We start from the raw sequence: 238,411 nt of genomic DNA, 5'->3' as shown, positions 1-238,411 counted from the left end.
TTCCTTGTTACGTACTTGCTATTGATATACACATGTAATTGGGTCCTCTCTTTTTAAATTTCAGACAATGTTCGAAATTTTCAAAAGATTCAATAGCGTCTTAAATTCCTTATCTCAATTTGAAAAAAGATAGCTGTGACTTCTTACTGTCTTTACTATTAAGGTAAGCACAAATAAATCATTTGTTTTTTTTAGGTTTTTAGGTTTTTCTTAGTGTTTTTGACAAATTGTAACCATATATATATTGACTATTGCTGTTAGTTAACATTTTATACTTGGAAATGTTTTGAAAAGCTAAACTGGGTGTCCAGTGAACAAATTGAGAAGCAAAGTAATGTAATATAAGAACTAGGATATGAGATATATAAAATATCCAGCACTACAACTATGTAAATTTTAAATCGCTTGCTTATTTCAGGATGAAATAAATTATTTCATGAATGTAAGATCCTAATACAAAACTACAATGATAGTACAAACAAAAGCATTGAATAAAACTGTTAAGTTCTCTTTCCATGTTATTAAAAGGACTATAGACATTCAAAATTAGAACTAAAAACACGGCTAGATATCCCCGATACATCACCTTCACAACAACAAAAATGAAAAATCCATACAAAAATATATACGTCATCTTGAAATATTCTAGTATAGGTCCCCTTTAAAGGGCCATTAGCTACGATTAAGACCAAAAATCAAAATATTATTTTTGTTTTTGTTTCAAACATTGTTGAAAGCGTAATATTGAAATGAAGAGTCTATTTAAAGTTCAAGCAGCCTGTTTTGTTCAATTAAGTAAATAAATAAGTGTCAAAACATAGTTGATTATATCATTTTCTTGATAGCCAATATTTCGACCTCATCTGGGTCCATATGCATGTAAAATTTGATATTAATCTTAGTTCCCCATGGGGTGAACATGTTTAGTAATTGATACAAATGTCAGCTAACAATTATAAACGAAAGAAGAAATCAGCACGAAGACCGGTTTCGTTGATTGATTCAACACGAAAAAGAATAGGTCTTATAAGGTTTGGATTAAATACCTTATATTATTGTTTTTTTTTAAATTTTATCTAGTATGAAATGTGAACAGAATATGAAAATCAACATTATGCTGACCTATCTCATTAAAAATGCTTTTCCCTTCTGTTCAGATTTACAATTATAACGGCGTCACATATGCACATCGACAGGTTGCGTGGATCATGACGATGGTATTACTAACTAGGCGGCATCCAGTAAAGAATAGACACGAAATGTGATACTTTACAACCATATATTGTGAAATGATAACTATGAACTGTTATGGTTCTGGGTTGTTTTTGGTTTCTTTTTAATCAAATTGTAATTGGTGAGCATATATTTGGCGGTGAATTCCCCTTTAATTATACCGATTGTGTCATTGACTAAAATCAAATATTGTCAAATTAATGTTCTTTTCATAATTAGAAAAATAGCTAAATATTTAAACATTTTGTTCTAAAATGATCTTCCTTTTCACAATTATTGTAATAGAACAGTGCAAACTGTATGTTGTTTTTCAATATACTGATTTAAATTATTACCGATAATTAAAACGTATTTCAAGAATGTTTTACTTGTAACATATGTTATTTTGGCTCTGAAAAATAATGCTTGCTTAACTTATTGATCTTGGGCACAAAACTTATTCTGTAAATGACCGTTTTCACATTACGATAAAAGTTTTTATTTTTTGCATTATTTTTTTTTCAGAAATAGCTGGCTAAAATGTTTCAAAGTGCACAATGACAAAAATGATAAAATGTCTTATAATTCTTAGCTTGGCTTATCCAATATGTTGTCAATCGTAAGTATAGTAAAATAAAAATTCTTTATAATCTCAGACTGAAAGAATAACAATTTTAAGTCATATGACACGAGTTTCTGGTGATAATATGGTTAACAAATTACAGATCAAATGCATTCATGTATACCTTAGTCCTGTATGCATATTGGTTTACATTTATTCCTATTCCGAACGTATAATCGACAACAATTTGTTTGTATTTGCTGATCGAAATCTAATTTGATTTGGTTGATAATCAACTATCAGTTTTATTTTGCCAACTTTAACCGAATTGTTACTTTGGTGAACAATAAATTTAGAAACATTGAGCACGTGAAACATACGTGTTGTGATATCGATGTTTGGTCGCTTTTTTTTTTCTTCCGTGTGTTTTCGTTTATTTATTAAATTTAGCAGTAACAATTCTTTTATGATTTGGAATATTTTTAAGATTTCTTTCAAAATAGGTTAAGTTGGCTGGGGCGTCAAAATTAAAATCCATAATTTGGCAAACTGAAGTTTGTATCAAACTTTTTTTTCAAACGTTTAAATACTAGTTTATATAGATAATGTAACATAATGGTGCGCGCAAATGTTATGAAAAGAAATGCGCACAATCAACATGTGGCAATTTTTTAAATACGTTTTCTCCATTTACAAGTGCTCATGATAAGTAGATTTTGATTGGATGCAGCCAGTTTCGACTGCAACCAAAGAAAATCACTACTTTGTTGATCCGAAATTCTCTCATAATCTGCCAAATGTGGAGAGTAGTGAAGGAGATCGTAACCCTTGACTAGCGAAGATGACTTAAATAGAGATATCCCGTTTAGGGAATTAGTAGATAATGTAACCAGCAAAAATAGTGAGCAATCATGTGACAAGATCTACAAACACAAAATACAACCGAAACAATTTAATCACTTCTACCCGGATGTACTAGCAAGCAGTCAAGCTTTTTTTTGCTCCTGCAAAAATTCTAATTATCAGGATCTAGGCTAGCATATAAACTTATCAAATGGACTGGAGTCACAGATTTTAAGGATTTTATTTGAACGGTTAAATTTGTATCTCTACAACTTCACAGATTTCTCAACATTAATGAAGAATATTCTGAATATTTTGTTCACTACGAGAGCGTTGCTAACGTCGTCGGGTTGTAAGTGGGGATTGATTGTTCTCCATTTTTATTTCAGCGTTCAATTGAAATAACAATATTTGTATTTTATGTATTTTGAATCATAATGTCGGACAACAAAGAATTAGATACCAAACTATCTCTATATTAATATATGTGCTTGCTGTCGTGGCAGACCTCCAGACACAATGTGGAAAGCTTGAGCGCGAAGTTACAAGGATATCGCAACTTGAGGGGAAATTATTTTGATGGTAACACGAATTAAAAACGTAGAAGAGAAGTGCGAAATTGTGTTTAACCGACAAAAATGATCAAAGATAAGGGAGAAAAAATGGGTACGGTTGTGCATAAAATTATAGATCGCTGCAAAGAAAATATGTCTAAAATATCATTGTTAGAGGAAGCAGAAAATGTTAAAGAAAAGGGATTTTATCCGCAAAAATCTGGGAATAAAGGAATATATCAATTTCGTTTCTGTACATCGTTTTTGAAAACATAGACAAAATATTCAAAGAATAATGACTAGATTTGTATCTTTGAAAGATAAAAAGTTAGTTACGAGGAACTGTCACAAATTAAAGGGAACACATATTTCTGTCAGAGAACAATTTACGGTAAAAATCGAAAAGAGGGGGGGAAATCTATATCCTATGTTAAAGCAGGCAAAATAAGAGCGAAAGAAAGCTGTATTAATAAGAGATAAACTGTTCATAGAGGGGAAGTTATGCGAACCTAGGGATGACAGTGAACCGAAACACACGGATAACAAAGAAACGCAGAACAGAAACACCAAAAATCTTGAAGCAAATAGTTTATCTGATAAAAGTTCATTCATTAATTCAACGCAACCCAGTGATTTCTACCCGTGGAATCGTCCGATACTAAAACAACGGAAAATTCAAAAGCGGAACAGAATTGATTCTGACGAAATTGATTCGTAAAGCCTGGCCAATATAAAATCAATGCGAAGTGCATGAACTCTATCAATAATCTATCTTAAACATTTTATTCTACGCTAGTACTATCCTGAACTTATTTAACAAATACTGAAAACCTCTTTTTCGATAAAAGGGTTGCGTTATTTTTTATTTGTCTTGTTTATTAACGAATTTATTATTTTGTATACTACATTTTATTGCTATCGTTGCACACAATGTGCCTGAGTGTATTAATAAACTTGTCTAAAATCTTATTTGATCTTCCATAACAGATTTTTACTTATATCTATGTTTTTGACTGTTATTTTGGTACATTTTGTAACTGTTTGTACCAAATTCTTTTGTTATGCCAACGAAATGTATGATATATAGGAAGCTATAGAAACTTTGAAGGATGATCTATCATGCAATATCAACAAAATTCTCAATATGAACAAAACAATTGGATGATATATTTAAAAGGAATTATTACCCTCAAATGGCAATTGTTTTGATTTTTTTACTAACTTTAGTGTTTATTACCAAGTATTTCTAATAAATATGATATTCAGGTCGAAATTAGAATCAATAAACATCAAACATGGTCAATTATACAATTTATAAATAAATGCCAATATGGCCAAAATATTGTATGGTTCTTTTAAGAGTTAATATCATTAAATGCTTATAGTTTTCAATTTTGAAAAAAGTCTAGAGCTTATTTTGTCGACCTTTTCAAACATATTACATAAGGTTTTAACCAACCTTTATTTGTATCTTTTTAATGCTTATTTTATGATTTTGGACATTTGTAAACTATAATTGTTAACTCTAATTTAATGATATATTTCGCACATATTATTTTCTTATTTTTAGGATTTGTGGATATTATTATGCAGCATCTGTTAGCATTACTACTCCAAGTTGGTTGTGCCTATTCTTTTTTTGCCAAGAAGTCAGGTATGATTTTATTTTAAAAAGTACAATTAATAAGAACGACAGAATTAATCTGTATTTTTTCCCAAGATAGATCCCACATTGACATTTAAATAAAGGAAATGTCTTGATTTATAACACAGCAAAAAAAAAAAAAAGGGACGTACCAAAAAACTCACTTAACCGCGACCAAGCTTAGCGAAAGGCCATGCGATATAATCGGTCTCACAAACCTTATGATGTCCACTCGTTGAGAAACGATCGTTGTCATTTGTCAATTTACACCTTCGACCTACACACGCATACTATAATCGAAAGTTTGACTAATCACTTACAGGATTGTGTACCTTATTATCTCATGGCAATTCTAACTTATATACATCTGCATATAAAATTCACTTATAACTAGAACACACCCGTGATATCGCGGGTCCGTGACGGAATTAAAGTATATAACTATGCGCAAGCCTTATTTTAGTATTAGTATTGTCATTTGATAAAGTCATGCCGATTATAAGATACACAGTTTTCTCTGCTTTCAAATCTTTCTGTTTGAACCCGTCGAACTGGAACTTATCAATTATTGATAATATTAATTATTTGGAAAACAAAAGGTCCTGGAATGGAATATTTTTTAATCAACAGCATTGTCCTATATTAGTTATAAATAAAGTTGAATTGTTTGATTCGCTGTTTTCCGTCATTCCCGCTAACAAATTGAAAATTGTACCTATATGCCTTATTTTAGTCCAGATTTTTAGTATTAAAATACTACAATAGGTAACAATTTGACAATTAAGTAGTGTCAACCCTGTGATTATGACCCGTGTAATACTATATAGCATATTAATCCCGAATACACCGTTTGGTGGTGCGCCTGTCAGAAGCGGAACGTACAGATAAGGTAATCGGTAACAGGTGAATATACTATTGGTATCGGTATCGGACTCGACCCGGAACTTCTTAATTATTGGCAATATTAATAACGTGGAAAACAAAAGAGCCTGGAGTGGTGTAATTTTTAATCTACACCTTTGTACTATATTAGTTATATATAAAGTCGAATTCTTTGATTCGTCGTTTTTACGTGATGACGGCTATCAAATTGGACCTCGTAATTTTAGTATTATAGATATTAATTTGCACAATTGTTCTAATTAGGTCCTTTTTCACCTTTTTTATGATTGATAACAAAGACTCTTTTATAACGGGGTTCCCGGCAAAATATTAAATCCAACTGTTTCCTCTAATATAGTTCTGGACTAATCCCGTGCACCTTTTCTATCTGTTAAGTTACATCATTATGTGTTTGCAATGATACCAAATTAGGAAATTTGAATGAAATTAGTTAAATGTTGATGGATAAACGCAAATGAGACTGTTACTTTAAACATAAACAAATTATAAAAAAGGTTTAAATAAAAAATGCACGATTTTACAGTAAAAAGGTTGCGAAATAAACTGTTCATTTTTCATATTATATCGTCAGTATTTCATAGCATTCTCTTCGACTCTCAAACTCATTTTTACAAAACTTTTTTATAAATATGAATCTACATAGAAATAGAAATAGAAAAATGGAATCCCAATGACTAGTTATAAATGACAACTTAAATTTACATCATTCATCATAATCATTATTATTATTAGATCCTTATTTCATGTAACTACGGCATTATCAGGACAAAAACCTATTGTATTATTCGTTTCCCATCAGTGTGAAAGAAAGTTAAAAGTGGTCATGCATTCACCAGTATAAAAGTGACACACGTTATTATCCTTATATATATATTTTTTTTTTCATAATCCGGTACATGCTAGTGTTGTCGCATAAAGAAAAAAGTACATTTCTAAATAAAACGAAAGTTAGCATAAGTTTGATATTTCGATCCCACTGTTTGAAAAAAAAACCAACATTTATTTAATTATTTTTTTTCGTTTGTAATACCATAGTGCACTCCACTGTTGGTCACCTGCATCAATTCACGGCCAATGAAATGGTTGTATGTTTGTGATACGTCAGCATGTTATCAATGAATTATCAAACGCGTAACTTGACCATTGTAACTCAAGTAATAACCACTTTTGATCTTGTTTGGCTTTATACCTATTTTGATCTGAGTGTCACTGGTGAGTCTTTTGTAGACGAAACGCGCGTCTGGCATACTTAATTATAAGCCTGGTACATTTGATAACTAATTATAGTCATTTATTCCTCGAGATATTTGGTTTGTTTAGCAATTCCCAAAATATGTTATCTTTTAAGCCTCGAATGGATTATTTATTCTTAAAGAAAGCATACTGAATGCAACGTATGAATTTTCATCCCTTTTCTTATTAATTTAAAATTCAATTTAAAGGTTTCACCTCCCTTCACACAATATTGAGCATCGACATTCTAAATTAATCAGGAACACCTATTGATTATCCAAAGTGCTGGAAATACTGTGGTTTTCACCATTCAAAATTCCAAACATATACAACGATATAAAAGTAAATTTGAATTTCTATAGGTACGAGGCAAGATATGGAGAGAAGTGTTGTCCTAATTACGAATCCTATCCACATTGCTACCGTAAGTTTTATAACTTCAGATAATGTGTCAAACAAAGTCCTATTAAAAATCATAGAAAGGCGAAAAACACATTGACAAATAAGAAGAGAGAAAAAAACCTTGCAAATAACAGTCCTAACTAATCAACAGTGATAGGCAATTTATGCCCTACTTGTGGTATCATACTGCTACTTTTGTGTAAAAATTTGATGACACGTCGCAATTAACGACTGTTTTGAATGACATTTCTAAAACTATTAACTTCTTTCTGTAAATCGAAATCAAACCATTTTTCTACATTTTCGTTCACCATCTGCAAGAGCGCTTAAAAAAAACAAATGATAAAAAATCGACGTCGTTATTAGAATGTGCTTAAGCAAAACATGAATAGCCAAAGTATTATTAAAATTTTTTTTTTATCAGAGGAAATAAACTGTTCGACAAAATCAAAGTCTTTCAGCTGAGAAGTTGTAAAAAAATATTGTCAAATCATTGCCAATACTTACTTGATTGATGCTGCTGTATATTCCTAATCATATATTTTGTTAATTACCTACATGTTTCACTCCGTAGCAATATACTATTCTAGCACCTTCCAGCTTTATTTGTCGTTTTAATAAACGCTTTAATTTTAGCGTCAAGCAGCATACCATCAGTAGAGTCCACACTAATTGATGGACCAATATACCCAATACCAAACTTTGATCCTACCCCTAGCCTTCAACCTGTCTTTAAATGTGTCGTTAATGACACATGGTATGGCAACGAATCAATGGATATCAAATGGACAATTAATGGAGATGACATTTTAACCTACAAGAATGTATCGTTCACGGGCATAAACCCAACAACAATTCTCAGGGACATTGACTGGATTGATACGCACCAGATGAATATGGAGGTAGGATAAATAAAACATGCTAAAAATATTCAACTTTTTTTAAAAAGAAGCGAAAGATACAAAGCGGATATTCAAACTCATAAGTCGAAAAAAAAATTGACAATGTCATAATGGTAAAAAAAATTGAAACACGATCAGATGAAAAATATCAAAATATAAAAGTATAAATATGAAAAACTAAAGATTGAAGACCACGAACCACATCAAAAACTGAGGTGATCCCGACATAATTAGCACGCAAATTTTCAGTGATATATCTTGTTGCGATGAAAACATGAGTGCAAGGCGGAAGGATGATGATTTTCCAATTTCTATTTAGTAGTATCTTATTTCATGTCGTTTTGAGAATTGTTTTTTTGGCAGATATTTGATACTGCTTCTTTATTAGTTATATTAACTTCAATAAATTCGGGAAGATTAAGTGCTTGTTTAAATGTATAAAACCTTGTCTCTAATTGGAAACTTTGTGCAACCCTTTGGAGTTTTGTCGGCTATTTGTGTCATTTACCTGTCTCAAAGAAATCGTTATTTATATATGAAGACTAAAATATGTTGAGAAGCATAGCAGTGCTTATAAAATGCAGACAAAAAATATCATTAAAAGTGAAGAGTCACCATGATTTAAATTAAATTACAGGTTCAGTGTGCTATAAAGGTCAACGATTCAGGACAATTCATCTTTAGTCCAGTGTTCAAAGCAGGAATTTACGTATGTTCTGTAATTAAAATCTTAAACATATATTCAATTCTCGACCATGTATTTACACAAGTACGAAGGGATCCTTTTAGATATATTCAGAATATTGGGTTTTGATCCGACGAACAGCCTGATGCATCTTTATGACGAACGATATTAAATTAGGTATTGGATATTAAAGGAACATATATGCAGGGAGAACTATAAGATCCAATTTTTGAAATTGTTGGCATGACATGTTTTTGGTTCAAGAAATTTGTTAACAGATCACCAATTATAAACTAGAACATAAATTTGAGGTCTAGTATTTTTATCCCTATTTCAAAAACGTTGACAAGTGTTCGGAATTTGGAAAGATGACAATGATTAACATGTTTTAAGATAATAATATAAAACATTTATGCTGAAATAATGAAGAATCATTTATATAGGGTGCATTTCTTTCTAACACAAACGATGCAAACTGCTAAATAAACTCATCATAGATACCAGGACTAAATTTTGTATATACGCCAGACGCGCGTTTCGTCTACAAAAGACTCATCAGTGACGCTCGAATCCAAAAACGTTAAAAGGCCAAATAAAGAACGAGGTTGAAGAGCATTGAGTACCAAAATTCCTAAAATTTTGCCAAATCCGGCTTAGGTAATCTATGCCTGAGGTAGAAGGCCTTATTATTTCAAAATTTCAAAATTTTGTAAACAGTTAATTTATAAATATAACCATATCAATGATAATTCATGTCAGCACAAAAAGTGCTAACTACTGGGCTGGTGATACCCTCGGGGAAATGAATCTCCACCAGCAGTTGCATCGACCAAGTGGTTGTTAATACACTCATCCTAGATACCAGAACTACATTTTGTATATACGCCAGACGCTCGTTTTGTCTACAAAAGACTCATCAGTGACGCTCGAATCCAAAAAAGTTAAAAAGACCAAATAAAGTACGAAGTTGAAGAGCATTGAGTACCAAAATTCCTAAAAGTTTTGCCAAATCCAGCTTAGGTAATCTATGTCTGAGGTAGAAAAATTAAGCGCGTACATGTTTTGATCATTTCTTTCAAACATACGTTTGCAAAGTTTGCATAAGCTTTGACAAACTATGCACACGCTAGAAATGCGTCTGCAGTTTTTCGTTTGTTGTTTGTTAGTACAAACGCTACATTTGATTCTAACTTCAACCTGATTAACGAAGTATTTGTTTCTACGTTTGTAAAAAAAAAGTCTGTTTACCAACAAGATGTGCATGCATTATTGAAAGTTTAAACAGGGTCAGTAAAGACTTATTAAACGATGTATTTGTTTCTACTTTTGTAGCGTTTAGAAAACAACAACAAACGCGACACAACGTTTACAAAATTTTGGTAATAAAGAAATGCAGCCATAATTACAATGTAGATGGGCCGTGTTTGAAATAAGTAAACTTATCAAATGCAACATTAATGAAATAAAAAATTTACTCATTTTCGAAAATACTCAAGTATCGTTTTTTCAAATACATTTAATTTAATGAATTTTATAAATTAAATTTCCATTTTATTTCAGCCTGAGCAATTTGAATACACCGTCGTGGAAGGAGAGGTTATCGACATAAATTTTAAAACTTCAGTACCAGTAGGCTGCATATCCTCAAACAATCAAATACGTGCTCACTGCGATCAAAACTTCTACATATTTCAACCAAATTATGACAAAAGCACAGTTAAATGCTCAAACAATGACGGCAGTAGGAATATAATCTTCAATAGAGAATTTTGTGGAATTAGAGTGAGAAGTCTTGATTGGGAAGAGACTAAGAGTTTACAAGTTTATGGTTTCATTGATGGTCTTTATAATTACCGAGATCGAGTGACATACATTCGATTATCTACGTCGTCAACATCCACCCCAAATGAAATCTGGAATGATGTTAAAGTTCCAGACATTAAAGTGAGTAGGTTTGTTAATACGTATCTTAATCGTTAATTGTCAAATTATTTAGAAACTAAGAAAACTTGCTTTTGATTTTGCCAGTTGATTAGGTTCTTTCCTTTTTGGAATTTCCTAGGAGTTCAGTATGTTTGTGATTTTACTTTTTGCTCAGGCAAATTGACCTTTTGGATGAATTGGTTATTCCTTCAGGTCCCATTTGTCCATGGCTTTTAAATGTTTATACCTGATCGCTTTTGAAGGCATATCAGGAAAAGCGTTTCGGAAGCATATCATGTATAGAAGCATATCATTTATAATATGTAACAGATATTTATCAGATTAAAACAAAGTTTAGTTTTTTAAAAATACATTTATTTTTTTATTTCATCACCGTTTAACGTTTTCAGCACTGTACTAATCCCTGATTTCCATTGTAGGTGAAGGTCTTGGATAAAGATGCAGTTTTGAAAAACAGACTTTGTCAGTCATTTAATGATCCACATATAAGGACATATGATGGCCAATATTACCATTATATGGAAGTAGGAGAATTTGTAATGTATCGTAACAACAAAGGACCATACTGGGTACGCAAACGTATATGCTCGTTAAATAGTTGTGACAATACTTTCAGAGATAATCAAATAATGTTATATTTACCTATGTATTTGAACATCATTGAAAGAAATAGAAATTAACTTACCAATATGATTGTGTGTTGATATCTAAGAACTCATAATAAGTGTTTTCAAAAATCTTAAGTAGTGATTTCTATACAATATATTTATTATCAATCATTATTTTTAGAAAAGGTAAAAAGGTTCATGAGCGAGGGAAAAAAAATAAACAAAATAAAAACAAATCACATACACATTTTGTAAAGGGTCAGCATGTAAGAGTTGATAATTATCAGCAATGGATTTCATCATGAATATAATTCTATGAATACATCTTAAAAATCACAACAACGGAATCGCATTTTCGCTTTTAATGGACAATTTAACTTCCAAAAATGATGGTTCATGAACATATTCATAATGTCTTTGCAAGTTTAATATTTTAAAACAAAATTTTAAAAGCGTTTTAGAATAATTTTGTTAAAAATGAATTGAAATTATTTCATCATCAGTTATTATTTCGTTTGAGTAAATCATTACTCTGTTGTGTCTCTTTAGATTTATGATTTGTAATTTTAAAAACAATCCATACATTAAAATAATTTTGTTTAGGTTCATGCTTTATTCACAAATTGTGGATTCGGATGGACTGGTTCTTCTTGTCATTGTGGGATAGCTATAAGAAGTCGAAACTCTTTGTTCGTTTTGCGAACTTGTCAGAGTATATCCAGAACTCAAAAACATTTACTGAGTCAACCAATCACTCTATTACGACGCTGTGATGATTCAGATATAATTATAGAGCAGACAGGATACAAATATAAAGTAAGTTCGCAACGTGTTTCTTCAATCTTTTCTTTTATAAAGACAATTTATTCTGTAAAATTGATTATACCTTGTAATGCAATAGATAACTGATTGTTCATTTCTTGTTCGAAAAAGACTGATATAAATTAGATTAATTGCAATTAGTTATCAACGGTACCAGGTTTAAGATTTAATACGCCAGACGCGCGTTTCGTCTACATAAGACTCATCAGTGACACTCAGATCAAAATAGTTATAACGCCAAACAAGTACAAGTCAAGTCAGAATACACTAAAATTTGAAACGCATACGAATGTAAAATGGAATTTATGAAAATACAGATAATGTATAAAACTTATTATTATTCCCACAAGGTAACCCTACCTACAGGAACACAGATACTATTTACAATCTCATCATGGTCAAAATTCATTACTGGGATATCAATTAAACCTTCTATCCCGGACTTAGAAGAGGCAAAAGGTTTATGTGGATTTCCGAATACAATTAAAAACCCCAGTGATGACTATATGCACCGGGAAAAGGGTGTAGTAAGCAGCTACAAGGAATTTGCAGATTCTTGGAGGTAAATACAGAATATTCAAATAAACGCATTTTCAAAGTATAGTATATTTTGTTCTATATCAAAAAGATAATTATAGATACCATAAAAGTTTGGAAAACCCCAAATTCAGACAGATATTCTTTTTTTTAATTATATTTACCACTTATCAACATTTTTATGTACAAACGTTACCATTTACAGCTTGCAAAGCTTTATAGACGTTTGTACAATGTTGCAGGCCTTATGTGGAAATCTGCATACATATTTCGGTTAAGCTGTGTCGTATGGTTGAAAGCCAAACGACATTTATTTCACCTTATCTTTTATAAATACAAATATATTATTATTTGCATTTCATTGAAAGATGGCTCTGTTTACGAGGAAGTTATTGAACCATGAATTCCAAGTAGTGGAGTTGAAATCATACCTTCGACTTCCGATGCACCTGAGATTACCCCCTGTATTTGTTGGGATTTGTGTTGCTTCGTCTCAAGTTTTCTATGATGTATTTTGTGTACAGTTGTTTATCTTTTCGTGGTTTTTCATTTTTTCCATGGCTATTTAATAATTATAAGAAGATGTGGTATGAGTGCAAATGAGAAAACTCTCCATCCAAATAACAATTTATAAAAGTAAACCATTATAGGTCAAGGTACGTCCTTCAACGCGGAGCCCTTGGCTCACACCGAACAACAAGATATAAAGGGCCCCAAAATTACTAGTTAGTTTAGTTGAGTTTGTTTTAGGCTGATGAGTTTGAATATCCATTGTGTATAGTTCGCCACTCTTTAGCATTAAAAGTACTTGATGTATTTTGAACGATAAAGATAAATTCGAATCATTAATACTCAGATACTAGATGAGTTGATGATTGATAGATTTATTAGGAACATCATTGCAGTTAAACTCGTACAATCAAAACAAAAGATATTCATACAATTGTATATTAAGTATATAAAAAGAAATAATGTTTGTGTTAAAAGTATTAATAATTGAAATCGAATATATTTCTTTTTAAAGAATCGATGACACGATGAACGATGAACAACTCTTTGTTGAGGAACCAACATTCTTATCAGCGGACATTAGTTTGGAGGTTCACAACAAGACAGCTTTAGCCCACTATTGTGTGTGCGATCAAGAAGCTTCAAGCACCGTGCCACTAGATGACTTCAATACTCTACACTGCAATCTAACTGAAGTGACAGACTACTGCATAGAAAACTCCCAGTCATCAACAGGCAGCCTATCTTCATTCTACACTGGTTGTAAAGACAATGACAAGACACGAAAAAGACGATCCCTCATAACAAACTCTCCTAGTTCACTAGAAGGCGATGATGATTTTGAATTCCTACCTTTGACTTATGAGAATGATGTATACAACGAAGAAGTGTCTGTATGTATTTTTTCAATTGGTGTCATTCATGTTAAAATGAATTGCTGTATTGTATTCAATACGTCATTATAATAGAGAATGAATGGAACTATTAATTAAATATTTGCACACAGTAAATGTGATTTTTGAGTAATATAAGCTATTTAATTATAAAAAGTTATGCTCAGCTACATGATATTGATGACTGTTTAATTATACATATCATCAAACAATTCTAAATGAAAAAGAACAAAACACGTGTTTCTATCTTTTTTCTTTGGATTATTTCCAATAGGTACCAGATACCTTCAGAAACAGTTGGACAGAAGAAAGTGCTAGAGAGTCCTGTTTAGAAAGTATACGCAATGCCGTGCCTTCTAATTTATACAGGGATTTTGGAGATTTATCAGAGGAGTTTTTCGTTCAGACATGTACTATGGATATAAAGGTAGAATGAAAAAATAAATTGTTCTATTAATAAATCATATATAAAAATAGTAAACGTCAGGTTATAGTTTACATGCAAAATTCTAGAATGAATAAGATGGTTTTGAGATTCCAAGTCTATTTATAAAAAATACTTGATATTAACACAAAAGCGAACTAAATAGAGTGGAATTCAAAATAAAAATGGCGACGTTTTTATTTAAATTTTTTGGGGGAGAGGGTTGAAGTTAAACTAGGTTTTGTTCATGGTTTTATTTTGTTTCGTTCTCTAGAGGTCAACAATAATAAAGTTATAACTAGACAATTCAAGAGAAAAAGAGTTATATTTAGATTTTGCCCTCACCCTTGGTAGCTCGATTAAAAGATTTATAAAGAGGACATAGATAAACGTAAAATTGTAAAATTAAAGAAAAAACATTTGTTTGTAGTTTCTATACAAAGACTTTCAAAACAGAAGTACAAGGGACATAAAAATAATCAATGATGTAAATTGTTAAGAGAATTTACTTTATAGTTAGTTGGCGATATGACATTTCTTGCTGACACCATTGATGCTATGGTGACCAGTATTATTATAGAAGCAGTACGTAACGAATCTTTGTACATCGAAGAGACTGCATTAGGAAACGAGACAATATTAACTTATATTACAAGTCTTCTTTGCCCAAGCAACTGCAACAATAATGGTAACTGTACTTCAGGTGCGTATGATTTTCTTATACTTTCCTGATCCCAAAGGGTTGAGTGGGGTTTAGAAATATGATCTCCCACCTTAAGTCTTCCTTGCAAAAGTGACGCCACAATCAACCAATCAAGTATAACTGCTTTCTTGTGCATGTGTACAACTGCGTTCTAGTCAGATTGTGTCTTTTAGATGCACATGTACGCATATTTATATCTATGCATAATTCCGTAATTCGTTTGATTCGTATTATTTCGAATACCAAAATACTGTTCATTGATTTCTGCCGTTATGAAATATTTGAACTTGATTGGAAGTGAGGGTATTCCAGTAAATTGTTACTCAGGCAAATACAAATCGGTTATTACTGTCATTCCGTGATGTCACCCTCGAAAAGAAGAGCACGGTATTGTAGTTACGACAACTTTAACATCGTGGTGATATGTGACCAAGATATTCCATAACAACCACCAGCTAACTCGTGATTGTGTTCATAAACTTTTGAAAGGATGACTGACACTTTAAACCCTAGGTGTTAACAGCAATCTTGGCATGACACAAGACATAGTCTCTGACTATGTATACCGCTTCGGTGTCCTCACGATCGCATGCTCGCATGGAATGCAAGAGGTCAGACCAAAGACTTGACAACTGGTATATGCTGCATTAAAAGAATCAAGCAATGACTGTCAAATCGGAGTAGAAGTTATGTGTCCGAATATGTCGACAATAATCTCCATTCGAACTAACACTTTGCTAACAGCATAAAATACGACTTCAAAGCTGGCTCATATTTCAAATATATCTCACTCATAATGTTTTGTCCTGATATTCTTGATGTATTGGTGTTAAACATCAAGAATATTATTATATTTAACCAATTCATCAATCAAACCTTGTGTTAATGCATCGTGGATTTTTAACTGTTTATTTAATTTACATGTGCTTTATACGTCGCTCGTGCGAGTTCTGGATTTTATTAAGTGTATTATGTGTATTGTCCACGTACAGTAACATGGTTAAACACGTTTGTCTAAAGGTAAAGCATGGACTTTTCTGGATACCGAATTGCTTGTATTTTTTTCTGCTGGCAATACATATTAAGTGATGTTAATGTTTTATGTCATACTAGTAAACAGTATCGTGGCCATCAATGACTTCTTGAAAATGTTTGCTTGAATTTTGGAGGAAACTTTATCCAACTTTACTTTGACCTTTTGATCAAAACTAAATAAATAATTTCGTTTTCTTGGAAATTCATATCATTCGTTAAGCCGTATCACATTTTACATTCACATACGTACTTTATTTGTACTTCAAATGTGTACTTTATTTGGCCTTTTTAACTTTTTTGGATTCGAGCGTCACTGATGAGTCTTTTGTAGACGAAACGTGCGTCTGGCGTATATACAAAATTTAGTCCTGGTATCTATGATGAGTTTATATACGACTACAAATATACTATTATCTTTGATCTGTCTTAACTAAATAACATCACTTTGAATGGGGGTTATTGGGCATAACAACACCAAATTACTATATGTCCCACTTGGTACTTAGTATGGTGTGAATAAGTTAACAAACTAATAACAAGTAAAGGTATCTAAAAAGTAACCATTACGAAATAACACAAAAGTGATGAAAGATGCGTTAAAACATCAATCATTCAACTCAATCAAAATTTTAAAGTTTTTGGTATTGTTACAGGCGTTTGCATTTGCAGCGATGGCTACATGGGTATCGACTGCTCAAGACAGACATATGTGCCACCATCTGGTGTCAGCATACAGTACAATGGTATTTGTTCGAGCAAAACACGATCGTGTGTGAAATCAAATGTTTATGGCGATTTCCAGTCAACTAAAATTTGGTATAAACGAAGGAGTTTTCAGGTTAAGTAATTAATGTCTTTGATAATGGGTTCTTAAACAAATGACGTATTTAACAAAAGTATGTTCGTGTTTTACTTTTACAGAAATGACAATATATAAATATAGCATAATGTACTACCAATGTTTGAATAGTAGTAAGGGCTGATATGTCCTATTGTTCCTCATATGTCGAACTTCCGCTGTACTATACTTTGTCTTAGTTTAACTGTAATACATTGTTTTTCATCTGTTAACCAATTAGCCGATTCGGTCGTATCCTTTTCGGGGGTTCAGTTTTTTTCAAAATATTTATTCACAAACGTCTAATCGACATTAACAATATTAATAATCCTGTTTTGTGCACACATCATTCTCAATATAATGGAGTTTAAAGCAACTGGCATACAAGTGAAAGGTTTAGCTAGCTATAAAACCAGGTTAAATCCACCATTTTCTACATTAGCAAATGTCTGTACAAAGTCAGGAATATGACAGTTGTTATCCATTCGTTTGATATGTTTGATCTTTTGATTAAGTCATTTGATTTAGTACTTTCCGTTTTTTCTCCGGCGCTCGGTATTTTTTTTATTTTACCATTTACTTATGTGAGTAATTCTGACGTTCATATAAATTCGGAAGAAAAGCATTATTATCCAAAAGCAACATGCATATCTCTATAGGACGTAAATCGTATCTTGAGTTAAGAGTAAGAGGTAAGAGTATATTAAAATATCAGATATCAATGTTTAAACAGACACCAATGAATCTTAAATTAATTGAAGCCAGTCGTATCGACAGAAAACGTATCTCTTGCTATACAGGGATCATCACCGTCCTCGATTGAAATTCAGGGAGAATCTAATAATTGCTATTCACCTAAATTATTGAACCGTGATTATTAAATCTTTTTTTAAAGAAGAACAATACATTAGACATTCAACTGAAAAACTAACAAACAGTTACCCCCCCCCCGATTTACTTCTAATTGTTATTTATGAATTATTTATGAATATGTTATTGAGTGAAGAATCGAGCCGTGATGATGCCTACGTTTATTGGTTCTTACTTTAAAGACTTCCATTTTGCTTATTTTATAGAGCAGCCCCGATTGAGCACTGGACTGAGTTGTGCGACATGATCTTTAAAAGTCAAATGTATTGCCATCGTTTCGACAACTACAAATTCTTAAGAATTTAGATAATACTGAAAGTTCTCACCTTCAGAAACTCGTTTAATGGTATAATATAGTGTTCCATTTCAAACCAATCACATAAAAAAAAACAGAAATTCGACCAAGATCGAGATCATAACTAAACTAAAAATCATATATATTGCTCAAGGGTTTCATGGCATTTGGCACAAGGCGTTCCTTCGTGTAAGTTTTTCAAATCATTTGTTTCTGATACAATGTTATATTTGTAGATTCTGCAAACCTCCATTCTGTACACATCTGAATTCGAAATACTTAAAGCTGAGTTTAGAAACGTTTTCATGGTGACTGTTGAACTGCAATCATCAAGACGTAAAAGATCTACTCAGTCGACAACTACCCCAGAAGGATACGAGATTAGCTTATCAAACGACGGAATCCACTTTGGAGAAAATTTCAGCATAATCATATACGATGAAGATTGCTATTCGTGTAATTCCACATCGCTTTCGTGTATTGTTTCGGTAAGATTTTTTGTATAAAGGGTCACATTGCATCTTCCCTACAAAATTTTGCCTTTAGAACCATTCAATAACGGCAAAACGTCATAAGGCTATACGGACTGTAAACAAGGTTTCATAAAAGAAAAACTGCTGATAACGCCCATGGGAACCTTATTTATTTTTAAAAGCATTATGTCCATATGTACATGTATATAAATACTCTTTTTACTGACAAAGGGAATAAAAGACTAATATAGTTTCAAACTATAACCCTAAAGCATTATGAAATTTCCAGTTTGTTTATATTTGCATTATTTAACCTGTAGGTCATCATAATATTCGCTCATATTCACGAAAGGTTTACATTGAACTGTACTGTCGATGTTTATTCATGCCTATTTTATGTATTTTCCGGATATTTTCATTATCACAACCGAATATATATGAAGACACTGGCATGGCTAACGAAATCGTGACAGCAATAATGTAATGAATAAAACAATATTGAAATAAAAAATAGAGTTATCTCTCTTAACACAAAAAGTAAAATAAAAAAAAACCGAACTCCGAGGAAAATTCAAAACGGAAAGTGCGTATCAAATGACAAAATCAAAAGCTCAAACACATCAAACGAATGGATAACAACTGTCATATTCCTGACTTGGTACAGGCATGTTTTATGTAGAAATAAACTTATCATAGATACCAGGACTGAAATTTTGTATTTGCATCAAACGCACATTTCGTCTACAAAAGACTAATCAGTGACGCTCGAATCAAAATAGTTAAAAAGGCCAAACAAAGTACGAAGTTGAAGAGCATTGAGGACCACAAATGGTAGATTAAACCTGGTTTTATAGTCAGCTTAACCTCTCACTTGTACGACAATTGCATTAAATTCCATTATATTGACAAAGATTGGTGAACAAAACAAACAGATACAATAGGTAAAAATGTCAAAAATTGGGGCACAGTAGTCAACATTGTATTATAATCCTTAATCACTATAAAAACAAACAAATCTGTAACAAAGAAACACAAAAAGGCATATAGACAAAGCACATTAGCAAAATGAAAGACAAGAATATAACAATTTACCATCACGCAATAACACAATGACGGCATTTAGAAGTACAGAGACGTAACGTCAGATATTGCTATCATTTAGTGTAACAGAAAAATGAAGCTAAATTGGAAACACGTACTATCTAATTCTTCCTGCTTTCCTTTTTGTGTAAATGCAAAGTATAACACATAAGTATAAATGCCGTGAGAATCCAATCCAATATGATTTTATATGCCGTCCCTAGCTTATTACGCTTGTGGCGACGTCAAATTATGATAACGGACAAACTTGCAAGACATTTTCATTAATCCGGGTTTTTTTTATAGATAACCCTGTAATCTTAATGCTATTTGGTGTACCAACTTCAACTTTTAAAGTATTTCTTATTGGTATAGTTATCAAAGCCGAAAAATAATCTTCACGAAATCAAATCTCTTTAGTTTTGGCCGTAAAAGTTTTGTGAAGGCATGCAAGTTTAACTCGGACTTTTACGCAAGACATTACAAACCTATTGTTTTGAAGTGAATAAGTAGCTCAATTTATTTTTCAATTCGAATTTTGGGAGCTTACACTAAGTACAAAACGATCGTTCTTACAATTTAATGATCTATATTCAATATTTTATTTTTGAACTGAAATGTTAAGTTTCCAAATTAAATTTCCGATGGGTTTTTCCGTACATCATATCCTTTTGAAAATATGTATGCAAATTTTAAATGGAGACAGCCATGTTAATCAATACTGAAATATATCACGTCATAGAATGTTCATGCAAAATTTCGAAGAGTTGCGTGAACATTTGGCGAGTTGGTCGAGTTTTATGTTTCGAGTTTGTTACATGGGAAAACGCTAAGTATACGTTTTTCGGATAACCTGTGTCTTTCTAAGCCTATGAATATTATATTTTTATTCTTTCTCTATCATAATGGGAAAATTTAAGAATCAATCTTTATTTTCATGTATAAATTGAAATATTTCTTTCAGCATTTCTATAAAAAAAAATCCCGTCAAATATTTACTTAACGCTATTTTTCGTGGTAGTGGCAATATCTAACGTTGCGTCATAGCCACTTCATATGTAACAAAGAAACACAAAAGGGCATATAGACCAACGTTATTGCTTATATTTTCAGGAGAGTTGTCAAGCAACAGGAGACAGTCATAATGGTAAGTATAAAAGGTTGCGAACATATTAAACAACAGAATAAACTATACTATCCGGTTGTTTATTTAGGTGCCGTTTATCATAGTTGACTTTAAAGCTCACCATAGATACCAGAATTATAATTTCGTTGTTTCTTTGACATACGACAACGTAAAATATTTTAGCTGGAAATAAAATTTTGACATTAAAAAAACATAAACAAAGTGATACTTTTAAAAATGACATTGACACTAGAAATCTCAACTTATTTTTTTATTTAAATCTAACTCTGTTCATTCCGACATCTAATAAAGTTTTAAAAAAAATTCAAGTTAATATTTACATAATTAAAATACAGGTATTACTTTCAATGCAATTTACTCGATTTTGATATTTGAAGGATATCTTTACTTTACAGATGAGGTAAACATTGGGACAATCGGAATTTCGGTGGGCATTGTACTAGCAGTGGCTGTTATTGTAGCTGTAATTGTTCTTTACAAATGCAAATCTACAGAGTAAGTAAATTGGAAAGTAGTCATATATTAATATGTAAACAAAACCTACAAATATCTGCTCAATATAGATGACATATAGCTATGCTTTCCTATGATAAAGCTGCATTATAATATGAGAGAATTTATTATCATTAATTTAAAAAAGTGTAGATATCGTGTAGTAAAAGGAAAATTCACAGCGACAGGCTGAAAATTCACAGCGACAGGCTGAAAATCCACAGCGACAGGCTGAAAATCAAACTTTTATATCAGTATTTGTCTCCCTAAGTATTCTGTTTTGTTTCCAACGGTTCATAGTTATAACAAAGATACTATGATATTTATTATATGAAAACTTTATAACCAACAAAATAATGTAGACCAGATTGCCTATACATGGAAGGAGATCGCCCTCTGAGCATAAGAATGCAACAATAATGAACATTCTTTTTCTCTAGGGTTTTCTGTGTATTTTCGGAAACGTTGTTATAATCATTTTTAAACTTATAAAATTTTATTGTCGCTTGATATATTTTTACGGGGAAATAAATTAGAAAAATCAATTAGATAAAAGAAATGAAGATAAAAACGTTTCCCAAAATTATATTTGGCAAATGGATAAGATTATTTTACACGCGGAGTGTATTCTAGTGGGAACAGAAATGAGTGTTGCCTAAAATATTTTACTTATTATTATACTTATTATGGTAAATATCTTACATCAATTTTAAGATTATAACTTATGCTGAAATAGTGATTATTTTGTTACCCAGGAAGAAAATTCATATGAACTCAACATCTCAATGTAAAGCGGTTACTTTTACCGATTTGGAGACATTTGATGATGCTGAAAGCAGATCTAGAACACCAGTTGGTTTGTTTCTAGTAAAACAGAAGTGATATGATTATACAGATTACTACACTGCATAAATTATTCGACAAAGATATGTCTATCCGTCCAGTTATTATTTAAGTTCGTGTTGCATGATATATGTTCTTATTTTTTGCTGGTTGGTTGTTTTCTTTGGACTCATATTTATTACTAAGATGTTGTTAATATTTTTCATATTTTTGCTCAAACCTAATTTTACCAAGAACTTACGAAATACATGTTTTTGTATGATTGATGTATTATTATTGTTCGTTTACCACATTATCAAAACTCTCATCATTTGGCTTTCTATTGAGTTTTCATAAATAAATACATTTAATTTCATCTTTTATAACAACAATCTACAATACAGTACATCAGGCAACAAAACACAACTGTTATTAAAACAATTCATGTACATACCAGATACATAAAAGGTAAAATCACAAAAATACTGAACTTAGAGGAAAATCAATTCGGAAAGTCCATAATCACATGGCAAAATCAAATAACAAAACGCATCAAAAAACGAATGGACAAGAACTGTTTTATTCCTGACTTGGTACAGGCATTTTCAAATGTAGAAAATGGTGGATTAAACCTGCGCATAAAAATATATTTTTTGGTGCTTATATCATGTTTATGATTGAGGTGACATTATTTTTGCTAGTCGGGCAGTATTAGACAAACACCCGGTTACGTAATGTATGTTACACAATCCATCAACACCATCACAAGTAAATAAATCGGGGTCCTATATCAAAAGGTCATTAGAACTGAGGACAGGGTACACTGGGCTATTTACTATAAATGAATGATTGTGTATATATATATATGTGTGTGTGAATTAAACTTATATTGTTTACTTATTTTGTATGTCACAAACTTAGTGTTTAAAGTTTATATGGCAATAAATATTTGAATTTGAGTTAATATATATGTAGTTTTGTTCTTTCAAAATTTTCAATGTTTAAATTATTTTGATTTTCTTTACTCACTTTCTGGTTAAGAATGCAGCAGTATCAGACAAACAACTGATTATGTAATGTATGTTAATATATATATATATATATATATATATGTAGTTTTGTTCTTTAAAACTTTTCAACGTTTAAATTTTTTTTGATTTTATTTTGATTTTCTTTATTGATTTTCTGGTCATGATATTGTTTGTATCTTTACTATATTTGAAAAATCACGAGGACATGGTACCCATTATGAGTTTTCATCATAATATATTGATACCTTGAGTTATGATCATCAGCTTTTCACTGTAGTTAAATACCCAGGATTCTTTTCTTAGTCCATCACATGTCTATGGCCTACAGACATACACATCTAGTTATGCTATATGATTATATCTGCATATCTGCTACGACCATGACAATTAATATCAGATTATGGCTGTATTAGCAGTAAATCCATTGATTACACGTATTTTTTCATATTGATATTGACCCGACATTTACCAAAAACATCTGAATTATTGTAATTTTGTTAAAGTTATCATATCAAATCTAACCAAAAAAATCGATTGAGATGGGTCTTTTTTAACAAAATGAAAGAAGAATAGCAATCAGACAAACGTTATTGCCAAATACAATATATCATTGTCCATTACACAGTGATTTGCAAACTACAATGTATTTATGTGCAAATAAAATAAAATCAAAATTCCATCCTACAATCAATTCAAGTAACAATCACTACTCAACTCAAGACTACAATCTTATTTACTACAAATAGATAGTATACACGTACACCATAAGCAATAATTCAACAGAAAAATATATATCTTAACAGTACGTTTCTCTCTAAAACTTGATTAAGCTCTGCGATTTTGAAGAGGGGTAGCATTATTTAGATAATTGCTATCCATGCACAAGTACATTTGATAATATCTTCAAATCTACATTATCAGAAGTTCGCTGCATTCCATCAAGGGAGGCATCGTTAGAGAAAAATCCTCAAATCATTAGATAGAAACTCTAATAAAGAGCACGTGTCGCTCACCTAGGTCTATATGTATCTTTAATCATCCACATTCAAACATTGTAGACAAGAATAGAATAGATTGTATATTTATTTTCTACTGCTAATCATTTTTTCAGTTGACAATTTATCTTGTTTAGTTTTTTTGTTTTTTTCAATTCATCACAATTTTACTTGTTTGTAAAACAATTTAGACGTGTAACGAATTCTACATATTTTTTGTCATTATATCTATGGTAAAATATTTACACAGGCTTAACAAATTGGACAAAGGGTTACTTTATGATGCTTATGTTTGTAACAAAATTTTAGATGCAGAAAACATTAATTGTTGGTATTCATCTTTGAGATATGTACTTCAATCACTTGATATACAAAATTTAGATACAAAGCTCAATAAATTAATTAAATTTGTAAAATGTAAACTTTGTAATAGTTTTAAAACATTTTGGTTGTTTAAAAGATCTGAAACGTTATCACAAGGTAATAGTAAATTAGAAAATTATTTCAACCTCAAGTCTGACTTTGTAAAGGAGGCTTATCTATCAATTAAAGATTTTAGTATAAGAAGAGCTATATGTAAAATAAGAATAAGTGCTCATGATCTTAGAATTGGGAAAGATAGATATAGTAAAAAATGCATAGAGAGAACTCAACGTCTATGTCATCACTGCTTATCACAGGGATCAAGTTCTATTGAAGATGAGACCCATTTTACAGTAAATTGTCCATTATATAATGAACAGAGGAAATTATTATTTGATAAAATTATCACTTTTTGTACTAATTTTAAAGAACTACCTAATGATAAAAAATATTTCTGGCTGTTCATGCACAAATTAGCATTTACCAACTCTCATGTGCCTAGGAAACTACATTATTAAAGGTTTAGAAATAAGATCCAGATGTTAACAAAATATATGAAATAATATAAGATTTTATTGTTATAAGATTTAATATAATAGTTATTTAAAACACATCTTGTGTCAGGCTCTGATCCTGTCCATAACGTAATAGTATGGTATTAGTTTTCTGTTTTGCTTTTTCCAATCATATTGTGTTTTAAAATGATGTCCTTTATGAGTTCTTGATTAGACTAATAAAATTCTTATCTTATCTTATTTTATTTGAAAACTATTTTTTCTTAATGAAGTACAATTAAGAATTGGTAACACATGGTATGGAAAACCAATCTAAAATGCAAAGTCGTGGAACCTTTACAAAAGATAACCGAATTAACATACCAGCAAACATACTAAATTTAGTGGTAGTGATCATATTAAATAAAGGCAATAGTAGTATACCGCTGTTCGAAATTCATAAATCGATTGAGAAAAAAAAAACAAATCCGGGTTACAAACTAAAACTGAGGGAAACATATAATCAAATGTAAGAGGAGAACTACGAAACAACAGAAACACAAAATTAAAATGTAACATACAATATAACAATGGCCGTTTTCCTGACTTGGTACAGGACATTTTAAGAAAAAATTTGGGTTGAACCTGGCTTTATGGCATGCCAATTTGCCAAACCTCCCGCTTTTACGGCAATGTTAAATGTTACATTAAAATGACAAAATTACTTGACAGGACTACAATACAAATAAATGGGAGAACATGTAGGACAGAGAAACACAAAAAAAAAAATAGCTAACAAAAGGTACCAGGTTTAAGATTTAATCCGCCAGACGCGCGTTTCATCCACAAAAACATACGTCGATCAAATAAAAAGTATAAAAATCCAATCTAACAGGTTCACTACATAGGTCTAGACGTCACAAGCTAGAACAGATCCTGAAGGAGAAAACGCATACATTTGGATTAAAATACCTCTAGGTATAAAAATAAACATGAGTTATGAATACTTTAGTAAACAAAAAATCAAGTATATGGTAGAAAATATTTGCTGGCCACCTGTGGTTGACAACAGACCACGAATACAGCACGACAGGTGCCACATGTGGAAAAGGATATGCATTCCCTCACTCCTAATCACCACTTTTTGGTGGGTTCGTGTTTCTCAGTCTTTAGTCTTTCTATGTTGTGTTTTGTATACTGTTGTTTATCTATAAAATTTTGTTCTTTTCTTTTCTTTTTTTTACTATGGCATTATCAGTTTATTTTCTACGTATGAGTTTGATTGTCCCTTTTGGTATCTTTAGTCTCTCTTTGTCATCGTTAAAACTCACTTGCTTTATGACACAGGTTGATGTTTGACGTATGAGTAGTGGAAAATTCAACTGCCAATGAAAAGCAAACTAAATGTACAGACAAATATCACGATGAATCTAACCGCCTGTATATTTGACTATAGAATGAAATTCAAAACAGTGTAGCTGTGGCCATTGATTGACATATTAAAATCATCCATTGACTGGGACAATTTAGGTGAAAGTTTGTATGTAACGACCAATGCTCACTATGTACTTTTTAAAGACACTTAAACTATGGGGTCACCAAGGATCTCAACACCTAAATAAAGTAATTCGAAAAATTAATCAGAAATAACACGATATTTTGATTTATATCAATTATATAAATCAAAACACAAAGGTTATTCCTGATTAATTTTTCGAATTATTTTATAATTAAAGGCGTTAAGAAACCTTTGGTGACCCCACAGTTTAAATGTCTATCGTAGGTACGTCGTGAACAGTGGTCGTTACAGACAAACGTTCACGTAAATTGTCCCAGTCAATGGATGATTTTAATGTGTCAATCAATGGCCACAGCTACACTGTTTTAAATTTCATTCTATGTATAAGTTGTTTTCTGTACCTAGAAATTAAATTTTCAACGAATGAGAAAAGTTCTATAGGCTTGTATGCCGACTTGGACAAAATTAAATATCCACGAACATGTAAGTTTTTCGTAATCCACGAAAATAAACGAGTCCACAGTATGCAGGTGTCATTTGTGTACCCGTGTTATCATAATAGTTATCATAGATTGCTTAAAAATTAATAATTTTATCATTCTATTTGGAATAGTGAAATTGTTAAATATTTACAATGGAAAGAAAAATTAGCGTAATATTTCACTACACCGATTAGCGTCATAAGGCGTACGTCCTTCCAATGAAAATATGATGCTTGTTCAAACTTTACCTCCGCTATGTATATTTATTGGTCCAAGTTTCTCTGTCCGAGGGGAGGCTTCAGTGAGCGTCCTCTTGACTGTGCGGGATGTATAATTACACAGCATTTACCATCGGAATGGAGACATCAAATCCGAATTCCCGTCAAGAGAGAGCGTCACTCCTGCATTTGCAAGAATGCTTGTCATAACTCTTTTAAAAGTGATCCGTATGTGGCATATTGAAAGGCAAATGTCTGCCCTTCTCCTAAATACCTTCATTTAACAGTTACAGTCCAAATGTCTATCTAATGTTTGCCGTTGAGCAAGCAATAATCAACTTATCTGCGTTCCATGTTCTCGGTGAAACGTAATCTCGTACTACACTTTGATCAATGATCCTGGAATGTAAACTAATTTTAATGCAATCAATGTAAGCCTCTTGTACTCTTTGTAATTAACAAAAGAAAACCAGCATAGTCAACATCACAGGGGACTTAATCTAATGGAGGAATGCTTCACTTGATTTTTTATTGAGAAATGTTCTATTTATATGTAAATGAATACAATCTGTTAAATATCTTCTTCTGTATCTGTTCTTAGAAATTGATATCAATGAATCTAAACAGAACCAGAAGGAAATATTTACTTTGTTAATTCTAAGTTCAAATAACATAGGAACGCGAAACAAAAGTTGTATTTTGGAATTCTTGTTGTAAAATTGTTTTCTATATGGATCTATATTGTGAAGAAATTAAATTATTGTATGTTATGATGAATGTTTAACTGTATTAACTGTTTTACACTCGTCTGAAGGGTTTCTATACCAAATCATTTTGATTCATTTATCATATCCATTTTTATTTCAAAATCTTGAGAACTTGAAAGGTGAGCACAAAGCAATTAATCGATCAATGATAACTCGATATCAATAATTATAACTTAATTTTAAGTGAATGTTGCCAGTAAAAAGAATATACTATTAATTCAATATGGTTGAACAATCAGAACGTTAGATACTACTTTAAAAAAAAAAAACTTATTCAAATATTTTGAATTCTAAGTAAAAAATGTGTAATACCAAATGCATATTACGCATTTAGAGATGAAAAATAGTATTATGATCATGAACAGCAGTAAACCCCGTTTAAAGTTGAATGTGTTTGCAAGAAGCTTTTAGGTTCAGTATTAACTGATTTTCAATCAGCATATTTAAATAAAGCATATAATTGAAATGTTCAACACATCAACATTTGACGGAATGCGTCTAGCGTATACAATTATAATCTTTGTATCTTTGCTCAGTTTTTTTAGGGATGTGTCCTTGCGTTTTATTCCTCATGAACATATGGGTTTTGTTAAAATATTTCCTAGATTATCTCTTGCATGTTTTATTTTCAAAAATTACCCCCCGCCCCCCCCCCCCCTAAAAAAAAGTGAGCTGGGGTATATTTGTATTACAAAAAATACAAAACTGAAATTTAACATGGTTTGAATACATTTCACTTTTAGCTAATTGCTAATGCCTATGACAGAAGTACAGTCATCCAATTTATTCATTTTCACTCGTCTGTATCTAGTACATTTCAGAATAAATTGTATGGATATTAATTGTGTTAAAAATGTCAGTAACTACAATAATTCATGACTTACTTACTGTCCTCCCGTCCTGACTACTGTATTATGTTTATTTATCAGTGTGTACTTATTTGTGTAACAACTACTATCTTTGACGAGAAGCACTTCGATCCAAATGAATTGGACTAAGAAAGGACGATTACGATCCTTCATATACAGATGTATTACAAAGATGTTTTATATATGAAAGATATAAATAAACTCATCATAGATACCAGGACTAACTTTTGTATATACGCCAGACGCTCGTTTTGTCTTCAAAAGACTCATCAGTGACGCTCGAATCCAAAAAAGTTGTAAGGCCAAATAAAGTACGAAGTTGAAGAGCATTGAGGACCAAAATTCCTAAAAGTTTTGCCAAATCCAGCTAAGGTAATCTATGCCTGAGGTAGAAAAGCCTTACTATTTCAAAAATTCTAAATTTTGTAAACAGTTAATTTATAAATATAACCATATCAATAATTCATATCAGCACAAAAAGTGCTGACTACTGGGCTGATGATACCCTCGGGGAAATAAATCTCCACCAGCAGTGGCATCGACCCAGTGGTTGTAAAATAGAACTTAACCATGGCGTTGTCAGTTTTTTTTTTCGACTTATGAGTTTGAACGTCCTTTGGTATCATTCGCCTCTCTATTTCTGTTGATGTTCAGTTGTCAATAATAAAATACCTTGTGAACTTTAGCAATTGTCATGTATCAATAAGATATTAGATTGCTGTTAACGTCAAGTGTCAAATATCTCGTGCATATTCAGGACGAGAACAGGTAACATCAAGGAGTTAGTTTCTTTCTAGTGGGGTTGAAATTCAGAATGCCACTAGAACATAAAGGTATGTGAAATAGGGGCAGACATTGTGTCTTACAACACGCCACCATCCCTCAATGCGTTGTTGAAAGGTGTTTTTTCACGTGCAAAGAGAACAGAACTTTCCCTACTTAAGTCATCGGATTTAACATCCCCTATGATAATCCTAACAAGACGTGACTGCGTATTTATACATCCAAAAAGACATCAAATGACATATAACAACAACAATTCAAGCATCAGTTTCAACAAGGTTCAAAGGTACCACTTAAATAATCAAAATTTGATCATTGAAGTTCTTAAAGAAATAAAACCCCAAAGACTTAATTTACAAATTTCTGCGGGAGACATATGTTTCTGAAATAGTCTGCAATAAGAAGCTCCAGACAGAATTTGTTTGAACAGGCAAAAATAGAACACGCCTTACTGGATAAAAACCCTAGCTACACTAGCTGTTTTACTACATCACTATCCGCACCAGAATATAACAATGATATTTGATTGCACATCGGAACAGAAAAAGTCATCAAATAGGACGAAAACAGGGATAGTACAAATTGTTATGTGTTATATACTTTCAATAAATCATCCATGTTGCTCAGTTAAAACACCTACGGATTATTAAAATAAAGTGCAAACGATTAATATAACTAAATAAACCTGAACATTCAAGAAATATTGATATTTGAAATATTTTAAAGATTTAGATCTAGAATTCAAATTATAAACAAAAACAAAAGCCACAACATATATTTTCCAGTGTCATAAGTTTACAAATAACTCTATGTAATATAATTTATTGTAGTGCACTACATTTGACGTGAAGTGTGACACTGATAAAACAACATTACCTACTGTTTTGTCACGGTTCGGTAAAGCGAATCGATAGAAGACAGGTAATGTTGATAAAAATTACGTTTTCAACCGGAAGGAATATGTTTTAAGGTATATACGGAACTCCTTCCTGTTTTTCCAAAATTGACCGGTGTATCGGATGTTTGTAAATCTGTGATCTCTGTATGTTAAACCAATGCGGGTTATTATCAGTATATCGATCAACCTAAATTGCCTTCAGTCATTATAAAGACAGTAACGCTACCCAACACACATGGAATGAAATCGGCCATATTTTTCTATTATTGAAGAACAGTTATATTTATTAATGTTAGATAGGATGTAATTTTACGGATTTAAATGAATTCATATTTGTATCTTGGAATCTGACATTCATTAATATAATTATGTGGGTATTTAAAATGTTCTGATAATAAAACAATTGTTTACCTAAAATGTCAACGTAGTTCATCAGGGTATTGGATATTGTGTTTATAAGGAAAATCAATATATAACAATTATGTAGTTGCATTCAAAAACAAAACAACTTTAATTCATGGATATGAGTGTGGTCCGTGTAGTGGTTACTTTACTTTTTACAGGTATGTATATGGTTATCGATGTTTATATGTGTATATATATGTATCCACAAAGTACCCCCCTTTTTACGTAGTCATCGAACTTCATATAGTATCAGATTGATGTATGAAATGTTCGAGCGTAGCACGTTAATGAACATGTAATGCTTATTTTCTTATTAGAACAAACGTTATATAATTTTAGTTCACCTCAATTTATCCTCTTTTATATATAAACTTCATTCGGATTTTTATTTAATGAAACTGGTAACGCTAGCTCTCAGCGTTATCGCTGCCTTGGAACATGGAGACATTCTGTCGGATATGAAGTATGGATCCACAGTACTTAATACGTACAATTATTCTTATCGTTTCTATCTTTGATTAGTGTAGTTGCATTTCTAAGCTACAATCGGTCACGAGAAAGGCACGAAAGGTTAACCTATTTATACATCTTATACACATATCAACATGTGGGAAATCAGTGGTAAACTTCTATTTACATTTGTTTTAGTGGGGTGCTAAGGGAGGAAGTCCAAAAGTGTCCAACTCACCAAAAGTAATCATCTCATCTTCACATTAGCAGTAGCAGCACCCCAGAATTACGTTCCGGTTAAACTGTAAAACATTTGGTAGCGTCGATCCCCCACCCCCTAAAATATCTAATGTTCGCCCTAATACTCTTTTCACCAAAAACAATTAACTTGAAAGCATTTTGTGTTTGCCTATTTTTATGTTAATGATTGAATAAACACATCATAAAATATAATTCTTAACCATACAAACTTATTCCCCATGAAAAAGTTTTGAAATACGTACCTTCTTAATAATATCGACTTTTCACGACTTATCAAATTTTAAGCAATTATTTTAATTTGTGGAAAAAGCTTTAAAAAGAAGTTCATACTAGAGTGGTATATGATAACTGAATTCACAGAATTACTGCACCTTTTTGTATAATTTTTCCCTTCCATAAATGTTTATGATTCTAGTATGACAAAACCAACACTTATCAATCATTTATATTGACATAAATTGACCACAAAATTTACAGTTTTTACAAATTTTCTGGGAACAAAACACCCGAGAGTTTTATTATACGAGTACAAATGTAAACTTTTCATTAAGATGTCATCTTGTATCTACCTTTACAAGTTCAACACTTTATGTACAACTACCCTAGGCTAAATTATGACCAGTTTGCAAAGAAATGTTTTGTTATTTAAATACACGAAATAAAACAAGCAATAAAACAAAATTATAATTCAACTATGAAGTATGTATATCATGTATATTAAAAGTGATTAACAAAACCAAAGCTTAGATTTTATGATCCGTTTGATTTTAATTGTGATTTATTTTCATTTACCTTCTACCATGCATATGTGAATGGGTTATGGTTGCACTGGATTATAATATAATATATAGACCATGTTCTTTAGCTGTACATTAGAGGCTGTACAGAGTTTATTAAAAGAAACAAATTTTATACCACTCCATGCTTTTATTTGGAGGACTCTAGGAATGTACTCAAACTCTAATTACGGTAATATGTATGTCTCATAATGAAATGAAATACAAAAATCGTTTTTGGAAACCAGTTGTTGACATAACGTTGAATCTTGTGAATGTCAAGTATCTCCTCCAAAAAGATATAATTAACCATGTTTTGTGTATAAGCTGTATTTACTTTGTATCATAAATAATAAAACGCCCTCTTTGCGTTGTCTGAGAAAGTCTGTCAAGCTTGAACCCATTGAAACCGGTTCAGTTTAAGAGACAAACCTTTTTTATACTTCGCTCTACGTTAACATAGGCGGAGCCAGGGGCCCCCTTTCTTTTATAAAAAAATGTTGATAATATAGAGAACCACTGAAGCATGACCAGTGATGACTGGACCCCCTTTTATATCAGTCAGCGCCCACGCCCCCCTCCCCGTTCAAAAAGTTCTGGATCCGCCACTGGTTATAGACTACATTGGGTTGTTGGTTTCATGTACTATTTGTCGATGGACGCAAATGGAAACCAACGTCAACGCTTGAAAAGAAATCGGCCAACTCCTGCATAGTATTTCTGTTGCTAACATCTTGCACTGTTGACAAAAATGGTTGATATGCACAATTCAATGCAAAGGGAAACTAATCTTAGTTCGTCATCTGACACGGTTACGGCATTGTGTATGCTCCTTGCCCTTCTGTATAATATCTAATTACTCTTTAAAACGCTTCAAATATTGGCATACATGACATATGTAGTCTTTCATCTGTGTCATGCATGGATGTTACAGTTTTCTCTTTTTTTGGGGTTCCCTGAAATCTCTTTTTATCATCAGAATCATGTTGATTTGTTTTAATTTAGGTATAGATGCATTTTATTCAATTTATGAAGTAGATAACTAAATAGCTTGACACATTGCATGAACAATTGACTTTTGTTGAAGACCTTTACTTTATTTATTGGTTTGAATGAGTTGTTGTCATTTAGTTCTGTTTATGTCTCATAGAAATATAATACAATGTACATTCCTTCTTTCATTTATATATATATTTTTCATGGTTTTTTATCAGTTGTTCAAATGTGTGACTGACATAACTGATGAGTATCAACATATCTTTGAAAGGTTGGATCTGTGCGGAAAAGTGAAAATATTCCAATTAAGGGGTGACTACACAAATAATAAGTCGAGAAAAACAGCTAAATATGTTATATATGCAGGCATTATATCATGTTTTATACACTGATATATACATGTAATTGGAAAAATCAGTAAATGCTTTATTTGGAGGGGAGGGGTAACGCTTTGGACGTATACAGATTTTATGATAAAGATAAAAAGATTTATCTTAAAATCATCCCATGAACAGCATTTTTGAATATGACTTGTTATTTAAAATATTTAAAAGCTAATTCCAAAAGTCATTCTACATCCTAAGTAAATATGTTCTAACTTGGCATTCTATACACTGGTCAAAGACGTAGGCATTTACTTTCGATTTAAACTGTATGTACTTATAGCAATGTATAGTAGCTAAGGTAATTTAAAAATTACTGCATGTAATAAATTGTTATACTAGTATGTATAATAAGCAAAGAAATCCAGTGAACGTTTCCCAACCACTCCAACTAAACAATCTGAAAATCCAATTCTATTAGCGGAGGGGCATTAAAGTTTAACCTTATCAGTCTGTACGTCAATACGTACGTCCGTACGTCCCAAAGTTGGTTTCCGTTCACTAACTTTAGTTTGCCTCATCCAAATGTTATGAAACTTTTTCACAATGCTAATTATCACAAAACACAGGTCAAGTTTTAATTTTGGTGGCGTCACTTATACCATTCTAGAGTAATGCTCCTTTACAAAGGGAAACATTGCTGGAATTTATCGTTTCCGTTCTCTAACTTTAGTTAACTCAACCAAATGTTTTGAAACTTATACACAATGCTTATTACCACAAAACCCAGATCCAGTTTATATTTTGATGGCGTCATATTTACCGTTCTAAGGTAAATATGCTCTTTACAAATGGAAAAATTGCTGAATCTTCTGTTTCCGTTCTCTAACTAAGTTTGCCTCAACCAAATGTGTTGACAGGTTTTACCATAAAACTCAGATCAAGTATAATTTTGGACAGCTTCACTTTTACGGTTCTTGAGTTATGTCTCTTTATAAAGTTAAATGCTAACGAGGGCATCATCTCTGTCCCATGGACACATTCCCCATTTATTTTTTTAATGTGTAAATCACAAATTTTCTGCATTTATTCAACGCAGCTAGAACATAGAGTACGCTACTAAAATAAAAATTTATAAAGAAAAGCACAAACTTAAATAAAGTTTTCCAACTTATATGATCATGAAACATGTGAAATGTCGACCAATCAAAAACAAAAATCGAAACAGGGCCAGCTAAAGGGTGGACTTGAAACAATATAACAACATGAACTACATGTCAGTAGACCAAAAAAATCACGGTTGAACGTAAAACCATGCATGTCGCAAAGCATGCTAATTTTAGTTTTGAATTGTATAGTTTCCAATTCTGATTACTTAAAAATTTTCTTGTCGTCATATTATGTTAATTCATATCTTTAAAGATTTATTAAAATCATGTTTAAGTATTTAGAATCTAACAAAGACATGTTTTTGAGAACAGATAATCGACATGATCAAATTAGTCATTATGCAAAATCGAAACAAAAAAAAAAAAAACATAGACCTCAAGTCGCCACTGCATGAGTTTCTCGCAAACGCCAAGTAGTGTCTTTTCAAACGGACGTTCTGGAAAGATTGTTTAAAATGTAAAAAATACTAGCAGTACTAGTGCAGTGTGTGTGTTTTTTTTTTTTTTAATTTTTAATTTTAAACCTAACATATTTGAAAGCATAACCATAGGATTCCCGTATATATCTAACCTTTCTAGAGAATATTTATCACATCCAGTTTTGATGGGAGTTAATGTTGCCAAAAGCCTAAATGTGTGCAATCATGCAGTTCATCAAGTATATACATGTAACTTTTATATATTACAATTTATTTTGGGAGCGGTTAATATACCTTCTAAGGCTTGCTCGTGTTGATCATATATAAACTTTTAGAATAATATGTAATATATGCTCCATAAGACAACCTATTTTTTACTTCGATTACGTGCGAATGAATACTGTTTGACGAACTAGATTTACCTGTACTTCGTCCACACTCTGTTTGTGTGTTTTGTTTTCTGTTGTTATTGTTGTGTATGTGTTTTGATACTCAGCTTGAAAGAACCGCGTGGTCATATTTTAAATTTTTCAAAAGATATACATGTATGTTTGTAACGTTTTCCACTATAGTATACATTGTACATTTACACTCAATTTACACTGGGACTAGTATAATAGTTCCAGATTTACATATAATCGAGCAACACATATGAAATTAAGAAAGCTTCTTAATGCACATATTGCTACTTCCAAAATCGTGTGGTCATCATATACATATTTTTATATATTTCAAATGGCAGCAAACAAAACAAAAAAATCAATATGAACGAAACCGCGAAACAAAAAAGTAGCAAAACGAACCTTCAGAAGTGTTGCCGTGTACCTGCATCGCTATCAATTACACATTGAATGTGGTTCTGTTTTATACGACAATGTATTGCTTGGTTTAGGGAACCTTTATTCATTTTTACCTATTTTCTTTATAGATGTTTTTTTTTTTTATTGTGCATGGATAACAACTATAGTTCTTGCTTGGTATCTTCCCTACCATATTATAATCAACAAACCTCTGGTGACTCCGTGTCTCTCAATCTATAAGGTAGAGCATGGAAGTAATATTGAATTTAAATATTACTTCCATGGGAAGAGGTACGGAATCGGCCGAGTTGTGAAGAATGTCCTATATATAATTATTCATTTGTGTGTATAACAAGAATCTTTGTTGCAAGTCTTCTCTGTTCCAAGGTTGCATAGGATTTTACTTTGAATCTTGATTGACTTAGCATCGTACATACTTAAAATTGAAGAAGAATAGACAGGCAATCAAATAAATACTGAGAAGTGACTACATTGTAACAAACGTGGAATTTGATTGGAATTTAGTAGTTTTACAAAGTTACTCGTAAACTCTTGTGACATCAGAAGAAACCAATCTCCGACATTAGTCAAACTAATGAAAAAAGAAAAAGAACCATCACAAGAAACATATAAATGTAAATAAGACAACTTAATCCATTATTCCGACTGGGAAAATATTTGTATCAGAAACACATAAAACATGTACTTAACTTCCGATAATGCGAAGCACCTTAAAGGCAAATGTCGCAATGTAATTACATGGGATATTGCTGATCTTAACATAAACAAATCCGAAAGTAGTATTTTATTCCGAAGTGCTAAATTACTAGACAAATATTGTTCTTTTGAAGATAAGTGTATCGGTAACAATTTGGAATAGATATAATGCATTGAATGTCGTGCGGATAAATGTTTTGATATATTCATGGTTATGTTTAAGGTTGCATTGTCGAATCATCCATGAAGGTTTTAAATATATGTATTACCATTTGTTAAGTGTCAAGAAATAAACAATGACATTTTGCTTGCAAATTTTTAAAAATGCTAAAGAAATCTATATAGATTTCTATATATGTATATTGGTTTCGACAAAATTATTGTATTGTTTAGATATATTATATGTACTGGATATCATGTACATATAGAAAGAAAATTCATGCAGTCCTGAACCAGGAAAGTAACATGCGTAAATGACCGTTTTCGTTTTTGCTTCCTTGTGCAATAATGGTGAGTCAGCGACCGTTAAAAAGAGCAATTTCACTAAAAGAAAACGTATGACAGACGAATAGATTATTCAATTCAATCTAACTTGTTGTAAGCTCGGAAGGATGTTTGACACGGCTTCATGTCGGGAACCGTATTTTTTCCAATTAAATTAACTGTTTAACTGAAATCTCTGCCCAGTCTCATTCTTGTTTTCATTATCGTCTGCTGTCTCCGTAAAGATGAAATTGACAATAGTTGAATCTTTGACTGACACAAATTTATTGACTAGCCATTAAACCAAATTAGATTTTATAATTGGCATCTGTTTTTCAAAATGTAATTACCATTTAACGTTAACAGGACTTCAGGTTGTATGGATAAATTTGCGATGTAAAGATTATCAGCGTTGTAAGGGACACGATTAGTGCTAAGTAGATACATGTATAAGGACAAGTTGTTAGAGCTTAAATCATAGTGATATATTTGACTTCTGCACGATTCCAAAGTATTTTGCCTTTGTACATACTTTGCATCATAGATCTGATATGATAAAAACAAAGATATATTTATAGGTTTCATAACGAGTGAGAATTAGAAAGCGATTGATATCAACTCGAGTTATTTAATTTCAATAATAATAAACGAGCCTATGGCGAGTTTATTATTATTGAAATTAAATAACGAGAGTTGATATCAAGCGATATCTAATTCTCACAAGTTGTTAAACCTATTTCTCTTATGGCAAAAAGTTGTATGTGCGTGGCCTATTTATTGCGAGTTGTGTTGCTACGCCGTTTTTCTTTGCAACGCGTACTTGTTTACTTATGACAGATATTTATATTTTTTTAAAGTAAAATTTACCAAAATCGTCTACGGATCATCAAATTAACGTAATTTTGATATCACTTTTTCATATCACACTCCGTACGGTGTGATACGAAAAATATCTATTCACGTGGGAGTTAGATAACAGGCCCCCAACCATAAGAGAAACTTTGTTATCATGGTTATGTATACATCCAGTCTACAACACATTACCATGCATGCATACTGGGTACTTCGTAACAGATTTTTTTCCAGAACAGCAATATAATGTTCTGGAAAAAAATCTGTTATTAAGTACAACTACCATGTGCATGCTATTGAAAACGGAGAAGGTTGCGTGCTATGAAACATGGTTAACCTCATTGTCTATCGTCTTACGTTAAAATAAGTTTTTTTTCTAGAATTTAATGTTGTAAAAATAATTACAATTTTTCTAGACTCTTTTGGATCAAGAACACACTTGACATATTTTATCAACATCTGCAAGACTGTCAGGTTTCTAGTCAAAGAGGGGCGAAATGTTCAAACTTCCCACTTAGGGAGGAAACATAACTTATATAAATAGTTAAATAAATCTTTTTACGAGTCTTTCCAATTGCAGGTGTTTTAAACAAAGGCTCAGTATATTTTAATTCTTTGCGCAATTTATTATATTACATTCCTACAGAGTCATTCTTGTTTTAAACGTAAAATAAATTTTGAAACATTTAAAAAAAAAAGCAGAACAACATTTTCTTTATTAGCATACAGTTTGATGTTTAATTGATGATGTTGAGTCACATGTACAGACACCCTTTGAACCAGTACTTAAAAGAACCGTAGGAAGAGATCCAATTATATTTATGTATAAGTACACATAGAGGATGTGTATCTTAAAACCAAAATGACAAAGTGACACTATAAAACAAAATCAACGGAACGGATTGACCTTCCTGCAACTTAAACTGCCTTCATTATTTTTAATTACTAGTGCTGAAATATAACTTTTGATACATTATCATATAACTGATCATTGATTAAACACCACTGGTATTGAGAGATTAAAACGAGTACTAAACTGCTTTAACATAGGATTCGGTTTTTGGTGTATAAATGGAGCTATTGATTAATGTCTTCTTTCTGTTTCTGATTCCAGTATGTCATACATGGGCACAACCTCGTCTCAACACTGTTTCGACCACCATTACACAAACATCCGGGTATTCAGCTGTTCTCAATTGTCAGGTCTACGATTTGGGCGATGCACAGGTAAAGTAAATTATTGAATGTTTTATGAAACTGTTCTGCAAACATTGCCTTTTACTATGGAAATTATTAAGATAAATGTTTGATTATTGAAACGATGTATAATATTGATAAAATCGGGACAATTTTGCTGTTAATACCTTGCACTAGCAATCTTTGGGATCTCAGAGACGTATTAATCATTGAGAATTTCTTTTGCTTACAGGAAACTGAATTGGGCGTTAAGAAAACTAAAAGACAAAACAATATTTAAAGTCAAAAGTTCTTCGTGTTTGTCTACGTATCTAACGACACGTTTACATTACATTACATTGAAAGGGCACCTTAATGCGACAATCATTATCCAATTTTGATTTATTTATGTTTTCATTTTCGTTTTTTTTTAAAAGCACCCTTTATCAACATGACTTCCTGCTTAAAGAGACAGAAGAAAAACTTCCTTATTAAAGCATCATGATATTTCAAGTGCAATTCAAGCTAACTAAACTTAACTTCACGTTTCAACTGCCAGTATCATCTAATAACATATGATATATGTTTTTCACACTCTAGACTAACAAAAATAAGTCACACATGAACGGCATCATATTATTGGCACTTCACATCATTTTTTAAGCGCAATATCTTGAAAAAAATACTTCAAAACCAAAAATTTCCAGCCAAAAGTATGTTATTTCTTTTATTTTGCAAAATAAATTGTGAATTACTTCATAAAACAGTACCCTTTACAGTTAATATGTAATATGAGTCGGTAAAACGTTTAATCTGCATTGTTGATGGATGTTACTCCCCACTATTGAGCTAACCTCGCCCGAAGGGTCCGTATGAGTTTTTGTTATCGCTTGTCTGAGATGGTGGTCTGTCGACACTCGTTGTCGTAGTTTATCGTACGTTATATTGTTCATAGATCATCTCCTCTGAAACTACTTGGCTTATGTGTCTATTACCTTAGAAATCTTTATAGATAGAGAAAATCTGATAGGGGTAAACATGTATAATAAAGATATCTACATAATTGTGTGTTTGTCATCAAAACTTATAGAAGTAATAATCGCCCTTCGACATTTTTTTCTCATTTTAAATTTATTTTGACTGTTATTTCGAAAACTATAATCATAGATACACAGACGCTAGTATCAGAAAATGATCAGCAGGAGATGTTCTCCAATAACTCTACAAAATCGAAGTCGTCAAACGAAACCTTAATGAATTTATTGTCCTTGAATGTCAATTTTCCCTTTTTTTTTTGCCTTTTATCTTAAACACATACAATAGATAGATATATTACACTTTCGCTTCAAATCATAGGACATTTGCGCATTATACATAGGACATTTGCGCTTTTGCAATGTTTTGTTTTTATGAATATCCTCCTCTTTTATCCGGGCTTGGGACCGGCAGGTTTGACCTGGCAGAGTTAAAAGTTTAAAAATTATTAAGTTATTAAACATTGAAAAGAATACCAAAGGAACATGTTTAGTTTACGGGCAGAGCAGCGTAAGGTGTATGGAAATAATTTCCATGACAACAGTTAGGAAAGATCTTATACAGCACGACATACAATTTTATTGGCTCAGTCAGCATTTGTTTAGGGAAATAAGACATGCTAGGAGTGTGAAAATAAACTGTTAAGCTGTTAAAAATATGAAGAATAGACATAAAATACTGTATTACAATAAGAAATTACCATAAAAATTATCGTATGCGTTGGTAAATTTGCAAATTCTTTTGATGAAACATTCCATCGACATTGGAGTAGTTATTGGTTTTATTTATCGTAGTTTTATTTCTGAAGAATTTCCTGGTACCGTTCTTAAAGCTACCATATTAAGAAATCGTTCATTTCGGAATGATTTGAGAATTTGAAGGATAAAGACATTCTTATTTATTTCTGTGTTATCTGTCAACAATCTTCTATTTACAGGTAATATGGCTTGGTCCTATGGGAATGCCGTTAACGTTTGGCCGAAAACGAATTACGACGGATAAGAGGATTTCTGTGGAACAACCGTATAGTGTTGATTGGAATTTACATATACGCCATGTCAAGCCGAGCGATGCTGGCGAGTACATATGCAAAGTAGATACATCGCCCCCGCAAACTAAAAGAGTCAACCTGAAAATTAAGGGTAAACAAATTAGTGTTTATGATTTTTGAAATTGCATTACCTTATACAACTTCAGTCAACAAACTTTGTAGAAACATATAAAGTACAGCTTATAATGGCTTAGTATAAATTTTTCTTATTGATATGTTTTTAATTTGCATGAGAAGTCCAGCCTTGAACAATAGATCAAAGGCAAGTTTGAAAAATATTGCTGGACAATCTTATTTTCATTATATAGTTAATACAAAGTAGATGACGTACGATTACCTGCTATCATACCAAGTACCAAAGAACAATAATTATGTGAACAACTATAGGTCACAATACGGCCTTAAATAATGAGTAAAACCATACAACAAAACAACTAACGGAGGTACTGCTAGAAATAGTCATTCTTATCATATACGTTTGCGGCCATGAAATCATTAATTTTAAATCGTAAAAAATGTCTAAGGGATAGGGGCAGATCCAACCATTCATAAAAAGGGAATTCCAAACAAGAATAAAAGGAGTGGGCTTCCAAATATGTATCACAATTCAAATGCATTAATCGTCCGAATACAAAGGGGTTCCAACCACCGGATCCCTCCTCCTGGATCAGCCACTGGGGCAAGAGTTGTCCAAGATTTTTTAAATTTTCTTTCTCAGACTTTAACTGAAGTTCTACGGTTAGCATATCATGTTGACTGAAATTGTTTACATAAAGTGCATATGTTCAGACTATATGTATATGTAAATACCAGTAATCTGCCAAAAATCAACGCATATTGAGAGTAGTTGCAACAATATAATAATTAACAATGTCCAGAAGCAAATAATTTTATACACCAAGTCGTTCGTGTAACAACATTCCAGACGTATCTGCTATAATACCTCATTGACTTTAACTTCAAATATCAATTTCGTATTTTCAACAGTTTTATACCTTAAAGCCATGCAATTATTGTGAAAATTACCAGCCAAGCGTCAATTTGTATAAGGTTTGCCTGAAATAAGAGCCTTGCATAGTTTCGTACATTATTTCCACTTCGTATGCAGTCGCTACTCCTCGTGTAAACTTTTAAGGTTTTGCAAGTGCTGCCTATGGCCTATGGAAGCAGAACAAATTTATGAAAGTACTTGAATGTACTGTTTTACAAGAGTCACTTTCATTGGAGCATAAATTAACAAAACAATAGTATATTTATCTACACAGTATTTTACCAAAAAGGAGAAACAAGTTGGTTTTTTTCCTTCAAAATTTGTTGGCAATATACTTATATGTAATAACTACACCAATCTGTATGCACAAATCCCAAATAAGTGCATATTTTAGTACATGCCATATTTCTTAACATATAACAATGAGTTAGTTTGAATCAAAACCCAAGAGTAAACAAAGCAGACTTGGAATACCGTTAATGTAATCTACTCCGAGTTCATTATAAAACAACTATATTACAAGATTGATGACTTCTAAAGCCTCAATTTATAACATGTATAATGCGGATTTGAAAGTCCAAATATTTCTCAATAATAGAGTATCAATGTACTTATTCATGACACATAATAGATCATATAATGGATAGAGATGAATTCTTGTTTCAGATTTTACATTTCACTTTTTCATTCAGCATGCTCAATTTATTTACGAAAACAATCATGTATCCCTGTATGAAAGCTAGTTAATATAATTATTTCATCTGATTTATCAATTATAAGTTAAACAGCACTCAAAGTTTAAGATTTCGTATTACATGTACAATTTTCGTATATTTATATTGAACCACAAGGTTGTCGTCTGCTTGACAACAATATTTTTTCATCAAATTGGGAATCAGAATATTGGTATGCCCCCCGCCATAGCGGAAGGGGCTTTAAGATTTATCCTTGTCCGAACGTATGTCCGTACGTACCAACATTGGTTTCCGTTCTCTACTTTTACACAATGCCTATTACCACAAAATACAGATCAAGTTGGAAATTTGGTGATGTCACTTTACAAATGGAAAAAAATGTTGAAGTTGTTGTTTCCGTTCTCTAGCATAAGTAAGCCTCAATCAAATGTTTTGCAACTTATACATAATGCTCATAACCACAAACTACAGATCCAATTTGAATTTCAATGATGTCACTTTAACCGTCCTAGAGTTATGCCCCTTTACAAATGGAAAAATTGCTGAATGTTTTGTTTCCGTTCTGTAAATTTAATTTGCCTCAACCACAAATTTTGAAACTTATACACAATGCTTATTACCACAAAATACATATCAAGTTTGAATTTGATGGTGACACTTTAACTGTTCTAGAATTTTTCGTGTCTGTTCTCTAACTTAAGTTGCCTCAATCAAATGTTATGAAACTTATACACAAGGCTTATTACTACAAAAAACTCAGACCAATAACACATTGGGTTGCGTTACTTTTACCGTTCTTCAGTTATGTCCCTTTATAACTTTATACGATATGCAATCAGGGGCATCATCTGTGTCCCATGGACACATTCCCCATTTATTTTAGGAATGAACCATAACTCCCTTTAAAGTTAAATGGTCTTTCCCTAATGCACTGCTACGTTATATGTACCACCACTGAGAGTTTTCAAACTAAAAAGTATGTCTTAATGTTTGAATGTACATTGGCATGATTGTAGAATGCACAATATATTCAGACTGAAGGCGTTTTTGTCTTGCAATTATGTTACTAGATTTAAATATTGTATAAGTAAAGCACTTCTTTAGGGATGAATGTGTAGGTTAAAGTAAATCTGCATGAGGGATTTGTGCGAACGTTTTACATATAAAAGTTATATTCAAACTGTAGGCGCAAATGAATAGAAAATATAATGCTTCTAATTTAACTCCTGCTTAATTATTATTCACTTTGTCTGTGCATTTCTAGATAAAATATTGTGTAATCGTGCAAAAATTAAAGTTATAACTCTTTCAAACAAATATGATTGAGAATGGAAATGGTGAATGTGTCAAAGTGACAACAACCCGACCATAGAGCAGACAACAGCCAAAGGCCACCAATGGTTCTTCAATGTAGCCAGAAACTCCCGCACCCGGGGGCGTCCTTCAGCTGACCCCTAAAAAATATGTATACTAGTTTAGTGATATTGGACGTCATACTAAACTCCGAATTATACACAAGAAACTAAAATTAAAAATCATACAGGACTAACAAAGACCAGATGCTCCTGACTTCGGACAGGCGCAAAATTGCGGCGATATTTCATGCGTTATAATAAGTCTATTTTGCTTTGTGTGCCTTCATAAATTTTTGTTTTTCTGCACTTTCGGTACCTGCTTACTAGATGAAAGTTATTCTAGAAATGTGTACCTTGCGATTTCGTACACGTTTTGTTTTCCTTTTTTTTCCACTATTTAAACTTCAAGATTTAACAAAAATGTTCATCTAGATTATAGAGCAGACACCCATTGTAAAATTGAAACAAAATGGTCGAACTTGGTATTTTAAAATTTACAACAATCACCAAATTTCTCTGATATAGATGTTTTTATCAAACTAAACAATTACTCAATGTTCTCGACAGCTGGAGCAATGTACGATAAAATCATGTTGGTCGATTTTGCTTGGGTGATCTTTTGATTGCCTAAGTGATAATAGAATGCATCTTTTCATCAGCGATCTGAAGGCTCAATATTTAAATTGGGCTTTTCATCTTGGTGACACTATTCATTATTCAGGATCGATGTAAATAGTAAGAAACGACAGGTCACTCTACTCAAATGCATAAATGACGGAGATAAATTTATTTCTAGCTTCTGCAATCAATATTTTCTCGTTATTCAGTTATATACTCTTTCAATCCTCAATTTTGATATCTGTCATATTAGGAACGCTACACGTGTTAAATTCCCATGAGCAGTATGTTCATGTCTGTAAAAGTGCATCTTTTGAACAACTTTCACGGCAAAGCGCAATGTAGCAAACATTTTAAATTTGTTAATCACGTATTTCTATGCAACTTTAAATGCTCTTATTACAACGAAGGGAAAGAGCATGTTACTGATTTCCAATAAATAACTTCATACAAGTTTTTTTGGAAAGTCCAACTAACTACAAGTGTATATTGTATCCTCGTTTACTTTTATGCGATTAAAAGAATGTCTGATAGCTATGTCGGTCAGTCGATTTGGAAATATCGCTTTAATAGGAATTAGATATAATGATGGTGCATGTGAGTGCTGAGCCACGTTGCGGTATACAACCTCATTCCATAGATGTGTTGCCCAATTTCTTGTTAGTGGTCCTATCGTTTCTTTAAGTCGGGGACGGTTTAAAAGAGATTGTGGATATACGACAAATGAAACAGCAAAATCAAAAGATAATAATATTTTAGAACTGAATTATTATTTTTGTCTGTAAACACACACATGCATGTACTCTAAAGCAGTATGGTCAAAGGTGCATTAAAACCATCCGAACACCATTAAAGAAACATTATAAAATAAATGTATTACTAGACAAAAAGCCAATCTGAATAAAGCCAAGGAAGGGACATCAAAAATAACGGAAAGTGTGGTATGGTTTTAATCATATTGGACAAAAGTCCGTCTTGTTATGGTCAGATGTCAATTTCCCTTGGTGTCAACTGAAGCTCTATTAAACATATCTATATTCAGATTGAGTAATGTAATTAACCGTATAAAAGTTTGTCGCGGCAATATTTGATAATTTAATATCTACTTGTAAATTATTGAATAGAATCGATAAGTGTTGTCAATACCAAGTGGCATATTAGGATTGTGATGTAGTAATTGCATGGGTGGTAAACAAATGCATATGTCAAGGAATTATATCCGGATTTGATATCAACGTCGTTTGATTGGGGGGAGAAATGATTTACCATCGAAAATAAAACCATATTTTACACCGAAATAGGACGTCAGTTTAGGTAATTTGTGTAAGAAAAAAAGTGCGCTTATCTGCATTTTGTGTAAGAGTTCCGCGGTTTATTTTTTTTTTATAGATTTGGGAGTATTTTGAAGATACGTTATCAATAACGATATGCTAACTATATATACTAATGAAATTCATCCAACTAATTTATCTTTAACTGATTTAAGTTAACGGCTCTCTTTTCTGTTGTGTTTTCTTTGATAATAAAAGACAGGACCGTCCAATGCCCTGTTGTTGTTAAACTGGTCCGCCATTCAATCTATAGCTTCGCACCGAAGATTAGCGATTAGTGACACAACAGGGGTCCAGTTTATGTAGTTGTAAACATTCTCGTCATTGGCTTTCTGTTGGATGATTTAAACCAGGTTTTATAAGACCTCCGACATAAATTACAATCATCAATTGTTTAAAGATGTTTTTACTTGACGGATTTTTCTTGATTGCAAGCCAGGATAGTACTGAATTTTCCGCAGACTGATAATCGAAATCCAAACCATGTCTATAGCTAATAGATTGTTCTTTGATTATTAAAATTAATTATGATCAACAGTTTTAGTTCAATTCTGCGGAAGCGTATTAGCGCCACACATTTTTTTTTTTTATTTTTCTTTCTATGTTTGCGTTAAACGCAAACCTTTGCGTTAAAACGCAAAAAAGTTTGCGTTACAACGCAAAGATTTGCGTTTTAACGCAAAGGTTTGCGTTATAACGCAAACATAGAAAGAAAAAGAAAAAAAAATGTGTGGCGCTAATACGCTTCCGTAGAACTCAACTAAAACTGTTGATCATAATTAATTTTAACCTTTGCGTTATAACGCAAACCTTTGCGATATAACGCAAACCTTTGCGATATAACGCAAACCTTTGCGTTACAACGCAAACCTTTTGCGTTAAACGCAAACCTTTGCGTTACAACGCAAACATTTGTTTTATCTTATTTCTTATTCAAGATCCAAAGGAAACCGTAGTTATTAATGGAGGAGGCTGTATATATTAAAATGTATCACCTTTGTAGTAATTGTAAAGTAAAATGCTTGAATAATTAGATCATATCAATGACTAATAATGAGCAGAATAATATAAGAAGATGTGGTATGAGTGCCAATAAGAAAACTCTCCATCTAAGTCACAATTCGTAAAAGTAAACCATCATAGGCCGAATTACGGTCTTCAACACGAAGCATTGGCTCACACTGAACAACAAACTATAAAGGTCCCCAAAAACGATATCAATGTTTCTACTAGTATATATATTACAAAGAAAATTGAGTAAATTGAGGTTATACCTAAGAAAAAAATCAACCCTGGTAATATAGCTATAACCGAATATAAATATACTTCCAAAGTAAGCTCTCGTTTGAGAACTGTGTAAAGTAGGTTAGATTCAAACAAGCTACCCTTTGGCAATAAATGTATAGAATGAAGATGTTTTATTAATAAAATTATGTTCTCTCTATTCAAATTGCTACCCAAGCATTTTAAAAATACTTCATTATATTGAAATGAAAATTCAATGACTTTCTATCAAAGAATCTTGATCATATTCTGAGATTTAAAAAAAATGTTTCCTTATTAATAATTCATTTTAAAGCACAAAGATCATTTTGTCTATTTGACTTGGAGGTTGGTTTCACAATTGTATGACATTATTTTTGATCTTTCAATTTTAATATGACTATATACTAAACTATATCTATTTTCTTGTTAAATTATATACTTTTCTGATGCACAAATCAGTCTTAATTATGTATAATTGCACTTCAATTATTCCATTATTCCTATGCATATTTATTATAATGATTTGGCCTTGTATGTATGTTTCCTTTTTTATCTACTAGTAAATCACATCCGAAATGAATGACAGACGGACATATATACAAAACTTAATGAATAATTGAAATCAAGATATTTGCGTTATAACGCAATGTTTGCGTTATATCGCAAAGGCAAAGGTTTGCGTTAAACGCACAGGTTTGCGTTAAACGCAAACATAGGAAGAAAAATAAAAAAAAAAATGTGTGGCGCTAATACGCCTCCGTACAGTTCATCATGTTATAGACGGAATTAAACCTTTCCATTTTTTTTTCTTACCCGTGTATATCCACACTAACTAGATCAATGAGCAGCAATGTAAAGGTAATTCAATGTCACAACTATTTTCATTCAGAATATTAATACGAAGAGCGTGAAAGATAAGTTGAAAAACTGTGTGAATAATCGACTATAAAGTTCGTCTTCAGAGACTAAGAGGCTGTAAAATTTCTATCATCTCTTCACTATAAGTATGTCTTTGTTCCTGCGATCAAAGCTTCAAGTAATATTGTCTTTATATGTAAATTTGACTACTATAAGCATCTTGTACAAGAATAAGGAATAAATGAGAACCTAGATGATCTCACATACAAAAACATGGATGGGATTTAGGCAAGTCCCTCATGGCTTCATAAAACATTACATTTAACATCAAATCGAAGCAGTCCTTGGTAAAAGCTGCATATTTATATCAGTATTTTATATATTTCAGTTGCACCTTCAATTAACCACGCACTTTCAACAAAGAATCCCTTATCGGTAGCAGAAGGAGAAAATGTTACACTTGTCTGCAAAGTATCAGCGTTACCAGCAGCAAGTGTCATGTGGTTTTATTATCACCCTCAAAGACCGAATAATAGAGAGCGTAAGTTTAATGTAATTTGTTTAATAGATAGTGCCGCATAAACATACAGCTGTCCCATTCCGATATTAATTTTAGAAAGGCATAAACGCACGAATCTCTCAATTAGATTTGTTTCTAAATTAACTAGAATTGTCTACGAAACGTCATCAACGCCGCTTAGTTTATTTATGCCATGCTTTATTTCTCTCTCAATCATTGTTCAGATCAGACATTACAAGTATATATTATAGCGGGTGGTAAATACACAAGCACACAAAAAGGAAACAAGAAACTATTTTAAAAGTTTTGCGGGAAATACTATTGTTATCGGATTTTAAACACTCACATTTGCATAGAATACATTATACTCACATTTGCATAAAAAACCTTTATACTCACATTTGCATAAAAAAACTTCAAACTCACATTTGCATAAAATACCTTATAATCACATGTACATAAAATTTCTTAAACCATGTCTATCAAACACAGAAATGGTAAGACAATAAGCATTATCAAGTCACTAGTTAGTGATCTTTATATATATGAGCTTTTCGCATTGATATACCAGTATATGCATTAGACAGTCGTTCTCGGCTTTGCATCTTGAATTAAAAAAATTGTTTGACTAAATACGTAAATGTGTCCTAGTATCCTTAATCAATAATTATTATTTTCAGAGCCTAATTTTCCTGCCTCTGTTACTGGAGAAACATTAACAATCCACGATATATCTAGAGAGCAAGCTGGTATTTATGAATGTCTTGCATTCAATGGTGTCCCTCCAACAGCAGTCAAAAACATAACAGTTAATGTTGAATGTAAGAATTTGGAATACCTACTTTTTTTGTCTTTCAAAAATATTATAAAACACATTATATATAATACATTTGTGTACATAAAATGTTTCACTAAAATTCCATTTCAGTAAAGTTACGCGCTGCCTTGTAACACAGAGGTTCCGGGTTCGAGTCCCGGTGGAGACAAGCAATTTTGTAATAAAATTCTTGATATCCGGTTACATTGGCGCCTACCTTAAAAAACCGATGGGGGTTAGAGATGAATTTTAGCTAGGTTAGTTTGTGTGAGAGTCATAATGACAAGATGATTCTTGAGGTGGGGGAAGTGTGACGGGATTGCTTCCCTCAGAAATTGTGGTAGATACTTACATTTGTAGATAGCTGTAAATGGTTGAGCTAAGGAAGTACTTTTTAGCTCTGTCGGTTAACGCGCTGCCTTGTAACACAGAGCCCCGGGTTCGAGTCCCGGTGGAGACCAGCAATTTTGTAATGAAATTCATGCTCTCCGGTTACATCATTAACACATTCCGAGATCCAACTATAATTTGCTGTTTGTTGTTGTTAGCTTAAAATCCATAGTAAATGTTTCTTATATTTAGAGGATATCAGTTATTGAATCTAGAAGATGGATAAATCAGTTCGGAAGTGGATAAGTTTGACTGCAAGTGGAAATAGAGGCCTTTGTTAAAGTTCTTGGACTCCACGTATGAGTTATTGTCCGTGCTTTTACATAGGTACAGGGCACAAGCATGATTCTCCCAAACAAAAATAACGCTGTTTATATTTCGTGTGTCCGATGCACGTTCTTGATTTGCCTTCACCATGAACGCTCTAACCTATACAATTTAAAACCAGTGTCGTATAAATACATAGAAACGTTAGAAGATATAACTCATAACTCTTTTTAAATTGCCTTTTTTCATATGTGAATATATATCTTGTAATTGTTTTGTAACAGGCAAGACTTAAAACGAAATATTGTTTTGTCTTTTCTGTTTGACCAAAAGGAACTTTTAAAATAATAATTACCAAATTCATCTAACTTTGCCTGATGCAGTCGGAACCTTAGTTGCTTAATTATATTTTAATTAATCATAAGGAATTAAAATTGTGCACACTGCTTTCATTTTTTTCTGAGTCTGATATCAAGTTTACTTAAAAATATTTATAGATTATCATTGGTCATCTCAACGAGATCGATTTTTCGCTTGAGCCGGTACCAATGATAATATGTTTATCGCTATTTTACCTATGACGGCGTTGTCAATTTCATATCAATTTCATTAGCAACGCCACGTGCCTCCTGAGCTTCTAGCGATAATTGTCCATCTCAAGCGAGTAGCATGATATGAAAAATTATCACAAAAAGATCAAAGGAAAAATGCACAAAATAGCGATAAGGCAATTTAATAAATGATTTCGACTGTGGATGCCATATCTCAAGAATGAAAGCTCAGTGATATCATCCAAATCAACCATTCAATGTAAGTAAAACAACCAAAGAAAAATACATACATTACTAGTTCTTAACTTCTATGTCGTTTGGTCTGTGGTGGAGAGATTCATACACAACATCTTTATATTTCTATAGTTAATGTTTGGTGCATTTTTATGAACACAGAACATTATAACATCCGACTGTGTTTCCACTTAATGAGTTGTATGTGTTGATATACATATATTCAAATTTAAAAGCTTTCAACTAACCAGTTTATATGACACAGATGAAAATTCGCAGCAAAATGGGCATAAACAGAAGACTTGGACATATACATCATATGTTTCTCTTTAAAAAATCAATGTCTGTCAGAGATATACAAATATGGTCGCCTTAGATTAAGTTGAGAAGGTTATACACGTTAAAGAAGCATTGAAGCAATACTTTGAGTCTGTTGCAAGTCAAAGTATTGATTATCTGCCCTACTTATGTTTAGCATTATCCTAAATGTTCGCCCTTCATCACGGTCCACTCATTTTTCAGTACCGTCCTGTCCAATAATTTATAGTCTAGGATATGTGTGAAATATTTGTCACTGCACGTTAAGCAACCAATAATAAATAAATCCATCCACTTTGAAAATTGTATTTATGTTTACCATTCTTACACTTAGGAATAGTAAGTTTACAGTACGTATCACTATGTTTTGCAGTACCAGTCTATGGAAGAAGCGTATCGATAAAAACTTTTCTTATATCACATAGCGATATTGTCTAATATCAATTGTAAATATGCAGACATTCCATGCGGAAAATGTTGTTTTCGGCAACGAAAAATTAAGAAAAAACTAACTTTAAAACTTATTGTTCAAATATAAACAACAATTGAGGCTAAATATAAATTCAGAAGTTAGTTAGAAGCAAACGTTTATGTCCGTGTAAAATTTGAAGTGCTGTGTTTTTTTTTTATATACATAAATATACAAATGCTATTATTTCTAATATCAATGCGATACTTTTAAAATATCATAGCGGTGTTTTTGTTATATCAATATTAGTACTTATTTGACTGTTGTACCTATATTTTGACAATTTTACCTATTATGTCTGTTTTGTTCACGCATTGTTGTAAATATGACAGAATTTGATGAGACTGTCATACACGTGAGAGGTTTAGCACCATAAAATCAGGTTCAATCCATCATTTTAAAAACTTGAAAATGCCAGTACCGTTTGGGTTTAATAAACAATGTCGTAATCAAATAGCTAAGTATCAAAATTATTGTTCACATATATAACATTAAGCAAATTTTATAATGCCGTCTATAATGAACGCACTAAAATAATATATATCTGATATGCTCGCAACGCACGCATGGAAGACTTTCTTTATTGATAACATTGAAACTAATTTGTGACAAAGATGAAGCATATTGTCCTCGTTCAGATTGATTCGACAAAATCTGACCTGTACTTTTGAATCTCCTTTTTTATACAAATAAGACCGTCAGTTTGTCTGTTTGAATGGTTTAACACTAGTATTTTTTTTTGTTCTTATATAGCGTGGTGTTCGCTGTGAGCCAAGGCTCCGTGTTTAAGGCCCTACTTTGATCATAATGGTTTACTTGAATAAATTTTTACTTTGATGGAAAGTTGTCTCATTCGAAGTCATGCACCATCTTCTTATATCTATAAATCTTTAAAATTTACCCTTATAAATAACTGCTTTCCAGTCCTCCAAAAACGTCATTTGGGTGCTGAATCTTTTGTAAAGTGCAATATGAACTAGCACACTTCTAAAGCTTTAACAGGAACGACAGTTATAATGGTACAAGAACGATTACGTCAATAAAATTACCAAATAAACAGCACTGAACGATCTAAATTTATAAATATAGAATAGATACGGATTGTTATTTTGCACTAAGAAATGTTCACGTATTTATACAATCGGTTACTAGTCAAAAACTAAAGTCAAATTACTGTGGCAACAATACATCGGAATGCCCTCACGGTTATCGCGATTTAAAAGAGCGTCCATGCGGCGCGCTGATTATGTTCATAGAGATATCGATTTACCAACGGGAAAAGTCTTTGATATCCAAAAAGAACTGTTTTCCTTGTCAATATTTTTTTCTATGTTAATGATAAACACATTTTCTGTTTGACAAGATTTTTGATTTTCGTTGTAACTGAAGTCGTTCAATTTATAGTCTGAGGCTACTCGGATCGGGACATCAGCATTTGTACATTTTGATTTGTTTGGGATATTTATTTTGCCATTTGAATATTCTTGTTTTTTGGAGCTGTATTGGATTGGATTGTTTGAATGAATGTTTTTTTTTTCTTTTAAGTAATGATATTTTTTGTCTATTTCGATATTATGTGGATAGGCTATACCAGTGTGACCTCAAGGGGGGATCCAGCCGTTTTCAAAAGGATGTTCCAAACCCAGGATAAAGGGGGTCCAACAATATGTCCCCATTCAAATCCAATGATCGACCAAAAAAAGGGGGTTTCCAACCCCGTAACCCCCCCCCCCCCCCCCCCCATGATCCACCTATTAGATGACCTATATTAGAATATAATAGGTTGGTAGACTATTTTCAACCGCATTTAAATTCTGCATTTAAATTCCGCCATTGCATCATCACTTCAAATAGAATTAGTCGGTTAAACCATATGGTTGAAAACAATAGACTGAACAGGTTGTTAACACTTTCAACTATCAAGTGATATTGATCCTGTAACATTAAGCCGGTCTGTCGTCATGAACTAAGTTTGTGAATTATGTTTGCGGTTTACTTGACATGCATTGTGACGTGTCATCGTATTCAATATTTTAAAAGCATCGCTATGATATAAGACAAATATCGCATTGCTATAATAAAATATAGCAGTATCGTTGACTTATAGGTGATTTTGGCTTAGCAAACAATTGAATTCATCTCAATTGCATTCCACTGAATTTGCTACGTGATATTTATTGAATGTGTACATCTACAAATGATAAATCGTGCATTTATGTTTCATTTATTCAACAATTCAATTTTCTCGTTTAAAAACACCTTGCTTGTTATTACATAAAATAATTCATGGAAATTATACAGCAGACGTATGTCGTGTTAAATGTCACCCTGTTTTAAGAAAAGAGTCATTACTTTATACCGAGAAATCTGCCTTTCTTCGTACAAATGCTAACATTCGTCTGAAATTTCCCACAATGTAACTCGTTGATATAAGACAATATCGCTCGTTGATATAAGAAAAGTTTTTATCGAATCGCTTCTTCCATAGACTGAGTACTGTCCTGTCCAATAATTTGTTGTCCCGGATATGTGAAGTATTTGTCTGGACGTTTAGCAACCAATAATAAATAAATCCATTTATTTTGAAAATATATTTATATTTACCATTCTTAGACTTAGGAATAGTAAGTTTACAGTACGTATCACTATGTTTTGTGTGTACACTTTGACGAGATAATAAATCATGGATAATCTAATTTTAAATTCGATTTTGTATTTATTTAGAAATTTTTTTTTTCATATTTTATATTTTAGTTAAACCGATTATATCTTCAACCAATAAAAAAATTCGGCAATTAAGAGGTAAAGATACTATTCTGGAATGTAATATCAAGGCATATCCGCCGGAAATAGCAATATGGAAAAAGGGAAATATGGAGATAAAAGAAGGAGAAAGAGATTGGAAATACTATCCAACGTTATTCAAAAACAGTGAATCAGAATTCGTTTTAGGTTTACAAATATATTCGTTAGAAGCTGATGATTTCGGAAATTATACATGTGTAGCCAGCAATCAACATGGAACAGCTTCTGTACAAGTTTTAGTCGAAGGTAAGAGAAACAAATAAAAATGTTGTGACCAGATTTCATCATCGTCTGTACAAGTTTTAGTCGAAGGTAAGAGAAACAAATAAAAATGTTGTGACCAGATTTCATCATCGTATGTACAAGTTTTAGTCGAAGGTAAGAGAAACAAATAAAAATGTTGTGACCAGATTTCATCATCGATAAGCTTTAATCATTCATTTATAAGTTCGTTTTCTTCAAAAATTGTTATATTTAAGTTTCTTATACAGCATGTATACCCCTGTTTTTGCATTATAGATTAATATCAACAACAACAAAAAACGAACTCCGAGGAAAAATTCTAAACAAAAAGTCCCTAAGCAAGTTGTTAATTCAAAATCTCAAACACATCAAACGAATGTTTTACAACTGTCATATTCCTGACTGGTTACAGGCATTTTTTATGTAGAAAATGGTGCATAAAACTGGTTTTATACCTAGCTTTACCTCTCACTTGTTTGACAGTCGCATACAATTCCGTTATATTGACAACGATGTGTGGAAAAATAGCTAAAAAATGTAAACAATGTAATCGTGAATATGTTTTACTGGCTTAATGAGGGTTTTTTTTGCGGCTAAACAGATTTCTGAATGTATATTGAGTAGATAACAAATATCGGGTTTGTAATAACATGAGCAACACGATGGGTGCCACATGTTGAGCAGGATCTGCTTATCCTTCTAGACGCGGTACCTGAGATCACCCCAAGGTTTTGATGGGGTTCGTGTTGCGAAGTCTAGTTTTCTATGTTGTGTCTTGTACATACTATTATTTGTCTGTCTTTTTTAGCCATGGCGTTGTCGGTTTATTTTCAATCTATGAGTTTGAATGTCTTCTTGGTATCTTTCGCCTCTCTAATGTAAAACAGATAATAGCAAGCGTTTTGTGTTTTTACTTGTATTCATTATAATATAATAAGAAGATGTGGTATGAGTGTCAATGAGACAACTAGCTATCAAAGTCTAAAGATATACATGTAATAAACAAACGAAAGCTTTCTTCCAGGCAAACAACCCATTATTGTAAAACATAAGAGTTGAATGGCATACAAAATGTTTTATAAGATTAATAAAGTGCATATATACTTAACTATGAAAATCATTGCGTTCTATCATTTTTATTCTTCTTTTAAAGAATTGGTAGTTAAGCCATCAACAACAACTTCAACTACAACTACAACGAGTACTACAACTGTCACCACCCCAACATCAACATCAACATCAACGATACCAATGACATCATCAGTTTCAAATAAGACATTATCGTCTATTCGGACAACACCAAACCAAATTAAATCCACTACAACACAGAAGGGTGTGATTATCGATGATGGCGATTCCTCGAAGGGCGATAAAGATCCCGGATATAATGTGCTTACAACACCGGCTGTTTATCCAATTTCTCCTGCAGAACAAGGTAACAAATTGTTTTTGAATCAAAACAGTTGCTTCCGTGCGACATGGCTGTCTTTAAAGCCATTATATTTTTGAATTAACATTATGTCTTACCTTCATCAGCAAAAACAAATGTACACAGTGGTCCAAATATCTGAGACTAACACAATCATAGACAAATTCCTGAACAATCTTCATCCATATTTGGAAGGGCAAATACATACGTGTCGGATAAAGAAAAATTTACGCATCCCTCCATTTTAATCCCCATTGATTAAAGAATATCTGTTTTCTCTTAATTGAGAGGTAACATTTAATACAAGTACATGTTCTACAACTGTATTCTAGTTATATCGAGACATTCATGGAATAGGCTCTTTCAATCAGTTGTTATTTGACAAAAAACTTCGGTTCAAAGAAGATTTGTCCTGATGTATCAGGATATAAATATAGGACTAACAGAAACTTTTATATTGAAAGAGGTTTTTTTTTTTTTACGAAAATGAGTTATTGCTCTTTAATTATTAAGTGTGAACTAACCATGACGGAATATAATGCATGCATTGTAAGATTTTAAAAATCCGATGGTTGCGATTGGTTAACAACTGTCCTTTGGGCTCTATTGAATGGCATATTGCTAATCAAGTTTGAGATACGAACAATCAAATAAACTACAATCCTTGAGATTAGTGAATGTAGAATTGCTGTAGAAATTTCTGTTTCATCGACTATATTGATGATGTGCAATACCACCTTAATAGTACGGACAATCTCATTTTTATACGACCGCAAAAATTGAAAAATTTTTGGTCGTATATTGGTATCACGTTGGCGTCGTCGTCGTCGTCGTCCGAATACTTTTGGTTTTCGCACTATAACTTTAGTTTAAGTAAATAGAAATGTATGAAATTTAAACACAAGGTTTCTGACCATAAAAGGAAGGTTTGGATTGATTTTGGAAGTTTTGGTCCCAACAGTTTAGGAATTAGGGGCCAAAAAGAGCCCAACTAAGCATTTTCTTGGTTTTCACACTATAACTTTAGTTCATGTAAATAGAAAGCTATGAAATTTTGACACAAAGTTTATGACCACAGAAGGAAGGTTGGGATTGATTTTGGGAGTTTTGGTCCCAACAGTTTAGGAATAAGGGGCCAAAAAGGGCCCAAATAAGCATTATTCTTGGTTTTCGCACACTAACTTTAGTATAAGTAAATAGAAATCAATGAAATTTAAACACAAGTTTTATAACCACAAAAGGAAGGTTGGGATTGATTTTGGGAGTTTTGGTCACGACAGTTTAGGAATAAGGGGCCAAAAAGGTACAAAATAAAACTTTGTTTGATTTCATCAAAAATTTAATAATTGGGATTCTTTGATATGCCGAATCTAACTGTGTGTGTAGATTCTTAATTATTGGTCCGGTTTTAAAATTGGTCTACATTAAGGTCCAAATTAGGGTCCAAAATTAAACTTAGTTTGATTTTAACAAAAATTGAATCCTTGGGGGTCTTTGATATGCTGAATCTAAAAATGTACTTAGATTTTTTATTATTGGCCCAGTTTTCAAGTTGGTCCAAATCGGGGTCCAAAATTAAACTTTGTTTGATTTCCTCAAAAATTGAATAATTGGGGTTCTTTGATATGTACTTAGATTTTTGATTATGGGCCCAGTTTTCAAGTTGTTCAAATCAGGATCCAAAATTATTATATTAAGTATTGTGCAATAGCAAGAAATTTTCAATTGCACAGTATTCAGCAATAGCAAGAAATCTTCAATTGCACAGTATTGTGCTATAGCAAGAAATTTTCAATTGCACAGTATTGTGCAATAGCAAGAAATCTTCAATTGCACAGTATTCAGCAATAGCAAGAAATCTTCAATTGCACAGTATTGTGCTATAGCAAGAAATTTTCAATTGCACAGTATTGTGCAATAGCAAGAAATCTTCAATTGCACATATTGTGCAATAGTAAGTATTTTCAATTGCACAGTATTGCGCAATAGCAAGAAATATCTAATTGCACAATATTGCACAATAGCAAGAAATTTTCAATTGTTGTTATCTTTCTTTGTCCAGAATAGTAGTTGAATCAACTTAAATCATTGTTTTACACAATATACAATGTATATTCACTTTTACTACCAACTGATAAATTAAAACAATCTTTACCATTCAGTGATAACAAGCATTTTTTTTAACTTTTTAATATTTTATGATGTATTTAAATGAGTATAGTTATTGTTGCAAACTCCATTAGAAATTTGAATTGAGATCAGTTTTGGAATAAGGGAAAGGCGGATGTGAAAAAAATGGAAGGGGGGAGGCTGTTCAATTTTTCTCATTTCAGATTTCATTAATAAAAGGAAAATTTCTTCAAACATTTTTTTGAGAGGATTAATATTCAACAGCATAATGAATTGCTCAAAGGCAAAAAAAAATTTTAAGTTCAGTAGACCACATTTATTTTGTGCACAGGCACTTGCCTCAGAAAATAAATTTCCTATATACCTTAATATAATATATGTTCTATTAAGGTATATAGGAAATTTATTTTCTGAGGCAAGTGCCTGTGATTCTGTGTCAGAAACCTATGCTGTGTCAACTATTTAATCACAATCCAAATTTAGAGCTGAATCCAGCTTGAATGTTGTATCCATACTTGCCCCAACCGTTCAGGGTTCAACCTCTGCGATCGTATAAAGCTGCGCCGTGTGGAGCATCTGGTTACCGATTGTTCTGTAACTTTTTTTAACTGGTAATTTGATATCCGGTATGTTTTCAAAATAATATATACCAAATTCAAAGAAGATGTCAAAAACAGGTCTTAACACAGTGTTTTCTATTTTCAGATCCAAGAAACAGAGGAAATTGTTTAAATTGGAAATTGTCGGGACTTGCAGCTCTAGTGTTATTACTAATCATAATGTGACTTGATCTATGATGAATTTGTCTCCTTTGTGCAAGTGCTACAAACTTTTCTAGTCAGTTGATAAGATATTGTACATTTACGGAACATTGTATGCCTAAGTGTTAAGTTTTATGTAAGCGAAAACAAATATGTATCGAGTCATAGTGTCAGTATTATTGAGAACACATGGTGTTCTTTTAATTTATAATGTTTTGTCATTCTAACGTCCTATGTACATATGAATGAAGAAAAGATCTGAAAACTTTTTACTGAGGTGTAGATGTTGTTTTTTTTGTTGTTTTTTTTTCTGTCGAAATCCACGTAAAAGAGTGCATTTCTATTTATTTTCAAGCGTAGGCTTTTTTATGTCATATTTGTTAAACGACATTTTGTCATATTTGTTAAACGGCATTTGTCATATTTGTTGAAAAGCATTTTGTCATAACTATGATGTTTATATTAACCTGAAATAAAAGTTGTTTTGACATTAAGTGTATTAAGATAGAAGTCGACGATTTTTGTAGGATTTCCCGGTTAAGAAATAGAAATGAAAGTGAAATGTCTATGTCTATAATATATGATAACTTAATTATATAAAAATGACTAAACTACATGTAGGTGGAAAAATGACCCTTAAAGCAGTACATATTACTATAGTACATGATAACGCTTCCTATTTTAGAGTTCGAAACCGGACTTAATGTCAGATATGAAATGATTTACATAAAAGGTGAATAGATCAAACCATAAATAAAAGTATGTAACATTTGGTAGATATACTCGGGTTTTATGTACTTAAAACAGGGATGACACAAACAATACTCGTTTATTTCATTTGCAATTTTTACAAATTATGAATAAATTTGTTTATGTTGTTTAAAATACATTTATAGTAAGTTGCTCTATATCATTTTATGTTTCATAAATAAATATCAAATTGAAATTCAAATCTTTATTGTCATATAACTACATATTTTATAGTTGTGAAACAACATAACAAAATGAAAATAAAAAATAACAAGAAGATCATTAATAAACACAATAAAAGTAAATATTTTAAGAGTCCCCTGTCCTCAGTTCAATAGACTGTTTTAAACAGGATCCTAGCTTATTTACCTGAATGTGTGAAATTGGGTTGAGTATATATGTTATTTTATCTATGTCATTTAAATTTATAAAATGGATATTCATAAATAAATATCAGTCATGCCAAACATTCTGGAAATGTGAAGAGCTGTCTCCATTTTAAGATATATGGGTAAACAGGGAAAAAGTCACATTTTTAAGTCGCAGATTTCTTGGTTATTCCTATTTATTTATTCAATAGCAAAAGCAATAAAAACAAAATAAAGAAAAATTAATTAAGTGATTAAAATTTCTCTGTATTTTTGTGATGTGTATGATGCTGCGTTCACATGTACATGTAATTCGAATTCGATTCACATTAACTAATTCGAATGATTTTAATTCGCATTCGAGACGTTTTACGTCCAAACGTAAATTCTATTTCGAATTGCAATGCATGGCGAATTCGCTTTACTGTCCGAACGACGTTAACTTTTAATTCGCATTATCAATTAACAAATTATAATTTAATTCGAATTACTAATAAAGAATGTGTCCACATTATAGTTTAATTCGTATTAACGAAAACGCATTTCTAATGCGAATTGGATAATGCGAATAAGCCAATTCGAATTTAATTCGAATTAAAAAAGGAAGAGTGTGTGAACACGATTAGCGAATTCGATTCGCATTCGAATTCAATTCGAATTAAATGTACGTGTGAATTAACGAGGCAGGAAATTCTTTTAACTTGTTGACTTTGTATTTATTTAGAATTGTATTTCAGTGTCTTGAGTTACTACTGCGTACAAAGCGGGCGTACAAAGCGCGTGTACGAGCAAATAATCGATGTGCTATTGTAAATGTTTTCTTTTGTGCCAAAGAATGATAATAATCAAACGGTGTATGTTTATATGTAAAGATGTGAATGTGTATCATGTAAAAATAAGTTTTACTGCATTTTAAATGTTACATGAATAAACTGTCGCCAAGTATGTTGGTTCTTTTTTTACCTTATTATACGACCGTTAAAATTTTGACGGGACGTATTATGGTATACAAATCTCCGGCGTCTGTCTGTCCGTCCGTCTGTCTTTCTGTCCGGCGTCCACATGTCGCACCGTAACTTGAGATTGACGGGGACATGATTCATTTTTAAAAGATAGTTCGTGTGGTGATTTAAATGGAAAACCGGAAAAATTATTCGAAATTTTTTTCATTGAATACAATTGAGAAATGACATAGGGAATGTGTCAAAGAGACAACACCCAGACTAAAGAGCAAAAACAGCCGATGACCACAAATAGGTCTTCAACACAGCGAGAAAATCCTGCACCCGGAAGCGTGATCAGCTGGTCTCTTAACACAAATGTGTACTAGTTCAGTGATAATATACGTTATACTTAACTCCGAAATATATGAATGAACTAAAATTAAAAAAGCATACAGGACTTACAAATGTCCTGATTTGGGACAGGCGCAAAATTAATGGAGGATGTGTCTATTGGACACATCTGATGTCACCGCTATTGTATTTCTCATGAGCATGATAAAAGTGACGCCACAAAATTCGAACTTGAACTTTTTTGTTGTTGTTATAAGACTTTTTGAGTCAAACTAAAGACAGATAACGGGTACCAATTTCGGGACGGACGGAAGTACGAACAGATAAGAGTAACACGTAATACCCTCTCCGATGACGGTGGGGCGTAGACATATTTTTCTCTATTCAATCATACATGTAAGTACAGTGATTTCAGTCGGGGTAACTAAATGTAAAGTCAACAGGAAATGTTGAGAAGGATTTTTTTTGCATTGAAAATGACCGGATAATTTTGTTTTTGTTCTTCATGTGAATATTTGAAAAAGGGAAGGAAACGAGATTTTTTCCTATACTGTAAATGCTTTTCAGTGTAAGCACTTGGTTTTCATGATTATTGGTCATTGTGACATATTCGTGCGATAAAGACTTTAATAGAATATAAAAGAGAGTGAAAAAAAACAGATGTTGGTCACATCCTTCGCGTGCGGTTTATATATATAAAAAAGTAGATGTGGTATGATTGCCAATAAGACGACTCACCACAAGAGACCAAACTGACACATATATTAACATTAGTCTTTTATCTAATTTGTATACGCTATAATTTAATCAGAGATGAATAAAAAGTGAAAAGAATAATTACATCGTTTATTCACAGACGAAGAAAAATGTCAGTAGATCGTCGCTGTAATGGTTGCAGACGAATTATCAACAATACAACTGCCTGTTGTGTTTCTACGTCATGATAACATGATATGTGCTACACCGCTAGAGCATGTAAGAAATGGATTAGATCACGAACTGATTTAACATACTTTTATTTGATATTTTAATGAAAAAATGAAACTTTTGGGTGGTGTTTTGTTTCTCGTTACTTTATGTCAATCTAGTGCACAACAATATGTTAATACTGTGACGGTCACACCTGGACTTGCAACTGCATTGACATGTCATGTAAAGAATATAGAAGACGGTAAAGAGGTCAGTATTTTTCTTAAACATAGAAATAACATTTCCATATATCATACATTATATATATTTATGTTTGTAAAAACTATGTCATATCAAGGATTTGTATATAGTAATATTTGTCTCAATAGTATACACATCCTTGGTCATTTATATATACTATACGAAATGTACGTCATCTTTGCATCAAATGCTGATAAAAAGTAAGCATTAAAGATTACAGTGAGGGTTCAACGCTCACAGACGTTCGTTCAACCCGTATTATATTCAATATCAGCAGCTTAAATGGAGCAACCATTTAACTTCAAGAGGGGGGTATTGTTTTTGTCCGAGTCTTTTTGTTAGTTTTTTTACGCTTTCAATCAACTCATTTCTTACAAAATGTATTCTATAAGAAATAGGGAAATTCTTGATTCCGATTTTTTTTTCTGTCATCTGCTTGACCATAATTTTTTTCCCCATCAAATTGGGGGTCCGAATATTTTTCCCGTAGGGATTTTGTCATCTGAACTTCTCCCGTTCAGCTTAAAGTTCCGTGCTGTACTTTTCATTTTAGATGCGTGGAATGAATAATTAATTCAAAATTATCATGTGCGAGATTCGAACTCACAACCTCAGTGTTAACATGCTAGACTAGTAGTGATACAGTTCGATTAAATTGACCAATCGGAAATAGACTTTAAAGTAAAAAGACAAGGTGAAATATACACTCGAAAGCCGAAGATAAACTGACAACGCCATGAGAAAAAAAAACGACGAAAACGACGAACAAGTCTTCAAAACATTACATAGACATCTTAAATATGCAAATCAAACGTCACTTAAACCATTGGTGAACTCGGTTGCTGCCGAGTTGGCAGTTCATGCTTCACACGTGGCACTCGTCGTGTTAATAGATCATGCAAGTACAGACCTGATGATAAATTCCCTTTCGGTGAATGCACGATCCGGGAAAATAGTGGTAACGACAATTGGAGCATATCTGTTTCTGTTTTTTTTATGACACAGATATTCCTTTACAGTCTGCCAAATCCAGATGATGTCTGTACATTTTTAAGGGATGACTTTAAATTCAACTTTACCACCTGGAACCTCATACAAATGTGCATCATTATCTATTTTATTTTTAGTTTATTTATCTTTTTTAAAATGCCACCTTTTACTATTTTGGTTATAAAATGGATACAAGTTTCTATGTGTAGAGGAATCTAGAGAGTACCACTGGAATTTGGAAGGAAAACTGGCAATAATTAAGATCGGAGTCGAACATAAATCGCATCGAGCTTTGACTTCAGACTCTAATGATCACAATAAATTAATTACTAAGACCCCTTTTTAAATTCCTACCAAATGTCTCCAAAAACGCGTATTGCTTGTTAAAAAAATCTATAGATACTGCCTATGCAGCATATAGGAACTTGAATTGTAATATATTTAAACATTTAGATATGATAAATTTCTCCTTTTGTAATTAGATTCTCCATTATTTTCAAATATTGCAATATTTAGTTAATTTTATTTCTTTTTACTTTTTTCGATTGGTATCATCATCAGGTTATATGGGTCGGACCTTCAGGAAGTCCTCTTACCATTGGTAAACGTAATGTAACAACAGATTCACGAATTTATATAGAACAACCTTATGCAAATGTCTGGAAACTCCATATAACCAGAGTTAAACTGAGTGACGCCGGGGATTATACTTGTAAAGTGGAATCTACCCCACCTCAAGTTTCAAAAGTAAAGTTAATTGTTAAAGGTAATTTAATTTTTAATTTTAGTTTCTTGTGTATAATTTGGAGTTTAGTATGGCGTTCATTATCACAGAACTAGTATATATATATATTTGTTTAGTGGCTAGCTGAAGGACGCCTCCGGGTGCGGGAATTTCTCGCTGAATTGAAGACCCATCGGTGACCTTCTGCTGTTCGGGTTGTTGTCTCTTTGACAAATTCCCCATTTCCATTCACAATTTGAAGGTTACGGATACTAATCGATACTGTATTGCAAATCCAAAATAATAATAATACTTTATTCCGTAAGCAAAATATAGCTCATAGAATTAAACAGATACACAAATTATACAGTTTACATATACATATACAGCATTAATGTCATTAACTATTTCTAACATATAGCGGAGTTTGGCATACAATTTACATTGGTAATAAAGGTACATATAAACAAACAATCAAGTGTTACGAATTTTCTCTGCCTCATAAATGTATATACTTAGTACACATATTATTTAACTCCTCAACATTTCTTACAGATACTAATAAACAGTTATCAAAACTATGTGATACGAATTACATTCAATTTGATTGAAAATTTACAAGTATGACAAAAAATCACATAGAAATAGTAGTTATAAGTACACAATCAAAGGTAACGCATCTAATTGTTGAACTTTGTCTAGAATATAGAAAGTGTATTTCTGTATTCGGTGAGATAAACCCGATAAAAGTTTTAATCTTATCAAAACATTAATTTTCCTTTCATTTTCCTTATTCGTTCACTTAATTTCTCATTGTATCGAGAAAAAAACAAGTGATATAAATTGCATTATTTATTTGATAAACAGTTTTCTTCATGTAAACAATCAATAAAGTGATGCATTGTTAGGACTCGTTCTGATTCATTTTGTTTCTTTTCATATATTTGTTTTTACCAACAACGACAATGCCATGAACAACAGAAACGCTATCAACATCGACGAATTCTCCAACTCAAACAGGTAATTGCAGTTATTTTATATATATATTATTTGACGAATATCCTACACTAGTCGAAACTTTTTAAACATGCATTTAAAATTAAAGTTCTGATCAAACATAGTAAAAAGTTGCTACAATAATTTTATAATATAAGTTTAGAACTCCGTTATGTATGTACAATCTTCCTGTGAAGTTATACAAATCTTCGACGTAACCTGTGAAGGGGGTAGGCGGCAGATACCAGAGGAATCGTGAATTTCATTCTCATCAGTCAAATACGAGCTTATAATGCCATGGTCGAGAAAAAAATATGAAAAATTATCAGAGGACAAACAATTAACAGTCTACAAAACACAACATAGAAAACTAAATATTGAGCAACATGAATCCTACACAAAGCAGATGCTCTGGCAGGGTAACTTCATATTCTTCTCCATATGAGGCTAATTTGAGTACAGACCCGGTGGTGAGTCTTATTTTGTAGGTCACTTTCGATGAAAAAATATCTTGTGACGGGATTACGGTTACAACAATAAGAACATAATTATCCGTCGTCTTCTGTAAAATAGATATTCCATAACAGAAAAAAAAAAAAAAAAAAAAAAAAAAAAATCAACTCGTGCGTACATAATGGTTGGTTTAAAATTGTCTCCCCTTACAAAAGCTTTCTGATAAATGCGGTCTATGCTTGAAAAAATGGACGGAAAATGCTCAAAACATTTCAAGGAACTGCGTTAAGAACTATAGAAGTTGATAACTTAAAACAGTATTAATTATTATCAGTCCGCCAAACCGCACAACATCACTATATATATACTGTTAGCCGATTTATAATGCGTGCCTTCTGGGCAATACATGTTGTGATTTCAAATGAGCCAATTATCCATTTAAGACCAAAAATCCTGACAGTGTGTTTACTTTTGGCACAGTGAAAGTTTATGTTGAAGGTAAATTCACGTCAAACTTAACAAAACAATAGTTGAAGAGACTTAAACTACCGATGAAAATACTCGTAGTATATCTAAAGATCTCCCTTCTTAAATTTACGGTCGCTATTCTATCATGGTTTTGTAAGATGGTTGATAAAAGATGAAGTCGCAATCCTGCACTCTTTTTCTCATTAACAAGTGTGGACACAAATCAGTGTGGATAGTATATATCTTATTAATTACCATATATAAAATTGAGAATGGAAATGGGGACTGTGTCAAAGAGACAACAACCCGACCATAGAAAAACAATAGCAGAAGGTCACGAACAGGTCTTCAATGTAGCGAGAAATTCCCGCACCAGGAGGCGTCCTTCAGCTGGCCCCTAAACAAATATATATATACTAGTTCAGTGATAATGAACGCCATATTAATTTCCAAATTGTACACAAGAAACTAAAATTTAATACAAGACTTACAAAGGCCAGAGGCTCCTGACTTGGGACAGGCGCAAAAATGCGGCGGGGTTAAACATGTTTATGAGATCTCAACTTTCCCCCTATACCTCTAGCTAATGTAGAAAAGTAAACGCATAACAATACTCACATTAAAATTCAGTTCAAGAGAAGCCCGAGTCTGATGTCAGAAGATGTAACCAAACAAAATAAACAAAATGACAATAATACATAAATAACAACAGACTACTAGCAGTTAACTGATTTGCCAGCTCCAGACTTCAATTAAACTGATTGAAAGATTATGATTTCATCATATGAATATCAGGCACAATCCTTCCCGTTAGGGGTTTAGTATCATACCATCATAACATATATGAGAAGAACATAACCCGTGTCATGCCAACAACTGTACATGTTTTTTGAATAAAGGTGTTTAGTTCCGATGCAAAGACCCTATAAGTGAATCAATATTAACGCCAAAATATGCAATCTTTAATGACCTGACAACAGTATCGTAACTATATCCCTTCTTAATAAGTCTGTTTAAAGGTTTTGTTAGTTTCTGAGGTGAATATTGACATTTCGTGCTTCATAAAGAATAGTTCCATAAAAAAATGGATGTGAAATACCTGAACGTATAAGAAGTCTGCATGTTGAGCTATATTTAGGAATGATGTCCTTATACCGATGATAAAATTTGTAAATGTTTTGACTAGTTTGTGATATCGAAAACCCTGGTTTAATAATTTTTCAGTAATACATAAATTTCTCTCGTTAAAATCTAAAACATTGTTACATACACGAGCGAATCATACAAGTTGAGATATATAAACACCGTAAGATGGTGACAAGGGAACGTCACCATCTAAAAATGGATATTTAACGATAGGAAATGAAAAATCATCTCTTTTACCATAAATTTTAGTATGAAGCTTTCCGTTAGTGATATAGATATCAAGATCGAGGAAAGGGCAGTGGTCATTGTTAGTATTAGCTTTATTTAAAGTAAGTTCTACAGGATAAATTTCTTTAGTATACATACTGAAGTCGTCATTATTGAGAGCCAAAATATAATCCAAATATCTAAAAGTGTTATTACATTTGTTTATCAGATGTTGTTTCGATTGGTCTTTATTGATTTTTGTCATAAATTGTAACTCATAGTAATACAAAAACAGGTCCGCAATAAGTGGTGCACAGTTAGTCCCCATTGGAATTCCGATAACCTGACGGTATAAGGAATCTCCAGAGCGAACAAAAATGATATCTAGTAAAAATTCAAGGGCAGATATTATCAAAGCATGTCCAATTGACATAGTTTTGTTTATTGCTACTAAAAGTGACATAAAAGAGTTTGAACATATATATTCGCATTCTGACTTTTTAAATGCTCATTTAATTAGGTGTGTGAATTTTTTCTTAATGAGAATGTGAGGCAATGTGGTATACAGGGTAGAAAAATCAAAACTTTGAACAGATTCAAAATCACTAAAAAAAAGCATGCAATTTATCAAGTACTTCCAACGAGTTTTTGACGCTCCAAAAGTAATTAATTCCACTGTTTTCGAAGGCCTTATTTGAACAATTTATTATCAGGTTTTTGATTGTACCAACTGTACTGGTAAGAAGAATAAACAATTTAGTAGTGGAACAGTGGCATGAAGACGAAACAAATCCATATTTGTAAGGTGTTTTGTGTAGCTTCGGAAGCCAATATATGTATACATAGTTGGGACTTTCATTGTATTTGGTTCTGCTTGTAAAGCGGTAGCTAAAAGTTTATGTTTGTTACAGATGTCGTTTTCTGAAAATGGAGTCAGTTGGAATGTTGGTGAATTGGTGATTTCTTCTTTCAGAACCTCAATGTAAAATTTACGTCAAACAATAATATTATTAGCAGCTTTATTGGCCGGGACAAAACAAATTCCTTGGCTAGTTCTTTTAGTTTATGTTTGATATAAGTAATAGGTTTATTGTGGTTATTGTTAATAGTAAAATGTTCTTTAAAATGTTGAATACGTATATCAACTATGTTCATTACTGAATTAAAAATAGAGTCCAAAGATTTTTTGTCAGCGTTTTCCCGTTTTGTCCATTTCAAACAGTAAGCATGGAGTGAGTCGTGGATGATATTACGACACTTATTCCAATTAATACCATTTATTACCGCTGCTATATTATCATGAGCCATAAGATTGATTATACTTATAAAGGGGAAATAATTACGCTTCAGAAGGTCCTCAGATTATCACGGTTTTGGGTCCTCAATGCTCTTCAACTTTGTACTTGTTTGGCTTTATAAATATTTGGATATGAACGTCACTGATGAGTCTTATGTAGACTATAATCCTGGTACCTTTGATAACTATTTATGGTCAATGGTGTTGTGTAAATAAAACAAATGTGAAAATTTGAATTTATCAAATTTGAATAACAGAATTCCTGAATATAATGCACTAGACATATAAACAGAATCACATTTGTATAGTTAAGGAACATCAAGGGGAACGTACGATATTGTGTGTTTGATATTTATTACCTTTCAACACACGCATGCCAATTTCCTTTTTGCCTGAAAACAATTGATACAAATTTTACAGCTTTATAAACTCTGCCTCTAAATGAAAAGAAAAAAAAAAAAAAAACAATGTACTGACTGGCCAGTTTGTCATGGAGAGAACGAATTGAGCAAAGATGAATAACTCTGTTATGAAAAATACGCCAAATATTATATATTACACTGAATCGGTTTAACTTACACGCAGTTTTTACATACAGTTGCATATAGATTTGATATACAAAACCGACCCGAAACACACAACAACGTGTTCTGTGTAGCACATGTTACGTTCGACTGTTTGGCTGCTTATAGATAACGATTTCTGCATTGTGTTGACATTTGATTGAGTTACCATTATAATATTAAATTTTACTCTTTCTTTCCAGATCCAACTGGTATGGCATCGAGTATACGAATGAAGAATTTCGAAGTTTTTTGTGCCATTTTAATATCATTGTCATTTCTAATTGCTCAATGATTGTGATGAACGTGTAAATACAACAATTACATTTATTTCTTTGTTTTCGACGCACTTTCTCCTGCAAGCTTAAGCAAACTTATTACAAATATCTAGTACTAGTATCACGAGTATATATTTGAAATAATTCTTTAGCATGTCCTGTTGTGTTTGGTAGATACAAATCTCATTAAAATCGTATCAAATCTTTATAGTGAATAAAAGTGGACCTTCGTCTTGTTTCTCCATTGTGATGGCACTTTAATTGAGTTACCATTAGTAAGTTTTACTCTTTCTTTCAAGATCCACATGTTATGGCACCGAGTTATCGAATGAAGAATTTCGAAGTTTTTTGTGCAATTTATCATTGCTATTTTTATCTTCGTCGATAATGGTTTGATCTGTATGTACTGTGTTACACCCCTAGAATAAACCGACAGAGAAATGAATTCACTTCCACTTGCCATGGTTCGATATCCGTGCTTGTGAACTTATAGCCCCCAGAGTGTATCATTAACTCTGATATATATTTGTGCTACGTTGCTGACAACAAAAATTTTTTATCTTTTAACTTAACTTAATCCTACGTAAATTCCGAAATTATAATGAAATTAGATTCTCACTCTCTTCGACAAAGTATAGTTAAATTTGGCCATTTCTCTAAGATCCCTTTTGTTCATATATCTCTTCACGTGTTTGTGTCGCATTCTTCATTGGCTTTTATATATTTGTCTATAAAATTAAGGATGAAAGTAAAACAATAACGACGCTTCGGACACATGAAATTAATAAAGTGATATTTCCATTCTCTAGGGTAGAACAGATAATATGTACCAAAGGTTTAAATATTTGTTAAAAAATAGGGACGTGAGTCACGAATTATTTATTCATAGATTTTTTATGGTTTTTCGTGATGGTTGTTACAAGAGGAACAATAAGTATACCTAATCGAGTTCCTCGGTTCGTCACTTGTTGCTCAACCTTTTGTGAATGTGTCTTTTTTTGTGGACTTTCTTTGTGTTTTTGGTAAATGAGTCATTTTTCTTTGCCTCAAGATTTAGGCTGCGTGAATTCTCTCGTTTATAAAAAAGAAGATATGGTATGATTGCCAATAAGACAACTCTCAACAAAAGACCATTTGACACAGAAATTAGCATCTATAGGGCACCGTACGGTCTTCAACAATGAGTTGTGTCCATTAGGCATAATCAGCTATTAAAGACCTCGAAATGACAGATGAAAAACAATTCGAACGAGAAAACTAACATGTGTGCATGTTTTTTCTCTCGATTAGCTGAACATATACATGCTAAATGTGAAATGACAAATTCTAAAAATATGTTAAAGTTTATTCTATAAAAACATGAAATAAAACAACCACTACAAGTGATTTACAAAACGTTATATTGAATATGTTTTTATCTACGGAATTCACGCTTGATTAGTTCAAAATCAGGCAACCTTGCATTACATCCATTCCTTTCATTAAACTCCTGAAAATGAATTAAAAAAATGTAAAATATAAATGAAGACTCTAAAAATACAAAAGCATATTGTTTAACTTTAATAATATATTTAATTATTGAAATTGTGCGCCTTTAGCCAATATGTTATTATTTAATTTCAGAGAGGTGGACCTTTATTTTTGCTTTTTATCCCGGTCAAACAACTCTGTCAAACCTTGCTATTCGTTAATAGTGTATGGTCGTCAATACGTCTGTAATGGTTTCTACTGGACAGTTAGGAAGCACAACAATCAATTAATATTGCAAGTTGTCGTTAAATCTGTTATATAAGCTTACAAACGTAACTGTCAAATCTCACTGGGGTAAAGTTTATGATCGTAATTCAATTCACTGCCATCCAAAGATGGCGGATTAACAATCAGGTCAGTATTTATATTGTCTGTTAAAGTGTTTCTATATTATTTTCTATACAAACCACACATTGGTATGATTTTATTTTATAAAAGATTCATACGGAAATAACAAATTACTACCGAGAAATGTGTATGAATTCGATTTGAAAAATCTTAAATCGGGTAATTTTATCATTGACTTAATCTAATACCGACTCCGATATCAACAGTCAACCTTTTTCTAAAAGCCCTTGAAACACTCTACATCCAGTTTCATGCCAAATGCTCAAGAATTCAAGAATTTAGTAAATAAACTTACCCGAGGCATGGTAAACTGGTATTTGCTACTCATTCTTTGCACAACAGTTTGTATTGGTATGATTGTGTGTATACTACTATTACTGAAATGAAACAAGTTGCTTTCTTTAAAAAAAGAAAAGCAATACATGAACCTAAGACCGCTGACTGCCGGGTCACCAAAAGATTGTTGCTGAATTTGTGTTTGCTTTTGAACTGAAATAATTGACTGTGAAAAGAAGAAGCCAGTTGAAAGTATATATTTACAGCTTCTATTTGAATAGCTATTTTAAAGCTCGACTATTATATTTATCACTTGGGAATGCACATATTTTTTCTTTTTCGATTATAACCCTTTGGCAATCCTACTAACCAGATGACTTATGCAAATTGCACAAACCTATCGCAATATTTTATGCACTCAGTTTGCTTTATAATCTGTAATTCAGGATGCATTTATTTTATCTATCATATCCGACTCGTATTTGAAGCTGTCTTTACTCATGTTAGATGTTGTATGCGGTGAAACCTGTGGCATGCAATTGATTGGGACCTCTTATGAAGAGACTTATTTTGGTCTCATAAAACATCTCAAACTTTAAGGATTTCCTGATTTTACTTAAATCAATTCAAACATTCTACAGGGAAACTTAGTTTTGCCGAAGAATTTCTTAATTCAGAAGTTTATAAACCTGTGCACACTTTAAAAAAAAATATATAAAAAGGTATGTAGATATATAAAGATACCAGATTTAAAATGATGTACGCCAGACACGAGTTAAGTCTACAAAAAAAGCATCAGTGACGCTCGAATGAAAAAAGTCAAAAGGCTAAATACATTACAAAGTTAAGGAATCTATTCCTTGGGTAGACAATCCTTAGCTTTTCGAAAAGGTCAAAGTTTATAATAGGACAGTGACTCAAAAAAGAAACAAAAGAGAAACAACTCGAGGTTAGAATACCGTTAGTAATGATCGTGCTTGAAAGTCATATGTAAAGCTCTTTCTGCCGTGTCCTGAATTTAGATAACAAAAACGAAAAAAAGCTTTCACGAGTGAATTTAATAGTAGTGCATGCAAGTAGTATTTTAGCGCACGAAATAGTAAATAGAAAGCTCAGGAAAAAAATACACATTTGCGTCATCACATATCTTAATCTAATAGTTGAATTCGAATGTCAAACGGCCTAAACTGAATGTTTTGACTCAGGATTCATTAACATTTTATCCGGAATTTGTGAGAACGCAAACCGATAGTGTGCTTTTGAAATGTGATCTATAATGTGAATTAATCAAGACGTGTAGGATAGTTGGTCAACACAATGAATACAATTTTCAAAACCGTACCATAGTACAAATATGTAGATGCTATAAGGTTAAACTATTAAAACAAACAAACAAAAATTGAATTAAAATTTTATAATAAACTAACGTTCCGGTCAGTAATTTTTTTTTCAAATTCTTTTGAATATATATAATATCAATAAACACGAACGTCAAATATTTACGGATGGACATTTTATTTATCGAATGAATCTACTTTTAAATTCTAACATTCCACTATGTGAATATATTACTATACAAAATATAAGTAAAGACTTCTAAATCCATACTAAAACAGTATAAAATAATCAACATTATGGTTGTAATTAAATTTTATTGTGATTATTGTAAATTATTTTTGCGGTTGTTGTGAGCTGCAAGGATTTAAAATCATGCTTTATGAATTGAAAACACACAAGTATTTTTGTTCACGACCGTTTAAAATTTGAATATTTGATAAATTTATTTTACTTTCCGTTTTATGGATATATTATAATACAAATAAATAAATAATAATTACTCATAAAACCCGGCTAAATACTAAAATGGTATGAAATAATTAACGTAGAAATATAATGATAATGTTATACAATTACTGTCTTTTGATGAGGTAAATATGCGGTTTTATTGACTTTTGAAAAAAAACTGATATTCACTGAGGCCGACGGCCGAAGTGAATATCAGTTTTTCAAAAGTCAATAAAACCCCATATTTACCGAAGCAAAAGACAGTAATTGTTTTATTCCATATTCCGAGAGAAGAAAATGTATATAATCACAAACATATATACCAAAACAAATTTTACATGAGACATTTTACCATAACGTTGCATGAAAAAGCGCGTGACGTTAAGCGCGGTGAATAACACTTTCTCAGGTGAATATGCTTTTTTATTCAAAATCCAATTCATATAGAGAAACCTACTAAAATAATACCAATATGGAATAATTATAAACATTTTTTGTAGGATGCAAGAATTTATTTGGATTTAATTTTTATGTTTCCTTTACAAATGAATATTTAAAAATACCAAAGCAGAGTATCTTGTCATATGTTATAGATATTTCATATCTTTTGGATAGTTTTGTGGTGTATCGTAAATTATACCATAGCTTTTGTTGAAACCCCCGGCAATAACCTCACGAGACGAAGTCGAGTGAGGTTGCCGAGGGGTTTCTACAAAAGCTATGGTATAATTTACGATACACCACAAAACTATCCAAAAGATATGAAATATCTGTTTTAACCTATCGCATATATTGCTGTTAAAAAATGTGTATTTCATATATGTTTGTTAGTTTACTTTAAAAATACTTTTATAAGAATCAGTCAAATTACCCTTTTTGGACCTTACACATTAAGCTCCGCCTTCTTTCTAAAATAAGCCCGGGCTTCTGAAACAGCGGGAACATCAGTAAGACAAGATTTTTCGACAGCGATGGATGCACATCTACATTGGTGACGGGTAAAAGAAATTGGATGTTCTGCATATGGCTGCAAGAGATATTTAAAAAGTTTTCCGGAACCCCAGATTAAAAGTTGAACTGCAAAGGGTTAGTGTATTTTTTTTTATTTTATCAAAATGTTAAATGTTCGAAATGTTAAAATTTTTATTGTTAATTAATTTTATAATTCTGTGGAAATTTGAATCTCAAGAATCTTTTAGTGAGTTTGGATGAAAAATTCCACGTTTTAATTTGTACCAGAAGCCCAAGTGACGCATTAATTAACAAGGATTTCAAAATGTCGACGATTAAAATCGCATGTGATGTATATTCTAGAAAATTTAAACAAAATGTTCAGCTTCATTTAAAGAAACCTATGTTCAGCTTCATTTAAAGGAACCTATCTATTTTTAATTCTCAAACATAATTGTTATTACTTAAGCAACCTCGTTAACAGTTTAGATTTATATCAAATCGGATGAGAATCCAGGATTTTTTAAAGGGGGAGGGGTCTAGCAAGTCAACTTTATTTTAAAAAAAAATGGACTACGCATCAACCATACATGAAGCTCCTTGAAAAGGGCGTGCCTTTCGCTCCCTTTTACCCCAAAAAAATCTGCCTCAGCAATTTTAAAACCTTTTACGCAATATATTCATGTAGTGGAGGCTATTGGACTACAATCTAAGTAGACATCTGAATCACCGAAAATCAACTTATATTTTCATGTATAATTTGATTATTAAATTTTAACACATTTGTACCTTTTTTAAATTTGTTCTTGACAATTTTTTGTTCATTTAAAAATATAGGGACAACGGAGTTGGTGTACGTGGGTTCGATTCCCACCCTAGGCATTCATTTATATCGGCTGGTGCAAAGCGGGCAGTTTAGCTTAGTGGCCCCACATTGACTCTGTTGTTCATATGTCAATTAAAAAATTCAGGCGGCCTCGTTCAGGTCTTGCCATCTTTGTTTTTCTTTCGAAAATAATACACAACAAAACCATGGTATAATTGTGAAAATTATACCATAGATAGCTATGGTATAATTTTCGGTTATTGAGATTTATACTCTTGTTGCATTCTCATAGGTTACATTGTACAGCTATAGGTTAAAAAATACTTATTTCTTAATTGAAACTCTGAAAATATTCTGATTTCAATCATTGTTAGTTTCTTCAGAAACATAAATAAAGTATTATATATTTTTTATATATTTCTTTGATTCCGATTGAATTAAATTATTTTGATAAGAATATTATCTTTCTGTTTTCCGATCTAAAATTAACATTTTAAACAGAATGTTCTATCCCGTAAGTCTATGATGAAATACACAGTATCCCGTGGTTAAATCTTCAAACATAATTTGTTTACATGTTATCGAGACAACACGTTATAATTGACCCAGATACACACAGTGTACAGTGGTCGTTTTAAAACAAATATAATTGCGTCGTCAAGGGCCATCGAGGGACCATATCAAAGACGTAGATAACAACCTGTGAATACCTGTATAGATGACCGAAAACTTTCGAGACGTTCCGAGAATTTTATTCTGACTTCCGGCCGAGAGATATCGAGTGGCCCATAGACACATCCAAAACTCGCCAATATATAAGCATGAACCCCTCAGGGGGTTCATGCAATAAAAAATATTGTAATGCGTATTAATGAGATTTTTACATTGTAAAGCATGTTTGACAAATTTAGTGCTTGCATTTGAGAAATTTTTCTATTGTTGTGTATTGTTTGTTTGCTGACTCAGACATTTGTTATCCATATTTTGAAAAATTTTTGATTTTCTGTATTTTTTTTCATTGTTTGCGTATTGTGCCAGCGACAGTAATGCAACCATACAATTAAAAGCGTCTACATATTTCTTGTTCTTCAACGATGATTAACAGATACATATTTTGACGGACAAAAAAAAAAATGACTGACATTAGTTTATATGCAAATTACTTACACATGTGTTGGAGTCAGTGTCCTATCATTCACTTGGACTTCAATCATTTTCACTATGTCCTGTTCCAGCTTAAACAAATACAATGAAAAAAAGTTAATAGTGAATGAAAATAAATGTTTTGTTCATCTGTGCAAAATGTTTGCTTAACCTTGAACTACTACACTATGAGTCCTATAGATCTTATCCTGTAGTCTGCAATGAAATAGTTGTTTACTTTCCTTTGCATGTAATCAGCACCAAAATCTGTCATATATTTTTCAATGGCAGTTCAGTAAAAATCAAGCGGCGTCAAAATACCCTTTTCGGTTGTTGAATTTGAAGTATTATCTAATTTTATGTGTGTCTCTGTGTTTTAAACGGTCGCTGGGGTTTAATATCTTTCTCTACATTTAACGTGTTAATGTTATTCTGTTATAATTCCCAATTGTTTGGTCAAATGAATTGAATGTTTTTATGTCTGCTTTGTATCATAGTTTTGCGTATTTACCTTTTTAACAGATGATCTTATTTTGGACTCTTGTTCCATAAGATCTTGGTACTTTTGTTCCGTCTTTTTTGCTTGCTTTAATGTTTGTTGCAGATGTTTCTGAATTTTATGTATTGCTTTTTGTGTAGTGCGTTCCTCGTGCGCACTTACAATTATTTCTACTATGTAATCATTAATCTTCTTTGAAGTATCCAACTTGTATGCAACTTTTCTGTTAGCAAGCCAACACACCTGAAATGTTATTTTATTCAAATTTACAAAAATAAGGATTTCTAAGAACTGCCTCAAATGATAATTATATTAAAATAGATATAGGAAGATGTGGTATGAGTGCCAATGAGACAACTCTCCATCCAAATAATAATTTATAAAAGTAAACCATAATTTTACATACATTTTTACAAGAATATTTAACAGATGTCTAGTCATTTGATGAGTATACAGTATCTTTCATTTTACTCTTTCCATAGTAACTCTTTAAAGGGTCCCCTTTTTGTTTAATTTCCTTTTTCTGTTTTATTTGATCTCACGTTTTTATCTATTTATTTATTTGGGGTAGTGACTGATTGGAATTGTGATTATTACCTTTTGCTGATCCTGCAATTTTTGGTAAATTTGATTGTGTTTTTTTATCTCCTTTTCCATTTCTTTGATCTTCTTTTCACATTGATTGATAATCTTTTTGTCAAACCTACAACAAAAAATGTTAGAACATTTTATAACATGATTTGACGAAATTGTAGATCTTGTTTTTTAAGTTACCTGACCATTATATAAAAATAAGGATGTGGTATGATTGTCAATGAAACAACTATCCACCAAATTTAAAATAAAGTGGATGTAATTATAGACAACCGTAAGGGCCTTCAACAATGAGAAAAAATCATACCGTTAGTTCGGCTATAAAAGGCCCACACATGAAAATATTAAACAGTTGAGAAAGCTAACGGCCAAAATTTAAAGAAACAGTTTACGAAAAACAAACCAGTTAAGCTTTTATGGTTAAAAAGATTATACAAACTTCCGACCCTCACGAAAACAAAGGATTTACAACTCACAAAAGAGGAACGAAAGATACCAGAGGGACAGTCAAACTCATTAATCGAAAATAAACTGACCACGCCATGGCTTAAATGTAAAAAGACAAATAAAAAAGTACACAACATAGAAAACTAAAGAATAAGCAACACGAACCCCACCCAAACTGGGGTGATCTCAGGTGCTGTGAAAGGGTAAGCAGATCCTGCTCCACATGAACAAACTGATCTTACTTCTTATTTTGACTAATAAATTTCTTAAACAATACTTACATTCCATCAAACACATAACCTACTCCGTACATCCTTGGAATATATATGGTCATTACGACATCTGTGGCCTCCATTTCTATTATTTTTCTCTGCGAAAAAAGTGCTGAATTTCTGCGTGTATTTCTTTTCACGTCGTTGTGAAGGAAAAAAGAGAACGATGGGAAGGGCCGACGTCACAATTTAAAGACGTCTTCCAATTGGACGTTATATAACAACAATACGAACGACGTCCCATAAGTTTAGAATTGATAGACGTACCCTTCTGTTAAACAAAATTAATTTGTATATTACAAGTTCAGATGATAGTTACTAGGCTCATAATAAAAATAAGGAGATGAGGTATGAATGCCGATGTGAATACTATCCACCAGATTTCTGATGAATATGAAAATAAGAAGATGTGGCATGATAAATCTCCACCAGAGACCAAAAGACTTAGAAGTTAAAAATTAAAGGTCACTGTATAGTCTTCAACAATGAGCAAAACCAATACCGCATAGGCAGATATTAATGGCCCTGAAATAATGACAAATGTAAAACAATGAAGTCGACTAAACCGACTAAGACAAACTTGAAGATTTTTGAACAGAAACGTTGTTACTCAAATGTTAACCAAATACCAAAAACACAAGAAAGCGTTGATTGTATGTATATGGCTATGTTATAAAATTAAACTGCATGGAACTTCCATTGGTTGAACTGTATATCTTCAGCTGTAGGAACTAAAAGACAATGGTATTTGACAGCAAACTCTTAACAGGCTAAACAAGTTAGGAATCATCCTTTAAATGTATTTGGCTTATAAGACTAATTGATACGCGCTATTATTATTCTTTTATGGTCAACAGTCAAAGTGTTTAAAAAAAAAATTAATAAGTCAAATGGTAGATTCATCTGATTTTAGTTAAGAAAAAAAGAACAAAATTTGACATAAATTCCACGATTCCAAAATTGTAAGAAAGTTTTTCGGACAGAATGGATGATTGAACAAAACCAGGGTTTTAAAGTGTCTTTAAAAAATGTTAAAAGTGGTTTAGTGAGTTAGGATAAAAGTAAAAATATCCGAAGGACAAGGGACGATAAGACCAGCGTATGGCATAAATATGACAAACAATTAAAAATCAGGAAAAAATGCATATGATGTATATTACAGTAACTGTTGTACCTTAAAGTACTTACTTTGTGAAAAATAAAGAAAATTAATTATGCATTAGAAAGTTATTATGTCAGTAAAACATCATCAAAATGATAGAATCATATTCAAAACAGTGTGCCATTGATTGACGACCTAAATTATCCCTTTGACTGGGACAGATTATGTGAACGTTTGTCTGTAACGACAACGGCTCACTATGTACTATTAAAGACACTTAAACTGTGGGATCACCAAAGGTTCTCAAAACCTTAATAAAGTAATTCGAAAAATTAATCAGGAATACCACGATGTTTTGATTTACATCAATAATATAAATCAAAACATATAGGTTATTCCTGATTAATTTTTCGATTTTTTAATTATTAAAGGCGTTAAGAACCTTTGATGGCCCCACAGTTTAAATTCTATAATAAGTGAGTAGTGAGCAGTGATCGTTATAGACAAACGTTCACCTAATCTGTCCCAGTCAGTGGGATAATTTAGGTCGTCAATAAATATCCACATCCACACTGTTTTGAATATGATTCTACTTTTCATAAAAATCGATTTCGAACTTTTTTTCGCATAAACTTTACAAAGGGAAATCGCCTGCGCATGTTTTTTGATTAATGAATACGTATTCAGATAGTAAACATTTCCTCTGGTAATATTTCTTTATTTCTCGAATCTGAAATGTGCATGGCACAACCTAGACAAAACATGACTTTAAATTTTATCATCGGTACAAGGAGATTATTTGTGAATATAAATCAACATGCAGGCATCTTATAATTATCGATTTTTACATGGCATTTTTCATATCAGACCCTTTATCGACCCTAGATCATGATATCAGCACAAAAACCGCAGGCATCTACATAGTTTTAACTTTATAATTTTCGAATCTCATTTATTCCTGAAGTTGTTGGGCTGGATCCTGTCTAGAGTTGGACTCAAAATTTGATATATTTTTCAAAACATGTTAAATCTTAATTCATTGTTGCTCCTCAACCATTCAGTCAGGATTCTACTTCGTCAAAATTATCTCCCCATTACGCCAGTTCATTTTCACGATCGTAGAAATGGAAGCCATTGTAGGGATGACGCGCTGCCAATTTTGCTCTTGGAAACCGATAAATTTATCCACATTGCACCATTACGATCCTTATATGTCAGTTGTATTTTAAAAGACAAATGTATCAACTACATAATGAGCATCAGTTAATGATCTTGTCTGCATTGATTCAACTTAAAACTATTGTCTGATCGGTTGTCAGGTGGAATTTTTGAAAATTCATAAACATTTAAAAAAATTCTAATTAAACATTTCGTGGAAGGGCAGACTAGATTTTTTTAGTGGTTGAAGACTATAAACCCTAGTTTTCACACACAAACAATTATAATTTTTCGAAGATATGCATTTTTATCATCCAACTTGAAAGACTGTCGTCAAGTACTTTCAGTAACAAAATAGCTATTCGAACACACCTACTCTGTTTTTGTGATTCATTAGATAGGTATTTCACTTGACCCATATATTTCTTCTTTTAGTACTGTGATTTTTTTATGTTATAAAGTCAACCTGTAGCTTTGATATATAAAAATGATAGAATCTGAAGCGAGACGATGTATGAAATATTCTTGCTTTGTACGATATCAAGACGAAATATTCAACTCAAACACGCCCTAACATAAAAAGGTGCAATCGATTTTCTTTTTTCGATACAATTGTTACCCACTTTTTGAAATTTTTTCTTGAGTCACATAATGGAAGGACAGACACGAAAATTACTGAACTAAAGATTGATATGTTTTCCGTCCGTGGTAAATTTTTTAAAAAATCGGAGGTTTTGCATTTTCTACATTCAACTTGATAGATACCCATGTCGTCGACTTGATATCTAATTGTTCTGCTTAACTATGTACTAAATAAATTGAAAACTTATGCAAATGGTATTTTTAAAATAAAACACTTCGTAATTGAGAAGAAAATTGTAATTTTGTTTGTTTCTATTAACTTTTAAAATTTTTGTCACTATAGTAAACATTACAGTAAGCATTTATCGCCTTCTCTAACAAAGAGCTTCGATTCTTTTGTTCTATTTCAACCGGGTTTCCGACTGCATTATGTGACAAATCTTAAATCACTTGCGCTTTTCCGTTCCAGAATCTATGACAAACGAGACGATTTTAATTTTGAAATTATCAATTTCCCCACCTTTAAATAGTAGCAATATAACAACTTTACCGGCAAATGGGATAAATATACTAAGTCAACAAAATAAACGATACAAGACTTTTTTTCAAATTAAAGATATAGTTTTCCGTTTATAGGACCAATATTGAAGGTAGTAATACTTAATCATTATGGAAATATACATCCGTTTAAAAAAAATAATTTTTTTTTGCTTTCGTGACGTTTTTTTGGAGATTTTTGTTTTCTTTCCAAATTTACATAAAACGACAGTTTTAAAAACAGAAGTTCCAACTAAATTTCAGTGTTCCAGCTAGGCCGTTTTCAGAGGGCGCGGCGCCCGCCCTTTTCCGAGTGGCGCCCTGTGCCCTTTTTACAGTTTCCAGGGCGCCCTGCCTTTTTTGAAGATCGATTGCATATTAATTTGCGTATTGATATGATACGCTAATTACTAAATTTTACCTGGGGAAAAGATTATGACTGCTTACCACCCCAAGCTAATCAATGGTTACAACTGGTGTCATAATCTGTTGTTATAGGTAATCCGTTTATCGGATGGGTCATTAATGATCATCAACATTAATTCGTTCAAATAGAATCGGTCAGTCGGCAATTATCTTCATCTCGTTAAAATTACCGATCGGTAAAAGTACCGATCCGTCCTGACTGTCTTTGAAGAAATGTGCATACAACAACTTGGGCACAATTTGCGATGTTTACCGTAGTTTCATGGAAGAAACGTAATGACAGAAAGTTGGAAAACCATTATAAACTCGTTGAAGACATTGTTTTACTTGTTTTCTGTAAAATAAACAGAAAATTCAGACGTATTTGTCATTGACTGCCTTCATTTTTGATACGAAAATAACAAAATCGACCGCCATATTGTGATCATATTTACATCATATTTACGTACTGTTTATAATCCTCCAAAGAAGGAGCACACCCGAATAAAGAAAGATAACTCAATCTGATTTTTTTTCCTAGCATTGAGTAACCCATTTACATATTCTAAAATGTGTCTCCATACTTCTTGCTTAAGAATATATATGTTTAGGTATTTATTTTCAGTTATGGGAAAAGTTAAAGAGGGTCTTAGTAGCAGTGTTGGTAGGGTGCCTTGGTCATCTTTTTCTGTATTCTTTATTTTTGATACTATTTTTCACTGTTGCTTTATATCCTAAAATTGTGAATTTACTGAGCACAGCTGTTTTGTGCTGTATTGCCATCAAGCACAGCAGGGGTAGAAAGGTGAAACTGGTAAAATGTGGTAGACCATAGAAACAGTATGAAACAGATCTCCTTTCAAAACATACTGCATATAAAGTTCAACTGTGCCAAGCAATGATAAAAAAACTTGTGTGACAAGCTGCTTGACAAGTTTTTCAGCCTTAAAAGTAGAAAGATAGAGTTCTATATGGGCTAAAGATGTTGTTCTTGTATAACCTGTGATTCAACGAATAAACACAAATGTTTGATTAACATCTTTTATTAAAATATGCCCTTTTCATATTATCATATCGCGCGTTAAATGCCCTTTTTCAGGATTGGCACCCTGCCCTTTTGAAAACCTAGCTGGAACACTGACTAATGATGCCAACCTCTCATTTAAAGGTAAAGACAATGTTTGCCATCAATTTGTTTTTAAAAATCATACAGTTTCTTCGTTTATTAGTTAAAGTTGGAAAGCAGGTCACGGTTTGACCCCAAATTTATCAGCAACAATAGAAGTCACGTGACCGTAAAAATTCAGTAAACCTACGGATGAGACAAACCTCTGTTTTACTCATTATATACCACTGTCGTGATAAAAACTTATTGATTAAAATAATCTTGAATATACATAGTTTTAACTCGTCAAACTTTACATACCAACACAAAGTCCTTTATTCTTTTTTTTTATCTTCAAACTTGATGTTTGTGTGAAAATGGAATTTAGAATTAAATTATAAATAATGACTGTAATATTTTTTCTGTCTATGAAGAAATAACATAAAAAAAATTGGTGCACACTGAATAACACGCGTAGCGGGTTATTTAACAGTGTGCACCACATTTTTTTTATGTTATTTCGAATAGACAGAAAAATATTACAGTCATTATTTATAATTTAATTCTAAATTCCATTTTAAACCGTAGAAAACAATGAAAAAACGTTGATGACTTCATGGTCACATGACTAAATTATATTTATGGGCTAATAACAAAATAATGTCAGCCAATCAGAAGACGCGTTACATCCAAAATTAAATTATTAAAGCATATCATCAAGACAAAGACTCGATATGAATATCTAGGCAATAGAATTTTGGATACACAAACGTCAAGTTATTTTCAACAAGAAGCGGTGGTTTTGTCCGATTTGTGCAAGTAGTTATCTCCCCTTAATATCACCAGCCAAAAATAAAAACCCCAGCAAAATAAATAAAAAGGAGTTAACTTTAAATTACAAAAATCAGAAAGAAAATGAACAAAACACGATTTACAACTATGTTATAATAATACAAAGAAGAGACACTTCCTTACTTTCTAGAGAAGGATTAGATGTAAAGATTAAAAGACACCAATAAAAAATTAGTGAAACTAAAAAAAAATAATTAAGAAATGAAGAAAAGAAAAGGGCACCTACATGTAGAAACCTAGCTTTATTCGTATAAATAATGCACAATAATCATGTGACAAATGGAGGACGGCAGTGTACTTTTGTTATTTTAATAATGGTATATGGGATCAGTCCTAGTAGATTTTTTTTAAACACTTCTGATGTTTAATGCAAAAAATATTGACAGAAATTCCTTACAAAAATCATGCTTAAAATTATAAGTGAAGGTGACATAATTTTGAATTTTAAAATCATTGTTATTGTAAAATTCAAATATTATATTAGCATGGGAACAGTTTATCTAACAATATGTGTTCCTGGATTAACTAGCACAGTAGCCCTTGTCTAATTTCTCAGGGAATTTAATATAGATTATGAAAGTATTTTTTAAACAAAAGATGGGCTTCTTCCCTCCAGGTTCCTGTATCAGCTGCTTTACATATTTTTAAACAAAGTATTGTATTTTTTCACCTGAATATTAATTAATCTCAAAAAATGAAATGAAAAACAAAGTATATGGGACAGATCTTGTGCATTTTACTTACCAATGATGACCAATGATGATCAAATTTGACAAGAATTAGCCATTTGAACACATCACTATGAATTTACTTCTTGCTTGACTTGATAAGCTAGTTTTTGTTCTTATTAATGTATTGATTTTTCATTCAACTTTCCGCAAAACTAATTTGCACCCTATGATCGTTTACACGGAATTTAGATTCTTTCCGATAAGTTTTTATTTTCATTATCATATGTGCGCATACATTGCAAATGAAAGCTTTTTAAAATAGTGTATCTCATTTTTTTTTTTATATTTAATACTTTTTGATAAATTTTATTTCAAAGTCGTGTATCGTTTCTTTTGTTGACTAGTATATTTCCAAACTTATTCAGTATCCAAGACCTTGCAGTTCCTATACTCAGACTTTGTAAAACGTCACCAGTGTCTGAGCAGAAAGTTGATGAACTAGGGGTATGTCAAAGAACGTTTCGTTCTTTTTCTTAAAAAAGTTCATCGAAAGGTACCAAGACCTTGTTGTTAATATTACGTATTAACTTTACAATGGTACACGACGGTCTTGAAGTATAGATTCTTCGTTGTTGATCATCATAATACGTGTTATAGTGTTTTTTTATTTGTCTTTATTAATATTACTTTTACTGTTAGGGTTGTTTTTGGTAATATCCATACATCCGGTCATTGTGTTGTTTGCATTATCTTTCACATTTGCTTTGTCTGTGGTACTTTTGATGTTTTTGTGATACATATATGACGTGGCTTTGTACTTAAATATTCCTCTATTGTGTTATTGTTCTATTAAAATGTTTGTATTCTGGTCTTTCATATTTGCTAATGCTTTGTCTATATACCCTTTTTACGTTCTTTAAAAATAATGACGTGGCACTTTTTTTCAGAAGAAATTCACAATATGCATATAGACAAGCGACAAGAAGGAAAAGTAAACTTCTAATGTACAATCTGCAAAGGATATGCCTTAAAAACTAAAGACTTATATGTTCATACTTTGACCGACAAAATTATTTATACCAGTACCTGTGTTTCGTTTACAAACTGACGCCAAACGCACGATTCTACTTTAGAGTAAATGTTGGTCTAGCCATTTGGTCCCAGTACTTAAAAACATTCAGTTGTTTATGGGTGTATTTGGCATATATATAGTTAAAATTTTAAAACGGGAAAGCGATGGGTGAGATTGTTAGGTTTGATGGATGTCTTTTTGTGCTTCTTTGTTAAATATTTGTTTGCTTTTGTTATGATTAAGATGCTTGTGGTACTTGTACGTCCTGTCATTTTTGTTTGTGATATTCTCGTATGCATGTGGCGTGGCTATGTACTTATACATACACTTATTGTGCTATTGTAAAACATTGTTTTTGCTTGTCGTTCATTTTTTGCTTTTACTTTCAAATTGTCTAAATGACGTTTTATGTTTCTTCGTTACATATATGACATGGCTCTGTACTTGTACATTCCGTCATTGTGTTATTGTACTATGGCAAATTTATGCCATTTTATGCTTCTTTGTTACATATTTGTTTGTTCTTTTTAGTGATTAAGATTATAAAACAATGTTGACTGCTGTATATTTGACGTTTGAACCTATTATGTCTGTTTGTTTTCTTCACGTGTCGTTGTCAAAATAATGGAATTTGATGCGACTGCCATACATGTGAGAGGTTTAGCTAGCTATAAAACCAGGTTAAATCCACCATTTTCTACATAGAAAATGACTGTACCAAGTCAGAATATGACAGTTGTATTTTTACCACTGTGTCGATGCCACTGCTGGTGGACGTTACGTCCCCAAGGGTATTACCATACCAATAGTCAGCACTTCGGTGTAGACATGAATATCAATTATAATATGGTCATTTTTATAAATTTCCTGTTACAAAACTTTGAATTTTCGAAAAACTAATGATTTTTTTATCCCAGGAATAGACTACCTTAGCAGTATTTGGCACAACTTTTTTTGAAATTTTTGGTACAACCTTGTACTTGTTTGGATCTATTTTAATTTTGATCTGAATGTCACTGGTGAATCTTATGTAGACGAAACGCGCGTCTGGCGTATAAAATTATAATCCTGGTACCTTAGAAAACAATTTCCACCACTGATGGTGAACGTTTCGTCACCGAGGGTATTACCAGCCCTGTAATCCGGTACCTTTGATAACAATTATCCATTCGTATGATGTGTTTGAGCTTTTGATTTTGTTATTTAATTAGGGACTTTTCGTTTTGAATTTTGCTCGGAGTTCAGTATGTTGTTATTTTTCTTTTCACTATTTAAGTCGGTTTGTGTTGGTCAACCATCAGTTTTCTTTAAGATGTATATAGTGGTCTGCTGTTTGGTTTTTTTTTTTTGTCGTTTTTCCTTTTGACCATTGTGTATATCTGTTTTCATCGAATCAAGTGTTGACTCTCTTGGTATCATTTCTATATTTGTACTTACTGTAATAGTGCTATTACCTCTTCTGTTTGTAATATACATGTACATTTGTAAATGTTTATTCGTTGATAAAATGTTTAAATATTGCAATTTCTGCAATTGTCCTTTTTGCCTTTTTTCTATTGGGCATTAACAAGATTGTGTTTTGGGAATTCATGGATAACTTTAAATTTAAAAAAAAATTATCTAAACCTGCAGTAATGAACAAAAGCTGAATCTGGAAGAGAAATTGCAAAGTTTAATGAATATTTCATCTCCTTAGTGTTATAAAATTTTAGAATAGTTTTATTTTCATTGCTTATTTCAAATTACAAGACTAGAAGAATTAAAAAAAAAAAACTTTGAATGATAAAACATTTTCATAAACCTAAAATGTCAATCCTGTATCTATGATGAGTTTATTTACAACAACTGGATCGATGCCACTGCTGGTGGAGATTTATTTACCCGAGGGTATCAACAGCCCAGTAGTCAGCACTTCTGTGCTGACATGAATAAAAATCGATATGGCCATATTCATAAATAAACTGTTTTTACCTTAGCTGTATTTGGCAAAACTTTTAGGAATGTTTGGTCCTCAATGCTTTTCAACTTCGTCATTTATTTGGATGTTTTTACTTTTTTGGATTCGAGCGTCACTGATGAGTCTTTTATATTCGAAATGCGCGTCTGACGTAAAAATAAAATGTCAATCCTGGTATCTATGATGAGTTTATCTGAATATCTCAATAAATCCCATTATTATTTGATACTTACACGTTTTTTAATAATGAAGTTTGCTACTTACTAACGTTTGGTATTATTTTATATAAATCGATGTGTCATGAGTGTTGTTTTATTGCTTCTTTGGCTTTCTGTTTTTATATATTTTTTTCTTCATTTTGTTTCTTTGAAATAGTCTGTTGAATCTTATTTTGGAAATATCCTTTAAATTTGGATTTAAGTTTCGCATCGACTGGTATTGAACGCGTTAAAGTTAGAAAACATATTAAAAGATCCGACTTTAAGATGTCGAATGTTTTGCTTTTAAATCAATTATCAGTTGTGTTTCATTCACGAACGTTTATTGAATAAAAAGATTTTCAGTGCTTCATCTGTTTTTTTTTTTCTCCATAAACATATAAAAATAAGATGTGATGTTTCATTGAGATAACTGTCCGGAGGAGACCTAATGCATTAGAAGCTACAAAGATTCATTCGGAAACATAAAGTGAAAATATATACTTTGTGATTCTAAAATAAACTTCTGATCTTTGTGATTCTAAAATAAACTTCTATATCATATGGTCTCTGCTGGACAGTTGCCGAATTGTCAATTATGCCACATCTTCTTATTTTTCTATTTGTTATTCAACATTGTTGTACTCTCTATGTTGAAAGTTTAAAAACTTAGTATTAAACATGACAGAGCCAAAATTACCTTAATGAAATGATCAGAATATAATAAGACACTCTGTGCTAGAATATAAATATTTATAATATAATATGTATTTTCAGCCGTGTATCACAATTCCATCTTCATGTCTAATATTTCATGAACTGTGCTACAACTCTAGATTCTACTGACTAAGAAAGGTAACACTAGGCCACCGAAAGCTGAATTTTTAGTTCACTCTAGGTGGCCGAGTGGTGGAGAGCGCTGGAAACAGTGCAGACTATTTTGTTTTTATTGGTTTTGATAGGCGGCTTACTGATGTAGTAATTGCGCCTTAAATTCATATAACATGAATATTATGTATATATATCTTCAGTCCTTAACTTATTTTTAGTATTACATTTTGGCGAATAATTATACGAACCTACAAAGAGAGAATACGCATCACAAACGGTAATATGTAAATGAAGAAAAAACAAATGATCCTTTTGAAATGTAAATTATTAACTTTATAGGTATCCTAAATTTGGGGTAAAATCTCTAATTTGTCATCAAAATTAGAAAGATCATAACAAAGGAAACATGTTTACTAAGTTTCAAGTTGATTGGACTTTAACGTCATCAAAAACTACCTTGACCCAAAACCTTAACCTGAAGCGGAACGGACGGAAGAACGGACACACAGACCAGAAAACATAATGCCCATAAATGGGGAATAAAAAGTATATTTAGAAACATAGAACAAGATATGTGCTAGTTAGATGCTACCAATGTAAGGACTCAGGATGTCTCCTACGATTGATGTAGCAAATAAAGAATCATTTAGTAAGGATTGATATTTTGTAGTTTTTCCTTTTCCATAACGGTTGTGTATATGTAGGCTTTGTGGTTGTTTCGATATCTCAATAGTACGAGTTCAAATCTCGGCGAACGAAGAACACAAATTGTTTCTGCAAATTTAATATTGTACGTTGTGCTGATAATTAGAGAAATTATTATAAATATTACATACATAATTCAGATTTATACAGATATGTTTGAATTGTCCACTGATTAAATAATCCTTGAAAATTGAAAAAAATATTGCGAAAATAACTTGTTTATAATATTCACAATGATAAAACAAGGATTAAACATATTCACAACGACATGTCCAGTTGATTCAAACATACATATGAAATAAATGTAATATTTTACATATACATGAGTCTTTGAAATACTTAAATTCCAACAATAAATGAATATCAACAATATATCAATCACATGATACATAATAAAAAAAATCAAGTTTAAGAAGTAAAAGAATTAAGTTATTAACACAATGACACAATCTCTCATAAAAACAACAAAATACGTATTCAGACTTTAACATTTTCATTCATAATGGTATATAAATAATCATTTTGCTTTCATAGTTGTCTATATCAATCATGCAATACACATTGATATATACTATAAGACAAAACATTCAAATTCACCAAGATATTTAAAAGTAGCATGTGATTGGCACGACCTGTCGATTATATTTCTATAAAAGCATTTTAATATTCCTTTTGTCTTGACCAAACCTTGCACAACGTTATACGCATAAGACATTGTATTACTTTTTGCGTATTAAACATTTTCTCATGAAGTTATACTTCTTCTGTTCTGGAGACAATGTCATATTGATTTTTTTTCACATTTCACTTCTAGTACAACACTAAAATATGATATCATCGTCTCAAAACTCCATGTTTTTTTTTATTGTTTTTTTTTTTGTTTTTGTATATAACGAGCATTTGCCAATTTAATTTGACTGCTTAACTTTACAAAGTAACCTTATCTCAAATATAAAATATGTGATGATTATTTAACATTATCTTTAAATAGCTCTTTCCGTTCAGCTTGATATTCAAGATTTCAGTAGAATTATCTTTCCTTAATTGGCACATTTCTATCCATGAAATAAACATTTTGATTGTACGATTGATTCGTCATTAAGCGACATTTAATTTTATAATCCAGCGGTTAATACCAATGATAGACACAACAGTAAACAGAGAAATTGTAAATGGTTTCTAGAGGATCCGTTCCCACCAGCATACTGATACACAGGGTCTACAAAGAAAAATATTTATATATAAAACCAGTATAAAATTAAATTACCGATTCAATATGTAAATCCGGCAAAACTAGTTTGAAAATTTCTTTTTGAAAAAAATTGCGATTTTCACTTCGGATGTATGAATTCAAATAAAATCCAATTCCGATTCCCATTATCTTATAATATATGGCGGTAAATATGATATTTTCCTGAACTTTTTATTCCGTGACATAAATGTCAATATTAAGACACGCAACAGTTACATATTATAAAACTGTTTATTAATTAAAGTACGAATGGATTTGGTACAAGGTATATGGACAATATTCATTGATATTATAACTCTCCCATTTTAGACTTGATTTAGGCTTCTTGATAAAACAACTGTCAGATACAAGACATGAAAAATTACCGCCACATTTAATACTTGGTACAGAATTGATATGTCTAAATTGATACCAGCCCCACAGATCAGAGTCGCTTCATACATATTATTTCCTCTGAACACAACATAAAATACAGCGAAAAATATGGAAATTACTTGTTCTTTAATTTGTTTCATGATCGAATTCTATAATTCCCAATAGGTACTACAATTTATACATTTTTACGTTTAACTTAAATCATTTCCTATCATTCACCAGTTTAGATCTACAAAAGAGTCAAATAGAAGCAGAACACTATTGCAGGCATTATACCAAAGAAAGTTTCCATAATGATTGAATTTCAAAACACGAAAAACGGACAAAATAGTTTTGATCAAAACATTGCTACTTCAGGACAGGTGTTGGAATGTAATTAAACAAAAAGTACGTAATCAGATAACATGGTTTAAAATATTCCTTTGTATCAATCTCAGCAGTAAATCTTCATTATAAAAGCTTATATGTTCATTAAATTGTGTAGCTAATGATACTAGAAGAAACGATAATTAATGCTATTTCAAATATAAGTTAAGTAAGTGTACCTTTCGGAATGTCTTGCAGGAAGTCTTTGTTATCATTTTTGTATGGGTATTTATTTCTACCATTATGTATAGATTGGTCTGGTACTGCAGGTACGGATACGATCTCTTCTGTAAAATGAGCAAAAGGTGTCGTTGTTCGGGCTTTTTCTTCTGTTTACAAGAAACAAAGAAAACGATTTTTTTTAGCAAATTATTGGTAAATATAATGATCTTGACAAATAAACGTATTTTAATGTGTTGAGATTTTTAAGTCAGTATAATATAGGGTTATTGCATGAATATTGGGGAATATTGTCCCGAGTAGAATTTTATATTGCACGAGCTTGCGAGTGCAATATATGTTCTACAAGGGACAATATTCCCAAATATTCATGCAATAACCCTTTTATTGTATAGCAATATAATATTTAAAAGTAAAAATTGGTTTAAACTAAGATTTTGTCGTTGATGACGTCATGAATTTTGAAGATTTATTGCACTAGTGCAATATTAGAATTTATTGCACGCTAACTTTTGATTACGTTCTGTGGGAAATATTATATTGCTATACAATAATACTATATATTGTCTAAACTATCGTGTACAACGTTAAACTACAAAACAGCTGTGCTAATATTTAAAACTGAGGTACATCCAATAGGTTGTTCTCAATGATTGTTTCTAGTCCTAAATTCAAATCTAACAGCCTTTAACCCTTACTATGCCAGAAGCCGATATATCGGCTTTTAGAGTTTCCTCCGTAAGTGCCGAGAGCCGATTTATCGGCTTTGTTTTTTTCTCTGTATCGTTAACGGCATCACAAAGGCGATGACGTCACAATGTACTGACAGCGTAATCAAGATGGCCGGCCACGCCCCGTTGATCGGCGTTTACATGACAGAACAAGTCCAACAACAAAAGAAATACGCAGATGTTGAATTTATTGAAAATTGTACAACAATGAAATAAAATATATATTTATAAATATTTTTATCTTTTTTTGTTTCATAAAAATCTTTTTAAAATTATAGAAATAAACAGGTATAATACTACAGTTTTTCCTGCAGTGATCGCAGTAAATTTTTTTTAAGTTTTCGTATTCCCTCACGTGCGTGACAATTCATTCTTGTTTAATTAAAAAATGTACACCAACTTCGACCAGTTACGATAGTTTCTGGATCAATACTGCATGATGTTAGTTACTTGAATTTAGAACTTGACAAAGTACATGTATACTCCAAGGAAGTAAAGGGAGTATGTAATGTGTGTACGACTTACGGTCAAATTCAACCAAGGATTACTTTTGTATAGTATACTATACAAATAATTGATAAAACTATCGTAAAACTGGAGGGGAGAAAGATACCAAAAGACCATTTAAACTCATAGATAGAAAATAAACCGACAACGCCATGGCTAAAAAAAGAAATAAAGACAAACGGAAGTACACAAGAAACAACATTATAAACTAAAGACTTAGCAACACACATACCCCACCAAAAACTGGTGTGATCTCAGGTGCTCCGTAAGGATGAGCAGATCCTGCTCCACATGTGGCACTCGTGTTCGCTCATGTTTTTACAAACCCGGTAAATAGTCTAATTCGGTAGGTCAATTTGAAATTCATGGAAAGGAAACGGGTTTAGTTACGACATTAGGAAGATATTCGATATCATCTGTGAAACGGATATTCCGTAATGGTGAATTAACTCGTGATTGCGTCCATAAAATTTTCTAATGGAGGATTTCAACTTGACCATAAACTAACAGAAACTTTTACAAACTTTTATCACAAATATAGAGGTTTTATTGTGGACTTGTTTTTCATACTGCTAAAAAAAATCAAGTATGATTCATTCGCATGATGCCATCTGGTGCAGAAAAATTGGCACCGCTTGTGTTATCCCATTTAATTATATGATAAGTATTAAGTCTAATTATTAAATTAAGAAACTTATTCATAGAATAAACTATTGATTTCGAAATCTCAAGCACGACCTGCGTATTCTTTTCGAATCTTATATGTTGTACTTCCTTATGATATACATTATCTGATGTTTACGGGAATTTGTTTTTTTTAAGGATGGGGGTCCCATTTATTCTACATTTTTAAAGTATGTTTCAAATAATAATAGGTTTCACATTGATCATGTTGATCGAGTAAGTACATTTTTTATAGTCAAATTGAAAACGTAAGGTCAAATTGCTTATGGACTTTTTTCCGTCTAAAGCCCACGAAAAAAGTGTCTCACCACCGTAAACGATCATACACTGGTTGAAAATAAAAGAGTCGCTTTGCGGAGTGCTGAAATATAGTCAACGGACTATGTGTATAGACTGGTACCGAAGTAAACTTGAAATTCACTACATACAAACACACTTTTAAATGAAAAAGTCGAAGTTTTCAGTAACAGGAATTGAAGGAGTCAGCTGAATCCACGCATTTATTGTTGAATTAACAGTGCTTTGTTTTTGCAATATGAATTATTCGTAACATTAACAGCCAAAAACAATAAAGTGTGAGAAGAAAATAGAAGACAACGTAATGGCAAAAAAATATAATTATATATACTTGAAATAGGCCTACTTGTAAATATATTTTCAAGATATTTAATTTTATTTATTTTAAGTATTGATACATGAACGCCTGCTACGGTATAGAGACTGATCACTATATTATGGTCCGAGAGTCAGACCACAATTATTTCGTAATGCATTTCTTTTAGAACATAGATGAAAATAAAAAAATCCCACCTGCGCTTTCTCAAATAATTACAATTTTTACAGTGTGTTGTCTATTTTTGGGACAAATTATATCAAAATTATAGAAAACTTCATCGGCTCTAACTCAAAATATGGACAATTTTATGTTTAGGGCGTCTTGAAATCTTTTGACAGCTTCCGAAGTGTTAATTTTAAACCTTTTTCAGCTGGACCAAATCACTACTTTCCTTTAAAATTCTGGACCCAAATTTTTTAACAGTCTAATTTGACCCACCTACTTGCAATTTGAGGCATTAAACATGGAGAAATAAATTTGGAAGGGCTATAAAAATTAATGGCAAGTAACCCACTGTCAACACTAGGGACTATATTTGTAGAACAACGAAAATCAATGGTCTCGGACCATAAAGATATTGAATCTTTACATGTAAAGAGCCAGCTGATGACACATTGGAAAATCACCCTACCCATTTTTTTAAATGTGGTGCTTTGAACTTGAATACTGGATCTGACAAAGACATGACCGCTAATTAAATATAAAAATCAATTTGTCTAATAGAACAAAGATATACAACTACCTGCTATATTTCTTAAGTTTGCAATGACACGTTTCTTTAAACTTACACTTGCAATTCTTTCCCCTGTTTTTCTTTTAAAAAAATAAGCGAGGACACGTAAAAAACGTCAATTATAAACCACACACATTGAAATAATGCATGCATGTTTTGGATTTGAAAATTATTCGCGATGAATGTCCTATGAAAACCATAAATTTCGACGTTGCAGGCACTGCGCATCAAAAGTCCTTCAATACTGTTACGTAAAACAATGGTTGTTACGTACGACGTCACTATACCACTCTGATAAACAAATCTTCTGAATATCATCTGGCACTCACCAGATAAAAAGCTTGGCACTCAAAGGGTTAAAGACTGTAATCTTTTCAAGCTAGCATGGTTTTAAATGACCCGCTTTTGTGGAGGTTGTTTTTTTTTAATTAAATATCTTTATTTTTCATATCAAATATTTATATTGATACATTTTACTTGTTATCTACCCGACTAGGTAAAAAGTTGATAAGCAAAAATGTAATCTTGTCTCCAAAATTTTAAGCCCAAATGATACCAATGTGAAGTTCATGATTTAGTCCAAATGCTCCATTTTATCCACATAGTTTTTTGGGAATTATATGGACATGGGGTTTGTGTTGCTCATTCTTTGGTTATCTATGTTTTGTTTTGTGTACTTTTGCTTGTATTGTTTTTCTTTTTTCTTTTTTTAGCCGTGACGTTGTCAGTTTATTTTAGACTTCTAAATTTAAATGTTCCTTTGGTATTTTTCGCCTCTCTCTTTAACTACTATTGCATCGAATCTAATTCATTTATGTCAGATAAAATGAGAACATTACAGTCAATACGAAACCCCCTAAGTAAAAGCTGCTATAACAACTGTTACAAGAAGACTGTCTTTAACATTTATAAATATGTCTATTAATTTAAAAAGAGAGATTTGAAAATTCTCTAATTTGCTTTCTTTATAAATAATATTAATTTATTAGACCAATATGTGATAAAAGGCTCTAATTTATTTTTTACCAATTTGAGATATTCAGATAACCTCATCATAGAAACCAGGATTAAATTTTGTATTTACGCCAGGCGCGCGTTTCGTCTACAAAAGACTTATCAGTGACGCTCAAATCCAACAAAAGTTAAAAAGACCAATTAAAGTACGAAGTTGAAGAGCATTTAGGAACAAAATTTCTAAAAGTTTTGCCATATACAGCTAAGGTAAGCTATTCCTGGGGTAGAAAAGCCTTAGTTTTAACTATATTGTAGCAGTTTTTAAGTTTTAAAAATATTACATTCATTGAAACCCAAACATCATTGTCAGGTGATTTTCGTCATGAGTATTTTTAGAAAACATACCGTATAAAAACATGGTTTCACTGTCTCCACCTAATTCATTTGATGCTTCACAAGTATAATGACCAAAGTCTTTTTCATCAAGGCTCATTATTCTTAAATTAAGTGTAAGAGTATGTGGGTCGTCTTCATAAATCTCTGTCCGTATGTCCCAGCGTTGTTCAACAGGTGTCTTTCCTTTGTACCATATTCCAACTGCTTGCGGTGACGCAGAAATAATGCACGATAAAATTGTTTCTTTCCCTACACGTTGACTTATCTTCTTATTTAAAAGATGCACCTCCGGTGGAACTACAGGACAGAAACGTGAAACATGACAAATTAGTTATCGAAATATAAATACTAGAAAAAGTTAAAAAAAAAATAAAAAATTATCGAACTCCGAGCAAAATTCAAAAGTTTATAATCAAATGGCAAAATCAAAAACTCAAACACATCAAACGAATGGATAACAACTGACATATTCCTGACTTGGTACAGTATATTCAATTATAAATTTTATCAGTTAATATGAATAAAAAAATTAATATTCATGATTTGCTTAAACCAAAAATGTGTTTATATCTATACTTCTTGATTCTAGTTTTTCATTATCCTCGTCTGTTAAAGGCAAATAGAATTCGGACCTGCTATTGTGAAAAATATGTATAGTGTTTTTTTTTTTTTTTTTTTGTGTCATTCATATTTGAATCAATGGATAGCGGGTGCATCGAATTTAACATTACATAATGTTAACTTGATCCTCTTTTACAATTTCAGAACACTAATCTCTTGAATATTTATTACTTTACTCATCATCCTGTAGTCAGTTATTCTCACTACACTACAGTCAAATAATGTAAGAATACATCACATTGTTTCGTGAGGTACATTGACCATGTGCCTGCATTTATTTTTTGCTCTTGATTCGTGTATTGTCCTCTTATATCAAATTTTTTGCTCCCTTTTAAAAGCTAGTTTTTTTTTTTTTTATCTTTTCCCGCCCATAACATCTTTGATATTACATACCATGTTCATTTTGTTTGAATGATGTTTGGTTGACATTTATTTCATGTCATATTGGTTTTATTATTCAGCAATACTTATCAATATTTTATACATACACTGCACATCAACATATATTTCTTTGGAGACATCATTCCCGATTCTGTTAGATGCCACACATTCATATGTTCCGTCACAGTTTCTTGATATATTGTGTATCACTAATATTTCTCCAGGGTTACCTAAGGCTGATTACAAACAATATTTAGGTAAATAAAAAGTAAAATCACAAAAAAAACTGAAATCCGAGGAAAATTCAATCGGAAAGTCCCTTATCACACGGCAAAATTAAATAACAAAACACATAAAACGAATGGACAACAACTGTTATATTCCTGACTTGGTACAGGCAGTTTCAAATGTAGAAAATGGTGGATTGAACCTGGTTTTATAGCGCTAAATCTCTCACTTTTACGACAGTCTTATCAAAATCTGTTATGTTTACCACGATGAGTGAACAAAACAGACACAATAAATGAAATAGTCAAAATATGGGTACAGCAGTCATCACTGTGTTACAATCATAAAACTAACAATTTTCAAAAAAGCACAAAAGCATCTATCAAATTAAAAACACATTCATTGCTTCGCGTGTTAATCAAAGGAAAGTGTTTACTTTTAAAGTTTGAAGCAGAATACCATGAAACATTTTGTTTATAATTCCGAATTCTTCCGATAGAACTTTTTTAAGAATAAGAGTAAATTGTATGCATCTAATATATATTACTTCAAAAAAATGTTGGAGAAACAGTTCACTTATGTTAGTTATATAGCTAATATTTTTTTATTTAAAACCTATAACTCATTATGTTTTATGATATTGTTGATATTTTAGACCAGACTCAAACGAATTTGTTCACCAAAGATTGGTGTCAACAGGTAATGTACATTTCATTGCTGTATATTTCGCCGCCAATGTGAGGCCTTTTAAAGGTGATTTCCCTAATATTTAAATCAAATAAATAACAATAACACAATAAATAATTGATTTTTATCAAGATTGTAGTATAAAGACAAATATAGTATATTGACTTGACATAACAACGATATAAAGATTCGGCCTGAACCGGGGGAAAATGCTCGACAGAGCCTCGCGATTCCCTGTCTCAAAGCCTTTTCCTTATATCGTTGATATGTCAATTCGATACAATATTATTGTCTATGTATTCTTGACTAATGTCCAATCGTTCCATATTTTATAAATTAATAAATAAATGAATTTCTCCTTGAACCTACTAAATCTGTGAAACTAAACAATATTAATCTTAGTTTCATTTTTCTCATTTTTACTCTTTGTGTTGCTCCCTTTTCTCTGTTTTACTCAGTATTTTCTTCCTATTTCTTCTATTTTTACTGGACGTTAGGCAACCAACAATCAATAAATTACAATGTTTACCTTCTTTTTTCTCTATTTTACTATACACAGTTTTTCTAAACCACAAAATTTCTGGCTGTGGTTTTCCAGTCGCATTACAAGTAAGTTGAATTGTTGAGCCTTCTCGTACAATTTGATTAGGGCTCGACCAGTATTCGTTGATGTCTGGTGGTACTGTCAGAGAAAAAAAAATATGTATTTGAATATTTAACAAGTGTGGACACATATCAGTATGGATAGTACGTTTGAATGTTTGACAGTGTTTGCTGACAAAAAGAGTTCTCTGGTTGAATATTAAATTAGTTTATTCTGATGTGTAATCATTATGCCATAGACGTTAAATAATATAAATAAATTAGATTAAAACTGATAAACAATAAAATATCGTAAATTCACACAGCAAAGCGACAGCAACTGTTTAAATGACAATGTTTTAAAATATACCGTAGTTAAATAATATGAATATAAGAAATGTCAATATCATTGTTCCTTTGGTCATTTGCAAACGTGTTCTCACACAAAACGTCCGTTTGGCTGTTCGAATGCATATTACTTCGAGGGGATGTTGACTTCAAGAAAAAAATCCTTACGGAGGTTAAGCGAGCGGTATAATCCTATTATCCAACATGCTCATCCCATGCAAGCATAAGAAACGAACATCAAAATAAATGAGGATATTGGTGGACTTTCAATTTTACGAGAAAAAAGAAACAAATGCTCATTGTGGGTCAGAAATGTGAATTTCGACATGTTTAGTTTTGTTTAGTTTCTTTTGATACCTATTCTGACTGGGACTTCTTTTAACTGAGTTTTACTGTGCGTATTACTGTGGGTTTTTTTCTACATTGGCTAGAGGTAATGCAAGAGTCGTTGAGATCTCCAAAAACATGTTTAACCCCGCCGCATTTTTTGCGCCTGTCCCTAGTCAGGAGCCTCTGACCTTTGTTATTCTTGTATGATTTTTAATTTATGTTCATTTTTATATATATATATTCGGAGTTTAGTATGACGTCACACATTCTTGTTTAGGGGCCAGCTGAAGAACGTCTCCAGAGGCGGAATTTTTCTCGCTGTAACGAAAACCCATTAGTGGCACCTGAGATCAACACCAGTTTTGAAAGATTTGCGTTGCTCAGCCTTAAGCTTTTATGTTGTGTTTTGTGTACTATTGTTTGTCTGTTTGACTTTTTCTTTTTAAACCATGACGTTTTCAGTTTATGCTCGACTTGAGTGTGTGAATGTTCTTCTCATATCTTTCGCTTTTCTTTTATTAATACACTTGATAGATACAGAGAATTCAGGCATCAGAAATTATTAACCATTTTATTTATATCTTATCAATAAACTCATCACAAACACCAGGATTAGAATTGTGTACGCTACACGCGCGTTTCTTCTACAAAAGACTATCGGTGAGCTCGAATAAAACAAAACTTTTTAAAAGGTCAAATAAATAACGAAGTTAAAGAGCATTTGAAATACAAAATTCAAAATGATTTGCCAAATACAGCTCAGGAATAAAATAGTGCATGGTTATATCATCATGCGTGCATGCTGACGCATGTCGGAATTGAACCTATATGTGATTATTTCTTGACGCGTACTATATTTGCGATGTTATGTGTAACATACCTAACACTGTTAAATAGATACGTTTTACCAAAACTGGTTTAGTGTTGAGAGTACATGTATACATTCCATGGTCGCTATATCGTACTTGTCGTATTAGGAGATTCCAGTCAGGAATGGTGGATCGATCTATATCCATCCGTATATCGTCCATTAATCTTCTATCACCTTTAGATATTAAAATTTTCTTGGGATTCATCCAGGCGACCTAACATATAACAGATATAGTAATTTTGTGCAAATTAAATTGTAAGATTATATATTACTGCGCAACTGCATAAGATTAGTATTATTGTGGTTCTTAAACAAGGATAAACTTTCTTCTTACTATGTAAAGCGTTTGAAGTACACATTTGTAATTATTCATTATATTCATGATTCTTGTTTGAGTTTGACAAAAAATTTCTCGGTGAAATATATCTTGAAATGTCGGAACACTGTACTGTAACATGTATTTCTTCGAGCTTACAAGTCGATTAAGCTTAATCACCGTTTAAGTCCCAGATTAATTATTATGATGATTATGAGTATACTATATGCTGGTGTCTCATTGATTAATCCGTACATCCTCCTCTTCGTATACCAATTAAAACTAAGTTTGTAATTACTAGCAATAACGGATCGCACCCTTCCCCATTGCCAGGGTAACGGCAGCCATTTTGAAAATTCCAATGTCAAAGAGCGCATCAACACATGCAAATTACTATTTTGGTCAAGTTTCTTAAAATTTGAAGCATTTTAAAACTTTTGACATTTTTGCTGTTTCTATGGTAAATGCGGCCATTTTTGAAATTCCAAAGTCAAATATCGTATCTGATTAAAAGACAACGTAATCTTTAAAAAAAATATTACCGTATAATTCTGTTGGTTTTCAACTGCACAAGGTAAAATTTTCATTTGTCCGGCTACAGCTGTAACGTTTAGTGGTCGAGTGTCAAATCTTGGATATGTATACCCGTTACAGTTATATCCAACCATAACTACCAATACTGAAATTTAAAGAAAGAAATATATGAAACACAATCAAATTTATCCAAATTAAAATGAATTAATATCAATTGAAGCTTTTTGGTGTCATGTGACATGAATATGACCATAAAGCTTTTTGGTGTCGAGTGGCATGAATATGACTACAAAGCTTGTTGGTGTCATGTGACATACGAAGATAACCATAAAGCTTTTTGATGTCATATGACATGAATATTACCTTAAAGCTTTTTGATGTCATATGACATGAATATTACCATAAAGCTTTTTGATGTCATATGACATGAATATTACCATAAAGCTTTTTGATGTCATATGACATGAATATTACCATAAAGCTTTTTGATGTCATGTGACTTACGAAGATTACCATAAAGATGTTGGTGTCATGTGACATTAATATTACCATAAAGCTTTTTGGTGTCATGTGACATATGAATATTACCATACAGTAAGTTTGAACTTCCCGAAATCATGACACTTATGTCATCCTTTCCAATAAACCCTTTCAGCTTTCAGACAAAGTCGACGCAAGAAACAACGTGATATGCACCAACAATATGATTTGCAAAAATGTGTAGCTACCGACCATGCAAGACCCAAATGGGTAGTCAAGGTCGTCAACCCCTTCCTCTATGTAGCTACCGACCATAAAAGACCCAAATGGGTAGTCAAGGTCGTCAAACCCCTTTCTTTTTGTAACTAAAGAGATGACAAGGGGAATGTTCATATGCCTGTAAAAAGATGTTGTTCATAAGAGTCTTCCTGTTTAGGTGTGCAACATTGTGTATGCTCTTTAATTACACGTAGTGGAGATAAACACAACAGTTTTGAAGAATCAAAGATAGAAAAATAGAATAATATAGAGTATAAGGACACGGGACAATTGCAATGAAAAAAGAAGTTAGAACATGCATTTGTTAGAATTAATTGCTATATATTTTATATTTGCAAACTGGACATTGAAGAAATCTCAAGATGTATTATATATTTTTTTATTCTGATGTTATTACTTTATGTTTTACATTCTAATCTGATTTGATCTAACACAAAAGTTCCTGGTTCGCTCCCCGCTCCGATGAGAACATTTAAGGGATTGATTTATCGGCTCTCCCTTGACATCATTTGCGAGTATGGTCTTGAGAAACGATAATAGGTCATCGGAAGGGGACGACAAATGTCTGACCCGTGTTAAGAGAGAGCCATATCTCTTGCACGTAAAAGACACATTTGTATATTTCGAAAATAGTAGGCTAATGCCGCTACAAGGCACCACTCGCACCCGCAAGGTGGAAAGGGATTAATAGAAGTTGCAATAACTTATTTCCCCAGCCACTATAAATAAATATGTTTAAACTAAATGACATACCAGATTTTAAAATGTATGAATAGGGGGAATTTCTCTACAATCAAACATGGTTCTTTAAAAGGCGTCATTCAACTTGCAAAATATAAAATAACATTTTTAACTGTACTGCTGTACCGTCTGATAATGTTCATGTTGGCATTTTGTTTTAAAAATCATTAACATTAACAAATCTAAAAAAAAAACAAAACATTTTGATTTACATTTTGAAAATGAGAAATCTGTGAGACATGTTTTAGAGAAACATTAAAGCTTCTGTATGTTTTGAAATGCTATATTGATTTGTCCGTTAAAGCCATTTAAAACCGCAAAAGCATAAGGTTTAAAACTGAAAATTAGTAGTTAGGAATGTTGCTTTTACAGTTTTAGGAACGATGATTTATTTGATCGCGAAGGACAATGATATAAACTGCTTGAGGTTGCTATTAAAGTATTCATTAGCTATAATTCCTCTCCAATTGTTCAACCATCTGCCGATATACTCTTCAGTTAATGCACTTTTTAGTTCATCAGAGTCCAGCTGAATGACTGAAAACAAAAGTAAATAAGGAAATATGGCGCCTATTGTTCATTTAATTTTTCTGGTTATATGACATTTGAATTTATTTAATGTCATTTTTATGGTCATAATGTAAAATATATTGATTCATAGCAGTAAATATCCATATTTTCATATTTCATTACAGGATGTCAAGGTACATCATCTAGCTATTGCCTGACATCGACCAGACCGTAAATTATGGACAGGAGTATGACGTCATATTTTAAGGGACCATGCATAAGTGATGGAATGGTTAATAAAGATACTTGTATAAAACTAGATCTCCAATTTATAATGAAATAAAAAATAAAGTGTACTTGTTATATAATTGAAAGGTTTTATCCAGAGAACATCGGGGGAAAATTAATCTGAACATCTGAAAATAAAAAGCCTGAAATCAGGTCATGTGCATATCCGTGTAGACATGATACAGACACATTTCACATAATCAAAACTGTATGAAATTCATAGGTTTTTATCTTGCTTTTCAAAAAAAAATCTCGCTTCAGGGTACTGTTTCCTGCTTCAAAAAAAAAAAAAGCTGCAGTGGCTGTAAATAAGTTTTCAATTTTCACTGCCCTCAAAACATGTATTATATTTAATATAATTTTAAAAATTATTTTAATCAATCAATCAGTTTAAATTGAACACTACATGTAATTAACTAATGTTTACAATCAAATACAAAAAAAAAACATGATACTTTTTCACCAATTAAGTAAATAAAAAGGTATTTCCCCTAGGTGTTTTTTTTTTATACGAAACTGTTTATAGCCCCCCCCCCCCCCCCCCCCCCCCATTGTTTAAACAGGGTCCCAGATAGCTTCAATTGGATGAAAGTGCATTGAGCGTACAGAATCAGCCGAGTTGTGACGAATAGATGAAAAATGTGTAATTTTAAAATTTACCCGGATTATTATGAATAGCGATTATGTGTATATTCTTTCATGCCATGCTCTTTGCCCATTTTATGCTTATTTTAACATGGGTAGGCATTATATTTGTCAATATCTCAATACCGAGCGTTAGCGAGGTATCAAATACTGACAATTATAACTTAAATACCTGGTAATTATTATTATTTTGGTTCTATTATAGAAATATTTTTAACTTGTGTACGTCGAAGCGGACATATAATACACTCTCAAATGTCGCCCTTTTTATTTGAAGAACCAAAAACATTATAGAAATGTTTAACAGTAAAATAGAACAAACATATTTAAATTTTATACCTTTATTATGTGTAATTGTTGTATAATTGTGTATTTTAATCTCCGGCGGTGTTCAAAATTCATGTGACAGTTTGCAATTTTAATTGCGACGTCAATCATGTGCAGTCCAAGTTTTATTGGAATAAGAACATGACTTTGTATCCAAAGCTCAAGAAGAACGTCGTATTAGAGTGCGCTGATTCCTGGAAGTTGGGTGGTATAAAAACATGTACTTCTGATCTGAGCAACAGGGTAAAAACGCCTCCTTTCTAAATGTCAGATATTTTTTTCTACTTGTTGATTTTCTTAACAAGGGTTCTACAGTGATCCCAATTCCTTCGTCATTCATTTGCTACCAAAATTATCCAATTGTTTTAACTGAGCTATGCGTAGGAACGATTTTATGTACTACTTTTTTGTATGTTTTTTTCTGACCTGGCCGGATAAGTGGTTCTATACATTTACTGAATTTTCCTCGTCAAATTCATGTAATTGAAAGAGAGAAAAAGCAGGGACAATAAGAAGTTTCTGAGTGCTCACCAGACTTAACTTTCATATACACCAAAACTTAAAATACTTATTACTGCCAGTGATCTTCAGGAATCTTGTCAGAATACATGTGTATTGTTTTGTGTTATATCTAAATATAAACTTGCCTGTACCAAGTCATGAGTATGACAGTTGTTATCCATTCGTTTAATGTGTTTGAGCTCTTGATTTTGCCACTTGATTATGATTTATATCTAGATATTGACTATGAGGGTCGGTTGAAAACATAACTTTACGATAAAAGAGATGAGTTCAGCTTCCCAATGTTCCACTTTTGGGAAGCTGAACTCATCTCTTTTGTCGTAAAGTTATGTATCATCACTTCGTATTTTACGGCCAAAATGAGTTGGTTGATTGTTATGGAATATCTGGTATACAATAGATGATATCGGATATGTTCCTTATGTCGTAACTGCAATCCCGTTCCCTTTTCACGAATGTGACCTACCGAATTAGACTTTTTACAATTATTTTTGACATTTTTACCTATTGTGTCTTTTTGTTTTGTTCACGCATCATTGTCAATATTATAATATTTGATGCAACTGTCGTTCAAGTGAGAGGTTTAGCGCTATAAAACCAGGTTCAATCCACCATTTTCTACATTTGAAAATGTCAGGAATATGACAGTTCTTGTCCATTCGTTTTTTATGTGTTTTATTATTTGATTTTGCCATGTGATTATGGACTTTCCGATTAGATTTTCCTCTAAGTTCAGTATTTTTGTGATTTTACTCATTTCGGAGTGATCACATGGTACCCATCGACTTGTGCATTAGTATTGTTGTAAGAATGTTTTGGAATATTTAGGAGGCATGTATGCGGATATCCATATGCAAATAAATATTGCGTCAAATTAAATAAAGACGTGGTTAAAATACCACACTTGTGAGTATATGTACTAAGGAGATTAATAACACATTTCCTCACTTAAACATCGTATCTTACTTAAACGTATAATTCAGCAAAGCACTCGATCTTGCGCTTTTGAGAAAGCAGGAAAATTACATAATTTTCAATTTGAGAAAAATTTATCACTTTCAGTGTCAATAAACTTAACCGATTGTACTCTCAGGGGCTGAAAGTTAACTATATCAATGATACAGACCAACTGTTAGTAATATAGATATATGATTGATACCAACGAAGATTTGCATGTTTTTCATTTCTTTTTGTTTCTTTTATTCTTTGCCATTCTAATTATCAAACAGTAAAAAAAAATGTTTTTTTTTAAATATATATAAAGTAAAAGTGTATAATGGCAAACTAAATACAAGAATTCAATAAGACCGGTTTACGGCTTTCTTCATTTTGTCATATGAACATGCTTCATAAAAAGTTGAGAACAGAACGAACAAAAACGATCATATTATTCCATTTCCCCCATAGCCAACATTGACCTTAAACGGATTTGGCTGTATATTTTTAATGCCTGTTTTGTGTATTCAGAGACAAATATAGAAGGGTTCCAGTAGCCCACCCCTTTTTGCTAGAAAACAATTGGTTGATTGGTCGTGGGCACCCACTTTGTACGAAAATTCTGGATCCGCCACTGGATATAGCTCTTCATCTGATACGGTTCTTCTATCGGCATACTTAGCGTTCTTTATTAAGGAAAATCTGAAAAGGGTTTCGACGCATGAAATTCACAGAGTGCGTTTTCTTGCTTTTCAAATAATTCTAAACATTGAGTCTCGGTATGATGAGACCTTTCATTAAATGATCTTAAATGTTTACTTCACTCAGTGGCAGATCCAGTCACGCTTCAGTGATTCCCTATATAATCAACCAAATTTCCCACAAAAAAAACCCTCCCTGGATCCGCCTGTCACTTTACCTGTAACCTTATCTTGATACCAAAATTAACGTATTTTGGGATATATAATAAGAGAGCTTCTGTAATGAAACTTCGAAGACCCCTCCTCCGTCAACATTTAGGGATAAGGGAGTATTTATAAAAGCTATTCTGAATGATATATTTAAATGATCTTTCGGTTTCAACAAAACTACTGGGAGGTAAATTCGATGCTGGGGAATGAAACGAAGATTGCATGATAATCGGTAGTTGTGATATTTATTTGCCTCTTCCCGCTGCTATAAAAGAGACATCAAGAACACTTGTTCGCGTGTACGTTTCAATCGATACGTGAGAAAATCTCTAACAAAACAATTATCCTGTCAAAATCGCATTCAATAACTATTTGTTAAGAATCAATTATTCTTAGAGTTAACAATAATATTTTCTCTTGTTAAAAGAATTCCTTCGAGCAATATTGAAACACTTGCGTTCGAAAATCTTATTAGCTCAAGTAAATTTCTTAATTAGCTGAAGCGTTGATTCTCTTTTTGTAATAAATCACTATTTGATATCAAAAAATCATATAAATAACAATTTGATTGAAATAAAGAAGGAAAATATGACATAATTTAATCGTAAATATGACTTTTAATTATTCGCATATGGAATCGTAAAGTTTTATAAGGAGTTGCATGCACTTACCAAATACAAATGAACTGTTTTATCGAGAATTATGTGTAATTACATGGCAAATATTTCTTCGACTTCTGATCTTTGATGCGCCTTTTTTATCCTAATCTCCGCTTCATTTTTCGTGAAACTAAGACACAAAGGTTTTCACTGAACACAGAATGATTCAAGGATAAAAAAGAGTATTTCCATAAATACCCAAGGGTGTAAACCTGTGTTTTTTTATCATTGATTGGGTAGGTGAGTCTACAACCCACAACCCTACCCATCGAAAGTGGACGATACGTCACTTCTTCTTCTAAAACTTAGATTTTTAAAAGTGCCCCAATATTACAAGATCGGACCATTCAACTAAACTCTCATTTCTGCTAGCATTAGAAAGTCGTAACTTTTGTGTGTCATATTTTATGGGCAATAGTGTCATATTGTATGAGCAATAGTGTGTCATATTGATAAACTTCAGTTCAAAATTGAATAAAATGTCTGCATGTAGGCATTTAGAAACCTACGAAATTAGCTGATCCGATATTTGATAATACACGACGTAGAACAATAGCGTTTACTTTTGTTTTATAATAGAGAGTGTTTTGATATTAGTAAGAAAAAGTTAATAGATTGTTATGTTACCTAAAATATTATCCCATTAATAATACAAGGGGACATGGAAAATCCTATTCATCTTTTATATTGTTAATTCTTATTTCATATCTATATGTATGATCTACTAGAATATAGATCTATTATAAATGTTTCTAGTTTATTGTTTGACGTATCAAATGAAACAATAAACTTGTTATCAACTGTATAAATAGAGATATGAAGTCCCTCAAGGAAACTGAACTCCAGAATAGTAAATGTAAAAAGAAAAAACGTACTAGCACGTTCGCACAGTTCAAAAATATCCAATACACGTAAGAATGATATCTGTATATAGCTAGTGTAATACACAATGAAGCTACTAGAAGTACTCGCTTTCTGCATAAACTTTACAATGCACCTAACGATTTAGGTATTACCATTTGACAGCCATACACTAATTTTAATTAAAGGTAAAAGTTTTAAGTGCTTTTCTACCTCTAACAGTTAGAATGTTTGGACTAAGAACAACATATCCAGTCTCGTTTATCAAGAAGTTTATGACCACCACTCTATAAGCATGATAAGTCTGTCAACTAGTAAATTAAACGTATGTCATGTCTTTCCCCTCCCTAGCTTCGTAAAGACTTGCATGCATCAAATATATCTTTCGACTCTGGCTTTCTTTAAGAAGCAACATTTTTTTTTTATTTACAAGGGTTATGGTTTTCATTATCTGAGTCCGATTTTTTTTTCTCGTGCAAACCGCAATTTTTTTTCAGTTTTTCGATGCTATCAATGAATTTTCAAACTATTTTTCTTAAAATTTAAACTTTAATGGGGAAAATCTGGATTCAGAATATTTTTTTGTTATCTGCCTGAAACAATATTTGTTTTTATCAAATTGGGGCCGTTAGAATATTTTTTAAGGACACACATCCACCCTAACCCCTTTTCCACCCTGGTGCATGACAAAATCATTGTGTGTGGCAAACATCACGTTACCGGGTTACACCACATTACTGGGTTAGGGAACGATGGTTTCAAGGGCCCTCACATTATCGGCCGTCCCACTGTCTATGTCACTCTGCTCAGCTCTTTATAAAATTGCATACCACGGTTTTGTGACGTCGAATAGGATGACACAAAACCGTGATATGCAATTTTGATTAACAAACGTTGCATGACCCTAACATAGGTCTGTACCATTACTGTGAAATATGAAATGAAAGATGCATATCAAAACATATATCAATGGATATAAAAATCAGTGGTAAACATAAATGTAAAGCTAAAGTTAAAGTTATCTTCAACGATACAAAGTTTGGGATAAGACTCTGTGTATATGTACGAAAAACATTTTCAGAAAACAGCAGATTTGAATGCATAGATATTCTCTCCTTAATTAAAGCCTATTTAGAATTTAAACATAATTACATTAAATTATAAGCACTTGCCATCTGCTATCTTGTGAGTTATATAAAACTCTTTGCATGTTTGAAACATTTCAGATGTAATTATCCAGTTAATGATTGCTGAGCCCTGGTATTAAACGACGAAAACGTTTGTAAAATTATGTAAGAGATACCCTTCATTAAATAATTGAACAGAAAACAAACCACACATTGCTAACAATGTCAGCTCGAGAAAACTACGAAATCCATTAGGTGCTACATCTAAAATGTAACCTGAATACGTTTTAAGCAAGAGATTACAAGAGGATCACTTATAGTTTACAGAGAAAACAGTTTGCAAATCAAATTATAACACATTCTCACTCAAATGACCGTGATACGTTTCTTTTTGATATCTTAATCTCTTATTGCTGACATGTTGGTGTACTAAAGATGTCGGAATTAAAAAAAAATCTAACCAAACATATTTTCAGTGTGTATATTATTCGTATTCTTTGTAGAAAGATTTTCTCCTAAGCAACCACTATTTTGAAATAAGCTAGTTTGATTCTTGGGAGTTTCAGGAATTTCTGAACTAACCGAGAAAAAAAAAACAGAACAGATAAAGGGAATGCACTGTATTACTGATCCACATCATCACACAAATGACAATTAATGAAAAAAAAAGCAATATGAAAGAGGGGCAAAAGATACAAGATAGACAGTCAAACTCATAGATAGAAAATAAACTGACAACGCCATGGCTAAAAATAAAAAAAGACAGACATGATACAACATAGAAAACTTAAGACTAAGCAACACGAACCCCACCAAAAACTTGAGTTATCTCATTTGCTCCGGAGGGGTAAGCATTTATTCTGATATTGGAAGCAGCCAACTGAGATAGGCGGATGTGGGGTGGGTTACTATGATATCATAAAAGTAACTTTGCAATTTGATTAAGGACTTTCGGTTTTGAATTTTCCTCGGAGTTCAGTATTTTTGCGATTTTTCTTTTCAGTATTGGTATGAGTGGTTCATAGATAGAAGAAAATGTGATATGAGTGCCAATAAGACAACTCTCCACCCAAATCACAATAATTAAAAAGTAAACACTTCGAAGTCGAAGTTTGAAAATATTTTAAAATTATGACCTATATATGCACCGTTTTATTTGTGTTAGTCTGTTGTTTTATATGCTAAACTAACATTTAAATCCGAGTTCGTCATTAAATTAGTTCTACACCGACGCACCATCCTAAAACAATGTTTTAACCCTTACTATGCCAGAAGCCGATATATCGGCTTTTAGAGTTTCCTCCGTAAGTGCCGAGAGCCGATTTATCGGCTTTGTTTTTTTCTCTGTATCGTTAACGGCATCACAAAGGCGATGACGTCACAATGTACTGACAGCGTAATCAAGATGGCCGGCCACGCCCCGTTGATCGGCGTTTACATGACAGAACAAGTCCAACAACAAAAGAAATACGCAGATGTTGAATTTATTGAAAATTGTACAACAATGAAATAAAATATATATTTATAAATATTTTTATCTTTTTTTGTTTCATAAAAATCTTTTTAAAATTATAGAAATAAACAGGTATAATACTACAGTTTTTCCTGCAGTGATCGCAGTAAATTTTTTTTAAGTTTTCGTATTCCCTCACGTGCGTGACAATTCATTCTTGTTTAATTAAAAAATGTACACCAACTTCGACCAGTTACGATAGTTTCTGGATCAATACTGCATGATGTTAGTTACTTGAATTTAGAACTTGACAAAGTACATGTATACTCCAAGGAAGTAAAGGGAGTATGTAATGTGTGTACGACTTACGGTCAAATTCAACCAAGGATTACTTTTGTATAGTATACTATACAAATAATTGATAAAACTATCGTAAAACTGGAGGGGAGAAAGATACCAAAAGACCATTTAAACTCATAGATAGAAAATAAACCGACAACGCCATGGCTAAAAAAAGAAATAAAGACAAACGGAAGTACACAAGAAACAACATTATAAACTAAAGACTTAGCAACACACATACCCCACCAAAAACTGGTGTGATCTCAGGTGCTCCGTAAGGATGAGCAGATCCTGCTCCACATGTGGCACTCGTGTTCGCTCATGTTTTTACAAACCCGGTAAATAGTCTAATTCGGTAGGTCAATTTGAAATTCATGGAAAGGAAACGGGTTTAGTTACGACATTAGGAAGATATTCGATATCATCTGTGAAACGGATATTCCGTAATGGTGAATTAACTCGTGATTGCGTCCATAAAATTTTCTAATGGAGGATTTCAACTTGACCATAAACTAACAGAAACTTTTACAAACTTTTATCACAAATATAGAGGTTTTATTGTGGACTTGTTTTTCATACTGCTAAAAAAAATCAAGTATGATTCATTCGCATGATGCCATCTGGTGCAGAAAAATTGGCACCGCTTGTGTTATCCCATTTAATTATATGATAAGTATTAAGTCTAATTATTAAATTAAGAAACTTATTCATAGAATAAACTATTGATTTCGAAATCTCAAGCACGACCTGCGTATTCTTTTCGAATCTTATATGTTGTACTTCCTTATGATATACATTATCTGATGTTTACGGGAATTTGTTTTTTTTAAGGATGGGGGTCCCATTTATTCTACATTTTTAAAGTATGTTTCAAATAATAATAGGTTTCACATTGATCATGTTGATCGAGTAAGTACATTTTTTATAGTCAAATTGAAAACGTAAGGTCAAATTGCTTATGGACTTTTTTCCGTCTAAAGCCCACGAAAAAAGTGTCTCACCACCGTAAACGATCATACACTGGTTGAAAATAAAAGAGTCGCTTTGCGGAGTGCTGAAATATAGTCAACGGACTATGTGTATAGACTGGTACCGAAGTAAACTTGAAATTCACTACATACAAACACACTTTTAAATGAAAAAGTCGAAGTTTTCAGTAACAGGAATTGAAGGAGTCAGCTGAATCCACGCATTTATTGTTGAATTAACAGTGCTTTGTTTTTGCAATATGAATTATTCGTAACATTAACAGCCAAAAACAATAAAGTGTGAGAAGAAAATAGAAGACAACGTAATGGCAAAAAAATATAATTATATATACTTGAAATAGGCCTACTTGTAAATATATTTTCAAGATATTTAATTTTATTTATTTTAAGTATTGATACATGAACGCCTGCTACGGTATAGAGACTGATCACTATATTATGGTCCGAGAGTCAGACCACAATTATTTCGTAATGCATTTCTTTTAGAACATAGATGAAAATAAAAAAATCCCACCTGCGCTTTCTCAAATAATTACAATTTTTACAGTGTGTTGTCTATTTTTGGGACAAATTATATCAAAATTATAGAAAACTTCATCGGCTCTAACTCAAAATATGGACAATTTTATGTTTAGGGCGTCTTGAAATCTTTTGACAGCTTCCGAAGTGTTAATTTTAAACCTTTTTCAGCTGGACCAAATCACTACTTTCCTTTAAAATTCTGGACCCAAATTTTTTAACAGTCTAATTTGACCCACCTACTTGCAATTTGAGGCATTAAACATGGAGAAATAAATTTGGAAGGGCTATAAAAATTAATGGCAAGTAACCCACTGTCAACACTAGGGACTATATTTGTAGAACAACGAAAATCAATGGTCTCGGACCATAAAGATATTGAATCTTTACATGTAAAGAGCCAGCTGATGACACATTGGAAAATCACCCTACCCATTTTTTTAAATGTGGTGCTTTGAACTTGAATACTGGATCTGACAAAGACATGACCGCTAATTAAATATAAAAATCAATTTGTCTAATAGAACAAAGATATACAACTACCTGCTATATTTCTTAAGTTTGCAATGACACGTTTCTTTAAACTTACACTTGCAATTCTTTCCCCTGTTTTTCTTTTAAAAAAATAAGCGAGGACACGTAAAAAACGTCAATTATAAACCACACACATTGAAATAATGCATGCATGTTTTGGATTTGAAAATTATTCGCGATGAATGTCCTATGAAAACCATAAATTTCGACGTTGCAGGCACTGCGCATCAAAAGTCCTTCAATACTGTTACGTAAAACAATGGTTGTTACGTACGACGTCACTATACCACTCTGATAAACAAATCTTCTGAATATCATCTGGCACTCACCAGATAAAAAGCTTGGCACTCAAAGGGTTAAAGATATCGGCAGTTTGAAATAATTATTTCAAATGACATTATAAAATTTGTAAATTGTGATTCATTAAATTGTAACCCTTGTCACTCCTACCTACAAATATACATAATTGCAACTGTTGAAGTCCAATTAAGTCTTCCCTAATTTTATGCACTATAAATTTCAATGATAAAATAATTCTCATCTTTTCTACTTTGTTCTTCGTTTAAGACCTTTTTTTATGATTCTCAGTCTATAAATGTCATTTCTATAAATAAATGCACTCCTTTCTATTGTGAACCTCGTAAGTAGTAAATTGTAAATCAAATGACAATTAATATTTAGACACACAAATAACAAAAGGACATATAGAGAAGATGACAACAGTCTTAAACAATACACAGGTTTTGATTCATGAAAACCACGGCTTATGGTAAAATTCTACCTCTCAAGAAAATCAAAACAAAATCAGAACAACACTAACAAGATTCATGAAGTTTCCTCATAAAACTTTAGAAACAAAATTTTATTTTGTTAGAACATCAGCTGAAAGAACATTTTCAACTTAATAGTTTGGTATATCATATCGGAAGCCCCTAGTCAGTAATAACACATTATTAATTTAATTGGACCCGAAAGGCTTTACGTTCCATTTTTATGCAATATGAAGCCCATTGTGCATATTAAAGTCAGCTACGTAAGATCATATTAAACGGGTATCTTCTGAACGATGTGTGTGACGTTATCATTTTAATAAGAAAACAATATGGATTAGTCATTGGAGTTTTGGTAGTTCTTGTACAGATTTAAGGGCATACGATACAGTTACAGGGAAGGTAATGACGTTGCTAACGTAAAATGTTATTTTCGCGACGTCAAACTCTGACATATCGGGAAAAGATGCATTTTTCGACTGATTTTACCATTCAAACTGATTTAATTTGAAAACGAGTGCATGGACCCCTATTTTTTAAAACAGCAAATTGTTTCATTTTGCAAGGAGATTATGTGACCCAAATTTTATAAAACTGTAAATAGCGCATTTTTTTTAATTTTGATAAACATGCAGCAAAAACATGAACATTTGATAAATATAGATTTATTTCGGAATAAAAATTGCATAATTTTTAATGATACTTATAAAATACAGAAATTACCGATTATTTAACAAAAACCATTTTGTGTTTATCTTTTAAAACAAAAAAGTTATGTCTTTCTTTCGAAAAAGAAAATAAGGACACAAATCTGAATTTTGAGCAAATATACAAAATTTCGACCTCATTTTACTCAAAAAGTAGCACATGAAGGTATATTTTTTATTACATATTTGATTTAAGCAGGTAAAAAATAGCCTATATGCAAATTTTCATCAACTTGTAAATACAGGTTCAAAACTGTATCGTATGCCCTTAACAACTTTTCGACGATTTTGTGTGCTTTCTATACAGATATGCAATTTAGCAGTCATTCAGAAAATAAAAGGGATAAATGCATTATTATTTTGACTTTTAGCTATATCTATATATATAGTGCAACGAAGTGAAGTTGTATTTCAAAATTTTCCAAAAATCTGTGACATAGACCATTTTCTGAACCTTGATATTAAAAATATAAGACATCTTTCTAACTAGAGTGTGGCGCAATTGATACCTTTTCAATACTTTAATAGACGCAAATTGATTCAATGCCTATCAATTACTTCCATGATAGAGTTTACATATTTAATATCTTTAATCGAAAACTTATCATTATTTTATAATATTTTCATTTTTGTCATTTTTCATTCTCTTTTACACCAATACTTAAGCAGCTGTTAGGACATCCTAGCTAAGATATTCCTAAGATAGCTTCGATGTGCATGCTGAGACGCATTGTAAGTCCGTCCTAGTTTTATCCTAACCTCTGTCATAAGACCGATCTTAGAACAGTTTTAATAAACAGGCGTCTGGACAATAACAAAGTTTGGGTTTTTACAGATACACATTACCTAATTCAAAATAACAGCGTTAATAAATATGTGTTTAACTGTTGAAACATTTGGGGGGGGGGGGGGGGGGAACGCAACAATTCCAAGTGTTGTTAACCCGGGATACATAATATATATAAATAAAATACAAAAGGGTTGCTGGGTAAATATGTTTTATGCAAAGCCTATAGGAAAGGGCTGAAGGGTTATAAATTTTACAGTTAGTTTAACTTGTAGGAAATTTATATCTCCAATAAAAATTAATACTATCGTAAGTTCAAAATGAATTTTAAACTATTTTCATTAAAAATACATACCTGTACATAGTACATAAATATCCAACAAGGAATACTGTTGTGTCATATTTGAATAGGCTTATTTTATATAAAAATCCAATTCATGATAGTAAAATCTTATAATATCACTGCCTATGGTTTCGATTCACAAAATCTTGAATGATATGTATTTCTTAAATCTAATATGCGTCGAATGCACGTGTTTCTTCATTCTGAAAATAAAAAATGTGATTTTGCTCATTAATCTCTGTATACAAAATGTACCTGTCAATCATTTTTGTAATGTATATACCCGGGTAATATAATAACATAATTTTGTGTACTTATAACAAATATTACAGTACACAATTAATTATCTGTATTATTTTAGCAGAAACTGAGATTTAATATAAGTATTCTCTAATACTTGTTATAATTATTATGAATACATTCCCCATTTCAATTCTCAATTTCATAGTAGCAGTAGAAGTAGAAATTTAATTAACACATACTTATCAATATTCAATAAAATCTACTTTGACTTGGAGAGAAAATGACGAGTCAATGTTCGCTTATCATGTATAAGCATTCAAAATTTCTGGAATCTCACTTTCCTATTTTGACATTCTTTCCGTATTCTATCCTTCATACATTCGGAAAACATTCGGCTTTCCCTGTTGAAGTCTAGAAGTCGTTATTTTCCCTTTGCTTAAGTTTTTTTTTAACGAGTCATATCTTTCAAAATGTAAATAGTCATATCAACAATATATACATGGACTATATATTCGAGATACCCCTCATCTCTTTTTGTTCGCAAATATCCCATTAAGAGCCTATATATGAAATAAAATCATGTGCCGGTTATAAATTCTATTTAAGTGCACTCTCTGATTGAAAGTGACTTCGATTTTAAAAAAAAACCTTCTTTGCCAAAACCCTATCTACCCTATCAATCATAAATATAATTCGAAACAAGTAAAATAGGTAGTAAACAAACTTGTTATATTTCACCCAAATTTGCTTTTATTAGTAAATTCTTGTTGCTGTAATAAGTACATAAGAAAAAAGAAAGTGCAAAAGTCTGTTAGTATTTAAAAAGAAGTTATATCAAATGCATTCAAATTTTTTCACAACATGTTCTACATGTGCTGCAGTCTGGTAGAACATCTGAGACGGTTTATTATTTAGTGAATATTTTACCAATTTTTAGAATTTCATTTAGTAACTTACTTGATTTCAAACTGTGTGTTCATGATTTTATACAATAGTTATGTTGTCAACTATTTAGAAACCATATTGTATGTGTAAATCATATGAGTTAATTTACAACTGGATCGATGCCACTGCTGGTAGAGTTTTTAATTCCCCGAGGGTTTTACCAACCCAGTAGTCAACCTTTCTGTGCTGACATGAATTATCATTGATATTGTCATATTTATAAATTAAATGTTTACAAAACTTTTGAATTTATGAAATACTAAGGCTATTCTACCTCAAGAATAGATTACCTTAGTTGTATTTGGCAAATATTTTAGGAATTTTGGTCCTCAGTGCTCTTCAACTTCGTACTTTATTTGTATTTTTAAAACCTTTTTTTTGGATTCGAGCGTCACTAATGAGTCTTTTGTAGAAGACACATCCGTCTTGCGTAAATACCAAATTTAATCCTGGTATCTATGATGAGTTTATTCGAAACCTAACACATTGATCAAACATAAGAAGTCAATACTTAAGAAGAACTGTTGCAAGTAAAAGAGTAACTATCTTGTATTTGGCTTGTTACCATAACAAAAACAGTTTGAACTAGTGAAACCTTCAGAACGATCACATATGATACTATGTCCCGGGACTTTCCGATTTGATTTTCCTCTGAGTTCATTATTTTTGTGATTTTACTTTTTTCCCCAAGATACAACCAAAGGAAAGTCTATGATTTGACAAGGGCTCATATAACCCACAAATGTTAAATGTTATAGAAGCAGCCGAATTCAAATACATAAACTAAAATACATTTATTTCATTTAAACTGCAGTAGCAGTTTATATTTGCAAATAACTGTTTCTTTCCTTTACAAAATGCAGATTGGGTGTGTGGTAAATAGCACTTTCTTTATAGCAAAAGACTGTGATAACAGTAAAAACACACATTGAAAGGGGAAACCCTCTTAGCCATGTAGAAAACAATTTGTACAAAATAAAAACATCAGCTAGTGATAACTCCCCTAATTACAGATAATCTTTGTCCTGAAATAATATATAAAAAACATAAACCACTCATCTGAACTGTAAAACTGATAACGCGTTTTTATATGAAGATTTATTTATTTCCATGTAAACAAATGCATATGAGCAGAAAAATGGATAAAAATGAAATCACAATTGATGGAAGGGAAATTTCTATCATCCACCAAGTAGTCAGAGACATTGATTAGTGTCTTTACATTCATATATTTTTAACTTAATCAGATATTTCCAATTTTTATTCACTTTTAATCCGTCAGATATCGATGACTGTATAAAATCTAAGGACAGTCAAATCTTAATTCTAGTTTCAATGGCATTTCTTATCTTATAGTTCGTTTCTGTGTGTGTTGCATTGTCTTTTTTTTTTTGTTGTTGCACTTCAGCGTTTCTGTTGTTTCGTTGTCTTCCTCTTATAGTTACCCCAGTTTTAGTTTGTAACCCGGGTTTGTTTTCTCTCAATCGATTTATGACTTTCGAACAGCGGTATACTACTGTTACCTTTATTTACTTAACTTTGGGTTGTATTCATGTAATTATTCCTGTAGTCTTAACTATCTATCGTTTTTAGTATATTATTTATTGGAGAAATTAACTTATATGGAGAAATTATATTTTAAATGTATGCTGATACTGATAAAGTATCCGTCCGTTTAAATTAAGGTTGTGGCCTCTATTTTATGGATCCCTAACAATTCGAAAATTGTACAAATAACAAATATATATACATATACATTTATGCTTTATTTGTTTCTATTATTTTATGTATTCTGTGTACTCCTCGGAAAAAACCGATTTCTATTTTCTTTTTTTAATTGAAAGTTTAAAATTGTAGCCAACGAATTTTTGTTTGTTTTGTTTTTGTTTTTGTTTGTTGTTGTTGTTGTTTCCTTTTTTTTGATCTTTTTTGGATCAACAGAAAATATAATTTTTTGAACAAATTGACGCAGCAAAAATATTTTGTCAGACTCTCTAGCTGTTTCGTAAGTCTACGCCAATATTTTTTGTCTTTGCGTGAAATAAGTACCCGTTACAATCCCTTCTGTATATTAGTTTTTATTTTTTTCATTTTTATATCTGTGAGATGTAGCTTTTAGTAAGTTACATAAACAGTTGCACGTCACCATGTTTATTTCACATAACAAATATAAAGTAAAATACAAAAATGTGTGATGGTTGAATTTGCATAAAACACATTGCGTTTCCGATAAGCTGAAATTTATCTGAAAGTAGGTGGCTGTAAAAATAAACTTTAATTGATGATTACTTAGACTACACTGGATTAACGAGGATCATATTTTGATTTATTTATGTTTTATTTATTTTGTCTGTAGCGATCACTTAATGAAAAACATCTGATTCAAAAGCTTTAAGCTTGGTTCAAAGATTAGTTCAATATCTTCAAAATACTTTGTAAAAATGTCAGAAATTAACAAAGCTACTTTGATGTTTAACTACAATCATCACAAGTTGTGTTTGCTTCAAAGCACGTGTTAAAGGAAATCCTACTCCAAAATGAAACTCCTTTGTTTTCTTCATACCACAATCACATATATTTCATATTGTTGTGAACAGAAATATCAAAGATAAAAATCAGTTGACAGCAATGTGTTATATACCTTCATATATCTTTCATACTTAACTATTAAAGAGTACTTATTTTCAAATAAAGAACCAATTAAAGGCACAATAGTTCTTAAATTGAAACAATATCTAAAACACATTACGGAATATTTAGAAACTGTTTAATCATATAAAATCTGCCGAATTGCTATTATTTAAGCTCTTGTATTAAGAACTCAATGATCATTACGAACATTAACATTTCCCATGCGACTGGTTACATGATAGAAGCAGAATTTAATGCTAGTATCTGATCCAGTTAACAAAATTGAGGACCTCAACACTGTATTAAACGCAATGGCTATCAAACAAATACCATGACTTCTTTGTAATAAGGATAAAACGAGAAATTGGAAAACAAATCAATTGCTAAGGAAGGTTTGAGCGTAAGTTTGTTCGAAGATATCAGATTCCCAATTGTGCAATACATTCGAATAACTTTACGTATTATATCCCGAAGAAACATTTTATTTGAAAATAAAACAAGGTTTTTGCTTAATTAATTAAATGCCATTAACACGTCAGAAACATAAGGGAAAATGAATGAACGATGTCTTAAAAGGACATAGGGGACATACTTTTACATTTAAAGTAATATGTAAAGCCAGAATCATATAAAACATGTATTATATGTGTCTGATAAAGCCAACAAAGTATTTTGAAGTAACTGTTATATAGGGAAAAAACATTTTCATCTGACTAAATGTAAATAATCATGGCAAGAGAAAATCATGCTTATTTTGGGAAAATATTACAAATACAATACTTCTTACACTAGTTTACAGCACTGTTTACATCAAATCAAGAAGGTTAATGAATGAACAAAATAAAAAAAGAGAAACAGATACGACACATAACGACAAACAATAGACATCAACACTGAAAACTAAAAACAAATGAAATCCATGGAATTCGAAACAACAGGGGCCACGTGTTTGCTTCTTGCAAGACTTGTGAAAACAATTTGATATGAAGACAAGCTATTGTTTCATTTGTTCTTTTTTATGAATTCCAACAAGAGGCATTTGCTTCATTTACCTCAATGTAGTTACGGCCCTGTCAGCTCTTGAGTCTTGATTGCACACTCAATTAAGACAACAAATTCAATGTGCGTGTTACTAAACAATTTTGAAGGTCAAAAGCTTAAAGTAAGATAACAAAAATACTGAACTCCGAGGAAAATTCTAAACGGAAAGAACCCTAATCATATGGCAAAATCAAATGATAAAACACATCACACGAATGGACAACAACTGTCATAGTTCTGTCTGTCTGTCTGTCTGTTTTTTTGTTTAGATTTTATACTGTTTTGTTTTAGTAACACTCCTGGTGTTTGGATTTTAAACTAATAAAATTCTTATTCTTATTCTTATTCTTATTCCTGACTTGGTACGCAGGCATTCTTAAATGTAGAAAATGGTGGATTGAACCTGGTTTTATAGCGCACTGTTCCGACTTATTTTGTATCAATGTTTTTTTTTGGTTTTTTTTTCTGAGCGTCACTGATGAGTCTTATGTAAACGAAACGCGCATCTGGCGTATTAGATTATAAACCTGGTACCTTTGATAACTTTTATAATCAAATCTACATGTCATATTAGAAAATGATTTTGCTACATGTATTACAGAGAAATCACATTAAATATAATCTCATTAAACCAAGAATTGTTAAAATTTCACTTTTGCACAAAATATGAAATTGTATAGACGTTTAAAAGGTGCAATTTAAAATAAAACATCTTAAATAAAGGCAACAGTAGTATACCGCTGTTAGAAAGTCATAAATCGATTGAGAGAAACCCAATCCGGGTTACAAACTAAAAAAAAGAGGTAAACGCATCAACTATAAGAGGAAAAAACGAAACAACAGAAGCACTAAAGTGCAACAAACAACCAAAATCAAAATGGACACACAAAGATACAAACCTTTAATGCAAAATCGTGTTTCAACAACTTAAAGCTTTCTTTTAGATTGTGCCACTGTCAAAGTGAATCAATTAATCAGTTCAGATACATGCATAAAAATTAACGTATGATTCGTTTTTGTTCAATCAATAATAAAAGTGAAATAGTTAAATAATAATTCGCAGCCAAAATGGTTCAATTTTGTCAAATTAAGTTAAATAATATCAATAATGACTTTTTCACTTGCAAGTGAATGGGTCGATCTCATTAAATCTGCATTCATGTGAACTTCAATTTAACTCCTTAACTAGAGATGGACAAGGCATGCTTTGTACGTGTAGTGTTTATTTAAAGGAAAGGAATGTCAACATTGAAAGTGAAACAAAGGTAAATCATTTAATGACTGATTCGATCCACTAAAAATCTTTCTTCTACATGTCAAAACGACGAGAAACATATATATTTTAATCTAAAAAATAAAATTAAACAGACCTATAAAAATTCAAATGCACGTGTTGGCTTAATCTATTTATATATCTAATCATTAGTATATTCATGTGTACATCGCTTATATGGTCATCTGAGGTCAACTCGATATTTAATCAGATGGAATTTAGACTAAAAAACACACGAAACGAAACTACATATTACTGACCCTATGCTCTGTAAACTGTTTATTTCACACTTTTGATAGTTTAGATAAATGTTTTACATTGTTATAAATGAAATATGAAAATTTGAGTCAAATCGGTTACCATGAATTTGACAGCTAGTGCCCCTTTAACGTTGTCATTTTATACAGGAAACATAATATTAGCCTCGTTAGAACTCTTGAATTTAAACTTAACAATTAGTTTAGATGCACTGATTTTGACTGTGATCTTAATTACACACAAGTTGGATCTATAATGAATTATGTGATTTTTCCCCCTAACCTTTTTCACGGCTTCATGTTCGACAATAATATATTCTACAAACAACAGTCAAAAACAAGAATTTCTAATCTTAAATACTGTGGACTCAATTATCGAAAATAAATGAATCCATTGTACACCAAATAAAACCCAGGCTGTACAACAAATTCTGAGGAAACCAAACTCACAAAATGTAGAGTGCTTTATGAGTGCTTCGATGTTGAAAATATGCGAGAATACGCATAAATACTTCCTCTTAAAGAAGAGCTGATGCAAAATAGTATTGTTTTAATATTACTTTCGCGATCGCAACATTGTGCTTCGCTTGACATTAATAGGTCAAAGATATTGCAATTATTTTTCACTTGAACGAATCCATTTGTGTGCACGTAATTTTCTTTCAAATACTGTATTTACTTTGGTAGAAGTATATATTCATTATTTCTTTACATGTGATCGATATTGATTATAAATCTATTAGACGATAAAATATTTTAACAAGATATTTATTCTCAACAAATTTGATACAAAATACCAGCGAGGTTTTAACAGATTATTGTCTATACATGAACATACAAAAATGATAAGCATCTGTTGTCATATATCTTGCTCTTTGTCTAAGATTTTTCATTCTTTTTTCAATATGATTGCAATAATGAAGTCTTTTAGGGATCTAAGTGCTCATTTAAAACAATGAATGTCTGGTCACGAAACATATTATTAGCTTTAGGTAACGTCATTCCTTATTTGAGTTAGATAATAATTGTCTGGTGGTGTCATTTAATATATCGGGTACAAACGTCATTGTGTGACTGGATTTTTAATTTCTCATGAGGTATTTTTTTAGACACAGTCGTCCTTCTACACTACCAATAATTTACCCACGTTTGTTCAGTACATTTGTACCCTCTCACAGATCAGTACTGCTCGGCAAGACTAATATCTTATTATGTTATACTTTCTATACAGTTACTAATTATATAAATTCAGTACTGTTTCAGTACTGATTTCGTCAGTATTGTTTCAGTACTGACTTTGAGAGTGATGTGTGAGTACTGATTTTTCAGTGACAAATTTTATAAATTCAGTACCTGTGTCAGTACTGATTTTGTCAGTAATGTTTCAGTTGTGATTTTCAGTTACTAATTCTATAAATTCAGTACCTGTTTCAGTACTGATTTTGTCAATAATGATTCAGTTATGATATTCAGTTACTAATTCTATAAATTCAGTACATGTTTCAGTACATGTTTCAGTACTGATTTTAGAACTGTACCAGTAGTACTGATTTTGTCAGTACTTTTTCAGTACTGGTTAAGTACTGATTTTGTCAGTACTGTTTATTGACTTCGTCAGTAATGTTTCAGTGCTGATTTTGTCAGTACTGTTTCGGTTTAATACGGATTTTGTCAGTTCTGCTTCTGTTCTGATTTTTTTCCATTTCTGTTTAAGTGTATAGTATGACATACTTAAATTTCAATCTAGAAAATAAGTTTAATGGTAATAAAAGGGCATAACAAATTCAAATAATTTAATTTTGGATGTAACGCGTCTTCTGATTGGCTGACGTTATTTTGTTATGATCCCATAGACATAATTTAGTCATGTGACCGTGACGTCATCAACGTTTTTTCATGGTTTTCTACGGTTTAAAATGGAATTTAGAATTAAATTATAAGAAATGACTGTAATATTTTTTCTGTCTATTCGAAATAACATAATAAATGTGGTGCACACTGTTAAATAACCCGCTACGCGCGTTATTCAGTGTGCACCAAATTTTTTATGTTATTTCTTCATAGACAGAAAAAAAATTACAGTCATTCCTTAATTAAACTAAACTTCTGCAGAACTGCAAATACTCCCTGCCTTATAAAGCACACATAATATTCAATTTTCATATCTGAAACTACCAGACGATTCTTAAAGAAGATTTAATCCATTTGATCATACTTATAAAAGTAAGGAGATGTAACACGATCGTCGATGAGACAAATATCCACCAGAGAACAAAAGATGGAAATGCAAACTATACTCTACAACTTGATCGTTACTTTACAGCATTCAACAATGAAAAAACCTATACCATATAGGAAACCAAAACTGCAGAACAAAGTGTGAAACAATTAAAAAGAGATAACAAACAACCTAATGTTCACTTAAACAACTTGTATCTTGTAAAATTAATCTAAGGGGCCTCAATCGGCGGTCCCAAACCCCTGCCTCCCCTGAATTTCGAACGTGAATATACATGTATTTCGAAATAAAGATGCTTAATGGGAAATATCCAGCTCAGCTGGGTAGATGGTACAATATTCCGAAAGACGAGAGGATATGTAATAATTGTCATCTGACTATGCGGTAGGGGTTTTATTCATTGTTGAAGGCTGTACAACCTATCGTTGTTAACTTTTGTCATTTGCTCTTTGGTAAAGATTTGTCTCATTGGCAACAATACCATAATTTGTTATTTTATACATATGAGGACGTTCAAACACAATCACTAAAATCGGTATTGAACACTACGGGTATCATTAAACCAATAAATAAATAATTTAAAAATTCTTGCAGTAACTGAAACAAACTCTTTTTAATTTATCTGAAGAACTATACGAAATTATACCTAATTGCACAGATATCTATAACATATATGTTTGTACAAAAAATGTATCCAAATTGTACTATGGTCTTGGGGACACGATACATATAAGCAATCTGAGAACTGGGTAAAACGGTTTCTTTACAATATTTTTATAAACATGTTAACTTTGTCATCAATAGATAACACAATGAACACATTTGTCATAGTAATCATATATAAATAATAATGATTTGAAATAAATGACTGACGTTCATTTTAATATAGCAAAAATTACACCAAATTACGCTGAATAGTGTTAATGTACCGAAAATATCACTAACCGAATCAGCTAAACTGTCTACCGTTATGGACAGTTTTTGGTCATTTATTAATTCTATATTTACATTCTCCGCAGTTCTTACAACAAATTTTAACTGATTTGGTATGAAAAGTCATTACTGAATTATTGTTATTGCATACTTTGTCGACACAATATTCAGAATATGCTGTGTTTGGGACAGTTTTCTGAATCAACCTCCAACAGGAACGCTCAGAGTGTTGGTTCTGATAATTGAGACAAAAAAAGGATTTATTTTTTACATAGAGAAAGTTTTGTTGATGATGAAATTTTTAAATTTGTAAATTAAATAAATACATTTGATAGTTCACTATTGCCTTGCAAAGCTGAAGTCTGGTTTTTTACATTTATTAACCGAATCTCTCAAAACTAATAGTAAATCAATCTTTTCTCAATATCTCTATAAGAAAAATTACAGCATGTCACAGTATTGCATTGGGAATAAGTTAGTCAGACAAAGACTTATAATATATAAGTATATATACTTTCATTTTATCATAAACAACAGTAGTAACAACACTTACCCCTTAATGGATTGTTTTAATGTCTAAGTATATACACATTCAATCTAAATCATTGAAACTTCTTTTTTTAACAAAATACACACAGACTACCCTAAAACGGTTAAGGTTTTGTTATTTTAAAATTAAATGAAAGGATAAACATGTACCGAAATCAATGAACACCAACCAATTTCCAAAAATACAAATGAAAAAAATACATAACAAATAAACGACAAAACTATATAATATATTGTTTTTAGATATCAGATTCTCAAACACGAAATTTATCTCTGGAACATTCTACAATGAAACTTTGATGAAAACTTTACACTCACCATTATGGCTTAACGTATATCCCTTCAAATTAAAAATAAGTTGAATTGATTATCCATTTCACAGTTATCATATGTTTTCCCTAAGTGTTTACAGACCACTACCGTACAATAATGTGTTTAGTATTGCTGCTGACATTTTCTGTTTTATATGATAGCTCTAAATATCAAATGTGATCATCTGAATTTAATGAAACATACAAAGGTCACACAATGCAGACTTGTGCATTTAGAAATCCCAACAGAGCACGGATGATCATAAAACATTCATAAGACTCTACTTATATTTGGTGCTAACGGTATTTTACAAGGGACAAATAAACACAGAAAGAGCACAATTAGTTTTATATTTTGATGAATAATAAACCTGTATCGTTTAATACACAGTAAATGTTCAACTCAGACTATGTGACGAATCGTGTCCGTCATTACATGTACCTTTAATATAACCATTGATTTTCACTATCTATCCATCTCATGACCGCGATTCAGTTTGCCCATTTACTATCCTTCCAATTGTATTCATAATAATCCGAATATAACAAGTAACCTGCTGATATCCATCTTTTGTATTTTTTAAATGTCATCGTTAATAAACATGATAAATAGATTTTTTTCAACTAAATAAATTACCCCAACTTTTACAGAGGGGTTGATAAAATCCCAGATATTGAATGTATATGTTTTTCTTATGCTTATGTGGGTACTATGAGACTTATAGCGTTTGAGATGTAGGCTTGATTCACAACGTACATTGTATATCTATAAATAAATTCAAAAATAAGTTAAAATCTCAAGGTGAGGTTGAGATCCTTTTGGCTAAAATTACCATTCACGAAGTTGGATTTCCGGCCTCTCGACTTGTGTGCTCATAAACTTTTGTTTTAGTTTTTGACTTCTAAATATTTTGTTTTGAAAGAACTAAATGAAGAAAAAAACATCCTGTGCGTACAAAATCATAGCATACATGTTTTACTATTACTAGTTTAATACCACTGACTGTTACTCTCAATATTTTATAAAAGCGAAAAGTTTTACATAACTGCATGGATCTAACGGATAGATCAAACGCAACACCCTCCATACACGAGTTTTGATTGAATGCCCCATTCCTATCAGATGTCGCTGTGTACACAGCTACTTTTGCATAGGTACTATTTCTGTACCAAAAATATGTAGTACTGGAAACATACTTTTAATATCCAGTACTGTTTTGTTACTTTAAAATTATTGTAATATTTAGGTACCTGTAATTTACGGTACTTGATTTGTACTTGAAATCTAAGTACTACAGATTTTTTGTTGCATGGTTACATTTTCAGCATTTTGAAAGTTTGTCTTCTTCAAATCTCATCAAGTTATGATGTTCAAACATGGAATACTGGGATCATTGTTGGTATTATTTGTGTAACAAAATTTTAAGTACAAATCAAGTAATGGAAAATACTAGTACCTAAATATCACAATAATTCTAAAGTAAAGAAATAGTACAAAATATTAAAAGTAAATTTCCAGTACTACAGATTTTAAGTACAGGAAGAGTACAGAAATAGTATATATGCAAAAGTAGCTGTGTATACAATAATATCTGACATCAGACTCGGACTTCTCTTGAACTAAATTTTAATGTGCGTATTGTTATGCGTTTACTTTTCTACATTGGCTAAAGGTATAGGGGGAGGGTTGAGATCTCATAAACATGTTTAACCCCGTCGCATTTTTTTGCGCCTGTCCACAGTCAGGAGCCTCTGGCCTTCGTTAGTCTTGTATTATTTTTAATTTTAATTTCTTTTGTACAATTTGGAGTTTAGTATGGCCTTCATGATCACTGAACTAGTATATATATTTGTTTAGGGGCCAGCTGAAGGACGCCTCCGGGTGCGGGAGTTTCTCGCTTCATTGAAGTCCTGTTGGTGACCTTCTACTGTTTTCTGTTCCGTGCATGGTCTTGTTGTTGTCTCTTTGACATATTCCCAATTTCCATTCTCAATTTTATACATAAACATTGTTTTCTTATGGGATCATTATTCAAACTTTGGTTTCAAATTTAACCTTAGACAGTTTTGGCTGTTTTTCCTTTCTTTTTTTTTTTTTTTTGCCTTTTGGACATTTTATGTTAGTATTTTAAACTGGTTTACACACGATTGCATAGGCATGATAAGCGTTTGGCAAGAAAAACGTGTTTTGAAGACGAAAATCGTGTCTTTTATTTGTTCTTGTATTCTTCTGATTCTGTTACAACACAATGCAATTGTCAGTGGTTGGTTTCTTTTTGTAACTTTGTGTTGAATTATTGTGCCGTTGATGTTTGCAAAACATCGACTATAGGTTCCATCATTTGACTTATTAACACTATACATTTTATACAACGGTTATCCATTTTCAACAAATACAAAAAAGCACATTCCATGACCATACTATATAAAGACAAAAACAGTTTGTTTTCCTAAATACATTGACCTAGTCTTATAATTTGCACGTACGAAAGAAGTAACTTAAAAGCTTTTAGAGCTAAATGTTGTTCAATTTTTCATGTACAATGGTCATTTTGAAAAATATATATTATCGAATATGAACATGAAATCGGACGTCAACAGGAACATTACTCAATATCAAATTCATTTTTAATGGTTTTTATACATTTATCTTTTCTTACATTATGATATAAAATTATTTGACTTTTAAAGAATTTCAGAATTAGGCGTATGAAAAATTTCTGTAAGATATTATTAAAATCGACTATTTCGAACAAACAAAGCAATTGAAAACAAACATAGGAATGTCGGGATGTATAAGTACCGGGCCACGTCCACTTGTATTTTTGTCCATCTGATGAGTTAAGTCTTTTTCAACTGATTGTTATAGTTCGTTCTTATGTTGTACTGTTATACTACTGTCCCAGGTTAGGGGAGGGTTGGGATCCCGCTAACATGTTTAACCCCGCCACATTATTTATGTATGTGCCTGTCCCAAGTCAGGAGCCTGTAATTCAGTGGTTGTCGTTTGTTTATATGTTACATATTTGTTTTTCGTTCATTTTTTTACATAAATAAGGCCGTTAGTTTTCTTGTTTGAATTGTTTTACATTGTCTTATCGGGGCCTTTTATAGCTCACTATGCGGTATGGGCTTTGCTCATTGTTGAAGGCCGTACGGTGACCTATAGTTGTTAATGTCTGTGTCATTTTGGTCTTTTGTGGATAGTTGTCTCATTGGCAATCATACCACATCTTCTTTTTTTATATAGAAGGTAAAAGGGCGATATATAGGTTTGCCAACAAGATAAGCGACTCCTTCTTGATTCTGCTTGGGAAAGCAAAGTCAAAGTGTTCTACTTTTGCCTCTTTTTTTAAGGTAGTAAATTACTGTGCTACAGCTGTAGACAAGAAATCGTCTCTCGATAAAAATCAGAAAAGATACTCTTGACATGTTTCAATCTTTGTTGTTTGAATATACATCGATGTGTTTTAAACGGTTGAGACTCTCTTTTATACTTTCATTCATATGAGACAAGTCAGAAACCAACCATTTCGAAAACTTTTATTCAGATATATTTAAAAAGTATTAAAAAAAATACTGAACTCCGAGGAAAATTCAAAACGGAAGTCCCTAATCAAATGGCAAAATCAATTGATAAAACATGATAAAAAAGAATGGACAACAACTGTCATATTTCTGACTTGGTACATGCATATATTAAAGGCTGAATATATTCTTTCATATAACTATTGCAGCCAACCACTGTGTGGTATTTTAGACGTTTTCTCTAATCATTAAAATTGGCAGAAAACCACATCATTACTGCGAAATAAAAAAATTATGAGACATTTCCTTGAATAATTATCAAAACAATACTTTGATCATTAATATTTAAGGTATATACGATTTTAAATCTGAAACCTTGATGAACTATGATTAATTTTAAACTTTTATGTTTGACAAAGTAATGTTTCGAATAATAAGTTGATATTCATGTAATTTTATTTTATTCATGTCATTAGCTACACAAAATGTATGACTCTAAAATACCAAAGATTGACGGATATTACTGATACTAGTAGTACGATTCTTCATTACCTTATAAAGATTGTACCTACATGGTTAAATTAAAAATTACACAGAGTGGCATATGGATTTGACATGCAGTTCTTATTAGGTTAAAACTGAATTGGTGTACTTTTGTCTGTGTTTGTTCAGTAGTGTTGAGAATTCAGTATTCGCATCCTACATCTAAATTATATTCGTTTTTAAAACTAACACTAAAAATATATTTAAAAACAAGTTTCAGATTCAGACTTGTTCGCTGAACAGATTTTTGTTTTTGGAACGCAGTTTGACCTGCTTAAACTAAAATGAAACACACAACGCCTTGTTAGATTTAACATACTTTGCTGAAATTTTCTTTACAGTGGAGTATATCTATAACAATATACGCAAAGCAGGGTTGTCCACAAAGCTTATCTCTCTGTGTTCAGTATTCGTATAATTCCTGTTAAATTTCACATCGATTCTGTTTTATAGCCTGGACGTATGAAGATGTCGCGTGATCATCTGAATGCCCCATGTACCTTACTGTTGTGGTCAATTAAAATAGGTTCAGTGTATTTCTAGAAATTTCAAAGTTTAGTGTTTAGTACACTCATACAAGTGGAAAGGTTCAATCTAGATAAAACGTCTCGATTGACCGCAAGGAAAGTTCATTAACAGTACTTGGTTAACCGCAACAAGGGATGTTCATTAACAGTACTTGATTTACCGCAACAAGGGAAGGCCATCAACAGTACTCGATTTACCGATGAATTAAATATGAATGAAACAAATCGTGTTTATTCCCTAAAATACAGTTCAAGCCAAATTGCAATGAAGCAATGTATATCCGTAATGTCATGCCAGTACCGAAGTATTACTGATACCCTCGAGAACTAACAGTTCAATGGAGGTTTTCAATGTTGCAAAATTATCAAACAGTAGTATATATATAAACGAGTCTAAATTGAAAACTACGTTCAAACCTATGATTGCGTTGTATAAAAACCGCAATTTTTATACGTGTGCATGTAAAACAAATTTCGTTGTTCGGGTCTAAATACAGCACAAACAACATTTTCCAAAAGACCAAAAAAATGAAAAAGTATATTTAAACAAAACGCATTTGACTATTAAACAGGTCGAACAACTGATGTTCTTAAACCCTGCTGACTGCCATTGGAGATTGCCAAATAAAATTGATCACGAGATGTAACAAAATGGATCTTAAAATAAATTTAATACTAAACAGAAAATGATAAACTTGTGGCAAAGATGTTATGCCACAAACACAAGGTGTCAATATTTGTTTTGTACACCAAATCTAGATTTCGACAATATATGTCTCTTCAGTGATGTTAGGGATCGAAACGGTATTTGGAAGGCCATATAATTTACCCTCAATTTCAGATAGACTCTTGAATTTTAAGAGTCAATATAGGATGAACGGATCATATAAACCGGAGGGAAAATATGATACAAGCCCAAACGAAAAAATATAAACGAGTCTAAATTGAAAACTACGTTCAAACCTATGATTGCGGTGGATAAAAAGACGAAAAGACGAAAAAGACGAAAACTGTAAAAAATTTTAAAAAAAATTAAAAATCAAAAATCAAATTTGGCTAATGGCTTATGCCCGGTGTTGTTACGAAGAACTCAACATTTTATAAACAGTCAATTTACAGAAAAAGACAGAAATAATGATATGTCATTTCGACACTGGAGTAAAATAAAAGAAGCATGATATTAAATTACATTTAATGGTAAGATGATTTATCATTTCATAATAACATTTATAGTCCTACAATCAGGCACCATCTAACAGAAAGTAAAGTGCAAAACCAATAAAGATAATGTTATATTATAAAAATCAATGTCCATAAAATTGCATCACATCAATATATATATTCGTCTTTTCGCCTGTTTAGATTACAGATATAACCAGGTTTAATTCACCATTTTCTACATTAAAAAAATGCATGTACCAGATTAGGAATATGACAGTCGTTGTCCATTCGTTTGATGTGTTTTATCTTTTGATTTTGCCATTTGATTAGGGACTTTTGAATTTCCCTAGGAGTTCAGTATTTTTGTGATTTTACTTTTTGCATTGATGTGTTCTATGTTGCCGTTTGTCGTACCAAATTGAATTTGATTATTGGCATTATCATTGAGTTTTGACAATCAGTTGGTCGCTTCATGTTGGACGTTTCGAAAGCACCATCAACCCTGTGCAATCATCTCTTCCTATAAATGAGTTATTTAACATATTTTCTTAATTGCATTAATATTCCCTCTTTGGAATATACATGATATTTATCCTGCTTTGCTCACACGCAAACATTCTGATCAAGTAAAATTGACCATATTTGCAATGATCACTTATAAATGTATGTTCTGTCATCATTTAACTTATTACCAATGTCATTTCAACTGATCGGGCGGAGCTTATGTTTTAATTTGCATAAGGACAGTCTATTTGAAAATGTGTGTGATAAGGATGATTGCCGTTATAATTATTATTGAATTCTAATCACTAATCAGTGTCACCAAAGGCATAAACAAAAGAACTGAGTGTATGGTATGGGACGAATAATTGGACACTTCATTGATGAGCTTATCCCAAAACTCCTGTCTATAGATGGACTGGTCTTCAATGGGCGAACTTCTTAAACTCCGCCCAGTCAAGTGAAATAAATCTAGTAATACCACTTTCATGTTGATCTTTAAAATCATAAATATAAACAAGTAATACATTAATGTTTTATATGAATGTGCTCATGACTAGTTAATTATCGCCTATGACTGTCCTGGTTTCAATGTTTAAAGTTATAAGAGATAGAATTTTAATGGTACTTATAAATGACCTTTGTCAGAATCATTATAAAATAAATATATTGAGAAAGTTTATAAACCTGCAAAAAGTGGTGTAAATTTATTTATAATTAAAAAAAAATGCACAAGTTGAAAGTAAATGCCCACCATGTGATGACTTCCTTTTAATAAGTACCAAAAACAAACATGACAATATATCCACTCTCAAAATGTAATAAAGACAGCTCATTCATTAAAAAACAATGGCTTGGATTCCAACAGACTACAGATATTGTAAAATAAATTTTATTTTAATAGATATTGATATATTTTTCTTGGGAGAAAAACTTACATTCACGATATACATTTGATACATAAAATGGTTACTTTCGGGAAAATATAATAAAAGCCTCGTGTGGCTTTGACAAGTTATTTGTTCAAGAGCAAAAATATTGGAAAACTTTAAATTAGGTCTCAACTCATAAACTGCAAGTGTTGTTCAGAATCGTATCATTGTTTTGAATTTAAAGAAATTAGAGTTAACATGCAATATCTATATGAACTTTTAATTTCAACCTGTCAAAAATTAACTGCAGTTGAACTAATTTACTCATTTGACATTTTATGAAGAAAAAATAATGTTTATTGGTAGCGGGCTAACAGTAGCATTTTCCTTCCACAAAAACATGGTATAAAGTACTATCTGCAAATGTTAATGAGCAAAGTTATTTGTATCCGTCAGAGAAATTCGAACATATGAAACCTTTAGCTCTACGCTCACATTCCTAGACACTACACGATTGCCAGCCACTACTACACAAGTGAGGGATGGAATTATTTTAACAAACCTTTATATTAAACCCACAACCAAACTGCAGTTAATTTTTCCTTAAGTTGTGATTCAACCTTTAGCCCGATTTCAAAATTTACAAACCGATTACAAGAACTTTGTAGACATCTTAAAAAGACTGGAGCTGCAGAATAGGGACATCGATAGCGGTTTCTTTCCTGTGAGATAAACTCTACTTTGAGTATATCAATTTAGTATATGTAAACTTTCAAAATACAGAAATAGGGCTTGTGTTGTTTTGCATGTTTTCCATTTCCGAAAATTGAGTGAAAGATAAATATCTTTATTTTCAATATTATTGATGAATAAATATTGTTTGGTGTTTCTTTGTGAACTTTTTCATTGACATGACTTACTTATGAGAATAATAGTATATACATAATATTTGCATTTATAAGTCGGTGATTTCAAAAGATATTATTTCATCCCATGATAGTTTGATATGATTCCTTGTAAACAATATCGTCTTGATTCAAATAAAGCTCTATTATGCAAATCAACTTTCTGCAATAATTTGTATTCTCCATGGTGTCTGATATCTTTCGCAAAAAAATCTCCAATTCTGTTACAGTCTGTTTTTCATCAAATGATCGAATACATAATATTGACGATTTTGATAAAAATATGGACGGAAATTTATAATAAAACAATTATAGCTTTTGTACTATGAGGTCAATACAGGATATATCGACCCAAAGAAGTATCTCAACCTCAGACTTCGTCCTCAGTCAAAATACTTCTTTCAGATCAATAAAATTATCCTTGTATCGACCTCATACAAAGGCTACTATTGTATAATATTACATTGTAGAAAATATAATATCTTTCTTTTATGTCACTGAGGTAAAAAGTAAAGATCTCAACGGAGTACCCCCACAAAGTCAAAGGCAATACGAGATATTCATACATGTCAAACTAATTACACTACTAATGTAACTTGAGAAGTACTAACGCAAGGGGAGAAAGTACAAGTCATCTACTTACAAAAATAAGAATTTAATTTATATCATTTTTAACTTGATAACCCATTGGACATATTTTTCTTTCTATGGATGAAGTTATCGTTATAGATGCGATATCTGCCCCCTTAAGAATATATTTGAAATTTCCACAAGATGACTTTGTACAGTTAAGATTATTCTGATCACTACTGGAACATAATCCTGAATGCCATGTGATACAGATTGAAAATGCTAACACAGTAATATTTAGTTGTCACGCAAATCTTTTAAATTCTAACATGGAAAACGTTGTGATTTATTAAATTACAGCAGATTTGCAATTCATTTTACATGTCAAGAGAAAATCCGAAAAAAAGAGAATTAGTTTGATCTTTTTGACTTTTTTCATTTTAAACTTGGATTTGATTTTGAAATCACATATTTCCTTCCATCTTAACCGATTCTGTTTTAACTTTTCAAATGATCAATCAAAATCTGTATTGTAATGTTACAAAATCAGCATAAACGACTATACTGCTGCAATTCAAAAGACTATAGCTTTGTTATTTCATCGAACAAAAGAGTGGTGCTGAACAACACGTGTATTATATGTTATCTTACCTTCTATAGATTTGTGGGGATATGATTAGTTAATCGACTACACGTGGTGACTATATATATTTCATATAGGGTGTCCTAAAAAATACATGGTTAGTTACCATATAGGGTTTGCAACCAGAAAATACTTAAGTAAGTTACTATATCACAGGAACATATATATATAAAAGTTAGATATACTGTTCCCAGAGTAACTTTATTATTTTTCTCCGAATATATTTAAAGTTCTGTGTAAACAAAGTTATAGAAATGTTATTTTTACTTCATGAATTTGTCATTCTTAACTCAATACAAACAATGAAGAACAGAAGATATAATAAGGAAGGCAAAACTGGGATAATACCCCTTAGGAACCTTGAAATGAGTAACTCAAATTATGAAACAACACAAAACTAAGTAGTCCGCCATTTAATTGTTTGTTCAGGGATTTTAGAAATGGACATATTTGAACTAGAAGAGTTATTTTATTTAGTTGACGTGGTGAACAAAGAAATATAAGATTTAACCTAAAATAAGTGACAAGAAAGGACATTTTTTTTTATTAAATTTTATATTCAGAATTTTATATGAGGAGAGTGACATTTTTCACCACCATTTATAAACTAGAATATTAATCGCATTTGCCACCCAGAAACTACAATCGTTTATGTAATTAAGCTTCGGTATGTGCCATCATGTATATTCAAGTTAAAGATAAGACCTGAGCAAATTAAGAAAATGATTCTGCGCATTTTGATCCAACTTTCATTTTATTGTTTCAAAGGTAGATTAAAAAAAACCTGTTCATTGAATTCATTTCCGGTGTGCGCGTTTCTTCTTTACGGTTTTTCGCATAACATCAAAATTTAAAACAAATTGAAATCTGCAGATGCATAATTTATTATATTATATCCCTCAATCAAGTGTACAAGACAGCAACTCCTAATTAAATTGCGTTTTAATCGCTAAAGCATGTGAAACCGTATGCATTGAGTCCATATCAAATCTTAGGGTTTATCTAAATATATGCTACTTGGCGTCTGATTAATTCCAGACACAGCAACGGTTAGGTTCTATTTCAAAACGGTAGTATTAAAGAGCATATATATAAACTTAAACTTGCTCCAATTTTCTCAACTTGTTTTCATGGGTTGGCATGTAAACAACGCTTTATACATTTTCGTGCGTCCGATACGCCATTATATAGATATATCTTCCACTAAGAACGCTCCAAACTAAACAATTGAGAGCTAGGGATGTGTAAAACGTAAAACCATTAACTTTGTGACAGTAAGGGACGTAAAACTAATAGCCAAATAGGCCCAAATTTATCCAAGGTCAACTCTTCCAAGAGGGCAGTATTTTACAATAACTGCATATCAACTAGAGAAAAAAGGAACTCTGATTCTTAATAATCTCGCGGAATTTTAATTAAGTAAGTTATAAATCCTCACTGTGCATGAATTTTCTAACCGATTCCAAACAGATGTTTCTGTATCAAGATATTATCAAATGTTATTTTAATTTACGATGGAGATACATTTCGTAGTGTCTAACAAAAGAGCAGCTAGTTATTCTTCCTGACTTATAATACACTCCAGGAAATGATGAAGTTGATTTTACGACGTCTTGTCAAAGAAAATGGTCGTAAAAGATGGCGCTAAAAATAATCATTATTTCTCATTTATAAGAATAACAGTATATTTTAGGAGTTTTAAGAATTAATATAAAATGAAATAAGTTATATCTGCATTGAACTTAGTCTACACTTTTTATGTTTTGAGATGTAATTTAGAAGTGGAAATGTACTTTAAGAGGCATTTTCATGTTTTTATTGGCATAGATGTTGACTAAATTGCACGCAAGACACTCTCCGATACTTTAATACAATTTAGCCATTATGGACTACTTATAGTTTGGTGGTTTCGAGCTGGCGGTGGCCTGGGCTATCCAGCATTATCATTATTTAATTGATAACCATGAACGATAATTACACTTATATGAGCCTCAGTTGTTAACCGCACAATTAATAAGAGTTGTTTATACATGACCCTTTTCAATCGTTTTCCTCCTTTTTGGGACTTCTTATAAATTAGATCGCAAACCTTTGAATTAATAAGTTTTAATATAGAAATCCTATAAGTAGTTTCAATATATACTTAAATGAACTATTATAGACATAATATTTACCTAAAAGTTGCACTGTTAATCTAAACAATTTTACATGCCGTTTAACGCATCAATAACTTTGGTTTTCACTGCACTGATCTATTTGTTTCTAACATTTCATATAATAAATTTGTAAATATTAACGTGAATGAGCTAATTTCAAATCATAAGGCATTGTATGGAGTATTGACTTGGCATGTCTAAAGTTTTGGAACTTTGGGTCCTTAATGCTCTTCAACTTTGTAATTGTTTTGGGTTTCAAACTTTTTTTTATCTAAACGTCACTGAAAGAGTCTTATGTAGACAACACGCGCGTCTGGCGTATACAATTATAAGCCTGGTAATTTTGATAACTATTGTTCAAACTTGTCTGTTTTTTCCCTAAACAGTTCAAATAATAGTTTATAAATTGTATGCATCAGAAGCTGAATTTACCTTTATCAGCAATGCCCAAAACCGATTATTACAAAGCCAAGCATGTATACGAGAACCGAAACTGGCGCAAAACTTTATGACAAAAAGGGATCTAAAAATAATCAAACACTACTTTATTTCTATATTTATTATCCGGTCTCTTCAATTTCAGAATAACGTATTTGGAGAATAATGTCTGCAATTCTGTTCCTATATTTAAAAAACAGTATGTGACTAAAAGTTCCTGGACTTAATAATAATAGCCGCGTGAGATTACTTACGTCTTACGAGACAGTGATTTGTTAAACAAAAACATATAAACATCTTCGGATTCGATTTGATATCAACATTTTTTTAGTAACTCTTTGATTCGACATTTGGGAAAATATGTTTACAGCGGATTAAACTTGTCAAATTAGTCTAGATTGGTTTGCTTGTTTAAAACTATTAAATTTACTATTGTTGACATTTTTTATTGAAAATATCTTTCGTATACTTTTGGGAGTTCTAAATAAAGTCTTTTAGTCTGCTAAACTTTTTCCATGGTTTGAACGTAATTGTGTCTGTATATTTTTATTCCCGTCATTGCGAATTAAAACATCTATTTGTCTTCAAATTAATACCCATAGCATCAATATAATTCATCCCCAAAACACAACTTAAGTTTATTTTCTAATTGTTCTGTGTAACGACTGTCTGTTAGCAAATAGTTTAACCTGTTCAGTTGCATTTTATAAACTTGAAAGGATATGGTTGAATCTTAATCAAATATAAACAGATACTTCACTGCAACTAAATCAAATCAGTGGTCCAGAACTTCCCATGAATAAAAGAATATGTACGCTGTGCGACATTGTAATACGTTTTCAAGTTCAAATCAAAGTGAAAAATAAGAAAACATATACGAAAATTGTTAAATTTAACAGCCATAGTAGAAGAGTAATTCAAGCTTTATATTTCAAAATTGCATTTTTATACCAGTAGCAAATGTCAAACACTAAAAGAATGCGACCTACCTTCGTGCCCTAGAGCAAGATTATAACTTCCAAAGAGGACTTTAACTTCCCAAGAGTGTATCAAATTGGGTACAACTGACAATGATAAAATCTTATAAGTCCAACTGCTACTAAAAATCGTTGACCGCTAATTGATTTCTTTTCCTTTCAGTTTTCTTAAAGAATAAAGCTCTTAAGATAAAAAGCGTTTAAAACTTTAGTAATTATCCATCATGCATTGCGCAATTCTTTGATAGTTTTTCTCAATGTGATTTTATCACACAAATCTTTGATAACGATCTACCTGTCGTTCTTCTGTGTTGATCCAATTGCGCATCAAACATCTCAATGTGTTCATTTCGGATGACATTGGGAGATATTGAAAAACTCCGATTGCTCCGATAGCAATCATCATGTAATCTTGTCAATTTGTATTATGTGAAATCGATGCTGTAAACATACGGACAAAATTACTACCTACACGAAATTATAAAAGCATTTGTCAAGGATCAGAGTGAAACGTGAATATTATAATGCTTAAAAGCAACGATAAAAATAAGAAGTTTTAAAAAATTTAGGTGTTACAAAACAGATAAGTTACACATATACCACACCAGCTTTTGTTTGATCACTTAAGATGTATCGTACCATGTTTTAAAGGGTCGGACATTAACTCTTTAATTTCAATTGATAACTAACCAGATGGTAGGAATAACATTCATCAGGAACACTCAATGCGGAATATGTGAGAGCCAAGGATGTCTAAGAACAGAAACAGTTGACAAGTTATACGACCAAAAATAAACATAGAATAATACGGTCACTAATGGTAAAAGATTCAACGACGAATAAAACAATTTGGTAAAAGGTGATTAAGGACATAATTTTTAAAAAAAAAACGAACTTATAATTATATTCGCCGATTATATATTCTTTGACAATGATTTTTATCAATAAAACTTCTTTCACTATCACGTATTTAAAAATCCATCGCAAGACAAATAAATGTACATAAACATGCCCAAGCAACAGAGAAAACATCTTTATTTAATAAGAAAATATCTTCAAAATAAATAAGGTCGTTTGGTGTGACGGAATCAAAAAGTTGTTATATTTTACGTTATTAACACTCAATAAAGATTCTTAGAATTCTATTAGGAAAGTTTATATTGTACATTTCCACAGAAATCTTGCGAACAACGTACATTAGAGAGCAACAGAAGCCATTAACACGATTATGTTTGTTGTAAATCTCAATAATATGTGACAAAAAGAAAGAAACTTTCACCAAAATCAATATCGACCTTTCTTTTTCTTTATTTAAAATTAGCAAAAAGAGAGAAAACACTCCTTGTTTAAGAATTGCTTATTTACTGAACAGAACTTTTTATAAACAAAAAAATGTTATATCAATTTCGACACATATAGAATTGTGGACGTCACGTCGTTATTTTTTTTTTTTTCTTAAATCCAAATGTGGTTTTCTCTGTTTCACTTATCTTTTTATGTATTTGTTAAGATTATATTATGGGATCAATTAAAAATTAAATTAATGTTGACGATTTCGGACTGGATTGGCAAACAGCTAAGCCTCTTAAGCAATGTAGACATTGACCGTCTTTCGAACTTCATTTTCTTACCTTTCGATGTTAGGTTTCTGTCTAGTTTTATCCAAAAAAAATCATTTATTATGTATACGAGTAAGAGGAAGGCACAAAAGAAGTTTTCTTCATTATACGATATTTAATACTTTTAACACTTACACTAATCATTAGTATAACCAGTTGTTTGCATTGACCTACAGTTAAAGAAAGACTATTTCAGCCTTATTACTTTAATCACTGCTGTTGCAAGGCAAAATGTCTGTCCCTATCCAATATACCGTAATATTCCAGTGGCAGCCCAGATTTCCCCGACCATCATCCCGGATGACTTCTATCATTACAAGACCTACATATTGTATTTATTGTTAACCTGTTCTCGTCCTGAACATGCATGGAATATTTGCCATTAGAGGTTAAGCAACCAACAATCAATCAATCAATCTTTAATCACTGCATGATCGAAATGCCAAACTTACCAACTATCGGACTTGCAGGGCTAAATACGTTAAGCATAACTGGCGGCATTACTGCAAGATATTTTAACTGTTGGTGTTTAATGCCACTTTACGCACTGTTGACTATATGTCTGTATCATGGTGCTCAGTTACGCACTGTTGACTATATATCTTTATCATGGTGCGCAGTTTTCAATAGTGAGTTGAACAGGTGAAATTTTTAGACCATGCACTTGCCCCAATACCATAAGCCCAAGATTTCAGTATGCTACAAATTCTGTAAAAGGATGCTGGTTAACAAACACTATTCAACTTGGACACTTGGATGACAATTAATTAAAATTCGCGTCTTCAGATACAAGAATATTATCACCTACCCAAAATTTAGTAAATACAGATTTTAAAGTAACTCATTTCAAAACTAAGTAAAACAAAATAAATATCACTTACTTGCACTCTATAAATTGTTGCTTTAAGGTTTGAACTAGTAGTTCGAAAATGCGACTTATCCATAATTGAAAATAAATGTTAACAATTGTAACATTTATTATTTCTTAATTGGTTAAACATTTTTTTAACTCTTCTCCTGTCAATAATAAATTAAATAAATTCATTGATTTCTTTAGAAATTGAATTATAAAATCGATAACTCGGGTCTTTGAAAGTGTTTAAAATCAACAAAACTCTGCATGATAGTATTCTACAACAATTAAATTTTAACTTAGAAATTCCAATAGTTTCATTTAAAATAAGGTGTATCGCAAACATCATGTAGTATGTTCCTTTATGTAGACTATTCGATGTACCGCAGTTTACATCCTAAGCATAAGCAAATAAATGGTTTGATATGAAATCGTCTTATTACACAAATTGATGTTTCATTGTTCAATCTAGTTTTTAAATCATGTTTTTGCTACCACTTCTCCCTGGAAACATGAATGATTTTTTTTCTTTCTTTTCGTTATGAGATTTCAATTTGTAAAGTTGCCTTGAAATCATCATCCCTTTGAAAATTGTACAGACAACATCACAAGTTGGTAAGCATTTGTAAAAATCTATTTCACAGTTGACAATGGATACGTTGCAATTGTCATAACCATAATCAAAACCTATTTTGCTTGTATATGACATCACACCTTGTATATGACATCACAACTTATATCACCGAGTTTGTACTTGCATGAACTACACGACGCGTGTCACATGCGAAGCAGGATTTACATATCCCTCCGTAGCACCTCTGACATATTATCCATAGTTTTGTCAAAAAGGATTCGTGTTGTTTTTGCATCTGTTAAAAGTGTTAGTGTTTGTGTGTGTTTTTTTTTTAATTTTATTTTTTAAGCCTGTGTTGATTATTTAAGGAATGACTAATATTTTTTCTGTCTATGAAGAAATAACATAAAAAATTGGTGCACTCTGAACAACGCGCGTAGCGGGTTATTTAACAGTGTGCACCACATTTTTATGTTATTTCGAATAGACAGAAAATATATTACATTCATTTCTTATAATTTAATTCTGAATTTCATTTTAAGCCGTCGAAAACTTGGAAAAAACGTTAACGACGTCACGGTCACATGATTAGATTATGTCTATGGGTTGATAACAAAATAACTGTAGCCAATCAGAAGACGCGTTACATCCAAAATTAAATTATACCGGTATAACAAGCGTGTTTATCCTTTGTAAATTTTTTTTTTTTTTTTTTTATTTTTTTAGTTTAAACATATTTATTTATAGTGGATTGGAAAACAAGTTATTGCAACTTATATTAATCCCTTTCCACTTTGCGGGTGCGAGTTCTGCCTTGTAAAGGCATTAGCCTACTCTTTTTCGAAATCTACAAGGATGTCTTTTACGCGCAGGAGATATGGCATGGGTCAGCCATTTATCGTCCTCTTCCGACAGACTAACATCGTTTCCTCAAGACCATACACGCACATGGTATCGAGGGAGAGTCGAAAATTCGGTCCCTGATATTTTCTCCCCAGAACGGGGATCGAACCAGGAACCCTTGTGTTAGTAGTCCGATGCACCAACCACTACATCACGTTTTTTATTAATTGGCTGATGTCTATTGCTAATCCGAAATAATGAGAAGCTTTATGACATGATGAAACTTATCAATATATGTAATAGGGGTAATACGACAGTTTTTGTATCTGCGCAGGGTCCGTTAAGCCTGAACCCACTTCCGGAACACATGAGATGACTCTCGTTTTTATATAGGTGGTTCGTGCTGTTTATTCTATAGTTTTCAATGTTGTAGACATATATACTCACCAAGAATTAATATAAAACCGAATAAGGGTGTATACGGTTTTACTGAAATTACTGGATGGAACACCTGCCTCATATCTATAAATATGTAATATTTATTTTAATACATTAAATCGATTTTTGTGAACCTTCTCTTTGACTTCATTAATGATTAATATCTATTAATTGCAAACGAAGAAACTTTTGTACAAGCTATTCTTTGTCTTTTCTAAGAAACATGAAAAAATAATGACGATAAGTAATAAAAAAGTATGGAACCTTTAAGCATTAATGATTATTAATTAACAGGACATATCAGGGTGTGAGAATAGACCCATACAGGCGGCTCTTACATGTATGATTGATCTTCTAGTTTCTAAGAATAAAAAAATGTCAATGATAAACAAACCTTTGCAAAACAAAGTTGATTTAGATATGTCTGTGTGCTAATAGAATTATTCCTTTATAAATAAGAATGGACCTTTTGGTATTACAATATAAAAAGTTAGCAGCACACTTTTGATACTGAAGTAAGGACCTGATAATTTTTGCCCGTTTATTAAATATTAAGAAAAATAAAGTAGGTGGCGGTAAGTCGTACAAAACGTTGACTGCAAAGTACCATGAAGCAGGTTTCTTGTGTCCTTATGCGTTTTAGGTAAGGAAATACCAAGCACCAAACTCGACGTAGGGACTTAACATAAAGTACTGTCGTTGTTTTAACTTCCATCTATTATAGGTAAGACACATTAGGGCCATTTACATTTATTTTTAGATTTAATTCAAAGTATCACAAATCCATGTATGTACTTTGAGATTCTTGCAATATAATGACCGGTAATATAATGACCTATTTCTGAAAAGGTTGCTAATTTACAAACGTATGAAGACAGATTTTGAGGCAAATTTAGAGCATTTAGAGTATTTTTCTCAAAATTTGTATAATAGTACATCCTTAACCAAAACCCAAACTATGTTGAAATAAAGCTAAACATTATTTTACGAATACAAAGAAATTCCTTTCGAATGAAGAGTCCTTCGATGCAAAAATTTATACAAACATGCACATCTTTTAATTCAATATCAAAATGACTCCAGTATCAACACATATAATTATCACTGTATAACATATTAATTACTTTAACATTCAAATTCAAGTAGGATTTGTCAACTTTAGATTTGATCCTTTGAGTGAAACCAATATTTAAGGGCATTAAAAACGGATACATTCTGTTTTGCATTTTCTAGTCTCATATCTCATTCAGTTGTCTGGGAAAAAGCATTTTGGCTATAGTCTTACTTTAGGACTATTAGGTTTTAATGATCTAAATGTTTTACTCTTTATTTGACTTTCTTTTTGTCTAGGGCTTACTTCTGGAAGTTATTCAAGAAACACGTTGTCTGCGCAATGCATTCTAATATATTCATATTCTTTCAAAGTTCGTATCTTAATTATTTATTTATGTATTCGCCAGTTAGATTTTTTCTTACATCCCCCTTTTTATGTAACACTGTTTAATATTTTGTGAATATTTGATTTTACACAATTCATATCAGCCGGATTAATTCAAGAAATCTTCAAGATGCAACTTAACGTAAAAAAGTGCATAATTTATCTTTTTTTCCGTAATGTCCTTCCGCTTGGTCAGATTATCACGTCGGTTTCGATATGTTGGTGAGAGCAACTTTATTGCAAAGCGGATGCATCATATGTGGTGATACACACTGGAATGGAGAGTTTGATTTATTTTTCGCTAATTGTGTAGTCATTTTATGACTAAATATCTGTTTTCCAATCCTGTAAGACGTAACCTTGTATGAACTACTATCATAAAAGATGAATATAAATGTGTTTGGTTATTGTTTCCACAAGAGTTTAAGATTTATTTGTATATAAAAACCGGAATATCTCATAAATGTGCATCAATCTATTTTACTTGTATATGTATCGAATTGAACGTTATTAAAAATTCTACAGTACAGTTATTCTCAGTTTGAAATTTTGAATTTTTCTTACTCATTGCCTGAGAAAAATGACTTTAATCAGTTAATATCTCAAGTGATACAAAAACATATATACATATCTATTTATAATAGTACATAGTACTAACAACTCTAATATTCTCGCAGTACAGAGTGGTTTCGACACTATCATGATTCCTATTTTAATATTGGCGCCATTTTTTTTTACACTTTTAGGAGTTTACATATATAAATATGACTTACAGAGAAAGTTATAAACAGACCATTCGTTAACTTATTGGAATTTTCTATAACAATTATAACAAAACGCCTCTTAAAGTGCTATTCAAAAGCAGGATAAAGTTTTTATATAGGACTCTTAGACTACATGCTAATTGATTTTTGGCCATGTTAAGAATACAGAAACAAGCAATTATAGATGATACTGCATTTAACCTCGATATACTGATATCTGTAAGGTTTAAAATAGTTTTTCATTGAAACACGCCGAGTAGTTAAAACCAGTGACCAAAGATGAAGTAATTTGAGAGAATGTATACTTTTACTTTTTTTACGAGTTTTTCTAATTTCTAAACACTTTATTCAATAACTTCTAAACTAAAAGGTAGTGAACAAGATAACACCGAGAAAACGAACGAGTGCTACGAAACTTTCCAATCTAATAGAATCGATGCATTCTCTATTACGAAAATATTTAAGAAAGAATGAGTCTACAAAGAAAAAAATAAAGAACGAACTATTTCTTTTAGACAATTTCGTTCGGATCGATAGTATTTTAAAAAGACATTAAATATTAATGATAATTACAAGAGCTTGAATTAAAATGTGAAAATACAAAAGAGGTGTAAAGAAAAAATGTGTACCAACAAGTTATTCTGGCATATCTATATATCATATGTATATAATTACATTTTATTACTTTTTTTTAACATTAAAAATGATACAGGGAGTTTATTTATTCATATTTAATTAAATTATAGTTAAATGAAGAAGAATTTCAAGCAAGTGCAATTTGAAATACGAAATAGCATTCCCTCCTGAATGGATTATCGACAGTAAAATAGTTTAGTAAATTGGTCCTCCATTAAATGCTCTTAAAACTATTAGAATATCTGTTCGTGAATATGTTGCTAAAAGGTAAAAGCCATTTTCTTTTAAACACTTAGTGATTCTACATTATAACATGAAAATGGGAAAACTATTTAAGTGAAGAAACTCACAAAACCATTTACTAGTAATAGAAAGGCACAGATGGATTTTTGCAGTAATGTGTGCACCAGTAATTAATGAGTTTTTTTTTTAATTCTCTTCTTTTTTGTGTTCTAATAAAAGCCAGGCTATAATGTCCATATTTAAATGTACAATATGGAATTTCATGTCCTCACAGACTGACAGTCGAGGACATGTATTCAAAACATTAACATTTCTATCTCAATATATTTTTTCTGTTCAGACAATGGTACAAATGTTTTTTCCCTTTTACGATTACTGTTTGATTATAAATCAAAATATCAAGCAAAAACATAATTTTGAGAGTAAAAATACGTTTGATTTTTATCAAAAATTATTTAGAGGAAAATCGCTTTATTATTTTATACATCTAACACGAACACTCAAATTTGGTTGTCGTCGCCGGCAGTTCTCTTACTTGAAGCATCACTTCTACTCTCTTCTATTCGTTAAAGAGTAGAGCACTGAAACGCTTTATTTAAAATAAGCTAGAGCGTGGCAAATATAACTTTCATTCGTCAAAGTTCACAATCGCAAACAACTTAAGAAAATATCGAGATATATTCAACAGTTGCTGTTATCATGCGAGCATAAAAAAAATCGAGGACTGAGAGTTCACAAGATGATTATTGGTTTAGATACTTTTGGAAAACCAGTTGAGACAGCTGATTTATATGTCAAAACTACATGTTTCCGTATTTTTTTTTTTTATCCTACTTAGAATTACCAAAAATGTTTTATCCTTTTCGATTGATTGTTCCGTTAATGATAGTAAATCATATTAAATAAGACATTCAGTCAGCATTTATACTAGGGCAATAAAAGATGACCAAGATAGGACAAAACTTTATTGATGTCAATTTTGAATGCATGATTCGACTCAGATGATAATAAAAATTTATGGCAGATATAAAATAAGTAAAATAAAAAACGAAACGAAACAATGCTTAAATAAATTGAAAACGCACGGATTCGGTGGCATAAAAGCTCTGCGTCGAGTTTTGTTATTTAAAATTACAGTTAAATTCACCGTAAGCAATTAAAAAATGTTTGCTTAGATATAGATATTGAACGTGTGTGAGCATATACAAACAAACCATCACCATGCAATCGAGTATTCTTTTTATCGATTTCAAAAGTTTTTATCGTAGATACTTCCAGATCCGTAGAAATTCCAACTCCCCGACAATGATGTCATGTTAAATTTCAGCATTTATATCTTATTACTAAATTGCGTATTATTTTGATGTTAGTTTCAATATAAATGACTCTTGGGATCTGTTTTTCGCGGGAAGGATTCCGCCTAATCTCACATTAAATGACCCTTATGAATTTCACGTCTGCTGTAGTGACAAAGTTTTCAACAGTCATGAACATTCAATTTCTATCACCAACCAAGCAAACGGGTTAAATGAGGTCATGCTGATTAGGAAATGCAATTTTATATTCATGGACAATTTTTTTTCCATATGCATAATATGAATTCATATTTTCGTTTACTGCGGTGAATCTTGAAAAGCTTAACAAGCCATTGCATTACAAACAATGAAAATACTATTGTGCTTTCAATGTTAATGGAAATTAAACAGATGATTAAAGATAATATGAAACCTATGAATGACAAAATTGACAAACTCAACAAAAACTTTGAAAATGAAACAAAAATGCTGAAAAACAAATTATACGAAAAAGACATATTAATAACAAACTTACAAAGCCAAATCCACGAGAGTCGGGACAGAATTGGTAAACTTCAAGCTGAAGTAAAGTTACAAGCACAACAGATAAAAGACAAAGACGACAACATTAATGAAAACGAAAAACAAAGGCAGCTTAACGACAAAATAATAAGCCGATTGGACGTTATAGACAATAAATTAAAGAAACAAAATGCAACAGAAAAAAAATCAACGAAAAATGACACATCGACAGACATTGTGTATATCAGCAAGCAACCGATAACAAGCGAAAATAACATTGTACTTCATGAAAGTAATTCAAATGATTGTGATAATTACACAGAAGACAACAAAATTTACACTGCGTCTAAAAATTACGTTGATTACTCTACACTAACAAATGACCTCCAATATGATGAAATGGTGCGACCAATAGAGACAAAAGTAACTGACAATGATACAGCTATATTCCGAGGTGTTGTTAGAAAACGAACAAAACGAATTGTTTTATACAATGTTATTGCCGACAAGCCATACGAACTAGTAAGTAGTGCTGTGAAAACGTATGCGGAACAGAAAGATGTACATATTACGTTTACGAAACTGCTTAAAAAGCGAGAAAGTAGGGGTAAATCTACTTATATAATGCGTGTGAATATAAATGAAGATGACTTTTTCAATAAAATTGAAACTGACAATCAGTTCTGGCCAAAAGGAATATACTGGAGGGATTACGTCCCCTACAACTCAAATACAAACAACAACAAACCAGACTCACAATGGGACTAATTAAACTAATATTTATACTTTTTGTAATACTTTTTGTAATTACTCATATGTTGCGGGTTTCGACATGGAATATGAGAGGTGCAATGTATGGTACCTCATACTTTCAGTCTGTTTTAAATGAATCAGATGTTTGTTTATTAACAGAACATTGGTTAAACGAAAACAATATTTCATTTTTGAGCACTTTTGCAGATAATTTTCATTTGATATACAGTATTGGAATTAATTGTAATAAAACAGTTAAAGGTTCTGGTGGAACGGCTATTTTAGTACGAAAATCATTAAATTTTAAAATACAAAATCTTAATATTATTAATGATAGAATGTGCGGAGTAAAACTTTGTTCAGATAAATATTATGACATTTGCCTAATATGTGTACTTTTACCCTCCACAAATTTTTCTTCGGAGGTTTATATGAATTATATTGATGAGTTATGTACATGCTATGACATGTATTCTGAAGATTGTACTACTATTGTAGGAGGTGACTGTAATATTGACTTAACTAGTATGTCTACAAGTGGTAAATTAACATGCTTTTCAAATTTTTTGAATGATAGAAATTTATGTCCTGCACCATTACTACAGGGCAGAGTCGGTCCTAAATATACTTTTAGAAGTAAAGATTTAACCAAAAGATCATTATTAGATTATATTTGTGTTCCTGAATATTTGTCAAATGATATTTTTACCTTAGAGGTTAAATCAAATTGTCCTTATGAAGTTTCTGATCATTATCCAGTCTTTGTACAGTTGAATATTGATCTGCTAAGTAGGACGTCAAACACATACAACATAAATAAAAAGACATTGAAATGGTCAAATGCAGATGATTTTGAACTCAAGATGTATCAAACTGAAATCGATAAACTTTTAAACTTTGAGACAAACTCTGATAATTTATCAAAAGGTGACGTTGATAGATTCTCCTCGCTTCTAATAAACGCTCTTCATATGGCGGCAAATTCTTGTATTCCAGTTGGAACATTCCGACCGTACTTAAAACCTTATTGGAAAAATCAAAATCTTAATAACTGTCATTTCGAGCAAAGAAATGCAAGACGTAAATGGATAAACAACAATAAAACAAGGGAAACAACTGATCTCAGCTATATCGAATATAAAAATAAAAAACGAGAATTTCGTAAGCGAAAACGAATCGCTGAAAAACTTTGGCAAGAGGAAAAATTCGAGGATATAAAACTTGCTGCTGAAATGGATATTGGCGAATTTTATCAACGAGTACGCCGTATGCGAAAAAGCGGTCCATCAACTACAAAGTTGTCATACAATGGTACTGAAGCTACAAACGATAGTAGTATATGTGAATTATGGGGTGAATATTTTCGCGATCTATACTCTGAGCAACCAACTGAATGTTTTAATGAAACTTTTTTCCATGAAATTACGTCAAAAGTGCAAACATACTTTGAAAATAGTGATAAAGCATCTATTCCAGAACTTGAAAAAGAAATTACCTTAGAAGAAATTCGGGAACAAATAAATACTTTAAAGTGTGGGAAAGCACCGGGCCCGGATCGTATTACTAACGAACATATACTATATGGCGGTGATCAAGTGATTAAATGTTTGTGTACACTTTTCAATATGATCTTGAAAACTGAATATCTACCTGTTTGTTTTAGACATGGCATTATTATTCCGCTGTATAAAGGGAGTAATAAAGATAAAACTAATCCCAACAGTTACAGAGCTGTGACATTAACATCCGTTTTAGGAAAACTTTTAGAAAAGATATTTTTGTGTCGTATTCAAAATGTGTTGGAAAATATAAACAATGTCGTACCTCATGGCTTACAATTTGGTTTCGTAAAGGAACATGGATCAATTCCTGCTATTTATACATTAAAAGAATCAATAAGATACTATATCGAACGTTGCTCTTATGTTTTTTCAATATTCTTAGATAACGAAAAGGCCTTTGATCGTATTTGGCAAGACGGACTTTTGTTTAAATTATGGAATGCTGGAATTACCGGCAAAATTTGGAAAATAATACATATGTCATTTAAGACAGCAACTGCACATGTACAATATAACCGTTTAAATAGTCAGGTGTTTCCTATAAAACAAGGTGTAGGACAAGGTCGAGTTATGTCAGCGTGGCTATTTGCTTTATTCATCAACGATTTAATCACTCAACTATTGGAAACAAACTGTGGGTTGATGATTGGACATATACATATACCTACAATTTTACTAGCGGACGACACCACTTTACTAAGTGGCACGAAATCTGGTTTACAACAAATGTTGAATGTTGTTAATAAATATGCATATACATGGCGGTTGAAATACAACGCAACTAAGAGCACTCACCTTCTATTCAAACCAGCAAAAACTACTATAAAACATAATGAGTCCAAGTATGAGTTTTGTCTGGGTGAAACAAAGGTCCCTATGAAGCAAAGTATTATTTATGCTGGAACTTTGATTGATAGTAATATGAAATCATACGATCGTACTGATAAGGCGTGTAAAAAGATGAAAATGAATCTTCATTCTCTATACAGTATTGGACTTAATCGGAGTGGCATGAACTCAATTACAAATACCACTATTTGGAAACGTATTGTGTTACCAACTGCACTTTACTCGTGTGAGCTTTGGGGAACGTTAACATTTGCTGAAACCAAAATGTTAGAGCAAACACAACGATACTTCGTACGATGGATGACTTGTATATCCCGGATAAAAAACTATGGTCCAAAATTGTGAATCAATCAATTGAAATCCGTGAAGAAAATATTTGGAAAGCATCTATACAGTGTCGACCAGAACTTTGTCGTTACTACAAAATTCAAAACAAATTAACTATTCACAGACTTTTACGTCTTGCCGTTGTCTATCCGCATTTGAATTATAAACTATTAGTCATAGTAAAACTTGGCTCAATAGCAATAAAGGATGGCCAGTGCTCTTTGTGCGGTTGTTATTCTACAGATGTCGTTCAACACTTAATGTTATATTGTGAAAAACTTTTGGATGCAAGAAATAGCATGTTTTACGGAATAGTTGATGTTTTACCAGTCCAGGAATCTGTACGCTTTTTTCAGCAAACTGATAGCGATATAATCGTAACCTTACTTGGTGGTATTACAGATTTTATGCAATCTGTGAACTCTGACAACTGGGGAAACATGATGTGTTGCTTGGCAGATCATATATTTCATCTGTACGATAAATTTAAAGTCGAATTATCTGAGCATAGGTTTAATTTTGGACACTGAAATATCTTAACTAAACAAATGTAGCATATAGATATACATATATATTAGTAACATTGTTTTTTTTTTTTGTGTTTGTTTGTGTGTGCTTCAATTGTAGTCTGTAATTATATGTTGTTCATTACTTGTAATTAGTATATTTGTGTTATAAAATGTAAATCTTCAGTATAATGGAGGAAATAAAGAGAATCAATCAATCAATCAATCAATCAAAAGTTATGTCAATGTTGAAATCTAAGACATTAAAATCAAAAGATATGTCAATGTTGAACTCTATTAAAATAGGAGCAAAATTTCAATTGTTTTTTTTTTTTTGTTGTTGCTTGATTGTATTCAACAATGATATAACATCTCAAATAGTTCAACTAGCTTTTTGTCTTTTTGACTTATACCTTTGAAATTGAAATAGATTTTAACTCTTTTATGTGCCAATTATTGAATGATGTTTAATAATAGTTTTGGTGCAAAGCTGGAGCTTTACGTCGGCAATCATCTCTAAGCTTCGAAGTCTTGTTGTAATCTTACATTGACAGTGTATGAATTTTCCAGCTCGTTACCACATACAGAGATAGTGTTTGATAAAAATTGGATATTAAACTGAATTTAAAAATATATCTCTAACCCACATACTAACATATTACAGCACATCATTTCTCAATGAAGATTGGATGCAATTCTTTTACAAGACTAAGTTTAAAGTTTAAACAGAGAGAAACGTATAATTCATGTACCATATGAATTACATGTCTCTGGTGTAAACGGGGTCTTAGTCTGGTATCTAAATTTTATACTGCACGGAGTGATTTAAGTTATGAATATAGAATTTATTAATCCTCTTCACTTCTCTAATTAATAAAATCACGAAAAATTAACATTAAGAATTAACATTATTCAACATATCACAGGCACACAATGATGTGGCACACAAGCATTATATAATCGTGACCGGGCTGGGATATTTTTTTATCAATAAATTCTTTTTCGGAAAAAAAAATTCACAATAATGACCAATGTCAACTCCACACAAATTATGTGACATGTTTTAGAATCTTTTGGTGCGTTATCATGAATTTTACAATATGTAGAAAAAAAGGAAAAGTTTTTAAAATGGTATGTTTATGAGCAGCCGATAATTGTAGGCGGAAGTGGAACATAACACAGACATCTGCTGAGAATGTTCTGGCACAGAACATGTTAACATTCTCTAATGTGCTGTATGCGTCATGTAAATATATGCAAATGAACCTTTATGGTATGGATTAATATTCTGTCAATGATATTTTATATAATAATCAAATTATCGAATTGTTACTGTCCTGTCCTTAGTGATTTGTAATGAAGATGTACATGTTCATGTTAAATATTTGAATCAGGTCCTAATCTCTTAGGATATTTGTTAGAGTAATGTAATAAAAGAAAATTGTTCTTCTGTTTAGTAAAGAATTCATAAATAACATAACAATTATTACGGAGCAGTGATAGGGATAAAAGATCCCCAACCAAAAAAAATTAAATAAACAAAAATATAAACAACCACAAAATGTGTTATGTCAATTTGTAAAACTACTAAATTTAAAAGATAAACCTTATACAGTTTAATAACAAAAAAGTAAACAAAGAAAACCGTGAATATCTTAAAAGATAAATTTCATAAATAGATATTGGTAAATATGCATAATAAAAGAAAAAATCTCTAAGAAAAAGCGACATTTTCAAGATAAAAACTCTGGACAGGATCTATCCATTATATATATATGAGTTTTTATTTCGACCATCCTTATCACATTGATCGCAATATATAGTATTGAAAAAAGATGGTCATAAACGATCTTACGAAAATTGCTCTGACTTCATGAGGATTTTTACTAACAAAACAATAGATATAGGAAGATGTGGTATGAGTGCCAATGAGACAACTCTCCATCCAAGTCACAATTTATATAAGTAAACCATTATAGGTCAAGGTGCGGCCTTCAACACGGAGCCTTGGTTCACACCATGAGAACTTTAAACAAAGGTTAAATTACTGCATAAAACGTGTCGCGATTCCTTAGATAAACTATTGCATCAAAAACCTATAACTAAGTCTCAAAAACATAACAGCATTTGACACACAAAATTCATAGATAAGTCTTCCATTTGTAGTTTCATAGGTGGTATATACATGTATATATTCATAATTATACACAATAATATCAATGCCATGTATATCCTATCTTAATAAGTATAATTTGACGCAAGTACATGTAGAACTTACCTTTCAAAAAATGTTTATTTCTTTGGCTGAGTTTTTAGATGGAGTCTATCCCGATTTCATTCAAATTCCAATGATGATTTCTTAAGAATATTTGATTTAACCTGACATTAAATTCGAAGACTACGAGAAAGACAAAAATAAGTGCTTGCAATCGCACACGAAGATTAAGACGTCGTAAAATGATAATAAAACCTATATACTAACGATAGCCTATAGCGAATCTTAATTGAAATCGACCATTTTTTAAAGATCATGCAGTTTAATACTTGAAAATGAACTCTTAGTTAAACAATCCTGGATTTCTTGTATCAATGTATTTGTATGGGTTATTGTTTTATTTTCGTTTTTTTTATAGTATACGCGGATGAATCGAATAGCTTATATATTTTCATATCAATGACTGTCTTACTTAAACATTGATAAGAGGATAAATCATTATAGTGTACACCAATGAGCTCGCTTCATTCAAGGCGTTTTTGAACTATCATCATTTTGGAACAACCATAGCCAAAGTAAGAATAGACAAAAAGAATAATCAGCACTCTAAGACAGGAACTTCATGTATTTTATTTGTATAATATTTCTTTTTTTTCTTTTCTTTCCATTTTTTCTTTGCTTCGTGACAATCACAGGCACTTGTCTCAGAAAAAAAATCCTATATACCTTAATATAAAATTAAGGTATATAGGAAAACCAAATCTGAGACAAGTGCCTGTGGTGACAATTATAAACTGACTGCAAACAGGATTTTTACAATTTTAAAGATAAGATGTAGTATGATTGACAATGAGACAGCTAACCACAAAAGTTCAAATGAAGTGGATGAAAAAAGTAAAATCACAAAAATACTGAACTCCGAGGAAAATTCAAAAAGGAACTGAGTCTCTAATCAAATAGCAAAATCAAAAGCTCAAACAAATCAAACGAATTGATACCAACTGTCATATTCCTTATTTTGTACAAGCATTTTCTTACGTAAGTAAGCATTTATAGCATCCATAATCCATACGGCCTTCAAGAATGACAAAAACATACATTATACCGTATACTAGTAGTCGGATATAAAAGTCACCAATATAAAAAATGAAACGATTCGAATGCGAAATTTTACGATCTAGTTTATATCAAAACAGTCTAAGAAACACAAACAAACAAATATTTTTACAAACAAATATTTTATTTGCCAATCACGGCGCCCAAAATGAGCACAATAGTTACAATATAATTTTCAAACATAATGTAAAGTAAATTAAAAATAGGTTACAAAGTACATAATATGATTGATTTTGATTTAATTACAATATGCATGACAGACATAAACCAACGACAACCACTTAACAATATCAGACTGGACCAACACTGTCAGAACCTTGGACAACACAAGAAAAAACAATGAAAGACAATAACCGAAAAACAAATATAAAAACAGAAAAATACTACCACCAGGCAATAATATGCTCCTGTCATTGGACAGGGACATATAGATTGTGACAGGGGTTATACATGATTGAAGGCGACAACTCTACCACTAACATATAACAAAAAACTATACAAATCAGTTTAAAAGAACTTAGACCATCAGATCGATACAAAGCAGAAATCATCTAATGAAAACACAAACCGGACTTGGCAGAGTACATCCCACAACAAAAAGGCCAAAAAGTAAAGATCTGTGAGTACTCGCAGTTACTGACGGCTTATTCAAAGCCAATAACAACTAATAAAACAATCATGGGGGATCTAAGACTTAATACACATCCAACATCCAAATGATTTAGTATATAAGGTAAAAACAACGCCAAAGTTTAGGTATCGACAGATTGTAGTACCGCGATATTTAGTATAGTTTAAATTTCCTGATATAAGGTAAAAACAACGCCAAAAGTAAATTTCCTGATAACAAAATCAATAATTATGTAAACCAATGTAACATTATTTGAATTTTTCTTTTAGATGTAGTCATTTCTTTAAGTCTTAATTCTTAAAAACAAAAATCCAGAGCTTTATGTCTTCAGAAACTAAACAAGTAAAGAGTACATTAATCTGTAAAAAAAAAGTATATATATTATATATAAATAAAAGTTAATAAAACAAGAAAAGCAGATAAAACATTAAAAATTTAGAAAGCATTACCACGAACATTACTTGTCTCCAAAGTATATAGTTATCTGTGTGCAACTCGTAGTCGTTCTGATGTAATTAGTGGTCTTTTTTTCCTGCATTTTGGTCTGAGAAACTGACAGTTGAAGGTGACAGATCATCCGGATACGCATTAGATTGCCATCATTGTTCAGTGGTGGCTTTAGGGAACGACCATTTAACCTCAAAAGGCAGGGGACATTGTTATGTTTTTTTTTGTTTTTTTTAAATTATTCTGATCCCCGATTTGATGAAAAAAATGTCGTCAAACAGATGACAAAAAAATATTATAATTTTTTTTCCATACCGTAAAGTGTTAAATTTTGAAAAAAAAATAATTTGATTCATAACGTCGGAAAACTAAAAAAAAAAAAAGTTCGCAAAAATTATCTTATGTCTCAGACAAAAAATCTTTAATTTGAAGTTAAATGACTGCTCCCTTACAAGCGTGAACGGTATCACTCACTCGGTGTCTTATAAATGAGTATTACTAACTGGCAATCGGTTGTTCATTTGTTTCATTTGGAACTTCTGTTTTCTTCCTACTGCAGAATTTAATTTAGACATTGAGACGATCAGCAATGTAATCGACATTGTTATTTTTCATTTTATTTACTCAGACGAAAGTCTTCCTCGTATATGTATATCTATATTCCTACCTTAAGTAATTGATTTCGTATTATGTAAACACAATTGTTTGTGGTCTTGAAGTTTTCCTATATGTAACTATTATATCTTTCATCAGATTTAAATGACAGTTGAAAATTGATTCATTATTCATTTATTTACATGTACCAATTGCACTTTCATTCTTGTTTAATGCTATTTCAAATGCTTAGTGTCCAATTTCAATAAATGGAGGTGTGAGGTTAACCTCAATAAGTCAGCAATACACCAATACAACCACACAACAACACAAACAATCAGAAAAACACTATACAAATATTGATAATACAGAATGCAAAAAAAAAAAAATATGCGGTATGGGCTTTGGTCATTGTTGAAGGCCGTACGGTGGCCTTTAGTTGTTAATTTATGTGTCATTTGGTCTCTTGTGGAGAATTGTCTCATTGGTAATCATACCACATCTTCTTTTTTATATTGAATAAAATTGAGAAAGGTCGTCACACTAAACTCCAAAACAGAAATATCACTTAAATTAAAAAAATAATTAAAAAAATACAAGACTTACAACGCCAGAGGCTCCTGACTTGGGACAGGCGCAAACATGCTACGGGGTTAAACATGTTTTGTTAGATCTCAATCCGCCCTTTTACGTTTTGCTAGTGTGGACGGAATAAACCAACAAACAGCAATATGCACAGAAAACTCCTAAAAGAAGTCCGAGTCCGATGTTTTTATAGCTAACAGAAGAACTTAGAAAAATAACAATGATCAACACAAATTAACAAAGGATTACTAGCAGTATACTGACATGCTAGCTCCAGACCTCAATTAAACTGATTGAAAGATTATGTCTTCTAGTTATGGGTTTAGTATCATACTATCATTACATATACGAGAAGAGCATTACCGGTATGATGCCAACCACTGGGTTTAGAATAAATATGTTCTTTTCCGATTCAAAGACCATATCAGTGAATCAATATTTTTTCAAATCAATGCCATCTTTAATGACCTGATATGAGTATCATGACTATATATTTTATTTCTTAATAAGTTTGTTTAAAGGTTTGGCCAGCTTTTGAGGTGAATGGTGACATGTGTGTGCTTTGTATAGAATATTTCCATAAAATATGGGATGTGAAATACCTGATCTTTATATTTACGAATGATACTAAATTTAGTAAACATAATTCAAGTCATTTGATAAACAATACCTGAAAGTGACTAATTTTAAAAGGTAATGATTATAGTAGACGTTCAACTAATGGGTTGCCATCGGATACTTTAAATACAGTGGCACATGTTTGGGGATGCCACGCTCTTAACGTCTATATTATTGCAGTGTTAGTTAGATACGCAGGCTAACTCCTGTAAGAATTTGTATGTGACCGTCAAAATAATCTACCCATTGAAGTTGCTTCTCTTGGCCCAACGACTTTTCAAACGTTTAAATAGATAAATTTGAATTATGTATTTCTGTCCCATTGCATGACATATTTTAACTGTAACTAAAGCGAAGATGAATTGATCAAGGTTGTGCCATGGCGGTCGAGTAACATGAAACTTTCTGGTCAGGCCGGATATATTAAAATAACGGATAATTCAAAAACAAATAATCCAATAATGTGTAGTCTGGTTGTCAAAGAAATATACAAGTAAATTCACTAATCTATCATTTATTAAAATTCCATTCCAGGAAACTATGTACATTATATACAGTTTACAAAATGTATAATTCAAATATTCATTGGCACATTACTTCCACACTTCACAAATGGATTTCATTACATTCCGCATCAAAATAAGCAACAGTGTCTAATACTGTGCACACCAAAGAAAAACGACACACGCATAGTGTCCAAAACCACGCAACAGTCCGTGCGGACAAAATATCAAAAATACATACAGATGAATAGTAATGTAACACAACTTTCTATGAATCTATAAGTTCTTCCAAAATCGGCTAAAAACTGCCAAGAATAATAAAATCTTTTTTAACATTTCATAATGTAAAGTTCCTTTCTCACCTTCAATTTTTAAAACACTAAAACAGAGGGCTCTTATATACCTATGATCTCTCCAACTGACCTAAATATTCTCCAAATATTCTCCAACTGACCTAAATAATCTCCAAATATTCTCCAACTCTTTGTTTACAAAAATAAAACATATAAATCATATAAACGTATTTACTATGTGACCTTAGAGAACATGCTATGTTAATCTCTTATAGAAGGATAGCCATTTTGACTTAATGACTTTAACACACGATAATCAAAACGTTAGTATGACAAAATTAATTACAGTGGACAAAATAACACTTGTACAGTTGAAGCCATCCATGTTTCTATAGACTGATGTTTAAAAAAATCATTAAATGCCATTTTTATAAATAAATTCAGGAAAATCTATGAAATCTTTAAAAAGAAAGAATGTTATGCTGCGTTTTCAACAAAATCACCAGCCAAAAAAAAACAACATAAACGTAACGAAAACTAAATGTCTGGACACATTGCAAACCTTTGGGTCACCTTATTAATTTAAATGTTGAATTTTTTTTTTCATGTCAAATTTAATAAACGTTTTATTACTAAGATTAACATGGTGGCAGTGTTGTGTTTGAAGTTTGACATACAACTACAAACTACTAGCGTTTTAATAATCGTCTTGGAGACATACAAACCTACAGGTTTTTAGACACAGGCATACAGAAATATTATCTGAACATCTCCTTCAGGTATTAAAACAATGAATTAATCAACAATTCCAGGTACATGTATATAGTGCAGATTTCATATAAAATTTCAGTCCAGTTTATGCCGGTAATGAAATAGAACGAGGTCCATTGTTTTGTTACAAATCAGAAATATGCATTTGAATTATTTTCTTGTACAAAAAAAAAGCTTTTCAAGTTTTTGTCGATTGATTTATTTAAAAATAACGGTCACCGCTTGAGGACATTGTGACCGCTATTCGTTACAACGACAATAAAAAAGATGATTGTGGATTTTTATTAACCACGTGGATTTTCCTTTTGCAATTAAATATTCTCTCTTGATATTAAAGAATGTTTATCTCTCATCTGAACGCATAAAATCTTTAGTAAAAACGAATGAAATTAAGAGTTTTATGTATCTATCGGGAATTAAACTAATCTCTGTAAAACGGGAAATTACAGTCTTTTAAAATTGAGATATTTTACTTCGATAGTTTTAAATAATAAAATGAGAAAAAAATAAGTTCATGTTCATAAAAATAAATTTAGAGTAAAGATTAATTGTTTAAAATATTTTAATCATTAGATTATCAGTAATTCAAAAATTATAATGTTCAATGTAAAACACAAGAGGGAAACACAGGGGCAGATCCAGTCAATTTCTAAAAAGAGGTGGGGTCCAACAATATGTCTCCATACAAATGCATTGACTGTAAAAAAATAAAAGGGGGGTTCAAACCCCCGAAATCCCCACCCTGGATTCGCCGCTGGAAAAAAACATTTACTCATAGATGCTTTATTTGTTTTCAATTAACAGGGATCATGGTGAGAGTTTGAACTCGGTGGTGCATGTTTACAGTTTTTAGCAGTTTTCCCAAGCAATTGTCGTAACGTTAACCAATAATGCATATTTGGGTTGTACGCTAAATTTTTCATAATTTACCTCGGAGTTCGGTATTTTGTTTATTTTGTTTTATCTCTTTTTGACTTTAAGTTACTGGACACATTCTAAAGGACTACTTTTTATTACAAATCTATACCACTAAATTAACAAGATCCAATTTGTTAGCCGGCATGACGTAAGATAACGAAACATTCAAAGAATTCAGCTTAATATATATAATAATAATATAGGAAAATTGTGTTGTTTAAAAATTACGCAATTCCAAGTTCTGTTATAAGTTTTGGTGATAAGAAAATCAGGACTGGTTCAAACAAAAAATTTTAAAAGCAGAGAAAACTATGCACATTGAAATCAGAATGACTTTAATATCAGATGTTAAAATGCAGGTTAAAAATAAGGCATATGTACTTTAATGCAGTCACGAACCCGCGATGTCGAGGGTGTGTTCTAGTAGTAATTTTGATCTCGAAGTTCTAAACATCACCTAAAACATACAAATCAAATAATGAATTCTATTTAATATATAATTGATATTGAATTAAATCAAATAAAGTTGTAAAAATAGTTGTCATCATACGTATTAGTTTTTGTGACTTTTATTTATCATATTGATGTGAATAAAATCGGAGAAAATTGTAGAAATACTAAAATAAGCAATAGCCAGTAAAAATAAAAGACAATTTTCTTTGAGTTAACGCATAGTTTGATAATTGGTTCGACATTTTATCGAATCGAACGCACTTCTAACAATAATTGGACATAACCTTTTATGGACTATTCTTATTTTACGATGAATATAAATAAAGAATTACGAGAATTATTGTTAGTATAAATTTGATTCATTAAGTAATGTCTGTCCTAGCATGCGAATATAACTGTAAAGACATACAAACATAACATGTAAGACAACGGAACCACATCAGAAGTTAGTATGCACAATAAAAATACATTTTGGTGTTTAAATGTATGTCCAACGATTGTGTTGTAAACCATTTTTTAAAATTGTGTGCTTGAATTGGTTTCTTTTCTATTCTATCCATGTCGTTTTCTGTTTTAACTAAACACAAAAGAAATTGAATCATGGAAAGAAACCTAATGAAATCATTAATCAGTTTAGTCAAACATTAAAACCCAATAAATGTGTGTTAAGACCACTGACGCAACAAAATCAATTTTTACGCAAATTTTAATATAAATAATTTACATAAATTTGATTAAACTTTCGTGATTTCTTGTACAATCCGCCAATCTTTAAATCAGGACAAAAAGATTCAACAATTAGAACTCTAAATTCGTCGTAAGTTTTACTAAAGTCGCAATTTGCAATGGGTAGAGCTTTGTAATTGCTTAAATGTAATTAAGAGGAAATATATCTTACTACGTAAAATTGAAATATTGAGTTAGAGGAAAGTACAGCCGTGTTGTATACAGCTAAATAAATATAGAATAACCATACATTGTCTCGAATATAAATGTTATTTGTATGATTCGTCGTTTAGTGTCGTGGCCATTTCGCTGAACTAATAAAAATAGTATTGTTTAGAACCCTCAGTTTTAGTTTGTAACCCGGACTTGATTTTCTCTATCGATTTATGAATTTCGAACAGCAGTGTACTACTGTTGCCTTTATTTAGGAGCCAGCGGAAGCCCGCCTCATGGGTGCGGGATTTTCTCGCTGCGTTATGATGGAAATGAGGAATATGAGACAATATCCCGATCAAAGAGCAGATTATATCCATTGAAGGCCTTGGTTGTTTTCTGCTCTTTGGTCGGGTAGTTGTAATTGACCCAGTCCCCGTTTCCATTATCTATTCTTTAGATAGACCGGTTAATTTTTTTACTCAACTGTGTGTAGTTCATACAACTGCCACACTATGCAGTTAAACCTGTTTTAAAAGACCACTTACTTAAGGGAGAACAAAAAAGTGGTCGCTTAAGACAGGTGGTCTTTTATTAATACAGATTTAAACTCTATGAAATTTACCACAGAGGGATCTAAAAGTTATGGTCTTATAATTCAGGATTTTTCTTAATACAGGTGGTCTCTAAAGCAGGTTTGATCGTATTGGTCTGAAAATTTCAAAAACATGTTATTTACAAGAAACTAGTTTCATATCACTTTAACATTTGAGGATATAAACAGTGTGGATTTTATATTACGATAAAATACTACATATTATATGCCGCCAATTAAAACTTTTCTTATTACCGCATTTTAAAAAAGTAACCGTACTGTCAATTAGATTGAGCAGGTGACTGCAAGCAAATTATGTAAACAAAACTAAATTCACTGCACTCAAATTATTATCATGAATTCGATCGACAATATGAACATGTACACTCAAAATGCTTTTAATGACATTGTTTGTCTGTAAGAGTAATAAAAACTACTGGTAAATTAAGAAATCAAATTTGAAACGTAACCATCTTACATTAATTCAATAAAGATGTGTACATAATGACACTCACAAGTTAAAGATTCCATACAATACTGGTTAATTCATAAATAAATAATAATGAAAATAAAAGCATTCCATCGAAGGTCGACAGTTTTATTTATTCTCCCAAAAGAAAGTGTTAATGAAATTTTTCGAGCTTTTAGGAATAGGAATTAATGATTACTCCAGCTATCCATTCGCTCTAATATATACATCATTACACATAACGGCTACTTATTGCAATGCCATTGTCTAGATAAAAGTCAACAAATGTGCATGACTCACAAATGATTTAAGTGGGCTACATCAATTTTAGAAAAAAAAAATAAAATACCTATTAAACTTTAATTCTAATTTTGAAAATTTTCATTGTTTTATTAAAAATCATGTAACAGCACTATGACTTAATGTTTTTTTTTTTTTTTTTTTTGGTCATTCTTTATTTCAAATACTACATATACGTTTTAAAAGAGCAGAGCAAAATTAACAATTATTCAGGACAGTACGAATTTCAGATTTCATTGTAAACATGGTTTCCTTTGAGTCTCAGTATATCCAGCCCTTTTTTATATATATATTTGCAGAGTTTTTTGTTTGTATAATCATGAATGACTCTCTTGAAAAAAGGTGTTTTTGTATATCTTGTATAGAGATTCTGAATGTGTTATAAAAGTTGTTCTATCGTGGGACAGGCGCAAAAATGCTACGGGATTAAACATATTTAGTGAGATAATAGGAGACAGTTTAGTATTTACTGAACAGAAGTAACCACATGTTAGAATTGTCAGTAATTCTTTTAGAATTCGTTATTGGTTGTCAGTATTTCTTTGAGAAATAGTGACTGGCTGTCTGTTTTTCATTGAGTATTTGTTTATAGTTGTCAGTATTTTTTTGAGAATAAGTTACTAGTTGTCAGTATTTCTTTGAGAAATAGTGACTGGCTGTCTGTTTTTCATTGAGTATTTGTTTATGGTTGTCAGTATTTTTTTGAGAATAAGTTACTGGTTGTCAGTATTTCTTTGAGAATTATTTACTAGTTGTCAGTATTTATTTGAGAAATAGTGACTGGCTGTCTGTTTTTCATTGAGTATTTGTTTATAGTTGTCAGTATTTTTTTGAGAATAAGTTACTGGTTGTCAGTATTTCTTTGAGAATTATTTACTAGTTGTCAGTATTTATTTGAGAAATAGTGACTGGCTGTCTGTTTTTCATTGAGTATTTGTTTATAGTTGTCAGTATTATTTTTAGAATAAGTTACTAGTTGTCAGTATTTCTTTGATAATTTGTAACTAGTTGTCAGAAATTGATGCCTCGTTCACACGTACCTTTAATTCGAATTGAATTCGAATCGAATGCGAATCCAATTCGCTAATCGCGTTCACACACTCTTCTTTTTTAATTCGAATTGATTCGAATTGGCTAATTCGAATTAACTAATTCGCATTAGAAAAACGTTTTTGTTAATTTGAGAATTTGTTACTGCATTCAGAGTTTTATGCCTCTGTCATATTTGAATTAAAACAAAACGTTCTGTTAAAGATGTCTTCGAGAATTTTGTTATTGGTTGTCAGCATGTCTTTGATAGTGTATTACTACTTTTAAATTTTGTTCATCTGACATAATTGAATTCAAATAACAAAGTTTCTGTCTAGTTTTATTTTTTTGTCTTACTTGTTTTCTCGGAGATAGACTTTTCGACACTTAATTTTTGGCTACGTTGCAGAAGTATTTTAGCAGTAACATATCCGCATCACATATTTCTTGTGGTTATTGTCACAATATTCATTAACAATAAACAAAAATACTTGACCTTTAAAAATGCAACATATTTGTTTATCTATTCATTTTTCATGAATACATTTTAGTAAGGTCAATGTCGTAGTTTTGCTGAGTCATTCCTCGGGAGTCATTTATATGAAATACCATTGTTGAATTCATGCTAATTCTATGAATTCGCTAACATTAATTTTTAAAGGTTCACTTTTCATTTGACAGGAGTTGCGATGGTAAGTCCTAAGAATAAATGACCATATGTTTTATCACAAGTTGGAATTCAAGGCTTTTAACTTTAACAAACCCATACCCTTTGAGCTTGCTATAAAAAAGCTTCGACATAACAAAAAGTGAAACAACTCAAACGAAAAAACCAAAAAGAGATGAGTTTTGTACGAACGAACAACAAACAAAAAAATATGATTTATAGCAACATATGACCACCATAAAAATGTAAGGCTTGAACATTTAATTTTGATATGATTGTCAAAGAGACTCTTGACCGGAGACAAAAAAGCATAGAATTTAAAAACTAAAGGTCATTTTGGGGGAATGGAATAAAATGTTACTCGTTATTGACTTCTGAAATCTGACACCTGAAATTTTATAGAAAAATGAAAAAATAATCAAAAAAAAAATAAAACAAACGTTTGGTGATCATGGCATTATTTTAGTAAATGAAAATTGGCAGTTTCTTTTGAATTTTCACTATTTGGTTAAAAGGTCTAAACTGGTTTATTTTTGTATTTTAAAGAAATCGGAAAGCTAGTCTTCCATGTTTTAAAGAAAGTGAATTCCGCAAAAAATCGCATGTGCCATGATGGTGAAATCCACAATCAGAAGTTATTGGGGGAAAGTCAAAGTTTTGTTCGATTTTTTTTAAATAGCTTACAACAATATGGATGTAGTTCTCAAAAAAGTTATTGCGTAGGTTAAATGCCTACCAAGATCTGTGTATTTTAAATTTGCCAAAGGAAAACCAAAGTTTAACAATGAAAAGTATTGCTTCTCCATGTATATGTAGCAGAAATAGAAGAGCCCGTGCATTGTATATAAAATGTGTTTTTTTTATTTCTGTTAGTACTATACATGCTATACAAGTTCAAATACAAAGTTAATCTATGTACTTAACAAACACATATGTGTGCATACACATGAAAAACACTACCGTGTGCATTTACGACAAAGTTGGAGATATCAAGAAACAGCAAACACTTATCGATAAAGAAGAAGAAATCGTAATAATAGAACAAGAAAATCTGATTTATTTCTATTGTTTACACTTCTCTTGTGAATTCCAACAGACAATTTTAAATATCAACTTGTTAGTCATTAATACTGAATCAACAAGTTTGCTTTCTTTATTAATGTTTATGCCGTCTAACCTTTTCGTTTTAATAGTCGCTTATTTCATATATTGGGGAGCTGTCAAAAAAATGTAAATTTCCATAAAATCGACAACGCTACTTTCGCCTGATATTGACACCATCTCTCGGCTTTTATATTGGAAATTAATCAGTAGCTTTTGCTATTCTGTGATAATAGATAGCTATAGTGCTAGTGTTTCGTGATCCGCTAATGGATATTTTGTTAAGTCAATTGTAGCATGATAAATGGTTTGTCAACATGGGACTTTAAAGGGTCAATTACAGCAGCAAAAACGGCATCTTAATCCATTAAGGAACATATGGCTAAAACATAATTTAATAGCATAGACATACAAAATATACCATAAGATTGATATATAATTTTTCAACAGTTTTCATAGTATGATATAATAACTCTTATTTGGTGATTTAGATGAATAAATGCCCTTGTATTCGCAGATATAATATGATTTTTGTCTGCTTTAAGACGACATATCAATATTAATGGCATATATATGTCAGATTTTACTTCTGGTCAGAATAAGACTATGATGATATACTTAATAGATAAAATGCAATGATAGGCATGCAGATAGAAATTTTTCGTTTTTTTTTTTTTTTTCGTTTCCCAACAATAAATATACAAAGAACAGGACACCACAGGACACGAGTGGTGTGATTTTAGGCTATACAGTATTTACATTGTTATAGAACCACGACAATCCCACTCCTCTCCCTATTTGGCTTTCTGTTGATTCTTGATATAAAACAACTTCCTTTTTCTTTCTTTCTTTCTCAAAATTTCTTTTCAAAATTAAAAAAAAAAAACACGTTTAAACCTGTTTGAATTAGAATCCCGAAGAAAGCGTTGTGGAAAACTGGAAGTACATTTTAACAGATTCGTTGTTCACAAGTTACATTGTACATTGCACAAATTAGTCATTATTATTGGTATAGATTGTTAGAGACAAACCATAATATTTAAACAAAACCCGCAATAGTCTGTAAATCTTTATAAACTGTGACAACTATGCGGCCAGACTTTACAGAATCAATAGAGTGATCAATCTTTTATTTTAGATGAAAGTTACTCTAGCTGCTTCGTATCAAAGACATGTTTAGGATCAAACAATCGGTTATTATATCAACACTCAAGAATATGAGTGTTTTCTCGACTATATAAAAGGTGCGGCTTGATAGTATGTTTTGATTCCATGTTCCGTGTTCCATTTTGGGGGAGTAGGGATTATAAATTGATTAACTTTTATAGAGTGCTTACTTTGTATTAGCATGATTTCAACTGTTTTTGTTAAGACTGTTTGCGTTAATTTGAATAATTGTAAGCTATGTTTCCCAATTAGAAGTATTCGGTAAACATAAGCATTTGGATCAATATAGAATAATACCACTAACATTCTCTGTGATTCTGTTGGTATTTGGAACGTATTTTACACATAATTTTGAAAATAATATAACTCCACTTCTGTATTTCATAAAAAGATACTGCCAAGAACGATGTTAAAATTAAAAAAAAACTGAATATGTAATTGTAAACCTCGAAGTAAAACGAAACGCATACTACATTTTAAAATGTTTTAGTTTTTACCTCATCTTCTTATATCTGTTATATATTATAAGTAAAAACATGATAGATAAACTCATCATAGATATCAGGATTGAATTTTGAATTAACGCCAGAAGCGAGTTTCGTCTACAAAAGAGTCCTCAGTGACGCTCCATTCTAAAAAAAAGTCTTTTTTATTCTTGCATTCATTCATATACACATGCACGTTATTTGAAAGATTTGTATAGACTGGACACTGGTTTAACTGGGATATTAACATATATTTTAAAGTATATCGTAAATGTTTGTAAATAATGTTTGAAGAGTCTATAGGTTGCATTTCTGTAAATATTGAAATTTCTAATTTCCCATAGGAACTCCTTTTACGGCTTAAACTGTACCACTTTTACTATGAAGTTTTGAAGAAAAAAATATATCCTAGAATGGAAAGTTAATATGCACTTAAAAAATTTGAAAGATCAAAATATATGGCTGTGCGGCATATTTTCAACGTTTATATGCCCCGAACTTCTAAGAGTTTAAACTAACATTACATTTCTTAACTATCCCTACCTTGACTGTAGGATTACCATAGATTACAATATAAACAATATGCATATGTATATTTACTAGTAACATTCCCAAGTGTCTCTATGAGATGAAACATACAAATCATAACTGGGAACCAATATGTAACAAAATTAATTATCTATGAATATTCTTTATCTCCCAAAAGAGGTGTGGGTTTGATAAACAGTTGGCAATTTCAATGTACGTTTACCAAAATGAAAGAAACGTTACGCCATAGGCATTTGTTAGATTGGAAATTGTTTATGATCACAACGTTTCGAAAAAAGTTAATTCACAAAAATACTAAGCTCCGAGTAAAATTCAAAACGGAAAGTCAACAACTGTCATATTCCTCCCTAGGTGTAGACATTTTCAAATGTAGAAAATGTACTCTTTTGAAAACATTGCCTATAGAATGCATTTGATTGCTTAAACGGAAAAAAATAGATTTGTCATGAATCTAATTGACTTAAAGCGGGATATATGGAAAAAGATTTCGGACGTGTCTTTCGTAACTATAATTATAGAAAAAGAAGATGTGGTATGATAACATTACCTTAGAAGAAAATGGTTTAAAAATGCTTATTAAGTTGTACGAATATGAATATTTATATGTCTAGTCCAAGCCTTATACAATGGAAATCTTTGATTAAAATTCATTTCTCTATTTTCCAAGTTAAGGAATACACTTTTCCCTCAAACCGCCTGTGTCAATATTAATACGCAGATAAAAAAATTGAAGTCTTCTTTCGTTCGTTAGGCATATTTTTAAGACCGATATGAACCTTGTTTGTAAAAGTTCTCTTTGTTGCTTCATATGTATCCTCTAAGTTGGTTTAATGCCATCTAAAATCTTCTTGATTAATTATCCTTGTTACATGTAGAAAGAAATTTAAATTGGGTTTATATTAGTAGTTCCATTACAGTAAAATCTTCAACGGAAGTTGAAGGTAGAATAAAATCGACATTTCTTCTTTACAACTCTTTATAATGTAATTCCAACAATTTCCATAAAATCCAGCGAACGTTTTATGGTCTTATTAGAGACTTTGAAGAATTCTAATTGCTATTAAATACTACCTTTCAAGATTTATTATAGCTTAAATCATCGAGATTCAACCTTGCTAAAACCACGTGACATTGTCTACGTCATCACCGTTATCCCCAATTACTTTAGAAAATACTATTGCAACTAAGAACCTGTTTTTCTATATTAGAATGCATGTCCTGCAAACGTTTTGTTCAATTAGCACATGCCTCGTCCGATTTGAAATAGGTTTGCGTGTATCCCCAAGTTTATTATCGCGCAAATCTGACGGTTCATACGTACTATATTTATGCAACAATAAAAGTCATATGAAACTTCAAATTAAAAATAAAATGATGCATATGTTTTTATGACTATATGTCTGGTTTATATTATAAAACTTATGGACTTTTTCTCAAGAAAATTTTATATCATTTACTTTTTTAATGGTTTGCTTCCAGTGTGTAGTGAACCCATCGTGGTCTTTCTCGTAAAAAAAACCACGCAATATGCATGGATCTGTCATTGAAATAAAGTATGATCTTATTGTACATAAAAAAAATATTATACACGTGCTCAATATCCATGCTTCTTAATTGTTTGCTTACAAAGGTGACAAACGGTAAACTACGACTTCAAAACGCGACAATTAATTAGCTGCAATATTTTCACACCATAACAGACGGAGAGAATATTTGTTTATGATTATACGATATGGATGCGTAAAAAATTATCAAATCGTGCACAGGAGACTAAGTTTATGATATATGAAATTATTGGTTCAAGAATTGGATAAACATTATTTGTCACCAGTCACTCGTTTCATATGATTTGAAAATATTTGTAGATATCAAAAAATAATCGCTAGAATTATTGTTTCCCATTCATTAGCGACGTTACATGTTACAGCTGATTATGTGGTATGGGCTTTCCTCATTGTTTAAGGGCGTACGGTTACCTATAGTTGTTAATATCTGTGTCGTTTGGTCTCTTGTGAAGAGTTGTCACATTGGCAATCATACCACATCTTCTTTTTTATATTCAACATAAGCATACGGTGTGAAATAAACTAAGTAGATGCGGTACATGATTGTCAATAAGAACACTATCTAGATAAACAGAGCATAAATGAAGCATATTTTAGCAATTATAGGACAATGTACAGTCTTCAACAATAAGCAATATCAATCTGTCCATATCAGTCCACGAACAGTCGACTATTGAGTTGATGATACATCTGATAATTTTCAAATCATATGTATTTTTTTATGTCCATATCAGTCTACAAGCATTCGACTATTGGGTTGATGATACATTTGATAATTTTCAAAGCATATGTATTTTTCTCGATACATATCAGTCCAGGAGCATTCGACTCTTTGGCTGGTGATGTATCTGATATGATTACTGCTATGTAATAATAAGATAGTATTGGACGCTATCTTTTGGTCACGTTTTTTTATTATTAAATCTGTTGTTGATATTAATGACTTATCATCAATATTAGTGCCATTAATGAAATCTGAAGTATAACATGATCTGAAGTTGTTCGTCTTCCCAATTGAAGGACGATTAGCAATGATAACCTGTCAGGAGATCTGAACTACATGATTAAGAAAGAAATATATTTGCGCTAAAGGAAAAATTGTCTGGTCAGTGTTCAAATTGACTGTTGTAATCATATTGAGAATGAAAAGTCTTTCATCTGTATTTTTCCCTAAATCTAAATGATTTATGCTTTTCTAATGCTGCATTTTGAATGTTTTCACAAAAGGTTGCTTACTAAAAATAGACAAGTAGTCTCTCGGTATACACAACAGGTGATTTAAACAAAAAGGTAATGAATCAGAATAATTAAATTTGTTTGTTTTTTATTTTTAGATATGTGATAATAACAAACAATTTTGAGGGAAAAAAAATCTAAGTTCTAAATATTTTTTTTTACAGACATGACTTGTCCTTAATATTTAATAGATTTCGAATAAAGTATTGGTTCAACATTTGAAATACAAATTTATAAATCAAATGTAGAACTGGCCGAGTGTTATTTTACAATAGTAAAATTTTGATAATTATTCCGTAATTTGTTAAAATGCTAGAGCATAATAATGTTTTAAAATTCCAGCAAATTAAGTATGAGAATGAAAATTAAATAACCAGCTGTAATCATTTGATTTAATTTAAATGAGAAAACTGACCATTTATTTACCTGCAAAGTACAAACTGGTTTAAAGACAAAAACCGGAAAAGAGGACATCAAATGTGAATGGCCTAATACCTGCAAAGTTCTAACTGGTTCAAAGACAAAAATTGGAAAAGAGGACCTCACATTTGAATGGTCTAAGACGGAACATGGGTTAATCAATTAACGAAGCCCTGAATCACACGAAAATACATCTCTGTAAAAATGCAAACATGGAATTGATAATGCAACATTACTGTAAGCGACGCTATCATCGCAAAAACGAACAACTTCCGGTCTTTTACACTCCTTTAGCTACCCAATCTATTAAATTCACTAAAAGTGACAGTATTTAAGTATACATGCAATTTTGAAATTAAATTTCTTAATGTTAAATTTCTACGTTAAATATCTGCTATAAGCATTCCATTTGTTTACATTAGCCCAAGATGCTATTTGTCAATAACAATTCATCTTAAACACGCGTAATTGTCCGTTTTACCAAGAATCTTGACAGTGTCACGCACCAGATAGGAAAGGAACCATTAATAGGGTTAACGAAACTGTAAATCTTAATATAATGCGACAAAGCTACATTGGGTCACCTTAATCAATAAAAAAGCTCTTTTCTCAGATAAATTATTCAGTTATTTTATAAAACGTGTGTGATTTGATTTCAATTATGTTGACAGTGGAGCGTCAATCCCCTCCTTCAGATTTTTTTTAAAATTTATTAGTATGTCATAGTTATAATCCTAACGCTCCTTTCATGCTTGTTGATTGTTTTATTTTAAATATGCAAGATGTTGGGCTAATTTGCCACCTTACATGCCAGGTTCAATCTCCAATAGTGGATATTATTATATTGGAATTACATGTATTATCATCAGATGTTGTCTAACCTTGGTCGCCATAAATTCCTCAGTGATGGACTTGAGTGGTAGCTTTAGATTCTTCATAAAATGTATAGGTACACACTGCTAAAACTACTTGGTAGTCTTAAGCCATATACGTAGGTTACCCTTGAAATTCTTTCCATTCCCTCTACCGTTGTCATTGGTACACCATACACAAGAAGTGGCCACATCAGCCGATGCATTATCCCATGCTGGTAAATCCATGCCTTGTATTTCCCTGGTAATCAGCTCTTATCTACTTTCTTTAACCAGTCGGCCAACTGCTTATTTCCGGTATGTATCTTCCACATTCATCTTATCAGACAAGGTATTGTTGAACCATTTTCCAAGGCACTTTACTGTCTTCTCTGAGACTGTTAAGATTATCTCGTCTCCTATTTTCAATCTTTCCTCCTTAACTTTGCCATTCTTTACCTCCAAACTTATGGATTTGCTTGGCTTCACATTCATTCTTGCTCAGGTAATCATCTTATCAAGTTCTTGTAGTGTCAATCTGGCTTCAATCACTGTCTTTTTGCTTGTTGTCATATCATCCACGAATTCCCTTCCTGAAGGTTGCCTTACTCCTGACTTCATTCATGCCACTCTGCTTTTCTTTTCTACTGACTTCACAATCATATTCATTGCTGCTGAGATAAGGATGACTGATATCTTGCGTTCAGTCCTTATTCCCACTTTTAAACTTTGCAATGATGTTGTATAATCCCCAACTGTAAACCTCAGCTGTAGATGGTTGAAGTAATCTTTGTATCAGCTCTCTCATCCCGTCAGTTACATTGAATCTTTTCAGCATCAACTCAACTAACCTGTGTGGTACTGTCCTATATGCATTCGCCAACTATGCGACTGAAAGCTCTCCTTTGAATCTTTCGCTTCTCGGATTATCTGTCCATGTCAATGTAGTTGTTACTCGGCATGGAGTTTGACATCCATTTGGCAAGAATAGCAAGAAATATATTTCCTGCCACATTAAACAGTGAAATTGGTCTAAACTGTTTCAGTGTCTCTGACTTTTTTTCCTTTGGTATAAAGCACCCTTACGCCTTGTGTCAACTCTCTGCAAGTCGACCTCTTCTTCAAATGACCCTTATCAGTTCCATAGACGTCGTGTAATTTCCTAGCAGTTCTTGTATAGTATACTTTATATGGTACCCATTTTTACCTGGTGCTGATGCTGTTCTTCCTTTCTTGAAATTCAACTTTGTCAGTTATTCATCAAAAGCCTGCTCTGGATCTTCCGGGCTATTAGTGATCATTAGTTGTTCTATCTCCAGTAGGTCTTCTTCCCTTTTTTATCACTACATGCATTTCTCTTAGGTATTCTTCTATTTCCTCTTTACTAGCTTTCAGTTGCCCTGACCCTTTCTTCCCCAAAAATCTTGATGTAAATTAAGCTCTTGCTTTTTCTCTCGTTTTTCTCCTTTTCCAAGTTGTCTCTGCTCTCCTTGTGATCTTCAGGTTCTTCATGATGGTGTTCCTGAGTTGAAATAATGCTTGTTTTACCTCCTATGCTACCTGATAATACCTTTTCTGAAGTTGCCGTAGATCTTTCCTCATCTTTGCTATCTTGGATTCTTGTCTGTGTTATTTTTTATCCTCTCGCCTCACCACCTTTTTCTCATCTGCATCACATCTGTCCATACCAATGTTGAAAGTAAATGATGTCATCGATTATATCGTCCTGTCTATGTTACCTGCTAATGTTGTGTTCAAAACTGCATCCACACCAAACTGCTCCTATTTACTTTTATTGTTTTGTTATATATATATTTTAAGTGACTTGTCCCAGTTTGAGTATAACTTTTACAAGTTTAAATAGTTTATTTTTGTATAAATTTTGATTTTAAGGTTCAGTTTTTTCATTAGCAATTTTTTGGCTGTTGTTTGTGTATATATGAATATTATGTGAATGCCTTGTTTCAATCAATACGTAACAGTATAAAACATTTTTTTTTTTATTCTTATTATATATTAGATATGGTCTTCCCAGATTAGTCACAACCTCCGTCAGCTAAGCTTGCAGATATTGAGTCAAAACTTCCTTTTTTGTGATTAAACAATAAAGTACAGATTTTAATTCCTATCAATCGTATTTGCAGATTTATAAATTGTTGTCAATCGCATATGCAGATTTTGCTTGCTTTTAATCGCAAATGTTTATGGTTATATTTGCTGTTACTATACATACTTTAATTGTTCGTTTTAAAAAAAAATCTCAATATTCTTACAAGCATCAGACTATATGACGTTGCATTTGTCTTTAGAATCGTTTTGTGACTTGATAATTTTGCTATTTGTGTCCGTTTTGAATTCGTTAAAAGCTAATTGCTCTTATGCATTAACAAAATGTAATTTTACCATTTATAGGAAATAAATAATTTATAATCCACATGCTGATTTTATTATTTCATATCAAACAAGCAGAACTCATGATATATATGCTATTGATGGACTTGTTTACATAAATTTGTACTTGATTGCCTTATACATTTATCATTTAAATTTTTCAATTTCGTGAGTCTGATGAATGATTTAAATTTTAATAATTTTATACATATAGGCAACTACTATAAAAATCTAGACTTAGTGATCCTTTTCTAGACATTGTATTGTCTGGATTGAGTAAATATCAGAGCTTTTGTTTAATTTATATATTTAAAGGGGCACACTGATTAAATAAACTAGAGGCTCTCAAGAGCCTGTATCGCTCACCTGATTCTACTTGGGTTTTTGAAATCATATAAAAAAATATAAAATTTGGCTAAAAGTAAAAACACTTGGCCAGCACCTCATAAGGAAAGGAACATTCATGCTATGTTTGATTTTATTTAATTCAGTGGTTCTTTAGAAGAAGATTTTTGTATGCATTTCCCATAGGTTCCTATGTTAAACTAAGTCCCCCCACTGGCGGTCATCTTGGATGTTGCAATGGCAACAAATAACAACACTTGGTCAGTATCTCATTAAGAACATTCATGCTATGTTTGGTTTCATTCCATTTAGTTTTTCACTAAAAGAAGACATTTGTATGTATTTCCCGTAGGGTCCTATGTTAAATTAAGTCCCTCGCTGGCGGCCATTTTGGATGATGGATCGGCTACAAAGTAACAACACTTGGTCAGCACCTCATAAGGAACATTCATGCCATGTTTGGTTTCATTCCATACAGTGGTTCTCTAAAAGAAGTCATTTGTATGCATTTCCCATAGGGTCCTATGTTAAACTAAGTCCCCCGCTGGCGGCCATCTTGGATGATGGATCGGCTACAAAATAACAGCACACTTGGTCAGCACCTCATAAATAACATTCATGCCATGTTTGGTTTCATTTCATTCAGTGGTTCTCTAGAAGAAGTTCAAAATGTAAAAAGTTAACGACGACGACGATGGACGACAACGGACGCCAAGTGATGAGAAAAGCTCACCTGGCCCGAAGGTGGAGTCCTAAATGACGAATTTCATTCTTTTTGTATTGTGACAGTAACAAATTATTTCGTTCAAAAATTTTCTCTTATCAAAAAGACTATGTACCATTATTTCAACATCTTGATCCATTTAATAAACTAAAACATATTATAAACCCCACCCCTGAACTTCTTTGTCATAATGAAATCTTCATTAAGCATTCCTTGGAACTGAGGGGGTTAGACCCATGTTAAACAGTTTATAATTTAATTGTAGGTATTAGGGACGACATCAAAAGATCGATGTAGGATAAAAAAAAACTTAAATCGAATAGTTTGGGGGTGGGTTGGGGGGGGGGGGTCAACATTGCCTCAAGTTTTGTTAATCTAAAATCGATTTTACATATATCCATATAGGTAAATAAATTTTTCCCAAATTAAGTTAAGAAGGGGGATAGGGGGTCAGCGAAAAAACTATGTAAATTAAGTTTTTTATCCTACATTGAACTTTTGATGTCGTCCCTAAATTTGTTAATTGAACGCTTTCTCAAAATACATTCTATTGTATTGCATAGTATTGTATTTAATTGTATTGTTTGTTTGTATTGCATTAATCCTTATGCATGGGTATAATTTTGCAGTAGATTATTATAAAAATGATATATCCTTTCATTTCATAATCATGTGATATTTGCTCAGTTTCTTGTGCATATTCAGGATGGATACAAATAATTATTTAATGCACTATATAGGTTCTGCGTGACTAAATAATGAAGGACGAACACTTCGACTGCTATTGGAAAATAAGTTTATACTGGATAGAGGGCAAGCATTTTGCACTGCAGCAGTCCGCTCAAAGGGTTTTGCAAGAGGTTTTCTCTCTCCAGTCTCTCTACACGAGGCATCGTATTTAGCGTTCTCATTTAAACCGATTGGGCTGTGTAGCTATAAGTTTTAAAAACCAAACAGAGGTCCAACTTTAGTAAGGATTTCACTGCCGGACCGGCGAAATCTAGGGGATTACCATATTTATGTACTCCAGTCGACCCTTGGGATATTTTTGAGATCAAAGATATTGTTGATAAAGCCTTGGTGATAATATTACTTGGGATACGTATAATACCACCTACAAAGTAGTGGCACTAATGGTTTGGTAATAAGATCTTGGACTTGTAAAACAAAAATGTCTGTTTTTCCGTCAATGTTAGTTATAGCATCGCTGATGACAAAAAAATCTGTTAATGTCATTCAACACTGTTATAACAATAATGTCTTTTAACTATTACCTCAAGCTTCAAAAATTGGGCTGTGTATGAACAAAAAAAGGACATGAAGAGTATCAGTTTAATAATGTTATTTCAACATTTTACTGTATAGTTTTCTATCTTTTACACCATTGTATTCCGTCCTATACAAAGGTACAAAAAAACTACATTCTCTTGAATCATTGATTATTGCAGCTATAGGATTTTTCATAGGTTTTTTTAAGGTTATTTTTTAGTGTTTGTGTGTGTATGTGTGTGTATGTGTGTAACTCTTTTCGTGTTGATATTATTTTGAAAGAAACAGTGTGCTAGTGAGCTTACAAGATATACACGGGGTAAATTCACATTCCAAGAAGTGTAAACGAGATAAAACAAAATGTATATATATAAGACAACCAACAAGTAAACTTTTGTAAATAGTTATCAAAGGTACCAGGATTACAATTTAATACGCCAGACGCGCGTTTCGTCTACATAAGACTCATCAGTGACGCTCAGATTAAAATAGTTGTAAAGCCAAACAAGTACAAAGTTTAAGAGCATTGATGACCCAAAATTCCAAAACAGCTGTTTTGAAATACAATATAATATAAATATGAATGTTCTATTAACGATCTTACCTTATGCGAAAACTATTTTATACCATGATGCATACTGGAAATAAAGTTCTGGCTTTGTCAACACATATACGGGCTGTTAGACTTTGTCATTTCAATCCAAAAACGTAATTGCACTTTATATGCAGCTAATAAATGAGTTATTTAGTACTTAGTATCTTGTCAGCATCGAGAAAGCATTTAATGTTACATTTACTGTGCTACAATATGCTGGGTTATAAATAAGAAAGGAGTTAATTATTGGCAACTGTATTAAGGCTTAGAAGCTTGTTGCTTAAACTCCCATGGTACTATAGTGTATAATAGTAATGGACTCTATCAAAAAGCTGTTGACGAGTACTAATAAATGGTAAAACAATTATTATGTATAGTTATAACTTGCAGATGCTCAAAACGATCTTGCAAAACCATGAGAACGAGCTCAAATGTTATTTTTGATCCATTTCTTAAAACTTCTTTAAGAAAATTTAGTATTAAAGGCCACATTTTGTATATATCATTAGTTTTCATGAGCAACACTTACTAAAATCATTTTTTAAATCCAGTAAAAACTGTACGTTTTACTGTAAATAGACAGTCGTCGCTCGTAGTTTGAAAGTTGGTGGATATTCGGATTTTTACTTTTATCAGCAGAGAAAGTAAGTCAGCTTGATTCAGTATGCGGGCATTATTGATAAGGTTTAGCTATATATGGTATGGTGTACCTGTATAATTCATGTACTGGTTTGTCTATGTTTATATAAATTTTGTTAATTTTTGATTTTTCGAAATAAATACTCAGGATTTTCTACCCCAGGAATGTATCAACTTAGCTGTATTTAGCAAATCCTTTCGGAATTTGGGTTCCAAATATTATTCAATTTCGTACTTTCTATTACCTTTATAACTTTATTGATTCCAACATTCATGCTGAGTCTTTTGTAGACGATACGCGGTTCTGGTGTACATAAGTTTAATCCTGCAATTTACGATTAATTCATTAACCACTTGTCGTAGTGTTGTTTTTTGGTTGCTGTTGTTTTTTGATTTATTTAGTCACTTTCTTTTCGAAAATTTGAGTTTATTGTAGATTTTATATATATATCATGTTTTATCGAATCCCGACTGCTTTTACGAAACGCGCGTCTGGCGTACTAAATTATAATCCAGGTACCTTTATCGTTTGGACGTTTACCACTAAGTTTTTCAAGACATTGTTTTACAATTTTAAATACCGCTTGCAAATCTATAAAAAATATGTTTAACATAATACTCTTGAGTGTGCTGAAAAATAATAATTATTGTTCTTATTAATTTCATACTAATGTTGTTTGTAAATTATAGCGAATTGTTTTATCGTTCTTTCGAATTTATCCTTAAACCATAGTTGCAACTACCTAAAACCAAACAGTAAGTCATTTGTGTATTGGAAGTCATTTGTTTATCATGTAGGATTCGTTATGTTAGCGTTGAAGTTATTGTTAATGGGAAAAAAATCATATTCGTTAGTTGACCATTAACTGACCTAGTAAAACCATCATATAACTTCAATGTATCATAATACATCATAATATAAACATGTCTAAATGTCATATTACAAAGAATTGTTAATAAAGCAAGACAAAGCTCATAATGCATGCAAAAAAACAATGATTTCATCTTTTGTACTGAACGCCTGTAAAAGACCATAATATCCAAGAGGATACATAATTTTCTTCTAGTACGAATGCAACAGTATGTCATTCTAAAAATCTATGCACATGGGTTTCATAAAACATAATCAAATTTAACAGCAAAGGAACTGTGTTAACTCGCATTAAGTATTCATCTAATCAAATTAAAGAATTTTCGTCCTGTTCATTTTAGAACATTAGAACACCATTTTACCCTCATCTTTATATTGATAAATAGATTTCCTATTCGATCAATATGTTATTAAATGTTTGGGGCAAAATTAACAAATTTGTATCGCAAATGTTGCTTCTTGTGAATGATTATTAAATTGAAAAACTGCAGTTTAATATGATTATGTCATTTAAACCAAGGCCATTAAGGGAGAGTTTTCTGTACTATTGTCAAATGTATATACCGGTTTTGAAATATAATAACACTTAAAAACATATAAAAAGTAAAATCACAAAAATACTGAACTCCTAGGAAAATTCAAAACAGAAAGTCCCTAATCGAATGGGAAAATCAAATGATAAAACACATCAAACGAATGGACAACAACTGTCATATTCCTGACTTCAAATGTAGAAAATGGTGGATTGAACCTCGTAAACCTCTCACTTGTATGACAGTCGCATCAAGTTCCGTTATTTTTTCAACGATGTGTGAACAATACCGACATAATAGGTAAAATTGTCAAAATGTAATATAACTCTCATTGGAAATTAAAACCAACTTAAAAAACTTTACAAAATCCCATGTATAGATCTATAGGAGAGTTTAAACTTGGAAGAAAGGATGAATAAATGAAGCGTTAATCACACGTTTAGTTCCAAGAAAATTCATTACGTCAAAACGTGTGTTGTCGCTGGTTAACTTAGGCGACTAATGACGATTAAATCGTACTATCGCTATTTTGTGCATTTTTCCTTTGATCTTTTTTTGTGATAATTTTTCATATCATGCTTGAGATGGAAAATTATCGCTAGAAACTAAGCAGGCACGTGGCGTTGATAACGAAATTCACATGAAATTGACAACGTCGTCATAGGTAAAATAGCGATAAACATATTATCATTAATCATCTCAACTCGATTGCCTTTCTCGCTTTCACCTTCGCCGTCCCGGCTCAAGCAAGAAAATCAATCTCATTGAGATGATCAACGATAATCTATAAATATATACAAACAAGATTATAAAAAAAATACAAAGTATCTTATTTGCTCCTATACATATATATTTACATAGTATGAAATCTGCAGATTCTGTAACCAATTGTGTATCAATGTTTTTATTGCAAGTCTGCAGCTTCAAAAATAGAGTTTGATTTAGTTCGGTATTGTAAATTTCGAAATAATCTACTTCTACCAGTTGTGTATGTTAATAACTGTGTAATCTTGTGTCTCAGAACTATACTCTTTGCCTAATTCAATCTGCGCTTCTTCAAATTATATATGTATTGCCCCTTTTGTATCTTCTGTCTCGTTTTACTCCTTCTTTATTTCATCTGGTCAACTTGGAGTCTTACGTCCTTGGCTTCATGCGACGTCGTCCGCCGTCCACCGTCGCTGTCGTTAACTTTGATAAAAAGAATTCTCATCTCAAACTTCATCTGAAACGCCTGTGCCAAATTTAACCCAACTTGGCCATAATCATCATTTTGGTATTTTGTTTTAAAATGTGTCTGATGACTCCATCTGCCAACCAATATGGCCAACATGCATATACATAGAACATAAGGGTAAACTACAAGTTGTGTCTATTATTTTAAAACCATTATAAATGACAATCCCCCCATAAATTGGGAAAATCTTGGAAATATTGTCCTTTAATGACCATTTTTATCATTTTTTTGTTTTGACCTATTTGATTAAAATAATAAAAAGATAAATAAAAATGAATAAAGATAAATAGAAACTTTTGATCGTAAAATGATCAGCAAGACAAGATCTGATGATGAGTAATACGAGATCAACAAATTTTTGTAATGAATTTTGTTCTTGTCTACAATGTTTGAGAGTGTTCGATTATGTCAAATATGTACATAGACCCAGGTGAGCTTATTTTTTACTGCTCATGTTACAGATAGTACATACGTGTGAAATCTACAAGATTGCGTATCAGGACACGTTTACTTTTAAGATGAACTTTTTTCTCATAAACTTTACAGAGTAATTTGCTACAGTATACAATAATATAAAATTATATTTTTATACAAGAATATTTATCTGTGATCAATATTTAATTTGGAGGCCTGTTATGGATTAATGCTGTTTGATTTAAATAATCGGTTAAATTTTATGTAAACATGATAATCATTTTCAAAAACTTTTCGGACAAACTTCGCCATCTTCAGGTCTCAGCTGACAATAGCTGATTATTTCCAATATGTTTCAAATCTCTGTAACATAGTCATTTTGACGAAATACATATCTGAGACAGGAATATGCGTAGTGTAAACTGATATATGTAAACTTATCATAGGTACCAGGACTATATTTTACATCTACGCCAGACGTGCGTTTTGTCTAAAAAAAAGACTCATCAGTGACGCTCGAATTCAAAAAAGTTTAATAGGGCAAAAAAAAAAATACGAAGTTGAAGAGCATTAAGGTCCAAAATTCCTTAAAGTTTTGCCAATACAGCTAATGTAATCTTTTCCTGAGGTAGAAAAGTCTTAGTATTTCAAAAATTCAAAAGTTTTGTAAACAGTTAATTTATAAATATGAACATATCAATGATAATTCATGTCAGCACAGAAATGCTGACTATTAGGCTGGTGATACCCTCGGGAAATTAAAACTCCACCAGCAATGACATCAACCCAGTGGTTGTAAATAAGCTCATTATAGATACCAGGACTACATTTCGTCTACAAAGATTCATCAGTGACGCTCAAATCCAAAAAAGTTCAACAAGGCCAAATAAAGTACGAAGTTGAAGTGCATTGAGGACCAAAATTCCTAAAATGTTTTGCCAAATATGGCGTATATTAAATTTAGTCCTGGTATCTATGATGAGTTTATTTACATCTACACCAGACGCGTGTTTTGTCTATAGAATACTCATCAGTGACGCTCGAATCCAAAAAAGTTTAAAAGGGCCAAATAAAGTACCAAGTTGAAGAGCGTTGAGGACCAACATTCCGAAAAAAAATTTCCAAATATAGCTAAGGTAATCTATTTCTGAGGTAGAAAAGCCTTAGTTTTCCACAAATTCAAAAGTTTTGTAAACAGTTAATTTATAAATATGAACATATCAATCAGCACAGAAATGCTGACTACTGGGCTGGTGATTCCCTCGGGGAATTAAAACTCCAACAGCAGTGGCATCAGCCCAGTTGTTGTAAACAAACTCATCATAGATACCAGGACTATATTTTACATCTACGCCAGACGCTTGTTATGTCTCAAAATGACTCATCAGTGGCGCTCGAATCCAAAAAAGTTTAAAAGGGCCAAATAAAGTACGAAGTTGAAGTACATTGAGGACCAAAATTCCTAAAAAGTTTTGCCAAATACAGCTAAGGTAATCTATTCCTGAGATAGAAAAGCCTTAGTATTCAAAAATTCAAAAGTTTTGTAAACAGTTAATTTATAAAAATGAACATATCAATGATAATTCGTGTCAGCACAGAAATGCTGACTACTGGGCTGGTGATACCCTCGGGGAATTAAAACTGCACCAGCAGTGGCATCGACCCAGTGGTTGTAAATAAACTCATCATAGATACCAGGACTACATTTTACATCCACGCCAGACGCGATCTTAAATTATGCAATGTACAGCCCTAAGATCAATCTTTTTAGGATTCTGTAACCAATTGCGATTCAGTATGCCCATTTCAACCTGAGGCGCTTGGGGGCAAGGACCCCCTCTTCCTTTCCCCTCTAGATCTGGTGTTCTATTTTAAAACTTCTTTAATATTTCAACTTATTTTTATGTATTTTAGCTCCTATCAATACAATCTTACAATCACAGTACTTTATACGTGGTCTCTATTCTCATTAATGTTTCTTCAGTCATGATCGAGGACGAAATCTTGTGGCAATCCGAAACTCAAAATTAACTTTGAATACGTTTAAATGACATAAAGGTAGAACAAAAAAATATAGATGTAGATGACTTGGTATGGGCTTTGTTAATTGTTGAACCTATAGTTGTTAATTTATTCTACATTTGGTCTCTTGTGAAGAGTTGTCTCATTGACGTTTATAATGGTCACATCTTTTTATATGACACATGCTGATCGAAATTAGTTATAATCTAAATGAATTATATAGTAAATTTTTACACGGCAAACTTCTACAATCATCTAGCAACAAAATACTGATACATATGCCTTGAATTAAACAAACAGTTTACAAACGATCATACTTTTAACATTAGAACAGGTCTTCTTTCAAATGACAAAACAAAAAACTCAAAAAGTGCAATGGTTTATAATTACGTTATTTTAAGAAGAAAAGATTGATGCGTTTTCTTTCATTGAAACTGCGAAAAAGAAACATGGTATCATTAATATACAATTTAAGTCTAAATACAATATCTCATGTCAGATGTGTAAATGTCTGGAAAAGATTTTCTTTCGTCAGACTTGATAATGAAATAAAAGAATCAGTTTTACATTTAAATTGATTAAAAATGTATATCAACCATTAAAACACGTCAGGTTAATGTCTTGCCACTATGGAAACTTTGGCGAGAGAAATTAAATACAATTAAACATTACCAGTATTTATAAAACTCTTTTCCATTACAGTTTTTACACGTTTGTGTCAAGATGTACTTTGGTAAGGGTTAGGAATTTGTGTCAGATGTTCGGACTTCTTGCTTTTTTCTCTTAGATACATGGTAAAATATTTTGCCCCATAACATCCATATTTCTATTGATATATATATACGACTTCTAACAAAAATCTAGGTATATTTTAGATTTAATTTCTTTCGATTTGACCAATGCAAATCCAAATGTGAGGTATAACTCCGATCGAGTCAGCCTTTTCCCGCCATTTAAAAAATATCAAATATCTCAAAAAGAAGCTTCATAACCTCAGTATCAATATTTTTAGCTTATTTTGTACCTTAAAACTTATAATTTTCTATAGTATCAACTTTACAAACTATATTTTTTTTATCTAGGTACAATCATCCTTGATGACAGTGCGAAACAAAAATGCAGATGACATTGGATTCCCGACTAGAAAATTTTCCATCGACTGGATGCCTCTGATCACAAAGTCTCTTACAACTAAGTTAATCTATAAACTTTATAATAAAGTATACTGAATTGTTCCTTTAAGTCGTATTAGTGTTTGTGAACTTAGAGTTACATGCTTCGGTTGTTGTCTGCTCTATGGTCGGGTTGTTGTCTCTTTGACACATTCCCCATTTCCATTCTCAATTTTATCAAGATTGTTCTGAAGAACAACAAGTCAGTTTTTACATAGATCACTACATACAAATTCATGGAACTGCATTGGGTTCTAAAATGGCTCCATCTGTTGCTTATACATATTTACGGTAAACTTAGGGGGAAAAGCCTTGAGTCACTACTGAACAGGATGTATACAAAATTCAAAAACCTTATTGAACGCCCATAGAAATATGGAATCTGATGGAAACTACATACAAATACAAGATTATTTCTTCATATGATAAAGACCTAATAACCTTTAAATCAGTTTAATTGAGGTCTGATGCTGGCATGTCAGTAACTGCTAGTAGTCCTTTGTTAATTTATCTATAATTGTCATTTTGTTTAGTTTCTTTTGTTACCTATTCTGACATCGGACTCGGACTTCTCTTAAACTGAGTTTTACTTTGCGTATTGTAACATGTGTTTGTTTTTTCTACATTGGCTAGAGGTATAGGGGGAGGGTTGAGATCTCAAAAACACGTTTAACCCCGCTGCATTTTTTGCGACTGTCCCAAGTCAGGAAACTCTTGCCTTTGTTAGTCTTGTATGTTTTAAATTCTTAGTTAATTTATATGTTTTAAAGTTTGGTGTGACGTTCATTTTCATTGAACTAGTAAAAAATCAGAATGTGAATATATATGTTCAAACTCTTTTAGGTCATTTTTTAGTAGCAATAAGCAAAAAAACTATGTTAATTGGACATGCTTTGATACTATATATGCCCTTGAATTTTTACTAGATAACATTTTTGTTCGCTTTGGAGATTCCGTATATCGTCAGATTATCGGAATTCCAATGGGGACTTACTGTGCACCACTTATTGCGGACCTGTTTTTGTATTGTTATGAGTTACAATTTATGACAAAAATAAGCAAAGACCCATCGAAACAACATCTGATAAACAAATTTAATAATACTTTTAGATATTTGGATGATATTTTGGCTCTCAATAATGACGACTTCAGTATGTATATTAATGAAATCTATCCTGTTGAACTTACTTTAAATAAAGCTAATACTAACAATGACCACTGCCCTTTTCTCGATCTTGATATCTATATCACTAATGGAAAGCTGAATACTAAAATTTATGATAAAAGGGATGATTTTTCATTTCCTATCGTTAATTATCCGTTTTTAGATGATGACGTTCCCTTGTCACCATCTTACGGTGCTTATATATCTCAACTTGTACGATTCGCTCGTGTATGTAACAATGTTTTCGATTTTAACGAGAGAAATTTATGTATTACTGAAAAATTATTACACCAGGGTTTTCGATATCACAAACTAGTCAAAACATTTACTAAATTTTATCATCGGTATAAAGACATCATTCGTAAATATAGCTCAACATGCAGACTTCTAATACGTTCAGGTATTTCACATCCAATTTTTTATGGAAATATTCTTTATAAAGCACAAAGGTGTCAGTATTCACCTCAGAAACTTACAAAACCTTTGAATAGACTTATTAAGAAGGGATATAATTACGATACTGTTGTCAAGTCATTAAAGATTGCATATTTTGGCGTTAATATTGAGTCACTGATAAGGTCTTTGCATCGGAACTAAACACATTTATTCTAAAAACAGTTGTTGGCATGACACGGGTTATGTTCTTCTCATATATGTTATGATGGTATGATACTAAACCCCTAACGGGAAGGATTGTGCCTGATGTTCATATGATGAAATCATAATCTTTCAGTCAGTTTAATTGAAGTCTGGAGCTGGCATGTCAGTTAACTGCTAGTAGTCTGTTGTTATTTATGTATTATTGTCATTTTGTTTATTTTCTTTGGTTACATCTTCTGACATCAGACTCGGATTTCTCTTGAACTAAATTTTAATGTGCGTATTGTTATGCGTTTACTTTACTACATTGGTTAGAGGTATAGGGGGAGGGTTGAGATCTCACAAACATGTTTAACCCCGCCGCATTTTTGCGCCTGTCCCAAGTCAGGAGCCTCTGGCCTTTGTTAGTCTTGTATTATTTTAATTTTAGTTTCTTGTGTACAATTTGGAAATTAGTATGGCGTTCATTATCACTGGACTAGTATATATTTGTTTAGGGGCCAGCTGAAGGACGCCTCCGGGTGCGGGAATTTCTCGCTACATTGAAGACCTGTTGGTGACCCTCTGCTGTTGTTTTTTATTTGGTCGGGTTGTTGTCTCTTTGACACATTCCCCATTTCCATTCACAATTTTATTGTTTAGAGGCTGAAGCTGAAGGACTCCTCCGGGTGCGGGAGTTTCTCGCTGCATCATAATATTATATAGCCTTTTAAAGTAACCGGGTGTTGAAAAAATAATTTGCTATAGTGCCTTATCTTTTCTATATAACGTTAAGTGTAAAAAATACTATTGCACCACATGCGCATGTCGACAATCCGACAATATCTGTTCAATTCGAGGCCAACATATTTTAAAATCTAAAACTCAGTAAAAACGTTGAAAGACATGATGGTTCCAAAGTAAAAATTAAAGTATAGCAATAATTTCAATCAAATAACTGTTTCTTTTTTATACTCGTAAATTTCGTGCATTACCTACACGTGCATTGGCTATTAGGTTGGTAAAACATCTGTGTGCTTTCGTCACTTCTTTCAGTTCGATTAATGGCATGTTCTTTTTTCTCTTTTAATTAAATTTAAGCTAAGAATTAGCACATTCGATAATAGTTATTTTAAAAACTAGCGCAAAAGGACGCATTTTTTGGCGCCAAAGTTAAACAATTAAACTTAGTAAGTAAATTATGTTTTATATTTATTGATATTCAAAAAAGCTAAGCTCGAAAAGTTGAGTGAAGTTTGATGAAGATGCATCAAAAGTGTTACAATCAGCACTGGCAGGAGATGTAGACAGAAAGATCAAAGCAACGCGTACCATCATCTACGCAATTGGGAAAGACAGATTTGGAGTGGAAGAACAGAAGAAAGGTAAAAGTCAGGCCATGAAAGAGAACAGAAGAGTAGGTGAAATTGCCAAACTGAGGAGAGAACAACGCAACTTAACAAATTGCTTCAAGAAAGCAGAGTTACACCAACAAAAGGCATTAAAAAAGCTAAGAGATGTCAACAGGAACAGGATACAAACACTGAGGAGAGCAGAAAACCTTAGAAAGAACAGAAGGGAAAGAGCAAGAAAGATGTCACAATTTACAGCTAATCCATTTGGCTTTGTAATGAAACTTCTTGGAGATAAAAGATCATGCCGGGTAGATTGCCCAAAAGAAGAGGTTGAACGATATTTGAGAGAGACTCACAGTGATCCAGACAGAGATAAAGAGCTTGGAGACCAACATAGATTGATAAGTCCAGATGAGCCAACAGTAGAGTTTGATATGTCAGAACCCAAACTCCATGAAGTGATGTCAACTTTAAAGAAGGCTAGAGCAGTATCAGCACCAGGACCAAACGGTATTCCATAAAGAGTTTATAAGAACTGTCCAAACCTTGCAAAACAACTAAGGAGACTTATCAAAGTTATATGGAGAAGATATCGGTTACCAGATGAATGGTTAAAATCAGATGGTTGTTTTATTCCAAAGGAGGACGATTCTAAAGAGCTGAAACAGTTTAGGACCATATCACTTGAGTCTTCTCAACGTTGAGGGAAAGGTTTGTCTTGTAATCGTGGCGAAGCGGGTTACAACATATATGCTTGAGAACAACTATATCGACACCTCAGTTCAGAAAGGAGGAGTACCAGGAGTACCAGGGTGTCTCGAACATACAAGCGTTTTAACAAAGATTATCCAGGAAGCCAAAGAGAACAAAGGCGATTTGACTGTTCTGTGGTTAGACCTAGCAAACGCTTACGGAAGTATACCACACAAGCTAGTAGACTTAACCTTGGAGAAATACCACATACCTGGCAAGATTAGAGAAATGCTTCAGCACTATTTTAACAACTTTATAATGAGGTTTACAGTTGCAGACTACACAACAGCATGGCAAAGGCTAGAAGTGGGAATCGTTACAGGATGTACCATATCAGTAGTTTTATTCTCAGCGGCAATGAATATGCTAGTAAAATCAGCAGAGAAGATGAGCCGAGGACCTGCAATGTCATCTGGGGTCAGTCAGCCACCAACAAGAGCATTCATGGATGACATGAAAATAACAGCAAAGTCAGTTCTGGAAGGCAAGTGGATGCTGCAAGATCTTAGTGAGCTTATAGACTAGGCACGTATGAAGTTCAAGCCATCAAAGTCAAGGAGTCTGCTATGAAAGAAAGGAAAAGTGCAGGACAGAAAGATCAGAATTGGAGGAGACATCATTCCAACAATCATGGAGAAACCGGTCAAAAGCTTGGGCAAGTGGTTTAGAGACTCCTTTAACGACAGAGAAAGTGTAGATGAGATGGTATCACAGGCAGGAAAGTGGATGGACATTATTGACAAGTCTGGTTTACCTGGGAAGTACAAGGCGTGGTGCAAATAGTATGGAATATTACCAAGGATAACATGGCCTCTGTTGATGTACGAAGTACCTCTAACCAAGTTTGAAAGTTTAGAGAGGATGTTCAACAGACACTTACGCAAATGGCTAGGGGTTCCAAAGAGTTTTAGCAGCATTGGCTTGTACAACACCAGTTCAAAACTTCAGCTACCACTGTCTTCTATTACAGAGGATTTTAAAGTCACTAAAACCAGACAAGTTATGATGCTAATAGACAGCAAGGATGACAAGGTAAAAGAGGCAAATGTTGATGTCAGGACAGGAAGGAAATGGGTGGCCAAGACCGCTGTTGAAGATACAGAGAGCCAATTAAGACATAAAGACATAGTGGGAGTGGTAAAATCAGGGCGACTTGGTTTTGGCAACATTCAGCAACCATTATGGCAGTCAGCAGATGCAAGACATAGAAGGAAACTTGGTCAGCAGGAGGTTCGTCGTGGAGAAGAAGAAGATCGACAAGTAAGAGCCGTCAGTATGAAACAACAAGGGCAATATATATAAAATGGGAAATGGCACAACAAAGAAAGATAAGTTGGCACGAGATGTGGAGAATGGACGGCCGAAAGATAAGCTTCTTACTAAGATCAGTATACGACGTACTACCAACACCCACAAACCTTACAATATGGAAACTGATTGAAGACCCTAGTTGTAAGTTGTGTGGTTAGCCAGCAAACCTAGAACATGTTTTGTCATCTTGCAGGACAGCTTTAAAAGATGGTAGATACACATGACGTCATGACCAAGTACTTAGAGAAATCGCATTAGTCTTGGACACACAGAGAAGGTAGAAGACTAAGATTGAGAAGGGACCAAAGTTCATCAACTTCATCAAAGGAGGCGGAGAGTCGTCAAAAAACACATACAGCAAAGCCAGCGGTATTCTAGCAACAACAAATGACTGGCAGATGCAAGCCGACGTTGGGGGAAAGACCACCTTCCCAAGAGAGATTATAACCACAACTCCGACCAGACATTGTGATGTGGTCCAGAATCAGCAGACAGGTCATTCTTGTAAAGCTAACAGTGCCATAGGAAACAAGACTGGAAGAAGGCCATGAGAGAAAGTTTGCCAAGTACCAGGAATTGGTAACAGACATCCAAGAGAAAAATTGGAGGACATGGTATTTCCCAGTGGAGGTAGGCTGTAGAGGCTTTGTTTCGCAAACATTGTGGAGAGCCTTGGGTCCCTAGGACTAACTGGACCAGTAAGAAGAAGCTTGGTTGGAAAAGTTGGGAAACAGGCAGAGGAAGCTTCTGGTTGAGCAGTGAAAGAGCTAGCTGGTTCCTGGCTGAGTCTGATCAACTCAGGCGGCGCACCCTTGGTGGACAGCGACAAAACAGTCGAGGAGAGGGGATCCACCTGATGATGGAACCAGCTGAGTAGTGAAAACACTGTATTTAAGGTATTTACAACCACAAGAAAATCGTTCAGGTATTACAGTCTGCATTATACGAAAGCCTTTTAGGGCATTGTTAATAATTTGTTACATCAAATTGGAAAAAAAGGAAATCAACATGGCCCTAAAAACCTTCCGTACCATTTGAAGATTCCTATCTGTGTTCTCATATTATTAGGCCATTTTTCTCCATTCTTTTATATTTATTTTGCGCTTTATTCAGAAAATCTAATGGTTATATTTTAGAACGCCTTATTTCATTTGTAGGTCACTTTAAAATTCTTTAAAAAAAATGCGCCAATGTGCTTTATTCTTTGTTTTGTTGATTCAATCTAAACCTCAATACCATGTCTCCAATAAAAAAAATGGTTTCAGCTATCACAGTCATGTTGAAATTATAAAGATATGAGTTGTCGCCGTTTTTACCGTTAAGTTGCGAGTCCTGAAACGTGATTTACTGTTTGAATCTGTTTATTGAAAAAGGTGCAATTGTCAAAATCTATCATTCCATAAACTACTATAATCGGTTTCTCCGACTCTTCTGGATCATTTTCAAGAAAAATAAAGAAACCAAGGAAACTAGGTATTCAACGCAGATAACGCAGCGCTTTTCTGATCATGGACGACCAAACTTCCTTCCACTCGGCATTAACAACTCAGTTTATTCGTTTGTGTACGACACATCAGCCTGAGTGCGTATACTTTTACTGCAATATTAAAAGTGAATTAGTAGATAGGCTGTTTGTGCTCAAAATGTGCATAACAAAACAATTCTGAGATATTAAACGTATAAACTATAAATAAAAGATTAATATAATAATGTATATGTATATACGTTTCCCCAACCTCAAAGCTTTTAGCTGACTTCTTTGGCATTCCCGAATACCCTGATCACGCTGTCACATTAAATAATAATGATGACTTTATTCTAAGGTGTGATTCAGTTAGTATGCATTAGTCAATATTGAGCATTTGGGGACCTCACAAAAGCAAACAGAAAAAGTATCAAAAAGGCCAGTCAGAATTTTTGAACAGATGATTATATATGATACAACATTTGGCACGCCGCTATATTATAGTCATTAGAACATATCTTATCAACCTTTAGAAGTAGTAAATAAGCAGCCTGGTAAATCGCATTCAAAGTTTGTACGATCACGGAAAATAATTGAATTAAATTGGATTAAAAAATTACAGACAGTTTACCCTCTCGGTCTAAATGATAATATCATGGGAATTGGTAATATATCTAGAACCAATTCCGTTAACATTTTGGATATAGTTTCTAAAACTGTTCGTAAAAAACGTTCTCACGGTCGTAGAACAAATCGCAATCAAAGAAAATTTCGGCCCAATCATACCAATATTTCGTACCTAATTTCTATTTCAAAAAACAGTGGCAGACATTATCTGTTAACAAAACTCTGTTCGTTACCGGTTAATAAGTTAAATAAAATTTTGGAGGATTGCAACACAATTTCATATAGCAGTCCTAAGTATGAAATTGTTCAAATTATTATGGCATATTGTTATTCTAAATTATTTCCCAAAATTGATCGTCCTGAAGATATTTAACGACCATTCTGTTAAAGAACAAATTCCTGGATATTTTGACAATACTGAGCTACCTCTTATTTGTTATATTTACAAGAAATCTACCCGGAAATTTGTGTTTAATTATAGTCAATTGTGTAAAGATGTTAATATCAGTGAAAATACACCTACTTCATGTAATTGCAGTAATTCCGAATATATTTATGGACCAATTTCCCATGTTATAACAGGAGATCTTAACATCGTTCAAGACCGAGAGTTAAAATCATTCCTCAGTAAAGGACCTAAATATCGCCCCCCGTCAATTATTAATTGGAATGAGTGTCGTAATATCATCCACGACTCACTCCATACTTACTGTATGAAATGGATAAAACGGGAAAAAGCTGACAAAAAATCTTTGGACTCTTTTTTTAATTCAGTAATGAAGATAGTTGATACACGTATTCAACATTTTAAAGAACATTTTACTATTAACAATAACCACAATAAACCTATTTCTCGTATCAAACATAAACTAAAAGAACTAGCCAAGGAATTTGTTTTTGCCCCGGCCGATAAAGCTGCTAATAATATTATTATTGTTTGACGTAAATTTTACATTGAGGTTCTGAAAAAGGAAATCACCAATTCACCAACATTCCAACTGACTCCATTTTCAGAAAACGAAATATGTAACAAACATAAACTTTTAGCCACCGCTTTACAAGCAGAACCAAATACAATGAAAGTCCCAACTATGTATTGGCTTCCGAAGCTACACAAAAACCCCTACAAATATAGATTTATTTCGTCTTCAAGCCATTGTTCAACTACTAAATTGTCTATTATTCTTACCAGCACATTTGGTACAATTAAAAACCTGATAATAAATTGTTCAAATAAGGCCTTCGAAAATAGTGGAATAAATTACTTTTGGAGTGTCAAAAACTCGTTGGAAGTACTTGATAAATTGCATGCTTATATTGGTGATTTTGAATCTGTTCAAAGTTTTGATTTTTCTACCCTGTACACCACATTGCCTCACATTCTCATTAAGAAAAAATTCACACACCTAATTAAATGGGCATTCAAAAAATCAGAATGTGAATATATATGTTCAAACTCTTTTAGGTCATTTTTTAGTAGCAATGAACAAAAAAACTATGTTAATTGGACATGCTTTGATACTATATATGCCCTTGAATTTTTACTAGATAACATTTTTGTTCGCTTTGGGGATTCCGTATATCGTCAGATTATCGGAATTCCAATGGGGATTAACTGTGCACCACTTATTGCGGACCTGTTTTTGTATTGTTATGAGTTACAATTTATGACAAAAATAAGCAAAGACCCATCGAAACAACATCTGATAAACAAATTTAATAATACTTTTAGATATTTGGATGATATTTTGGCTCTCAATAATGACGACTTCAGTATGTATATTAATGAAATTTATCCTGTTGAACTTACTTTAAATAAAGCTAATACTAACAATGACCACTGCCCTTTTCTCGATCTTGATATCTATATCACTAATGGAAAGCTGAATACTAAAATTTATGATAAAAGGGATGATTTTTCATTTCCTATCGTTAATTATCCGTTTTTAGATGGTGACGTTCCCTTGTCACCATCTTACGGTGTTTATATATCTCAACTTGTACGATTCGCTCGTGTATGTGACAATGTTGTAGATTTTAACGAGAGAAATTAGTGAATTACTGAAAAATTATTACACCAGGGTTTTCGATATCACAAACTAGTCAAAACATTTACTAAATTTTATCATCGGTATAAAGACATCATTCGTAAATATAGCTCAACATGCAGACTTCTAATACGTTCAGGTATTTCACATCCAATTTTTTATGGAAATATTCTTTATAAAGCACAAAGGTGTCAGTATTACAAAACTTACAAAACCTTTGAATAGACTTATTAAGAAGGGATATAATTACGATACTGTTGTCAAGTCATTAAAGATTGCATATTTTGGCGTTAATATTGAGTCACTGATAAGGTCTTTGCATCGGAACTAAACACATTTATTCTAAAAACAGTTGTTGGCATTACACGGGTTATGTTCTTCTCATATATGTTATGATGGTATGATACTAAACCCCTAACGGGAAATATTGTGCCTGATGTTCATATGATGAAATCATAATCTTTCAGTCAGTTTAATTGAAATCTGGAGCTGGCATGTCAGTTAACTGCTAGTAGTCTGTTGTTATTTATGTATTATTGTCATTTTGTTTATTTTCTTTGGTTACATCTTCTGACATCAGACTCGGACTTCTCTTGAACTGAATTTTTATGTGTGTATTGTTATGCGTTTACTTTTCTACATTGGTTAGAGGTATAGGGGGAGGGTTGAGATCTCACAAACATGTTTAACCCCGCCGCATTTTTGCGCCTGTCCCAAGTCAGGAGCCTCTGGCCTTTGTTAGTCTTGTCTTATTTTCATTTTAGTTTCTTGTGTACAATTTGGAAATTAGTATGGCGTTCAGTATCACTGGACTAGTATATATTTGTTTAGGGGCCAGCTGAAGGACGCCTCCGGGTGCGGGAATTTCTCGCTACATTGAAGACCTGTTGGTGACCCTCTGCTGTTGTTTTTTATTTGGTCGGGTTGTTGTCTCTTTGACACATTCCCCATTTCCATTCTCAATTTTACTTAGTATTATGTTTTGTATTTACAAAACTCGACAGGAAAGTTGTATTTCTCTGTTGTGTGTAATTTTATAGCTTTGTCGTCTGCAATGTGTTTTAGTTTGAAGCCGAAGCTTAGATTTGATACAAATCTAGTTTATTCCTTTCTTTATCTGTATCTATATGTTAGCTGAAGTCCATTACTACCGCTAGTGGTTGACTGCTGGTGTTAGCTGGTGCAGGATCCGATCGCGAATGTATATGAGGTATGTAACATGATTTTGCAGAACTGAGCTGATATAATAAGGATATAGTATGATGTCTCTGACAATGCACAATTCCCCCTGAATTTGAACATGTAGTGATAAGTTCATATAGCTTAGAACCTCAAAAATTTGTAAAATTGTGCATGCTTTTATCTGTTTATGAGGGACACAGGTACAGTATTCGACAATCGATTGAATAGACAGTTTACGAAAATACTATCTATTGTATAGTCAAAACATATATATATTAAGCTATGTGTTACTGTAAGTACTTTTAAAAATTCCCTTGTTAACAACATATGTTTTGGTATTAGCGTTCCTGGTAAATGTGGCGGAAAACTTCGGAAATTCGGATGCAGCGCCGTGACTTATAAAGAGAACAATCGTGGATATACATATTTGTTATCACACAACACCCCCTCCTATAGGGACAGAGGTGTAGCACTCGAGTGTAGCAAGATCTAGCAAAACCGGCAACAAGACTCGCAACAAATTACAGAAATAAATCATTTTTAGAATTATTATCGGCAAACTTTCCCGGATCATAAGTACTGAATGGCCCGCAAAACTGTGGAATTAAATTAAATCATTGCAGGATAGTGAAAACAATTTTGAATGGTGCACTTGAATGAAATCATTGCACAATCATGCAAAAACTTGAAATTATTTTTAAAAATCATTTATCTTCTACTTATCACTGAAATAGAAATATAAGATCCAATAATAAGTCTTTTCAATGAATTTTCTTTTCCAGCAAACTGATTAGACAATCATGATACAGATAATCCTTTTTTAAGTACATTATGAACGTAGACGACTTTTAAGGGCATACAACTACAGTTACGAGGGGTAGGTAATGACGTTGCTAACGTAAAATTTTATTTTCGCGACGTCAAACTGTGACATATCGGAAAAAGATGCATTTTTCGACTGAGTTTTATCATTCAAACTGATTTAATTTAAAAATGAGTGCATGGACCCCCATTTTTTAAAACGACATTTTGTTTCATTTTGCGGGGAGATTATGTGGACCAAATTTTATAAAACTGTAAATAGTGCATTTTTTAAAATTTTGATAAATATAGACTACAGCAAAAATATGAGTTATTTCTGAATAAAAAATGAATAAATCTTTAATAGATACTAGCTTATAAAATACAGAAATTACAAATTATTCAACAAAAAACAGTTTGTGTTTATCTTTTAAAACCAAAAAGTTATGTCTTTCTTTCGAAAGGGAAAATACGGCCACAAATCAGAATTTTGAGCAAATATACAAAATTTCGACCTCATTTAACTCAAAAAGTAGCACATGAAGGTCTATGTTTTATGACATATTTGATTCAATCAGACAAAAAATAGCCTATAAGGAAATTTTCATCAAACTTTAAATACGGGATCGAAACTGTATCGTATGCCCTTAAAAGTTCTATGAAGCACTTTAAATAAGTATGCATACACAGATTACAGAACAAAATTAATACACACGGAATGTCAAAAATATTTTTATTCTACTTCCGTCTTTTTCACATCCGGACACGCATTTGCGAGCTGGCAACGAAGAAACTTGTTGTTGTGATAAAATTTCCAGACAAAAAACGTATTCATAATGTCAGGAAATGGTAGAGGAGCTGCAAGAAACCCAAGCAAGTCGCCCCCATTTCTAATTATTGGACTTTTAGTGGCTTTAGCCATTTTAGGGTTCAATTACTGGAATTTATCATCATCAAACGGTTCCCTAAGTGCCACAAACATGGATTTACAAGATCAGATCCGGATTTTGACCTCGAAAAGACTAAATGAAGAGCAAAGTAAAAGAGATATTGAGAGAAAATACCAATTAATTGAACAAAGAATTGCAACAAAAGATTCTGAAATAAAAAAACTACAGGAAGATGTTGATAAAAAGGGCGGTGATGTGGAACGAGCAGAAAATTCAAAGAAAGAATGTGAAAAAAATTTGGTAATTAGTGGGTCATGATTCCTTAATTTTTTTTAAACATGTTATAAAACTTATTTGCCTTTCAGCAAGGATTTGTTCACTTTACTATAATCCTAATGAACAAATCCTTGATTTCGGTTTGTCTGCCACCCTTCCATGCGTATTACATGTACATTGTAACACTTTTTGGAACAAAATGCATTAAAGCTGAGTTTTATCTCCAAATGACCTAAGAAATGTCTCCTAATAAACTTCTGTGGTCAAGCATCATCGTCATGTTCATGTCCCCTGTGTGAAAGGATGCTGGGTAGTGGGTACATGACGCTAAAATAAAATTTTACGGGAACTTGTGTGAATTTGAGTAATGCCCTTTACTGTCGGGCGTGAAACAGCAATTTTCGGCTACCGCTAGCTTCAAATTGATTATAATTTTACCGTCATTCATCAAAATATCCTAATCACGATTCGTCAGAGGTCTCAAATAATTATCGTTACCTTTATTTTTTGAAAAAAATTAACGTGATTCATCAAAATCATTGGATTCTTAATTGTCAATTGATGCCATGTAAGAAAGTGACGTTATCCAATCAAAATGAACGTTACAAACGTTGTTGCATTAGAATGTATAATATTATTCACCTGTGCATGTTCTATCGTCATGTTCATGTCCCCTGTGTGAAAGGATGCTGGGTAGTGGGTACATACATGTAGAAATACTTGGCTTACATGTGCGTTCCTCTGATTTTGTAAGCACTCTCATGTGTATAAATCTTACCAGATTTTTATGAAAATTGTTTCATCAAATGATCATATGTTTATCTAAGCAATGCCTCAAGCTTTCAAGAGTTGAGCACTAATAGTAATCATTTGAAGACCTGTAAAATTTATTCTTGCCGTTAAATTGTATATCTACTCTGTTCTATTAATCTAATTTATGCATAGCCATAGTATCAACAGTTATGAAATATATATTTTCATTTCTAATTCTCAAACAAAATTTTCTTTTTTGTTTCAATCGATACTAACCTTTTCAACGCTAAACACAGCATAGGCCACAATGACATACGCCGTCCGCCACTGCTATTTGCGGCATATGCCGCGATGACAACGGATTTTTCATCAGGACTCTTAAACCATTCAGTTTTCATTCAGGTCCTCTCTAATTTTTCCTTGTATGAATAGAGGATATACAATTCAAGGTCTCATTTGCGCTTGAAATCCCGGCAATTTTTATTGTAAAATCATGCAGTAGAAGGAAAATAAAAACAAATATTTTGACAAATGCAAATAGCGGAAATCGAAAACGAAGCTGTAAATATGGAAATATTTCAGCATTTCTATGGCGAAACTGACAACGAGGATTAGTTAAAAGGTTTCTTGTTATCTCAATGTGTTTATTACATTTAATTCGTGTGGGAAATATGATTTGATTGATCATTACGAGATGTAGAAGAAGGGGGGAAAACGGTGGTTGACTGAAAATTTTGAGGATGGAGCCACTGATTTGTGCCACGGTTACATAATTTGTTGTGTATGGTGCAATACGCTACGAAATCGAGCAATTGGTGTCTTCTTTATTATATGGCAGATAAAACAACAAAATAGATGAAGACTTAAAAGTAGTTTTTAATCAAAATTTAACACAAATGTAATAAATTACACCTTTTACCTGTTAATTACCTGAAAATGCAGGTAACCTGATAAAAATGTTACTCTAATAATTGCTTAACATTATACAAAATGTAGTTCTTACTCTTGTAAGCATTTTTTATGTAATAACTTTCTCTGTATCTCTTTAATAATCTTATAATAAAAAAGATACAGCAGTTTGAAAAGGAATATACTGTTCTAATGAATGAACACAAAAAAATGCAGCAGCAGCAGCCATTTGGCCATAAAAAAGAATAGGTTTGTTTGCCCAAACGCTACCTACCCAGAAAAAAGCTGCCTACTCAAATTCTTTTATTGTCCTGATTTGAAGAAGTTTTTTTTTAATCAGATAGGCATGAAGACTAATAAACACCCGATACTTCAATTTCTCTTTTTGAAAAAAAAGAAAAAGAAAATGCCTACCTACCTACCCACTGTCTCAACCTTTGGGTAGGGTTTGGGCAAACCAAAATATTTTTATTTGTAACCTTCTTCTATATTTTTGTGTAGTGTTGAAAGGGTTAAAGTGATGTTCAACATGTGGAAATATTCATGCTTTCCAAACACTTGTAAAATATTATAAAATCGGTGACTACAATGGATAACATATTATTAATTAGTTTGAACAAAATTATTATATTTTAGGATGAAGTAAGTTTAATTTAAAAAAAAAATTAAATAGTTAACTGTTATCAACATGATCAGTCAACAAAAATATTGATCTATGCATGCATCAAATGAAATTTTCAACATCAACTTCTGTATTTAGAATTATTTTCAGAGCATAAATTTTCATCCCTTTCTTTTCAATAATTTCTCTTACAATGTATTTCTTAATCATGTTAATTAGTTCTCTATTGCTGGAATACAATCTAATTTTGCTTAGCCTTATATCTGGTTATATCTCGTTCATTTCCCAGCTGTTTTAATTTAGAATCATGAGAATCAATCCAAAGTTTGAATTTAGAATCATGAGAATCAATCCAAAGTTTGAATTTAGAATCATGAGAATCATGAGAATCAATCCAAAGTTTGAATTTAGAATCATGAGAATCAATCCAAAGTTTGAATTTTTTTTTATACGACCGCAAAATTTGAAAAATTTTTCGTCGTATATTGCTATCACGTTGGCGTCGGCGTCGTCGTCCATCGTCCGAATACTTTTAGTTTTCGCACTCTAACTTTAGTAAAAGTGAATGGAAATCTTTGAAATTTTAACACAAGGTTTATGACCACAAAAGGAAGGTTGGTATTGATTTTGGGAGTTTTGGTCCCAACATTTTAGGAATTAGGGGCCAAAAAGGGCCCAAATAAGCATTTTCTTGGTTTTCGCACTATAACTTTAGTTTAAGTTAATAGAAATCTATGAAATTTTGACACAAGGTTTATGACCACAAAAGAACGGTTGGGATTGATTTTGGGAGTTTTGGTTTCAACAGTTTAGGAATTAGGGGCCAAAAAAGGGCCCAAAGAAGCATTATTCTTGGTTTTCGCACAATAACTTTAGTTTAAGTAAATAGAAATCAATGAAATTTAAACACAATGTTAATGACTACAAAAGGAAGGTTGGTATTGATTTTGGGAGTTTAGGTCCCAACAGTTTAGGAATTAGGGGCCAAAAAGGGACCCAAATAAGCATTTTTTTTGGTTTTCGCACCATAACGTTAGTATAAGTAAATAGAAATCTATGAAATTTAAACACAAGGTTTATGACCATAAAAGGAAGGTTGGTATTGATTTGGGGAGTTTTGGTCCCAACATAATAAGGGGCCCAAAGGGTCCAAAATTAAACTTTGTTTGATTTCATCAAAATTGAATAATTGGGGTTCTTTGATATGCCGAATCTAACTGTCATGACTGTGTATGTAGATTCTTAACTTTTGGTCCCGTTTTCAAATTGGTCTACATTAAGGTCCAAAGGGTCCAAAATTAAACTTAGTTTGATTTTGACAAAAAATGAATCAGTTAGGTTCTTTGATATGCTGAATCTAAAAATGTACTTAGATTCTTGATTATTGGCCCAGTTTTCAAGTTGGTCCAAATCGGGGTCCAAAATTAAACTTTGTTTGATTTCATCAAAAATTGAATAAATGGGGTTCTTTGATATACCAAATCTAACTGTGTATGTAGATTCTTCATTTTTGGTCCTGTTTTCAAATTGGTCTACACTAAAGTCCAAAGGGTCCAAAATTAAACTTAGTCTGATTTTAACAAAAATTGAAATCTTGGGGTTCTTTGATATGCTGAATCCAAAAATGTACTTAGATTTTTTATTATGGGCCCAGTTTTCAAGTTAAAATTATTATATTAAGTATTGTGCAATAGCAAGTCTTTTCAATTGCACAGTATTGCGCAATGGCAAGAAATATCTAATTGCACAATATTGTGAAATAGCAAATTTTTTTTTAATTAGAGTTATCTTTCTTTGTCCAGAATAGTAAGCAAGAAATATCTAATTGCAAAATATTGTGCAATAGCAAGATTTTTTTTTAAATGGAGTTATCTTTCTTTGTCCAGAATCAACTTAAATCTTTGTTATATACAATATACAATGTATATTCACTTATATCACTACCAACTGATAAATTAAAATAATCTTTACCATTCAGTGATAACAAGCAGTTTTTTTACATCTTAATATTTTATGATGTATTTAAATGAGTAGTTATTGTTGCAAACTCCATTAGAAATTTTAATTGAGATTAGTTTTGGAATAAGGGAAAGGGGGATGTGATTAAAAAAATTGGGTTCAATTTTTCTCATTTGAAATTTCATAAATAAAAAAGAAAATTTCTTCAAACAGTTCATTAGACCACATTCATTCTGTGTCAGAAACCTATGCTGTGTCAACTATTTAATCACAATCCAAATTTAGAGCTGAATCCAGCTTGAATGTTGTGTCCATACTTGCCCCAACCGTTCAGGGTTCAACCTCTGCGGTCGTATAATGCTGCACCCTGCGAAGCAACTGGTTATAGTTTGTTGTCATAATTAGTGAATTTTAAATAAAATTAAATTACTTTACATGTACATACAATTTATTCAAGGTAATAAATTTTAAACATTCTCGTTATTGAATAAACACCCCAAAGGCATGAAGGGGACATGTATATGTCATAATCACCCATTCTTGAAAAGATAATAAGGTGGAAAAAAATCTGTGTTAATATCTGAATAATTTAAATTACATGTACATACATGTACATGTATTATATATAATTAGTGATAAATATACATGTAAATAACATGATTTAAGCTCTGCTTAAAATATATGTATAAATAGATAAAAACATAACGAAACAACAAAGGACAAAAATTGTAAATTGTTGAATAGTCATTTTCCATAACATGATAAACATTGTTGTAATATTAATTAATTGTTTACTCTAGATGTATGACATTAATAAGATGTTGATTAAAAAATAATTGTAAACAGTCAGATAAAAAGACAGATTATACATTTAAATAATTAAATTTTAGTACATATACAAGTGTACGTTTTACATGGAATTATGCTTCTATCCATTAATGTTGCCAAACATGCTAAAAGTTGTTCTACATCATGTACGTAAATGTCCTTATAATACACTCAAATAAGATAATTAAAAGCCAGCACTGGGACTTCAAGTAAGATAATTAAAAGCCAGCACTGGGACTTCAAATAATATAATTAAAAGCCCGCACTGGGACTTCAAATAATATAATTAAAACCCCGCACTGGGACTTCAAATAAGATAATTAAAAGCCTGCACTGGGACTTCAAATAAGATAATTAAAAGCCGGCACTGGGACTTCAAATAAGATAATCATTACATGTAGATGAGACATCTTTAGTATTAATGATCCTTTTTTTGGAACAAAATCTTTACAATATGCAGATAATGTTTGGTATTTATGTAACCACATACATTAAGAAAGATCAGTGATCTAGAAACCTATTAAATCAACATACGCATGATACATGTTCATATAGTTTATATACATGTACATGTATATATATAAGTCATGTACATGTAAGTACAGCTGCTGTTCTTTAATCAAATACAAACTCTTTTATATCTCCTTTTTAACATCTGTTGTCCTTTATAGCATGTATATATTGATTGTACAAAGTATGTCATATCAATTTTGTCAATATTTCACATATACAGTATACATGTATTATATACATATATACAAACCAACAGATTCTTGAAACACTGATGTAATTTACTATATCAAATCAAACTTGCACGTACATGAAATGTAAAAATGAATGTATAAGATTTCTTGTAACATGTATACAAATGTATAAAGTTCCTTCATATGAGAAGGTTCCAAATGGAAGAAATATTACAGTATTTGTACTTAAAGGAAAAATGGGTATAGAATATTGTTTCAACAGGAAGATATTATGGCATTGCTTATAACAAAGTTTTCATGTCAACTTCAGTAATTTGGAACAAATATATGTAGAATGTTGTGAATGTCTAAATACAAGTCAGATGTTAAATGTTGTAACATTTATCATGTTTATACAAAATACCCTTGAGGGTGTTAAAAGCACTGTAATATGTAATAAGAAAGTTTTCAATAATTAAGAAAGGGGTTTTTCATATAACATTGAAGCATGATACAGACAGCGTTCAATGATATTTAATTAAGAAAGGGGCTTTCCATATACAATATAAATAAACAATATATGTACAATTGTCAGAAAATAGAAAATTTAATTGTTTGAGCTTAAGAAACAGGATGAAAAGTGAAGCTCGCCAAGGTTTTTCTCCAGTATTGTAGTGAGTACAACTAGATGTAAATTTTATATTTTCGACATAGAGGACCCCAAAATAAATCACCATGATCATGATGATGAAGATTTGCAATTAACTAACAACTTGTACACCATTTAATTATACTGTAGCCATACACATATCTTTTATGAATGTTATCTTCATACATTTATACATGTTATATATATATAAATACAACAAATGTATTTCATTTTTTTCAGCAACAATGTGAGGATAACAATACTGGTATCCAAACTCAGTTAGATGCAGTCAAAGGTGAGTACAAAATAATTTTGGATGATTGTTATGATGGTGGAAGACCAACTTTGATGGATTTTAAAATTGAGAAGGGGACAACCTTGAATTTAGATACTCAAAATAAAGAAATACCAAGGAGTAAGTTCAGAAAAGGTTGATTTGGGCCCTGAATTTTAAGTGTAAACTTCTTTTAAAACAAATGTATTATACATATAATATTAGCAGTTCAAGTTGATAAATAGATATACTTGTATGAAAGAGATGAATAAATTTTATATTCCACCATTGAACATCAGATTCCTGACTAATAGGACAGGTGCCAACGGTCAAATCTATATAAAAAAAACTAGAAACACGTATGAACCACATAAACAAACAACAACTACTGAACATCAGATTCCTGACTTTGGATAGGTGCAAACAATTGCAGCAGGTTTAAACATTTTAATGGTACCAAACCTTCACCATTGTCTGAAACAATAGTGTAACATCACAACATAGAAAGACACCCTATAAAATATCAATTGAAATGGCTTAACTTAAGTGTATGGATCTATCTAGATTTGTGCTGCAAGGTTGGATACCAAAAAGGGAAGCCTGGGATTGAGTTTGGGGGTTTTTTTTCCCAATTTTTTGGGGGTTCATATTTTTTTCTTCAAAATTTTTGAAATTTACAATTTTTTGAAAAGTTTCAAGAAGAAATCTTCAATTGCATAAAATATTGTGCAATAGATTTTTAAGATGTTGAACATCTTTTATTTTGTGTCAGAAACCTATATTATGTTTATTGTTAAAAATTTGATCATAATCCACCTTCAGCATGTTCAGACAGTATCAAGCTTGAAAATTGTGTCTAAACTTCGAACTCTACGGTCACTCTCAGCTTGAATATTGTGTCTAAACTTTGATCTCTGCAGGCCAGTCGTATATCTGGCTGCACTCACCGAAGCATTTGATCTTATTGTAAAAGCATTTAAATATACATCCCTAAAATAGAGGTTTAGGAGAGAGTTGACAAATTCGTTTGGATTTTACCTTTGTACAGGTAGATGGCTCTTGGCCCCTGAATCAAATCTACTCATTTCATTCCTCACTGTTTTTGTGCTGGCAGTATGGAGAACCTTTCCTTTTTTATACGTTTATTACACATGATATATAAACAACTGTTATACATAACTGATTGTAATGCAGAATTTATTGTATACAAATACTTTATCAATTTTGTTTACAGATGAAGTTAAGGAACTTAAAAATCAACCAAATGTTTCAACACAAAACTGTGACAGGTAATATACAATAATTAATAAAAGCATTTATCTCATGTATATTGAAGATTTCATGAAGAATGAAAATGGTAACAGTACCAGAGTGTTTTGTGTCAGAAACCTATATTATGTAAAACAATTTGATCACAATCCAAATTCAGACAGTATCACTGTGTATCATCGGTACAGCGGATATATCATATAGGTACTAACTAAATTTGGGGCATGATCGTTTTCTACCTTGAAAAGCTATATAAGTTACATTCGCTTTACTATGTACAGTACAGAAGGATTTATGTGGTCAGCTACAAATGAGCTATACACCATACAAAATGCTTCTTTTCAGAATAAAATATCAAAATATAACATACATGTATGTATGAAAGATTTCAATGCCAATTATTGAAACAGCTATACATATTACGCACACACAGTGGCCTTCTATCAGAAAGGGAGTTGCAATGAATATAGAATCATATTGGATGAGACGAGTGCCAACTTCTTTGACAAGTATTTGCACATGTTTTTAGTGAGTGCTTTTGTTTTTGGAAAATAATGAGACTTTTCTCATCATCAACCTACGACCATTTATTTCTGTAGATTTTTAGATTGAAGTACACATTAATATTATAAATATAGAGTTGTTTTATGATGGACAACTTCACAAGGTCGAATTTTTGTTCAATCAGCATGATAAATTCCGGATATTGTTAGTCATTTTTGTCATTAATAATGTTTGAAATATTTTACAATTATCATTTTTTCAACTTACGCCAAAAAAAAATATATGTCTGTTTACGGTGGTTACCTGACCAACCCTATTTTGAGCACCGACCCTAAGCCATTTTATTTCCATCGTAAAGTGAAAAATAAACTGAACTTGTGTTAAAAGTGAAGATAGTGTTGCCTGATACATCCCAATATTCATAATCATGAATATGATAGCTGTTTTAAGGAAATTCGTGACTCGTGTGATGAAATAAACATTTTGCCGCCATTTTTTCCAATCAATAACAAAGGGAAATGATTGGAATAATTCCCTTTGATATTGATTGGAAAAATTAATTAAAATTACGGTTATAACTTATACTGAGCCCATGATCAACTCAGACCACGATAAGATGCAACCGCACACTCAAAATCATATCACAAAAAATAAAATGAAAATACCGACCTGCCTACCCTATTTTTTCAAAGCATGTAAGACTTACATTGTAACCTTAAATAGACATATATATATTTTTTTTGGCCTTAGTGAGAAACAATTCACTGCAGTTTGGCAAACACAATTTTTTATTTTTTTCAGCCAATGTAAGGAACAGGTTAAGAAGATATACTCCGAAATGTTCCAGAAAGTTGGCCCTGCACCTATGCAACAGCTGATCAATGCTGGGATTGATGTGGGAGAAGATATAAAGATACAAGTACAGTAAGTGTTACAGCAACTGTACAGTAACATGTACAGTAAGTGTTACAGCAAGTGTACAGTAAGTGTTACAGCAACTATACAGTAACAAGTACACTAAGTGTTACAGCAACTGTACAGTAACAAGTACACTAAGTGTTACAGCAACTGTACAGTAACATGTACACTAAGTGTTACAGCAACTGTACAGGAACAAGTACAGTAAGTGACTAAGTGTTACAGTAACAAGTACACTAAGTGTCACAGCAACTGTACAGAAACATGTACAGTAAGTGTTACAGCAACTGTACAGTAACAAGTACAGTAAGTTTTACAGCAACTGGTTGGTTGCTGTCTAATTGACATATACCCACAGAAATAATAATGACGTCTGCCAAGGCTATTTTATTTTTTTCAGGGACACCTTGCCAAACATCAAAATTATTTGGACTAACATATACCCACAGAAATAATAATGATTCTGGAATTTTGTTTAACCAGAGTTATGTAGTTTTTAAATGCAGTGCTTTACCAAGGAAAACTTTGCTATATTTCATCCATATTGTTGATATGACACACTGACCTTTTTTACAGAAATATTTGCTTTTTCTTTTGTGTGTAAAGAATTTTTGAAATGCATGTCAAATAATAAATTGGGAAATATTTGACTCACTGATCTCGAGATCAGAGATACAAAATTCAAAGTTATGTCCCCTGACAGAACACTGTTAAACTTTTACAGGCAAGCAGCAGGTGCAGGAGGTCAGAAGCAAATTCAGCCTCCAAATGCAGGGGAAAAACCTGCTCAACAGCAAACAGGTCAACAACAACCAGCTCAACAGCAACCAGGTCAACAACAACCTGTTCCACCACAACCAGGTCAACAACAACCAGCTCAGCAACAGACAGCAAATAAACAAGAAGAAAATATAGGTAAAAGGCATTAAGCATATATGTAGTTTAATCAGTGAAATCCAGACCATTATTCAACAATTGTACCAAATAAAAAACAAAAATTAAACCAGATGCATGTTATGCTCATGAAAAACTGTTTGATAATTTACTGTGTATACATTTTTATACATCATACAGTGTTCTCCCCAGGCCGTTTTAGCATTGCGGTCCCGCGACGCTATTATAATTTCTGCGATGCTATAATTATTTTGAGGATGTTATATTTCTTGTTTCTATATGGCAAAGCCATGTCTTAAATTTTGAACTTTTATCTAATTACTGCTTATGATCATAAAAAATATATCACCTTTAATTCCTTCAAGTCGGACAATAGACAATTAAGAGTGATCAAATAGGTGTTAATTGCACTTTGGGGGGTAACTGTTTGGATAGGAATACCCCCAGCTGTCACTTGTGACATGATTAATTCCATTTGGTCTACAAAATATTACAGTAGTATTACTTTCTTTCTCTTCCTATCACTTTTTGTAAATCGAGACTGAAAAGTTTAATTATGAGCTAAATAAGTTTTGGTCTTTCTTGAGAAAGTGATCATAATTGGCTTTAGTTTATGTTTCATCCATTTAATGCATTAAAAACGCCATATTCATTCCAAATCTCTTGTTGAACATTGTTTATTTTCATATTTTTCATTGCTTTTGGCGGCCATTTAATATTTTAGTGTAAACTACTGGTCGGAACCGGACCAGATATGACACAAATACATATTTTACGATAATAACTACATTTGTACAAATGGCACAGTAGACAGTAAACAAGGATACCTAAAGAGAAAACTAAGCATTAACAGACTTTTTGTTCGATAACTTTGTTAAGAATATATATCATTTTGATAAAAAGGAACAACTGGGACTGATTCATTGAATACCATGAACCAATATATTTCATAGACATGATAAAGATTTTTTTTTAACTGGGTAGGTAGGGTAACTGGAACCACACATATATTTTTATTTGGCCCAAGAGGAAAAAATAATTCTGGAACTATAAATGAATATAGAAAACATAAACTGAGAATACTGTTATCATGGTTATAGTTTAATTGTATTCTCAGTCATGATTTCAACAATATTGACACAAAGAATAGGGTTGAAATAATATTTAATCACCAAATAAGGACCTATAGCATACAAAAAATATAAAACATTTTGTAATAAACAATAACGCATATATCATAATGGAAATAGAGCATTGCCACAACGCGACAAATTACATTGAAAAAAATACATTTTTTTTATGCCAAATGTGATGCTATCCAAAATTTCTGGGGAGAACACTGTCATATGTGAAAATGCATGAAGAAATACAAATATATACTCATCAGAAAATGACCTAGAAAATGACACGTACATGTAATCATACACATTTTTCATACAATAATCTCTGCATTGACTCATATATCATGTATGTAGTGTATCAAATAGACGAAGAAATATAAAACATGTTGTGCTGTTAATTGTAGTCAGGAAAAAAGAATATGGGAAATAAGTAATACATCCAATGTTTTCTTTACTTTACAATGTAAACATGTGTCTGTCTAAAAATCAACTTTATTTTATTCTCCATCCTGAGTTGACTTGATAACTAGTTTAATCAAAATCTGACACAGTAATGCTCATTAAATTTAATTATGGTTATAATTAAAATGCTTTAATGCTAAAAGGGTGTTGATCTTAATTTTAGGGAAGATAGGCCTGATAGGGATAGTGCTGAAATAAGAAATTTTCCCATAAAAAACTTTTAGGTTCCTTACCTTTTCATCCAATACAGAAAGGTAGAGGTCTTTAAGAAAGAAATAAGATAATAAATATATTCCATTTTAAAACAAATACTGATAAACTGGCTAGGACTCTGTTAAATGAAAACTATTTAAAAGTTTGACTTTTGCGAAGAATAGGTAAAATCTTTCAAAAACTGATGTCAAAATTATCGTTAAAAACTCTAATCGCTCTTCACCCAATGTATAGATTTTACTTCTAAAACCATGGTTGTTGCTAGAAAAAATTCAAGTTCAATGATGTCAAAGTGTGGTACCAAATTTATTTTTTGGTGTTTACATATACTTAATTTTGAAAGTACTGACCTCTGTAGAAAAATATCACAACATGGGGCAACACCACTTTGATTTTGAAGAAAAATCAGTGCATTGGTTGTTGAGATTTCATGATTTTAAGACAATTGAAAGAACTATTTCTGCTAATTTATGTTTTTCTTACAAGAATAAAAAAAAAAATGCTGGACTTTTAGTTTGCTATGTCAGACACACATTGTATCTACATAAAACTCTTCAGAGGCATTTGAATATAAAAATGGTGGAAGGTCAAATCACAAATGTTTTTCAATTTTGGAAGAATTCATGCAAAAATATTAAAAAATTAACATATATTGAAACAAGTTAAACCTACCTCAGTTTAATCCAAGGTCTTTGACCTGATCTATTCACTGTGATTTGACCTTGAATTAATTTTTTTTGTTCCAAGGATTTTCTGATTACTGTTAATGCCATTGCTTCCATTAAACATACTCAAAAGTCATGCTTTTTATCTTTGTAGTTCTTATGGTTATTATGCTAGTTTTTAGTTTTTTACCTGTACATTTGAAATTATTTATATACTGTGAATTCATTTATTTTCGTGGGTACCAATTTTCATGGTTTGAGGAAAACTTGTGTATTCTATTAAATTCAATTTCAAGGTTTTGGTATAGTCTGTATACATTCATTAAGAAAATTTGCAATTCCTTATATATTCAAATTTGTGGTTCCCCTGTAACCACGAAAATTTGTATCCAATGAGTATTAATGAATCCACAGTATTTGTAAATGAAACATTTTAAGATTCCTTAACGTTAGATATATTTAAAACTCCAAAGAACATTTAAGTGAATCAGAAATATCAATATTATTATTTTTTTATTTCTTATTAATTTTAAAGAAGGATCAGAAGGACAAGGTAAGGCTCCAACAACTGGATTAGTACACACTTTAGTAGGCTTAAAGGACAAGCTAAAAGAGGGAGTACAATCCCTCTCTCAGGAAACAATTAAACAAGGGCTTGATTCCCTGAAAGAAAAAACTGATCTGAATAAAATATCTCAAGATAAAGTGAAAGAGGGATTGCAATCCTTATCTGTGAAAGCTGGTCAACAATTGCATGAAATACTTAATCAGACCCAAGAAGGCATCAAACAAGGTCTAAAAAAATCCCAAGAAATAGCGGGGCTTATGTATGGAGGTGAGGGGAAATTGCATGATTCGTCTAACAAAACTCAAGATATAAGTGAAAACAAAAATAACACCCTTGTAGGAAAGGACAATCCTCAGCAACCAAATACTAAGGTAGATGGGACTAACCAAGAAAAAGCTGAAAACAAAACTGTAGGAGAAAATGTTCCCAAATCAGGAGATGTCAAGGAAATGGAACAAAAAGATAAAAAGAATGAGATTAAAGAAACCCCTGCACCAGGAGTTAAGGATGGTGTACAGAATGAGAATGTAGCCAAGACTGTAAAAGATGAGGGTGTGGGATATGATGATGAAGATGATGATGGCAAAGATACAGGGGATAAGGAGGTGGAGGTAGTTAGAGGCCTGCATGTTTTAAGTTTTCCCTAGAAAATTGTTTTCAAATCAACACTGAATAAGTTTATATTATTTTGGGAAATCAGTGCATGTACATTTGTCTACCATGTTTTTTAAATATATTATACAGTCTATAGTTTAAAGAGTATATGTGTTTTATTTTTACAATAAATACCTTTTGTTTGTGTATTTGATCTAAGCTACATACTGATTTCCCAATTCAAATGTAAAAATTATTGTGTTGGTGTAAAATTACTATTTCTAAAAAACTATTAAATAAGTAAAAGTTGTGTCAGGGGTAAATTTCATTTACTGTTAAAGTCATATGAAACTTCAAATTAATAAAAACGACATAGGGATAGTGATCCGGCAGCGGCTATGGCGGCGGTGTTAGCCAACTTTTTTAAAGCTATATATTTTAGACGGTGTATATAGATGCCTCATGTTAGAACTCTCCGTCAGTCACATGTCCAATGTCCTTGACCTCATTTTCATGGTTCAGTGACTACTTAAAAAAAAGTTTAAGATTTTTTGTAATGTTAAATTCTCTCTTATTATAAGTAATAGGACAACTATATTTGGTATATGCGTACTTTGCAAGGTCCTCATGCCTGTCAGACAGTTTTCACTTGACCTCAACCTCATTTCATGGATCAGTGAACAAGGTTAAGGTTTGGTGGTCAAGTCAATATCTCAGATACTATAAGCAATAGGTATAGTATATTTGGTGTATGGAAGGACGGTAAGGTGTACATGTCCAACTGGCAGGTCTCATCTGACCTTGTTCTCATTTTCATGGTTCAGTGGTTATAGTTAAGTTTTTGTGTTTTGGTCTGTTTTTCTTATTCTATATGCAATATGTCTACTATATTTGGTGTATGGATTGATTGTAAGGTGTACATGTCTAGCTGACAGGTGTCATCCGACCGCCACCTCATTTTCGTGGTTCAGTGGTCAAAGTTAAGTTTTTGAGTTTTGGTCTATTTTTCGAATACTATATGCAATAGGTCAACTATATTTGGTGTATGGAAATTTTTTATGTTCTATTTGTCTGTTGCGCAGGTTTTATTTGACCTTGACCTCATGAACGGAAGACTATGTTTATAATATATACATGCATTGGTTCAAGAATTGGATAAACAATTTACTGGTTTCATATGACTTTATTATTTTACATACCTAATTGCATGATAAAATCAGTTTTCGTATGATGAACAAAATAAATCTCATGTTGCAATGAAAAGTGTTTGTTGAGAGAGAAAACAGTTTCTAATTCAACATTCATGATAAAATTGACCTTTTATCTGATCTTGGAAAGAATACTATGGATTCATTTATTTTCGTGGGTTGAGTTAACTTACACTTCTGTGGATATTTAATGTCGTGGTTTTGATATTGTCTGCATACAAGTGTATGGAAAATTTGTAATTTGTTTAACATCTCAATTCGTGGTTCACCTGTACCCACGAAATCCACCAAAATTGGTATCTAACGAAAAACAATAAATCCACAGTATATTGACTTAATTCATATTCATTTAGTTATAATATATGAATTGTATCAAAAATGTGTTGATTGAGTTTATAATGGTTATTTTTAATTATTGTTAAAATACTAGTATCATTTACTTTCCACATGATCACATTTCCATGCATTTTATTTTGGATTCAGAATAGGTTGTCTTTTCTGTCTTTAAAAAAAACCACTTAATTTTCGAAGGTATTGAGGTTGCTAATGTAAATTGTTATTTTCGCGACGTCAAACTATGACTTATTGGGAAAAGATTCAGTTTTTGACTGATTTTTATCATTTAAACTTATTTAGCTTGAAAAAGAATTCATGGACCCCTCTTTTTTGAAATGCCATTTGGTTTGATTATGCAAGAAGATTTGAATGATGTGTTTTTTTATGAAAACGTAAATAGTGCAATTATTTAAATTTGATAAATATACAGCAAAAAATGATGTTTTTTTTCTACATTCATGAACATTTGATAAATATGAGTTATTTCTGAATAAAAAATGTATAAATTTTTAGGATACTTATAAAATACAAAATTACAAATTATTTAACAAAAAACAATTTGTGTTTATCTTTAAAACAAAAAAGTTATGTCTTTCTTTCAAAAGGAAAATATGGCCACAATTCCAAATTTTGAGCAAATATACAAAATTTCGACCTCATTTTACAAAAAGTAGCACATAAAGGTATATTTTTTATTACATAATTGATTTAATCAGGTGAAAAATAATTATATCGAAATTTTAATCAAAATGGGATCAAAATTGTATCGTATGCCCTTAAACACTCACAAGCACTGACACTCCTGAAATATTGGTGTCTTTAAGATTGTTAAACACAGGAAATGCTTCGATGAATTGGAATGGCACTACAATCAAGTACTAGCTAATGGTGCCATTATATATATATAAAAATATATATATGTTTACTTCACCAAAAGTAAAGCCCTATAATAATTATTATTATAGTAAATCTGCAAATTTGAGGTTAAAATCCATGCTTCTGTTTCATAGTAACGCTGCTTGTAGTTTGTCTAGAATCCTTGGCCAGCTAGGCTGTATATTTTAAAGACAACAATATTTATATCAATTTGTTCAAATGAATGGGAAAAATTAAAAATCTACAAATACAATTACAAGATAATTAATTAAGTTCAATATACCAGCAAGCATGTACATTACAAATAAACAGCTGCACCATGAGCGCATGATAAGCCCATTGCATTTTCAAAGAATAAAGTTCGATAACTTATATATCAGAAATTTATGAAAATTGAAAGGAAACTTACTTCAATAGGTATAAACAATTCAACAAAGTAAATGAGAACTGCTGAAAGCGTTTTAGAGTAATTAACAGAACACTGGAAAATCCCCTTTTTTAATGAGTAAAACCCCATAATACGGAAATGTAAAATGTAAAAGTTAAAATAACGGTGGTGAAAGCATTTTTGAGTTATTGTCCAAAAACTTCTTAATGAATAAAAACAGGGAACGTAAACAAGAAAGTTTATAAAAAATGAAATCAATAGATATAAACAATTCTCTAAAGTTTTATGCAAATTGTTTAAAGCATTTTTGAGTTATTGACCGACATATTGATGACGGACAGACGGGATGGACAAGGTATACCATAATCTGTCCCGTAAATGGGCATATACAAATATAACCAATATAAAGAAAGAGCTACATATTGCTTACTGTATTTGGAATCAATTATATTCATTGCATGATGGAATACTTAATAGAATATTTCTGACTATTATTCATATAAGTCATAAATGAAATATTGTGGAAACACATTTTCAGGAACATCATAAACATTGTTGAGATTTTGTTCTAACAAAAACACTATAACACATACATTTTATGTAATACATTTTAATACCTTACAAAAAGCACAAGAAAGTCAATTCATATATATGTAATTTGATACCAGTTTTCATTAATTTTTAAATTTCATCATGTTCATATTTTAAATTTCATTTTTTACTCGAAAATCAGCAATATAACTGTTGTTTTATTTCATGATTTTCAAAGATCTCATCTTGTTCTGAAAACAGTCTTCACGATGAACTGCTAAATCTACAGGCCCGGGGCTCAATTTTTGAAAATTTTTAGTTAGATTCTGTTGGCCTGTAGATATGATTTTTACAGGCCCGAGAGCAATTTTATAAGCCTGGGCTGCCTGGGCTGCCACTCAGCGTGAAGACTGTGAAAAATATCACAAAATCACAAAAATCACAAAAGAAGATTGAGACTGTGGCCAAAAATATTAATACTACGACCAACTGAGGTAAGTTTCAAACTAAGATTCAAATACATGTATTATAATATATTTACCAGAATTTTTTTCAATTGAAATTCATTTCCTTTTAAGTATTATTTATATTTTCTTTTTATAGGCAAATAAAGACATGAAATATGCACCTAAAAAGGTAGGTATACATAACTGAATGATAAAGAAAATGTTGTAGTGTTATGAATCATGAATAAGCATATATAGGTTGTAATTCCTTTTAAGGTGGTACCTAACACTACAGTGAGATAACTCTTTAAAGTCAGCTAAACGTTTTAACTACGTTGTGTTGTAAAGGGAATATTAAGCTTCTCAGTGATCAAAATTGGTGTTTGTCAAACTGCTATGTAACCAGTGTAATTTTTCTGATAAAATGGTTGGTTCAAAATTTTTGAAATTTTTACATTTGTTAAAGAGTCAAAGTAAATATTTTGTCAAAATTTTATCAAAATTAAACGAGCCAAATTAATTTTAGTAATAGTGTTGGGTACCACCTTAAAGAAGATGCACATCAGTTTAAGTTGACCATCTTTTAACATGCAGTAACACTAGAAGACAAAGGAAAGAAACACCAACAACTTGTCGTCGTTGTTTTTTCCCGAAGACATTTGGTTTCTGGAAAATAACTTTAGTATAAGTTAATAGAAATCTACCTAATTTAAACACAAGGTTAATGACCACAAGAGGAAGGTTTGGATTGATTTTGGGGGTTATGGTCCCAACAGTTTAGAAATTAAGTGCCAAAAAGGGGCCCAAATAAGCATTTGTCAGAAATTCTCGGGCGGGCAGGCAGAAGCTAAATGTTGTCCGTGCATTTATTTACTCATGAACCGTTCAACCAAATCTTATTAAATTTTAATATGTTGTTACTGATGACAAAATGGAAGTCAAGTTCAATAATGACGATTTTGACTTAACATTCAGGTGTTATGATTCTTGAAAGATTGAAAAATGGTGTTTCAAGTTGTGTCCATGTATTTACTCATGAACCATTCAACCAATGCTTTTCAAATTTCAATATGATATTACTGATGACAAAATGGAGGTCAATTTTGATATTGACGATTTTCACTTTCATCGTTCATCAGTTATGGTTCTTGTGATATTGAAAAATGCCAGGACACAAATAAAAAAAAAAAATCTGGTTTGCTGTCGCTCTGACAGCTTCTTGTTAAATCTCTATTACTAATTTTAGATGTGTCAAGATATCTTCGTTCATTTGCAAATGATTGATCCATTATATCTTCAATGTATTTTCTGTAAATTTTATAACTTTTGTTATATTATTTTTTTACTAGACAGATGATGACAGTATTGATGCCTTAAGGAGAAATTTGAACAATGGAGCACAATAGAAAACAGTAAACAAGGAATCAGCATAATACAAGATACCAGTTACCACATAAATGAAACTTGACTAATGTGATCTCATTGTGTAATTTTAAAAATAACACATTTCATTGAAACATTCCAAGTTTAGAAAATTTAGAGTCTTTTGGTAACTGAATAATTAAGACATGTTTCAAAAAATGTCTTTCCCCGGAAAAACCATTCTGGAAGATATTTTTTAGATGAAGAATTTTTTATTAAATTTGTTTGATGAATGAAAGAATGTATTTCTTCTGCAAAAAAAGTATGTCAAGCCCTTTCTAATAATAGGTGTTACTAGCCCTGAGGAGGAAGATAAAAATTAACACATATAAATATGTTTTATTAACACATCTTCAATTTTCAATTTAAGCAGTTTAGTATGACAATAGTGAAACATTTTTTTAATGATATGTTTTTATCCTTTTGTGCATGCATAGAAGTATTTTAGAAATTGCAGAAGAAATAAGATTCATTTTGAATATATAAAAGCCTTAGTGGACAAGCTAGGTGCACATTCAATACAATCATATTTATAAAAAAAATATAGCAAATTAATATATGTATATATATATACACACATGTATACATATGCATTGTATATGATTCAACTATGTGATTATCAATTCTCCAGAGCAATATCAGTTTAATCCAAAATTTCAGATAAAACAAATTTGTTCTCTGTGCTTCATCTTTATTTAACTTTAATAATCTGTGTAATAAATACTCTGCATCAAGCTTGCCATGATGGCTATAATTTCTTGTTTTGTTCTGATCATGTCATAATATTTTGTTCTCTTCTTACAGAAAAGCATCGTAAACAGCTTTTTGGATAACTCTTTTTATTGAAATTTAGAAAAGTTTGTTTTTTTCACTTCTCTTGTTTTAAATAGATAAAAAATGATAAATATTAAGATAAATAAAAAGTTTACATGCAACCATTATTAATGCTTCAATTCTATTTGTAATTATACTTGTACTCTTAATTTTCTTTGCCTTATTTTTCTTAAATTAAAAATATAAATGATATAACCTAAAAAATCACGTTTATTTTAGGTTTCTTTTGTTGTCAGAAGTGAACAAGAATTATAAATAGAAAAATGACTAGGCTTATTTATGCAACATATGTGATGTGGCCTTTTACTTTGTACGTACAATGTATATAGTCTTTGTAAGAAAGTACGCTATAAAGATTATTTAAAACAATTGTTGAGTCAGGGGGAGATAATCCTTTGTAAAATTTAATTAAAAATAGTTTCTTTTCTTACAAAGACTATATTAGTAAATTGATAAGTCAATGTGAAATTATTGTTTCTATATTTATTGTTTAGTTAAGTTATTAAAAGGAAATATTGTGGGCTTAATGTGTGTTTATAATAACCATTATATCGTTACTTGGGGAAATTTTATAGGTTAAAAACTTCAAAGGTTTTGAGTTGTCAGGAGTCAGAGATTCTGATATTTATGTATGTTGTTTGCACATTGAGAGAAGTTTTAATGAGCCATTGACTACAGTTTATGATAAAAATTGTATTTTGTTATTTTATAGAAAAGAATTGAAATTGATCTACAAATAACATATCAGTATTTTGGATATTTCTTTAGTTCAGTTTATTTATATGCAATTCATTGTTGTAGATATTATATTGATGTACTTATCCTGTAAATTTGTCTTGTATTTATACCATGTTTTAATGGAACTTGATCACTATCAGAACAGACATCTCAAAGAAACAAAATATAAACAAATTGAGTCGCTTCAACAATTTATCAAATTAAGGTGGTAGACCTTTGTTCAGGGAGACAACTCTTTAAATCAGTTATGTGTTTGTTAAAGTCAAGTTTCATCAATGTTTTTTAAGCATTTACCTGAAAAAGATTGGAAATAATCTATGTAACCTAGAAGCTTAGAATATATTTATGAAAATGGTTGACACAAACGTACTGATGATTTTAAGAGTTATTTCCCTTAACCTAGGTCTACCTCCTTAAATGTCCTTCAACATGAGAGAAACTCAGAATACATGATTTGAAGGATTGTTATGTGTTAAAAATGTTGTACTTTACATAGCATTGTATCAAACTTGTATCAATAATTTATCAAATGTTAGAACAAATGATTCTCTTCGTTTTCTATACTTCTGTATATCTATTGAACAAAATTCTATTGGATAATATATACAGAATCTTGGACTATGCATTTTCTTGTACGTTTGTGTTATATGTTAAGTTGTTTGTTTATATAGTTATTTTTATATTCTGTGTTAGTGTTGATTGTGATATACTGTATGGTCCCATTAATCCCCCTCCCATCTAGCTCCTCCCATTTTATTATATTTAATTCATTGTCTGTTTAAAATTGAATTCACGATTTCACATTTAACATTTATTGGCATTTACAAAAAAAAATAATCAGTTTTGACTCTACCAATCATTATGCAAATGAATGGATTGTAGATCTTATTCAATCAGAGAGAAAAAAAGTGGACATAAGCAAATTTTATTCTTGTTTTTATGCTATAAATACCCAAAAGATCTTTTTAATTTTGAGAAGAAGAAAAATGTCTATTGCCATATTTTTGAGGGATTTTTTTTTTTTATTATTATTAGATGTTACAAATGTCAACTGAAAACTGTATTGTCTTGCACCCATTTTCAATTCACTGCTTTTCAACAGAACAATCAAATTAAAAATTACCAGACATAATCCAATTTTATAAATTGGTACTGTCGTAACTTTGACTTAGTGTGTCTATCCTATATTTTGAAAAAAATATTGTCCATTATCATTGTATATTTTAAGGAGTAAAACTCTGTTCACTTTCAGTGGTCAATTCATTGTCATTCCATTCATAATGTCTCAAGTACTGCCCAGAGATTTAATCTTTTTTTTATATCGTTATTGTGTAAGAAGATAAAAAATACATTCCATATTTTATATATTGAAGTTTGATAGCTTACAATAGAAATTTTATTGAATACAATATATGTGTTAACTGTTAACCATAAAAGAAAATTGTAAAATCTTGCAACAGAGCCTGAAACATTTTAAAATAATTTATCACTTAATCTAAAAGCATTTGGGGAAAAAGAGTTCTTTGACCTTTCAGAAAAATTAAGCTAAAAATGTAAATTTTACTCTATTGATCCAGACATGTTGTCTCATGGTGTCGTTTCTTCAAGATCATGTGATTTTTACCTATTTTTACCTCATGATCTGGTATTTAATTGTATAATATCATCCATTGTTTTCATGGATGAACGAATGCCATACAAACTTTTATATTGCATGAAAACTGAAATTTTTATGCAGATTTTGAAAGTTTAAGTTAACAGACTAGAAAATAAGTAAAATGGAGTATATTTTTTTTTACCGAAAATGCTTCTGTAAAATGGAGTAAAATTTTTTTTACGGAAAATGCTTCTGCAAAATTAACTATGTCACTTTCACCAATAGGGCATTAAACTTTGTACCAGCTGCATATTAACATTAAAGTTAACTTTTAAGGCTTACTAGATATAAGTAGCATATATTACAAGTCTATCAGTTGTAAGTTTTAATGTTTGTAATTTGATATTGAATTAACAAGCATGTATTTTTCTTTATGGGGTTTTGTTGTAAAACAGTTCAAAGACGGCTTTTCATTTTCATACATTTAACAGACTGCTCTTCACTTTAATATTGGAAAAAATATTTCAATAGGACTATTGATGAGATTATAATCTACGTTTTTTTGAACTATGTTATTTACCAATGGAACCTAACTAATATTCAACTCTTTTCTAAAACAAATCATAAGCTCAATGTGTTCATAGAACTACGTACATTTTAGAGGATTAAAATGAAAATTTTAAACCTATCTCTTATATTATTATTATTGAGATAATTTAATTACTTTTACAGAGATTTTTTTTTTTATCTGTAATGAGAAACATCACTTTTTAGAGGGAAAGAGAAAAAATGTTTGCATTTCATATTATTGACCTAAAATATACTTCTTAATATATAAGTTCCATTCATTATGATCGCTAGTGGGTGCTTCACTTCGCAGGTATACTTGTACTGTTATTTATTTATGTTATCATTTTTGCTATGTGGGGAAATCCATTTGTATTAGTTGTATTCATTTGTGGGTTTTGAATTTTATTATATTTTTTTCACTAAATATAGAAGACAATAAAACTTAATGGTTGATTTGTTTGTTTTTATTTTCTTTAATAAATGATACTTTTGTCATTATATCCTATTCACCTATTCATCTTTATCTCTCTCTGTCTAAAATTCACTAAGTAATCAGTTTTCAGTCCTGATTGAAGATATTGATTCACTATTTGTTATACATGTATAGCTTTACCATGAAAAGTTACTGATCAAAATCAATGTTTGTTCTGGTCTTGTAGAGTAGGAAAATCACTCAAAATATTCAGTTTTCCCTTACTTATTTCATCATACTTAAAGATATTGATTTGATAATTGGTATATATTTTAATCATGACAAGTAACAGATCAATTATGGAATCATGTTCTGGTCTGATGTTTTGTACAGAGTTATGGTCCCTTGGACTAGGAAAATCACTCAAAATATTCAGTTTTCCTTATTTTTTTGTCATACTTCAAAGATATTGATTTGATAATTGGGATATAGTTAAATGATGACAAGTAACAGATCAAGTTGGAATCGTGTTCTGGTCTAATGATTTTGTGTAGATTTATGGTCCTTGGACTATTCCACATTTGTTTTCATCATGCTTGACTATATTGACTTGATATAAGTGATATAGTTTACACTATGACAAATTTTAGATCAAGTTGGCATTTTGTTCTAGTACAATGAATTTTTAACCATAAGGAGACTTTGTTAGTCTTGTATTATTTTAATTTTAGTTTCTTGTGTCCAATTTGGAAATTAGTATGGCGTTCATTATCACTGAACTAGTATATATTTGTTTAGGGGCCAGTTGAAGGACGCCTCCGGGTGCGGGAATTTCTCGCTACATTGAAGACCTGTTGGTGACCTTCTGCTGTTGTTTTTTTTCTATGGTCGGGTTGTTGTCTCTTTGACACATTCCCCAATTCCATTCTCAATTTTATTTGTATTGCTAGGCAATACTCATATAATGCTTGTTTGATTTCACTTCAAACTCTGATGGATAATTGATCATGGTGTTTATATATCACCATGTGATAGCCGATTCTGTTTATAAAGAAATCATGCCTCCTTCCATGTAAATTGTTTTACCTTTTTCTGAACCTAACTCTTGCATGGTTTTCACTATTACATGAAACTAATTTTAAACGCTGCAAATAACAATCAGATGGCACTTACTCAACTCATGGATGAACATTTCTATGTTGAAACTAGCTTAAACCTCACCATATTTCACACTCTGAAAATCAACTGCACTTTACTTTCTTTACATACAAAAATGAGACCAACAAAGACATCTACAATTTCCTACTGGTTAAAGAACCAAAAACACCACAGTTCTACACAAAACTTTGGTAAATGGTTCACCACCAGGCAGACCAATAATTAGTGGCAACTATGGCCCTACTGAAAAAAATCTGTAGCTTTGTAGAAGACATATAGTAAACCATTTTTTTGTACCTCTTATAAAGTCTTTTGTTAAAGACACTTCTGACTTTATCAACAAGATTGAATGCATCAAAAATTTACCAGAAGGTACTATTTTAGCGACAATGGATGTTACCTCATTATACACCAACATTCCAAACCAAGAAGGTTTGGTTTCTGTTGCCAAAAGCCTACATTCACACAAAGCGTCTTATCAAATATCCAACAAAGGGTTATTACAACTTCTTAAATTAGTCTTCACTGCAACAATTTTACTTTTAACAAAAGAACTTATCTACAATTCAGCAGCACAGCTATGGGAAACTAAGTGGCCCTGTCTTATGCTAATATCTTCATGGGACATTTAGAGGAGAAACTACTAAGTGGATTCCCTCTTAAGCCATTCTTATACCTTAGGTTCATTGATGATATTATCATAATTTGGACGCAGGCTAAAGAATCGCTCAGTAAATTCATACAACACATGAATTCTCAGCATAGAACAATCAAATTCACTGCTAAAATATCTGAAGAACAAGTTGTATTCTTAGTCACTACTGTGAAATTCCGTAAAACATTAGGCACAGTAGAGGTTGAACTATATACCAAACCCACTGACATCCAATACCATGCAAAAAAGATGGACCCTACAGGCAGTTCCTTTAGGTGAAAAGAAACTGCACAAATGACACAGATTTCAGTAAACACTCTGCAAATTTGTTGAAATATTACAGATTACAAGGGTATAACGACTAGCCTTAAACAAGAGTGCACACACTGAAATGTCTCGCCTTCTTTACTAATCATTGATATTGTTGCGCCTGTCCCAAGTCAGGAGCCTCTGGCCTTTGTTAGTCTTGTATGATTTTAAATTTTAGTTTCTTGTGTATAATTCGGAGTTTAGTATGATGTCCATTATCACTGTACTATTATGCATATTTTAGGGGCCAGCTGAAGGACACCTACGGGTGCGGGAATTCTCGCTACATTGAAGACCCATTGGTTGCCTTCGGCTGTTGTTTGCTCTATGGTCGGGTGGTTGTCGCTTTGACATATTCACCATTTCCTTTCTCAATTTTATGATAGTCCTAAGTATAAAGCTTTATTACAACTTTCACATAAATGTTACATTAACCAAGATAACTAAACAAAGACCAATGAACCATGAAAATGAGGTCAAGGTCAGATGAACCATGCCAAGCTGACATGTACAGCTAACAATGCTTCCATAAAACAAATATAGTTGACCTTATATTTATAGTTTAAGAAAAATAGACCAAAACACAAAAACTGAACACTGAGCAATGAACCGTGAAAATGAGGTCAAGGTCAAATAAAACCTGCACGACTAATAAATAAATCATAAAATATTTCCATACACTAAATATAGTTGACCTATGGCCTATAGTATCAGATAAAAAGACCAAAACTGAAAAACTTAACTTTGACCACTGAATCATGAAAATGAGGTCAAGGTCAGATGACATCTGTCCGCTAGACATGTTCACCTTACAATCATTCCATACAACAAATATAGTAGACCTATTGCATAAAGTATGAGAAAAACAGAACAAAACACAAAAACTTAACTATAACCACTGAGAACTTTTTTTTCACGTGGTCACTGAACCATGAAAATGAGGTCAAGGACATTGGACATGTGACTGATGGAAACTTAGTAACATGAGGCATCTATATACAAAGTATGAAGCATCCAGGTCTTCCACCTTCTAAAATATAAAGCTTTTAAGAAGTGAGCTAACACCGCCGCCACCGCTGGATCACTATCCCTATGTCGAGCTTTCTGCAACAAAAGTTGCAGGCTCGACAAAAAGCAGAAGCAAAAGACTGTAAAAGCATTACTTAATCCTGTCAAAAAAGACACCAAAACTATGACTAAGAATTCCGGTAGTGTTGAGCTATACAAAAGCCAGTCCAAATCTAAGACAGATTATTGACACTACTTGGCCGCTGTTGCATATACACGTAAAAGAAACAAACAAAAAGATTTTTAGTGAACAACCTCTCTTTGCCTACAAAAGAAATAAAAACCTCAAAGATATTCTAGTTAGAGCGGCATTCCAATATCCGCCCATCACACCGGGGACATCAATTATTAGTACACTAAACAAGCTGACCAAATGCAGCAACGATGAATGTAGCTATTGTCCTTGGATTAATTTCCAAAGGTCTTTCACCACTACATTCACAGATCTCAAATATAGAAAAAAATATAATGGGGACTGCAACACACCAAATATCATTTTCATGATTACATGCAAGTCTTGTAAACAACAATATGTTGGTAAAAGCAAACGTCCCTTTTAAAGCTGGACTTGGCGAACATCTCTGATATGTCCAAAATAAGTCATCGTAACCCACTGGAAAACATTTCAACCAGACAGGGCACAACATTCACCACATATCTTTCGAAATCATCAAAGTCCTCTGGAACAATCCTAATGACCCCAGGTCAGACGTCCTTAGGAGTAAAAGAGAGGATTATTGGATCCTCCAACTCAGAGCCCTAAAACCCATTTGAATCAACAGTTAAGAGACTTCCAAATTTCAGTACACTACTCACTCTATTCTCTACATTAAACTAGCACATTTTGTTATATACTAAATTTTTCTAGTACAATGTATGCACAAATTATGCAGATGTGCATGTGGAATTAATACTCCCTATCCATGAAGTTTTTCCGGGGACATGTCTCTTTGAGACTAGAAATATCTGACCATGTCCAGCACCTACCTTGTTGTCACAACTCACATATAGTTATTTATTGGTAGATACTTTTATGTAGACTTTGGCTAAGATTTTTAGTCCTTTGTGTATTTTATGTGTAATGCCCCACTGTATGTTTTTGGGTCCTCGGTGGCCAAGTGTTCTAAGTAGTTTGACTTCTGATAACACTAGCCGGTCAACACTGAGGTTGTGAGTTCAAACCCCACTCATGCGTGTGCACTCAACTCTAATCTTAATTGACTAGGATTCTCAGTTTTCATACTGAAGGATGAAGGTTTTCTTTAAAAACTCTGGCTTCCTCCACCAATAAAAAACTGACTGCCATGAAATAGAACAAAGGTGTTGAAAGTGGCTTTTAACACCAATCAATTGTTGTTTTTTTTCCCTGAATTTTACATCCACTTCATTTGTTGGAAAGTTGTTTCATTGGCAATCATAACACACACCTTATTTTTCATTTTCATAGGACACTAATCCTACATAGTTTATTATTGCTACAATGTACTTTGCGCATTGATAGGTCCTTATATGCATATGTGAATGTAGGTACAATATTTTCCATTACATTGAGTTTTTCAAGAGTAAGACAATTTTGGCCCTCTCCAGCTCCTACATGTACCCTGTTATTGCAGCTTCTCTAAGAATGGCATTCATCAATTAAGACAGTAAACTAACAACAAAGATAACCAAAAGTCAATGAAAAGTGGTGTATATCCCTTTACCCAATAATCATAGGGTCCTTGATTTCAATAGATGCAAAAATCTAGTAGGACCATAAATTGACAGGAAAATTAATGCACTTTTTCCAGCCTACATACAAAACATTATTAAAGTTTATTTTTACTTAGTTTATCAATTGAACAGGAATCAGTTCTGAAAAGCCAACATTTTTCAACAAAAACAAAGATTTCCTTTAAGAATAACACCAATTAAAGGCATTCCTGTATACTTTTATTCTTTATGATAATTTTAATCACCATTTTTACCTTCATTTTAAAAGGACATATGATACAGTTACAGAGGAGTTCATGATGTTGCTAATGTAAAATGTTGTTTAAGCGATATCAAACTGTGACATATCCCGAAAAAGATGCATTTTTAGACTGATTTTATCATTCAAACCGATTTAACTTGAAAACAAGTTCATGTACCCCTCTTTTTTAAAATGGCATTTGGTTTACTTAAAAGTATAAAGTATGAAGATAATTTGTACCAATTTTCATGGAAAAGTTAACAGTACAATTTTTTTTTAAATTTGCAAAAATTATGTTTTTTTTCTAAATTCATGATAATTTAATAAATAAGAGTTATTTCTAAAAATAAATGTGTAAATTTATAGGATACTTATAAATAATAGATATTACATATAATTTAACAAAAAACAGCTAGTGTTTATCTTTTAATACAAAAAGTTATGTATTTCTGTCGAAAGGAAAAACATGTCAACAAATCCGATTTTTGAAGAAATATTTGAAATTTCCACTAAATTTTACACAAAAATTAGCACATGCATTATTACATTTTGGATTTTATCGGGTAAACAGTAGTCTATATGCAAATTTTCCTCCAAATTTCAACATGTGATCAAAACTGTATAGTATGACCTTACAGAGGACATGTAAATGTGATTATATCTATAGGTAGATGAAGCAGACAGTGATATTCTCCTCACTGTTATGCACTGGAGGAAAAAAAGAAGTATGCATTATTGTACCCTTTACATGACATCCAGAAGCTTTGAAGAGCTACCAAGACCAGTTGATTAATAAACGTATTTACATTTTTAGATTTTAGCTGTATTTTGCCTCAGAATGACCTTAGATCTACTCTGAATCATCTTTTTGACGTCAAGCAACAATCACTTTTTTTTTATGTCACTGTTTTGAATTATGATGTCAAAGTTTACAGGAACCTGTGTAATGTGTTTAATGGCGGACAATTTTACATACAAGAAAGTATTGATTTTTTACTGTATAAAATCTTTATTACAATAGATACTCCCTGAAATTACTTTCCATCCAATTTCATAACAGATTACATGTTATCTTAACAAACTTTAATGCATCAATGTCACATAAACTTCTTTCTATCTTCTTGGGTATGGTATGAAAAATTCATCCACATTCAAGAAAAGAAGAATACTATTACTATCTGTCCTTGTTAATCATGTACTGTGTATTCATTTATTTTCATGGGTATCAATTTTCGTGGATATTTGATTTCGTGGTTTTGGAAATCTCTGCATACAAAGCCTATCTGCCTATAGAAAATTTGTAATTTATTAAACATTCGAATCATGGTTAACCTCTGTCCACGAAACCCACGAAACATGGTATCCAACGAATAATAATGAATCCACAATATACAAATGTTCCTTCTTTGATGACTAATTCACATTACAGATTTCTGTAAAAAGTACAAGATATCACAGTCTGTTTATTAAGGATTTCAGATGTTTCAAACTTTTCATTGCAGGATTCATCAGCTCTTTCCCATTTTATATCTCTGTCGTGCAGACCCCACTCCACCTTTCCTGTGAGGCTTTTTATCTGTCTCTTTAGTCTCTGTACTTGATGTTTCTGGTAAGTCGTCCTCCCCATTCATTGCTGTAAAATAAGTACACTTAATACTGAACAAAACAATGGAATCTGAATTCATATCCTTTTTTTTTTTAAATTAAACACTTTAACTACAGATACAAACAATATAATGGTATCACTTCACTTTTCCAGAATCTGAAACATCATTGAAGAAAATATTTTCAAAATCATAAATTGTTATTGTAAGTAATATCCTTAATCATATATGTTGTGCATATATCTATAGAATGACATTACATTTTTATGGTGTACAAACAATCATAATTGCCCATTATTCATAAGAATTTGAAGAAAATTATAATGCAAAATTGAGTATTGTCACACCCTTGTAAGTAAAGTGTGGAAACACCTGCAATCAGATCATAACGTACAATTATTTTCTCCTGTTTGTATACTGTGCAGTCAATTCATGTTTCTTACAATTTCTTTCTATTTTATAAAAATGAACATGAAGGCTGTACAGTAGCTGTTTTAAACTTTATCATCATTTGGTCTGTTGTGGAGAGTTTCTCCTTGGTAATCATACCACATCTTTTTATATTCAGGCCTGTAGCAAGGAATTTCCAAGGGGGTTATTTGGACACATGAACTCAACTTTAACAGTCACAATTCAGATAGAACATTGACTTTAACAGTGCTTATTTGTTTCCAAGTGTGGGTTCGTACTAACCCCCCGAACCCCCTCTGGCTACGGGTATGATATTGTATTGTTCAATAAAGTGTAAAAGATTAAATTACCTTTCATTAAATCTACTGGTTCTTCTAAAAGAGAACTCTGCTGACTTTCTATAACAAACCTACAATATTATAAATTCTTAAGATATTTGCAAACACAAAACTTCAAAAATTATCAATCTTTACACAATTTTCATGTAGATGGATTCTAAGTGTCTGATGCCTCTTTTCGATTTAAACAGAAAGCTGGCTTATTTATTTCTAATTTTTGTGTCATTTTCACATTTCTTGTTTTTTTGCAAATTTGCCTCTGAAAACAAATTGAAATAGCATATCATACCTATATAAAAAACACAAAGTGCAAAAATGTCTGTTATGAAATAACTGTTGTTATATAAACATGTTGAAATTGATACCTAAAAATGGTAACTTTATACATATCTATTGACAAATTAGATAGGATCGAACAAATAATGAGGGTGGTAAAGGGTTATTTTCATGTAATGTGTTTTCCATTTTTATTTCACTTGCAGCGGTGAAAATGGTTCCTTATTCACAGTGTTTAGTGAAATTAGTAAAAAGATAAACGTACAAGACATTTTTTATTGTTTGTTCATCGTGAAATGGCAATTTTATTTTGCATTCTTCCTTGCAGATACCCCTCTTTACGCCCCTCCTTTATCTTTCATTCATGTTATAACAGAAGACTTACCTGTATGTTTTTAAAACAAGGAGTCCCATTCCTCCAAATAGTATAATTAAAAGAATCTGCAGTACTATGTTCTAAAATGTATATAAATGTTTGTTAATACTTGTTTACTAAATAACATAAGTGGAAAACAACAAGTTTTGCAACTTATATTTAATCCCTATCCACTTTGCGGGTGCGAGTGCTGCCTTGTAGTAGCATTAGCCTGCTCTTTTTTCGAAATCTACAAGGGTGTCTTTAACGTGCAAGAGATATGACTCTCTCTTAACCCGGGTCAGCCATTTATCGTCCCCTTCCGATGGACTATCATCGTTTCCTCAAGACCATACTCGCAAATGGTGTCAAGGGAGCGCTGAAAATTCAGTCCATGAAATTTTCATCCCAGACATAATATATGTGGAGACGAATGCAACAGAAATGTAATTAATTCTAAAATCCAAATTTTAAACACTACCTTCTTTAACTACTGAATGAACAAATGACATAAAAGAATAAGTTGTGGTGACATAAAAATTTCAAAACTCAATTTTAAAGAAAGATGTCCCTTTCAAAAACACAGTGGATTGAGGATCTCTCCTTTTTAGATAAGAGTCCAAACATCTATAAAATTTGAATGGTTTATTTGTTAAATGCCATTTTCAACACTATTTAAGGAATTACTGTAATATTTTTTCTGTCTATGAAGAAATAACATAAAAAATTTGGTGCACACTGAATAACACGTGTAGTGGGTTATTTAACAGTGTGCACCACATTTTTTATGTTATTTCCAATAGACAGAAAAAATATTACAATCATTTCTTATAATTTAATTCTAAATTCCATTTTAAACCATAGACAACCATGAAAAAACGTTGATGACGTCACGGTCACATGACTAAATAATGTCTATGGGCTCATAACAAAATAACATCAGCCAATCAGAAGCTGTGTTACATACAAAATTAAATTATTAGCTGGAGGAAGCAGTAGTTTCCTTAGGAGAATCACATAATGTCAGCAGGACTTTTAAATTTTTATATATGTCCTTTGGTTTTGTGAGTCTTTGTTTACTCCTTGGTTTTGACTGTTATTGTCTTTAATAAAATCCTAAAATATATGTAGTGTTATTATGGTTAAGAAATTACACAAATTTTATAATGATAAAATTGAGAATGGAAATGGGGAATATGTCAAAGAGACGACAACCTGACCAAAGAGCAGATGTACTTTTACATTGAAAATGATTCTGTTTAATCAGTTGGTACTTAATTTTGTAGCAATAAAAGAAATAATTATAAGAGTACCGTGGATTCATTTATTTTCGTGGGTATCAATTTTCGTGGATTAAGAAAAAAAATGTATTTTCGTCAATATTTGATTTTGTGGTTTTGTCAATCTCTGCATAAAGAACCTATAGAAAATTTGTAATTCGTAATCATTTGGATTAGTGGTTCACCTGCATGGTGCAAAAAAAAAGAGTTGATTTTCATAGTACATACTTGTATTGAAGGTTTATCTGTGAGGAACTGGTCTGCCAGTACAATAATAAATCCTATTAGTAGTCCACCTCCACCATACAACCATGGTTGACGTCTTTCCTCTGTAAAGGAATGACCAAAATTAACATGAAAATGGATTAACACAATTCTGTACAATAAGTCAAACATTCTATATACTAAGTTAACAAAATGTGTAAATAAGTCGAGAAATTGATTTCTTCATGTAGATCTGCCACTGTAAATTGTTTCTATTGGGTGCAATGTCTTTAGACTGGTGATGCTCACAAATTTACCTATTTTTGTGATAAAAAGGAATTCACTAGACAACTAATAATTTTCATGTTAAATGCCACATTTCTTTTTATGTAAATTATGTAAATAGAAGTTAATTTTTTAATCAGCTAGAAAGTGAAAATCAAATATGACATTATTTAAAACATTATAAAAGAAGATAATTTTTAAGATCAAGGTGAGTGAAAACAATAACAATAAATGTCATATTGCATTGACAGCAAACCTTGCTTTTAGTATTTATATTGAAAGGTGATTTCAGACTTTTTTGATCTGCCACCTCTTATGCACATTTTTCAATCAACCAAGGACCATATTGAACGACACAATATAATTTTAAAAGCAAAGGTTGAAGTGTTCATGAGAAATTTTATAGTTTCCTAAAAAAAAAAGATGTATACATTTAACTCATTGCTTAAACTAGATGATAAAATTTAAAAATAAGAAAAAGATTGAGATTTTTTATTTTTTTTAAAGTTGACAAATAAATAGTTTAAACATATTTGTTTATAGTGGATTGGGAACAAGTTTTGCAACTTATATTAATCCCTTTCCACTTTTGGGTGCGAGTGCTGCCTTGTAGCGGCATTAGCCTGCTCTTTTTCGAAATCTACAAGGGTGTCTTTAACGTGCAAGAGATATGGATCTCTCTTAACACGGGTCAGCCATTTATCGCCCCCTTCCGACGGACTATCATCATTTCCTCAAGACCATACTCGCAAATGGTGTCAAGGAGAGCCGAAAATTCAGTCCCTGAAATTTTCAACCCAGACGGGAATCGAAACCAGGAACCTTTGTGTTAGTAGTCCAATGCACTAACCACTACACCACGGCTCTCATACTAAACGACAAATAAATGATTTTAATACACAATACAATTCAATATAAATTTTAAGAATCAAGAGTTACTTCCTCTTTAAAAAATAAATTTTGAATCTTTTTTATATTAAATCAAGGCTGTCCTATTTAATGATTAATTTATGAGTTATAAAAAAGAAGATGTGGTATGATTGCCAATGAGACAACTGTCCACAAGAGACCAAAAGGACACAGACATTAACAAATATAGGTCACTGTACGGCCTTCAACAATGAGCAAAGCCCATACTGCATAGTCAGCTATAAAAGGCCCCAATAAGGCAGTTTAAAACAATACAAACGTGAAAACTAACGGCCTAATTTATATAAAAAAATGAACGAAAAACAAATATGTAACACATAAACAAACGACAATCACTGAATTACAGGCTCCTGACTTGGGACAGGCACATACATAAATAATGTGGCGGGGTTAAACATGTTAGGTTGGACAATGATTTTGTTTGGATTCCACAGAAAAACAACTAATCATGAGTTGTACTAAAACTGTTGTAAAGTAACAAGTTGTCCTACCTTTTCTAACTCTAATTACTTCTTTTGTTGTTTTTAACATTGCAACTTTAATTCCTTGGTCTGTAGGATCAATTAATTCAGCTTGCTGTTAAAATAGGAATTCAATACTGATAAAATATAAATATAGGAAATACACATAGATCTGTATCATAAACAGAACTAGAACAATGTATACTACATATATTAAAAGTGCTTGTGGTCACAGAAGGTTAATGATTGCATTTATTTTGCAGTGTGAACTAAAAATTAAACACTGCACTGTTTTAAGAATTGTTCGGCAGTTCATCTACATTATGAACAAAAGAACAAATTTTAAATATAACTTTTACAATGACATCATTGATTGTTTTAGAACATTACATATACTAGAAGAGCACCATATGCAATTCAATTAATTTTCTTGATAAGTTCAGTTATACAAGGTGGAAAGGGGGGAGGGGCAATACCTTTTTATGTTAACCCGTTTTGGCTTTTTTTAAGGTGTTGGATATCTTTTAGAGATGAAATTCTTGAAACGATGTGAATTGTTCTGAATATTGTGCTCAATGGGTTGTTTTGTTTTTGTAACTCAAAAGTAGTGATTAAGTCTGGAAAAATTATCAAGCTAGGAACATCAGGGCTGAATGCAATCTTGACTCCATAAAGGTAGGAAGTAGGTATAAATACATCACTGGTTTGAGGTGGTACACTACAGGGAGATAACTCTGCAAAATTCAGCTGAATATTTTTATCATGTTCTATTGTTAAGTTAGCTTTTCTATGATCAAAATTAGTGTTTGTCAAACTGCCATAGTTCCTAAGAAATTTTTCTGATAAAGTATGTGCTTTAAAAAAGATTATTTTTGTCTATTTGTCAAATGGTCGAGGTCAATTGAAAGTCATTATTTTGTAAAAAAAAATTATGAAAACTAAAGGAGCCAAATTTATTTTGGTCCACCTTTAATATAAAGCTCACCACATTTAGTGTCTGTAATAAATATACAATGTTAGTTTATTTTAATGTCCGAAAAAAATATCAACTTTTATGTATGAAGCTGAGAAACTGGGGAAGAGTGAGTTTCTATCAAGCCCTTCCAAAGTTTTGCGCCGAGTTGATATTGTTTGGACATTGACCTTATATTGTTTTTATACTGCAACGTAAATAAATAAATTCATAGCTATTTAAATTGTGACACAAATTTCAAACTTATTTTCATCCCTTAATGAACCCCTGATTGTGGAGAAAGTGTTCTATGATGAAATTGACATTGCACAAAATATAGCTGTGTTACTATATTTAGGAAATTAATAAAACTAGTTGTAGTATAGTTCAGGATATCTAGACTGTTTTGTTTATTGTTTGATGTTTTTGTTTGTATTTCCATTTATTTATGTCGAGTTGGGTGCTGGTGGTAATTTGATGTAGTCTATCGTTTACTACAAATACATGTATCGGTAATGATGAAAAAAATATGTGTAAGTACAACTAGCATGACTAGATGAAACTGGTACCTTGTAAGCCATCATAGCTAATGTGTAGTTTCCAACAGCAAATTCCACTTCTCCTTTTCTGAAAAATCCCTACGTAAAAATATACATATGATTGAAAACTTTTTTTGAATTCACTTTTAATTCTATATAATTGTATCCATGTAAATATAGGAAACAGAAAACTTTGCCATTTAATCATTTTCTATTGAAAATCTGGACTTTTATCAACTTTCTTATATATATTTAAGTTATTAACATTTTGTTTTCATTTTTTTTCTAAATCACAATAATTTCTGAATTTACTGCATTTTTAGTGTTACTTGCTTAAGTTATCAGGTTATACATTGGACAAAAGGATATATAAGACAGACATTGTATGGTTGTATGTTGCATGTTTATTCAGAATCATAACATATAAATATTGTATAACCTTGCAATTAAATGTATTACCCTGACAAATGACTGACAGACAGTAAGACAATAAATTGCAAAAAAATATGTTATAAACAATTTGTTATACAGTACATGCAGTATTACAGTAACTAAGTTCTACAACATAAAATCACCTTGTCCTAAAAATACCTTTGGCCAATCAGATTTCAGCTTAATACTTTCTTTAGCATCTTCCATGGCATAATAATACTGATGAAGTTTGAGAAAGCATAGTGATCTATTGCTGTATAAAACATGGTTTCGGCCATCTTGGCCAATAGCATGTGTGTAATGGAGGACAGCTTCAGCATAATTGCCTTCTTTTACACATTTGTTTCCTTCTTCCTTCAATTGATTAGCCTTAAAAGTTCAAAATATAAATAATCAGCATTTTAGAAGAAAAAAAACAGATAGAAAAATATTTTCATTTCTGTTGTACATTGTTCATGTTGTTGTATTAAAGGTAAAAAAAAAAAGTGTGTATACAAGAAGTTTTGGATGGGGTTAAATGATTAAAGTATAATGCCCTTAAAAAATGAAGATTAGAGAATAATGGACAAAACGAAGATAAGAGAAAAAAAGGGGTTAATTTTTTGAGATTAGAGAAAAAAGGGGTGAAAATTAAATGTTTACAGAATAGTAGACCCCCCCCTCCAGACCCTTATACATGTACAAATGTATAATAGTGCTTCAATTGTTCTTATTGATTTTTTCAAAATCACATAAATATGTACATACAATTGTTTATCAAATATGTCAAAGGTCATAATTTGTATGTACTGTTCAATTATTTGTAGCTTTGTAGACTGAAATATTTTCTTTTTTGCATTCAAATTATAGACAGTCATGACAGTTTGCACAATCAGGATTCTCACCAAGGATTTTTGAAGTGAGTCCAGGGACTCATCATTTTTGGCCATGGCGAGTCCAGTCGTGAAAAGATGCAATTTAATCATGTTAATTGATATATCATATGATATCATTTTAGTCTGTGAGCAAGAAAATGACATTAAATTTAGATTATTTTTTAACTTTTGTTATAAAAATGATGATATATCATGTATGTATGTGCTCGTAAGATACAAAAATTTTACAATTTTGATGCATCTTTGGACTCACACCGTGTGACACGTTTTGACGATGATGACTCAGGTCTAGACAGATTTTCATGAGTCCAGGACTCATGTACTTGCCTTAGTGAGAACCCTGACAATAATATTGAGTGTTTTTTTTATAGTATTTAGTTAACTGAGTTTATGACATTGCTATTATCAACATGATCAAATCTTCTTAACCTTTTTTTTTATCAAATCAAGCAACTTTGTGTCAACTTTTAATTCAATTTTTGAAAATAAGGACATGGCATCAGGAAACTAGAGGCTCTAAAGAGCCTGTGTCGCTCACCTTGGTCTGTGTGAATATTAAACAAAGGAAGCAGATGGATTCATGACAAAATTGTGTTTTGGTGATGTACATTGTAATGTGTTTACAGTTTATAATCTCTATCTATAATCATGATAATAATATTCAAGATATTGTAACCAAAAACAGCAAAATTTCCTTAAAATTACCGATTCAGGGGCAGCAACCCAACAACAAGTTGTCTGATTCAACTGAAAATTTCAGGGCAGATATAGCTTGACCTGATAAACAATTTTACCCCAATGTCAGATTTGCTCTAAATGCTTTGGTTTTTTAGTTATAAGCCAAAAACTGCATTTTACCCCTATGTTCTATTTTTAGCTGTGGCGGCCATCTTGATTTGATGGCCAGATCACCAAACACATTCTTTAAACTAGATACCCCAAAGATGATTGTGGCCAAGTTTGGATTAATTTGGCCCAGTAGTTTCAGAGAAGAAGATTTTTGTAAAAGATTTACAAAAAATGGTTAAAAATTGACTATAAAGGGCAATAACTCATAATGGGGTCTTATTTGTAAATATTACTTTGCTGAACATTATTGCTGTTTACAGTTTATCTCTATCTATAATAATATTCAAGATAACCAAAAACAGCAAAATTTCCTTAAAATTACCAATTCAGGGGCAGCAACCCAACAACGAGTTGTCCGATTCATCTGAAAATTTCAGGGCAAATATATCTTGACCTGATAAGCAATTTAACCCAGATTTGCTCTAAATGCTTTGGTTTTTGAGTTATAAGCCAAAAACTGCATTTTACCTCTATGTTCTATTTTTATCCATGGCGGCCATCTTGGTTGGTTGGCCGGGTCACCGGACACATTTTTAAACTTGATACCCCAATGATGATTGTGGCCAAGTTTGGTTTAATTTGGCGCAGTAGTTTCAGAGAAGAAGATTTTTGTAAAAGTTGACGACGGCGGACGACGACGGCGGACGACGACGGACGATGATGACGGACGCCAAGTGATGGGAAAAGCTCACTTGGCCCTTCAGACCAGGTGAGCTAAAAAAAGGGCATGGCATCGCACCATGATGCTAAATTGCTTTAGATTATACACCCCATTGTACATTGTAAACATGGTAAACATGGTAAATACAGGTTCTTTTTAAAAGTCTGTCTTTTTCTATGGTTGTTTATGTTATTAACAATGATTGGACTTTGTCACTGTCGCCTAGGAAGTGGACAAGGAAGCAGATGGTACCACCTACCAGCAGATGATCCGATGCCGAGTAGAAAATGTATATATATCTGCAAATAATTTTCTGCAATTTCTAATTTGAATCATTACGTAAAAACTATTAGACCCCCCATTGCTCCACATAAACAAATCAATAGGTTTGTCTTTTAAGAGAATTCTTTGCATCACACTGTTCTAGTTTGAGATCGTGAAAAACTAACAATAACATTAATTTAGCTACCTTTTCTTTCGACATCTCAAATGATCTCTGTGTCAGATCTCTCTGTTTTTACAAAATGAATTATCTCCCTTTCAATAGCAATTGTCGATCGTCCTGTCATTAGTGCAACCCAAAAAAAAAATTGTCAACTTGTGTTCAAAACATTTCTTCTTTAAATAGTTTCAAATTTTCAATTTTTTTTTTAAAGATGCCCTATTTTGAGAGGAAAATATAATTGACCAACATTCAGGTGATTTGTAACCTGAAAGAGGGGAAGGTGGGAACACAATTTCGCCGTTTTATGATTTTGAGGTGTAAAAACTTCAAAGCATGGCTGAAATGGAAGAAATATTCCGGTAAAATATATTTTTATAACAAAAAGGATTATTTTTTTAAACTGAGACAAAATTTCGGCACTTACTGCAAAAGACCGAAAACGGACTACGATTTTCGGCCAATCTCCTGAAAAACACGATTTCAAAGAAGTATTTCTTAGTAATTCTTTTGACTGATTGCCCGAACTTTCAGTTCTTTACACCTTTGAAATGTCTGCTATTCATCTATAACGAAATTGATTTGATGAATATTGTTTAAAGCTGCAGTTATTCGATTTTAAATAGATGTGTAAATACGGCGAATATTCGTCCCCCTTTGACAAAACAACAGGAAATTTCAAACACCCTTTAACCTAACTTTTCAGATGATTTTTTTTCAAACGCATACGTTTTCAAGCTAAGAATATTTTGCTTTTG

At 31.7% G+C, this 238,411-nt stretch overlaps 7 protein-coding genes across 13 annotated transcripts; 4 read left to right on the top strand and 3 right to left on the bottom strand.

Moving 5' to 3' along the window:
• The first annotated feature begins 4,747 nt into the window (after window positions 1-4,747).
• Window positions 4,748-23,393, top strand: LOC143072635 (von Willebrand factor D and EGF domain-containing protein-like). The gene is made up of 16 exons (XM_076247676.1): window positions 4,748-4,825; window positions 7,315-7,376; window positions 7,991-8,256; window positions 8,894-8,965; window positions 10,502-10,885; window positions 11,305-11,454; window positions 12,097-12,309; window positions 12,666-12,877; window positions 13,877-14,255; window positions 14,530-14,682; window positions 15,196-15,382; window positions 17,071-17,255; window positions 18,657-18,908; window positions 21,087-21,120; window positions 21,516-21,615; window positions 22,368-23,393. Exons 3-16 carry the CDS (start codon window positions 8,128-8,130, stop codon window positions 22,492-22,494), a joined length of 2,577 nt encoding a protein of 858 aa, XP_076103791.1. The 5' UTR covers window positions 4,748-4,825; window positions 7,315-7,376; window positions 7,991-8,127; the 3' UTR covers window positions 22,495-23,393.
• A 7,494-nt stretch (window positions 23,394-30,887) lies between these two features.
• LOC143072634 (lachesin-like) lies at window positions 30,888-61,877 on the top strand. Its single transcript, XM_076247675.1, has 8 exons — window positions 30,888-31,416; window positions 39,619-39,731; window positions 41,653-41,857; window positions 49,269-49,421; window positions 50,081-50,221; window positions 55,201-55,497; window positions 56,648-56,929; window positions 59,759-61,877. Exons 1-8 carry the CDS (start codon window positions 31,371-31,373, stop codon window positions 59,836-59,838), a joined length of 1,317 nt encoding a protein of 438 aa, XP_076103790.1. The 5' UTR covers window positions 30,888-31,370; the 3' UTR covers window positions 59,839-61,877.
• Window positions 61,878-63,077: 1,200 nt separating this feature from the next.
• Window positions 63,078-70,750, top strand: LOC143072633 (cell adhesion molecule 3-like). Of its 2 annotated transcripts, XR_012977263.1 has the most exons (5): window positions 63,078-63,406; window positions 64,949-65,153; window positions 66,093-66,131; window positions 68,424-68,503; window positions 70,445-70,750. XR_012977263.1 is itself a non-coding variant. In XM_076247674.1 (4 exons), the coding sequence occupies exons 1-4, from the start codon at window positions 63,266-63,268 to the stop codon at window positions 70,534-70,536; spliced, it is 477 nt and encodes a 158-aa protein (XP_076103789.1). In that variant the 5' UTR covers window positions 63,081-63,265; the 3' UTR covers window positions 70,537-70,750. The 2 variants fall into 2 exon arrangements, 1 of the variants encoding a protein (XP_076103789.1); XM_076247674.1 differs by lacking the exon at window positions 68,424-68,503 and having other exon boundaries at window positions 63,081-63,406.
• A 1,101-nt stretch (window positions 70,751-71,851) lies between these two features.
• On the bottom strand, window positions 71,852-79,365 carry LOC143070692 (uncharacterized). Of its 2 annotated transcripts, none has more exons than XM_076244893.1 (6): window positions 79,200-79,365; window positions 78,475-78,580; window positions 78,040-78,120; window positions 77,403-77,470; window positions 72,693-72,774; window positions 71,852-72,008 (listed from the first exon to the last, which is right to left on the bottom strand). In XM_076244893.1, the coding sequence occupies exons 1-6, from the start codon at window positions 79,271-79,273 to the stop codon at window positions 71,934-71,936; spliced, it is 486 nt and encodes a 161-aa protein (XP_076101008.1). In that variant the 5' UTR covers window positions 79,274-79,365; the 3' UTR covers window positions 71,852-71,933. The 2 variants fall into 2 exon arrangements, with proteins under 2 accessions (XP_076101008.1, XP_076101006.1); XM_076244891.1 differs by having other exon boundaries at window positions 77,890-78,120; window positions 79,200-79,363.
• An 8,961-nt stretch (window positions 79,366-88,326) lies between these two features.
• Window positions 88,327-140,440, bottom strand: LOC143072631 (limbic system-associated membrane protein-like). Of its 4 annotated transcripts, none has more exons than XM_076247672.1 (9): window positions 140,325-140,440; window positions 116,799-116,989; window positions 102,065-102,201; window positions 101,216-101,420; window positions 99,605-99,757; window positions 98,268-98,396; window positions 97,168-97,455; window positions 92,537-92,686; window positions 88,327-91,583 (listed from the first exon to the last, which is right to left on the bottom strand). In XM_076247672.1, exons 2-9 carry the CDS (start codon window positions 116,842-116,844, stop codon window positions 91,480-91,482), a joined length of 1,212 nt encoding a protein of 403 aa, XP_076103787.1. In that variant the 5' UTR covers window positions 116,845-116,989; window positions 140,325-140,440; the 3' UTR covers window positions 88,327-91,479. The 4 variants fall into 4 exon arrangements, with proteins under 4 accessions (XP_076103787.1, XP_076103788.1, XP_076103785.1 ...); XM_076247673.1 differs by lacking the exon at window positions 140,325-140,440 and adding an exon at window positions 140,042-140,310 and having other exon boundaries at window positions 92,537-92,644; XM_076247670.1 differs by lacking the exon at window positions 140,325-140,440 and adding an exon at window positions 140,042-140,308.
• Window positions 140,441-197,949: 57,509 nt separating this feature from the next.
• Window positions 197,950-221,656, top strand: LOC143072630 (uncharacterized). 2 transcript variants are annotated; one of them, XM_076247668.1, is made up of 8 exons: window positions 197,950-198,396; window positions 205,016-205,070; window positions 206,284-206,338; window positions 207,624-207,746; window positions 208,465-208,655; window positions 211,631-212,274; window positions 216,200-216,232; window positions 217,392-221,656. In XM_076247668.1, exons 1-8 carry the CDS (start codon window positions 198,043-198,045, stop codon window positions 217,446-217,448), a joined length of 1,512 nt encoding a protein of 503 aa, XP_076103783.1. In that variant the 5' UTR covers window positions 197,950-198,042; the 3' UTR covers window positions 217,449-221,656. The 2 variants fall into 2 exon arrangements, with proteins under 2 accessions (XP_076103783.1, XP_076103784.1); XM_076247669.1 differs by having other exon boundaries at window positions 197,952-198,396; window positions 212,003-212,274.
• A 6,171-nt stretch (window positions 221,657-227,827) lies between these two features.
• Window positions 227,828-237,768, bottom strand: LOC143072629 (uncharacterized). Its single transcript, XM_076247667.1, has 8 exons — window positions 237,681-237,768; window positions 234,986-235,195; window positions 234,425-234,493; window positions 232,934-233,018; window positions 231,252-231,352; window positions 229,774-229,844; window positions 229,125-229,183; window positions 227,828-228,392 (listed from the first exon to the last, which is right to left on the bottom strand). Exons 1-8 carry the CDS (start codon window positions 237,693-237,695, stop codon window positions 228,268-228,270), a joined length of 735 nt encoding a protein of 244 aa, XP_076103782.1. The 5' UTR covers window positions 237,696-237,768; the 3' UTR covers window positions 227,828-228,267.
• Between the last annotated feature and the right edge of the window lie 643 nt (window positions 237,769-238,411).

This window comes from Mytilus galloprovincialis, chromosome 4 (assembly GCF_965363235.1).
Source record: "Mytilus galloprovincialis chromosome 4, xbMytGall1.hap1.1, whole genome shotgun sequence".
Classification (NCBI taxonomy): domain Eukaryota; kingdom Metazoa; phylum Mollusca; class Bivalvia; order Mytilida; family Mytilidae; genus Mytilus; species Mytilus galloprovincialis.
This window is presented reverse-complemented; position numbering and strand designations above follow the sequence as displayed.

Bases quoted from the DNA above. Each gene is read 5' to 3' on its own strand.
- LOC143072635 (XM_076247676.1), top strand. From the start codon at position 8,128: ATGGATATCAAATGGACAATTAATGGAGATGACATTTTAACCTACAAG. The intron at 8,966-10,501 runs GTATGTTCTGTA...ATTTTATTTCAG, and splicing joins TGTTCAAAGCAGGAATTTAC to CCTGAGCAATTTGAATACAC. The intron at 21,121-21,515 runs GTAAGTATAAAA...TTTACTTTACAG, and splicing joins AACAGGAGACAGTCATAATG to ATGAGGTAAACATTGGGACA.
- LOC143072634 (XM_076247675.1), top strand. From the start codon at position 31,371: ATGGATATGAGTGTGGTCCGTGTAGTGGTTACTTTACTTTTTACAG. The intron at 31,417-39,618 runs GTATGTATATGG...TTCTGATTCCAG, and splicing joins GGTTACTTTACTTTTTACAG to TATGTCATACATGGGCACAA. The intron at 56,930-59,758 runs GTAACAAATTGT...TTCTATTTTCAG, and splicing joins AATTTCTCCTGCAGAACAAG to ATCCAAGAAACAGAGGAAAT.
- LOC143072633 (XM_076247674.1), top strand. From the start codon at position 63,266: ATGAAACTTTTGGGTGGTGTTTTGTTTCTCGTTACTTTATGTCAATCT. The intron at 63,407-64,948 runs GTCAGTATTTTT...TATCATCATCAG, and splicing joins ATATAGAAGACGGTAAAGAG to GTTATATGGGTCGGACCTTC. The intron at 65,154-66,092 runs GTAATTTAATTT...CATGAACAACAG, and splicing joins AGTAAAGTTAATTGTTAAAG to AAACGCTATCAACATCGACG.
- LOC143070692 (XM_076244891.1), bottom strand. From the start codon at position 79,273: ATGGAGGCCACAGATGTCGTAATGACCATATATATTCCAAGGATGTAC. The intron at 78,121-78,474 runs GTAATAATCACA...ATAACATTTCAG, and splicing joins AATTGCAGGATCAGCAAAAG to GTGTGTTGGCTTGCTAACAG. The intron at 77,471-77,889 runs GTAAATACGCAA...TATTTGTTTAAG, and splicing joins TAAGATCATCTGTTAAAAAG to CTGGAACAGGACATAGTGAA.
- LOC143072631 (XM_076247672.1), bottom strand. From the start codon at position 116,844: ATGACACAACAGTATTCCTTGTTGGATATTTATGTACTATGTACAG. The intron at 102,202-116,798 runs GTATGTATTTTT...TTTAAATTTCAG, and splicing joins TATTTATGTACTATGTACAG to TATTGGTAGTTATGGTTGGA. The intron at 91,584-92,536 runs GTACACTTACTT...TTTTCTTTGTAG, and splicing joins CCTGCAAGACATTCCGAAAG to ACCCTGTGTATCAGTATGCT.
- LOC143072630 (XM_076247668.1), top strand. From the start codon at position 198,043: ATGTCAGGAAATGGTAGAGGAGCTGCAAGAAACCCAAGCAAGTCGCCC. The intron at 198,397-205,015 runs GTAATTAGTGGG...CATTTTTTTCAG, and splicing joins AAGAATGTGAAAAAAATTTG to CAACAATGTGAGGATAACAA. The intron at 205,071-206,283 runs GTGAGTACAAAA...TTTTGTTTACAG, and splicing joins TCAGTTAGATGCAGTCAAAG to ATGAAGTTAAGGAACTTAAA.
- LOC143072629 (XM_076247667.1), bottom strand. The intron at 234,494-234,985 runs GTATTTTTAGGA...ATTTTTACGTAG, and splicing joins TGAAATCTGATTGGCCAAAG to GGATTTTTCAGAAAAGGAGA. The intron at 229,184-229,773 runs GTAAGTCTTCTG...ATAATATTGTAG, and splicing joins CTTGTTTTAAAAACATACAG to GTTTGTTATAGAAAGTCAGC.